This window comes from Cyprinus carpio, chromosome B19 (genome assembly GCF_018340385.1).
Source record: "Cyprinus carpio isolate SPL01 chromosome B19, ASM1834038v1, whole genome shotgun sequence".
Taxonomy (NCBI): domain Eukaryota; kingdom Metazoa; phylum Chordata; class Actinopteri; order Cypriniformes; family Cyprinidae; genus Cyprinus; species Cyprinus carpio.
In genome coordinates, this window is record NC_056615.1 from 27856493 (window position 1) to 28144850 (window position 288358).

At 38.1% G+C, this 288358-nt stretch overlaps 1 protein-coding gene across 3 annotated transcripts; it reads right to left on the minus strand.

The window, feature by feature from the left end:
• Window positions 1-65494: 65494 nt before the first annotated feature.
• On the minus strand, window positions 65495-240261 carry LOC109074713 (KH domain containing, RNA binding, signal transduction associated 3). Of its 3 annotated transcripts, XR_006157407.1 has the most exons (11): window positions 236370-236864; window positions 135507-135625; window positions 113218-113334; window positions 108439-108585; window positions 107784-107923; window positions 106478-106664; window positions 89048-89130; window positions 76668-76726; window positions 72733-72854; window positions 70342-70402; window positions 65495-66343 (listed from the first exon to the last, which is right to left on the minus strand). XR_006157407.1 is itself a non-coding variant. In XM_042746046.1 (9 exons), exons 2-9 carry the CDS (start codon window positions 135552-135554, stop codon window positions 72763-72765), a joined length of 873 nt encoding a protein of 290 aa, XP_042601980.1. In that variant the 5' UTR covers window positions 135555-135625; window positions 240151-240261; the 3' UTR covers window positions 70478-72762. The 3 variants fall into 3 exon arrangements, 2 of the variants coding, with proteins under 2 accessions (XP_042601980.1, XP_042601979.1); XM_042746046.1 differs by lacking the exons at window positions 65495-66343; window positions 70342-70402; window positions 236370-236864 and adding an exon at window positions 240151-240261 and having other exon boundaries at window positions 70478-72854; XM_042746045.1 differs by lacking the exons at window positions 65495-66343; window positions 70342-70402 and having other exon boundaries at window positions 70480-72854; window positions 236370-236862.
• Between the last annotated feature and the right edge of the window lie 48097 nt (window positions 240262-288358).

Below are 288358 nucleotides of genomic sequence, written 5' to 3' on the forward strand. Positions count from 1 at the left end.
AACACTTGTAAAAAATAAATGTGAAAAATTCCTTCATATTATCATATTTTGTATCCTATTTTTTTACTGATTTTTTTTTAACACTATACAGAGTTCTGCACATTTGCTCACTACATATTTACGATCCATACAAAAAATACCAAGACATAAAATACTAAAATACCTCTTCCTCTCAAAATAAATAAATAAATAATAAATAAATAATAAATAAAAACAATTATGATAAACACTATTTTTTTTTTTTTTTTTTTTTTTTTTTTTTCCCATTGGCACAGCCCTGAGGAAGCTGCATAACATATGTTTATTATGTAATGTTATGATATTATTTATTATTAATATTTTATATTACTTATGGGTATATTCAATAAAATAAATAAATACATTAAAACTTTTTAGTAGTATATAATGTATTAATATATTTATTTATTTATTGAATATACCCATACGTAATAGGTAAAATTAATATCATAACTAGATATATATATATATCTATATATATATATATATATTATATTATATATATATATATAATATATATATATATATACTTCAAATTTTCAATATCTCTAGCAGAGTTTTATTTTAGTTATATTATATTGTATACTATTATAGTTTTCATTAGTATTTTGGTATTTAGTATCTGGTATTGTTACACTTATCAATTTTTAGTATTTATACACCTCTTTCATTTTGTGTTTTCTTTTATATTAGTAAATATCTAAATATTAATATTTAGGTTTAATTTATTCATAATTTATTAATTTATAATGTATTGCTATTTTTACTTTGTTCCGTTTTATTTCTTTTAGCTTAATATTTATATTTTCTTTCAATAAACAAAAATGTTTGTAATAGTTTTATTTAACACTGCTCCAGCGTTACCACAGTTACTCTGTTTTACTTTGTACAATCATTTTTAAATCTGTACAATTATTAAAATGGAGCAAAATAAAGAATCTTCAGAATCGTCTTTCAGTCTTATTTACCACATCTGTAATAACTGCAAGATATTCACATTTTCTGTGAAAAATAAATAAATAAATACATTTATAAAAATAAATAAAAATATCACTCCTTCAGTGCAAGTATATTTTAGATCTAATCACTGAAAAAAAAAGTGAGTTACATGCCAATATTTAATATTTATGGTTAGTTATTTGTATTTGGACTAAGCTTAAGCAATTGTATTTTGTCTTTGTCTTGGGCATGAGCTGAATTGAATGGACTTGCTTTGCTTTATGTATTTTTTTTATTTTCTGTACTGTAAGCTAATTTAATTTCTCTATATTGTTGTGGTGCCGTAAATGCGGTCCTCCATTGTGCTACTGAGATGGGTGCACTGATTTTATAGTCAAATTTTGTGCACAGAGGAGAGAGGAGCAAAATCAATCCAGAATGCATTGTAAGCACACTCCACGGACATAGCAATGTGGAGAGATGCTTTGAATGGAGAGAATTAATGAATAGTGCAGTGCTGTGCTATTGGACACAAAAGCAACATTTACACAACTTTAAATAATTTACTAATTTTATGATGGGGAGAAGATAGAGTCTATGTTATTTTTTGATTTTTTTTGTTTGGTTTTTGTTTGACTGATTATACGAGAAACAAGTGTTTTAACCTCAATTTAGAGTCACACACACACTTACAACTAGCTATAGAGACAAAAATACATTCATTGTCTTCCAAACGAATGAGCAGACTGTAACTCAATCACACACACACAAACCAGAGAGAGATTTCATTACCTAGAGGTTGTTCTTTTAGCTCAAACTTAATGTAGTTCTTACAATGTGAAAAATATCTTATTAAATGTACGGTTGAGCAAGTGTGGTCACCAGAAATTCACTGTAAAAGATACAGTAGGTTGGGTGCTGAATCAGTGTATACTGTATATACAAAAAATACAAAATCAATATGTAATACAGTGCATATATTAAACATTTTTTTTTTTTCTCTGTAGAGTTTTTCCCCCTAGTTTATAATCATTGAGTTAAAAGGTAGGTTATTTTTTTTTCCATAAACCAATGTCAATTCTTATATAAACAGAATAACAGAATATGTAAAAATCTAAATGTGTGATGTGTGAGATTTACAGGAATCTCCTTTTAGTGTTTTATGCAATTTTCAACAGAAAATCAAATTATTATTTTCTCTCTCTGTATCATATGTGAACAATGAACTGACCTGACCTGAAACTTTGGGCTCAAGAAATCTCTGGCTCCCTGTGTGTTTCTAATAAATCAAAAGAAAATAGAGTCCGTGCAGCTTTATACTGAGAGGTCTTGTGGCTACAACAATGAAAACTTTCACCTGAATGGAGCAGCGTCCAGCGTGCTGTGCTTTCAAATGGCCTTCAGTCCAATTAAAACCTTTAGCAGGGCACCATTCAACACAGCTGATTTGTTTTGGATGTAAATAAAGAAAGATGAATTAATTAATAGAATTCTTTATTCTAAGTCGGTTGCTTCAGAAACTCTTTGTCTAAGTGTGCATTTCACAAAAGCATGTCGCTTTTCAAAATCCAAAGAAAAACAACTGATTGTATTATGCATAAAGAAAATGAAAAATGTTATTGAGTCTGTTAATAATTATTTTTTCCATTTTTATGACAATTAAGCACATTTTCCATAATAACATTATTTTTCGCATTGCAGTACTGAAAAACATATTTTGTGTAATATTATGCAAACTTCCATAAAGCTATTGTCACCATGCAAATTTATAATGCCAAATTACAGCAAAATATAATCCCTTTCCTCTTTCTTTGGATTCTGGGCAGAAATATGACCCAGACGTGTTCTTGACAGGTTTAGTGAGATTCACTCCTAACAGTCTTCATGCATCATTATTTATAGTCATCCCACCAAGAACAAAGTCAGCACAAACACATGCATGCATGTACCTCTTCAAATTCAGTGACACAAAGAAAAGATAAATGACTTCAAAAATCACTGTTATTCCAGTTATTGTATATGCAGGGCGATCTCATTCATATTCATTTCTATATAAATGTACATTTGAATAAACACTGAAAGGTAAACAGAACCTAAAATGTGAAATCTTTTATACAGAATACTGTATGCAATTATGCAATGCTATCAAATAGTACAAATAAGCATTTAGAAGGATACTTCATACCTATGCATAATAATAAAGAGATCATATTGTATGACATGCAAAAATTAATAAATTACATATAAATTCTTCACAGTGTGACTGATCATAAAAATATCTTATTAAAGAAATCTATAAGAAACGTGACATTAAATACATCAGCAATGTTTCTATTAAAGATGATTGCTTTCAGAAAACTCTGCTTAAAATATGAAGTGAATATTTTATATCTACATCCTCAGCACAATGCAGCCCAGTATCCAAATCTTGCTTTGGTACTGATTATGCTCTGCTATTATATATCCTGATCATGCAAGACAATGTTAAAGGTTTATGTTCCTTTTAGAATACAATTCCCCAAAAGCAAACTGAGCGCTGTCGATTGCCGGTATTTAAAAGATCAGATATTTGTAGAAACATTTTATTTATGAGATATGGGATATGCCATTATTAATTCATTCACTTGTCCAGTTGCTCTGCGCTGAAGTCTCAGTTATCATTACAGAGAGACAGGGAGGAAAAGACTTGTGCTTTACAGCCGTTTTATATCATGTCACGGTTTTATTTGCAGATGTGTGCAATATATTCTATATATATATATATAATATATATATATTATATATATATATATATATATATATATATATAGTATATATATATGTTATATATATATATATATATATAGCATTATAGAGCAAATGCAATCAAACAGATGAGAAAGCTGCAGAAATGTGGTTTAGAGCAACTGTTCAATTGTGTTAGGCTGGTGATGTCATAATGGCATTGAATCATAATGAATCATCTGTCTATGATGTCGTAATTCAGCTGATCTGTAATGAGAGCCTTGTCTGCATGTATAGGGAAAATAGGCTGCTTTTAAAGTCTTCCTTCTGGCATTCTGGAAAATTGCGGTCAGTTAGAGAGTAAGTTGTTGATAATAATCACTCAGACTCTGAGGGAAATGGATGTTTAAAAAAAAATCCACTGTCTATCCCACAGCATGTAAAATAACACACGCTCACATTTCAGACAACAATTCATGGGACGCCACGCAGACTCTAAAACGTTTCTCCATTCAAAAGGAAAACAATCCAATGCACAACATGTCCAGACAATTTATATGCTGGGGGAGTTCAAATGTATATTCAAAAGACAAAAATATCACTCCATATAGGGTCTAAAAACGTTTTAAATAGGATTCAAAAATATATTTTTCATCGCATGATGCATTAACGATGCGTACTCACCCTCAGGCCATCCAAGATGTAGATGAGTTTGTTTCTTCATCAGAACAGATTTGGAGAAATGTAGCACAACATCACTTGGACCAATGGGTCCTCTGCAGTGAATGGGTGCCGTCAGAATGAGAGTCCAAACAGTTGATAAAATCATTACAAGTCCATAATCCATAATAAGGCTTTGCTGCAGTGAAAATTCCATCTTCTGTTGTCCTCTCACATCAAAATCCATTTATTTTTAGAATATGTCTTGGGCTGTTTTTGCTTGTTCTTTTCATATTTCTTTCCTGATCCAGATTAACTTTTTCACCTGAAAAGAAAATATTATGGCGAGAGGACTTTAATTTCACCAAGAAACAATGGTTTGAAGTAAAAAAATAAAATAAAATAAAATAAAAACATTTTATTGATGGATTTGTTTATTATAAACACATCTTTCTCATCACTGGAGTGGTGTGGATTCCTTATGGATTATTGTGATGTTTTTTATCAGCTCTCATTCTGACATCACCCATTTACTGCAGAGGATCCATTGGTGTGATGTAATGCTGAACTTCTCCAATCTGTTCCGATAAAGAAAAAACTCATCTACATCTTGGATGGTCTAAAGGATTAGTAAATTTTCAGCAAATTGTCATTTTTGGGTGAACTATTCCTTTAATGAAAAACTTTAAAATAAATTTGCCAGGGAACCAATGACAGTCTCTGTGAGGTTTCCAGAGATGCTAATGTGTAAATCAATATTATTAATCAACTTATTTAAAATACAAATTAATTAAAAAAAATATGTAAAATCTTGCTTGTATTCAAAACATCACTGTGTACAAATAGTCTCTCATGACAGATTGCTTGCCTTGTCTTGGTTTGGATAAAAGCATCTACTAAATGAATAAATGTCGATTAATGAATGTAAACATTGATCAAACCAACCTGATCAGTCAGATTGCATTAGTAGCTTTACCACCATAGTTAATCATTGGTCTTTGTGTTTTTTTTTTTTTTTTTTATTTGTATACACACACACACACACACACACACACACACACACACACACACACACACACACACACACACATACATACATACATACATACATACTTAAAAGCACACATAAAGCAATGATTAACTATGGTAGTAAAGAACGAACGATGCTCAGCCTCCTCATAAATGTATACAAAAAAAAAAAGTGCTGTCAGCAGTCAGGGTCAAAGACAATCATACACACAAACACAGAAACCCTAGGGGTCTATGCTCAATAGAAGAGTGGACAGATGCATTCGATTGAAAGTAAATATTCAGCACAGTTTGTGTCCTGATTCTGAGGCTAAATTGCACATTTGAGATTTTTAAAAACAACACTTTTTGTTTTATTGTTGAGAGCTGACAGATGGTTTGTGTGTGTGTATGTGGTTTAGATACTCTTAAAGCTGCTGGTTGTTTCTCATCTAGCAGAGGAAGAGTATTTCTTTAATTGGATAATCTAAATAATGCAACAGTTAGAGTTCGAGTGTCAGTACGAATCATGAGACCTTTCTACAAACCTTCAAACCATGAAAAAAACTGTTTTAGAAGTTAAGGGAATGTTCTGGATTCAATACAGGTTAAGCTCTGTTAACAGTTTCTGAGACATTACTTTCAATTACAGAAAACACTTTCACTCACCCCTCTGTTTGTAGTGGAAGTTTATGGAAGTTTACAGTGGAAGTTTCTGAGACAAGACATTAACACACCACTGTTAAAATATTTGGGATTAAAAATTAATACCTTTTTTTTTTTTTTTCCTGCAAGAGCATATTAAATTGATAGTAAAGACACTTATAATGTTCCAAAAGTTTTCTATTTTAAAAGAATCCACTAAAACACTTCAGCACTGACATTTATAAGAAATGTTTCTTGAGCAAATCAGAATATTAGAAAGATTTCTGAAGGATAATTTTTACCGATGTCCGGAGAAATGATGAACAAAGTGAGCAAAAGTCAGTGACCAACAGTTTATCCATCTATAAAAGTAGGCCTGCTACAAGGATAATTTCTTTATAGCTAAATTATAAAATCTCTGGAATGTCTTTTATAGACTTCAATTGTGACAAAGTGCATTACTGTAAACATGATTAATTACAAATGGAGGGAAAAGTTGAAATTATTTTCTGTGGTGATCAACAGCCCCCCCCCCCCCCACCCCCATCCATCATGTATCATTTTGCTGCAAATATGATTTTAACCATTTCCCCCTATTGTGTGCATGAAATATCTATATACAGGAGGCTGTAAAGAACAATTCGGCGCAGGGGTTTGAATAACAGCCTGCGTTCCATTATGAGACACTTCATTGTCGATTAAGCATGTACTGCATGGCTTTGAGAAGTCATGAATTAAATTCAATGTTATTTTACTGTGGATATACGGTGATCTATGTATACACAAATACAGTGACTGTATGTCATTGTGAGGTTGCATGTCAGGAACGAGCATCCGGGGAAACCTTTTTTCTATTGCACAAGCTTTAAGGAAGGAACCATAATATAATATAATAAAAATATGATATAATCTCATTAGTATTCATATATATTTTTTTACATAAAACACATTTATATGTTGAGTGCATTACATTAAATCACCAATAGAGCAAGGCACTGATGATGTCAGGTCATGGGATGGATTCCCAGGGAAAGCATAAAACTGATAAAATGCATCCTCTGAATGCACTGGAGGTCGCTTTGAATAAAAGCCAAATGCATGATACATGCAATATGAATGTGTGGATATTTAGAGTTTAAATATGTACAGGGTTTCTGCAGGTTTTTTAAAGAAAAAATAAGCAATAATTGAACTAAGCAAATTGAAAATACAACTTCCAACAGATTAAACACTATTAATTTTTAACTAGAATTTTTACTGTACCTTCTGATCACACTGCAAAAAAAGTTCTTCCTCTGTATTTTTGTCTTGTTTTCCAGTGCAAATGTCTACAGATTCTTTAATCAAGTTACACTGAGAAGTAAAATGACAGAACTTTGTTTTGTTTGATATGGATCAAAATGTCAAAATTAAAATTAAAATGAGAATAAATGAACCAACAGGGTCAGAAAAATGTTACTTTAAAGAAAAAAAGTTTTCAAACCCCATTGACAGTTATTGCTCTTGTTTTAAGCATAAACTCATTCCATTTATCAGAAAACAAGAATTCAATTCTTCTTTTTCAAGGATGTTTTAATATTTAAACTGGAAAAAAAGGGCAGAAATACTGAAGATATTAATTCTTTGCAGAGTATGCAACAGTCAATGTCATGAATTTTAGATTTTCTGCTTCAGTTCTGCTTCAACCTTGTTAGGCCTTAATTTGTTGGCAAATAAAGACTTTTTAAAGACCTGCAGAAACCATGTATGTAAAATAAGTTCAAAAGTCCTTTAATTTATTGGTCTTATTTATAATAAATTGATGTCATATAACACATGGGGATGTGGTGGCCTGATAGTTAGAGAGTTTGATTCCTAACCCTAAGGTTGTGGGTTTGAGTCTCGGGCTGGCAATACCACGACTGAGGTGACTGAGGTTACCAAAAAGTAGAATACTTTAAGTTTATTTTATTAAGTAAAGTTTAAGTATATTTTTAAGTATACTTTATGTAGCAAGTATACAAATATCAGTGTTCTAGTAGTATACTAGTAAGTGTACTCTTTCAATACTCCTTGGGACTAAATTGGCCCACTTTCTAGTATATAAAAGTACACTTTTAAGTATACTTTAAGTATAACAGTAGCAAACTTTGAGTACACACCAACTAGTTTACCTCTATGTTTGTAGTTTGTACTGCAATTATACTAAAAGTGAACTTACAGGTATACTGATAGTTTACCAATTAAATACTTTGTACACTTTGAAGTATAGTCTCAGTAAACTACTAGTTTAGTTGTTTTACACTGCAAGTATAAGTTTTCTTTAAGTGAACTTTACATCATACTTTAAATATACTACTATGTACCTATTTAGGTTTTAATTTGTATATATTTTGTTATATGAATATCTGAACATACAAATCATCCAAAGAAAGAACAGGGTATCTGCTTGGAAACAAAAACATTTTATTCTAGCTTCATGCATTCTTTTTTTAAACACTTTAATGTGGGTAAGTTTCATAAAAAAATAAAGAAATAACATTTTGAACCAAAAGCTGAAAAAAGACTATTAATTGGATTCAGAATGACAATCAAAATTAGGGCTGTCAAATGATTAATCACGATTAATCACATCCAAAATAAAAGTTTTGTTTACATAATATATGTGTGTATACTGTGTATATTTATTATGTATATATAAATACACACACATGCATGTATATATTTAAGAAGAATATGTTATGTTTATATATTAAATATATTTATATATAAAATATAAGAATATAAATATATAAATGTTATTATACATGTAAATATTTTCTAAATATATAATTTTATGTGTGTGTATTTATATATACATAATAAATATACCCTGTACACATACATATATTATGTAAACAAAACTTTTATTTTGGATGTGATTAATCGTGATTAATCATTTGACAGCCCTAATCAAAATGTAGATGAAGTCGATCAACACCCCTAAGCTCGACTGTAATTATAACCTTTTCATCGCTCAACATTTTATTCCATAACGTTACAGTTTTGATGCTGTTTCATGTCAGATGATCGTGTTACATGTGTTGTTTCTTCTTCTTCTTCACTTGTGTTTTTTTGGAAATTCTGTACAGAAGATGTGTACTAGCACACTCTACCATATAACAATGAAAACACGGATTCTAAGAGCACAAGTATAGTTCAAATATATTTAGACTTTTTGTAAGTATAAGTATACTTGAATGTAATTTTAAGTATATTTCTGAGAAGTACATAAAGCCCATTTCTAAAAAAGTACATAAAAAGTAAACTAAAAGCATACTTTCCTATTTTTAACCCTCTGGAGTCGATTAACGCGTATACGCGTTTTGGGGTATTTTCTCCTGATAACCCCGAAAAGAACTTAAATTACACTTTCAGTTTTGATCGTACAGATAAGTGCAATACATCCAATCGAATCTGTAAAAGGGTCTACTTTTTTTTTGTATACAGACATAATAACAACAAAACTTTGTGCACTTATAAAATAAAGATAACAAACAAGGAGTGCTGTCTGCAGCCTTTGTCTGCGCTGATCTTCAGATACAAATGCGTCATTAAAATGAACTGTAACTCAGTGAATACTCAACGAAGAGACATGAGAGAGATATCTATAGAAAGCCTGACATGTCTACTTTTAAACTAAAACAAGTGCTGCTGAAAAACAAATATTCTGTGATAAAGTAATCCATATGAAAAACAACGCGATGTCCGTTTTTCACGTCCCCCTTCATTATCTTCTAATGCGACCACGCCCCCGCGCCGATGGCGCGCTTTTGAGATTCAAATGTTTCACTGAAGCGCGCGGCTTTGTGAATACGCCCACACAACAGAAGACAACGCAGCGAGACTGTGTTCTTCAAGTTTTTATTATTTAACTGTTTGCTTCGCGATGAGAGGAATAAGACATAATTCACCCAAGAAAAAGATGTGATGTGGTTGAGGATTTGAGATTTGGATTTCCTCAGAAAAAAAGAATGAAGCACTTTATTCAGCAGAGATCATAAAACTGAGTAAGTCTCTTTTATTGATTTATATACTTGTACTAGTTTTCCACATAACGTGTAAAACATTTTACTAGTTAGACTTTTTCCAAAGACTTTTTCCAAAACTATAATTCCGACTAAATGTATAATCAAGTGAAATATTATGAAGTTTCAATAACAATATACCACTACTATACCATTCAAAAGCTTGATGTAAATAATATAAATGTACCAATAAATGTAACTGTAACAAATGTAACAATCATTGCTGTTCTTTCAATTTATCCCCCCCTAAAAAACCTAAAAAAAAAAATATTCTCAGCTCTTTTCAACATTAATAATAATAATAATAATAATAATGATAATAATAACAATAAATGTTTTTTTGTAGAAAATAAGATTGTTAAAAGGATTTCTGAATGATTGTGTGACTGGAGTAATGATGCAAAAAATTCAGTTTGAAAGTCAGCTTTGTATTTTCCTAATAAACTGTTTAACTGCCACTCACAAGTGAATATTAAATTATGTTGTTGGATAATTAAATATATTCTAAATAAAACTACAAACATAAATTAAATAGATTTATTTTGTCCTCACATTCTTTCTTGTAACTCATCCCTCTCAGTGACACAGGTGACCTGAATGGCTCATTATGCAGCTCATTATGCAGGCCTTTGTCTTCTCAGGTGTGTAATTCATGATAGTTGACGCCTACTCGCATATGACTTTTACCAACAAAAAGTGTCTTAGAAAATTTAAATCAATATATTGTTTTCTGTAAGTGAGTAAACAAGATGATTTTCACATCATTTAGAAAAAAAAAATTCTAGGCTACAAGCTCCAGTTCTCAAAATATCTGGGAACCAATTTTCTGTATGTGTTTTAATGCCTTTTTCAAGTGATTTAACATTTTTAGGTTTTTAACTGACCACGCATAACATTTTTTTTCTCAAAAACACAATCATGTACATACATGCTGCTCACATATTATTATAGCCTAGTTTGTGCTGATTACAGTGAGATTAGACTTTAGCCATTTAGATATTTATAAGAAACTGAAAAAAGCACAAATGTCAGGGCATGACAAAACTTCTCCAGGCCCCAAAAATACCCTTAGACTCCAGAGGGTATTTTTAATTTAAAAGAAGTATACTAATAGCACACTTGAATAAACTTATTTTTCGTAAGGGCGAACCCCCAACTGCTCCCTGGGCGCCGCAGCATAAATGGCTGCCCACTGCTTCGGGTGTGTGTTCACAGTGTGTGTGTGTGTTCACTGCTGTGTGTGTGCACTTTGGATGCGTTGAATGCAGAGCACGAATTCTGAGTATGGGTCACCATACTTGGCTGAATGTCACTTCACTCACTCACTCACTCACTCACTCACTCACTCACTCACTTCACTCATTTGACAACTTATTTAGTTGATATTGTACATATCAGTGAATGTAAATAAAAATAGATAAATAAAAGGTGCTACAATCACTGTAATAAGATCACACTGGGTACATAACCTGAACAGCACACTGAAGCTTACATTCTTCTCTCAAAGACATTTATAGAACAAACACGTTTGCACGTGATGTATTTCAGTTCAAATTCTTGCAAATTCACCCACCAACCGCAATCCAGTATAACCAGGCCCTAAATAGCAAAGTAATATCAGAAACTGAGCTGTGCAAATGGCATCTAACACAGGGCGCTTTTTAGCCATTACCCTATTTGCATAAAACTCTCATAAACACATGCAAAAACGCATTGGGCGTAATTCATTCTTAGCGAATTCCCACCTATGAGAGAGCACAATATGTGGGCCAAACAAACCTGGAATTGAACCTGCGACCATTGAATAGCAAACCCTCCATTACACTAACAGCTCCACACCTTATGCTAATGACAAGGACTGGGGCTTGGAACAACTAGTGTTTAAAAGATTTTCCAGACATCTTTGAAATGAGCGTTGAAGTAACAGATTCTGTAATTTTGTGAAACTCAACCAGCATAGACAATATTATAGATCACTGTCAGCAAAAACAAAGCCTGCAAAAACAGCTTGTTTTGATGAACTGCTGTTCTTGCTGTCTCGTCGCCAGAGAGAGGTTTGTGACGCCAAAGAAAAACTCTCTTTCATGCGCACACATATACTGCCAGTTTCTTACGCCTGCATTTCCTGACTGTCGCACAGTAACGCAGATGGATAATATGAATTTCTCTCCAAATTCCCCTCACTATGCAGCAAAAACACATATCCGTTTTATTTATGGAAGTAATAACTGAACACAATGTTTGGAGCATTTGTTTCAGGACTTCACTCAGCATGGATGAATTACAGAGGTAATATAGGCACAAAAAATGTAAAAAGGTACAGTACGAGAGATAAATTATTTGTTTTATTTATTTATTTATCTATCAGTTTCCTTTGCCACAGATAGTTAAAAACAACATAAAAATGGCCTGACAAGCACAGTGTTTCTGTGTTAATGTATTTCCAATTAAAATCGGAAGATCCTACAGTATTTATTTTTAAAATGAGTGAAAACAAATGCCTTGTTTTTTTTTAATTCCCATAACTAGTAAGTAACTAGTAGTTAAGTTTACATAACAGTGATGAAGCACAATTGGCTTGTTCTTATTGTTATTCAGAACATTTACAGCCAGAATTAGCCATATATTCTTCATGCATCATATTTATTAATAATTCTCAATATTATTTCTAATTGATTGATTGATTACAATTATTTTTAGAAAAGCATTGAACAATATTTATACAATTATTTGTAATTAATTTATAATTTATAATTATTTTATGATCATTTATAATGGTTTAATACATTATTATTCAATTAAATAAATTAGTTATTCAAGTTCATTGGCATAACTAAAGGGCATTCGGCAACAAGGTCAAATTATTTATATATATATTTATTTAATTTTTATTATTTTCAGATTTATTTTTGAAGTTTTTGGCCTTTTTATTAGGGCAGGACAGTATTTTAGACAGGAAGTGAGGTGGAAGAGAGAGAGGACGGACGATATCAGGAAAAGTCCGCAAGCCAGGACTCGAACTCTGGACACCCAAAGCACAACAGCACTATAATTTTATTAATATAGAACTAACATAAAATAAAGAATCATAATATAGAATGTCTGGTTAAAAAGGTTTATAGTCATTTATGAGTGACTTTGAATTTTAAACTTCAGAATCAGAGCCAGTACATACATTCATTCATTCATTCATGAATAAATAAATAAATTCATTTGATTTCATGTTGTCTTTAAATCAATAAGAATAACATGATCTGAGAGGAAAAAGTGGTTGAAAAGCATTTATTCACCTTTCTATATGCATCCCTGCCAGCAAAGGTCAAAGGTCATGGTCTAGAAGGTCAGCGAGATCCTACGAATCATCCTCGATTGCGTTTCTGGCGCTTATGGATGCCTCTGGACCTACGGGTTGAAAGACAGATTCCCCTACAAGCCGGTTATCTCTTTATCTCACGACATGGTGGATCTGTCTGATACAGCCGTTTCCGTTCATCAGCGTGTCTGTCAGCGAGAGAAACAACTTCTGGGACGGAGGCCCATCGCCTCGTAACAGAAGCAGAGCGCTTGCGAGAGTCCAGTCAAATCAATGTCACCTTGGATGATCACTGGATATGATCTGCCTGGATCGGGCTTCAGGGGAAACAAAAGAAGAGGGAATAAATAAGACGAAGGAAGTTAGAGAGCGACAGAGAGATCAGGCTTCAAAGAACGCAGGGAATCATGCTGGATTGGATAGAGCAAGCTGGAGACGAGCGTTGTTATCGTATCTCTCCTTTGAGAGGATGTCACTCCTGTTTTTCTTTCCTGCATGTCAGGCTATTGATCACCCTGCGTCAGAGACGTAGACAAAATACTCTTTATCCGCTAAGGTGAAACCGAGAAACAGAGGACGTCTCCTCTAAGAAAATCCATCACCATTTCTTTCCTCATTCCTAAATTACCACGCAGACATATTTTAATTTCATTCAGGCATTAAGAAAATGACTTTAGGAGCTGGTTTGATTCCTGAAGGGTCTCTAATGACATGATAGCATCTGTCAGAGTTGGGAGAGAGAGTCTCAGAGTACAGGAAAGCCCTGGTAGACGCGGCTAATGAAAACTATGTGTTATTAGCTCTGTTCAGCGTAATACCCCTAATGGGTAATTATGTGCAACAGATGTGTAGGTCCCTGCTTTGTTTACTTAAGAAGCCTGTCGGAAGAGTCTATTATTGCATTTGAGGTCACAGGAAAGTGATCCGTCATTGTGAATTAAGCATAATCAGAGTAATGCGAACATAAAGAGGGAAGTTCGAACAAGTGCACTGGAAGGTCTGAGCCAAAAATGGTGGGCTCATTTTCTCACTATTATGCCCTAATGGCGCACTTGATGCAGATTTGTGTATGCGTATTGAGTCTACAAGACTCCCTTTAGTCGTTTAGATTCAGAATGGTGCTCAGCGTTCCTTTTTCTGAGCCCACACTGCTAGAGGCTTTAAAATGGACTACAGCACAATGGTAACGTGAAAACATAGCAGAAGAGACAGCTGATTACAACCCAATAATTTTCATTTAAACATTTTGAATGAGAGGAGCACCTGAGGTTACGGGCAAAGGGATCTGTGGCTCTGAAAAGCATAATGAAAGTAATATGAACATGAGAATGATGCTCAAACATTCTCAAACTACTTGTTCGACTACCTCTTTTTAGTGAATCAAAAACAGTGCAACTGGAATAGTCCGATTCCTGAACAAATGTCTCTATTAGCGAGTCGATTCAGTTTAGTGAATCAAAAACATAGCACAACCTGTGTAGTCCGATTGCAGAAAGAATCAGTTCTTTTTTTGTGACTCAAAAACATACAGCAACCACGTAGTCTAATCCGACTGAATTACTCAAATTAATTGCTTATTTAATTAGTGAATCAAATACATACAAACTTAACTAGTATGATTCCAGAGTTAATGTCTCTAATGAGTCAATTCTGCTTAGTGAATCAAAAATATACAGAACAATTTATATAGTCTGATTCTGGACTTAATGATTTTAATGAATCAGTTATTTTTAATGAATACAGTGCTACCCATTTTGATTCCCAAATTAACTATTTTAATGAGTTTTTAAAAAACTCTTTTAGCTATTAAGCTGGAATCAGCTTCCAGAAGAGATCATAGATGTGCAAAAACATTAGCCACATTTAAATCCAGACTCAAATCTCGTCTGTTTAGCTGTGCATTTACTGAATGAGCACTGTTCTATGTCTGAATTGACTGCACCGTATTTTATGTATAATCATTTTCTATTCTTAACTGTTTCAATTCATTTTAAATAAATGTTTTAATCATTTTAAAAGTTTTTAAATTTCTTGTTTTTATTGTTGTGATTATTTTAATTCATGTTATGTAAAACACATTTAAGAAATGTGCTATATAAATAAACTTGCCTTGCCAAAATCAAAAAAGTACAGCAAAACCAGTGAAGTCTAATTCTAGAAAGAATGATTCTAATGAGTCAGCTCTTTTTAGTGAACCAAAATCACACAATGCAACTTGTATAATCTGATTCCATAACTGATTTTAATGAGTCTCTTCATTTTAGTGAATCAGAAACATACAGCGCAACTGGTACAGTCTGATTCCAGAATGAATGATTCTAATGAGCCATGTATTTTTAGCAAATTAATGACATACAGTGCAACTATAGTATAGTCCGATTGCTGAACTAATGTCTCAGAGTCAGTTCTTTTTAGTGAATCAAAAACATACAGCTTACCAGTGGAATCAGATTCCACAATAAATAATACTAATGAGCTGGTTTGGTTCAGTGAAAAAATAAGAGATAAAACATAGCGCAACCGGTGTAGTCCGATTTCTGAACTAAATATTCTAATGAGTCAGGGACAGCTTTAAACTACTGTAAAATGGCGCCGCCGAGTTCGGACGCAGGCCAGGTCGCTCCGCTTAGATTGTGTTTTTATTTACTTTTTTACTTACTTTTGCTTTCTCTTTTAACACACATAACGTCTGCACTGATCATTTATGACAAAGAAACACTTTTGGACATTGCACCACTTCACTGACCTGTTTCAGGACAATTTATCTTCCAATCCATCGTTGCAATTTGTGATTCTACTGATCATGGAGATGTGAGATGGCCACTTGAATAACCACCTGAGGCGACGGATAAAGAAACACTGTGGGAAACGCACTGGGATTCGCAACAGACTGAGGAAAAGAGCTCACAGTCCTCCTCTACCGAGCATTCTGCTCGCCAATGTCCAGTCTCTGGAGAATTGTCACGGTTGGTAAACCGTGGTTTCGGGTTTGCACGATGTGGGTGGAGTTGTGTGTGTCGCTCGTCAGCACTGATTGTTTCATGTGGGCATCTCCGCTGATTGTTCATCTGCAACAGCTGTTACTCATTACCCGATCCCTACTTATTGCCCTGTCTTTCGTCTTGTGTCTGTCAGAGCGTTGTTTGATGTTTCCCGCACGTCTGCCTGGTTTCTCATTCCTGTTTCTCTGTGTGTTCATCTTCGCTGTTCGTCTGACCCTAGAACCCCGTCCACTCTTCACCACCGGATGCAATGACTCACCACCACGGATCGCTCATCTCAGGCCTGTGTCACGCTCTCCTGCTGCCTCACCTCACCGCCACTTCCTGGATCACCGTCATTCATCGCATCAACCACTTGTTGTCTCACCTGGATTACCCATGTATCTGACTCTAATAAACACTCTTGTTTCACTACTTGCACTTGCTTCCTCCCCTTTATTTATCGTTACAAGAATAAGATGGATGATCTTAAAGCCAGGATAAGTTTCCAACGGGACATAACGGACTGTAACGTCCTTTGTTTGTCTGAAACACGACCTCAGTCCCAGTCAATGCTCTAATGCCGTCTTGTTAATTTTTTTTTTTTAAGGTTGGAAGGGAATTTGGGGGGAGTTAATTCAAAGGTTGGGGGGTTTTGATGATTTACAAGAAATGGTGTGACCCCAGGAATATCTCCACTCTGTCACGCTCCTGCTCGCTTCATCTGGAACATCTATCCATTATTTGCCGGCAATTCTATCTACCCCGGGAGTTTTCATCGATCATCATTACTGCTGTTAACATCCCACCACAAGCAGACACTGGCTTGGCTTTGTCTAAGCTTCACGATGCAATCAGCGGCTACATCAACAAACATCCTGATGCTGCTCTTATCATCACTGGGGACTTTAACAAAGCCAACCTCAGGCAGATTATGCTAAACTTTTATCAACATGTATCCAGTCCAACCAGAGGACCGAATACATTGGGTCATTGCTACTCTCAGTTTAAGAATGCCTAAGCTCGCTCACTACCGGCTTTTGGCAAGTCGGACCATGCCGCTATTTTCCTCACACTGGAATATAAACAAAGGCTTGTTCAAGAACCCCTGGTGCAGAGGGTTGAGACGCGCTGGTCCGCGCACTCAGAAGCTATGCTACAGGCAGCTCTTAATGATGTAGACTGGGACATGTTTCGGGCAAGTTCATCTGATGTCAGCAAGTTCACAGATGTAGAATTAAGCTTTGTAAACACGCTAGCAGAGCAAGCAACTGAAACAATAACTATAAGGACCTTCTCTAATCAGAAACCGTGGGTGGACAGAACAATTCGTGCAGCAGTAAACAAACGCACTGCTGCATACAACGCTGGTCTTTTGTCGGCAAACATGAGCAAGTACCAAGTTTCGTGCTATGCTCTCTGATGCGCAGTAAGAGCCGCTAAACTCTGATACAGGGAATGCATAGAGTCTCATTTTCAGCTCAATGACTCCTGACGCATGTGGCAGGGACTAAGGAACATCTGTGCCTTTGGAAATAAATCCTCTGCAGAGGTGAGAGCAGATCCGTCACTGGCTGATGAGCTAAACTCAGCCAGCAGTCAGAGCAGTGATAATCATGTAATCACTGTGTCGGAGGATGAGGTTCGGAGGGCCCTAAAGCAAGTGAACGTCAAGAAAGCAGCCGGACCTGATGGGATTTCTGGCTGTGTTCTGAGGTCCTGCGCTGATCAACTCGCTGGTTTGTTTACATCCATCTTTAATGAGTCTCTTGTTACCTCGGTGCTTCCCTCCTCCTTTAAAAAAAATCTGTCATCATCCCTGTGCCTAAGAACAATAAACCCTCTTGTCTGAATGACTATCGTCCAGTTGCCCTCACATCAATAGTCATGAAGGTCTTTGAGGGACTGGTAAAAAACTACATTTGCTCCTCTATCCCGGATACTTTGGACCCTCTTCAATCGCCCCAATAGATCTACTGAAGATGCCATCTCTCACGTCCTGCATTCTTCTCTCAAGCACACTGACAGCAATAACGGCAACTATGTAAGGCTGCTATTTATCGACTATAGCTCAACTTTTAATTCTATAGTCCCCATCAAGTTTGCTTCTAAACTCATGGACCTCGGTCTAAACTCTTCACTTTGCAACTGGATTCAAGACTTCCTCACCGGCAGACCTCAAGTGGTGAAAGTAGGACAGTTCGCCTCCAACTCCATCAATCTGAACGTAGGAGCCCCACAGGGTTGTGTCCTGAGTCCCCTGCTCTACACTCTCAACACACATGACTGCATGCACAGCTCCACATCTATTATCAAATTTGTTGATGATACTTTGGTTCTGGGCCTCATTCACAATAATAATGAGACCGCATACCTGGATGACGTAGATAAACTTACATCATGGTGCCAGGACAATTGTCTCTTTCTGAATGTGAACAAAACTAAAGAGCTGATTGCTGACTTCAGGAAGAGACAGCAGCAGCCCTATACTCCTCTTATGATCAGCGGGACCCCTGTGGAGAGGGTGAGCAGCTTCAAGTACCTTGGTGTAAACATCTCCGAGGACCTGACTTGGACTACCCACATTCAAACACAGGTTAATAAAGCCAGGCAAAGACTGTACCACCTGCGACAGCTGAGAAAATTCAGGGTCTCACCAGCAATCCTGAAAACTTTCTATTCAGGGGCCATAGAAAGTGTATTGACTCAGTGTATCTCAGTGTGGTATGGGAACAGCTCCAGTCAAGACTGCAAAGCCCTGCAGAGAGTTGTGCGCTTAGCTGAGCGCATCTCAGGGTCTGCTTTCCCCTCTCTGCAGGACATCTACCTCAAACGCTGCAAAAGCAGAGCTGTTAAAATCATCAAGGAATCAAACCACCCTAGCAACGGTCTTTTCACTCTGCTGCCATCTGGCAAGAGCTTCCGTTGCCTGATGGCAAAAACTGAGAGACTTAGAAGGAGTTTCTTCCCCCAGGCCATCAGGCTCCTAAACTCAAAACCAGCCTCTTAACATCTACATGTTTCCACTTAATAATCACTTAATCAGTAAGATATTCATCATTCTCTACCTCATATTGACAGTGTCACAACCTGTTTGCACATTCGCCTCTTGCACATTCCTGTTTATCTTAATATTTAAGACTACAGTATAACTTCATGCACATTATTTTCTATTCTACATTAAATTCTACAGTATACTTTTTTATATAGTTTATTCTTATATTTTTATTGTTTACTTTTATTTCATTCTTTCATACCTATATTTATGTATATTTTCATCTGTGTTGTATTCTATAATAATTGCACTGTCCATGGAGCGGACCTGACTTACATTTCACTGCTGTTTATATATCTCTATATAATCATGTATGTGACGAATAAAAATCTTGAATCTTGAAACTTGAAAATGACAATTAATCACATTATGTATTTTGACATTGGTTAAAAAAATACATTATTATTATTTTTTTATACTATCATTTAAATACCAAGATACAAAATCTATGTGGCATTACATCACCAAAGTGTGGAGTCGGTAGAGGACATCAAGGAATGAATGTGGCATTTGGGACAGGCCTGTCTCTCTCTCTCCTTATCTTGCCATTTCTCCTCACCTCCTCCTTCTCTAGGTATATTTTACTGTGTACTTATCTGGGAAGACTGAAATGAAAAACATGTGATTATAAAGACTTAGATTGATTTAATTAAGATACTTGTCCGGCCTAACCGGCGAACAGACGCGGCACGGCGGGCTGACACCTCTACGAACATGTCCATATTCCCCTGACACCTGTCAGCATGCTTAAAGAAATAATACATCTCTCACTCTTTTCTAAAAATACCTCCGGGAGAAAATTGTGTGAGGCTGAGAAATCTATAATTAATGTGGTCATATTTAGCAGCCGTTGGAAATATGATGTGCTCTCCGCTCTTGTTCTCTCTCACTTCTTACCCCTTGTTTTATTTCTCACTCTCTATTTCTCGACTTCTCTTTCAGGCGGGTTTATGATGAGGAACCTGATAATCCCAGCGTGAATGAAGCTAGGCGTGAACATAAAGCATCTGAGATTTGTCTGCAATTCCATCATATGTTTGACAGTTGACTGGAGTAATTAGCAGCTGAAGGGTTTCCCATCCTTGTGGGGAACCACACAGACTGAAGTAAAGAGAAAGAGAGAGACAGTGAGAACACCACAAGTATAGAGGACTACTGCTAATAAACACAGCTTTATACAATCTCTGGTGTCTTTATAGACTATACCACCATCAATACTACAAACTAGTGACCTGTGAAATTAAGATTTGTCTCGCTGATTAGTCTGCAGCCAAGAATCGCCCACTCAGACAGGAAGAAGCCACCTGACCTACATGAAAATTGATCAACCACAGTTTGCTTTTATTCTTAGCAAGCAACAAAGTGAAAAGCTGGCTCAAATTAATGGTGCAGGTGTTTCTGTGAACATTTTTGAAGTTGAAGAAATTGAACAACTTAAAGCCATGATGAAAGATTACTCTGAACGCTTACCAGATTGTTGCTACGCAATTACTTTGGTGTTCTGAATGGTTGTTAACACATTGCAATGTGCTTTATAGGAGGTTTTGGGTAGTTGCTAGTACGTTTTTATTTTTTATTATTATTATTATTTTATGACATCCTTTTCATCATTCAGGTAAAAAGAAAAACATCTATGATACCTGAAATACTAACCGATTACATTCTCATTAATTTTCCAGCTCAGTTTTCTTGTCCATTCATTTCCCAAAATAACCCCCCCCCCCCTTTCTTTGTCTAGTAAAAAATATATTTTTACTGTACAAATTTCTCTGTAATTTACTTTTTAGAGAATCAAAAACATCCATAGCTACTAGTAAAGTCTGATTGCCAAAAACAATTGATTTCAATGATTTGGCTTTTTATAGTGAATAATAAAAAAATAAAAAAATATATTAAAAAATCCAGTGCAACTAGTATAGTCCGATTCCCAAACAAATTATTTTAATTGGTTGGCTTTTTTTTTTTTCTGAATCAAAAACATACACCACAAGTAGTACAGTATGATTCCTAAACAAAGTTGATAAATTTTAATGAATTAAAAAAAAAAATAATTAAATAAATAAATACAGTGCTACCCAGTTAACATTTGAATTACTTGAATGGGCCGTGTCTTTTTAGCGATTTAAAAAGCTGGTATAGTCTGATTCCTGGATGGATGATTTTAAAGATTGGGCTCTTTTTAGTGAATCAAAAGCATCCAGCACAACTACTTTAGAGGGATTTCAAAGCAAAAAAATTTAAAAGTTGTTTATTTACAGTGAAAAGCATACACTGCAACTCAACTCAGCAACTGCAAGTCAGATTGCTGAAGGAATGTCTCTAATATCACAATTCTGTTTAGTAAATCAAAAATATATAGCAAAATAAATGTTTAGATCTTTCAACAAGGTATATCATATACTAGAGGAGAAAAAAATACATAAAACCTTTAATCTTGTATTTAAAGAAATGTAATGGATTTTACTGAGGGAAACTGTTTTTTATTACAAGTTCACTTTTCTGAGCTATCAAATAGTTTCTTGTTTCAAGCTATAACTAGTAAGTCAAAACTTGCTGTTAATAATTATATTACAGAGTAAAAACCTATGCACAAAGACTTGGGGAATGTGCATACTGTAAAACAAGCCAAGCCAATTAAAGCTTTCAATTTTGAGAAAGTGCCTCAATTACTGTGTGCAGGCAGTCTGTCTGTGTGTCACCTGAGACGGACACTAGCTAAAGATGTTCTCACAACCTAAACATTTACAATTTCCTGAGTGATAAACAAATCCAGTAATGGTGAAGTGTGCTGTTCTCAGATGCAGGCAGTGCTGAAGCTACTGGTGATTTTCTCTGGACATAGATTATAGCTGTAGCCTCATTAATGCAGTTCACACAGATTCTGCAGCAAATTTACCACGTGTGGTCATTAAAATACACTTGACCTTACACAGACATGCTCTCCTCTGATATATATATATATATATATACATATAAATGCTGTAAATAGTGAAGAAAACATTGAATTTCTCCCGTTCTACAAGGTTTAATCATCTAATAGGCTGTTTTAAATGAGGGCTCAGAGGGCAAACGCATGCATTTACACATCCTGAGGGTATTTTCCCATACATCTGTGTCTGATGTGCACGTGTAGATGCTATTACATACACGGGTAAACAAAAACACACACGCATACACTTAAACGACTACTCCTTGGCCTGTGTCTATTTATTCCAGGCCTGTATAGACTGGTTGACATGTCATCTTATGGGCAGTAATGAGTGTAAATGGTGTGTATTCTGATTGACTCTGGCAGTGAGGTGGATATTCCTGGAGAAGTTTAACAGACACGGGCTGATGCGACCTGGCAGTGGAAAGCATTACTACTGGAGGTGAAATCTCTGTTTGGCAGATCCCTCCTGCGGCACAGGGCAATTAATAACTGACCTTTAATGTTTCAGCATGTCTTAGCTGTTTGTCTCAAGATGGACACTAGATGACAACCGTCAAATCAACAATATATCAAAGCGCGTCTTAGTTGCATGTAAGATGTAGATGTGATCGCTACCTGTCGTGACAAAGAAATAAACTTATAACAATAAAAGTTGCATTAAAGGCATCATACTTCTGTTGTATTAAATGGATTATATTATATTTCGTTACATTTCAAATAAATGCTGGTAGTGTGAACTTTTCTTCAAAGACTTTTTTTAATATATTAATTATTATTTTTTATTTATTTTATTTATTTTAAAATACATTAACAGAAAACCATTATTCAATAATTTTAGAAATATTTCACAATTTGAAGGTTTTAAAACTGCATTTTTGATCAAATAAATTTAGCCCTGTAGAGCATACTGAGATGTCTTTAATAAAAACATGAAATAATCCTACTGACCACAAAATATTGAACCATTAAACTAAACAATACATAGAAACATGAAATCATAGGACATCAGGTGACAGCTGTAAGCAAACCCTCATGGACTTAAAGGTTCTTTCTGTGATCTTTCATGCTGATATTTTGAGCAGTTGTGCCTTGAGCCGTGTGTGGTTTCCCGCAGATGTATTAAGAAAAGAAACGCTCTTCTATAATGCATTGAGAGTATTGACTTCTTGGTGCGCTATTTCCTTTTCCTGACAGGTAAGAGAGATCCACCCCCCTCCGGTCTCTAATGCACCTGTCAATCAGAAAACAAATTCAATTTAGCCTTGTCTGTGTGGACATAAAGAGGGCATAGTCATGTCAAAAAAGAAGGTATTAACTGCTATCACTTGGGTAATAATGCATTTTAAAAAGCTTATTGTCAGTAAGAGGTTAGACTGATCGGTCAGAGAGATTAGACACTTTATACAGCACACGTCCCCCAAGGCTTTTCACACTCTCATAGTTTTATGAAATAAAGTCATATTGTATATTAGAGGATTGGGAGAGTTTCTTTAATCATTTATCACAGAGTAGGAAGAAACTTAACACAGAAGACAGAAAAATCTTAACATAAAAGGACAATACAACAGAATAAAAAAAAGAATTAATAATCCCTGAGTTTATAATAGCAGAAATAAATAAATCTATACATCTATATCTATATATTATGTATATTTATATATATATATAAAAAATCAAGCTGAAGTCATACATGTATGCCTTACCTGTAGCAATAACCTGGTTCCATATTTATATTATATTACCAATAATGGATGTGTTATATGCTGTAAAAAGAAAATATATTGAGCTTGTGACCTTATTTCAGGCATTTAACCAAATACCCAATAAATAAAATAATAATAATAATAATAATAAAAATAATAATAATAATAATAATACAAAATAATAATAATAATAATAATAATAATAATAATAATAATAATAATAATAATAATAATAATAAATATCCCACTGACTTCAGGAGGATGGAATGATGGAACTGAATTTGCTAAAACAACTCATTTCTGGGTTTAGCCTACAAACATGTGTCCATGCATCAAATAAATTAACATGTTTAATTCATTATTTCTCTATATATGTACAAAGGGGTAATCCATAAACCATGAGGCCCTTAGGCAAAACTAAACTGCAGGTTACTACCTGTAATAAGGTTCCACAGAGAAACCAGAGACAAAAACACACATTTACTGTAGATGCATTAAACAAAGACTAACATCACCATTTCAAGTTCAGCTCAGATGGGTTTGAGTTTAAAAATCACCTTTAATTAAGATCACGGCAAAACAGTGTCTTCATGCTAGACACATTCCCTTTAAAAACTGTCGGTTTGCCACAGCCATATAACAGGAAAGGAGGAAGGACACAAGAAAGCTTTCAGGGACCCAGAGACCCTGACAACAGAGGACAGCTGCTATCCAAATGCAGAGAGACAAGTGCAAAAATCCCATTCAGACTCATTAGGCTGTGACATGTCATGGTGCTAAGACTGTTAACGTTACTCGCCTGGCATATGAATTTTTCAGCTCATGGCTGTTTTATTCATGGCGACTCTTGGCAGAGACATGTTCCTCTCAGACACCTGTGATTGAGGTAAGCCAGGGGTCATCACCCAGAAAACACACCGTTCTGCATTCTGCACCTGCAGTGATGTGTTTCACTTTTCAATAAACAGATATCAATCTTTCATTAAATAAAAAAGGGCGATGCTGGATTCCCTTTGTCTGTTCCTGTCAATGTGAATTTCTCAGGAAGTGCTGATTGTAGATTTGCTGGCATCTGGTTATTGCTTTGATTTTAGCTAAAGCTTTTTTGAAGAAACCCCTCATCTTAAGTGTCTCGCGCTATTACTTTTCCAAGTCTTAAGATTAACTTTTTTTTTTCTTTTTCATTTGGTGGATGATGAAATGGGCAAAAATCTCATACACTCACATTGAAGGCCTGGAGTTATATCTAGAGACAAGAATATCAAAGGCCACATATATACACTGTAGCTAAATTCAGTTGTCAGTTCACCTTTTAGTGCTATAAGTAACTTAAAGGAGTGACAAAGACGTTCTACAACTGAACTGCCTCCCAAAAAAACACAATGCAGGCATCAGCTAGTTGCTGTCACACCCGGGCTGGCGTGCTGAGTCAAGCGCTCGAAGAAGAAGGTATAACAGGGTATTTTTAATAATCCAGGTAAATCAAACACGCAACACTCAATAATCAACAATCAACATGAACAATAGCGGACCAGGAGGAACTAAACAAACAGGGCTTTTAAACACCAGGAAAGTAATCAGAGGAGTGGAAACAGGTGGGGAGTAATCAATTAACAAAAACGAGGAATGGAACGGAACATGACCAAATAGGGATAACAGAAAAGGAACAGAAAGTCCATGACTGTGACAGTTCGCCCCCTCCCGGAACGGTGCGTCCTCGCACCGAAAGAGATAGTCCAGCGGAGGGAGGGTGGGGGTTCAGGAGGTGGGCGTGGGGCAGGCAAGGGGCAGGCAATGGAGAAGGAGCATGGAGCATGGTGCCAGGGTGGAGTGGATGGAGGGAGGAGCCATGGGATGGGAGCCCGGAGCAGTAGGAGCCAGATGGATATCCAGAGACCAGCCAGGAAAGCGGCCCATGGTGGAGTCGACGGTGGGAGGAGCCATGGTGGAGGAGGGGCCGACAACACCAGGGGGCCGACTGACGGAGACTGAGCCGATGGCAGAGGAGTCCAAGACGGAGCCGAGCAACCGCAGAGCCAGGGTGACCCCGAGGATCCGGAGGGCCAAGGCGGAGCAGAAGGCTCAGGCGACCAAGGCGGAGGCGGGGCACCGGAAGACCGCTGCGGAGCCGGAGTGACTGAGGATGGAGGTGGAGCCGAAGGGAAGGAGGAGCCTGACAGAGCCGGAGGGATGGAGCGACGAGGCGAAGCCAGAGGAATGGAGTCCCGAGGCGGCGGATGGTCGACGACTGACCAAGGTGGAGCCGGAGGGACGAGGGAGCCCGGTGGAGCAGGTGGGATGCCGGGCCACGGTGGAGACGAGGGAGCTAGGAGCCAAGGCGGAGCCGCCGGGTCGAAGGACCGAGGAGGAGTCCAGGACTCGGAGGCTGGAGGCGGAGGCAGGGAATCCACACGCCCAGGTGGAGGTGGTGACTGGAAGTCCTGCGGCGAAACTCCGCGCCCAGATGGCGCGGACTGAGGGTGAGCTGTGGGACTGACTGGCACCAGCGGGGATGAGGACGAGGAACTGACTGGTCTAGGACGAGATGAGAGAGGGAGGATGGGAGGAAAGACAGAAGGATCTGGGACTGGGCGGAACCAGTGGAGAAACAGAAGGGTCGAGGCTGGGCGGAACCAGCGGAAGAGGAGCAGAGGAACTGACAGGTTGAAGAGGAGGCGGGAGAGGGAGGATGGGAGGGAACACAGAAGGATCAGGGCTGGACGGAACCAGCGGGAAAAACAGGAGAATCAGGGCTGGGCGGAACCAGCGAGGAGAAACAGGAGGGTCAGGGCTGAACGGAACCAGCGGAGAAACAGAAGGGTCGGGAATAACCTCCCCAAAACCAGTCTATTAGATCCATAAGTTCTTCTGTATACTTCCCAGAAACCGCATGCAGCTCACCCTCAGTCGCAGGAGTGTGGGCGGGGCGCTCCTCCGCGCCCTCGATCTCCACCAATCGTCCCACGACGCACGGGGTTGCCGTTTCACACACACCTGGTCAGTCGCACTCTCGAGTTCCTCCTCCCTGTCGGCGATAGGCTCGGGGCTCTGCGGCTGCGGCGGTCTCTAGCTCCGTGCAGCGGGGTGATGGCTGGCTGGTCTCTGGGTCGGGAGTGGGGCTGGAGATCTCCTCCTCAGCTGGGGCAGACGGTGAACGGAGATCCGTTTTGCTCCAGCACCCACTCCACGAACGCGGCGAAATCCTCTCTGGGACCGTTCGCTGGGAGGCGTGCCTTACACCGCTCGCTCAGGCCAGCATAGTAAAACGCACTGAGCGAGCGGTCCGGGAAGTCTGTAAGGCACGCCAGATCGAAAAAGTCCCTGGTATGGTCCTCCAGCGAACGGTCCAGTTGCTCCAGGCATAGGAGTCGGACGCCTGGGATCTCCATTCCGAGAGGGGGTAAAACAAACAAAAAAAAACACGAAAAGAAAAAACGCCGCTAAACTGTATGGGTCCGCTATTCTGTCACACCCGGGCTGGCGTGCTGAGTCAAGCGCTCGAAGAAGAAGGTATAACAGGGTATTTTTAATAATCCAGGTAAATCAAACACGCAACACTCAATAATCAACAATCAACATGAACAATAGCGGACCAGGAGGAACTAAACAAACAGGGCTTTTAAACACCAGGAAAGTAATCAGAAGAGTGGAAACAGGTGGGGAGTAATCAATTAACAAAAACGAGGAATGGAACGGAACATGACCAAATAGGGATAACAGAAAAGGAACAGAAAGTCCATGACTGTGACAGTTGCAAATGACATATTTAAATGCGTATCAGAGTTGCAATGCAAGACATCAAAGGAAAGGAGTTACATCTTAATTGAGTGTTGCTGTAAAAAACAAACAGCAAATAAGAACAAGCTGTAATAAACTATATTAAACTTAGCCAAAAGTATTATCTTGGAAATAAGACACACACCAAAATATTGCGATCTCAACCTGTATTACTTTACTTTATTACTACTTTATTACCACATTTATTAGGATAAATGACTGGATAGCTTTATCAGCCAAGCCAAAATCACAGAACATAATCTTTAGTCACTGTAAAATTACGTGCAAAACATTGCTATGATTACTGTAACAAGAAGTCAGAGGCATTCGGATCCATGTGCAGAACTTTATTCAAAGAATGGTCAGACAGGCAGAAATCAAGAATGGTGTCAGGTATATTAGGGGCAACCAGAATCGAAAACAACCAAGCAGAGATCGGGGCAGGCAGCAGAGAATCAGAGTCGAAATACACAATCCAAGATCAGAGACGGGAAAACCAAACACAAGGGAAACCGCTCGGAAATGCTAGACAGGCTAAACAAGACTTCGCAGTGAGTGAGAGTGATTGTGCTGCTTTTATGTGTGTGTAAATGAGGTGCAGGTGTGGCAAGGAAATTAGCTGATGCAGTGACTCATGGGGAATGTAGTTTGGGTGTGGTGCAACAGTATGAGAGGTGCTAGTGTCCAAGTGAAATCTGGTGGTTGATGGGTGGAACGGTCCTGAGTGGAGTGCCCTCTATTGAAGTTCATGGGCACTCCAACTAATGATCGTGACAATTACAGTGTTGTCAGTCATCACAATTTCTAGAGTGAGTTTTTTTTTTCATACAAAAAAATAAATTAAAAAAAATCCTTTTTGGAGGGGATTCACTTCCTATTTAAATGTGGTTACCACTCCTGAAACTATACAGTGTGTACAGTAAGTAGCTTCTTGGGCTATTGTGACCTGAACCAGTGAGTAATCATTCAGAAGACTCCTAGAAACCCTGCTGGGAAAAAAACCTTAAACCAGGTTTGAGCTGGTCTAAACTGGTTTACGCTGGTCTCCCGGCCTTAAAAGTTCCCAAAATTCCTCTAGAATCAGCCAAAAGACCAGCAAACCATCTTAGGCTGATTTATTCAGCAGGAAACACATAGCAACATTATAAAAACACTAGCTGAATTTCTATTAGCCTTCAAATTGTGCATATTAAAATTACGAATTGAAAATATGGCCAATGGAAACACGTCAATTTTGCAAAAATGTTTTTACGCTCACATGAGGTGTTTTTTGAGGTGTCAAAAATGGAATTTTGCAAAACTGCAATGGAAATAGTTTTTGCATTTACAGGTCACCTGGCATGCGTAAAAGTCAGACGATCATTCTTTAATTATTCATTCACGGTCATTCTGTATTATATCCTCCAAGAAACACCTCATTCGTGGGGCTTTCCTTGCCATTAATGCTTGGGTAACCCCTTACTTACACTGCACACGGCCACCGGAGCTGATATCTTTGCTAAAGATATGTATCAACATCTGTCACCATGACTTATCGCGAGAGGAAAAAATTACATTTAAGTCACATAACATTGGTTAATGGAAATGCCATAATTTCCCAATAGTTTTTATTGACATTTATAAAATACTGCAAAAGTTTTGCCCAAATCTGTAATGGAAACACAGCTAATCATAACTCCTTAGCAACCCTAAAGCGACCATCCAAAACACTTCAGCATCGTGGTGAAAATTCAGAAACCAAACAAATAACCCTAGAAGACCAAGCAATTTTCATAAACATAAATTAATAAACTGCAACAACACTTTAAACTTAGCTAGATGTCCAAATATTTCCCTGTGGGAATATGATACAATGCACCCCACAATTTAAACCCAGACTCCGTTTCCAAGACCTCATTTACTGTACATGATCTTTTTGTGTGTTTTGGAGAACACAAGGAGACCAGGACTTAAAGGAGATTGAAACACTGCTCTAAATGAAACCTGGCTTTCTGCCGTCAAAGAGGTTAGACAGATTTAGCTTGCAGTACTAATATAAAGGGTCCTGCTACGCAGAAATGATAGAGAGGAATGGTAATATAGCCTTTATGATTAGATAGGATCCCGAGGGAGGAGTCCAATAGTAGACAGACGAGAGAAGTGCATTTACCTTGAACTGAAACACATTATTATTGATGAAATGACACTCCCCAGCACTTCATCTCTTGGCTTCTCTCCCTCACACATACAGTAAACACGATTTATTGCTCTAAATTTAGCTACTTTAGCTAATGGAACTATGAATCTTAACCTATATTTATTAAATGTTCAGACAATTTTACCTATCAACTCAAAAATAAAGAAAAACTTAAGCAATTTATCATAAAAGAGCAAACAGTGTTGTACTACAGAATTTCAAAGGTAAAAAAATTTCCCAATATTTTATGATCAGAAATATCAAAATATGTTAATTATGTTACCTGCCATTTTTTGACAATAACAGATTGCTACTAAACAAGATACTATATACCTTATCAAATCATTTTTTATTTTTTTTTGCAGTTACAAAACATACATACATACTATATATATATATATATATAAATAAATATATAATAATAATATATATATAAGTTAACATTTAATTTCTTCAAATAACTTTTTAATGGTTTTGCTTTTAGTTTACTATAATAACCCTGGATGGAAATCCAGTGGGATTTGATCAGATGGAAACATTATTAGCCAATAATATTATCCAGAGATAGAGCCTGAAGAAGTTACATTTTAAATAGGATTGGGAATCATAAGGAACTCCACTTAAATTTCAGTTCCATTGAAGATTCTATTAGAATTCCAGCAGATGTTTAAGAATCATCAGTGCAACTGAAAATCATGAACATTATTTTGTTTTTGGTTCTGGTATTTAAAAAAAAAAAAAAAATGCAATGATTTCCATCCCTAATTTAATTGAAAAATATATACAGTCAAACTAATGGGTGCAAGACATTATATTTAATTTCTGTAAGTGAGGATAGCAAAAATAATGTAACCTGTGACATACCCAAAAAGTATTCATACAGTGGACTACCAGTAAAATTGGGAAAGAAAAAAAAAAAAATGTGGGACCATAAATTATTCTGACACTTTTTCCTGACCATGATTTGCATGTGTTTTTTTTTTTGTTTGTTTTTTTTTTATTGCTAATGCAACCTTTTTACATTACAGACTGAACAAAATGAAGCATTGCTTGGTGATTGGTTGACCTCAATTGGTATTATCTAATTGCGTTAATTATCTTACATTTAACAGCTGACAGCTATTCAACCTAATTCATTAAAATACCTTTCTATCAAAGTTTTATGACATTATCAAGATAAATTTGTTCTGGCACAGTTTAACTCTGAGTTCTTATCATATTTTATTACCATTTTCTAAACTATAGTGAATAAACTGCGATAATGTGAGAAATGTTGAAGGTGTCTGAATAAATTTTGGTCTGACTGTATTATCTCAGAATTATTCAAGTTCAATATGCATTGATGGCTTTGAAACAGGCTCTGAAAAACCCTAAAGCTGCTGGTTAAAGACAGTATTTCAATATTTCTCTCAGCATGACCGTCCCTGCAGAGGTTAAAATAAGGTATGATTCACTCTTATTACATTGAGGAGAGGAATTCGTGTTGGCAAGGTCTCTGTGCACACTCTGGTCAGCTGAAGAGAGCGCTCACGACCACAGACAGCGACCGACAAAACGAATCAAGAGCTCACGTACTGAAGCCAAAGAACAGAAAGACGGTACTGCCAGCGGGTTACGAGAGACAGCTGCAGTCCTTCCAGCGAGGAATGCATTAGAGAGCTAAAAATAAATAAATAAATGAAATGAAAAGAATACAAAGTTGAGTCAGATAACCAGCTGCCTTTTCATTACTTTTGCCCGTTTACATAGATTTAGCCTGATATCTGCTTATGATAAAATACAGCCCTGAACCTGAGTAGACTTCCAGAATATTTCTAACAAGAATTACTATCATTATCTTACATTTTCTGTCATAACATAAATACTAACTTTCCCACATCACTTTTGTAACATACATCAAAATAGAGCTCAGAATGTTTTGATTAATTTGAGTGTAATGTTTTGCCACAATATTATTATTATTATTATTATTTACATTAAATTAAAGAGGAATCACGGTTTTGAATAAAAATATTATCAAACATTACAATTAGACGCATTTGGTAAATACGCAAATGATCTGACTATATGTTGACACACCTGAATGAATTTTTTTTGTGCGTGAAAGTCACCTCAGATGCATCCCGTCTGTGTTGTTTTACTGATTTGATTCCTACAGCTGCTGTGATTAGTTCATCCAGCAGGTTGCCATGCATGAATCAATAAGCTCAATCCAGACCATTTATGTTCTTGTCTAGTGACCTGAGAGAAAGGTATGAGCCCTTTTCATCTGCAGCTTTCACTGTGGAAGAAGTCTAGACTGGTCTCTCTCATAAGAATGACAAGGAATGGAGGAAAAAAAACGCAAGTGTGTAATTAGCCCGTCAGAGTTATCAATCACAGTGCTGCGACAGGCTCATCTTTTATCATCAATTACCTCAAAAGCGTTTGGACAATGATCAGACACTGGCCGTCTTTCTCTAGCTGAGGTTGTCAACGCCGTTAATGGAATTTTAAATCTCCTCTGCGGGGATCCACTTAAAGTGCAAGTCCCAATTAGTGAGAGGGTAATACGGCTAATCTAACAGGAGAGCGTGATCAATAACCCAGCTGAAATATGGGCCCTGCCATGGTGTAGAGCCATTTGCTCAGTGGATGGCTACCACCCTCAAATTCAACAGGTTTAGTTGGGTTACCTGAAGACAGGGAAGGACTGAGGAAAAAAAAAAAAAAAAAAAACACTGCACGGGAAAGGACTCATTAGAACCACAACAACAGTGGACAATACAGCAATATACATATCACACATGCAAAATATGAATAGTTTTAAAGTTGTTAAAAATAAGTCTTTTACACTCACCAAGCCTGCCTTTGTTTATTACAAATATTACAATTTTAAATAATTGTTTATTTATTGTGTATTTTTTTTCTAATACCGCAAAGTTGAATTTTCAGCATCATTACTCATTCTATTATCATATTACCAACATTGAAAATGGTTCTTCCACTTACTATTTTGTGGAAAATGTGAATTTAAAAAAAAATATATAATAATAATAACCAGGTAAAACAAGGAATTGAGTTAAGTTCCCTGCCTTTTGGAACAAACATTGTGTTGAAACACTTTTAGCCTTTAATAAGTATTTTCCAGTCATTTGCTTTTGTAACTGAAAAAGTTAACATCCTACTCGCCTTTTTTTTTTCCTTCCTAAAGTACATGTACGGTACATGCTTTTCAGGGTTATTATAACTAACACTAAAACCATTTAATTATTTTTTAAAATATTTTTGAAATAAAATAAGCGTTAACTGAAATAACACTAAAAACTTAGTTTACTTTAGCTAGTTGCAAAGGAAATATTTCTCATTTTCAATTAGTTTTACTTGATGTACTAAAACTAAAATCAAATTAATAAAAACTATATAGACATTACACAGTTAAAAATAAAAAAAAAATAATAAAAATGATGTTTTTATCAAAACAGTGGTAAATATTACCACTATTATTATAGTATCTTAGTGATGCTAAAATAACATTGGTGCTTTTACCTAGTTGACATGTAACATGAGTGACCATGTTACCTAAGTAAGTGTCAAAACAGTGGTCAGCACAGTATTCACCACATTTAGCCACCATATAGGGCACTTATTTGGGCAATGCTATAAGTTCAAATTTAACACTTCCGTCATTCTCTATCACATCCTTTCAATTAAATTTGCAAAAAGGCCAGAATTAATATATAACAATGCTGAGTCAAGCATTTCTTTAAGAATTGTTGAGAAAAGTTTTGTGAGTCAGAAAGGTCAGAGAAGAAGGTCAGGGGTTCAATAGTTCAGTCATGGTGAATGCAACATGACACTGTTAAATACACGAGCGAATACAAATTATCAATATATCGCAAGCAGTTATGAATCTTTTATAGGCAAAGAACAAGCAATCATTTCAAACCAACTCATAAGTTTGTTTACACTAACCTGAAGACTTCAAAATGCACCATGCAACTTTTAGTATTGATGAGAGGGTCATAAATATTCTATGAGTTAAAAGAAACCCTAACGCTCTTGGCTTAAGGATTGCTTTTTCGATTGACTTATTCTTTTCGGAGCACAGTATCATATGCTTTGACTAAGTCCACAAAGGCTTCAGTTTAGGACAGTCGAGGGACTCATGAGGGAGTTTGTTCTGTCAAGAAATTAGCTCGCCTCAGCCATGAAAAAGCCAAAGATAGAATTAGAATTCATTTCTCTACTGACTCTCGTCTTCAATTTTAAATGAAACTTCGTTGACTTTCATGTTTGAGGAATCTTCTCTCCACAGAGCGCAATCAATACTACCAGACAACAACATGAATTATTGATACGTATATCCATATTTCCTCTGTCTGCTCTGCTGCTGAGAGCTACGGCCTCATTATGAGGAGACTAGCGTCTTTGCTATGAATGGTTCTGCGCTAGCAGGCTAAACATGGCATCTTTCGATAGATTAAGCTCCATTAAAACTACTTCAGCATGACATGCTCTTCAAGGTGCCATCGGGCTTTCAAGGACACAGGCATAATGAGCCCAGACTTTTTTTTCCCATTTAAAGATGCCTGTAGTGTAGACAGATGAAAGGTGAGGGCCCTCAGCCAGCCGTGTGGCAAAGCACAATGAGGCCAGTCTGTCAGCCATACATTATTCCCGACAAGATCGTTGTGTGTATTAAGAGAACTTACTGTCACCTGAACATGTCTGGTTGAGATATATGGCAACAGTTTGTCCTCAATAGCACTTTGCAGCCAAAAATAAAAAAATAAAAATGCATACACAGTCACATACTTGAGTTCAAATCCTGCCAAAGGAAGTCAAAACATACAGTTAAAGGTTTTAAATGTGTATATTATACAAGTAGCATTTCAGCCGTGTTTTCAAACAGTATTTCAATAAACACAAAAGTTAGTTTACTTGTGCTGTGCTGGAAATCCTTTACCTAATTTGGTGTTCCAGATCAAAAACGACTCGCCTTTTAAAAAACTGCTTCTAAACTCATTATGCTTTGTTATCAACAAATATTGGATTCAATCTTTTTGTCAGCTTGTTTTCTTTCAATTAATACAGGTTTTGTATATATATATATATATATATATATATATATATATATATATATATATATATATATATATATATATATTTTTTTTTTTTCGGAACTGATTGGTCATAAGCCTGATCAATTTGAGCTTATGCACCTCAAAAAAAAAAAAAAAAAAAAAAAAAAAAAAAAAAAACGTGGAAAAATTCAATTTTTCACCATTGGATTTTCATTAGAATCAGTATTGGATGGTAGATAAAAATAAAAATAAAAATAAACCCATGAAAGCAGGTTTCTGCAAATTTCACAACTGAATAACTGACTCCCTTTAAATTCATGCGTGTAAATTTAAATTAGATTGGGCCACATGCCACAGGAATTTGGATTTGACAAATCATTTGCATAAATATAAATTCAAAGAACTTTAACACAGGTGATGCATTCTGGGAAATGTGTTCTGGTCCACAAAATATGGATGCCACCTGTCTATCTACAGTTTTATTTTTTCCAAAACTTTCAAATAAGGCTTTGTCAAGCCAACAATCATAGTTTGTATTCACAAACTTTGATTTTCTAGTTAAAACTGCAATCAGACATGAATCTTATTGACATTCAATTTTAAATTGCAATTCTGCGTCATGTTTGCTACCGCAATTTAAATTGAATTCCAATTCCTCAACTAAATTGGAATTTAAAAGATATTCTCAATTTAGTTCTGAATGATACACACCCCTGCCAGATAATAATGCATACAAACACTGAATGATGGACTGAATCTATTGAAAATGAACTTTTGCTTTGCCACAACAGTAGCTGATCTGGCTGAAACATAAAACTGATTGTAAAACCTGAGGCTGAGCAGAGAAAACAAACTGCATGAATTGTGCGCTGACATTTCACCCGTAAGTACTGCCATTTTTTGAATCACCACATGAAATAATGTGCAAAGTTGTCATGTCCTGTGGTGTGATATGCTATACTCCATCTAATGTGCTAATTATTTTATAATTATTATGCATGCAACATTTATAAACTCATATTAATCTACATGGATTATTTGTACTTAAAAAAAATAATGTCACACTGCAGGACAAAATGAACTAGTGAAGGCAAAAAAGTTGATTAATACACACTTTAAAGTGCACTTCTTAAAATAAAATTTTAGATAAATTTTAACCTAAAATCTTGATGTTAATTTAAACAAAACTAAAAGTGTCAACTATACTATTACATATCAAAAATTGCATAATAATAATAATAATAATAATAATAATAAAAACTATCAGTATTAATGGTTATATTAGACTGTTAAAGTAAGTTAGCTAATTGTGTGCCAAGTCTATGTAAAAAAAAAAAAAAATCAAACCTACAAAAATCACTGTATAATTCGCACACTTTAGAGACATGTACATACACACAAATGCACACAGTCTAGGATCAGCATTATTCCCACACTGTATTGTATCTGAAGCTCTCCTTAGGCTGCTGGCCATTAGCAATTGTATTAATCAACACAATGTAATCAACTTTTTACTAATGATCTTTCCGTCTCGTTAAGAACCTTCCTCATGTTTTATTGAACACCCAATTAGACTGAGCATTCAGCGGTTAATTAGCATGCCAGGGCTCATGTTGTTATTGTGGGCTCCCACTGTGTGTCAAACAGAGATGTGAGAGGATTTGCCAGGGGACGTTTCTAACCATGTTACTGTATGTGAATGCCCTACTTCAGCTTCAGCATCTGTGCTATCACATAACCACATAAAACTTATTGTGAGGCTCAACATGGTCTTTACAATAATTCTACCGCTACATCTTCTCTATCCCAATTCCCTAATTAAAATGTGTTAAAATGACAAGAAATGAGATAAGATAGAAGTAAAAAGGTTTTTAAAACCATGACACTGCTAATTATGTTAGCACCCTTCTCACAAATCACATTTTCTTTTGGATAAAAGCACCTGCTCGAAAAAAATCACATTTTTGTCATGCAAAATGTGGTTCTGTGGTATGTCTTACTGATTGTACAGAGTGTTATAGATGGGATTTTTTATGGTAAATGTCAAAAATGACTCCAGATGTCAATTGATGGTCGTCTCACAGATGCCCCGGTGTCTGGCCAGTGACTGAGAATTAGAAGCATAATATGATCATTGAATAATGTGTCTGTTTTCATTTCCGTCCAAACATGACATTATTTTAAGCTCGTATTATGGGTGGGAAAAGGTTACCGTTGGTCCCACAAGATAAAACACAACATGATGAAATTGAATTTTCCTTCAGTTCCTTTTTGCATTGTTGTTTTTCAAAGAAACAAATAAGAAAAAAGAAAAAGGAGAGGCATCAGTAATGAAAGAAGCAAAAAGCAAAAGTCTGAAGATTGAAACAACAGAAAGAGCCAATTAAAAAAGACCTTCAGAAAGCATTAAATAGAGACAAAAAGTAAAAGCAAAACAAAGAGCAAAAAATTATTAAATAAATAAAATAAAAAAGAAACAAAGATTCCAGAGAGTATGTAAGACAAAAGAAAGAATGACAAAGAATTGAAAGAAAAATAGCAATAGATTTTAAAAAGAGCAAATGAAGGATAATATCAAAAGAATGATAAAACATCAGAAGAAAGAATTAATGAATCCCAAAAGAATGAATAAATCATGAAAGAGCAAATGAATGAAGAAAGAAGTAAAAGTCAAAAGGAGTAAAAGAATTATGAAAGAAAGAATAAAGAATGAACAAAAAAAAAAATCAATCAATCATGAAATGGCGAAAAATAAGGAAAGAAAGAATCAAGAAAGTGTAAAAGAAAGATTGAAAAAATCATAAGATTAAATGAATGAATGAAATAAGAGCAAACAAATGAGGAGAGAAAGAATGAAGAAAGTACAGAAGAAAAGAAAGAAAGAATGAAGAGTGAACAAATTAAAGATTTGTGAGAACAAAATAATGAATGAATCATGTATAAGTGAAAGAACGAGGAAAGAAAGAATAAAGAAAGAACAAAAGAATGAGGGAAAGAGTAAAGAGAGTGTGTAAAGGAAGGAAACAAATTAATGATGAAAGAGAACAATGAGAAATGAACGCATCACAAAAGAGCAACATATATAAAGAAAGAATGAAAGAATTAATGTAAAAATCAAGAAAGAGCACAAAAAATGAATTACAAAAAAGTGAAAGAATGAGGAAAGACACAGCAAAAGAATGACCAAGAAAAATCAAGAAAAGAAAGAGCAAAGAAAAAAAAGGGACAGGAAAGGATCAAGAAAGAGTGAGCGACAGAGACAGACAGACTGAACTCTGTCAGATTCAGTACAGTCACAGATTTGACTTAAGTTGAATTTATTCACTTATTCACAGAGGCACATGAAGTGTCAGGGTAATTCCCAGATCAACAAGTGCGGTCACACATGGGTTTTCTCAGTCCCCAGACGCCGATCCCCCTCAGAACCGTCCCTTCAAAACACAGCACCAGCCATTAGTTTCACTCGCTTCACACCTGACCGGCATGAGAAAAACACACTTTCTATTTCATGTTGGACTTGAGCTTGAAATAAGGCCAATGTTGAGGGGACAACAATTTCTGAGAGCAGAATATCGCCGGTCTGCGTCTATGGAGAAAGTGGCCGCTACCTGTACGGCCCATGATAAATGAGAGCAGTCCAGAGAAAACAGGAAATAAATGCTTCAGAAAATATTGCTTTACAGAGCTCAGTGGGCTGACTTCTGAAATGATCGTTATTTATGAGCAGAGAGCCAGCCAGATGACACAGCAAATTATTTTTAGTATATTTCATGCAACAGGATAGCAGTCGAAACCAGACATGTACGGTCAGTACCAGAGAGGGCCGCATCGAAGGGGAGGGGCGAACAAAATTGGTCAGTGAGCAGTACAGGCAGAAAAAAATAGAAATCAATAACCAATCTACGAGAGAAAAAAAGCAGCCCTTGGTGTATCATATGGAGAGGTTATCATAGCAGCTCCTGTAAATGAAGAGTCCTTCAGAGCGAACGGCCACTCCAAGATCGGTTTCACGGGGTTAGTGGGGTCATGAAATGTCCGTCACTATCTTTACACTGCATGGGATACATTAATGTCTTTCCAGCTGCTATATGCTAGATGCAACAGCAACCTGACCACAAATATATATTAATGTGGCGACTGATGGCAGGTGTTTCCACCTCAGTGCAGATATTGAACACTTGGAGTTGTGCTAGATTAAACTAAATTCTGAAACTCTGTGGCTATCAACGTTTTTTCGATGTCGAACTGAATTCACCCAGAGCTATTATTTTAACATGTCTTCAAAATGTATTTTCAGAAACAGGTTCACTATTCCAATCAATGTAACTTAAAAGCTGAAATAACTACTGCTTAAAAATAAAATAAAATAAAATAAAATAAATGCAAAATACATATCTGAATAATTGTTTGAGACATTGATAGATGTCATTATTCATATAAAATAGAGAAATTGAGTTTCTAATAAAATAATGTCTCCAATGTTATTTAAATGCCGGCACATTATTAGACAATAGACAAATACACATCACACAAACCGCTCATACACAAATTTATTACAGCCTAGGCTACATACACTCGTGTACACAAATCCATTAACCATATGCCATAACACACATACACTCACTCATTTTTTGAGAGTTGACAGTTGAAGTCATGTTAATGAGTTTCACTGTTTTATCTAAATTAATATCAGTAACAAACTAGATTGAGAGTCTGCACTGATTACAAAGAGTATGGGATGAGAATCTATCAATCCTCCAAGAGTCACAGAACATCTGTATAGCTAATCCTTCAAAATAAACCAACAAATCTGTTTACCTAATATTTCTGTATTTTTTGCAAGAGTGATTTTTTTTTAGATTGGAGCTGTTACAATTACTGTGTCATAAATAAAAAAAAAAGAAAAAAAAAAGAAAACAAGAAAAAAATAAAGTCAACATAAAATGATATTCAAAGCCCATTTTTCAACAATGCGAATTTTTGCCAATGGGTTTTCAATGAGAAAGGACTTGATTTGAAGTGTACTAATCTTCCCTGACTCTGTATATATCCAATATGATCTACATTTACACTAATAAACAATTTATACACTGATAAAAATAAAGGTTACAAAAGGGGGCTTTATCAGTGATGCGTTAAAAAAGACTTTCAGTGAACATTTCTGAAGAACATGTGAAGAACATTAACAATCTAAACAACCTTTTCCCACTATATATTAAGAACTCTTTGTGGAATGGAAAGATTCCAAGGTTGTTAAAGGTTTTTCATGGACCTAAGGATGCCAATAAAGAACCTTTATTCTTAAGAATGCAGTGTTGTTCCTGTTATTTTATAGAAGCAATAAGCCTTACAACAGTCTGTAAAATTATGGTTACAAAGCCTCACATGGCTTAGAGCTTGTATTTAGACACATAAAGAATAACAATAATATGGCTCTAATATTCCCTTGAACTGTTTTACCCCAGCACAGTAGAGTCTCTCCGGATGTGACCTCAACTGCCTCCTTAACCTTTTCAGTGGTGAGTTTAAAATATTCTAGCGGTCCCCCAAGAGTGAGTTTTTTTAAGTCGACCGTTATTTTAGAATGTTTCACCTTACTGTTTCCATGGCGATGCCTCAGGTTTGTCACGTGAAACACCACAGCAATGAAAACACGGTATGACAGATGGATCGCTTTTATTCCGTTTTCCCTTTTTTTATTTAAAATATTCACAAATTTGCATACCAAGTCATGAACAATCTGATATTTCGATTCATAAATATGTGTAAATGACTGTGTTTGGTCATTTAAAAACCTGCAGTTCAGAGAGTTCTGTCAGTCGGATTTACAGCATGAGAATTCATCAGTTTCCCCCAAAATACAAGTAATAAGTGGCCGGTGACCTGGGTGAAGAATAGAGTGAACTTTATAGTTACTTACACCATGTGTATCTGATATGAATAAAACATATCTGCAAATTAAATTTGAATGGATTGTTATTGTTGCTTCCATAGACATTATGTATGTATTTTTCAAACTCTAAATGTATTGTTTTACTAGTACTTATGTGTATTTAAACATCTGAAACCTAAAATATGCATTATGTGGTTAAGAACACTGCATAGTTGTGATAATATGACAAGAGCAGTGCACATCTGTCTCTGGCTCAGCGCCAGCCAACGCGTGAAAACGCAGTTTGAATTTGGCAGTTATGCGACGTCACCGAACGTTCTAAATCCCATATTTGGGACCATACTCCCAGGGGCATGGAAATAAGAATCCCATATGTGGGACCATACCGTTCAAAGGGTTAAAGCTGGTCTGGATTCAATCCAGCCTTTCTTAGAATCTTTCAGCATCTCTTTTCATGCCATCTGCTGGATTTTGCGATGCAGACCTCACCACCTCGTGTGATCAAGAGCAGAGACAGAAGAAACAGCAGCTGTAAACCCCCAGAGGTGACAGAGAGGCGAGAAGAGGTGTGAACAGCTTTAATGTGAGGAGCCACACGCGGAAACCTCAAAAGCGGAGTTCCCTTTCAGTTGGTCACTCTCGACACCATGTCGGTGACCAACGATTTGGGATCTCCCTTGGAGAGACCAATCTATTTTGAGTGTAAACTAAACGAGCCAATGCACACTGGCATGCAATTATTGCATCTAGCTGCAGCTGATCACATCGTTCTGCTCCATCCAAGTGTCTTCAAGTGAGCTACGAGTTTAACATGCTCTTGGAAGCTTCTGGTGTTGGCGGTACGGTGCTTCAGCGGTGGTCGTTCTGTGTCACTGCAAGTTCTCTGGGTCGTGCGATGTCCACGCTTGTGGTCCAGGAACGCCATATCTGGCTGACATGAGAGACACCAATAAGGTATGGTTCCTCAACGCCCCTGTGTCCCAGACCGGCTTCTTTGGCGACATGGTTCAGAGCTTTGCCCAACATTTCTCGGCTGCTCAGAAGCAGATGGAGGCAATCCGACACATCCTGCCCTGGCGGGCAACTTCTGCCTCCACCCAGCCACCGGTGGAGATGGAGGGGTGTGGTTTACACTGATGCCTCCAGCACCGGCTGGGGGGGCACTTACAATCGGCACGCAGTGTCTGGGGTATTGACAGGTCCCCATCTGCACTGGCATATCAATTGCCTAGAGCTGTTAGCAGTGCGCCTTGCCTTGAACCGTCTTAAAGGGCGCTTATGAGGCAAGTACGTGCTGGTCCAAATGGACAACACAGTGACCGTTGCATACATCAACCGACAAGGTGGTCTTCACTCCCTAAGCATGTCGCAACTTGCTCGCCACCTCCTCCTTTGGAGTCGGAAGGTTCTGAGGTCACTTCATGCCATTCACATTCTGGGCCTGCTCAACCGACAAGCCAACAAGCTGTCTCAAGATACACTCCTGGAGGAGGGTTGGGGATTCAATCTGTGTGGTGTAGATGTTTTTTGGATGTTTCGGAGCCACTCAGGTAGACCTGTTTGCCTCTCCAGAGACCTCTCACTGCCAGCTGGCCGTGGGGCCTGCGCAAGTATGCATTTCCCCCAGTGAGGCTTCTCGCACAGATGCTATGCAAGGTCAGGGAGGACAAGGAGGAGGTCCTGCTTGTGGTGCCATATTGGCCCACTCGGACCTGGTTCCCCGAACTAGTACTCCTTGGGACAGCCCCTCCTTGGCGGATTCCTCTGAGGAAGGATCTACTGACCCAGCGGGTTTTCTTCTCATGGAGCCCAATCAGGGTCGTGCTTTCCTTTTTGCAGCAAGGGCTGGAGCGAAGGCTGTCTCCGTCCACCCTCAAAGTCCAGGTTGCTGCGATTGCTGCGAACCATGACCCCGTAGAAGAGAAGTCAATGTGCCCAAGGTTCCCACATCTCCCTTCAGGGATCAGGTGGTGAACCTGCAAGTGCTGCCCCTGGAGGAGGCAGACCTAGCCCTAGCTTAGCCCTTGCCCTAGCTGTCCCGTCAGAGCCTTGAGATGCTACGTAGACCAGACATGAGGCTTAAGGACCTCAGACCAGCTCTTTGTCTGTTACGGAGACCAGCAGAAGGGGAAGGCCATCTCTAAGCAGAGGATGGCCCACTGAATTGTGGATGCCATCACCCCGGCTTATCAGGCACAGGGTGTGCCCTGCCCATTCAGGTTGCAAGCTCACTCTACTAGAAGTGTTGCATCCTCCTGGGCGCTGGCTTGTGGTGCCTAGCTGACAGATATTTGTAGAGCTGCGGGCTGGACGACCCCCAACACGTTCGCTATATTCTATAGCATTCGTGTGGAGCTGGTATCCTCCTTTGTTCTAACCTCAAATGGGTTGTGGCACTAAGAGGCCCCAGTTAGTGTCGGCTTGCTAAAACTGCTCCAGAGTGTCCGTACTGTAGACCCTGTCAAGCTCCTCCATCCCCTCGGCAGCCAGATGCTGCAGAACGTCCAGTGCCAAGCCCTTACTCCCTGAATCCTTGAGAACCGGTAGATGACTGGGTTCCATATGTGAGACCTAAGTGGATCCCATATGTGTAAAGTCCACGGTATAGCCTCAGAGCCCATGTTTCCCTGGCAGACTTCTGCCATTTCTAAGAGGGTTACAATCACCTCCAAATTTCCATATGCACCTAAAAGGACATTCATATGTGTATTTGTTCCCGAGACCTCCTTCGGGAAGGATGGGGCTTCCGCAACATTCCTGTTCCAAGAACGGTTATGTTTTCCCAGTGTGATCCAATCTCACTGAGTGGGTAGTGCTACGACAACAGTAAGTGATCTTCTTGTTGCAAGCCCCGGCCTACACCAAAAAAGTGGCACAGGTGGCTCGCACAGGGCACTGGAAGGGGCAGCATCTATAGCGCTTTGGTAGGGAATCACAATTTCGACGGTGACCGACGTGACGTTGAAAGTGACCGACTGAAAGGGAATGTCTCGGTTCCGTATGGTAACCCTCGTTCCCTGAAGGAGGGAACGGAGACGTCATGTCCCATCACCACAGCTACTGTACCACCACTGAGTGGCTGGGTCACTGGCTCGGCTCCTCAGCGAAAACCTGGTATGCATTGCACCTGATGCCTCTTTATGCTCACACTGCGATCAGCTGCAGCAGGATGTTGTGATAACTGAATGCCAATGTGCATTGGCTTGTTAAGTTTACACTCGAAGTAGATTGGTCTCTCGAAGCGAGATCCCAATTTGTCTGTTACTGATGTGACATCTCTGTTTCCTCCTTCAGGGAACAAGGGTTACCATAAGTAACCGAGACGTTTCTTGACCCTAGTGAGATATGGCTTTAATTAAAGGAAGCAATTCTTGAAGTGCTATAAAATGAACTGCATTAATATAAAAAACGCATTTCAAACCAAACACAGAGAAATGAGAAAAAAAGGGAAATACATTTTATATTATGGCTGTTCTGAGAATTAGAAACCCTTAAAAACATTTACCATAGTACACAGTTTACACAAAGTACTATAGATACCACAGTGCTACTGTAAAATAATAATGTATTGCTATAATTTACACTCCCAATCAAAAGTTTGGGAACAGTATTTTTTTTTTAAGAATGTTATATTGTTACAAAAACAAATTACTTTTTATAAATATTTAGAAATAGAAAACAGCTATTTTAAATTGTAGTAATTGTTAAAGGGTTAGAAACAATTTTTACCATGGTACAGTTTAAAATCATTCTTCTAAATACAATTACATTACAGTTCTGAAAGAATAAACAACCCAAAAAGAAAACCCCAAAAAGCACCAAAAAAATGTATGTCTTCCATTGCAGCTTTCAAACTACATTCATGTTTGCACGTTTTTTAAAATGTCATGACACGCCGTGTAAGATTTGACATCAATTACGTTCAGTCGAGATGCGAGAACTGATGACTTTTGATGTCACTGATGTCAAATCTGACCGTTCATATTTATATGAACATGCACAAAAAAGATCTGAGAGCTCCGGCAGAGCACGAAAGAAGTGAAGACAATTTTTGCAGCTAAGCAGCAACTGATGACAGCTTTTTCACTTTCGGGTGAACTATTCTTTAATACTTTTTTTTTACTTTTAATACTTCTCACTGGGTCATGGTCTGATGGCAATGGTGCTATTATCTCTTATGTGCTATTAACTCTGTGACTAAGCCTCAACACAGCAGTTTGGGAGTAAATGAACATCAGGAAGAACACTGCTGCCCTGCTGAATACACACTGACTTGTGTGGTGCACAGTACCACAAATTCTTCTGTAAATGTCAATGAAGTATGATTTTAGTATGGTACTAGCTAACACTTTAAAGGAACAGTTCAACCCAAAATAAAAATAATTTTTTTTAAAATGTTCTAAAACCCTCAGACCATCCAATATTGTATATGAATTTGTTCATTTAATCAGAGCAGATTTGGAGAAATGGATCCTCTGCAGTGAATGGGTGCCTTCAGAACGAGAGTCGAAAGAGCTGATAAAACCATCACAACAATCCACAAGTAATCCACACCACTCCAGTCTATCAGTTAACTTCTTGTAAAAAACTGTGTGGACTGAAGTTGTGTGTACTTCTTGTGGATTATTGTAATGTTTTTATCACTCCCATTCTGACGGCACCCATTCACTGCAGATGATCCATTGGTGAGCAAGTGATGTAATGCTACATTTCTCTGAATCTGTTCTGATGAAGAAACAAACTCATCTACATTTTGGGCCATTTTTTTTTTTTTTTTTGGGTGAACTATTCCTTTAATCAAAAGCAAGCTTTAGTACAGTGCAGACCCCTGCAGTAATCTGAGGAGGTTAAGCATCTTTCTCAAGGATCAGACTTCTAGGTTAAGGTCTGCAATCTTTAACTACCCCAACTACAAAGAGGTCAGTGTTTTGGTAAGGAATCCTTGGAGTAGAGCTGAGGAATAAAAAGTACTCCTGGCGACCTGCTCGCTAAGGATTATGGGAATGCAGACACTAGGTTTTCAGTACAACCTTGACCAGGGTGAGCTATAGAGGAGTACTGCAGACCGTGCTACTGAACTGTGTCAATGCACAGCTCTCAGTGGAGGGAAAACAGACAGAACAAGAAAAAGAGAGATGGCTGGTGGCAAAAAGGGAAATGAGACACATGAGGGGAAAAGTAAGGCACAAAAAAGCCCAAAAGGTCATTCAGGAAAACTGTGTTATTCATGGTTAGTTGAAACATGCCTAAATAGCCCGTCTCATGTTATTTAAACATTTTCAAGAAGGTAAAAAATGTCCAGGCCATCTCTGGAGGCAAAAATGAAAACCTTTGACAAAATTTATGCCAAATTAGTAAATCTGTCTTAATTCCACATCCTCTGCTGTCAATTTGTACGTACATATTACATGACAGGTTATGTCATTTCCTTTTCTTGACCAGCTCACAGTGATCTCATAAGTCCAATTTACAGGAGACACAATATCACCATTGAAGGAGACACAATATCACCATTTATCTCTCTGATTCCAGATCAGTTTAGGCTGATGATGTGGAGGTCTTTCCCTCAGAAGGATGAATCACTGCAGCATGAAGAACAGAATTTCCAGCCCATTTCCTCCCTTAGATTGTGCCGTTATGTTCAACTCCATAATAGATTGTTGTGTATCATAAATTTCTTCTTTTCCTTCGCATCTGAGATCCATTGCACAGTCTAGTTTATACAGTATATTGTACGGTAGCTCAAAATTGCAACAATATATAGCCTATATTATCTCAGCATTTTACAATTAGAATATGCATTGGTGGCTTTGAAATAGGAATTGAAACAGTGAAACACCCCTGGTTACAGCCAGGCTTCCACTATAACAACATATCAATTTATCTTAATTTCAAATGAGCTTTGGGGGCGGGGGGGAGCAAATATTAAATTCTAAATAACATTAAATAAATATTAAATATAATTCATATTTATATTACCATATAAAATAAATAATATTCTTATTTGTTATATTACTTAGATTTATATTAATTTATGTTAATTAAATATAATCAAATTAAATAATATCAGATTAAGATTAAATATAAAATACTTGTGGCTTGTGGCCCAGTCAATCAACAATGAAACAAAAATATGCACATATAATATATTTACAAATAAGAATTAATATATTGAATAAATTCATTTAATATATGTGAGTTATAACAATGAAACTGAATAAATATATTTAATGACATTTTTAAAATAAAAACTATAATATAGTTAAAAATAAATTAATCACGTTTAATTATTATTCAAAATAACAAATAGTAAAATTATTAATACTATTACTAATGCTTAATTTTAGGGAGAACTTGAGGCATAAGTTTAAAAAAGGACATTTAATATAATCAAGGCTCTCCAGAATGTGCCGATATGAGGTCCAAAGATAACCATGCAATCCTCCAAAACATGGTCTGGAGATAGCCAAGGCTTTATGAAATGCTCTCAAATGATGTCCAAAGATAACTGAGGCTAAACAGAATGCTAGGAAATGATGTCCCAAGATAACCGCGGCTTTACAGAAAGCTCCAAAATAAAGTCCAAAGATAACAGAGGCTTAACGGGGGTTACAACAGCCACAGAGAAATATTTTGTTGTGACAGTATATAGTCTCAGATGGTCTCTTAATACATGATTTTGTTATGCTTAGATGTAAAATTGTTCTGCTACTTTCTACACTGCCTCTGAAATTCATGTAACTGTCAAGTTGAAAAGGCTCATTTCAGGCATTACTCAGATCTATACATCTGTAAGCATTCATACTGCACAAGTTGGTTTGACAGGACACATATCAAACCGCAAAAGACGTCAGATCATGTGAAGACATTACAAAAAGCCTTGGGCTGAGTCTGACACTGGCCTCTGACCTCTTTAAAGGGAATTTGAGGGTTGGCTCGCAGACAGATTGGCCCTGGAGGGAAGGGAGTCGTTTTTATGTACTGCTGGAAGGCATCTCTCTCGCTCATCTCATGCTCGCCTTCGGGCAAGAAACACAACAAGACTGATGGTATTGACGAGACCGGGGATTGCTTTGTTTCAACGTCTGTAACTCTGTGGGGGTTTTTGTGACTCAAACTTTGAAATAATATTCCCATATCAAATTGGGATATCTAATTCATGCCAAATTTGTTCATTGCTTTAAAAGGCTACAATCAAAAGTTAAGAGTTAGGAAATTTGTTTTCAAATTTTGAATTTCAGGAAAAGTCAAGAAGGGAACAGTAAAAGACACAAAGAAAAAACCATTATGCACAGATAATTGCACGTCCTAAATGTCTAAAGTTACAAAACAGCTTTATGTACATGAAGAGACTTATTTAAGGCCACAGAGACAGGCTGTCATCTTCGGAGAAAATAGCCCATCTCCGTTTGCTTACATTCAGTCTTATAAAGAATCTTATTTACAAGCACCCCACAGTTGTTTTCCCCATCATGATTTTCTTCATCAGTGACGACAATAACAGTACAACATGCTGGCCTGATAATGTGCCAAACAGGCAAGATCAGGTTAAGTAAATCCAAGCTATTCTAAAGTTGGTGAAATTAGCATTTTTGTCTATTTAGAGCCATCTGCGTTACTTTGCATATGAATATTAGTAACAGCATCCCCATAAAACTCCTGTATTCTGGCCACAGCGACAAGACACAACACGACAACACTTAAAATTGAGCGGCGTATCAGAGCGCTTCTCGTGAAGAACTGAATAGCAGGTATGAAATTGAGGGTGTGAACTCATTTTGAGATGCCGTAGTCGGCGTTTGTCTCTGCATGCAGCACACTTTGTGTTTCCGCGGAGCCAGTCCTGGCGTACACCATTATCCCGGACACCCTTCAGAGCTAAAGAGAGGCTCTCAAAAGAGCAGAGACTGCTGACGGCAAGACTTCTTACATGCTAGCGCAATTTCTCGACCACATGAACACCAAAGGTAATGAAAAGAGAGTCAATCAAACGCAATGATGGAGATGTCAGATGCGGTAGCTCATTGCTTTGCAAGATACTACATGTGAGGAATAATAATGGGGCTTTGTTGTTGTTGGTAATTAGCGTAATATGGCTATCCCTCATTTAGAGGTGACAGAACCAGGATACATTTTACTTAGTCTCCAGTATTAATGGCCATTTCTTCTGCTTCACATTACAGTGTCTAAGTTACATGTAACAAATTTAATTATTTACAAGCTATTCCACCACATAAATAAAACTATACACAGAGTTACAGCTCTAAAAAACAATATCAAATAAACACACACCAGTAAACAAAAAATGATTTGATTTTATACTGATTTACCATAAAAATGCCATTTAAACAGTGTAATGAACCATTGTCAAAAAATCTAATCAGGCAAAAATTTACATATTTCTCAATGAATGTCAATGAATCGGATTACATTTCCAGACCACATGGTACCAAAGTCATAAGGTGTGTTCGACTTGAAGCCTCACTGTGCAGACCAATCGGTGTATGACATCAATGTAGTGCAAGAGTGATAGCTCTCACAGTACTTTGAGGTCATACACTGATAGGTCTGTGCAATGCCACTTCAAGCCCAACACACCTAGAAGCAGAACCATAATTAAATGAGTCATGAACTGAGAAATCAAATTTCAAGTTTCAACGCTGCTTCAAAGGGCTCTACACAATCCTAGCTGAGGAATAAGGGTCTTATAGCAAAACTATCGTCATTTTCTTAAATATATATATACACTTTAACCACAAATTCTCGTCTTGCACTAGCTTCCTCAGCTGGGATCGTGTAGAGTCTTGAAGCTGCATTGAAAATGCAATTTGGACCTTTAACCTATTGGTCCCTGTTGAAGTCTACTATATGGAGACAAATCCTGTCATGTTTTCCTCAAAACATCAAAAACATACAGTAAGTTCCATGGTCCAGACCTCTGTAAAATTTTCAAAAAAATACAATTTGTTCTCTGAATGACTAATTTGCTGTTAAACTCCTCATATGAATGCCTGCATGACATGTATAATTCAGTTTAGACCATTTGCAAGAATGTTTAGCGTCCGTGGTATGAAAATGAGACGCTGGCGGAGTGAACAAGTCTTCAGAGAGTTGTGAGTTAGAGCGCGGATGCAGCCAGATCCAGCTATTATAAGCGTTTTTGGACTTGTCTTTTCCACTTAATTTAACACTTTAGAAAGTTAATAAAGTAGGAAGTTGCAGTTTAGAGTCAGCAATATATTTATCTTATTTGCAAAAGATTGGAAATAATTTTGGTTTATTTTTATTTGTTTTTAGTTTTTTTGTTTGTTATCTGGCAACACTGCTCGCCGTCAATCAAAAAAGCCCATGGACAGGTTTTTGCTGGCAGTATATGACATTCGGTAAGGGAAACTTAAAAATGATCATGATATTATTTGTCATAAAAATTATCAACGCTGTCAACAACAGTAGCATTTAACACTAGTACACACAGATCTGTAGAAAAAGTAGGTTACAGAAAGAAATAAAATACACAAAAATTAGCCATGAAGAAGTCTATGCCATGACATTCAGTTAAATTTTCACAAATCATGCTATAAACGTTCATAAGAGCACTAGACAAAGTTATTGTGTTGTTGGTTGTTTTATTGTTGAATGAGTAATTTATAAATGATTAAATTTTGTAAAGTATAAAATAGTTATGATTCAATGATTTTGTTTTGTTTTATGAGTGATAATCAATTCAAATCTTTCACAAACATCTACATGTCTTTATAAGTGTTTATAGTGTATACAATGAGTTGTATTTATAGGGGTTATTCTAACACAGTTCTTTAACACCAACCCCCATCTTCCCACCCCCAGACCTCACTAACTCCAAAGCCTGGCTATGGCCATGGTTCCGCAAACAAAACAAAAATATAGGCCCAACTGCTCATATAAATGTATTATCCAGAGGCCACAAATAAAGTGCAAATGTTTTCAGGCTAACCCCTTCATCAGTGTCATTAAGCCCAAAAACCATTTTGCACATTTTGCACCTTTGCACGTTATTTGTGACCTCTGGATAATAAATTTATATGAGCAGTGTGGCCTATTTTTTGTGTGCGGATCTTATTTGTTTTTGATGTTCGAACTATTTTTAGATCTACGCACCACAATAAGTTAATGAACTTCATTGGAGTTGGGCTTGTGTGTAGCACTGCACTTTTCCAGTCTCTTCATGTTTTCTTCAAAAACCTAAATTTCTGTTTGACTGAAGAAAAAAAAAAAGACATGAACATCTTGATGAAATGGGGGTGAATAAATGATGAGGAAATTTTTATTTTGGAAGTGAACTAATCCTTTAATTCAAAAACAGCTTTTACTGAAACCAAGTAGACAAAACAACTTGTTTTGTAATTTGTTACATTATGACATTATGACATCAGAGTGCGAAGAAAGACCACACACCTCTGCCAATAATCAACTGCTACTTCTACAGTGTTGCCTCTTTGGCCCCGCCAACTGATTTACAAATGTAATAGGAGGAGAGGAAATACTAGAGAGATGCCAACATAGCATTTCTACATCAACAAAACAACAGCGATGCCTCCAAGTGTTACAAGACGTTGTGTAGTGTAAGTTGTGAAAACAGTCATTGAACTGCCTTCCTTGTGATTTTAACACCATATCTACATCGAATGCAAGCATTGTTGCATTACTTTGCAAATCCATTTCTCTTTCATTTCAGAAGAAGCGCGAGTGCATGGAGTACGCCAGAAATAGAATGAGACATCAGTTTACTGATCATGTCAATCCATGCCACATCCAGTGTAATCAGAATCACTGATTGTATAGGTTCTGTTGTCTTTAGCTGCGTCGTGCCACTCACATCCCGTGTAGACTAGACACAGTTTAACATTAGGAAAGAGCTCCAGATCGCGTCAGTGAAACACAGTTTTTTTTTTTTTTTAACAAGACCGTTCGATGCAGAGTCTGACTTAATTGTGTACTGCAACCACACTTTCATCTGCATCTACTTTAGAGTAGCCTACAACACCAACATCCACTCACCAACCAAAGCACATGACCAAGTCTCCACCCAACATTTTTTCTTTTTCTCGATAATCTGTTACACTCCAATGTATGTCACAATAATGAAGGAATGATCTGTTGCTACAAACAACTGTTTTATACTTTGAAACAATGCAACTTTAATTTCGTAGTCTAACATGGCTGTCACCCTTCTTCCTGTCTCATAAATGTCGGTCAGTGATATACAAAACCAGAAATAGGAGAGAGAAGACAGGAAATGAGAGCACAGGGAAATCAGCACATTGTGCAGGTTTCAGGGAGCACTTTGGTGTTTGTGTGTGTGTGTGTGTATGTTTTCCTGGGGTTTTCGTGTCCTTGGTCAAAGGTAATGTCAAACGTTCCTGTTTGTCACTGTTGAATCCCTATCATGGACAGCAAAGGCCGTGTAAGCAGCGGTTTCAACATGTTGAAATGCTGAGGCAGGATTGATAATTTGCCAAAACCCACAGTGTGTAAAGAGGAAGAAAACAAAAAAACCTCACTGTTCCTCGCAGATCTAAAAGCTTGAAAGGACAAAACAAATGCAGAACAAATCTGCAGCAATAATAAACTCAGACTAACCTCACAATTACCTTAATGCATGACCAAATGGACCACAAGGCAGACAAGAAACACCACGCCGCAAATATGAAAATCAAAGCAGCGTTATAATTTGATTTCTGCACACGGCACAAAATTGATGTATTTGAAAATCAGCCTTGTGTTCTCAAGTTCTGCAAATCCCATCTTGTTTTTCTTTCTTCCTAATTCAGCAGCCGAACGCTGCCTCCACATTTCTTCATTAACTTGGGTTCCTTCATTTAAAAATCTCCCCATCTTGCTTTTGAATTGAAATGACTTCCATTTGAAGGAGCCGTTTTCATTATAACTACTGACTGTCTCAATTGAGTACACTTTTTGATAGCCATAATCCTAGGTATAATGGTCATTTATGAGGGAAAAGTCTCAAAGGAACACAAACCAAGTCTTTCAATTTACATATTTCTAATTTATAAACCTTCCCAATTGACTGGCTATTTTGTGACATAAGGGGACAGAGATAAGAAAAACGGCAGATTTTTCCCCGTTATCTTTTTATTTATCTTTTTATTTTATTTTTTTGTTTTGCTTTCTTTCAGTCTCTCTCTCAGAATTGAAACCACTTATGCATAATCTTCAAAGATGAAAGTTTATTACAAAAAAAAAATAAATAAAATAAAATAAAAACACGTGCATAGCCTTTAAATGTATGTTGCCTCTTCATCTCATCTATTCTCTTCCAGCCTTCTTGTCTCTCTGTGGTTCTTCTCTTCTCCATCACTGACCTGTATCTGTGTGTGGTGGCCGTATCCAGTCTCTAGTTCCTCTGACAGGGCAGCTGCAGTGGGCCCCTTATCCTCAGGCCCCAATTAGGCTGTGCCATCCAGGCAGGTCTCCCCAGAGATGGCGTCTCCCCCTCAGGATTGAAGCGGAGCTGGCAGTCTCTGATGCTGATGAGGGGCAACAGTAGCTGAAGGGGAGGGCAGTTAGAGCCGAGCCTCTGAGGCCTTGCCAGTAATTTATTATTATTTATTTTTTTATTTTTTGAGAATAAATGCCACTCTTGTTTTTTTTTTTGTTTTTTTTTTGCAAGCCAGTGCCATAACAGCTCACAGCTTCTGGCAAAGTGAACTGGTCATATCAAACTGTGGGTTTAATAAGTCACTTTTCTATATATTTTTTTTCTTCCCCTGCCCCCTTCTGTTCACTTTCTTCCTTGGTGGACAATGAAAACAGGCGAAAGGTTACTCAAGGTAAATCTAGACATGTGAATTTCATGGACTGTCGAAAGAATGTAATTACCTATGAAATAACTGAGAAAACAAAAAATCAAATATAATTGATGCTAACTGCTTTATTGATATATTTAACATTCATTCTTTGCATTTATTTAAAAACCAGTAAGCCACCTGAGGCCATGCATTACAGTGATTTACGTCAAATTCTTTGTTTAGTACCAAAACAGTTAATTTTTAATAATTCATTGCATCAGGAACATTTGACCATTAAGAATTGCTCACTTACCCTTTTACATATTAATTAGTACAGGTCAGAATAATTAAGTTCTTTCTTTTTTACAGAATTACGCTGAATGATTATGGAACATTATTTCTTCCATATTTTGTCATTTTGTTTTCCATTTTCTAAAATGTTATTTGAAACATTGAATTATAGACATTTTACTTGCATGTATCGTTTTCTACATTTGCCAAAAAAAAAAAAAAAAAAAAAAAAAAAAAAAAAAAAAACAGTTTTGTAAATTTAATTTTGCTGCAGACACCAAAATGGGACGTCTCATCTACAATTGCAAAGTAAAACCTCTAAGTCAGAATTGATAGTTAGAAAAAAGTTAGAAATGTGAAAATAAAGCGTCGTAATTACCTTTTTTTTTATTTATTTTTTTTTTTATCCCATGTCGGAAACTTTCATATAGTTTTATCATCTCAGTGTCCACAAACTATCACACAGAAAACTACTGTACACTTATAAATCCTACAGTAAAAGCATAGAACCAGTACACTATAAGACAAAAAAAATAGTACTATTTCTCATACTGTACATAATCAGAAAACACATTTATTTTAATGGAGATCTATTTGAATCCAATCAGCTCGGAGTTTACAATACCTTTCCTACATGTGTCCCCACAAGACTAGTAAAACAGAAATCACAATATAAACCAGCCCAAGGTCCTTATAAAGAAAGCTGTTAAGAAACACGTTAAACAGTTTTAATGAAAATTTAATACCGAAAGCCTTATGTGAAAGTCAAGAATGGAAGATTGAAAATATCACTTCAATATAAATAAAAACAAGTCAACTTGATGAAATCTTGATAGAAAACCTAAAAGAAGTTGCCTCTTTTTTTTGTTTCTTTTTTTTCTGCTGCATTATCCATCATTCTGTACTTAACTGGCCTCATATTGTATATTTTCTCTGAACAGATAAACTCATCACAATATAGACACCTTCAATGTCCTGTCAGGTTAACTGCACATCCAAACAGCTTTATGGCGATAATGTCATGTCATGAATTGTAAGTGCTTCAAGAAATAATAAACTCTGGATGTCTTCTATTCAACGATATGTTAGAATATCTAAATGAAAGAGTATATATGCTGGAACAAACACATTTAAAGGTAACTCCAGAGGTCTGTTCTTATATTATTTGCATGTACTGTCGCAGAAGGAATGTCTACAACATACTGCACAAAAATTGGATGTCTCTACATAAAAGCTATATACAGACAATAGAAAGGTTAGCTGGTATATGTATGTATGTATGTATGTATGTATGTATGTATGTATATAATATATATATATATATATATATATATATATATATATATGTATATATATTGTGGCGAGGTGAGGAACGACACGACAACCGAGGGACAGAGAAAATCCCCGAAGGGTGGATTTATTGATAACTTAGTGCTCTGAGTGAAGACGGTGCTCTCCGTAGTGCTCCAACTCCCTCGTGCTCTCTGGGTCTTGAGTGGTGGATCCCGTGCGGTGCTCTCCTGGTGGGGGCTGACGGTCACACGCTGCTCTCTGCGACAGAGGAGGAAAGAGTTAGGCTCTGTGTCGGGAGACATTGCTCACCATACTGCTTTCCTTCCCGGCTGAAGTAGCTGTCTCTTCACGAGCTGCAGGTGCGGCCGCTCAGCCCGTGACGAGCTGGTGCCGGTGATTCCAATGTGTTGCCAGGGCGACGCTGACGAGCGCTCGGGACACCCGTCACACTCCCCCCCCCCTAAGCGTTGACCTGCGCCTGCGGAACAATGGGGAGATATGGGGAGGGTGGGGAGTGGAGCCTGACAGACCTGCGGAAGCTGCCCCTATCCTGGAGAGGCCGTCCGCGTTGGCGTTGGCTGTCCCCGCCCGGTGTTGTACGGTGAAGTGGAAGTCCTGGAGCGCAAGGAACCACCGGGTCACCCTGGGATTGGTGTCCTTTGTGCGCGGGCCATCCACTGCAGTGGCGCATGATCGGTCAGCAGGGTGAACCGGCGGCCGAGGAGGTAATAGCGAAGCTCCAGGACTGCCCACTTGACAGCCAACGCTTCCTTCTCCACGGCGGCATACCGTTGTTCGGTCGGGGGGTCAGCTTCCGGCTAATATAGATCACCGGGTGTTCCTCGCCGTCCTGGACCTGGGAGGAGAACGGCTCCTAAACCCGGTGTCTGAGGCATCGGTTTGCACCAGGAAGGGGCAGGTGAAATCGGGGGCTCGCAGGACTGGCTCCGTGGTGAGGGCTGACTTCACCTGCTGGAAGGCCTCTTCCGCTTCCGGACTCCAGGCTACCTTTTCGGGTTGCCCCTTCCTGGTCAGATCTGTCAGGGAAGAGGCTAAGGAGGAGAAGTTAGGGATAAAACACCGGTAGTATCCCGCCAACCCCAAAAAGGCTCGCACCTGGGTCTTGGTAGTGGGCCGCGGTGCCGAGAGGATAGCTGTCACCTTCTTTTCCTGGGGCCGGATGAGGCCGCGACCCACGCAGAAGCCCAGGTACTTGGCTTCGGAGAGAGCCAGGTGACATTTCTGGGGGTTGGCGGTGAGCCCCGCCCGGCGGAGTTCCAGCAGCACCCTCCGGAGCCGCTCTAAATGCTCCCCCCAGGTCTCGGAATGGATGACCACGTCGTCGATGTAGGCCGCGGCGTAGGCCATATGGGGCCTCAGCAGGACATCCATGAGCCTCTGGAAGGTGGCGGGTGCCCCGTGCAGGCCGAAGGGAAGGACCCGGTATTGCCAGTGGCCACTGGGGGGTTGAGAAGGCTGTCTTGGGCTTGGCATCCTTAGACAGAGGGACTTGCCAATAACCTTTGGTGAGGTCGAGAGTTGATATGAACCGGGCCCTTCCCAGTCTATCCAGGAGCTCATCGACTCGGGGCATGGGGTAGCCATCAAATTCCGAGACCTCATTTAGGCGGCGGAAGTCGTTGCAGAACCGGAGGGTGCCGTCGGGCTTCGGGACCATTACGATGGGGCTGGACCAGGGACTCCGCGAGGGCTCAATTACCCCCAACTTCAACATCTCCTGTACCTCTGTCTAGATGGCGTGTCGCCGAGCCTCCGGGACACGATAGGGTCGCTGCCGGATGATAACTCCTGGTGGTGTTCGGACTTCGTGCTGGATGACGGTCGTCCGCCCTGGCAGGGGGAGAACACATCCGAGAACTGACCGACCAGGTGCTGCAGTTCCGTCTTCTGGGCCGCGGAGAGATTGGGATCCATGCCTACAACCACGGGAGAGGTGGTGGCGAGGGCCGAGAGCTGGGGTCCGGTCCCCACCCAGCGCTTCAACAGATTTATATGATAGAGCTGCTCCTCTTTTCGGTGACCTGGTTGGCGCACTTTATAGGTGACGGGTCCTACCCGTTCGGTGACCGTGTATGGGCCCTGCCAGCGTGCCAGGAATTTACAGGCGGATGTGGGGACCAGAACCATGACGTAGTCTCCCGGCTGGAACTCCCGTGGTTGTGCGGCCCGATTGAAGAGGCGCTGCTGGTCTTGCTGGGCCTTGGACATGTGCTCCCGGACCAATGGCATGACCCTGTCGATCCGCTCTCTCATGGCCTTGATGTGTTCGAGGGTGGTCCGACCTACCGCCGGCTGTTGCTCCCAAGCTTCCCGGGCGACATCTAGAAGCCCTCGGGGTTGGCGGCCGAAGAGGAGCTCGAAGGGCGTGAAGCCGGTGGAAGCCTGGGGCACCTCCCGGATCCCGAACAGCACATACGGGATCATTTGGTCCCAGTCGCGTTGGTCCTCGGCCACTCGCCACGACTCGTCGCAGCATTTGTTTCAGGGTCTTGTTAAACCGTTCCACGAGTCCATCCGTTTGTGGATGGTATACGCTGGTCCGGATCTGCCGGACTTTGAGGAGCTTGCAGAGGTCAGCAATGATCCGGGACATGAAAGGAGTGCCCTGGTCGGTCAAGATCTCCGCTGGTAGGCCAACCCGACTACTCAGTAGGAATAGCTCCTGTGCGATGTTCTTTGCGGTGGCTTTGCGGAGGGGAATGGCCTCTGGGTAGCGGGTGGCATAATCCACGATAACCAGGATGTGTTCATGCCCCTGGGCGGACTTCGGCAGCGGCCCTACCAGGTCCATCCCGATGCGCTCGAAGGGCACCTCTATGATAGGCAGCGGGATCAGCCGGCTGGGGGGAGGAGTATGTGGCGATGTCAGTTGGCACGTCGGGCAAGCTTGGCAGTACAGCTTGACATCCCCCTCCAGTCCTGGCCAGTGGAAGCGATCCCGGATCCGTTGCGCGGTGTTTTGAGCGCCGAGGTGGCCAGCCATCGGGTGGGCATGGGCGAGTTCCAACACCGTTTGGACTTTGCTTCGTGGTACCACCAGCAACGTCTTTTCCTCCCCCCTTCGCTGCGTGACACAGTAAAGCAGGCCGTTTTGGACAACGAAATGGGGAGTGGGGTGGGGAGCCGGTTGTAAATCCTCTCCTTCCGCCACCCGCACTTGAGACCAGCAATGCTTGAGGCGTTCGTCCCCGCGCTGCTCATTGGCGGGGTTCCCCCTCCCGCTATCTGCTGGAAGACATCAAAGAACAGGTTAGAGTTTTGGGAGGGGGGACTCACCTCCTCGCGGGCTGTCCGATGTCAGCAGCGCGGGGCGTCGTCGAGGGCGCCTTGCTGATCTCCGGCGTCGGCGGTCCCCGGCCCGGCTAGCAGGCTGGGTGCTGGAGGTGAGGAGCTGATCAAACCCCGGCCAATCCCGGCCGAGGAGAACGGGTACCGGTAGGTCCTTTACGATTCCCACTTCGACGGGCCAGGAACCAGGGTGTCGCGGTGATGGTCACTCGCCGTGCCGGTACCTGCCTGGTATCCCCGTGCACGCACGTTATCGCCAGCCGGGCTCTGGAACCGGTTCTGGGCGGAAGTACAGTGGGTTGTATCAGGCTTACCCCGCTGCCCGAGTCGAGGAGGGCGATGAACGGCCGGCCATTGATATGCACCTCGGCTCGTGGTGCCTCCGGCGGCGGGTCGTGCACTGAACAGCCTGCTAGCCATATCCGTCCTGGGGAGCGCGGCGGCTCGGTGGGCATCGGTTCGTCCTGGGGGCCGGGAACCGCAGGCCTGCTCACGGGTCGCTGGGTGCCCTCCGTCGAGCGTCGCTCCTGGACCACCCTTCGGGGAAAAGGCGGCGCTCGCTCCCCTACCTCCCGGTGTTGGGGGCGGCCTCCGCCAGCTCAATGGCCTCCACGAGCTCGTCGAGATCGGTGGGATTCCTCATGCCAGCCGCCTGCCTCAACGCGCGGGGGAGGGGCGCGGAGGAGTCGGTCGATCACCACACGCTCAGCTACCTTGTGTGCGGAGGGACCCCCTATCAACAGCCAATGGTGGGCCAACCGGGTTAGTTCTGCCGCTTGGGCGCGAGCGGGCTGTCGAGCTCGATATGCCCAGTCATGGAACTGCTGCGCCGCACAGATTGGGGAGAGGCCTACTCGGCCCAGGATTTCCTTTTTCACCTCTTCATAGTCCCGGCTTCTCTCCGCCGTCATGGTGAAATACGCCCGCTGCGCTTCCCCCCGGTCAGCAGCGGCGCGAGAAGTCTGGCCCACTCGTCCTCTGGCCATGCCTCCCGGATCGCGGTGGCCTCAAACATTTGCATGTACATCTCCACATCGTCGTGCGCTGTCATTCGCGCGGCATCAGCTGTACGGCTTGGACACGGGGGTCAGGCAGCGGCGTGCGGTGGGCGGCGGTGCGGAGGGCGGCGAGCTCACGTTCGGCGTCTCCTTGACGTGAGGCCATGTGCTCCATTATTTGCTGCTGGCGGATGCTCACCTCGGTGAGGTGTTTAAGCAGCTCTTCCATGGCGGGGGGGAGGAGCGGCCGCCTGTGGAACCAGAGCAGAGGGAACAAAAAACCAATGTCAACAAACAAAAAAAAAGAAAATAAAATGGGTGACGGTGACTTCCTCAGGGGTCGGTTGTCGGTGTTCACCTCACACTATGCCCGCATTCTCCACCAGTGTGGCGAGGTGAGGAACGACACGACAACCGAGGGACAGAGAAAATCCCCGAAGGGTGTATTTATTGATAACTTAGTGCTCTGAGTGAAGACGGTGCTCTCCGTAGTGCTCCAACTCCCTCGTGCTCTCTGGGTCTTGAGTGGTGGATCCCGTGCGGTGCTCTCCTGGTGGGGGCTGACGGTCACACGCTGCTCTCTGCGACAGAGGAGGAAAGAGTTAGGCTCTGTGTCGGGAGACATTGCTCACCATACTGCTTTCCTCCCCGGCTGAAGTAGCTGTCTCTTCATGAGCTGCAGGTGCGGCCGCTCAGCCCGTGACGAGCTGGTGCCGGTGATTCCAATGTGTTGCCAGGGCGACGCTGACGAGCGCTCGGGACACCCGTCACAATCTCAGCCCATATATATATATATATATATATATATATATATATATATATATATATATATATATATATAAACATTTCTGGCATCGTTTACTCACTTGTGTCTTTGAAATATGGATGATTTCTTTCTGTGGAGCAGATGTTTACAGTTGCTCTTTTTCCACACAATGCAGGTGGACTCGGACAGGTGATGACAAGCTCCAAAAGTACCATTAAACTGTCATAAATGTAATCTTTGTGACTGTGTGCGCTACATTCGAAAGTCATATCATGAGAACTGTGTAAGGAAACAATTCAATTTAACTAGCTATTCAGCAAAAACCATGAAGGCCTAATTTAAATCTGGCAAGTAGGCAATGCCAAACGGTTTCATTTGCTGCAAGCGGAAGCATTCTTCTTCTTCGGTTTTATGGCAGGTAGCACCAGCGTTAAGGTGCATTATCGCCACCTACTGTATTGGAGTGTGGACCATAGTTTACCCTTTCATAATGACAGAGAAAAAAACCCCCTCTAAATTCTCTTAATCAACTCTGTTCTCTTAAGATAAATAAATATATTTTTAGGCTTTAGTTCATCCACTCCAATCTTTCTAAGTTCATTCTTCATTGTTTCTAGTTCATTGGTATACATTTGACAAACACAAGTAACATGTTCTACTGATTCCTATTCGACAGTTCTCACATAATCCTGTTGGATGTTTATTTATTATTTTTAAGGTTTTATTCAGCATAGTATGTCCAACCCTTAATCTTGTTAGAATATTTTCCTCTTTGGTGCTTCTTTTAGTTATTCTCACTACTCCTACTTCTCGTTGTATTTCATAAAGTTGATGTTCTGTATTTTCTCCATGCCATTTATGTTGCCACTTCTCATATATATATGTATGTATATCCTTATGTATATGCTTTAATTACTGCATTTACTTCATATTTACTAAGTGAGATATTCATGATCTCCTATTTTTCCAAAGCCTGTTTTGCTAATCCATCTAAGCGGAAGCATTGCGGCCTGCATTCCATATAAGGACAAAAAGGAAGAGACGTAAAGGTAATGGGCTATAATAAAAAAAATTATATAAATAATAAAAGCTGTATGTATAAATGGCTATATATACATTTACATATATACATATATACATATATATACATATATATGCATATATATATATATATATATATATATATATATATATATATATATATATATATATATATATATATACATACATACAGAAATAAAGAAACCTAGCCACACATTTCAATTTTGTCTTTCTCACTACAATAAATTGTTATGTGCATTATCTTTTTGAGACTAAGTCGGTTCATGTGATCCCAAAATCTGTGTATGTGTTTTTATTCTCTTCTCTGTCTCCCAGGCTTATTAGTTTCTTTGAGGTCTATTTAAATCATGCAACGTGGCTTAATGTGAGACCATTAGTCTCCTTTTAAATTAAACCTCTTTCCATCGCCAAGAGCTTTAGATGAAAATACTGGAACTTGTAAATACTTGAGACAGAAAGTTTATGTCATTTCTTGATAAGTGCACAGTGAGGATGTTGTAAATCCTGGCAAACAGTGAAACAAACTTTGACCTCTCTTTTTGAGGATGAGGAAGACGAACACAGAATGGAGTAGCAGTGGGAGAAATGAAATGTCAGTATGCCCATGTCTCTAAATCTGCTGAGCCAAATGTCAAAGAAGATGTGAAGAAGACTGACAGATTATCTAGTACTCGCTCACAGAAATTGAATGTCCTTCACATTAAGGTGTGTATCCTGACATAGGCCTACAAAAATAGTGAATTAGAAAACTGAGCTAAATTACATCGACAAATGTACTGAGTTTGGTGAGTGGGTACGAAATTCCGAGAAAAGGGCAGATGCTTTACGGCAGCAACAAATGCATGTTTGCAGCTATCCACTTACAACAGTAAATTCCACTCAGGGCACTCCAAAGTAGCAAAAACACAAAAAGTTTATGTATTATTATTTCATATTTATGACAGATCAGGGGACACAAATGATCAAAGCAAGGACTTTTGAAGGCATTTTTATTTCATTGCAAATACTAAAAAATAACATGTATTCTGATGATATTTCAAACACTTCAGTTCTTCTGATGAGTGAATGAGGAGCAGTAAATCATGAGGGACTCTCAACCCAAATGCTTCAAAACTATAAACACTCTGAAGTTACACTTCAAACTTGCTTCATTGTGAGGAAGTTGAACTAAGAGAGAAGAAGAGTGACAGAAAGAGACCACAGATGGACGCATGAGAAATGTTGTACATACAGTAAACATTAAAATGTCACGAACATAAATAAATAGTCAAGACAGAAGCAGCAGAGAAACATATTAAACATGACCTCCAAAGATCTCCTAAAATTAACCAACAGACATGCAAGTTTGATGTTAATGGCTGTTTAAAAGCCAGTTAAACAATCGTCTGAACGTTAGAACGGGGTGCTTTCAGACTACATTATCAACCCCACTGTGGAGAGATGGTCACTGTCCGAGGTGCTGAAAGAGTTTAAATGCAGAAATACATACAGTAACAACAGTAATATAGTGAAGTTGTATTGCAATGTATATATATTATGTATATATATATATATATATTTTTTGTAGTAGTAGTAGTATGTTTTGTAGTAATTTTCAGCAGTCATCACTCTTGTCTTCAATGTCACATGATCCTTCATTCTAAAATGCTGAATCGTAATTATTCAAAAAAAAAATTATATGCGTGTGTGTTTGTAACATGTTATGATACCAACCCCTCAACAGGACAACAAATAAATGAAAAAGGATAGGGGGGAAATGTATCTAACATGATTTAACTGAATTATGCAAATGATCATAATTATTCGTAAGTACTGGTCCGATCTCCATAATTGTTGCAGGCCTCGTGACACCTTTTAAATGCTGCGTGTTTAGGCCTTACCAAACACCAGGCTAATTATGCAGTGACTAAAACCAGCACTATTACAGACATGAGGCCATGACTAAGCCCTGATCCTGACCTCTGACTGAAACAGAGGACGGCCCGCTGGCTAAATGTGCATATGCACCGCTGCGCTGTGAAAAACAGCCTCTCCGCCAGAAACCAACTTCAAACGCCTACACTAAAGGTTTATTGATCTTTGTGGATTGCAGCCTCTTAGGAACGCAAAGGAACTTTTAAAGTTAATCACAGAGGTTTAATAAAGAAGAAAAGCAAGAGACACTTTGAGTTAATTATCAAATAAAAGTCAAGTGTGAAATGCATAAATGTAATGAAAAAAGCTGCCTAGGTAATTAAAAAAAGCTGTGCATACTTTTACATAGCATAGAAAATTTATTTATATTCACCCACCATGAAAAGATACATTAATTTAACTTAAAACAAGTAAGAGCCACTGGTAAATTTGTGTCAAATTTATATTTAACAATGCATAAACACAGACCAGCTTTTCCTGGAAGTTCAAGAACAAGATTGTAACAAAGAATAGAACAAAACAGAATAGAATAGAATAGAATAGAATAGAATAGAATAGAATAGACCCTTTGTCTGGAGTTTTAAAGGCGATCTGATCAATCATAATGCACAATCTGCTACTGTGTCTGACAAACAAACAAGACAGGAGAGTAGATTAACGTCTGTGGACTTGTACTTGAAAAATGGTGTGTTGGACGTCTTCCTGTGGTTGAAACAAGATACCTTCTTATGTTCATTCATGTTTATTTCATGCTTTAACTAGTAAGTATAAAAAGACGATCCGTTCAAGTGTCGTTTTGTATGTGGTGGTAAAGTGATGTTTAGTGGCTCATTAAAGAGCCACAAAATGATATTTATTGACCAAAATGGACAAATTTGGAAAGCTGAGACTTTCTTTTGTATCAAAAGTAACCTGCTTTATCTTGTCTTTTGGCATGTTTTCAGTGTCCTCTTTGCTTCGCAATGTTTTTTTTTTACTGCGTGAGAACATGTGGCATGAGAACGCCAAGGCTTGTTGGAAAAGAAAAGAGCCCAGATCATCATATCCACTCCAAGTTAGCATAAAAATTAATTTACAAAAAAATGTAACTTATTACATAATTCTAGATGGAACAAAACATAGAACATGGAAAAGTTTGACTGAACTTTGTTTGGTCCAGTGGGAACTGATTGTATGAATGTAAATGTCGATTATGAGTCGATTATGATTTCATGTTGACTTGAACTGCGGGATGTTATAGATATGTGTGCTGTCGGCCTGTGGACGTGTGCTCTGTGCACCCAACGATTCTCAAATTCACTTTTCAATGTTTCATGAGACCACATAAAACCATTAACAGGTTGAGAGGTGTACACATCCACTGTATCTGTTTCAGAAGAAGTGAAGAACATCCACACTGATCAATGGAAACCAGAGGACAAGTAAACCGAGCTTGTGTTTATGGTGATATGTGAACATGCAGTAAAACATACTATAGATTCCCCATGTGATCATCACCAACAACACTTAAGTGAATCTGATCAATATGATCGTCACAGTGCATGCAGTATATTTTATATGTGCATTCAGCTCCAAACTAAATAAAGAACACATTTCTGAATGATTCAGTAAATGAAGATTAATTCGTAGGATAGCATCACAACAAGGATTGTACTATTAATACAGTTATTTAGAATATATAATGTGTATAAAGTCATGATATTATGATGACATATGAACATGTTCTTCAGCACATGGTCTGAAAAAAAATAAATAAAAATTGGTTGGTCTTGGTCACTTTTTATATTTAAGTACGACTCCAGTTACCATTTAAGTACGATTTATAAGTATGTGTATGTGTGTGTGTGTGTGTGTGTGTGTGTGTGTGTATGTATGTATGTATGTATATATATATTTATATGTATACACACACACACACACACACACACACACACACACACACACACACACACACACATATATAATCTACATTTAAAAAAAACTCTCTATTTGTAAACATTAAAAATAACAATAAAAATAAATTATTAAAATAAAATGATTTTATTACCATTTTATACACATACAATGAAAAATTATAAAATAAATATAATAATAAAAACAATAAAATTATAATAAAATGAATTGAATAATTAAAATAAAAGAAAGATTATTACCACTTTATAAAAATGAATTTTAAACAAAATGTAGCTAAATGGCCAACTAATAAATTAAATTAAGTGAAAGTAAACGATCAATAAATAGTGTATGAATTGTTACAAATCGTAACAGCTGACCTGACTGGACCAGCAGAAAAAAACGTCTTATTGGTGATCCATTTTAAATTAGACACATTGAGCTAATGAGAAATCAGATGCTGAGATTAAAGTTCCTTTATTAGGATGAACTCATTCAAAATCCTCATAATGAACTTATCACAAGTGCATTTTATCTATTTCAGGTTCATTTTTGTGTGAAAGATGTAGTATTTATATTTCACTCTGTCTTTCCCACTCACATATCACAGACTGTCTTTCTCTCCCTGGCTCCTGTGAGAAGAGTAAAGCCCTGTCTTAATGTGTTAGCACATGACACATGCCCCCATTACCCATAAGTCTGTGCGCAGACAGAAGTGGGTTCACCCTCAGTGCAGCCTGCTGCAAAATGCATGTAGGAGCCTATATAGTGCGTCTGAGGCAGCTGTGAGAGCAGCGTTTCCCCAGGACGTCTCCCTTGAGGACAGCAGAGAGAAGGCTGGACCTCTCATCTATCCATTATTGCCACATTAACACTCTTAGTGTGGCGCTTTGTGACCTCGCAGAGGTTCAGAAGCCTTTTCCAGAAAGTTCCAGTAGAAATTGAGTCTTCCCTGTGGAGCGGCATGCTCCTCAGTGGGCCACGAGGGACTTTTTAAGTCTGCTTATTGTGTTTTTCTGGCTAAGCACAAGCTCTCTATGGCAGCGTCCGCGCAGTTATAGTCTTCAGGATCAGATGATGCAGCCAAATCTCCCTAAAACAGAGAGAAAAATATGAAAACCATCAAAGCTGGATCATTCAAACAAAATCAAATTGCAATTGTTGCTACGACCTGTGTCAAAGAGTACACCCTCAAGACTATAGAAACCAATACGTTGATCTGAAAAGCCTATAATATAACATTCCTAATGGGGTCTGTGGTCCACTAAGGGGTCCATCTCATATAGCCAAGGGTCCGCAATATTATAGACTTCAAGGCCTAGATTCCATAAGTATATTTTACATTCATTTTCTCTGTAAGCATAAAAAAAAAAATCAGTAAAAATAAATAAATAAATAAATAATATGTGTTAAATATTTTATTAGCCAAAAAAAGGTATTAGAAAATTTGAAATTAAAAGTTTAGAAGACTGTACACATGATGATGCAAAACTGTATCCCTTTATACAGTGGGTACGGAAAGTATTCAGACCCCCTTAAATTTTTCACTCTTTGTTATATTGCAGCCATTTGTAAAATCATTTAAGTTATTTTTTTTTTCCTCATTAATGTACACACAGCACCCCGTATTGACAGAAAAACACAGAATTGTTGACATTTTTGCACATTTATTAAAAAAGAAAAACTGAAATATCACATGGTCCTAAGTATTCAGACCCTTTGCTCAGTATTTAGTACAAGCACCCTTTTGATCTAATACAGCCATGAGTCTTTTTGGGAAAGATGCAACAAGTTTTTCACACCTGGATTTGGGGATTCTCTGCCATTCCTCCTTGCAGATCCTGTCCAGTTCTGTCAGGTTGGATGGTAAACGTTGGTGGACAGCCATTTTCAGGTCTCTCCAGAGATGCTCAATTGGGTTTAATTCAGGCCTCTAGCTGGGCCATTCAAGAACAGTCACAGAGTTGTTGTGAAGCCCCTCCTTTGTTATTTTAGCTGTGTGCTTAGGGTCATTGTCTTGTTGGAAGGTGAACCTTCAGCCCAGTCTGAGGTCCTGAGCACTCTGGAGAAGGTTTTCATCCAGGATATCCCTGTACTTGGCCACATTCATCTTTCCCTCGATTGCAACTAGTCGTCCTGTCCCTGCAGCTGAAAAACCCCCACAGCATGATGCTGCCCCCACCATGCTTCACTGTTGGGACTGTATTGGACAGGTGATGAGCAGTGCCTGGTTTTCTCCACACATACTGCTTAGAATTAAGGCCTAAAAGTTCTATCTTGGTCTCATCAGACCAGAGAATCTTATTTCTCACCATCTTGGAGTCCTTCAGGTGTGCGTTCATGTGTCTTGCACTGAGGAGAGGCTTCCGTCGGGCCATTTTGCCATAAAGCCCTGACTGGTGGAGGGCTGCAGTGATGGTTGACTTTCTACAACTTTCTCCCATCTCCCGACTGCATCTCTGGAGCTCAGCCACAGTGATCTTTGGGTTCTTCTCTACCTCTCTCACCAAGGCTCTTCTCCCCCGATAGCTCAGTTTGGCCGGACGGCCAGCTCTAGAAAGGGTTCTGGTCATCCCAAACCCAAACATCTTCCATTTAAGGATTATGGAGGCCACTGTGCTCTTAGGAACCTTAAGTGCAGCAGAAATTTTTTTGTAACCTTGGCCAGATCTGTGCCTTGCCACAATTCTGTCTCTGAGCTCTTCTGGCAGTTCCTTTGACCTCATGATTCTCATTTGCTCTGACATGCACTGTGAGCTGTAAGGTCTTATATAGACAGGTGTGTGGCTTTCCTACAATTCTGTGTTTTTCTGTCAATATGGGGTGCTGTGTGTACATTAATGAGGAAAAAAAATGAACTTAAATGATTTTAGCAAATGGCTGCAATATAACAAAGAGTGAAAAAATTAAGGGGGTCTGAATACTTTCCATACCCACTGTATATAGGTATATATTAAAAATGTAAAACATATAAATTATTATTATTTAACTGGCTACAAATCTGTTTTAATCAAAATGTAGCCAAAACAGCTAAAAAAAAGTTTAGAGGTAAAATATAAAAAGAAAATGTAAATATTAACATTTTAAATAAATTAAATTAAATAGAAACATTAAAACGGTTTAAAACTATTTAGGTTAATAACAAATAAGATATAAATAAATGTTTTAAAAAAAATTGCTGAAAGCTGAAAGCAAAAAAAAAAAAAAAAATCAAACAAAAAAAAAACATTACAATATTATAAACTACTTCACAAATATGAAAAAGTATTTAAAAATATTAAAAATAAAAAACATTATGAATTACTTAAAAATATTAAAAAGTATTTAAACATATTAACAATTAAAATAAAATTAAATAGCAACACAAGTTTAAAACATTTTTTTTTTTTTATTACTTAAAAAATATTTCAATAATTAAATTAAAATAGTTAAATAATAATAATAAACAGGAACACTAACCAGTTTAAAACATTTGAAGTTAATTGCAAATCAGATGTAGCTGAAACTGACCAAGATATGGCTTGTAGAGAAGCACATACCATACAGTAACACCCTCAGAGTTCACAATAGGCCTGTCTTGAAAGGTTTATGATGCTAAAAGTCAATTTCTTGCTGGAGAAAATGTCTTGGGCTTTAAGCATCTGAGTACGCTATCAAAAAGAGCCTAGGTATTTTTCTGTGTGATTTTTGTTTGCTCATTTCTTGTGTACGTATGACCAGGATGTAATCTGGAAAAACCAATTTATGCAGCCGTTTCTCTGGTCTATCTGCTGTTATATGGAGATAAACGCCTTCGTTTCATCATTTCTCTAGCATGTTATATTGGTGGCGATGCAAACAAAACAGTTCTCGATTCAAAAAAGTTTAAGAAAACCTTGGAAAACAACAACAACAATACAAATATTAATAAAAAAGTTATTTGCCGAAACTCAGATACAGTCCTAAGTACCTTACTTTTAAACAAAGGGAATAAATAGAAGACCTGCAGCTGTTCATTCTGTTTAGATGCGTCCACTGATCAATTTCAGATGCATCCACATTTGCATAGACTAATAAATGGAGTAGTGTAGCCCAAATCATTGTATGTTGCAAATACGTATGAAGGTATATGGCAGAGTGTTGTGGCACTCAGCGCAATAATCAGCCATAGAGAGCAGGCGTTCTGATAGGATTATACTATGAGATCTCTAACCGTCTCTCTCTCTCTCTCTCTCTCTCTCTCTCTCTCTCTCTCTCTCTCTCTCTCTCTCTCTCTCTCTCTCTCTCTCTCTCGTCTTTATCCTTTCATGCCGTGGAAGCTGTTGTTTGACAGCCGCTGGATGAAAGCATGTCTGCTCTCTCGAGGCAGGGATTTAACAGCAGACGCACTTAATAGAACTCTTGCTTTCCTCATCACTGTCAGGCGACTTCAGTTCGTTTACACATTAAACCCCTCATTTGTGTTCAAATGTCTCATAATATTACATCAATACTAGTGAACACCTAGCATTTCTGGGGAAGGAGTGAGTGTTTGTGTTCCCTGAACAGCAGATTACACTAGATATTCCTGCAAGAGAGTAGTGTTATTTGTTGTAAGGGTGTTTACATTCTTCCTTTCAAAACCCAGCACGCCAAGTTTCCAATTGACACTATAACTGATTTTTAAGCGTTTTAATGCTAATAATTTATTTTAATTGCAGTTCTTTTCATTTTTTATGAATTTTAGAGTTCAAATAATTAATAATAATAAAATAAATAAATAAATAAATAAAAAGTAATTAATTAACATTAATACATTTAAATAGCAACAAAAAAGCAGTTTAAAGCATATTTTATTGCAAACCATTTATTAAAATGAATTTCATCAAGATGTAGCAGAAACAGACAAATATCTGGCTTATATATATATGATATAGGACACAAAGCATATACCAAATTTTCAAATTGATTCTGGAGAAAATAGGTTGGATTTTAAGCAAATGTATTTATTTTAATTAATTGCCGTTCTATTCATTTGTAAAAATTTTGTTGTGTTAACTTAGTTGAAATAATAATAATAATAATAATAATAATAATAATAATATAGTATATTACATAAAACATTATGTTTACCTTAACCAATCTGAGAAGAACATCAGTGGCTTTTCATGGCTTCAGGCCCAGCTATTGTAATCTGAAAAGAAAAGAGAAACATTAAAACTGAAAGTGCAGATTAAAAAAAAAACAAAAAAAAACAAAAACAAACCCAACACAAGTTTACCACAAATCTGCAATGGTTTACAAAGCGTATAGTAAGTCAGTATTAAATATTCATTTATTCAAAGCTATAGCACATAAAAAATAAATATATAATTTTATCTCCTCCTTTAAAATAATTGGTGATAATAATGATTTGTTAAAGTAATATTACAGCTATTTATTAATCTTTTTACAATTGGACTTCTAATTTAAGTTCCTCAGCAAAACGTAAGCCAAGAACAGCTTTAAATGAACAGGTTTGTTTTGGTTTTATCCAGTTTAAGGGCTAGTTTAGATGAGATTAGATTGTGACGGGTTGTTTACCTTGTGGAACGAAGGCCTGTAAATACAGCTACCGCCATCCTCATCAGCTCTGAGGTCAGCTGGGGTCATTTAGAGGTCATGTGGGGGCGGGCTGTTTAGTGGACTATAGAGATGGTCATGTGACCAGAAGGGGGAAGAAAGAGCAAAAACAGCAAGCAGAAATCCCCAAAAAAGAACCAAGGTCAAAAAGCCACCGCTTACATTATTGAATCTTAAAATATCAAATATGACAATATGTGGAATTACTTTCCATGTGCAACAGTACTGTGTCTATAGAGTCTAGCAAAGCTGCCATTTATAAAAGAACATGATTAAAGATATATTAGTGGATAATTAACTTCTACGAGAAAGTAGCTTCCATATGCTTTAACACAGAAGAGTCTCATGTGTTTTCAAGTAGAAAGAATTAGAACAGATGATAAGGTAAGTTTATAATTGCACATTTATTTCAAGCTGCTGGGTACGGTATCTTACATATAAATTTAAAATTGTGCTGGCTGCAATTAAATTGAATTCTACTGTCAAAATAGTTACATTTTTGAAAGAAATACTAGAAATGCAAAGGGAACAAATATACTTTTTGGTTTATTTCCACTTTTATGTGAGCTTAAAGGATTTTTCCCCCCATTTTATTTTCTCATCATAAGATACTGTATGCTACACTTTTGATGATAATACACAGCAGATGTTAGTTTAGATTATGAAGTTTTACCAAAGTAAACAAGGACAAAATGTGCTCTCAAACACGATATTTTTTCTTTCAAAAAGTTTATTTTAGAATCAACTGAGACGAGAATTAAAGGGCTTACACAAGCTTACAAAGATTATAGCTCTTAACAGAAATTGATTAAACTGCCACCACCAGTACCAGAATCATTTTCATTACTATCACTTTTTAAACTTCAGCATACATTTGATTAGGCTTTTATTAGTTTTATAAAACAGTACTAGTTAATCTTTAGTCAACAGTATTTGGTTTAGAAATGACCATAGCACTTTGCTGTGCACTTAAAATGCATAACAAGAAGTTTTCAAGGATACACAATGTGCCAAAACTGCTGTCTTGCACAAGCAATGCTTCGGTTTAGTCTGTTCTTGTTTTTTAAATGCTCTGTCGCTATTTTTAACCCATCCGTGCTATATAACATACTCATGGAAAGTCAACATTGGTGCCGTATAAAGGCTTATATGGGCTATAATGCATTAGAATTGCACAGTAAAGTGTGCAGGAGTATCTCTCATATCTGAAAATTATGAAATTGATTTGGGAATTTTAGTCATTTGGATTAATTGCCCAAAACTGTCCGAACGCTCTTCAGAAGGTCTAAAAGTAGATTGCTTACTAGAAGAAAACACCTATTACCACAGAGCTCATTAAAGGGTTTAAACGCTCAACACAAAAACCAGACAAAACTACACAGGCTTTTCTCATCGCAACTCAAACTGCACATAGTTATTATTATTTTTATTTTTTTCACGACATGCTCCTATAAGCCCTTTAACGCTGAAGAACTTGCCATTTAGAAAAGAGAAAGGAGGAAGGAAAACAACATTTGCACTGAGTTTGTACTGCATTTTCTTTTACTTTTTTCCTCTAGTTAAAGGTAAAATTTACAAGGGACACACTGAAGCTGATCACCCATCAAAAAAAAAAAAAAAAAGTATCTACAAAAACTGACCTGCTAAATCTAAACATCGTACTCCTCATATAACTCCACCCCTAACCGCTAGTGCCCGCCTCCCCCCGACATAAGTAGGTCTATTTGAATTCTGATTGATTCTCTGATTTAAACTACATAATCCAGTGATCCGTAATGTTCCGTTTGTGGGGGTCGTCCAGAATCAGCTCCACAGAAACTTAATTTTACCCATCAGCTATTTTTGTCGTTTTGGTTGATTTTATTTGAAAAAAGGAAATAGAGTCCATAGAAAATCCATTACTTGGGAGGGCACATGAAGGACTGTAGCAGGTCAGAACCGGGAATATGGCTGCTCTCTGTACACTCCTTTGCTTGTCCTTGCTGGTGGCGCCTTGTTGCAGTTGTTTGTCCATTCCTCCGGGCCTGAAGAGGGAGACAAAGTGCAAAGGTCAGAAAGGTCATTAGTCATTCAGGCCTTGTTCAAATGCTTTAATTAGTGCATTCTGTAGTGAAACACGCTCATTAAATGCTGAACAACACTTGTAAGACCTTCATGTTTCACAGGCTAACAGTGACGTGTTTGAATACATACTCTAACATTAGTCAATGAAATAGGTAGGCCTATGTGTGATGATTGTGTATATTGCTTGGTCGATACAATGTGACAAATTGACAATTTACAGTAATTTTAATGAAACGTGACTTAAAAATGCTTTAGAGAATAACATAAAAATATTACAATTGTCATGTTTTGATGGCGTGTCGTAAACCTGTCAAGAATATGCTCAGATCATATTTCACCCCAAAAAGAAATAAACACTATTCTGAATCATGAAAAAAATAAGCATATTTTAAAACAAATAAGACTATTTTGTATTGTTATGCATTTGCAGTACAAAAAATACACACAATTTGAATGGTAAATTATTAAAACACTGCAATTCTTGACTTTAATTTACTTGTATTTAAATGGTAAATTATTAAAACACTGCAATTATTGAATATATATATATATATATATATATATATATATATATATATATATATATATATATATATATATATATATACAGGAGTGCACATAAGTGGTCCGCAGGTCCGCATGTGTGACCAAAATAAAAAATGCGCTATATAAATAAGTTCTGACAGTGCATTTGCGTACTGACATGGTTGACATCTGTTCATACACAATTACCATTTTAGATCGACAAACTGTACTATACAAGATTGCTTTTCAAACTGAAAGCATAAATCTATGTTATCCCATGCCGTTTACAAAGCACAATGCAAAACTGTGACATTCATTCACTGACGCTCATAATCAGCAGCAGCGCTAAATCCAGTAGCACATATACAACCCGCCAAAATAAAAGCCTGCTGATTTTACGTTTGAAAATGATGAAAACGCTTTTATTTATTTTTAGATGCTTTTATCCAAAGCGACTTACAGTTAGGGAATACATAAAGCGATTCTTCTTAAAGAGGCAAACAAAGAAAGTAGTAGTAAATATTAGCATTTTATTTTTAAGTTTAATATAAAATAATAGTATTTGTATTGAATACTAGGCCTACCTTTTATTTTTAATATTATTATCACACATTATTATTTAGTTTATTATTTTATAAAAAAAAACTATATAAATAAAGTACAATAATATCATAACTAATATTAATTATTTTTTTTTTAGTTATATTTATTGCGTCACACTATATGCAGTGTGAGGACCAAACCAAATCTCTAGGTTCTCATGAGAACCAGGCTAAAAATGTATGTACACCCCTGTCTATATATATATATATATATATATATGAAAGTATGAAAATACTGAAATGATTAGCATTTATTTATTTATTTGCTGTAATGCAACTTTGAGTGTGTTTCTGTGAGATTCACTTGTCCGCCAGTAAAGTGTCATTTCTTTGTGAGTGTGTGTGTTAAACAGGTGGTTTGCTCTTCCTCCCACGAGGATTCTGACAGTGATTTGTTGTCAAACATGCAGCAATCCAAAGCACCTTCAAATGTGATTTTTACACAATAACATCAATCTTTAAAATAACAAAGTCCAAGAGTCACCACACCATCCACTATCTTCCTCTCTGAGCTCTTGGCACCTCTGATAATTTAGCCCAACTAACACTGACAATCTGAGAGAAACGTCCCCAAACCATCCTGCGTTTGTCCTTCACCTCAGAAAGAACAAAACAACTTTAATTGCAGCAGAGGATCAAATAGCCACTTGAAAGGGGTTTGGTAGAGTGCCCTCGAGCGAGAGGTTACCGCCGCCATTAGCGTAACAGCAGAGCTCATTCTCGAGCGTCCGTGTCGATGAACGAGTGCGCTATCAATACTAGCTTTTGTGTGATCTTGCTCTTTTTCAGCTCTTTTTAGGGACAGGAAAGCACAAAGGCCGTTGCTCTAAAGTCACTAGTTTTTTCAGGCTGGGAGCCGTAGTCAATAATCTTTAATTAGAGAGCTGTCAGTCTCAGGTTAGCCTGCGTTAGCTTCTAGAAAAGGGTTCAAGCGCACTGTCCTTGCATTTAGAAAGAACAAAGATGTGCATCAGCCAGATAATAGGAAGATCTCCTTTGAACTGTCAAGCTGTCTATGCGTTGTACCACCTGGAAAAGTGTTAAGTTGAGTGTTATGGATTGCTTATGTGTATGTGAGTGTAGAGCTGTGTGTTTCAAATGTGGTCGCAAAGTGACAAATGACTGGAAAGCGACATGGAGGAAATGTGAAAGACAAAAAGAAAGTGTAAAGTCACTTTTAAGATGCAATTACACAACTATTTCTATTTTTTTTAATTTTTTTTTTCAAATCAGTTCTGTGGTCTAATTTAAAGTCCTGTCATGTCCAAACAAGCCATCTAACATTGTTACATCTCATTTCCTTGTGCTCTATTATATTTATTTATTGAGTTTGATAACAAAAGCACCACTATTGCCAATTCTTATACGACAAAAGTTTGCTTTTGAACCTGGTGTAAAATAAATAAACAAAGACTTACATCACATGTCTATATATATTACCGGAACATTTCTTTGTTAATTGCATTTTACTCTTTTTTTTTATTTATTATTATTATTATTATTATTATTTGATCATAGTTTCTAAAATATAATCATTAGTATTTTAATTTGAATGAAATATACATATATTGTATATAAGTGGTGGCCAAAATTGTTAGAACACCTGACAGATCTGAAAATATTGACCTTTTAATTAATGAATAATAATTAGTATTAAAATAATAATATGTAATACTATATTTATAATTATATAATAAACTATACAATTTAAATGTAGAAAAATACATAGTACCTTGTATTAAAATAACAATTCATATTTATAACGTCTTTATGATAATTTGTGTTTTAATGAGGAATTTACATATTTTAAAAGTAACATCTGGGTCTGGATCAAGAATAAAACATAAAATAAAAATAAAGCCTATATACAGATAGCCAGTTGAGAAAGCAGAAAAAATTAAGACAAAAAAAGTTTCCAAAGTTTTAACACAGCCTTCATATAACAACCATTTCTAGGACTTAAAACTGACCTGAAGAAATCTATAAAATGGAAGTTTTAAAACTATATGCTGAACAAAATGAGGTTTGAATCTGTTATAAATATCTCTAATAAATAATACTATTGTAAACAATGTCCACAAATGCATCTTTACATACACACTAAAAGCACGCACACATTAATATTCTAGCTGCTGAGAAATACAATGGCACATCTTATCTTTTTTGCTTGGACAATGAGCTTACAAAAGCTACATCAGCAGTTTCAGAGAATTGCAATTCTTCTTCAGATATCTCTGCCATATTTAAGCTATTCTGTACCTACAGTGTCCATAACCGCAAACTTGTTTGCCTTCCACAGAGCGCGTGTCCGACAGCATTTTGATTCTTTTCCTGCATCCGAACCTGTCTCCCTTCAACATTCCTTTAAATGCCTGTTCATGTAAATACAATACACTGCAACCAAAAGCCTTGCAATGCCAGCAGTATTTATAACAAGAGCTGTACAGCAGGAGCTCTGTGTTCTTTGGGCAAAAGACAGACTCAAAGTTCATGCACTAACTGGAAGTATTATAAAACAGACGGCCTACTGCTTCACTGCACTGGAAGGGTGAAAATCTAGCTAAACAGGCTGTCAATCAACTGCAATAATTTCTACATGGTTATAAAACTGTATTGACAGAAAAAAAAATATATAATAATTCTTACCGTATGAGTCATATGATTCTCCACTGATTCCATGGCTGTATTCATAATAATCATCTGAACTGTGAAAAGAAATGAAAGACAGAAATTTAGAAAGGTGTTCTTAAAATATATATGTAAAGTACAGGGTATGTATGATTTCTCATATACAGAAATGTAATTAAAAATCTCTGAAATTAGACATATATTCAGACAAATCCTATATAAAAATATATGCATACAATTTAAATGCTTTTCGTTGTAAATTTATTAAGCAAAATAAAAGTAATGTTGTGTGACTGGCTGTAAATGTGATTCATTTTAATGATCCATTGTCCAACGAAAAGCAAGAAAAAGGTGATGTGAATTCAAGGCTTGTGTCTGCTTATTTGACATTGTCTGCTCCCTATTTAAATTGACAAAGCAACATCTCAGCAGCCACATGAAGCAGGGTAACCCATCGGAGAAGCTATTTTCCGAGCAGATTTGCGGTGCGCCTTCCTTTCATTCCTGCATCTCAGATGTTTTGCTCCTGGGGGTCTGTTCCCTTTCTGCCTCCAAATTGAGTTTTTTCCCATAGGCCCTCAGCTGAGTTGTCCAATGTCAATCACAACTGACTGCTAACCATATCCCGGTGTTCATGCTCCCATAATTCCACTGGCCTCAGTAAGGATGAAGCCATGAGAAATAGAAGCCTTGCTGGAAAATAAAAAAGATGCTATCCAGTTCTCTTCGCTTTCACCATTAGGAATTCTTCTGATTTTGACATTTCTATTCTATTCTATTCTATTCTATTCTATTCTATTCTATTCTATTCTAACTCCGTCATGTTTTGTTTTATATTAGCTTCCTTAATTTCCATAGCTCCTGCCATCATTTTCATAATTTAACTCCTTTCAGTGTTTCCCATTAATCTGGCAGCCAGCCATTGAGTACTCTGTCCCACTACAGCTCCATAATGAACAAAAATATTTTACACTTATCTAAACAATATAAAAAGTCTCTAACATTGTGTTTTGTGCTGTTGCCTTTGCAAAGCATCTGTAAAAGCATCTAAGGTGCAGTGCACTTGTCAAAATGCAAAAGGTTGGCAATTAATTTATTTAAAATCATTAATTATTTAAGAACATTTTCTCTGTCATGCTGCGAAGTTTCAAAGCGAAGCACAGTACTGTGTTCATGTGAGCAGCTCATTATGCTTTTCAGTCATGTCACATGCAGCAAACTCAATCTCTGCATGGGTTGTAAGTTTAACATACATTTGCAATGCAACATGCACCAGTTATGCTTTATTTTTCATAATTCCTCCCTTCTCTCCAGTCAAACTATCTTAACTCCTCCCCCATTCCAATTATGCCATCATAACTCATTCTCTTCAATCAGTCACAATATTATCGCTCCTCTCCATTCCAATCATAATACTATAACTCCTCCTCCCATACCAATCATACTATCATAACTCCTCCCATTTCCATTCATGCTATCATAACTCCTCCCCTCATTCCAAACATACTATTGAAACTTCTCCCTTTCAATCAATCTTAATATCAAAACTCCTCCTCCATTTAATCATTCTATCATAACTTCTCCTCGCATTCCAATCACACTATCATAACTCCTTCTCTCATTCAAATCATACTATCATAACTCCTCCCCGTTCCATCCATACTATCATAACTCCTCCCCCTCATTCCAATTATACCTTCAAAACTCCTCCTCTAATTCCAATCATACTATAAATCTGCCACCATTTCAATTATGCCATCATAACTCCTTTTTGATCCATCAAAATACTATAACCCCTCTCCATTCCAGTCATAAAACTATAGCTCCTTCCCTCATTCCATTCATATTATCATAACTCCTCCCCTCATTCCAATCATACTGCTAAAACTTCTCCCTTTCAATCAATCATACTATCATAACTCTTCCCCATTCCATTCATACTATAACTCTCTTTCCCCTCATCACAATTATACTTTTAAAACCCCTCCCCTAAATCAATTCATACTATAACTCCTCCCCATTCCAATTATGCCATCATAACTCCTCCTCTCAGATCAATCACAATACTGTAACTCCTCTCAATTCCAGTCATAAAACTATAGTCCTTCCCTCATTCCATTCATACTGTTGTTACTCCTCCCCTCATTCCAAACATACTATAAAAACTTCTCCCTTTCAATCAATCATAATATCATAACTCCTCCTCCATTTAATTATTCTATCATAACTCCTCCCCATTTAGATCATGATACTATAATTCCTCACCTCATTCCAATCTTTTTTTTTTTTTATAATTCTCCTCATTCACAACAGACACTCACTCATGCATCAATCCAGTGTAAGTGGCTGCAGAAAGAGTGTCTTGGTTGTTATGCAGAGAGGAAATCCCATGTCAAAGCTCACGCAGAGGTTCCTATCGGCAGCCTGCTGTTACTCCTAGTTTCACGCTTAAAATGTATCTGCACACCACGAAGAAGAAGATAGGATGAAAAAGAGACAGAGAGGGTTGTGCTGGTATTGCAGTGTGAAGACCAACAACTATGGTCACTATTCCCACACACGAGCAAGCCGAGAGAAGGCTTTCTATCATATGTCTGATGAAATTTCCCATTTCCACTGCGCATGAGGTGAAATTGAAGAGACCTAAAGCTTTTGTGTTCAGTAATGCATCAGTCAACTTCACAACCTGCTGCCAGATGCATCTCTCTCCGCATGTTTCACACCATAAAGAACCTCTTCTCTGCAATCTGAACACCAGCTTGGGTTCAAACCTAGTTAGACACCTTTAATTTCTTCCCTGACACATCGTCAATATTCCTTCTTCCCTTAATTCAGCTCTCTCCCTCTCCTCCAGCGCAGAGTTTGTTCTGTTCTACTCAATTACACTGTTCGGCTCACTCCAGTTGAGGTAGAGAGTTAGCAGAAATTATGATGCATTTAAGTCACACACAGTCCAATTCCCTCCAATTAGCAACACACACGTGTAAACACTGCAAACATGCTGTCGAATGAACTACAATCACCAAGAGGAACATTTCATTCCTCAGAGGAGACTTAATGGCGCTATCAGGTATGCTGAATGCTTTAATAATAATAATAATAATAATAATTCATTACATTTATATAGCGCTTTTCTGCTTTTTTAAGCACTCAAAGCTCTCTACGTTGTGAGGGGGTATCTCCTCGTCCACCACCAGTGTGCAGCATCCTCGTGGATGATGCGACGGCAGCCATAGTGCTCCAGAACGCCCACCACACGCCAGCTTGGTGGAGAGGAGACAGAGTGATGAAGCCAATCAGTAGTTATGGGGATTGTTAGGAGGCCATGATGGTCAGAGGCCAATGGGCAAATTTGGCCAGGATGCCGAGGTCACACCTCTACTCTTTTTGAAAGACATCTTGGGATTTTTAATGACCTCAGTTTAACATCTCATCAGATGGACGGTGCTTTTTGACAGTATAGTGTCCCCCTCACTATACTGGGGCGTTAGGACCCACAGAGACCACAGGGTGAGCACCCTCTCCTGCCCTTACTAACAGCTCTTCCAGCAGCAACCTAGTTTTCCCTGGAGGTCTCCCATCCAGGTACTGACCAGGCTCAAACCTGCTTAGCTTCAGTGGGCAACCATTCTTGGGCTGCAGGGTGATATGGCTACTGGCTTTGGAGAAATAAAAATACACAAATGAGACGAGTGTTAAAATGCATTATAAGAGCACAGGCTTGTAAAATAAATGTGGAGAGTAGATCTTTTTGATTACAGGTATCTTGGAAAATCTGAGCACAGTTTGAGTCACCGTTGAGATCTGACACCCTGGTGGAGACAGAGATAAACACTCAATGGCTACTTTATTAGGTAAACCCGTTCAACAGCTCATTAGTGCCAATTATCTCATCAGCTAATCACATGGCAGCAACTCAATGCATTTAGGTATGTTATGTAGATTCGGTTCAAACCAAGCATAAGAATGTAGAAAAAAATGTGATGTTAATGACTTTGAATGTGGCACAGTTGTGGGTGCCAGACAGGCTGGCCTGAGTATTTCAGAAACGTGTGATATACAGGGATTTACACGCAAAACATCCTTAGGGTTTACAGAGAATCGTTTGAAAAAGAGAAAACATCCAGTGAACGACAGTTCTATGGTCGTAATAGCCTTGTTGATGCCAGAGGTCAGAGGATAATGGCCAGACTGCTTCCAGCTGACAGAAAGGCAACAACTCAAACACTTGTAACAACCAACGTAGAGCATCTCTGAAAGCACAACAATAGCTACGTTTCCATCCAAAGATTCAAATTTAACTTGTGCGTGAAACTGGAATATTGCATAAAACATTTGCGAATAAATAAAGCATATTTCCATCCAATGAGTCAAACAGAACAAAAACATCACTTCTTGATAAACTGGCACTAAATGTCACTAAGAAAAGTAGGAGAAGCCACTTTATATAATAATTTTTGTAAATGATTAGTCCGCGGGTTAGTCAAGTTACACCATCCCATCGTGCAAAGACACATGACTTTTTTGCTGTGCATGGTGAAATTTATTCGGTAAATGCGTTTTCTTTTTTTTCCAGTTTTTTTTTTTTGGATAAAAATTGTATCCTACTCAGTTGCATGCACAACTTTTTTTTGCACATTTTTAGAATTTACATGCATATTGGCGTTTCCATCCAGAGGTTTTTTTTTTTTTTTTTTTTTTTATGTGATATTCCAAAATGATATATTCCATAGATAATGTCGAACACTGAAGCAGATGGGACTACAAGTAACAAAGACTCACCTAAATTGGACAATGTAAGATTGGAAAAAGGTTGCCTGGTCTAATGAGTCTCGATTTCTGCTGCGACATTCGGATGGTTAGGCCAGAATTTGGCAAGAATAACATGAAAGCATGGATCCATCCCATACACAGATGGCCTCCAGAGTCACCAGATCTCAATCCAGTAGAGCACCTCTGGGATGTGGTGGAATGGGAGATTTGCATCATGTATGAGCAACTGACAAATCTGCAGCAACTGTGTGATGCTATCATATCAATATGACCAAAATCTCTGAGGAAAGTTTCATTGAATCTATGTCATGTAGAATTAAGGTAGTTCTGAATGTAAAAGGTCCTACCTGGTACTAACAAGGTGTGTCAGAGTTATAACCAATTTCTTATGAAATAAGATTATTATGTATTTCTCTCTCGCACACATACCCATGCTTAGCCAGCTAAAAGTGACATGTTGAGTCAGTGTGTATCTAATGTTCTCCAAACAGATTATTTAACTGATTGGCTTGCTGAAACATCAGGTTTTCACTATGGTGTACAGAAACACTTTGTTTGTGATCACTTATGTCTGAGAATCGCTGTTGAGTAACTCTGTCACAAAGATCTGAAAACCATGACAGGTGTTTTTTTCGGAGTTTTACTACAGGTAAACATGACATTACAACACTACTCTGCAGGAAAATCTACTCTAATTTGGTGGCTCAGATGGTAGGGTCAACAGTACAAACGCTTAGATTTTGCTTTATTTTTTCTTTCTAATGTGCCATGGAATATGCTTTATTATTATTATTATTATTATTATTATTATTATTATTATTATGAGTTTATGTGTAAGCAAAAGAATTTTTTGTTTATGTTTGAGGATTTGTTGATGGTTTGTTAAAATGTTGATGATTTTGTTGTTTTTATTTGTTTGAAAATGATTCAAATGGAAGCAAGAACATTTGACCATCTGTACAAGAGTAACATTATCAATGGCACTAACTTTAATTTTTAGTGAGCAAGAAATAGTGCATATTTGTAAAAACCCTATTGTAATTTTACATAATAATTATATGTTTTAATACAATAAATAAATAATAGTTTTATAATATTTTAAAACAAATTTATAAGTCTATTTCCATGCAAAATAAAATAAAAAATAAAGTAAAATAAGTTTAATGATGTAATAAAAAAATCACACAATATGCACATCCCAAATGTTTGATGAAGTGTGTTTCCTGAGGACAGGCCCTCGTTGACTTGACATTCATAAGAGGGCCTTGCTCGCTCTCTCTTCTCTCTTGCTCTCTCTCTCTCTCTCTCTCTCTCTCTCTCTCTCTCTCTTGTGTGGTTAAACAGATGGTGGGGTTAAATCTGAATGATGTACTACATGTCCCAGGTGATCTCTGTGTTTCCTCCTTCTCTCGTCTTGTTTTCACAGCTGGTAAATCAGCAGTGGGGCGACTGTGAAGAGTCTCGCTGGTCTAATCTACTGTGAGAGGCTTATCACTAATAACTAATTACTGCCTCATTCTCTCGCGCTCACTCAAGCTCAAAGACAAAGAGTTTAGAAGAGGTTTAGAGGGCAAAAAGGTGAATAAACATAACACAGCGCTAATGATGTTATCCATACATGGGTCACAAAGATTCCTTAAAGGAACAGTTCAGGCCAAAATTGAAATAGGACGCTACATTAAGCAAACACGCATGTAGAGCATGCATGTTTTACAATGGTTGACCAGTAAGATTGTTCATTCAAGACGAGACTGAAATAAAATCAATTTTTACAGGCTAAAAATGTACCCAGTGGAAAACCACCGGCCTTTGTCCTCAATTGGTCATTCTGCACCAATTCAAAGCTGAATTTCCAGGGCATTCAATGTATATTTATTGTAGCATGATTTGCACACACCACATGCCATGTGCAAATAATCATCTTTGTCCCATTTTTATGGTCTCCTTATATACAAGGAAAAATGTCATTTTCAGACCCAAATATAAGCATAACATCCTGTTGGTCATAAATTATTGTACAGTATGTCACTGTCAAACAAGCTGCGGGCCAAATCGTGTTCTGCAAATGCTTGCGACTTTGCAACAGACACGGAAGAGATTTCACTGTGTTCTTTTCAAAGATGTAAATGAATCTAATTTTAGGTTGTGACAGTCTTCTTGTCTCACTAAGAGAACTGAACAGAACCATAAGTCCACAGAGACAGAAAACGGAGACGAGAATGAAGACACCAAACCTCTAAAATAGAGCCGAAACAGGTTAAAAATATCAGCGCATCTGTCTGAAGAAGCTCAGAAAAAGTGGGACAGAGGACAAAACTGGTGAGTAAAAGAAGAGAGAGGAAAGCAGGTATAGAAGAGAGAGAAAGCCGTCGAAGTCTGATGCTTTGAATGGAGGAGTGATCAATCGTGATAATCACAACCTGCAGAGATGTGAGCTGAACTCTGTAATGTTTCTTTTCATCAGGTGTGGAACACCTTATTTCTGTATTTACAGGATCAAAAGAACCAGAAAAACAAAGCAACAAAGTCAAGATCTAGATTTTTAGATTGAGTTTTACACTGATAAACGAGCCTGTAATTATGGAGAAATAGGAGAACATTCATCAAAAATTGACAGTCATGCTGTGTTTAATGGTCTGTGTCTTAAAATTCAGCTGGAAGTTCATTGGTTGCTGGCAAATAGAAAAATAAGAAAATATGTGATAAAAATAATTTATAATGTGATTGAAAACTACAAGATCCAAACCAGAACCATAATAATGCCTGAATCCTACAAGAGCCATACCAAAATCATAAAGAACCCACACAGATCCACAACAATGCTAGAACCCTACCAGATCCAAACCAGAACCATAAATAACCATAAATAATCCAAAACCATAAAAGAACCCACACAGATCCACAATAACGCTCAAATCCTACCCGATCCAAAACCACAAACACATGAAGATTTAACATTAAAATCCTACCAGATCCAAACCAAAGCCATACAGAACCATAATAATGCTGGAATCCTACAAGATCCAAACCAAAACCATAAAAAGAAACCACACAGTTCCACAATAATGCCCAAATCCTACCAGATCCAAACCAAAAACACACAAATATCCAATGCTAGAACCCTACCAGATCCAAACCAGAATCATAAAAAAAACATAATAATGCTAGAACCCTACCAGATCCAAACCAGAACCATAAAGAACCCACAAAGATCCATAACAGTGCTAGACCCCTACCAGATCCAAACTGACAGATATACATACATGTCCACATTAATTCATTTCATCATGTTATCAACAGACAGATACAGTATTAGAAAAACACTCTTTTAAAAGACTTTAGAAGATAAATGATTCCTTGAATATCTGACTTTTTGAATCTAACATTTTATTTTATTATTATTTGTGCAAATACAAACTAGAAGCTTGCAATATCACATTTAAAAATAAACTGTGGATGAACAATTTTTCAATATAGTGCAGAACTTAAAACAATTCTAAATTCACTTAAATGTATACCTAAGAGTCACTACGAAGATCTGAAAATAAAAACTGCATTATCACTGATAGACAAAACTTTTCAAGTTCTCAAACTTACAGAAGGGTAAATAAAAGCACTTTTATTGGCCAGAAGGCACAATTATAGACCTGTGCTAATAATCCTAAAGTGGTCCAATACTTGCCTAGCTGCTATTACTACAGAAAGAATTAAATAAAAGAAGTTTGCAAACATCGATTTTTGTAATTCAGTATATTTGTAGAGCACATTCTGTTTCAAAGCAGCTTACAAAGAACAGTGGCTTCACAAAGACCTCAGAGATCAAGCCAAAGGCGACAGTGGCGAGGAAAAACTCCCAATCAATCAATCAATCAATCTCCTAAGAGGGAATTCTAATCAGTCACTGCTATAATTGCTCTTTTCCCCTCTTAATCTAAACTCTCAGAGTCGAGTCTCCTGAAGCAGTGCCAACCTTTGAAAAGCAGCAGTCTCAGAACTCACCACATTGACATTTTCCAAAATAATCTGCTATAAACGGCCTATAGCCACTCTGACATTCTGTGTGTGTGTGTGTGTGGGGGTGGGGGGGGGGGGGCATGTGGTGCTCTACAGCACTCTGAAGAAGGTGACAAGCAGTTTAAATGCTGTCAGACACACTCCCGCACCCCTGAGCACTTCCACAGGGATCACCACCGCACACGCGTGGAGTTTCTGGAGCGCAACACGAGAAGGTGACACACCTGGGAGAATCACACAGCGAAGGCTTTTTCATCAAAAAATCATAACTTTTGACCTCTGACCCTTTTAATGGTCCTGTGAGATAAACCTGTCAACTCAGTGAAAATTTAACCTCTGTGCTCTCCCCTTCCATTCACACAGGTAACACAGCCTATTTCTAACATCCAAATGCCATTATAACCAACATATCTGATAAATTTCATGTCATGACACTAGACAAAATGTTGTCTTTTGCATTTATACTCTGCAGACTTTTCTTCTATTGGCCTAAATGATGAACATTTACTCAGTGAGATGTTATGACTATATCTACTACATGATGTGATTTTACTCAGAATCTATTATTGGCTTTTTTTTTTTTTTATATGGATGTTTATAATATGCTAATGATTTTTGTAAGTTTGTAATCTTACATATGTTGTATGGTGTTTTCTTATGATTTAGATCTAATGGTATATGTTTTTGTCATGTAAATCTATTTATGTTTTTGTTGAACCTGTAAAATCTCAATTAGTTTTACTGTTCATTTAATGTGTAGAATTATGTTTGTGTGTTTTTTATTTTTTTATTACTTGTAACGGGTTTTTGATCATATTGTTTCTATATCGGCTGTGTGGTTGAAAGAGTAATGTGATGATATTCTTTTATTTTTATACAGTTTATTTTTTCACCTTAAGTCCAAAATTTTAATAAAAGTGTGTGTGTGTGTGTGTGTGTGTGTGTGTGTGTGTGTGTGTGTGTGTGTGTGTGTGTGTGTGTGTGTGTGTGTGTGTGTGTGTGTGTGTGTGTGTGTGTGTGTGTGTGTGTGTGTGTGTGTAGAGCTAATTAAACTAAATAAAGCATAAGTAATAATAATATAATAAAAAATGTAAAACAATAACAACAACAAAAAAGTTTAAGGTGAAAATTAAATTAATTAAATCAAAACTAAATAGGAATATAAAATCTCAAAAATCTCTCTCTCTCTCTCTCTATCTCTCTCGCTCTCTTTCTATATATTATGCTAATATTAAAATAAAATTGTGTAGGGTTTATAATTAAAAAAAGAGCAAATTTCATTCAGAAATTGCTGGTAAATTTCACAAATAATTACAAAGAAATGGCAAGCAACACATTGAAATGGAATAGAAACAGAAACAGTGTATAGTACATAAAATATATATATACTGTTTTCTTGAACATACTCCAATTATATTTGTTTATTTACAAGTAAAGAAAACAAACAAATAAACAAACAAACAAACAAAATTAAAGGTTGCTTCTAGCATAGCAAGTCACTTGATTTCAGATGTGATCCATGTCTATAGCTCAAGTGGTACTGGATGAGGTACGTATTGAATTAAATACAGAAGGTTAAGCATTTATTCAAATTACTACTTCTAAACACAATAACAGTAATGTTGCCTCAACTAGCAACATCAATGAATCATTCTACCAGGAGAATGTCAATAAATAATAATTCTTGTTCACAAAGTTGAAGGACACACTATTGTTTACATCTCAATATGAAAACCTACAGCTGAAATTGAAACTAAACAAATTGTTACAAGTTACAATTGATTAGCATTGCATTTCAGCCATTCATGCATCCTTAGAGATTGAAACCCATGACCTTGCATTGCTAGCATCATGCTCGTTGGCATATCGTCATGGTAATTTAATATAAAAAGCAGCAGTGAGACTCATCACATGGTTCTTACTGCAAGAAGTAGTTATTTGACATCTTTTTTTGATGCCAGTTATCAAAATGTCTCCATAAGTACATGGAATATGACCCATAGAAGCACGTGGACCACTGAAAGTCATTGTCAGGTGAGACTAAATGACGCAGGAACATTATCCAGCATCCAGTACATTATTATAGATCATTATATGCACCTATAGATTATATAAAATTCCTAGCCTTCATGCTTTCACTGAGACTGATCTTAAATGAGTAGGTTCCATATACTGATCTGAGACAAGGCCTGCTGTGCCTTAATTAAGTTTCTATTTAAGAAGACGCAGGGTAAACCATCCCTGGATCACCACATATTCTATGATTAAAAGAAAAGCTGGTTTACATATCCCTGGATTACATATTACAGGATCAAAGAAGCTTCAGGATGAGGTATGAGGAAATCTACCAGATCTCAGTAACACACAGACAATGTTTTATGAATCAAAGAACATAGAAACCTGCTGTATAATGAAGTATATGTAGGCTCCCCAGAAAAAGAGTAGGCTCACTCATTAAATAATAAAAACGAATCAGTGTCCTCTGAGCTCCTTAAACAGTGTTTGACTTCAGGAAGAAGCTGTTGACTGACATGGAAACAGAACTGTGCTAGTCAGAGTGTGATGATTACTGTGACATCTTATCACTATCAGAAATCCAGCATCATGTTCACCAAGTGTCAAGAGCTAGTTCTCATTTTCTGCTCAAATTCATTTTTTAGTGGAGGAAATTGACCATTAAAATGTGACCCATATCAAAAATGGTGGTCTAAACAAAAGACATCTTAAATTCTCAATATGCTGAGTTTAAATCATATTAAACCATAGAAAAAATCTTATTTTGAATCAAAACTTACAGTACTATTTAAGTCCTTATAATGTTAGTATTTAAAAAATGAATGAATAATATATATTTAATGAAACTTGTCATTTTCGATCTTTCTATCATTTAAAAATGTATAATATATTTTAATGCAATTTAAGTTGCTTTCAATAAACCAACATAATATGCGTATGCATATTTATAAATTGAAATAAAAAAATATAAAATTAGAAAATTTAAAAAAATCAAGCATATTAAAACAAACTTTTATAAAATAAAGTATTTGTATTAAAACAGATCACTATATATATATAGTTGTCCAACTTGAGACACAAATTATGTTCTGTTCTTAGGCATTTTAATAATCTGTTTTAGAAAACGAGAATATGTAGTATGTCAACGCCCACTAATTATGTGTCAAATTGTCCTTCACAAGACTCAGGTGTTTATAAGGTCTTCACTGGGACACAGTGTCAACTGACCCTGACATACAACACTAAATGTCTCCTTGGAAAGAAAAAAGCCAGATGAAGGAGTGATTCATTAGCGAGACGGACACTTCTCTCTTTTGGTCTTTCAGAGCTGCCCCCTACATTAGCCTGAATGATTTCCAATGCAGCAGAGCTCCAAGTCCAGCTCTGTGAAGACCAACACAAACTCTTTGGTTCGATACAGAGAGGTGAACACTGACCTACATTGTGAATAAACTCTCTCGTTCAGATATAACTTCACATGCGCTCTGAGAGATGCCCTTTACACGGACAGAAGACTCAGATGGCTCAGCCTCCACAAAACACACACATGCACGCAACACACACACACACACACACACACACATACACACACTTACTTCGGTGCCTGATTGTTGTAGTTGTTGTCATATGAGTCGTATGCCTGGTCATCGTAGGCTGTTCCATATCCATCATCGTATTCCTATGGGCAACAAAATATATACTGTAAATATCCACAAACCATTTTATACAATATAAAGGTTTTTAAAATAACACAAAGTTTTATGAATCCATGATTTTAAACAAATCGACTGTCAAAGATTCCTGAATGAATCGAATTGAAATGTAAATACACTTACACTTTATATACTTATAATTCAAATACAATTCAATGTTCCTGAATGAATCAGTGTTTTGAACGATTCATTTGACTACATTATTCAAAGACTTGCTCTTGAAGACAGGCCCTTTTTTAGTTACTGGATGAATCAGTGTTTCGGACAAATCAGTTGATTGAAAGATCCAATGACTTACTCAAAAAGAGAACCACTTGTTTTGTTCATGAATGAATTGCTGTTTTGAACAAATCGGTTGATTGAAAGATTCAAAGACTCACTTGTGAAGACAGCAACTTATTTAGTTACTGGATGAATCAGTGTTCTGGCCAAACTGGTTGTATGAAAGATTCAAAGACTTACTCATAAAGAGAGTCACTTGTTTTGTTCATGAATTAATTTGTGTTTAGTTTAGTTATTGGATGAATCGGAGTTTTGAATGAATCGGTTGATATAAAGATTCAATGACTCACTCGAAAAGACAATCAGTTGTTTTGTTCATGAATGAACTACTGTTTTGAGCACATCAGTTGACTGAAAGATTCAATGACTCACTCATGATGATAATCACTTGTATTGTTCATGAATGAATCAGTGTTTTGAACAAATCAGGTGAATGAGTTATTAAAAAACTTGCACAAAGACAGCAGAGTAAATAGTGTCATAATAGTTTTTAATAATGGAATCAGAGTTTTGAACAAATCGGTTGACTCAATGATTTAAAGTCTCACTCATAAAGAGAGTCCCTTGTTTAGTTACTGGATATATCAGTGTTTTGAAGGAATCAGTTGAGCGATGGCACTTGTGCACTTGGTGCAATGCAGTTTGTAAAAAGATATATCTTTATTTTCATTGCACAGAAAGAATGTGATGTTATATACAATAACATTCTTTCTGTTCAATTGAAATAAAAACTTTTACTTCATATCTGTGTAGTTTCAATTCAGAAAACTGGTCTGGGGAGAGATCTTTGTATTGTGAACTTTAGAGTATGTCTACATAATATATGAAATTATTACAAAAAAGCAAGAACACCCCTGTTTTCCTTGATATGAAAGGAGTTAAAAGCATTTATAATGCAGGAGTCTGGAGTGATGGACAGTCTCCATATGGACATACTGCATTTCATCAGGGTCAAGAGATCCACTCTAATGATGAAGCATTTTGAGTCGTCCTGAATCCACACACACTCCCAAACTCTGATTAGAGGTTAATCTACTCGGCTGAACCCCGGCCGACATTAATACTCTGTATATAGAGAGCACAAATAGCAGAGAGCTGTGCATGAAAACTGAAAAGCAGCTCTTCACTTAAATGAAAGTTTGTGAAAGTGCTTCATTAAGTCGAGGGCTGATATGATTTTGACACTGTAATTAACATCGCATAATGACCCTTTAAGAGTGGATAATGAAACTTCATGGGGGTTAATATGTAATGTAGCTATTATTGTGACACATCACATATTGCTTTATGACATGTGTGGCTTTGTGGCCTGTTGACTCGTAAAGCCCAGTAATATGTTTATTAAGACTCATGTATGAAATGTCAGCAGAGGTCAGAAAATCAAGCTGGATCTTTTTAGAAATGGATTTTTATGTAGGCCAACACGGACTTTGCAATGCTTTTCTCACATTTTCTGTGCTGATTGTTGGGGAAAACTTGCTAAATTTATTTACATGTGGTAAAAAGTGCTAAACAGAGCTGATCTTTAGTGTTTAATTAGACAATCATACATAATTAAGCTTAATGGCAAGGTCATGTAAATGCCTTAAACAGTGTTGCTTTATCAGACCTGTGTAATAAACAATTAGAAATCAAAATGAAGTTAAACCTGACCCTAATTATTGTCTTAATACACTAATGTTCAAAAATTTCGGGTTGTTTTTACGTAAAAAAAAAAAAAAAAAAAAAAAAAAAAAAGTCTCTTTAATTGATGTTTTTTTTTTCTGAAAGAAGTCTTTTCTGATGGTATTATGTTTAATATTATTAAAATTTAAAATAACAGTTTTCTATTTGAGTATATTTTGAAATGTAATTTATTCCTGTGATGCAAAGCTGAATTTTCTGCATCATTACTTCAGTCTTCAGTGTCAGATGATCCTTCAGAAATCATTCTAATATGCTGATTTGCTGCTCAAGAAAGATTTCTTATTATTATCAATGTTGAAAACAGTTGTGCTGCTTAATATTTTTTTGTGAAAACCATGATACATTTTTCCAGGATTCTTTGATTAATACAAAATTCAAAAGAACAGATTTTTTTTTTCATAACACTATGAATATTTTATTGCGACACTGTACATGTTACTAGTCCTATTTTGAACAATATTTTGCATGTTATTCCAAAGAAAAATACTTTGTTTAAGAATTTTTCATTAAAATATAATTAAATATTAGTGCTGTCAAACGATTAATCGCGATTAATCACATCCAAAATAAAAGTTTTCATTTACACAGTATATGTGTGTATAATGTGCATATTTATTATGTATATATAAATACAAACACATGCATTTATATATTTAAGAAATATATGTTATACTTATATATTAAATATATTTATATATAATATAAAATTTAATAATATGAATATATAAATGTATTTCAAAAATATACTGTATGTGTGTGTATTTATATATACATAATAAATATACAAAGTACAAATACATATATTATGTAAACAAAAACTTTTATTTTGGATGTGATTAATCGTTTGACAGCACTATTAAATATATTCATTAGCTCTGTCTCTGAAACAAATTTCCTTTTAAGATGACATCATCAAGCCCCTCCCCTCCAACCACATGTGCAATCAATTCCTGGTGCATGAAATCAAGCTCCACCCTTCATTTATTTTGAGCATCATGTTTCATTCCAAAATGTCACATTACACAGTACAAATGTTGACTTCAAGCAAAATTCAACACACCTACACTGTCAAATGATCTTAAAAATTCTCACAGAAGTCAAACATCAAAGCCTAGTTCTCCTTTGCTGTTCTCCTACTAATTTAGGATAAACGTCCTCCACTAAAAGGCTCCGACCCCTCGTGACTGCTCCAACATATCCAGCTCAGTTCCAAATCCATTTGCCCTCAATTCACATTTGTAAAATCCTCCTCGACTATGAAAACAAAGACAGAAAAATCTTCTCATCACACACCCCGCAGTCTTAGAGCGGCAATACTGTCCGATCAGAGGCACGCCGCTGCCAAAGAACTCTATTCACTGTTTCATCTTTAATCCACAAGCAAAGTGACATTTAAACTGAGTTCTATAATCAAGTTTACTTGAAAAAAAAATTGAGAAACAGACAAAGAGAGAAGTTTTGCTGCTGATGCTGTTAATGTTGGTTAAAAAAAAATGAATAAATAAATAAATCAGAAAAATTTATTTAGGCACACACTTTCTAATCTAATGCATTTTCTTACAACTGTTACACAACTTAGCTTAATGTACCTTAAAAGTTGTGTAAGTGTGTGCATTCCCTGGGAATTAAACCCATGATCCTGTCATTGCGAGCACTATGCAACATCACCATGCAACACCATGCAACAATAATGCAGTTACACTTCAGTGATGGTTATGTTTAGAGCTGGACATTCATGTTTTTTTTTTTTTTTTATATACATCTAAATTTTTACATTGTACAAAATCAAAATTGTCATCTTGTAAAAAAAGATTAATTTTCCCATAAGATCCGGAAAACTCATGAAATCACAGTTTGATAAATCCTATTCCAAAGTACTTCTTAAAATAATTATATCCATATTTATATAAAATTACTAGATTTTGATTGCAGTTAAATTATTTCGATGAAAACAACAACACCAACAACAACAACAACAAAAAACATTAAAACATTTTTTTTTTACATGCACACGCTGGCATGACACTGGCATTTTTTACCTGATAACAGTAGAAACAACTTAAAATTCACCATCATTTTTTGCTCATGCAGATAAGAGTAAGACATCATTCGAGACTTAAAGGATCTACTTTTATTTGTGTATGCTCACAATATCAACAAAATGTTGTGCTCTTGTAAAACAAACAAAACACACAGGGTACGCTTTCTGCCAACTTCTTGCTGAAACGTGTCACAAAAATGAACTGAAACTCTGGGAATACTTGACTCACAGACATGAGAAATACGTCTATAAAAACCTTGAAATGTTTACTTTTAAGCAAACTAATTAAAATAAAAAACAAATGCCATATATATAAAAATAATATATTAGTAATGTTTGTGTTGTTTCATTTTCATAATTTCAAAAAATTTGTCATCCAATTTTTTGAGGAGACATTTCCTCCCTTGCCTCTGGTATATATATATATATATATATATATGGGGGGTAACTAAATAAATATAAATATAAACAATCAAATATAATAAAATACAATAAAAAAAATAAATAAATATAAACTTGTGTGTAGTCGACTAATGGCTTAAATGAATGACTACTGACAACTGTTTGACTAGAAAATTAAGAAAATTGTAATTAAGAAAAATATTTAAGATACATTTTCTGAAAACAATTCATAATATCTTAATTCTAAATAATAAAAAAATAGTAATAATGCTAATATATACATATGTGTGTGTGTTGTTTATGTGAAAATTTTCTTAAGAAAATGTGAGTGGTGCCTGCTGCTGAAAGACTGTGTGGTTGCTAGGCAGTTGCTAAGGTGTTCTGAGTAATTTCTAGGCACTTTCTATGGTTTTCTGGGTTGAGGATGTGAAGGTGCATGTTCAAATTCATCCTGTGTAATGTTCTGATCTCACCACCCTTCTCCTTCCACCAATAATTTATTGTCTATCAATAAAAAATGGCCTCAGCCCACAAAATCAAATTAGGCCAAAAAGGAAACTGCAATGAATTTTAAAAAAATACACAAGAACTGATCCCCCCGGAAAACCTGGAGCTCCACAATGTTTCAAAGGGATTTCAGTGCCTCTCCAGTATAGGTCACCTCAGATCTGGAGTCTCAACCGCTGCACTGTGCTGGTTACAGCTCAAATATTTGATGAGAACCTTAACAGTTGAATTTCCTTCCATATCCAAAAGGAAATAAGTTGAAATCAAAGCAAAATGAAGGCTTGCAGCATTTGAACCTTTAAATAAAAAAACCCTCAACGGTGAGCAACTTGTCTTCCTTGCGAGCTGAAACAGGACCAGACTCACTCGGCTATTAATAACCGGAGATATTTCCATTGTGCAGTCTCGGCTGACAGTGATCTCTATCTGCAGCAGTATGAATATATCATAAGGTAAAAACCTCTCATATTCCGAAGAGCCCAACCCTGTTACCTTGGCAGATTAGTTATGAACGCTTTATGCACTGATCAAATAAATTAGTCTTGTTGAAAGTGAAAACAAAACCAGGTCGTGTGTGAGAGAGAAAATGAGACTTTCTTGAAGAAGGGAAACTCATTTCCAGGCTGCTGCTGTAAAGCAGTTGAAAGCCGCTGACAGCCGCTGTGACATTTTGATCAGCTCAGGTTTGATCAAGTCTGTCAACGCTTGCACAAGACGCTGAAATTAGATGTGTACACGTCACACTCCAAGCGGAGAGAAAATGTTCGCACGGCACGTCAAATCTTTTCAAATTCGGTTGTACTTACAAAGTCTAGGCTTTGTATGAAAGAGAAAACAGATCTCTCCGGGATGAGAGACTGCTGGCGGTTTGTTTGGTAAACTTCTCACTTAGCTGATGCTGTCGTTAGTGAGCGAAGAGCATCTCTGTTACAGATGGATCAAACTCATTTAAACACACCGCATGCGAAGCAGATTCTCTTTTATTAGACAAGGAGAAAACTCTCCACTGTCATGCACAGTGAAGACCAGATGAGTTCTCTTTTGTTTCCCTTTAAACAAGCATGAAAGGAACATGAAAGCTCGTTATCAAGTTCACTATCAGTTCACGCAGTAAGCTCAATTAATTCTAGGGAAATTACTAAGAAAAAAAAAATAGGTGTAATAGTAAAAATAGTTGGATTAACCTGGAAACTCTCATAATAAAAGTGAAAACAAATGATTTATTAATCATATTTGATTGCTAATTTATATGTTAACCCATTGACCTACATTATTGTTCAAAAGCTGGAGGAAAAAAAAAACTTTTAATTATAATTATTATTTAGAAAGAATGCATTAAATTTATCGAAGGTGGCAGTATATTTATAATGTTACAAAAGATTTCTATTTAAAATATGCAGTTTAATCAAACTTTCTATTCTTTAGAGAAATTCCGTAAAAAATAATGTATTTAATGTATCAAATGAAAACTGCAGTTAATATACAAATTTGCTTTTACTGAATTTTTGTTAATCAAATAAATGCAGCCTTGGTGAGCAGAAGAGACTGACCCCAAGCTTTTTGATATTTCTGCTCATAATATTCATTACATTTACATTTATTCATTTAGCAAACACTGTTATCCAAAGCGACTTACAGTTGGGGAATACATCAAGCGATTCATCTTAAAGAGGCAAATAAACACAGGAAGTGCTCGTCATACCAAGTTCAAATAAGTACAAGCTAGACAGAGAAAGATGAAAAAATATTATTTTATTTTTAGGATGAAGTCAGAGAGTGACAAAAGATGTGAGTTTTCAGCTGATGCTTGAAAAATGTCAGGGAATCTGCATTCCGGATAGGGGTTGGAAGATCATTCCACCAGTCAAATTGAAACTAAAGTTCGGACTTAAGTGCAGGAATGGAGCAATATAAATAACAAAAGCTCCTATTTACAAATAATTACAAATAAAGTGCAATCAAACATACAAATTACAACGAAAAATAGCAGTAGAAATAGCTACAGGTAGTCCAAAATGCACCGGCTAGAGTCCTTACCAGGTCAAGAAAATATGATCATATTACCCCAATTTTACTGTCTCTGCCCTGGCTACCAAGTTCCGTATCAGTTACAAAATATTATTAGTTACTTAGAAGGCCCTTAACTGTTTAGCTCCTGTGTACGTAACCAGTGTTCTCCCACGCTACAATTCATCACGCGCCCTAAGGTCACAACACTCTGGAATAGCCTCCCTGATAATGTTCGGGGTTCAGACACACTTTCTCTGTTTAAATCTAGATTAAAAACACATCTGTTTAGCCAAGCATTCAAATCTCAAAATTTTGGACTGCAGTTATAACTGATCAAATGCGCATTATTATTCTTGGGTTAAACTAATTAATTTTACTTGGTTGGAACTGCAGCTATGCAAATTATATCTCTATTTGTTTTTCTGTTTTGCCACGGGATTTACATCCCTTGGTAACTACAGTAGGATTTACACAAGCTCCAGTCTGGATCCAGAACACCTGAGAAGAGATGATACCAACCCCTCAGAGGACCTCAGATAATGCTAACACTGAACAACATACAGAACTACCACATTTTGCTATAAGTTTGATTGCATCCTATAATAATTCCTCATCATCTGTTTGATTACATCTTTTTAATTGATTTTTCTGTACATTTCTGCCATACGCACATAAACTGACAGTCACCACTGATAAGCTACTACTAAATATTGTAGAAACTTAATTTTCTGTAAAGTTGCTTTGCAACAATTTGTATCGTGAAAAGCGCTATACAAATATACTCTAAATGAATTTAATTGAAATAGAATTAAATAAACCTTCTTAGCAGCAAGTAACAATTTAAACAACAGATGAAGGAACAAAGTATTAAGCAAACACTCACATGCTCCGTCTGCTCTGTTGACTGATCGCTTCTCTCCTTTAATATTCATAAACTGCTCTGTGACATCACAACCACCACATATGTCCACCCAAACAAAGTTTTCCCACAACTTTTTTTTTTTTTTTTTTTAAACAAAGTGACGCTCCTGAGTTGGTTTGTATCATTTCCCCCCATTGTTACATTAGCAGAGGTTTCAAAGGTTTCTGTAACAGCAGCAGGCAACCTGTTTTCAATCTCACCTGTGCTCTAATTCTGAGTATGCGAATGAAATTGTGGCTCTTTATTGGCGCTGCCAGCTGGGGTCTCTGCAGTGAGTCTATCAGAGCGATGCTGGTCGGAGCTCAGATAAGCAGTGTGCTGGAGAGAGCTCTATTAGAGCCCAGTAAAGCCATGTAATCACATTACATTTGCCTTCTCCAGCCCAGTGCCAGAAACGCACGGCCACATTAGGGACACAGAGAGACCCAGACAAACTCAATCATGTTTATCCTCTCTCTTGCACACACACACACACACACACACAGAGAGAGAGAGAGAGAGAGAGAGAGAGAGAGAGAGAGAGAGAGAGAGAGAGAGAGAGAGAGAGAGAGAGAGAGACATGCCTTTACTTACAGTAGCTCAATGAGGGTACAGACTATTTTCTTTATACAAAAGATATTTACAATGACTACAGACTAACCCTAAATGATGCATTTCACAATATATAATATCTATTACTAGTATTATTAGTACTAGTATTATTAGTTTAATTAACATGAATACATATGAATACATACAATAAACGCAGTAATAAAAGTAAAAATTTATTAATAATAAAATTATATATATATATATATATATATATATATATATATATATATGTATGCAATGACCTGGCAACCACCCAGAACACCCTAGCAACCATTCAGAACAAAAGATGACATGCTTCTACTGTCACCCAACATCCTGAAGAAAAACTCTGAGAAAAGCTATGTTTTCCTGAACAGACTAAAGTCAGGTGTCGCTCTGATAACTCAACGTCTTGGTTGAGGGAAATCTTTGATCTCTCACTATCATCAGAGCTTTGCATCAGTGTTCGAGGGCCTCCAAAACACACACTTTACATCAGACATAATGAGAACATCGACACGCTTAAGAGACACACACTGATACTACAGTCTGAATGAGTGACAGAAGCTCCCCAGGTGAGCGTTCTGGTAGAACAGACACAATCGGCTGAGAGACAGGTTGTTAGAAGATAAGACCTGCCCTTAGACGCCACGAGACCCCTCTCTCTCTCTCTCTCTCTCTCTCTCTCTCTCTCTCTCTCTCACACACACACACACACACAGACACACTTTAACAAGTCATCTAAATGGGGTTATTCTACAGACTTCAACTGCTTTAAATAAGGTTAATACATTTTGCAACACAATCACAACACATTACCTGAAGAACATTTGAAACACACACACACACACACACACACACACACGGCTTGTTTGACTAACTCCATCTTACTTGCTCATATCTGCTCCAGTCGCTGGGTTTTCTGGAACATTTCTTAGTTTCACAGCTCATAATAAGAGCTTTAGGACTGCCAAGATGCTCCGAGCGTCTTGACTCTCTCAGAATACTGAACACAAAACAAATATGAACATGCAATTTACAGCACAACAGCACTATGAAGGAATATTGTTTTTGCCTTCTTGCCATTTTTATCCATAGTATTTACAGAGACAAGACAGGAACTCTTTAGGAGAAGAGAACAGAATGGATCAGGAAAGTAGAAAGAGCTGGATTTAAACGTACAACACTTACTTGAGCGACAAAGCAAAAGAACAAAATTAATAATAATTAAAAAAATGTTAGAATGTAATATACAAAAAGCTACACTTTAAACACCATAAGCATACATATATACTGTATCTTTATAAAAAATAACCTATATGGCCTTGTATGTATTATATATGTGTAATAATCATATAGTTATGCTATACTTATATTATAGGTATATAATATAATAAAATATAACATCAAACATAAAATATGATTATTTTTCTATTGATAAATATATAAATTTGCTATGTAAGCAATATCACAACCAGTCTTTTTTCCATGATTTTTCTCATTTTATAATCATAACTTAATTTTATAATTCCAAAAGAAAAAACAAATTACACTGACTCCTATATAATATAATATAAATATTATGACTCCTTGATATTACAAAATATATATAAATGATATTGTATAATTGTATAATTTGTGACTATATATATATATATATATATATATATATATATATATATATATTAGTGGTGTGTCAAAATTAGCGCATTCACGATTTATTTATTTTATTTTTTTCAGTTTAACGCATTAAAAATATTTAAAGGGATACTCCATCCCTAAATGAAAATTTTGTCATTATTCACTTACCCCCATGTCGTTCCAAACTCGTAAAAGCTTTGTTCGTCTTCGGAACACAATTTAAGATATTTTGAATGAAAACAGGGAGGCTTGAGACTGTCCCATAGACTGCCAAGTAAATAACAGTGTCAAGGTCCAGGAAAGTACATATGTATATGTGTGTGTGTTTTTTTCCTCTCATTTTATAATCATAATTTAATTTTCCAATGCCAAAATAAACTAATTACATTAACTCCTACTGTATAAATTCGTCGAGCTAAATTTATCGCACATAAACACAGACAAACAGACACACACCCACCCACACACACACACACACATATATATATATATTATATATATATATCTATATATATATATATATATATATATATATACCTACATTAGACTATGAAAAATAGCACTTTTGTTGTAACAACAGCACTAATGAACTCAAAGATTGATGAGCGCACTTCACTCATACCGTCTAACTTTTAAGACTATACATAAAACCCAAACAACACATGTGGTTTAGAGTGGCTCGTGAACTAGACAGATGCCCAAGACTTCAGGAACATCCTGCACTGCGGGACTAATAAACTTGCGCTGGTCACACAGAACTAAACAACATCACACTTGTGTTGACTGCAATTAAGAGTGGCTTCTGCCATGGAGATCAAACTGAGAGAGGATGGAAGTCATAAACACTGAGCTATCATGGTGTTTTGGCCAAATTTGCATAAACAGAACTGATTTATGGGTATTGGGGTAGTCAGACTGAAACTAGGAGGCGGAAGTGTGCACCACATTATCCGTTTAATGGAATTTCATGCTCTGTCTCTCGCTTGTTAAGTGATAAGGAATGTCTCTCTCATTAGATATAATACTTCTGCAAGTTTCAAAGGAAAGGAACTGGAGGTTAGTGCACATGCTCCAGTCACATCAAATTGTTCAATACGTCGATGCAAATGCACAAATGAATGCGGGTTGTTTGCACATCTCAGAAGTATCGACAAATACAACATGGCACTTGTATAATTTCAAAGCAAACGTTTCGGTATTCATTTGCACATTCAATTACACCTGTGTGTTTATCTGTGGACTGACCTCACAAAATATATACTGCATATATTTGTATGATTTAATGTGTGCATTTCATGTAGATTTTTGTATATATTCTTAAATATGGCATATATTTTAAACATCATATATTGTTATATTTTCCCCAAATAATTCATATCAATCTACCAACATTTTTTTATCCAGTTTTATTTTTTTTTTTAATTTATTTAAATTTTGTTCTAATGAAAATCATATGCACTACAATATTATTGATAGAGACATGCATTGTGCAAATATATTCTTATATATTATGATATAAAAAAATAATAAATAATAATTCTTATTATTAACAAGCATGTACATGACAAAATATTTGGATATAACCATGTGGTGTGCATAAATATTCTTATATATTATGCATATATTTTAAACATCATATATTGTTATATTTTCCCCAAATAATCCTGATTGATCAACCAACATTTATACATAATATACTAGTTTTTCAAAATCCTTAAAAATGTTGCTCATTGAAAAGCACATGCATGACAATATTGTTGATACAGCCATTTGGTGTGAATATATAGTATTATATATTTGTGTGTGTGTGTGTGTGTGTGTGTGTGTGTGTGTGTGTGTGTGTGTGTGTGTGTGTGTGTGTGTGTGTGTGTGTGTGTGTGTGTGTGTGCGTGTGTGTGTGTGTATATATATGTATCTATATATATATATATATATATATATATATATATATATATATATATATTTTTTTTTTTTTTTTTTTTTTTTCCAAATAATTCAGATTGATCTATTGATCTACAAACATTTCTAATAAAAAAAATTTACTGCTCCCTAATAATTTTGATTAAAAAGCATATGCATGACAAAATATTATTCATACAGCAATGCAATGTTCATATATATTCTTATATTTAACATATGATAAATAGTCTTTTCCAAATAATAATGATCAATTCACAAACATTTCTAACCAGATTTTATTTTTCAATCATTAACAATTCTGCTTAATAAAAAGCATGTGCATGACAAATTATTATTATTATTATTATTATATGTAATGTGCATATATATTCTTACTACATATTATGCATTATATACATGGTTTTTTTCTTTACAATTTTAGTCTTTCTACTTTAAAATTTCATGTTTCATTAAAAGTGTTAATGTTTCTAAATCTAAATTTTATTCAGTGTACTATACTTTCAAAAGAAAGTGTCAAAAGCCCCCTAAAAAAAAAGACGTTTACAGTTGAAGACCCGAGGCTCAGGAATATGTTTTGTGTCTGCACTTACTCAGTAACATCTCTCACACGGGTCTGCATGTCACTAAAGTACTTCAGCGTGATAAAAAAGCGGTGTGGACAGAATGAAACGCCTCAACGGAGGAGCCCATAGGCAAACCCATATGTCTCTATTGAGAACACAAACCCGTGATTTGTGTTTGGTTTGAGAAACATCACACTGGACGCAGCATTCATAACACAACACTGGTGACAAAGAAAATCATTTCAGCCCTCGACCAAAGGAGAGATAGCAACCGCAACCGGCTCTGTAATTATGAGGCTAAACCAAAGTGACAAGCGGTTTTGATTGTGGAAGCAGAGGTTCTGAGATACAGACCGGGATAATACATGCTGTAATGCTATTATTGTAACCCTCCACAGAGAGTGAGTCAGGTATCAGAGCGGCCCTCGAGAGAGAGAGACAAACGACCGATGCAATTACTTCATATTAATGACTTACACGAGAGCGGATGGATCCACCGTCTACGACCCACAAACATGCTCAAAAATCTGATTCTGTGCCTTTAAAATGTATTTTAGCTTACTGATTTGCAGTAATCTGATCAAGATGTTTTCAAATCGCATAAGACACATATTGACGCTGACCTCAGTTGATTCTCAAAGACAGATATGTGGTCGAATTCGGGTTAGATATATCAATCGTGTACTGATTGATATCTTTTCTTGCCAGAGTAATTGGGAAAGCAAATGTGATTAGCTGATTCCTGTAAAGTCAGACACTGAGAGCGGATGGAGCTGGTTGATATCTGTTAATCTGATTGGTGAGAGTGGATATGATTGGCTGATGAAATCAGTTGCCACATGGGATGGAGATAAAAGCACAAACAGCGAGGTAAAAAAAAGTTGGATTTTCATCATCATTACTCCAGTCTTTAGTGTCACATGATCCTTCAGAAATCATGATGACTTGCTGCTCAAGAAACATTTCTTTTTATTATCAATGTTGAAAACACTTGTGCTGCTTCATATTTCCTCAGGATTCTTTGATGAAAGTTCAAAAGAATAGCATTTATGATAAATAATAATCTTTTGTAACATTATAAATGTCTTCACTGTCACTTTTGAGCAATTTATTGTGTCCAAAGCGGCATTCGATAGTGAGACCAGACAAAAATACGATCTTAATGTCAGTCTTAAGACACACTCTTTCATTTAGGGTTGTCATTGCCTTTCTAGACTATCTTTAAACACTCAAGACTGTCTTTTAGCACACAGCCCAACAATATGGGTGCTGTAGTCTGAAGCTGTCACAACAGATCCACGAAAACCAGTGACAACCCCACGAGCAGCATGTGATCAACATAACCAAAGCTTACATAAAAACATAAAGGCTTCTGAAAAAAAGAGGGAAAAAAAGAAAAAGAGATCAACAGAGATCTTCTGAAAGGGATAGTTCACCCAAAAACTGAAAATGCTGTCATTATTTATTCACACTGATGTCGCTCCCATCCCCATGTTGTTAGTTTTGCCATGGAACACAACAGAAGACTTTGCATGCATATTTTACATACAATGACAGCTCATCATAAAAACACATGTATTAAGCACCAAAAAGGACAAACGTGTACTATAACAGCCCATACAACTACAGATCCTTATTAAATCTGATTTCTGTTATTGCATATAAATATATATTTGTCAAGATCCTTCAGATTCTACTTTTTTGTTCCACTGAAAAAATAGGAGACAGGTTCCAAAAGGGAGTTTTCACAGCGATCCCATAGAAGAACCATTTTTGGTTCCTTAAAGAACCTTTCAGTGAACAGTTGTTAAAAGAAATATCTTTTAAAGAGCCTGTGAAGAACATTTAAATATAGAAAAAAAAAAAAATAATAATAATAATAATTCTACTAAAGAATCTTGCATGCAATGGAAAAGTTCCATACTCTTAAAAAATAAAGGTTCAAAAAGAAGGTATTCACAGTGATGCTATACACTTAAAATAAAGATACTTTATTGGCATTGATGGTTCCATAAAGAACCTTCAACATCCATAGAACCTTTCTATTGTACAAAAGGTTCTTTATAGTGAAAAAAAGGTTCTTTAGATGATTAAAATGTTCTTCACACTAAGAAGGCATAGTTCGTTTAAGAACTGTTCACTGAAAGGTTCTTTAGGGAACCTAAAATGGGTCTTATATGGCATCGCTGCAAAAAACAACAACAACAACAACAAAAAAAACAACGAAGACCCATTTTGAGTGACCAGCTCTTAAAAGAACCATTTTTTCATCCTAGCATTTTATATAATCTAAAGAACCTTTTCTCCACTAAAAAGAACCTTTTGTGCATCAGAAGATTAAAGGTTCTTCATGGAACCATCAACGTCAAAAAAATAACTGCATGGTTGTTAATTCATGGCTCCATCAAATCAAATTACAACCTTCATTTTTAAGGTATAAAGTTGAGTAAATAGTGACAGCATTTTCATTTATCCATTTTCACCATTCCTCCACAAAGATCTCAGTAATTTCCCATGAATTGTCTTGAACTCTTCGGCTCTCAGGACAGTTAGAAGAACTGATTCTCAGTGACAGCTTCAAATTTATCATCCCACAGATGTTCGGATCTTTCCCAGTGTTTCAGACTCCTGCACAGACGCATGTATCCAGGCCGTGGAAACGATAGGGAACAGCTGGCGACTGAGTCGTTTCCTCTGACCCCAGCACATTCGAACAGTGCCCCCTAAATAAACCTGTCAGATGTGGTTAGATATGGGCACTGCGGGGCAGTGTGCCAACTCCACCCACCTCTCAGAGCCCACCATCTGTTAAATATGCCACAAGCGAGCCAGAAGACCTCTGAGACACACAACATCGAGAGGGGCTGGCAAACATTCAAATAAGCTCAATGTATTTGAAGTGCTTGTTTTGCAACTCTCTCTGTTAAATTAAAACTCAAAGCAGTGGAAATCTATAACAGTGTCAGAAGCAGGCGAGCAAATAAGACCATTTTCCCCATAATCGCAAAGAAAAACCAGTAAATCACGCAGATGAAATGATTTAGGATGTCTCCGATAGACAGACGCACCATGTACTGTTCCATTACGACTGACAAATGAGATCAGCGTCGTTAAACATTCATTTCTGCGAGAGCCTTGGCGAGCTATTCAGTTTGTTTTATATCATTTATCGATATGAGAAATGTCAACAATAAAACACTGGCTATTATAGACATATATCATAGATCACTCTCTCTTTCTAGAAAGGTATTGAAATTACTGTAACAGCTCAAATAGAGTAAGTGTCTTGCTTATGTTGCTTCTGCATGCCTGGTGGCACCAAACTGTAAAAAATAATTAAATGCCAAAGAAATGAGATGTATAATTTTAGAGATTTTTTTTTTTTAGGCAAGATATTTAAAAAAAAAAAAAAACTTTTTACACAAACCGTCTTTTGGAAATTTCTAAAATTTTACTGTCAGCTTTTATTAAAGACGCGCAATGACAAATTAGCACTGAAAAGGCGTGGACGCAGTTATTTTTGCGCCTGACCTTATTTAATATGCATTTGCAGAAGTTTCCCTTTCAGATGCAAAATTTATGGGAGGAGAGTATTCAAATGAATCACACAATGCGTTTTACTAACGTTTGCGTTTGTCAAATTACTGGCATTTGTGCCATTATTTAAAGCCCAAATAAAAAACTGTTTTGGGCTTGAAATGGCTGCAAATATTGTTGCTCAGAGGAGGCACCACAGAGAACAGAGAGTGCGTGCTAGAAGGGAGAGGATTTTTTCCACATGTAGCCTATTTATTTATTTGTAATGCCAGAAGAGCACATTGTACGAACATATCATTTGCCAAGCCATGTTATTTTTAATTTGCTTCAGAAAATAAAAGACGACTTGGAACCCTCAACTAGGAGTAACGCAATACCAGGTCTAACAAAACTTTTAGTAACACTTCATTTTTTGGCCTCTGGTTCTTTTCCACATACTGTATCTTCTTTATTTCCTTGTATATTGGTATATTGCGTTGGTCGATATGTAAATGAGATGTTGCGGCTGTGTTCTTTAATTTTTGCATCGTTAGTAAATCACCCGCAGAAATTTCCCCTCCCATCAGCACTGTTTTGGAATTGTGCTCTTGCGCTTGTTTGCCCTGTTTAGTAAAACTGGCCCTAAATAAATTTACAAAGAAAAAAAAAAAAATAATATAATAAAATAAAAACAATTATTAGACGAAAAATATAAACTTATTTTATTTCAGTTAATTGACAGGGCATAATTTGAAATTTTTAAATATTATTACTAAATTACTAAAATTATAAAAACTTAACTGAAATAAAAAAATAAGCAAAATATAAATGTTAAATAACTAAAATACAAATAAATAAATAAATATGACAGTCACATATCAAAATTACTATTAATGAAAGCTTATTACTATGAATAAAGGCTAATTAAGTATATTATTTAATAATATAATGGTATATAAATAATACTAAAATAACACTAGCCAAGACTATGGTTGAATCTCTAAGTGCGTAGATCTGCACTGGTGATGGTACAGTACAATTAATTAACTTTTGCAAAACCAACTAGAATTGCAAAAACATACTTGAATGCATATTTCAAAAATCCAGTAGAAATAGTATGTCATCCTGCCCCCATTTGCTGGATACTATAATTTGATCTTCATTAATTCTGTCCTTGTGAATGTTATAAATATCCTTTGATATAGACTCTAAACAGAGTGACGTCTACAGCAAAGCAAGTGACAGTTACTTACATATTCACCATAGGTGTCCTGCACCACCGGAGGGGGAGGTCTGTACCCGGGTGGGGGCGGAGCTCCTCGTGCTCTCTGTGAGGGAACGCCCCTTACTCTGCTGGACGGAACCCTGCTGGGCGGAGCTCCTCTGGGCGCCACCCCCCGCGGGACTGCAGCCTGAGGAGGAGGAACACCCCCTCTACACCTGCAGGACACATCCACCCAAGTGAATTACATATATATAATTAACTAAACATTATAACTAAGAATTCTTCATTTATAAAATACAAACACAATAATGTAAAAATGGTGTGAAAAAAATACATATACACTGCAAGAGAAATGTTTGGACATAAATGAGCTGAATTAGTGATATTACACCGTTTTACCAAACTATACTTAGATGCTTTACTGTACATTACCTTTGTAGACAAATATAAATTGTGCCTACACTACAGTATAAAAAATAATGTTTCCAAGTTGTAAATAGAGGATTAGTATTTCAGTTTATCTACTTCACAATTTCAATGCAATTCAATGCATTACTTGCTGTTTCTTTGTATTGTTTAAAAATGAAGTGAATTAGTGAAATTTATTAGCAATTTTAAAGTGAAATTTAAGTGATTTTTTTTCAGTGTACATTAGATTTTCTTTACAAAAGTAAGAAGACAGAGCTAAAAAAAATGTTTTAATATGTTTATCTATTTGTTGTTCCTTATGTAATTGCAATAAATCCACAGTTTTGATGAATTTAATATTAATATAAGGTATGGAACAGTATAGTAAAACAGAAATGTGTCCAAAAGTTTACTACTGTTAAAAAGTTTGGGGTCAGATTTATTTAGGCATTAAACCGAACATAATTGATGGTATTTTACAATGTTTCAATGTAAAATCCTGAAAAAAGAACACTGAAAATGGCATGAAAACTGTTTTCACCACTGATAATAAAGCTTTGCCATTTTATAAGCATCTTTCAACTGACAGACAGACAGATCTTTAGTTTCTGGCTATCATTTACTAAATAACAATACGCTGTTATTATATTCTATCCTCCAATGGAGGATTACTTTGATGGTTTGATTGAATTTTCCTCTCCAACTATGATGAAAATGAGACTGGTTTGAGGAAATCACATTAGCGCCAGTCCATGTGAGAATAAATCTGCCAGTTATACCGCATTAAACTCTCAGTGGAGTTTCAAATCCTTTTCTCATTAAACAGCAGAAAAGGTGAAATTAAGGAGTTCATTAGTCTTGTTTACAGGTTATCCTGCCGTTTCTCACTCTAGATGTGATAACAGTACAATGAACCGCTGTCGTACCTGTGCGGTCCCGACGCTGGAGTTCCTCTGCATCGCGTGCTGCTCTTGCCTCTGGCCGCTGGGACTTTGGCATCCTCTGAGCCACCGTTCAGATACGTCAGCTCCTGTAGCTGAGCCTGTCTGATCTCATCGTTATAGTCCTGTACACACACAGTTAATGAGCTGTAACACGCAATAACGGTCCATTTGTTTTTCAAGGGGAAATATATGCCCCCTGCAACCCCAAACACACACCAACATGTGTTTTCCCCGAGAGGAGGCATTCTGTATATAAACAGTAACATTTAATGTAGCTTTTCATTAGCATAACAGATGTGACTGTGAGCTTTTATATACATAAAGTCAATACCGTGCACAAATGTGAACATATGCATAGTTTTTGATAGAGAAGATCCGGAGAATTACATGAATCTGCATAGCACTTAACTTCTCCAATGTAACATATTTGTAGCTAAAATAGGATATTTTATAATAGGACAGATATTTTAAAATAGGATAGCTGGCGCAAAATAAATACATTTAAACCCCAAACACACACCAACATGTGTTTTTCCGCCAAGAGAAGGCAAACGCTGCAATCAGAACATGAAAGATGATGATGCTGATGCTCAGTTTGTGTTTAGAAGATTGTACAAACATGTACAAACAGACGTACAGGAATAAGAAATTTTTTGATCTCCTCTAGAGCGTGACCCATTCTCGCATACGCTTCAGCAGGCGGCGCGAACACCTCGATCAGCACGTGAAGATCTTCGTTAAGGTGATGATACTTTGCCTCTCCGCTCTTTCGCAGTTCTTCTTCCTGTATATAAAAAAAGAAAAATGTACACATTTGCAAGCATTTGCTATACCAGTTGAGGTACAGGAACTAAAATATATATTTTTAAATAATAAAAAAAATAACAATAATAATTAATTAAATAAAAAATGCTAAATTAATAAACCACCCACAGTAATTATACCATGCATATTCAATTCAATTAAAATGTCAATTCCATATGCAAACACATTAACACTGGGCAGTGAGGGGGGGGGCTTGTATCCAGCACTGTTAGCTGGCGCAAAGCAAACGAGCAATTTAGCAGGAACCGTGAGACAGAAACATGGCAAAGAATTATTTCATCAGAACAGTCGTATGATGAGATGATGACGCTTTTTTTTTTTAAGAGGGGTGTGATTTTTTTTTTGAGCAGATTTTTTTTTTGGGAGAAGCGTGCTGTTATGTGTGTGCTTGTCTCCTGTGCTTCCTCTGATGTCATGCAGTTAATCTGCTCTTTTTAAAACAGTCACAGTTATGCAAATGAGATGCTAATTTCATCCACAATCTGCTGTTTACTGAAAGAGGTCATCTTAGTGCAGATATGCTGAGGTAACGGAGCATGTGTGAATGAAACGGCAGTAAGCATGGGCTAATCAACTACTTGCCAAAAAATCAACTAGCGAGGTTGACATTTACAGTATTCCATTCATTCTCTTTAAAGCATTATTTTAATTGCACTGTTTCGTGGAGTGTTATGAATCTTTTTTTAAAAATGCAAATAAAAAGAGCCTCTTTTAAAAAGGATCTTAAACATTATTTATCTAAATATTATTCATTTTAGAGGCGGAGCAAGTTGTTTTGAATAAATGACTGTTAATTTGTTTTTAATAATATGCATTAATGAATTGTTTAAAATAAAACCAGGAACCTGTATAAATAAAGTAAAAGTATCAGTTTTGATTTTCAAAATAATTGTCATATTTGCATAGGACTGTATATAATTTTGAAAAAAAAAAAAAAAAAAAAAAAAAAAAAAAAAACAGAATTCCAAGTTAGTAATTTAGAGGTTAAGAGTGGGAAATGTTAGGTACTGTGAGTGATAAATTAGTCATTTTTTTATTTTTATGGTGGAAACAGAAGAAAAAAAACAATTGAGAATTAAAAGAAAAAAAATCTAAATTTTAAGATATTAAAAAAATTCAAGATGTAAAAGCAAAAAAGTTAGAATTGTGAGATTAAAGAGTCACACATTTCTTGACATTTTTTAATTTGTATTCCATTTCGGAAATAAAAATAATAATAATAAATGTGAGATGTAAACAAGAAAAAATTCAAAATAGCGAGACTAACGTAAACTCAGAATTCAGAAAAAAAGAAATTCAGAATTGCAAAATTTAAACTCAGAATTATGAGGGGGGAAAGTCAAAACTGCAAGATTTAAACAGAATTATGAGGGGAAAAGTCAAATTGAAAGATTTAAACTCAGAAATCATGGAGAAAAGTCAGAATTTAAAAAAAAGTCTTAATTACCATTTTTTTTTTTTTTTTTTTTTTTTTTATTCTGTGGAAAAAAAACAAGCTTCCATGCAAAACAGTGTTTGCAAAAGCATATTTTCACATTCACTGGTGAACGCACACATATATGTAAAGTTTTCTAAACTGCTTCCAAAAACAAGCTCTTGTGGGGTTTGGGGCATGTATGTTTACTATCAACATCGTTTGGTAAATTCTGTGAAATTCGTTTCTGCAAATTCTAGTACATCAAAGAGAATGATGAGCTTTAAGCAAATCTCTCCTCTCTGCTGTGAGACGGAGCTGCAGGAGAATCTCCAAACTGCTTAAAACCGTGCAGGTGAGTGTTCCAGATCCAAACCGGCCAATTTGCGTTGCACAATTCCCCCTCTCTCTCACTTTTCTCCACAGAGAGCTTGTTCACCAAAATCTGACAGGACCGGAGGAGTGCACCAGTCAATAACAACACGCCCAATTAGTAGATAAAACCTTCCAGAACACCCTGAGCTCTGGAACAGCTGTCTGAAGGGAGAAGATTGCTCATGTGAACGCTGAATGCTTATACATGCACACATCAAAATCACCTGCATTCAGAAACGGCCAGAAACCAGAGCTACATGCACACAATCTGCTGGAGGAAAATGTCAATAATCATATCATGGATTTTCCTGAACCTTTGAAAATAAATGTTGCATGCAACAAGTTAGCCAATTAGAGCCGACTAATGAAAGGTACAGTAGCAAAAACAGCTTGTTTTAAAAGTAAAGAGAGAAAGTAAGGTAATTTTATCCCCTAAAGAAATGTTTACTTTTACTTAGCAAGGAAGCATTAAATTCATCAAAATTGACAATAAATCATTTATAATACTTTAAAAGATTTCTATTTCATATAAATGCTGTTCTACTGAACTTTCTATTCATCAAAAAATCCTGAACAAAATAAATCATTGTTTTCAACATTAATAACAATGTTTCAAATCAGCGTATTAGAATGATTTCTGAAGGATGACACTGTGTGACACTGAAAAATTCAGCATTCCATCACAGGAATAAAATATATATTAAAATATTTTCAAACAGAAAACAGTTATTTTAAATTATAATATTATTTTATAATATTACTGTTTTTGTTGCAGTTGAAAAAAAAAAACATCTAAAACAAAATCTAAAATTATAAAATGAAAGTTTCTACTGCTTAAAGCATATAATTACATGTTATTATATTTAATTGAGATTTCAAATGCAGTTTACACCCTAAGGTAGGGCTGAACAATTATGACAAAAATCATAATTGCCGATTATTCACTTGAAATTGTAATCGCGATTATTAATTACGATTATCACAATTTACATGATGTTTATGCCATTGTTTGATGCAACTGCATGCCGTATTATTATGTGAAAATAAATAAGCTGAAAACACTTTAACTGAAAATGTTTAGTGCTTTCCCATAGTATAAGCCTCAAATGTCAACTATACATCGGATTGTTAAAAATATGAATGGTATTATAATGTTATACTACAAATAAAATTAAAACAATGGAAAAACCCTTAAGATAATATGTAGAAAAAAAAATGCATATTAAACATGCAGAATAACATAAGTGGACTTTGAACGATTAATTGCAGCTTTGAACGATTATGTAATTGTGGCATCCGTAATTGTAATTGCGATTAGAAATTTGATTAATTGTGCAGCCATACCCTAAAGTCTATAATATATATATATATATAATATATACATACATATATATATATATATATATATATATATATATATATATATATATATACACACATACATATATATGGCTGTCAACCAGTGTTGTTGTTTTTTTTTTTTAACTACAGGGTGCTGCCATTAATTAATCTAATTAATCGCAAATTAAATTTGGCTGTGAAAATACTCCCAAAAAATAATTTAAAGCTATTATTGTGTAAAATGTTTAGGCTACAACAGCCTAACATAAAGTATGGAACAAGAAGATAATTTGAGGAACATCTCAGTATTTATTTATTTTTATTTTTTCATGCAGTGAAAGTCACTTGTAGCCAAAACAACTTTGTTGTAAACAGTCTCCAAAATACCTTCTTTTATTTTGTGCAAAAGAAAGTAAGTCAATCAGGTTTAAAAAAAAAAAAAACATGAGGATGAATAAATGATGACAGAATTATTATTTATTTATTTTTGGTGAACTATCCCTTTAATTTATATACTTTGGACATTTGGAAAGGTTGCGATTTTACAACTGTACCTATGTGTATAGATTGAACCTGTATTAAAAGAAATTACAGACATGAACTTAATGGATCATCTAAAATTAAACTGTTGTTTTTGGTGCAAGAAAAATGTTGACTTAAGTGGCATTCAGGCAGAAAAAACAACAACAGGGGCATTTACACAACACTGTTTTGAAAACGTTTTATGCATTTTGGCTATTCATTTATATGACAATGGCGTTTTGGGGGCCTTAAAATTCAAACTTTCAAAGTTTCAAAGTACAAGTTTTTGAAAACAACACCAATATCATCTATGTGTAAACTGTAAAAATGCAAATTTGTCATGTGCATGTGTATTGCATGTTCATTATATGTGCATAACATCGCCAACTATTGGCCTGACATGAACAATACAGAGTTTTTAGTTTTTTTTTTTAGTTAAACTTTCCAAAAATAAAAAACTTCCGTATTGAATGTGAAAAAAGTCCTATTTAACTAGAAGAACGCTTTTGAATTACCTCAACAGACAGCTCAAGTCAATTCATTTAGACGCTTTAAGAAGTAATCTGCTGTTTGGCAATAACCCCAAAAACCTGTCCGACTATATCTCTCTGTCCCTTTGTCTCTTGTGTCTTTCTCTCTTTCTCACTGACACGACGCTGACGTTAGCAATTCTTTATGACATTGTATCCCTCTTTCCAGGTGAGGCGGGGGGAGCAACCCATCAGCAACCATCGATCGATTCAATCAGTGGCGCAGCATGCAGAAACGCAACGATGTGATCGTTCAGATCGCTTCTCACCCGTGACAGCGGAGACAATGAGACTATGTGGTGAAAGACAGGACAAAAAACACCAGTTCCTGCGTCATATACCCTGATTAACAACCCAGAGACTGATAATAAGCAAAGAAAAACACTGATGATAAGCAAAGAAAGAATACCTTTTCTTTGTCTCTCATGGATCCCTTGCCGAGGATGGACATCTTGGTCAGTGTGTCCTCCTGCAGTCTCTTTAATGAGTTCCCTCGAGGGCCCAGGAGTTTACCCACAAAATTAAACTAATAAAGAGAGAGAGAAAGAGAGAGTTTTACTTACACTTCAGACTACTGTCTTCTAATTACTATTCCCTAATACTTAAGTTATGCAAAATGACATTCTAAGTATTTCCTCTGCAAAAGCAGTTAAACATTTATCAAAGCCACACAACGGTATATTAAATACAGTATTTTTCTTGCCCACATCAACCAATTAAATGGCACTGCTTTCATATCTGTTACCCATGATCCTCTTTTTGGTTATGCATGCTTTAATGATCAAATATTTCACTAAGACACTATACTTGCTTTTTTGTTAAACTCTGAAATAGTGATTTGAATTTTAAAGAAGACAGAGACATCAAATATTTTTTATATATAATGGATGGCACTTTTCATAGATTTTTTTTTTTAATAGTTTTTTTTTTTAATTCTATGTAGCTAAACTATTAAAATATATAAAAATATAAACCATTTGAAGAGTTCAGATGCGCGGGAGGATGATATGGATGTATGGAGTCATTTCGATAAAATAATTCTGGTAAGCATCGTTGCACATTTTTACTAACCTTTTATTTTAATAATGCAGGCGCTCATAAGCTCATAAAGGAACTTGCTAAAAGTTAACTTCACATGCGAGACTGCAGCGAACACGGCAGAGTGTTAACGCTGAAGTAAACTTTGACGAGCAATACTGTGTTCCACAAACAGATGAGGAAGAGGAGGAGGAGGAGGGTACAGTGTATACAAGGAGAAAGGTTTGTTTGTATTTTTAGTTTTCACATTCTTATTTTTACGAATGCACTTACAATGAGCAAATGTCGCTTTCATTCCATAATTATTAAAGGACATGAGAGTGAAGATGATTTGTATTAGAGAAGATCGTTTTTAAATAACCTCAACTAAATACATAAGCTAATAATAAGCTACTTTCAGTATTCAATGATATTAATATGCATCAGTATGTCTGAAATCATCTGCAATAGATCTGTCTTGCTTTTACATTTGCCAAATGTGTAACCGACTACAACACAAACACGGCCTCACAGTTTATCACATTTGTTGCTACTTAAGTTGCTTCCTCACTCAGCATGTCGAGACACACAGGAATAACTGATTATTTCCCAGAAATCTGTCATAATTTACATACGTTCTTCCAAACCTCTGACATTTGTTTTTTTTTTCTGCAGAACTCAAAAGAAGATACTTTGAATAATGCTGGTAATTTTTATAGCAAGCTTTATAGAATCTAACCGGAACTGGCCCGAGTGTATTTTGCTATCTGTGGGCACAGTGTTCCTCTTGACAGAACTGCATCTGTGAAAGACACTTTACTGAATCACAAGAGACTCCAGATCTAAAACACATACTGTTTCGTGTCACATTCAGATGGAAACAGGAGGCAAAGATCAAAGAAACACGAGACAGAAGAAAGAGAAAGAAAGGAAAAAGAATTGTGCCAGAAAGAAGACAAAAGAAAGAGGAAGCGTATAGGCTGAGTAGGTGAGACGCTTTCTCTGCTGTTCTTGTTAAAACGCTTCACCTGCGCCTGCTGTCCAGGCTTGTTAGTGATCTCACTGCTGAACCCCGAGCGGAACATCAAACCCTGCCACCCATGAAGACCTCTGAGAAAACCACAGACACAATCGCAGCACTCAGGTGACACATTCTCAACCTTTCTCAGCTACTTTCTTCAAAATAGAAAGGCTTGACTGAACCTGATGGCAAAATTTAAATCTCAGAATTAGCAGAAAGAGCGGTGCGGGTTATACAACCTTTGTGGCAGGATGGATGCATACTTTGAGAATCCAACAGAAATACTATACTATATATACTATTTACTATACAGCACTTTTTATAAAATTCACCTGCAGAAATACAAATAGACATGAGACAACTGTTGTAGTGTAGTATGTGTAATGTGTTTTTTCTGATCTGATATGTGTTTTGTGATATATAAAGAGAAATGCTGAAAAAAAATGTTGTAATTCTGAGAGAAAAAGTTGCAGTGACTTTTTATTTAAAAAAAAAAAAAAAACAGAATTACAAGAAAACAAAAGTCAGACTTGTGACTATATAAATGCAGATTTGTGAGATGTAAACACTGAAAAGCAAGAAAAAGTCTGAATTTTGAGTTTATATCTAAAAATAAAAAAATAAAAAAAAAGATTTGTGAGATATAAAAAAAAGTCCAAATTGAGAGATATAATTTTGGTATTGCAAGGGGGAAAAAAATCACAATCGCCTTTATTACTACTAGTACTACTACTACTACTACTATTATTATTATTAAATACATTTTTATTCTTCAATATTCTGCTTAGCTTCAATATTAAAGAGATAGTTCACCCAAAAAAATTTAATAAATAAATAAAATCTCTTATTATTTACTCACCCTCATGTTGTTCCAAACCTGTATGATTTTCTTTTCTGCAGAACACAATTTGAAGAACGTTGGAAACCAAACATGTTTTTTTTTTTGTTTGTTTTTTTTAGCTATTTATTAATTTTTATTTATTTATTTTATTTTTTGTCCGTACTATGGAGTTCAATGGAAGCCAAACAGTATAAAACACAACTGAGATCTCTTCAGAAACTAAAAGTCATATTTAGTGGTGTATTTTTCCCAATAGGAACATCAGAGAAGGAAGTTAAGCAAAAGTTCCTATTTGCTATTAATATAATCTCATTGATCTCCAAAAGCAACAACTGAGATGTTTAAAAGATCTCATTTGTGATTTCTCTTTCCAATGGGAACACCCTATGATTTGAGAATGCACTAATCCTAATACTTTGAGACATAATCTCATAATACTTTATAGCACTGAGGGTATGCAAATTATTACTGAGCTGATGACTAAGAGGTAATGACCTTTAATTTGTCTATCTATCTAGATAGATAGATAGATAGATAGATGTCAGTAAGTGTCGCTGTGGTGTTATTGTCAATCCACACATTGGATTTTTAGAGTGCGGTGGTTTTTGCTGCTGATGGCTGTTTGTGGAGTTGCTTTCATTAGATGTCTGTTATTTACAGAGGCTTTTGTTTGGCTGTGCTTTAATGGTGTAATCTGATGATATTAAGGCTTGTAAATGACAGCGTGGGCCGAACTGCGTGAGGATTTAAGGAAAGCTCTAAAGCTCTTAAACAGACCCCATCACACACACACACACACACACACACACACACACACACACACACACACACACACACACACACACACACACACACACACACACACACACACACACACACACACACACACACACACACACACACATACACACACACACACACACACTCTGGCCTCTCCTCAATATAGAAATGCTGGAATTTACAAGCTGTGTGTGTTTCCCATGGAGAACATCTGATGAATAGACAATAAATACACAAACTTTGTCAGTTTAACAAAGCTTGGATATAAAGAGATGGAGAAAAGGCTTATTTCAGAACTGTTTATATTTTCAACTTCAACTATCTATAAAGTTCAAAATGTGTACTACATTTTTGCATGAGTGAGTGTGAATCATGTTTGGTCATGCAAAAATCACCCAAGTCTCTCAATGAATTTTTTTTTTTTTATCTTAAAAAAACTTTTTATCCAAGGGGCAAAACTTGCTTTTAGAAAGGAAGCAGCTCAACTCTCCTCATCAACACATGATTTTAATGATTATAAATTAAAAGCCCAAAGTATAAGCAATAGTAAAAGTGATGCTTGACTTGGCAAGTTTTATTAGTTTTCAAAAAGATCTACCCAGCTTCTTGAAAACATTACTGTCTCATGACAAAAAAATGGGGGAAGATAATAACCGTTATCTGATATGAAAGCACAAAATGTGTGTGGCTTTAGGAAAATATGTGAAGGCTTATAAGAAATGCACAGGCAAAATGGAGTAATAGCTCACGGGCAAAATTGTGATATCCCATGCACCATGACATTCATTATGAATTCATTTTAATTGCAGATTACATCAGGTAATGAGGGCAATTTAGACTGATAGTGTCCTGACGCTGATGCTAAATCACATACTGTATTCACTCCATTTTTCTCAAACACATTCAAAAAGATCTCAGAGATCCATGTGTCACTTATTAAACTCGGTTTACTTTTTATGGAAATACCGCTCACTAATAAAGCTCCGTTTGTTTGGAAAACACAATGAAATGTCTGAGAAGAAAGCTGCATTCTTTGTTTGAGATGAAACAGTCGGCACATGGAGGGCTTTTGACTTTGGGTCTCGCTAAACAGCCTTTACAAAGAGACTGACCTCACAGGCAGCTGACAGAGACAGGCACAACGACTGCACACACACTGGCTGAGAAAGACATGAAAAACACTTTAATTTAAAGGAATAATAAACATAAAAGAAAATTCTGTCATTATTTTCTTACCCTCATGTCATTCTGAACCCAAATGCTGTTATTTTCTCAAGAGAAAGTGAAAGGATTTTTAAAGAAACCTTACACAGGTCAAAAACAGTTCAGTCATAACATCATTGAAAAAGTGTCAAAAAGTAAACCTTACGACTGCACTATTTTCAAAGTGTTCTAAAGTCACTCAGTAGATTTGTGTGAGAAATTAATCAACATTTAGCCTGTTTTTCATTGAAAACCTATCTCTCAAATCTCAAATCTGAACCGGACACAAATGAAATTTTACAGCATTGAAGTCAATAGCCTTTTACTCACACAAATGTTATGGGCAACTTGGAATATATACTTACCATTATATATTATTAAAATAATATAAATATAGGAATATATTTATTCCATAAGCACATATTAAAATGATCAAAAGTGACATTTATAATGGTATTTATAATGCTTATAAGGTGTCCCGGTTTCCAGCACTGAAAAAAACCATAAGAAATGTTTCTTGAGCAGCAAATCAGTATATTAGAATGATTTCTGAACGATTATTTTTACTTTTCTAAATAAAGGGAGAACAAAGGTGTGCAGATCCTTTTTGCATGATTTGTTGAATCCTTTGATCTTGCACCTGACTAAGAAGCATTGGATGTGCGTACTTTGACTCTTTTTATGTCCAAAATATAATTTAATCATGATGATAAAATTCCCAGTGCCTTTCACGTCAGCATATTGACGCAGAGGGTTTCTTATTTAAAGCAAAGGAGGACCCTGCACATCGTAAAAATGATGCTAAAGGTGAACCCTGTCAGAGGTGGACAGTAATGAAGTATTTTTACTTTACTCAATTAAATTTAAAAAGTAATTGTAGTTTATCAGAGTTTTTTTCTTTGGAAAACTTTACTTCGCTAAATTCCAAAGCATAATGTCATACTTTTTACTGCACTACATTTCATAAATTAAAGTTGTTGTTGTTTTTACCTTTAATACTTAAGAACATTAAAAAATCTTGTACTTTCTTGTACTCTTGGCTTTTTAATTTTTGATTTCCCCAAAAAATACCAGGGTTATTACAGTAAACAGAAACTAAAACAGTAAAAAAAAAAAAAAAAAAATCTTGAAACCGTTAACTGAAATATAATAAAACTTAAAAATCTTAAACTTTTTTATTTTAGCTAGTTCCCAAAACATTTTTTCCCCATTTTCTTTAAATTTAACTTGATTTACCTAAATAACTCAAACTTAAACCTAACAAAATTAATATAAACAGTATAGCCATACAAAAAAAAAAAAAAAAAAAAAAAAAAAAAATGTAACTAAAATGAAAATGAAATTACACTGGCAAGCAATGTGTCACTATCAAAACATTGGCATTATTGAAGTGAAGTGAAGTGACATACAGCCAAGTGTGGTGACCCATACTCAGAATTATGCTGTGGCGCCCGGGGAGCAGTTGGGGGTTCGGTGCCTTGCTCAAGGGCACCTCAGTCGCAGTATTGCCAGCCCGAGACTCGAACCCACAACCTTAGGGTTAGAGTCAAACTCTCTAACCACTAGGCCACGACTTCCCCAAACATTTGTTTAACCATCCTGACCAAACCTACATTGTAGCTCAACCAATAGCATGAGTTTAAGGCAGGACTATATGTTTTACTGACCAATGGCAGACAGTTTGGAAAAACTGGTTGAAAAAAAAAAAAAAAAAAAAAAAACACAATGGTAAATCCAACACTAGTGCCACAAAAATGGCATGCCTCACTTTTAATAAACACTTGAAATGAATATTTATGACTCTCTAATATAACATTGTTCTTCAATCTCAATGACCAGCGACCATGTCCTCATTAGATGAAATTAACCAAGAAAGTGTCCCTGTTTTGTGTGCCATAAATGAGGCTAGAGGTGACGTCTGGAGTAAAACTGTTCCAATCAGATTCATCACACTCACCCTTCAAGCTCTCGCTCTCCTTCTCTACATCCACCTGTCACACTGGACAAATTGAATTTGTCTTCCTCCAGTAGCTCTCTGAAGCTCTAAACAGCACATTAGTGTCTACAGTCATCAGAGCTGTCAAAGGCAATCTGTTTAGTGTGACGCGGGGCGACATGAATAGCCACGCCGTATGACATTACACTGGCGCTCTCGCTCCACCACTGATAATTGCTTTATTTGAAGTGGCTGATCATTACAGCTCTAACGCTGAGGGCTCATGTACTCTGACTTTTCTTTTAGCTCTGAGATGAAGTTTCATTTACAAGACCTGATGTCCCCATCATTTTTTTTTCTTTTTTTTTTTTTTCTCTCAACAGTCGTCCTAAAACGCATCGCTATGACAAACCTGAAGTCAACACCAAATAAACCAAAAATGAATAGTGGGAGACGCAGGTTAGAGCTTGTGTTCATTTGAACAGAAATTCACATACCATGGTATTTATACAGTAGTCCAAAGTAAGCCTACTTCCGAAAATATCATGGTTTTACCATGCAACATTTCCAAAAAAAAAATGCTAGTAAAATGGCCCTTTATAATAAATGTACTGAATGATTAAAATTTACAAAAGGTATGGTACTTGGTACTAATAGAGTACTCCAAGGTACTTCCGATAATACAATGGTTTTACCATCTCAAAAAAAAAAAAAAAAGAGGTAAATGTACTGAAAGGTTACATGTACAAAAAGCATGGCACTTCCGCATTTTTTATTTATTATTATTATTATTATTATTATTATTTTTACATAGCACCATAGTAATATCACGTAAAAAACATAGTAAATTAAATTTAGTACCATAGTGCTTTTCAAAGTACCATAGTATTACCATTTGACACCAGGGTATTATTTTACCACCACAATAATTTTATGATAGTCTCATAGTGTTGGGGAAAGTTACTTTTAAAAGTAATGCATTACAATATTGCGTTACTCCCTAAAAATGAACTAATTAGGTTAGTTACTTTTTATGGAAAGTAATGCGTTACATTACTTTTGCGTTATTTTTGCATTACTTTTTAAATATGAGCGGGGCTTGATTGTTTTTAATAAAAGAAGTTCTATTTATAGCAAATGTAAAAGCTCTTTCACACCAAAAAGTGTAATGTATAAACTTCAGGCTGAAGGAAAAGTAAATGCACGTCTGTACAGTAGAAAGCAGGAGAAGAAGGTTCAATAAAACAAAAAAACAATGAAGCACAATTGTTAGTTTATCTAAAGTCATTTTTGCTTATTGGTATGGTTGAACTGGATCATCTAAGGTCAGCAGCAAAGACATTGGTTAATAAAATTGGATTAAATGCATATTTAACATTTAATTATTGCAGGTTTGCGTCATATTCTGAGTTTGCATTTCACTGTTTTAATTAGTGGTTGACTGATATATCGCCAAGGCCTCTTATATTTTGACGGTGCTGAGAGCAGCCGTGCTCACATTCTCCCTCTTCCTCGCCGTCGTAGTTAACAGTTGTGTCTAATACGGATAGAAGTCTGTCTAATAATCCGATAAAACGGTTAAACAAAGGAATTAATGTATACAAAAAGTATTATAACGTTTGCTTTTATATTATTAGTAATAGGCAAACATTATAACACTTTCTCGTTTGCCGTCAGCATTGAGCAAATACGCATTTATATAATTTAAACAAATCTTTGAATGACTAATGAATATTTAATATCACAAACCTTGCAAACTTAGTCGAATCCAGTTGTGAGATCTTGTGAAGTGTGCATTTTTATCCAGCATGATCGCGTGTTCTCTGCGTGATGGTCAGTCCGAGTGAATTGAATGTTTTAAACTCGTGATTTCAAGTTATGCTTCACTTTATGCATTTGCCCACAGTCATAATCAGTTAATTTTCTCTGTGTGCTGTATGTAAAATGAGTGTTACCCTGGCTTTATTTGAAAAATATGATTCCCAGTGCACACAAACTTCCCAGAATACTGAGTGCTCTGTTGGTTACAGTGTTTACTTCCTTTTTAATTATATTTTTATTAAATATTTATTTATTTCTGAAAAATACTTTGTCATCTATAGTATAAGTATGTTTATTTTACACATTTATTTTTAAATCCATTGTGAAATTATTTAAAATTTCTTAAATATTAATTAAAATTAAAAAATATATATAAATATATATCGGCTTTATATCGGCCTCCTGCTTTCCAACGTATCAGCATCGGCTGTCAAAAAAACAATATCGGTTAACCACTAGTTTTAATTCATTTTGATGAATACTAAACGTTTTTTTTTTTTTTTTTGGTATTTTTTTGCCAGTGGGATGAATAACGTCTCGGTTACGTATGGTAACCCTCGTTCCCTGAAGGAGGGAACGGAGACGCCACGTCGGTGACCGACGAAAAAATGGGATATCGCTTCGATAGACCAATCTACTTCGAGTGTAAACTAAACGAGCCAATGCACATTGGCATGCAATTATTGCATCCAGCTGCCGCTGATCACAGCGTGAGTATAATAAGGGAGCAGGTGCAATGCATACCATGTTTTCGCTGAGGAGCCGAGCCGGAGACCCGGCGGCTCAGCGGTGGTACAGCAACCATGGCGACGGGACGTGGCGTCTCCGTTCCCTCCTTCAGGGAACGAGGGTTACCATACGTAACCGAGACGTTCCCTTTCAGTCGGTCACTCTCGACGCCACGTCGGTGACCGACGAAAATGGGATCCCTACCAAAGCGCCATGGGTGCTGCCCCTTCCAGTGCCCTGTGCGAGCCGCCTGCGCCCCTATTAGGTGTAGGCCGGGGCTCGGAACAAGTAGCTCCACTCACCATTGTCAAGCACTACCTCACTGGGTGAGACTGGATAACACTGGGGAAAACGTACCCGTTCCACTTGGAACAGGGACGCTGCGGAGGCTCCATCCTTCCCGAAGGAGGTCTCGGGAGCAAATACACATATAGCATCCGTTTAGGTGTATATGGAGAAGTTTGAGGTGATTCAAAACCTCCTGGAAAGGCAGAAGTCTACCGGGGAAACACGGGCTCTAAGGCTATACCGTGGACTATACGCATACGAGTACCGCTTAGGTCTCAATATGGGAACCCAGCCTTCCATGGTTCTCACGGATTCATCATGAAGGCCTGGCGCCGGACGTTCCGCCGCGTCCAGCTGCCTAGGGTGATGGAGGATCTCAACAGGGTCTACAGTACGGACACTCTGGAGCGGTTTTAGCAAGCCGACACTAACCGGGGCCTCTCGGTGCCACTACCCGTTTGAGGTGAGAACACAGGAGGATACCGGCTCTACACGAAGGCTATAGAACCTAGCGAACGTGTTAGGGGTCGCCCAGCCTGCAGCTCTACAAATATCTGTCAGCGAGGCGCCACGAGCCAGCGCCCAGGAGGATGCAACACTTCTTGTTGAGTGAGCTCGCAACCTGAATGGGCAGGGCACACCCTGTGCCTGATAAGCCAGGGCTATGGCATCCACAATCCAGCGGGCCATCCTCTGCTTAGAGACGGCATTCCCCTTTTGCCGGCCTCTGTAACAGACAAAGAGCTGGTCTGAGGTCCTGAAGCTTTGTGTCCGGTCTACGTAGCATCTCAATGCTCGGACGGGACAGAGCAAAGCTAGGGCTGGGTCTGCCTCCTCCAGGGGCAGCGCTTGCAGGTTCACCACTTGGTCTTTGAAGGGGGTAGTGGGAACCTTGGGCACGTAGCCGGGCCGGGGCCTCAGGATTACCTGGGAGTCAGCCGGCCGAAACTCTGGGCATGAATCGTCGACCGAAAATGCGTGCAGGTCCCCTACCCTCTTGATGGAGGCCAATGCAAGCAGGAGCAGAGTTTTTCAATGAAAGAAACTTTGGCTCAACTGAATGCAAAGGCTCGAATGGGCCCTGCTGTAGTGATTTCAGCACCAGAGTCAGGTCCCAAGAGGGTATGGAGGGGGGCCGGGAAGGATTTAACCTCCTGGCCCCTCTAAGGAACCTGATGACGAGGTCATGCTTACCTAAAGACTTCCCATTCACGGGGTCATGGTACGCAGCAATAGCAGCAACCTGGACTTTGAGGGTGGAGGGAGACAGCCTTCGCTCCAGCCCTTGCTGCAGAAAGGAAAGCACAACCGCAATCGGGCATCTTCGGGGGTCTTCTCGGCGAGAAGACACACCACTCGACGAACAGGTTCCACTTCAAGGCGTAAGCGTGTCTCGTAGACGGTGCTCTTGCCGAAGTGATGGTGTTCACTACCTCCTGGGGCAGGTCACCTAGAACCTCCGCGTCCCGTCCAGGAACCAGACATGGAGTTTCCAAAGGTCTGGACACGGGTGCCAAATGGTGCCCCGTCTCTGAGTCAGTAGATCCTTCCTCAGAGGAATCGGCCAAGGAGGGGCTGTCGCGAGGAGCACTAGTTCGGGGAACCAGGTCCGCGTGGGCCAATACGGCGCCACTAGCTAGACTTGCTCCTCGTCCTCCCGGACTTTGCACAGTGTCTGTGCAAGAAGGCTACCTGGGGGAAACGCATACTTGCGTAGGCCCCGCGGCCAGCTGTGTGCCAGTGCATCCCTGCCGAGAGTTCCCTCGGTCTGGGAGTAGAACAACTGGCAGTGAGCGGTCTCTGGAGAAGCAAACAGGTCTACCTGAGCGGCTCCGAACCGTCTCCAAATCAGCTGGACCGTCAGGGGATGGAGTTTCCATTCTCCTGGGAGCATTGCTCGAGACAGCTAGTCGGCTGTACGGTTGAGCAGGCCTGGAATGTGAACGGCACGAAGAGACCTCAGAACCTTCTGACTCCAAAGGAGGAGGTGGCGGGCGAGTTGTGACATGCGACGGGAGCGCAGACCACCTTGTCGGTTGATATACGCAACGGTCGCTGTGTTGTCCGTTCGGACCAGCACATGCTTGCCTCGTAAGTGACCTTTGAGACGGTTCAAGGCAAGGTGCACTGCTAACAACTCTAGGCAATTGATGTGCCACTGCAGCTGTGGGCCCGTCCAAACCCCTGAGACTGCATGAAAGTTGTACGTGGCCCCCAGCCGGTGGTGGAGGCATCCGTGTAAACCACAGCATGCCTGGAGATCTGCTCTAGGGGCACCCCTGCCCTGAGAAATGCAAGATCTGACCATGGGGTGAGGGTTTGGCGACAGGCCGGTGTAACTTGGACCCGGTGAGTGCCGTGCTTCCACGCCCACCTCGGCACTCGGCCATAAAGCCAGTGCTGGAGCGGTCTCATATGTAACAGGCTGAGCGGTGTAAGTGCCGCTGCGGCCGCCATATGCCCCAGGAGCCTCTGAAAGAGTTTCAGTGGGACCGCTGTCCTGCTCTTGAATGTATTCAAGCAGGCTAGCACCGAACCCCCCCCCCACCTCCCCCCCCCACCTTTTTTTTCATAGCACTTTAGACCCCACCGCGCACGTTCCTCTGTGAGGCGTGCTGTCTGTTCGACCGAATCCAACTCCATACCGAGAAAAGAGATCCTCTGCGTTGGCAAGAGTTTGCTCTTTTCCCAGTTGACCCGAAGGCCCAACAGCCAGGGACCCATCTCGGGCAGCTTGTGAGCAGGCCTGAGTGTGGTGCGAGTGTGGGGTGCAGGGCTCACCTGGTTCCATGGGTTGGCAGAGGGTGCGTGAGTAGGGCCTTTGTTGACGCTCTCGAACCGCCCGCTGCTGCCATCTGGCGAAGGAGGAGGATGAGTGAGGTCCGGTGTTTGGCCGTCCGCAACTCTCCGTGCCCCTCCTGGGACCCAGAGACAGAGAAAAACCGCAGCTCCTCTCTCGTCGAGATTTCCAGATTCTCCCCTGGCCCTCCTCCAGGGGAGGGAGAGGTGCTTTCACCATCCCCCAGAAAGCGGCTACCTCTCTCTGGTGGGGCGGCCTGCCTATGCCCAGCTCTACGGCGCCACTTGCTGGAGGCTGCTGCGGATGCGGCGCGGGAGCGGGTGGACGCAGGGGGCCGCCCTCGGCGACGAGCAGGCTGGGGCGTTGCAACCGGCGGACGGGTGGAGGCAGCAGCGATCTTTGTCGACATCCCTCATTTCAACCAGACTCAGCCAGAGATGGCGCTCCTGGACCACAAGCGTGGACATCGCACGACCCAGAGAATGCACGGTGACCTTCGTCGCTCGGAGCGCGAGGGCCAGTGGCGGTTCTGAGTTTTCAGAACTCTCTGGATCGTAAACCACCCTCGTGCAGGTCCTTCAGTGCCTTGGCCTGGTGTGCAACCTGCACAGTAACGCCACAGCGTGTAAGGCAGAAGCAGCTTCCCCGCAAGCCATATAGGCACCGGCCGGTTAGACCAGACGAATGCCTATAGGCCCGGGAAGGAAGCACACGGGGTCTCCCCCGCCAGCAGGAGGCAGACTTAGGACACATCGCTACCGCCCGCTCCACTGGGGGAATCACCGAATACCCCTTCGCTGCACTGCCATCGAGGGTGGTGAGGGAGGAGGAGCCCACCAGCCAGTTTCTGGCAGTAAAAGGTGCCATCCACGACCTGGTGAGCTCGTCATGCACTTCCGGGAAGAAAGGCACCAGGGTGGGGCGCTGGAAAAACCAGCGCGAGCCACCTTGAGAAACCAATCATCCTGCCTCGAGGGCTTGGGACGCGGTGGAGATTTCCACTCGAGCCCTACCCTCTCGGCGGCCCGGGAAAGCATAGCTGTCATCTCCGGATCCGATTCAGGCTTTGCCACTGTCCCGGGGGGCGGCAGCACAGCTGAATCTTCATCTGACAGCTCTCCCTCCGATGCTGAGATCGACATCTGGTCAGGGGGAGGCCCACTGGTTACCACTGGTACGCTCTTTGAAGAGGGCCCAGCGCGTTCCGTGGGTTACTCCTCTGGATCGGAGATGCAAGAGGAGTGATGGTCCCCAGAGGGTTGGTTCCCTGCAGGGTTTGCCACCACTATAATCCTCGAACCGCCCAGTCAATAAATGGGAAAACAAAGTAACTGTCGTTACTTTTTTGAAAAAATTAACTCAGATATTTTCTTGTAAATTAAAAGGTAATGCTTTACTTTACTAGTTACTTCAAAAAAGTAATCTGATTACGTAACTCACATTACTTGTAATGCATTACCCCCAACACTGTTCACATATTATGGTATCAATATGGTACTTCAAGGTACTTCCAATAATACCAAGGTTTTACCATGTCTAAAAAACATGGTAAATGCGCTGAAAGATTACGTATACAAAAAGTATGGTACAACCACATTTTTGGACATACCAAGGTAGTACCATATAAAAAAAAAAAAAAAAAAACATAGTACATGAAATTTAGTACCATAGCATTTTTTAGTAACACAGTAATACCCTCTAATACCATGATATTATGTTACCACCACTATGATTTTAACATGGTACATTTAAAAAACATGGTAAATGTACTGACTGATTACACTTTAAAAGTATGGTACTACCATGTGTTTTGGACAAGGTACCAATGGTTTTTTACTAAGGTAGTACCATGGTAGCACCATATAAGAACTATGGTACGCAAATTTAAGTATCAATATTGACATCTGACACCATGATACTGCTGTATGTTACCGCATAACTTATTGTAAGGTTATTATATTCACAAACCATGGCATTTAGATTGTGCTATAAGGTACTTTAAAGAATACAGTGGTTCTACAATGGAAAATGTTCAAAACCTTGGTAGTACCATGGTACTTTTTGGTAAATGTACTGAATAATTACACTTACAAAACATATGGTACTACAATAGTATTTTGGACATTTACCATGGTAATTCCATATAAAAACCTATATAACAGTACCATGATAAATTTTAAAGTATCACAGTATTAGCACTTAGTACCATTGCATTATGTTACTGCCATGGTACGTTTTTGTAAGAGTAATTATTATATTCACACACCATGCTATTTATATGGCACTCAAAGGTAGTTCAGAGAATACCATAGTTTAACCATGGTACTGTAATTGTACTGAACAATTACACTTACAAATGTACCGTACTGTTATGTTGGGCCTATACATTGGTAGCACCTTATAAAAACCATGTTAAACAAATTCCTGCACATACTGTATTACCACAGTATTACCATCCAATACCATGGTATTATGTTACCACTACAGATCTTACTGATTATTACTCATGATCAAAAGCTGCAAATCTCCTCTATGCCCATGATGGACAGTGGGAACAGTTTGGCAGGCAATCTACCATAGACTGTTGTTAAAGCAATCTGCTGATCATCCAGTTAAAGCCAGAGACTCCGGAACAGAAGACAATTATATTCACAACACTGCAGTGCACAAACGCATCCTCCAGCTAGATCATTTGACTCACTGCACTGTGACAAATTTCATACTGAATAGATAATTATGGCATTATAAGGTCCAGCTATAATGGAGCCACAGAGCCAACATGCTCCATGATCCACAAACATTTTGGGGCTACTGGGGGCTCCTGTAGGTGCCGGAATCAGGAGTATAGCAGACTTGTGTTTAATAACACAAGCTGACATTTGGGTTTGAATAATATTTACAGTGTAGAGGTCTGGATGGAGACTTAAAGGGGTCAAATGATGTGATTTCATTTTTTTTTTCTTTCTCTTTGGAGTGTTACAAGCTCTTGGTGCATGAAGAAGATTTGTAAAGTTGCAAAGACTAAAGTCTCAAATCCAAAGAGATATTCTTTATCAAAGTTAAGACTCTGCCACGCCCCCCTAAAACAGCTCGTTCTAACACCCCCCCACATGTCTACGTCACTATTAATATTTGCGTCATGCTGCCCAAATGTTCATGCAAAGAAAGAAGGTGAGGTTTCAGTAACCACAGTTAGTGTTGAAGCAGCCATATCAGGGAGATGCTGTGTGTATCTAGGCGAAAGCAAAAGCACTTTATTTGGCCTTCCGAAAGTAGATGCATTTTGGAATCTTTAAGATTACTTACAACAGAACAGCAAAGCACCGTAGACGACCTTTTCATGAACCTAGGAGAGGAGGTAATTCAGACTTTGCTACGACAATCTGGCGCTTCTGAATCAGCTACTGTAAGTATGTTTTGTTATCAGTTTAAGTATTTGCTGTTGACTGTTCAAATGCGGAGTTTTGTGCGTCGTGTATATGTCTGTGTGTCTTTTTTGAACATTAAAGCATGTCAACATATAATATTCTTTAAAAAACATATCACCCCTTTAACTGAAGCACAGTGACGTGGTTAACAAAATCCGTGACCTGACATGAAAATAATAAAATAAAATAAAATAAAATAAAATAAAATAAAATAAAATAAAATAAAATAAAATAAAATAAAATAAAATAAAATATCATTATTGTTTAAAGTTAGTGGTTTAGTTAAAAGGGTCCTTTTATGCTCTTTTACAAAGTCTTGTTTTTTTTTTGTTTTTTTGGGGTGTACTAAAACAGGGTCTCATACAACGTTGTTTGAAAAACACATTATTTTTCACATATTTTACATTATTACAACACCTCTCTCCCCAGTCTGGCATAAACGGCTTGAATAGTTCCCGTATCAAATGAAGGCCCGCCTTCTGAAATACGAAATGTGCTGTGATTGGTTAGCTGGGCCAGTGTGTGTTGTGATTGGCAGCACTCGGCACCTGGTCGGGAAATGTCATGCTCCTTACCACAGCTGCCTGCCAGCTTTAGTGTAAATACTGCGTAAAAATCAAATCATTTCTGTTAAATAAAATTGGACTTTGAGCTTTGTAACTTTGCAGATCTTTTTTATGCTCAAACAGCAATATTATAGACTAACTAAAGATGAAAAAGTGAAAAAGCATAATAGGACCCCTTTAAGACGAAGTTAAATTCACACTAGAAGGTGGGCTGTTTCGACCTGGTCCGGCTGAACCACATAGTAACACCCTGGCAACCACCCAGAATTCACTGATGTTATGTTTTGAACTTGTAATAACCACTCATTTTTCCTTAATAATAATAATAATATTTTTATATATATATATATATATATATATATATATATATATATATATATATATATATATATATATATATATATATATATATATATATACACATTAAGCAGACCCAGACACGCAAATTGAGCTCTGATTCAGACTACTGCAGTCTGTTGGTGCATGCATGATCAAAAATAGTTCATTAAATTCATTAAAACGTTCATTAAAACTGAAAATTAAATATGAATACCTATAATAATAATAATATATTTTTCCATTAATTACAAATTCAATCCCGGTCTAAGATTAGGTACCAGACCTCTAGTGTAAGTAAAAAAAATTATAGTAGAGTGTAGGGCTGTATTACTCGAGTCCGGACTTGGACTCGAGTCCGGACTCGAGACATTTTTCTATCGTCTCGGACTTGTCTCGGACTCGTTGGTGTTTGCACTTGGAATTGTCTCGGACTTGGCCATTGGACTCGCCAAATGTTCTCGTTGGTCTCGACCGAGTCCAGCAAAAAAAAAATTAAAAAAAAAATTGTTCTTCTTAACAAAAAAACATTTTTTTGTTGTGGCTGATGAAGTGTTGTGGAAGATGGTAGGGGCGCTTTCTCCTTTTTTCCAAAGCACTCTGTAGCCTGCGCTCTAAGCTTGCGCTCCAGTGGCGTCTGCTGTTGCTAAGCAACCATGACCTGCTCTCCATGAAGACGCAGAAGTTTCAGCAAAGAATAAATGGATTTCCAGCACTAAAAATCCCTTTCAGTAGCTCTGCTAATAAATTGATTTTAAAAATGGCTATCCTTGTACAGCTATGATCAGCTGTTTCTCCATCTTGGCTTAGCTTTCAATTTTGTTACAGGAAATGATGTGCATGACCAGCGGCGCACTTGCGTTCTGAAAAGTTTAGATGTTTCTAATTTAATTTTCTACCGGTTAAATTGTGTTTTTTATTTACGCCTACACCTAGGTAGCCTTAAACTTACCCTTTACAATAATGAAATACTAATTAATGTTTGTAGATTATAGGGGTTGCAAGACCACTGATTTCTACTAGTCCGATTTTTTTATTTATTTAAAAAATCCTTGAGTTACTCGACTACTCGTGGTTCATGCTATTGTAAATGAAAACACATTAAATAGTTTTTTTAATCAATAAATGCTCATTAATTTATAGCCTTATGCAACAATTACATATGTTAATTTGCAAAACTTTAAAATTATGACATTACATATTTACATTTTCATGTAACAGCCAGTAGTTGCTATCTGTAACAATCACAATTTTTTTAGTATCTGCATTCGTATACAACGTCGTACAGTTACTTGATAAGACCGTTATGACTTTTTATCTTTTTTTTTTCATAGTTATCACTGAACAAGTATGTCGTGTTAAACTAAAATAATTATTAATTTCTAAAATAATATTTATCATGCAAGCAGATGTCATGACAAACGTTTAGTGATGATTTGAACTCGACTGAATTAATTCAATGCGCACATTTTCATTACGCAGAACTCTTTAAGCGAGTCTTAATGTTTAGTGAACTTCACCTAACAAATGTGCGTGTGCTGCGCAAACCAGCAAAAGATAAAGATGCAAACATGTAGGACAAGTAGAAAATGTATCCGTATCTACGCTGATTATAAGCCTACTCTTGAGAGAGAACTGGTTTGGTAGAGGCTGAGACGCGCAACGCGGCTGTTTGATTGGTGAGCGCGCTGTGCTTGTTTCATTCATTCGTTTTATATCGTAGGTTTAAATCATTGCCTTTTAAATATATACAAATAATAGAATGTGCATGATGTACTATAGGAGATATTACTCCTGCAAAGCTCTGATTTCTGAGACATGCACGGAGAGGAAACACTAATGCGGTGTTTGATTTGCGCTCTTTTCACTCATAAAGTTTACATTCATTCACTTCACACTCGTGACTTTAGAGGTCTGTGTATAATATTGCTCTGATCCCCTGGCTCAGCTGTTATCTAGCAAACACCTGACTGTGCCAGCTTCAGCCGACTATTCAGGCAGAATTATTCCTCGTCCGTTATTCGTTTTTGAAGCCATTATGTGCCATTCCGAATAAGGTATTCGGCTTCAGGCACAACCCTAATTATTACATTAGGCTACATATTTTATTTTTACATGCAACATAGATATGGTCATAGAAAGTAACAGCTCCACGCAATATTGTAATCCTAAAATTCACGTACTTGCAAACACTTTGTATGCATTATGGTCAATGCATGCTGGAGTAGTCGATTGTTTCCGACAGCGCCGACTAGTCTATGCAAGCCCTAGTACAGTATGACAAAAATTGCTGTATTTATGTGCGCATGCCCAGTAGATCCAAACGTATCGCTTCTAGCATTAACTGCGCGCATTTGTCAAATCCTGAGCTTTGCGCGTGTGTGTGTGCTGCGCCAAGGCATCAGTCATTTTAATTTTTGACCACAGACATAATGTCGGCAACAACAGCATTATAAAGTAAATAAAATGTAAATAAAGTACATAAAAATAATTTGACCCTACAGCTCCAGACTCGGTTCTAGCTCCAGCCGGTGTCCTTTAGAGTTTAGCTCTAATTAAACACACTTGAACCAGCTAATCATGCTCTTACTAGACACACTAAAAACTTCCAGATAGGTGTGTTAAGGCCAGTTGGAGCTAAACTTTTCAGGGCATTGGCCCTCCAGGATCTAGTTTGGAGACCCCTGTCCTACAGAGTTGTTACTTTGCACATGCTTTTTGATCATTACAAATAATAATGTAATATTATTTTCTTAGAATAGGAGATATGCTGTCTCTCGCATCACATACATTATCAGTAGTTAAGTATGTGTTCTTGAAGAGGATCCTTTTTTCTCTCATTTGGACTCGGTCTTGACTTGGACTCGAAACTTTTGGACTTGGACTTGACTTGGACTCGAACCTCTTTGGACTCGGTCTTGACTCGGTCTCGACTAGTCCTGGACTTGGACTTGACTTGGACTCGACAAAGCTGGACTTGACTACAGCTCTAGTAGAGTGTGTGTATCTGTGTGTGTGTGTGTGTGTGTGTGTGTGTGTGTGTGTGAGAGAGAGAGAGAGAGAGAGAGAGAGATGTTTTACCCTTCACAGCACACTCCCTCTGGGATCCCAGAGCCCATTTACAAACCCTCTTCAAAAAATAGCTCACACACACATTATCACTCTCTGAATGTGTGCACACACTCAGCTACTAGAATACATATATACATCATATACAGGTGCACAAAAGTGTGTATATGTGCAGAAATGTATGAGGCTGTCGACGGCCCATCTGTCCTCATGTTAGGAGCATGAATTTTTCATCTTTCCAGGGCCCATTTGTCATGAAGAGGCCAATTCACTTATCGTTATCGGTTTTATATGTATGGTAAAACTTCAAGTAAGCTACATCAATGGGACAAAAATCGGTTCTTTCAAAAAATAAATAAATAAATAAATAATAAAAAAAAATATATATATATATGCATACTACACATGCACTACCAAGTCTCTTATGTTCAAAGAGGCTGCATTTATTTGATCAAAAACACAGTAAAAAAGGAATAAAAATGAGGAAACTAATACTTTTATTATTTAGCAAAGATTCATTCATTTGAACCAAAGTGACATTTAAGACATTTATACAAGTTACACAAGATTTATATTTTAAATAAGTGCTGCTGTTTGAAACTTTCTATTCATCAAAGAATCCTGAACAAAATAATATTAGTAATTAAAATAATAATAGAAAAAATACTAAGCAGCAAAAAACTGTATCAGCATTGATAATAAAAAGAACCATAATTTATAATTGAGTACCAATAATAATTGATAATAATTTAGCATCAAATCAGTATATCAGAATGATTTCTGGAGGATCATGTGACACTGAAGACTGGCGTGATGATGCTAGAAATTCAGCTTTGCAGGAATAAATTACATTTTACAACATATTCAAAAAGAAAACAGTTGTTTTAAAATGTAATAATATTTCAGAATATTACTGTTTTTACCGTCTTCTAATCAAATAAATGTGGCCTTGGTGAGCTTAAGAGACTTGTTTCAAAAACATTAATAAATCATATTTAAAACTAAGAAACATATTTTATTTCTTATGCAGAAAATATCAGTACCTCAGTATAATAATGAAAGTGAATGGAAATGGAAATTATGATTATGATAAACAAAAAAACATGAGCACATGCTATTCTCCTTCGACATGTCCTGTTCATTTACTCTCTTTCGTCAATGAATTATCATCTATCGAAACCCTTTCACTGCCCTAAAAAAAGCTTCTTTCTTTTCTGAATAGAGCCAGTCATCTACACCTGCTGCTTAAATTTCTCTGTCTCTCCCTTTTCTCCTACTGTTTGTCGCTCTCTCACCCTCCCAGGATGGAATAGTGTGAATTAAAAACCATGCAAACAAAAAAGCCCATTAAATTATGTTGGGAGAACTACGAAAGCACAGAGTAAATGAGGTACAGAAAGAATTGTTCCTCGTTTGTGAGTCCTTTGGGAAAACAGCAGGAATATATGCACATGTCACATGAACACACACACACATGCTCAGTGGTATGATAATGTGTTAGTCTGCTGTCAAGGTCACACTCACCTCTACGTCTGCGAAGGGAGCAAAAATCATCAAATAACACACTCAACAGCAACAATATGGAAATTAGGACCATTTTCTGAAATCACACTGTGCATGCTTCAATATCAAACTCGTGTTCATATTAATATGTAGCTGCGCCGTAAAGTGCTTTTCATCCTTATGAATGACTGTGGTCTGTATGTATAGAAAAGTGCTGGCGTGTGAAGTCGTGTGATAACATGTTAACAAATGAAAGACACAAAGGTTATCAGCTGTGAAGGAGACATGCCTAACATTAAGAATTTCTGCCTACAGCGTCTAAATATTTTACACTATAACACTGCCTATAGAAAATCATTTCTATATTAGAAATAAATATATATATATATATAATTATTATTATTATTATTTTATATATATATATATATATATATATATATATATATATATATATATATATTTTTTTTTTTTTTTTTTTTTTTTTTTCTATTTATGAAATATTATGATCAGTTTCACTAGCACTGCAAAAAGTAATCAGTCATTCAAAAATGAAAATTTACTGAAACCTTACTTAACCCCTGGTCATCAAAGATGTAGATGAGTTTTTTTGTAGTTGTAGTTGTTGTTTTTATCACAACAGATTTAGAGTAATTTAGCATTGCATCACTTGCCCACCAATGGATGCTCAGCAGTGAATGGGTGCCGTCAGAATGAGAGTCCAAACAGCTGATAAAAACATCACAATAAACCACATGACTCCTGTCCATCAATCTACATCTTGTGATGCAAAAAGAGGCATCTTTTGTAAGGAACAAATCTGTTATTAAGATGTTTTAACTTTAAACCATTGCTTTTGGCCAAAATATGAGTCCATAATCCACAATAACACTTCCTCCGGTGAAAAAGTCCATTGCCTGTTGTTCCTTCACATCAAAATCCATGTTTGACACATTTGTTTAGAACTGATTTGGATTGCTTTGCTTGTAAAAGCTGCTTGATCTGTGCATATTTCTCTCCTGACTCAGATGAGATGACGTTTCACTGCAGAAAACAATTTTAGAAGTAAAGGTCTATAGGCATATTTCAGCTGAAAGCAACAGTTTTACATGCTTTAATGATGGATTTGTTATTTTTTTCACTTAATACGATGTTAATTTATGGAGTGGTGTGGATTTATTGTGGATTATTGTGATGTTTTTATCAGCTGTTTGGACTCTCATTCTGACGGCACCCATTCACTGCAGACGATCCATTGGTGAGCAAGTGATTTAATGCTAAATTTCTCCAAATCTGTTCTGTTCTAGTTGGGTTTAACTACTGTATCATATTTTACACTGAAAAACAGCTTAGTTGTACTTACTTTGGGAAACTGTTTTACAGGGATCAAAACCTTCTGTCCCAGTTTCATGTTCTTGTTGATGACAACATCAATAAACTTCTCATCCTCTTTGTCTTCATCTTTCTGAACCTTTTCGATTTCTGTTAAGAGAGATAGAGACAGGGAGTGTTCATTAAATCATTATCTAGGCAGAATAAAGGTTTATCCGTGTGAATCTCAGGTTCAGATAAGCTCAGATGCCCGATGTCATTTGTACCAAGCATATTTTGACTGATCAGTGAACTGTGAAATAGCTTCCATTGGCCATGCTGTAATTCAACTGGATGTGCTTATAATCATATCTGATAGACATTTCTCTGTGACTGGTGGATATTTTTGTTGGTGAGGCAAGCGTTGACTGATTAGACATTAAAGTGTGTAAATGAGCTTTTCGAACACGCACAGAAGTCTTTGTTGTTGTGGAACACAGTGGGGTGCTGGGATATTAGTCACATTAATGAGTTCTTGTATGAGTGCGGGTACTCGTGATACATTGCAATACTGGGACGGAGTGGGTTTGCAACTTATTGATGTACTTAGCAGAAAACAATATGGAAAAGGTCATTTCAGAAGCACTGGCAAGAAGATGCAGAATTTGAAATGTCCATCACACATTCAACATCCACATGAACTGGACAGCACAGTGATTACATTGTTTAAAGATTCATCTTATCCACACAAATGTAGCCAGACAATTGTTAAAATGATTTTGCACATTCTATTTTTCATATTGAATTAAGTAGTTTCAGAGAAAATTCTTCACAACAGACCTATTTTCCAGATCAGAACATATAGATTTGAGTTAGATTTGTGAGCTCTCAAATATTCATCAAAAGTAAAGTAAAAATTATTTATGCAAACATCAAGCAGGTCTTCTCAGGTGGGTGTGGTACATCTGCAATACAACCTAATTCCCGTCCCATTGCAATAAACCAGTTCTTTTATAGCTAAAACATGTCTTCTGAATGTTAATCAGTTTCTGTTACAAGAACTAATTAATAATTAGGATATAAGCCATCAAAAGAATATAAAAGTACCTGTCTACTTTAAAAAAAAAAATCCCAATGGTATTTTAAAAAGTCTTCATCTAAGAGTTATAAGCCATTGACCAAACTATCCACAACTATCTACAAACTTTGATTTGAAGCAAAAAAATCTGACACAAAGGTACAAGAGTGTGCACTAAAATGGATACTTCATCCAAAAATAAAAATTCTGTAATTACACAACCTCATGTTGTTCCAAAACTGTAAGACTTTGTTCATCTTTGGAAAACAAATTAAGATATTTTTGATGAAATCCTTGAGCTTTCTGACCCTCCATAGACAGCAAGGGAACTACCACGTTCAAGGCCCAGAAACGTAGTAAGGTCATTGTTAAAATAGTCCATGGCATCAGTGGGTCATCCATAATGTTATAAAGCTATAAGAATACTATTTTTTTGTTGTTGTTGTTGTTGTTGTTGTTGTTTTTTTAACACATGCATTATGGTACTCTCTTAGTTTTATGGTTTTTTTTTGTTTTTGTTTGTTTTTTGTCTATGGAGGAGCAGAAAATTCTTGGATTTCATCAAAAATATCTTAATTTGTGTTCCGGAGATGAAGGAAGTTTGTTTATTTTAAGGCAAGTTGCATTTGTTTGTTTTTGGGGGGTACGGAGACGCCACGTCGGTGACCGACGAAAATGGGATATCACTTCGATAGACCAATCTACTTCGAGTGTAAACTAAACGAGCCAATGCACATTGGCATGCAATTATTGCATCCAGCTGCCGCTGATCACAGCGTGAGTATAAGAAGGCAGCAGGTGCAATGCATACCAGCTTTTCGCTGAGGAGCCGAGCCGGAGACCCGGCAGCTCAGCGGCGGTACAGTAACCATGGCGACGGGACGTGGCGTCTCTGTTCCCTCCTTCAGGGAATGAGGGTTACCATACGTAACCGAGACGTTCCCTTTCAGTCGGTCACTCTCGACGCCACGTTGGTGACCGACGAAAATGGGATCCCTACCAAAGCGCCATGGGTGCTGCCCCTTCCAGTGCCCTGTGCGAGCCGCCTGCGCCCCTATTAGGTGTAGGCCGGGGCTCGGAACAAGTAGTTCCACTCACCATTGTCAAAGCACTACCTTACTGGGTGAGATTGGATAACACTGGGAAAACGTACCCGTTCACTTGGAACAGGGACGCTGCGGAAGCCCCATCCTTCCCGAAGGAGGGTCTCGGGAGCAAATACACACATAGCATCCGTTTAGGTGTATATGGAGAAATTTGAGGTGATTAAAACCCTCTTGGAAGGCAGAAGTCTGCCGGGGAAACACGGGCTCTAAGGCTATACCGTGGACTATACACATATGAGTACCGTTTAAGTCTCAATATGGAACCCAGCCTTCCATGGTTCTCACGGATTCATCATGAAGGCTTGGCGCCGGACGTTCCGCCGCGTCCAGCTGCCTAGGGTGATGGAGGATCTCAACAGGGTCTGCAGTACGGACACTCTGGAGCGGTTTTAGCAAGCCGACACTAACCGGGGCCTCTCGGTGCCACTACCCGTTTGAGGTGAGAACACAGGAGGATACCGGCTCTACACGAAGGCTATAGAACCTAGCGAACGTGTTAGGGGTCGCCCAGCCCGCAGCTCTACAAATATCTGTCAGCGAGGCGCCACGAGCCAGCGCCCCAGGAGGATGCAACACTTCTTGTCGAGTGAGCTCGCAACCTGAACGGGCAGGGCACACCCTGTGCCTGATAAGCCAGGGCTATGGCATCCACAATCCAGTGGGCCATCCTCTGCTTAGAGACGGCATTCCCCTTCTGCCGGCCTCCGTAACAGACAAAGAGCTGGTCTGAGGTCCTGAAGCTTTGTGTCCGGTCTACGTAGCATCTCAATGCTCGGACGGGACAGAGCAAAGCTAGGGCTGGGTCTGCCTCCTCCAGGGGCAGCGCTTGCAGGTTCACCACTTGGTCTTTGAAGGGTGTAGTGGGAACCTTGGGCACGTAGCCGGGCCGGGGCCTCAGGATTACCTGGGAGTCAGCCGGCCCAAACTTTAGGCACGAATCGTTGACTGAAAATGCGTGCAGGTCCCCTACCCTCTTGATGGAGGCCAGTGCAAGCAGGAGCAGAGTTTTCAATGAAAGAAACTTTGGCTCGACTGAATGCAAAGGCTCGAATGGGCCCTGCTGTAGTGATTTTAGCACCAGAGTCAGGTCCCAAGAGGGTATGGAGGGGGGCCGGGAAGGATTTAACCTCCTGGCCCCTCTAAGGAACCTGATGACGAGGTCATGCTTACCTAAAGACTTCCCATTCACGGGGTCATGGTACGCAGCAATAGCGGCAACCTGGACTTTGAGGGTGGAGGGAGACAGCCTTCGCTCCAGCCCTTGCTGCAGAAAGGAAAGCACAACCACAATCGGGCATCTTCGGGGGTCTTTCTCGCGAGAAGAACACCACTCGACGAACAGGTTCCACTTCAAGGCGTAAGCGTGTCTCGTAGACGGTGCTCTTGCCGAAGTGATGGTGTGCGCTACCTCCTGGGGCAGGTCACCTAGAACCTCCGCGTCCCGTCCAGGGACCAGACATGGAGTTTCCAAAGGTCTGGACGCGGGTGCCAAATGGTGCCCCGTCTCTGAGTCACTAGATCCTTCCTCAGAGGAATCGGCCAAGGAGGGGCTGTCGCGAGGAGCACCAGTTCGGGGGAACCAGGTCCGCGTGGGCCAATACGGCGCCACTAGCTAGACTTGCTCCTCATCCTCCCGGACTTTGCACAGTGTCTGTGCAAGAAGGCTCACTGGGGGAAACACATACTTGCGTAGGCCCCGCGGCCAGCTGTGTGCCAGTGCATCCCTGCTGAGAGTTCCCTCGGTCAGGGAGTAGAACAACTGGCAGTGAGCGGTCTCTGGAGAAGCAAACAGGTCTACCTGAGCGGCTCCGAACCGTCTCCAAATCAGCTGGACCGTCAGGGGATGGAGTCGCCATTCTTCTGGGAGCATTGCTCGAGACAGCTCGTCGGCTGTACGGTTGAGCAGGCCTGGAATGTGAACGGCACGAAGAGACCTCAGAACCTTCTGACTCCAAAGGAGGAGGTGGCGGGCGAGTTGTGACATGCGACGGGAGCGCAGACCACCTTGTCGGTTGATGTACGCAACGGTCGCTGTGTTGTCCGTTCGGACCAGCACATGCTTGCCTCGTAAGTGACCTTTGAGACGGTTCAAGGCAAGGTGCACTGCTAACAACTCTAGGCAATTGATGTGCCACTGCAGCTGCGGGCCCGTCCAAACCCCTGAGACTGCCTGCCCGTTGTACGTGGCCCCCCAGCCGGTGGTGGAGGCATCCGTGTAAACCACAGCATGCCTGGAGATCTGCTCTAGGGGCACCCCTGCCCTGAGAAACGCAAGATCTGACCACGGGGTGAGGGTTTGGTGACAGGCCGGTGTAACTTGGACCCGGTGAGTGCCGCGCTTCCACGCCCACCTCGGGACTCGGCCATAAAGCCAGTGCTGGAGCGGTCTCATATGTAGCAGGCCAAGCGGTGTAAGTGCCGCTGCGGCCGCCATATGCCCCAGGAGCCTCTGAAAGAGTTTCAGTGGGACCGCTGTCCTGCTCTTGAATGTATTCAAGCAGGCTAGCACCGACCGCGCACGTTCCTCTGTGAGGCGTGCTGTCTGTTCGACCGAATCCAACTCCATACCGAGAAAAGAGATCCTCTGCGTTGGCAAGAGTTTGCTCTTTTCCCAGTTGACCCGAAGGCCCAACAGGCTGAGGTGCCGGAGCACCAGGTCCCTGTGTTCGCACAACTGATCCCGAGATTGTGCTAGTATCAGCCAATCGTCTAGATAGTTGAGAATACGAACACCCTGTTCTCTGAGTGGAACAAGAGCCGCCTCCGTGACTTTCGTGAAGACACGGGGGGAGACAGGGACAGCCCGAAGGGCAGGACCTTGTACTGATATGTCCGTCCTTTTAACGCAAACCACAGAAAAGGTCTGTGGCGCGGAAGGGTCGACACATGAAAGTACGCATCCTTCAGGTTGGACGCTGCAAACCAACCCCGGGGATGGACGCACCCGAAGATGCGTTTTCTGCGTCAACATCTTGAACGGTAGCCGATGAAGGGCCCGGTTCAAAACTCGCAGATCCAAGATCGGTCGTAACTCACCGCCTTTCTTGGGTACAATGAAGTAGGGGCTGTAAAAACCCCGTCCTCATATCGGCTGGAGGGACCGGCTCTATCGCGTCTTTCGCCAGTAAGACTGCGATCTCTTCCCGCAGAAGAACAGGGGCATCGGACGCTTTCACTGTAGTGAAGCGGATACCGCTGAACTTGGGGGGACGCCGGGCGAACTGAATCGCATAGCCGAGGCTGATGGTCCGCAGGAGCCAGCGAGACGGGCTGGGTAGCGCTGACCAGGCGCTTAGAAACCGTACAAGCGGGACCAACGGAACCACAGCCGTACCCGCAGTGGGGCAGCGAGGTGGAACACAGGGACCCATCTCGGGCGGCTTGTGAGCAGGCCTGAGTGTGGTGCGAGTGTGGGGTGGAGTGATTGTCTGGTTCCACGGGGTGGCAGAGGGTGCGTGAGTAGGGCCTTTGTTGACGCTCTCGAACCGCCCGCTGCTGCCATCTGGCGAAGGAGGAGGATGAGTGAGGTCCGGTGTTTGGCCGTCCGCAACTCTCCGTGCCCTCCTGGGACCCAGAGATGAGGGAAAATGCTCTTTTGTCGAGAATTTGGGTACCGCCGGCCGTGAGGCCAACGGCGGGAAAAAATGAAACAAAAGATTCTCCACCCGGCCCTCCTCTGGGGGAGGGAGTGGTGCGTTCACCATCTCCCGAAGAGCAGATCCCTCCATCTCTGGGTCGCCTGTCTCAGGGCCGCTTGCTCTTGCGTTTACCACCAGGTTTGGCGGGGGCCTGGACAGGCGGGGCGGCTCTCCCACGCCCCGGCTCCACGACGCTGCTTTGCTGGAGGCTGCTGCGGCTGCGGCGCGGGGAGCGGGTGGGGTCGCGGGGGCCCGCCCTCGGCGACGAGCAGGCTGGGGTGCTGCGGCCGGCGGACGGGTGGAGGCAGCAGCTGCCCGCCGGGGCAGGATGTGTCGGATCGCCTCAGTCTGCTTCTGGGCGGCCGAGAACTGCTGGGCAAAGCTCTCAACCGCGTCGCCGAAGAGGCCGGTCTGGGACACAGGGGCATTGAGGAACCGGACCTTGTCGGTGTCCCTCATGTCTGCCAGACACAGCCAGAGATGGCGCTCCTGGACCACAAGCGTGGACATCGCACGACCCAGGGAACTCGCGGTGACCTTCGTCGCTCGGAGCGCGAGGTCAGTGGCGGTTCGAAGCTCTTTCAGAACTTCTGGATCGTGACCACCCTCGTGCAGGTCCTTCAGTGCCTTAGCCTGGTGCACCTGCAGTAACGCCATGGCGTGTAAGGCGGAAGCAGCTTCCCCGCAAGCCGCATAGGCACTGCCGGTCAGACCAGACGAGTGCCTACAGGCCCGGGAAGGAAGCACCGGGTCTCCACGCCAGGAGGAGGCGGACTTAGGACACAATTGCATCGCTACCCGCCCGCCCGCTCCACTGACGGGATTGCCGAATACCCCTTCGCTGCACCGCCATCAAGGGTGGTGAGGGAGGAGGAGCCCACTGGCCGGTTTCTGGCAGTAAAAGGTGCCGTCCACGACTTTGTGAGCTCATCATGCACTTCCGGGAAGAAAGGCACTGGGGGCGGGGCGCTGAGAACCAGCACGTGCCACCCCGAGATACCAATCATCCAGCCTCGATGGCTCGGGACGCGGTGGAGGATTCCACTCGAGCCCTACCATCTCGGCGGCCCGGGAAAGCATAGCTGCCATTTCGGGATCCGACTCAGGCTTTGCCACCGTCCCTGAGGGCGGCAGCGCAGCCGAATCTTCATCCGACAGCTCTCCCTCCGATGCTGAGATCGACATCCGGTCGGGGGGAGGCCCACTGGATACCACTGGTACGCTCCTTGTAGAGGGCCCAGCGCGTTCCGTGGGTTGCTCCACTGGATCAGAGGTGCAAGAGGAGCGGCGGTGGTCCCCAGAGGGTTGGTTCCCTGCGGGGTTTGCCACCACTGTAACCCTCAAAAACCGCCCGTGCTACTACCGGAAGTGGTTCTCGTCTGTCGGCCGCCAGAACGAGCCCCAGATCGCGGCAGCGGCAGCGGGACTCCGCCCCCCTGAAGGTAGCGGAGCCTGGCTCGCAGCTCTGAGACGGTCATCTTCCCGCAGTGAGAACATGACTCGTCCACGAAAGCCACCTCAGCGTGCTTGATGCCCAGACATGTGAGGCAGTGATCGTGACCATCACCCAGTGCCAGGTAACGACCGCATCCAGAAACGCACGGGTGAAACGGCATCCTTATAAGGATGATCCGTCGTCTTTATAAAGATGCACCCGTGGAGCTCTTTTAGAGGAAATTCGCTCTCAGGAAATACTCTTTTGGTGCTGAGGCGCACAGGGGAGCTGGCCGCTTGCAACACGACAGGGGGTAGTGCAGCCTGAAGTGTGCAAACCACTCGACGCTGGAACGACCGCCGCTGAAACGCCGTCTCGCCAACACAGAAAGCTTTCCAGAGCGTGCTGAACTCGCAGTTCACGTCGAAAGTTAAGGTAAGCGGAACGATACTCTCGCTCGGCTTCGAAGCAAAAAGCTGGTATGCATTGCACCTGCTGCCTTCTTATACTCACGCTGTGATCAGCGGCAGCTGGATGCAATAATTGCATGCCAATGTGCATTGGCTCGTTTAGTTTTCACACGCAGTAGATTGGTCTATCGAAGTGATATCCCATTTTCGTCGGTCACCGACGTGGCGTCGAGAGTGACCGACTGAAAGGGAACTTACAGGTTTGGACCAATATGAGGGTGAGTAATTAATGATATAATTTTCATTTTTGGGTGAACCATCCCTTTAATGGTTTAATAAGGGAAAGAACAACAATTTATTTAGAAAATAAATTAGATGACTAACTTGTAAGCATTTTATGCAACTGTCAACTGGTTTCAGCAGTTCCTAGCTTCTTCCCGAAACGTTTCCCGGTAAACCCTAGTCATTAACTCTTAATGATAACGAGAGCACTTCAAAAGAGTTTAAATATGAAAAGAAATTTTAATGTTCTTTTCCACAATCTGTCATCTTGTGATGCTTATTGCACTTCAATATTCAACTCTCTTTTCCATTATCTGTTCTTTGGTGAGGACAGTTTATGCAAAATTAAGACATCCTACATTCCCTCGACTAATCAGGAGAGCACTTCTATTCAAAGAGTTATGCAGTCATCAAAAGTAAACCCATTCTGTCTAGACTGAATCTGAGACCCATCATATAAACCATACATAACGATTATTACAAATTTAAATGACATGACTTACTCATATCAGATAAATATGACAATGAACTACTTTATTGATTTATTGTATTCCTATAAATATGTGTGAAATGTATCTATCTATGACATCTTTTTAAGAATAGCTTGCAGAACACATGCTAGCATTGCATAGCATTATGCTCCACAATATGGTTGCTAGGAGACATTGCTGTCAATCAAAAGACTGTAAAAGCTAATGGTTAAGTCTGAGATTTTATAGTTTGGAACCACATTTTCTCTTTAAGTTAGTACTTGATGCTGGGGATTTGGCCATTGCCTAGTTAGAGTATGTTGTCATGCCTCATCTGGAATCTGTGTGTCAAACTTTATTATAAAATATCAAATGAATATCTACGTAGCCACTCAGAGAGCTGGGAAGAGAACAAACGCTGCAGCCCTTCCCCGCTCGGTTTCCCAGGTCCACAGAGACAGCAGATTCAGTGGGCTGTGGTTCATCTCATTGTTTCGTATCATTATTCCTGTAGTCGAGGGGCACAAAACGCACCCAAGAGAATACTGTGAAAAATATAAATTTCCCTCCTTAGATAACCAGCAGCCTTTCCAACAGAATCTCCATTTAGAAGATTGTGACCTACCAACAAATCTAACCTCTGCAACAATAACTGAGATATTTTTATTCGAGGACAGACCATAACCTCCACTTTAAACATATATCAAACTAAAAGAAGTTCAACTCATTTCTGCAAATCTGATCTTTCGAATAGTTTTTACACTTTAATATGTCTGTTCAGGCACATGGAATATTTATTTAACATTATTGTTTAATGTTTAGGTCTTTACTGCCTTATTGAATTCTTGCTGATTAAAAGTATTGATGTAACTAAAGATTATGTTACTGTGTTCACTAAAGGAATTATGAGAAATGTGTACATAGAAAGTCAGTGTGTTTGTGTTGAAAATAATGACAGTGACTTACTATGACTGTAATACTCAAGCCACAGCACTATTTCAGTGCATTTTACACCTGTTTAAAGATTGAAGGTGCTATGTGAATAAGATGCAGTGGTTTACATCTGAAGTGCAGTTTATTGAATTCACACCTCATTGTTGGGGTCTCAAGACTCTTTATCCTCAACATGTCAAGATAATGTAATTTCCATCCAATCCTCACAGATTAACATTGTATTTCCAGTTGTGATGAAATGAGTGCAGTGCAGGGCAGCACAGTATCAGAGCTCAGGTGAGGTGAAATGAATAGTACAACGAAAGAAATTTGGGCTTTTTAATTTAAAATTCATAAGCTGGCATGATTTGTGGGATTAGGGCAGACTCCCCCATAAGACTCCAGCAGAGGAGAGGAGAGCCAGAAAACGCTCCATTAACTCCTCAAATTTCACTTCCTGCTCACAAAGAAGTGGCAGAAAGAGGAGATTGGCAATAACATCTCAAACAGAAGCTCTGAGAGATGGGAAACGCTCAGCGATCCAGGAACAGACCATACAATGTGGCGTCAGCTTCTAGACAAGATGATGAAAAATTAATTTTTCATATACAAATAAAAATAAAGGTCTGTTTAATACTATCCCAAAAGACAGTATATAATATTTTAAACCATTTTTGTTACATAATACATAACACATGGAAATGAGTCTGCCACTAATTTTCAAAAAGGTCTGTGGCAAAACAACCTCGGGTTACTGAGGAAAAAGCTTGAAAAAACAATCACACACAAAACAACACGTGCGTTTAAGAAAACAGCAACAGAAGCATTTTTCAGAGCTCTAGAGTACAAAGCCATGCTTCTCAAGACAAAAGATGTGTCAGACATCCAAACTAATATTGGTCATACTTGACAGAACAGCTGACAAATGTTGAACATTACACTCTCAAGTACAAAACATTTCTCCACCCTTCTCTTTTCACTGCGCTTTCTTTGCCATTCATTTTCTGTTTGTGTAGTCTTGCCTTGTAAAAAAAAAAAACCAAACACAGCACAGGTGCGACCAAAGAGGAGAAAAAATGTGAACCTTTGTGACAGCAAACGATGTCAAAGTGCAGAGAATTTGGTGTCAGTCTGCAGCATTCAGCTCGTGAATTCAGCCCGTGTTGCATAAATAAAGCTCTTGTGCTTCTTGAAATGGACACCAACCACAGAGTGCTATAGAATTTAACCAGACGAAACAGAGGCCTAAGGTTCTTTAGCCTTCTCAAGTGAGAAGTTTTCTGCTTTCTAAATGGAAATGTGGGTTCAATTCCCATTTCTACCAATTGGCACAAAGTGATGGTGCTCGAAGGTTAAAGAAATGGGCTTGTTACCAAAACGCTTTAGGTTTAAACCTTGCAACAGACAAACTATGAGTGATTTACCATTACAGTATATGTATTCATTTCAGTGATGTTTTTATCCAAAGAAACTTAAAAATTAGAAAAACTAAAACATAAAAAAAAGCTTTTTTCTGCTAAGTAAAGAATTATACAAATTCATGCATTGGCGTTTGGATTGTGCCTCACACTATGAGCATGGCAGTTATAAGACGTGTCAAGGTGAAAATGCTTCATTTTTACTCATGCGGTGCATGCATGTAATTTTTCAAATTTATTTAAACAATTTATGAAATATATATCCCTTCAATGCAATGCAAGTCGCTTTGGATAAAATCATCTGCCAAGGGCAAAAATGTAATGTTTTTCAAATGTGTGATGAATTGATCTATCACAAGAACTTAAGAACTTAAGCATACTGAGTTATTATACTTTCAACTGTAACATTTATCTGGTAAAATATCATGACATTATTAACATGCTGAAAAGTAGCCAGTCTTTTTAATAAGAACTAATTGAATTTGATCATTGATTTCTACACTAGTTATTCATACAGCCACAATACTGTATTAATGAAAATAGGAAATGTATATACAGTATATATACTTTTTTTATTTTGTCATATATATTATTTATGACATTATATATATATAATATATATATATATATAATATATATATATATATATATATATATTATATATATATATATATATATATATATATATATATATATATATATATATAGCACCATATACAAGATGCAAGAGTTAGCCAACATCTCTCAGAAAAGCTACTGTACACCTGTCACCAAAAGATGAAGTGATAATATTCCTTATATAGTATTTTCATATTGGTGCTGAGGATATTGCACATATGTGTGCCACATTGAGTCCTCCAAGGGAAGAAAGAAAAGAAAAAAAAACCTATAGGATTCCGAATTTACCCTTGAGGCAAAAACTGGAAGAACACAAATTGCAGCAATGTATTATGTTGCAAGACAAGACTAACCAACTGGTGAGTAACAGCCACTTTTTACATGCATTCAGCACTTGGCGAGAAATCGTTTCAGATCATGCCAGTATCTCAGCATCCAAAACATATTCAAGCCACAACTTTAGTCCTAGACTGACATGGAAGGGACTTCTAAAAGGGCAAAATATTAGTCTAAAATCAAGAGACAAAAGCTTTCTTAGCTTCATGTTGATATTTATCAGCTGAAAGTAGCATTTTTGGGCTAGTTATTGATTTTCATATATTTCTGAAGTCTCCAGTTCCTCTGTTTTTACGGTTGCACGCAGTCCAGTTCTCTGTCGGGCCCGTGGAGCATTGGCGTAACAGAATAGCAGCAGAAAATGAAAAATAAGATACATGTTGTGAAACACTTTAGAGCGCTTTTTCAAGAGTGGGCTGGCGTGACAGATCGCAGATCAATACCAGCGGCTGCCCGCTGTCATCGGCCCATGTCACCCTGCCCACATCTCATTCCTGCAACCCTCCCTCCGGACTCCGACCCGCTCAACGCTGAGAAAGAAAGAAAAATGGCTATAGATTTCCATGACAACCAACACATTTCTTTTTTTCCCCCCGGGAAAAGCATGTTGCGATGTGATGTGTTAAAGCTGCAGACTGGAGTGACAGAGAGTGTGGCCTCCAAGGCTCAAACACTCGCTTTCTCAGCGCCTTTCAATGCGGTTTCAAATGTGGCACCGTTTCAGCAGGCCCTGATGAACACCAGCATCTCTCCATATGCAAATTTAACTAAATCAGTGCAATCTTCAGGGCATTTCTTTGTGTCGTTATCTCTGGTGTCTCTATCGCACCACACCGCGTTCCCACAACACGCTCAGATTGTAAAGCAAATGAGTGCAAGGCAGAGTGGAAATATATTTCTTCATTATGAAACAATTCTGTCTACAGGCAAAGCTGTAATGAAAAGTGGATAAATCACAGGGAGATGGTGACGGCGGCGCGGCGGGAGGTCTCACTCGCAAGCACGTACGCTGATCTACTTTCTATAAATTTAGATATTTCTGCAGCTGCTTTCTAATAAAAAAATCATGAATCAGTTTGCTCGAATACAATCCATCCTATATAATAAGACAAGGCTGTGTTTTATAGTAAATATGCAATAGGGATGGACAGCATGAGGGAAATCTTTTATCATGGTACAAATCATTTTGCATTGTGGTAAGTGTGTATCACAATGTAGTTATTTTTGCTGGGAATTCACTGCAAGAATTGGCTTTTATATTAAAAATACATGAGTATGAATGAAAAACTTTACAAATGCGATTGCATTTCATTATTTTCACAAGCACAAATCAAACGATTATTAGCAAATTCACTACTGTTCAATACAGTTATGAAAAACAAAATCACATTTTGGTGCATGAAACCTTGACTTGAACATGAAAAATGGATTTCAAGGAAAGAAAAAAAATAATAATATGTATATAATACTGTATATGAGGCCCCTTTAAGACCAATACCATCTTATATTCAAGTCCATTCACATTTTTCCAACATAAAATGTTTTATTGCTAACATGGCAGAAACATTTTGGTTTACAGAGAGACATAAATAAACATCTCCTATGAACACAGGCCAGAAACCTTATTTGCATGACATTACAGTCTGAATACCATGTCATTTACCTACCAAAATGAATAATTCTGCATGTGATGCATTTGTGTTCCCATCATCTCCGAATTACACTGACAAACCCTGATATTATTGAGTGGTTTAAGTAAACAGAATACTACAGGGTTGCAACCCCTGAGGTATCATCACAAGCTTTTCTGTTGATATGCTGTATATGTTACTCATATTATAGTATAGATGCATTGAAGGAAACATCAATAACCTGAGATCTCTGCTCAGTGAAATTTCTTCAGGAAAGTCATATTTTTATAAAGATCCTGTAGCGTGCTGTGCTTCCACATTAAAATTCACAGCACACGTGGAGCACTGGGATGTCATTAAGTGGGGTCAGGCTGCCCTTTTATACTAACCACTTAATGGGTTTGTACAGTAGTGTACTCTACATGATAAATGAACTCAACTGTAGAGATTACTAAAACATGTTCAGGGAAAACCTGCTGCCGTGAACACAGTTCAGCAACAGCTGGTCTTTTTGTTTACAAATTCTTTATCTCATTCATATATATATATATATATATATATATATATATATATATATATATATATATATATATATATCACACACACACACACGCATTTGGAAGCTGTTACTTTGAACCCACCTCATGCGGTCAAAGGATCTCTCCATACAAGTAAAAGGGACAATTGTTAGGCTTCAAAAAAAAAAAAAAAAAAAAAAAACCTTCCATCAGAGAGATAGCAGAAACACTAGGAGTGGCCAAATCAACAGTTTGGTACATTCTGAGAAAAAAAAAAGATGCACTAGTGAGCTCAGCATCATAAAAAAGCCTGGATGTCCATGGAGGACAATGGATGGATGATCGGAGGATCCTCTGCACAGTAAAGAAAAACCCTTTCACAACATCCAGCTAAGTGAAGAACTCTCTCCTGGAGGTATGTGTGTCACTGTCAAAGTCTACAATCAAGACAAGACTTCACGAGAGCAAATACAGAGGGTTCACCACAAGGTGCAAACAAGGCCAGATTAGACTTAGCCAGACCACTTCTGGAAAAACATTTTTTGGACGGCTGAAATTAAGATCACTCTGTACCAGAATGACGGGAAGAAAAAGTATGGAGAAGGCTTGGAACAGCTCATGATCCAAAGTATACAACCTCATCTGTGAAACATGGTAGAGCAGTGTGCTGGCATGAGCATGCATGGCTTCCAGTGGCACTGGGTTACTGGTGTTTACTGATGATGTGACTGAAAATATAAGCAGCCGGAAGAAGTCTGAAGTGTATATGGATATACTCTCTGCCCAGATTTAGTCAAATGGAGTAAAGCTGATTGGGCAGTGCTTCATAGTGCAAATGAACGATGACCCAAAACAAAGCAAAACCAGGAGTTTTTGAAGGTAAAACAGTGGAATATTCTGCAATGGCTGAGTCAGTCTCCTGATCTCAACCCGACTGAGCATGCATTTCATTTGCTGAAGACAAAACTAAAAGCAGAAAGACCCACAAACAAACAACTACTCAAGTCACGATCCTTCGGCTTGGATCGTGTAGAGCTTTTTGAAGCTGCATTTTGATGTTCAAATCGTTGGCCACCATTGAAGCCCATTATATCTTTATTTCTTTGTGACTGAAGAAAATAAATCATGAATATCTTGGATGACATGGTGTGAGTAAATTGTCAGAAAATGTATATTCTGGAAGTGGACTTATCCTTTAAATCAATAATATTTAATATTTAAGTAATATTTAATAATCATTAGTATTCAGAAAATCAAAAGTTAGCGTGACTTATTTTAGAACTCATTATGATGTCATAAGGTGATGTCATAATGATAAAGAATTCTTCATAATTAGTTTTAGTATGTAGCGATTAGTAGTTAGCATCACTAGTTTGAGTGATGCTGCATCTAAGCAATTGTTAAGTTGTAAATATGCTATTAAATGAAGAACTTCTCATTTATCATTCTGACTGATCTATGTGAACTCTTACCATGGTGTGTCTCCGTCAACAAAGAAATATTTTCATGAACAGTCCATTTAATAGTAGCAGTGAAGTAATTGCTAAGGATACATTTCAAACCGGTTATTTAGATGTAATGTCCTTCTCTCCATCAGCAATTCGAGCGCAACATATTTGCTTTGACCTTGTGCGACTTGTATTTCTAGGCTGATCTTCAGCCTTGGCAAGATTAAGCCCCACATCTTTAACATCTGACAGACGTCCCATTCAGAGCCTGAATAAAGAGGCCAAGGGAGAAGTCTGAGACGCCCGGGCAGTAATCTCGCCTTCCCACCGCCTCCTGGATCAGCACGGCTCATCAGAACAGAACTGAGAGAAAAACCTTTGGTAAACATTTGAAGGTTATTACGCCACAGAAAAATCTGCGCACAGTTCCACCCATGACTCTTAAGAGATCACAGGAATCGGATGTGTTAATAAGATGGAATGTGAGACAATGTCCACTGTGGAAATATGAGAAATGCTAATTATTTGGAACACAAACATTAACACGCCATTCACTCATGAATATTATAATGCCACAGGCATTCGGTTGCAAAAAATTATCCGCCGTTATAATGGATTTTCATGAGGGAAACATTCGCTGTTTATGCGGTGGAAAAAAAATCACTTATTATTTTAATGCCTTCTGGTTTATCATTAAAGGCTTACGTTTTTTTCAAAGGCTGGGCGAAATATTTAATATGCATCTCAACAACATAACAACAGGGGACCCCAACTTTTGTGGCTAATAATATTCTTTCATCCCCTCTTTGAAGTCATTCATGAAATGTTAATCAACAAGAACGTGCTAAAAGCCACATTTAATTACACTAATTGCATTCAGTGTAAGAGATACGCTGCAAAAAAAAAAAAATAAATAAATACTGTTTTAAAGTTTAAAGTACAAATATATTCTTAAATAAATATCCTAAATCCAACCTAAATACTAACTCTAAAAAACCTTAACATTCCTACCCTAATATAAATATTAACTCTAAATACCCTAAAATCCTATAGTAAATTAAAAAAAATAATAATAATAATGAATAAAATAAAAACTTCAGACTTAGAATTGTTAGCTGGTGATATATGTTCAATTAATTTAATTTGTCAAACTCCACTGCAATTTTTAAAAATCTCTTTTCAAACATGAACCTCACTATATTTTAGGAGATTTATGTCAAAGAAAATGCCAATGGGGTCATAATAAATAAATAAATAAATACAAATCCAAATAGTTTTGCTCAAAGTAAATTTATCTTAAATATACTAAAACACTCTGTACTAAAATGAATAATATTTAATACTGTACTTGATAAAAGGGGGGAAAGCTAATTTAAAAAGTACATTTTGCACTTTAGTAAATTAAATGGCATAACATTTCTAAAAAAATCTGAAATATCAGAGCTGAAAAAATAAGGTTGTTTTGCATTTAAGTAATTTTAATGTAAATATCACAATGCACAAAAACTAAATGTTCCTAAAATTAGGCAGCAATGCATATTTCTTCATGAGATTCACTTAACAAGCTTTCCTGTTAATTATGCTTTTTTTTTTTTTTAATCAGCAAACCATTATAAATATGTGCAAATAATTATTAGTATATTTAATAAGGCTCAGGTCTCTCACACAAGTATATGTGAGTGTGTGAACATGAGATGTGTTATATAAGCAAAAGAGAATTCCCTATGTATTATTAAAGTCTGTCTCTTAATCAAATATTCCCTTTTCTGCAACAAAACAAAACACAAGCAAAGACACAGAGAGACAGACCCAAAGTCCCACAGGCACACACTCTATCTACACACTTTAGGACTTCATTACCTACCTGAGCTTATTGAATGTGTGTGTGTTTAAATGCTGAAGCAGGGTTTAACATCTATCCTGGTTACTTCTCATTTCCATTTGACCTGCTGCGTCTATGTGTGTGTGCTTGTTAAAAATGCAGGTGGAGAGACAGACGGAGAGATAGAGAGAGAGAGATCCAGATGAGATAGGGCATCTGTTCTGCTCTCCACCAGACGTCTGCCTCTTCTGTCTGTCATATGATATTTCATAAGTCTTATCTTTTTGGTGTTGCAAAATAACACACATTTTGCATCAGCATTCTCACTCTTTTTTTTTTTTTTTTTTTTTTTTTGTGTGTGTGTGTGACTGGTTTTGTTTTTTGTTTTATTGTAATTATCTTTAGAGATGGATTGTGGATGGTACAACACCTAAAACACCTAACAAACAAATGTCAGAAACTGATTTAAAGGTGTAGTTCATATATAAATACAAATTTTTTGTTAAAATTGCAATCACTCTCATGTCATCCAAGATGCAGATGAGTTTATTTCTTCATCAAAACTTATTTGGAGAAATGTAGCATTACATCACTTGCTCACCAGTGGATCCTGTCAGTGAATGGGTGCCGTCAGAATGAAATTCCAAACAGCTGATAAAAACATTACAATAATCCACACGACTCCAGTCCATCAGTGAATGTCTTGTGAATCAAAATGCTGTGTGTTTATAAGTAACAAATCCATCATTGAGGCATTTTAATTTTAAACTGTTGCTTCTAGTCAAAATACGAGTCCATAAATATAACAGTGTTGCCAAGTACTGTTTATTTCCCTGTTTATTTAGTCTGCAGGTTGAAGCCGAAACCCCAGTCACACACAATTTTGACCAAGGTGGATCCACCCAGAATGCTATTTTGTAGCAATGTTAATAGCCAATTTCCCCCGGTACCTGACTGGGCAAGTTTGGGTATCAATTGGGTTGGTTTTGTAATGCAGACCTGGCAACCCAGATCCATAATAACTCTTCCTTCAGGTAAAAAGTCCAACCCCTGCTGTTCTCTCACATCAAAAACCACCAATATATTTGTATAGAACTGTTTTGAATTTTAATTATTTATTTATTTATTTATTTTTTTTTTAGCTTGTAAACGGTGCTTGATCTGTGAATATTTCTCACCTGATTCAGACCAGATGACGTTTTCACTAAAGAAAACTATATGGACTCATATTTTTGCCAGAAGCGACAATTTAAAGTTAAATATGTTAATTAATGTTTATTAAAAACATGCAGCTTTTTCAATTATAATAAAGATATTAATTTATGTGCTGGAGTGGTGTGGATTACTTGTGAATTATTGTGATGTTTTTATCAGCTGTTTGGACTCTCACTTTGACGGCACCCATTCACTGCAGATGATCCATTGGTGAGCAAGTGATGTAATGCTACATTTCTCCTAATCTGTTTTGATGAAGAAATAAACTCATCTACATCATGGATGGCCTGAGGGTGAGAAAATCCTCAGTTAATTTAAATTTCAAGGACTATTCCTTTAAGAATTCCTTCCTACAGACGTCTACTTTTCAGCAAATCTCACATAACATAATTAATATTCATGACCCACGCCATGGCACAGTTTGAGTTGACAGAAAGTAAACATCCTGAAGAGAGATGTGCAAAACAGAGCAAAGAGAAGACTTAGACATAGATTGTGCGTTTTATATTCATAGTTGTCACAATGTTTCAGGCCCAATTATTAAATGTTCACAGCAAAATACAAGAGTGGATGAGGTTTCTGGATAGTTTCATTTGTTAGCTTACAAAAGGTCTGTTATATGAGATCTTCTGTGGCAACTTGAAAACCATGTCATGGGTGTGAAGAGAAGCTGATGAGACTTACAATGCATCTACCTAGGTTTCCAATAATTCATACACACCTCGAAACATTTATCTGGTTTTGGAGCACACAATATTTCCAGCATTGTTTCAAATGCTAAATCAAATTATTGCAAACTGGCCTAAGTCTGAACCCTAAAAGTATTTGGACAAACTTAAACATGCCTGAATGTCTTTGAATGAAATCAAAAATACTAGACCAAATGGCAGGTTCAAACAAATGCTGGATGACGCTTTCTCAGAATTAATTTCACAACCCTCATTTTGAATAGTACATACACTAATAGTATATACATTGTATACCTTCTCTAATACTTTTATTCAGCAACATTAAATTCATCAAGAGTGACAGTAAAGACCATTATAATGGTACAATAGATTTCTATTTCAATTAAATGCTATTATTTTAAATTTTCTATTCATGATAGAATTATGGCTGCTAAAAATTCACAGGAATAAATTATGTTAAAATATATTAAATAGAAAAGAGTTATTTTAAAGTGTAATGATATTTCACAATATTACTATTTTTACTGTATTTTTGATCAAATACATGCAGTCTTAGTGAGCATATAAGACTTTTCATATTTATTTATTTTTTATTTAAAGTACATTAAATGCTACTTGGTTTGATATCTTGTTATCTAATGCAGTGACATTAATAAATTTTTAATTGTGACTTAAGCTAAATAAGCTTAGGAACATCCTATTTGAAAACTGAAAATTACTTGAGGATCTACTGACCTTTAAGGGTCAGTGTGGCATTAAAGAGTGTATTAAAGCAGATGGGAGGGGCTTCTGTTTTCACCTGATCTATAAACCCCACCCACCAAATGCACCTGTACTGCACCTGAACTTCTTAGAAGAAAAATGCCCTTTTAATCCGGTCAGGATCTCTGAAGTAGAAATGAAGGAGGGGAATGAGACAGCAGAAAACTTTGGCTGAGCTACAGCGATCCAAATGTTCATAATCATCTGTTACAAATGAAATTTCATACTCTCCAGTTCATCAGGGTTGAGCTTTCCAGCCTGGGGCTCTGACTCACAATACATGCAGACGCAAGGAGATGCAAATATTAAGTTGGAACCTTTGTGTAAAGAAAAAAAAAATGAGTATTTATACTCAAACACCTAAAATATGTAAAGAGTAACCAACAAATCAACATCACTCCTTACATAAATATGTACTATGCTAACCCCAAAATGCTCACTTAATGAAAAGGTTGTTATTGTTATAATACATTCATTTGAAAATACTATGAAAACGTACTTCATCTGCTTAAAATAGAAGATTTATAAATCTCTATAAACTTCTGAGTCTTTATTTATTTATTTGAAAAAGTGATGGCTAATAATAAATTATCTGTTTTATTTGTTTATTGCAGTAAGTATTGTATTTTGGCAGAAACAAGAGTTACATTGTATGTTTTTGTAAGGCCTTTGAAGGGAAACCATAAATAATTAATAAAAGAAAATGTGTGAAAACAAACAAAAAAAAGTAAAAATATATATATATATATATATAAAATGAAAGAAATGGGGGAAAAGAGAATACTGATATCATTTAGCAAAATATCTGCTATAATAAAATCTACAAAAAAAGTGGATGATGACAAAAATAAATGAACAAACAAATAGTCCTTAACCAGTATTATTATTGTTAACTAAAACTAAAACTGTTAAAAATGGTTTCATTATTTGAAATAAAGCTGAAATACTACAATATAAATTTAAGTTGGATTTTTTTTAAAAGCTTCAAAAAAGTAAATTATAAGTTAAAGTGCTAAAATTACAAAAAATAAAAGTGAAAAAATAAAGCTAAAAAACGAACTAATAAAAATGTTGAAAGCACATAAATTTAACAAAACTTAAAATAAATATTTAATTGAAGATGTAAAAAAAACTAATTAAAAGAAATTAATAAAAAAACTATAATAATAAATATAATAAATAATATATATATATATATATATATACATATACATATATATATATATGTATATATATATATATATATATATATATATATATATATATATATATATATATATATATATATATATATATATTATATATATATGTGCTACTAAATGAACACTGCGTATAACTCATGAATGTACGCAAGATTCAGCAAAACTTGGAAAAAAGTCATTAACTAGTCATTACTTCTAAAATCAGAAGTATTTGAAACAACCTGATTTGTTAAGGGAGAGTAAATGACAACAGACCTTTACTTTTTACGAAACGGTTTGAGTGGGCCGAAGCTCGCAGTCAAACAACGCTCTGTTCTCCAAACATCAGTCATCCTCTCGCCCTCTCTGTATTTCACACTCTTCTCTTTGAGCGCTACAGCAGAATTTCCCCACGTACTGTTTGGAGCGAAGACAGAAATCTGTCAACTAATGTGACGCAGTACACACCCTAAGCAATAAAGACCATTCCAAACAACTCCGTGCTTGTACGAGCTTCATCTTTTAAGCAGAAGAATGAAAGTGAAAAGCGCTGCTGCAAGTTTGTGGCTTGAAAAAATGTGTGTAGAGGAGCCAGACTTGCTCACTGTCTAGGCTTGAGTTTCTCTGGGACACCGTACCACTCCAACCGCTCTCCATTATTAATGATAGTGCTACAGGACCTTGAGGTGAAAGTACCAAGGAGAGAGAGAGAGAAAGAGAAAGAGAGGGGAGGTAAACTACAGGGACAGAGGTACAGTACCCTTCCTAGGTACATGTCAAGTAGAGCTAGGAACCGTCGTCCTGTCAGGGTACAGCTGCCACTCCAGACAGAGAGACAGACAGCAAGAGGCAGGCTTTTCACGCCAAGGTCAGACCTCAATCTGCACGGCACAGAGCTGCAGAGGCCGTGTCACGCCGCTTCTCCTCACTAATAATTAAAGGTAAAGCCCAAAGGAAAGAAAATTCACAAAGGAGATCTATTTAATAGCTCAGCTGTTACTTCTAAACAGCAAGATTAAATGGACAACAAACACTTTTTTTTTTGATTATGTGTTGTTTGTTTTTGGTGGGAGGAACTAGTAAGCTCACAATATATCCTTTACTTTCTAGTGACACCATAAACCTTTCTATAAAACCAAAACCAATGCAAAAGTCAGAGATCATGATACAAAATAAAACCATAAAAAAGCGTTACCTGAAATAAAATAAACTAACTAAAATACAATAATGTATTATTGTTTGTTTGTTTGTTTGTTTGTTTGTTTGTTTATTAAATTTATATTTTTATTTATTTATTTCCTATGCTGTTATTGTTTGTTAGATGGTCTGTTTCTAGTAGTCAGTGGTTGAGCCAGACATTAATGGGTGTTTCGGGTCTCGCAACATCATACACCCTCACCCAGGCGACCCAGCCAGGGGTTGATCAAGCCCCGACTTGCGTCCCAGTAGCAGCCCACGGATCAGCCCTTTTAATCCAAAGCCACCTTGTGGCCTTATCTTCAGCTTTGCTCGCGGCTTGAATGGCCCTCTTCTTGGCCACCCCTGTAATGCCCAAACGACTGAGGACTTTGCAAAGTGAACATCCTGCAAAGCCTCTACAGCCCACTTCTATAGGCTCATAGAAGGTTCTCCAGCCTCTCTCCCTGCACTCCTCCAACAGTTCCTGGTACTTAGCTCGTCTCCTCTCATTTGCTTCCTAAATACACTCTTCCCAGTGAACCATAAGTTCCAGCATGATCAGCTGTTTTGAAACCTTGGAGGTAACTATCATGTCTGGCCAGAGACTTGTTGTTGCAATGTGCTGAAGGAACCTCAGCTGTTTTTCCAGGTCGACCTACAGCTGCCAGTCCGAAGCTTTGTGGAGGAGGCCTGGTGTTAATTTTAATGAAGTTGACTGCCTTCTTTGGAGCATGATGGTACTTGCTGGTGCTGATGGCTGAGGCCAAGCACCTGGTCATGGCGTCAACAATAGTGACCATCAGCTAGAGCCTTTGGACAGCTGCTGAGATGTTCTCAGCTAAGAGCCTCTTCCAGAGCAAAGGCAGGAAGGTGTCTCACTCTTCCCCCAGACATGGAGGTTCGCTGGGCTTGGCAGGGCATCATAGACAGCTTGTACCAGGAAACGGACCTGATGGAAATCTGCCTGCAAGATGTTTGCCCAGGTGATCCTGTGCTGCAGTGTACTCTCCCACCTAGTCCACGCTCCCTGCTGCTGGAGTCCCACCGCCCTGCTCACTCGATCTTCCTCCACGCTGCTCGGACCTCTTCCTGAAGTAGATGGTGTCTTTCCTTGCCGCGGGCCTGGCTAACCTCTGCCTGTCGCCACGGTGCCCACCAGTGCCTTTTGTCTCAGGCATGACTCTGCCACCAACACTGCAGCCTTCCATTTCCTTCCTGTCCTCACCTCAATGCCGGCTGATGCCACCTTGCAGTCCCTGGAGTCCCTGTACTGTAGGGCTTCTCTGGTGCGTACCACCATAAATTCTTCTGTGAGGCCACTGAAGGGCAGCTGCAGGATGTTACTTGTCCCATACAGTGCAGCGCTGGTAAGACTGTGTATTATATTTATTCTATACTGTATTTATATTTATTATTTATTTAAATGAAAAAACAAACTTATTTTAACTCAGATAATTGAAATATTTTCTAATTTTAATTTAGTTTAACTTTTAAGTTAACTTTTAAGTTAAGTTACTTATTAAAACAAAAAAATATTTTTAATATTATTATTATTATTATTATTACTATTCATTTCATGTCGCTTAACTTATTTTAATTCAGGTAGTTAAAATAATTTCTAATTTTCATAGTTTAACTTGTAATAAAATAGCTAAAAGTAAAACTGAAAAAAAATAATAATTCCTAAAAACAAAAAAAATATTTTCATTTAATGCCATTTAAATTAAAATACTTATTATAGAATAGCTAAAAGTAAAACTAATTAAACATTATTAAAATTAAAAAAAAATATTAAAAACAACAAAAACCACAAATGGCAAAAACACCACAAAATTACTAAACTTTAAAATTTAAATGGAAGCCGAAAATAAATGTATGTATATGTATATATATATATATATATATATATATATATATATATATATATATATATATATATATATATATATATATATATATATATATATATATATATATATATATATATATATATAAAACAATCAAAATAAAACACTAACTAAAAAAGATTAAATATTTTAAAACTTTAAAATTAAAATGAAGCCAGAAAATATTAGGTTTATCTATAATAGTATGTCAACGATACACTGATATGAACCCAAAAACATTTCATCATATCCTTTGAAGATCTGATGTTAATTTTATAGCTCTACATCTACTTTGTCAACAATGTGCCTATTTTTATATCTCCTAAAATATTCAAAGTTGTTACTTCAATAAAAACATAGCTGAGAAATCAAATAAGTCTCCTGGGTGATAAAAGTAAGGCCAATAAAAATTTCCTCTGGGATTCTGAATCGCTGAGCCAGTGGCATCGGCGCTTCCAAAATCACCTTGTGTTTGGAGCTACGTGACAATATGAAGGATACGACAACATTGTTATTCATTAAAAGCCTTTGCTGTTGACAAGCTGTAATGGCCTGCCAGTTGTCGTGATTACAGGAAGCAATTTTAAGGTCTGCTGTAGGGTGAAGCGAGGCCTATGTAAAACAAATCGCACAAAAGCACAGCCTTTTTATTCACTGTCTTTGTGCAAACTGTTAGATCTACTTAAAATGTGTAATGAAATTCTTTCATGTTTAATTATTTCACAAATGTACAAGTGTACAGTAGCTTTGCTATTAAAAAAAAAAGTACAGTTTTCTGCTCTTTTTAAATAAAAGAGTTTGACAGACTCTGTAGACATAATCTCATATTCATAGTGCAAAGCTTCTACACCTGTCCAGTTCAAAAGATACATTCAAACTAAGCTGAAAAAAAATTACGGTTGTCACAACCATTGGCTCATTATCTACTAAAATGGGCAACACAAAATGACATTTAACATCTTGAAAATCATAACATAAATTTATATAAATATTATTTTATCAATTTTATTTTTATTTTAATTCAAAGGTGCTATAGAATGCATTGGTACAATATTTTAAATTGTTCTCTAATATCCATATAGAAGGTATGTGGCTTAGGTAAGGGCAAAAGTTCTCCAGAAATGGTTTTACATGTCCATTTACAACTCTAGGATTAATGAAATGGTCTGTTATTACCTTATTTGAAAGGGTCATGAATAATAATGTTGAGCTCTACTCTGATTGGCTGTTTCACAGCGCGGCTCATTTTAGTAGCTCACACAGCAAACAGATCTCTACTGTACGGCGTGTACGATAGAGAGATTAGGCATCCCGCCTTATATGTTTGAGCTTATATCAGAGAAAGATACAGATTTTGAGAGATTTTGCAAGAATGTTTAGCATCCGTGGTATGAACATGATCACTGCGAGACGCTGATGGAGTGACCGAGGCTTGAGAGAGAGTTGTACGTGAGGGCGTGGACGCAGCCACTGTGTTGCCAGATCCAGCTCTTATAAGCGTTTTTGGACTTGTCTTTTCCACTTTTTTTTGTGACACTTTAGAAAGTTCATAAAGTAGAGCTTTGCAGTTTAGGGTCAGCGATATCTTTATCTTATCTTAATTGCAAAAGATATGAAATCATTTTGGTTTATTTTTATTTATTTTATCATTTTTTGTTTGTTTTAATAGCAATATCTGGCAACACTGCATCGATGATTCATCTGCGCAGGTCCGGCTGGCCTAGAACATGGGCTGGTATACATTATACAAATGTTGGGAGCAGAAATATTAATTATCCCGACTGTAATGTCACAGTTGGTGTTTTGTTGTGATTCGCCTCTTTTTAAGTAGTCTTTTGCACGCACAAGATTTACATAAGAAGGAGGAAAAGAATGGTGTTTGAGGCTCACGGTATGCCATTTCCATGTACAGAACTCGTATTATTCAGCTATGCCAAGGTAAATACAGTTTTTCATTATATGGCACCTTTAATATTTGCTACAATACAAAATGAATATTATTCTTATACTATTATACTACTAACTAAAAGTCAATTAATTCAAATAATCAATTTTTTCTACTCATTTATACATCAATAGTCATTATTCAATATTTAGCAACTTGACCCACCCTAATAAACAATAATGTTTAAAAAAAAATCTAAATATTATATCAATAGCAATGCATTAGTAAGTACTACTAACAATTAAAGTACACATGCAACAGCACAACTATGTCTTCGTTAATGGCAAGTGCTTTTCAGAACATACAAGACATGAATTCCTAACTTCAAGATTTTATTTTCACAATGCATTTTCACTGGGTAGATTCCCCAACATATCCATAATTAAGATGCTGCTTGTTCAGAGGTATAACCAGAAAATATGATTGCATCAGTCCTATCGTATTATCCTATATGATGGTCCAATCCTATTATCATTACTGGTTATCTGTCTGTATGAACTATAAAATGCTTCTACTTCTAAAGCACTCAATGGACTACAGATCAACATATTATCTCTCTTTAAAACATCTAATTTTAGTGCCAAGAACATCTTCATGTGGAAAGGAAGAAGAACATTTTCTTCCATTGCTCCTGACACTCAGACGGTCTCGTTGTTTAAGTCTAGACCGAATGATCATCTGTTTAGTCAGGCATATAGTAAAATTCCCATGGCGAATTAAACTCCCAATGCTATAGCCATAAAAAGTGTGCCATGCACTTCATCACTATATGCATATCGAATTGATTCTTATTAAAGTCCTTAAAATCATTATGTGTAATAAAACATCAAATCAGGCTGTTTTACCAGGATCCTGTTTTGGCAGGATTACACTGGCTCAAATTAACATTTGTGTATGTAAAATTATTTATTCAATTATACTGTATGCACCAGCTGGAGGATGTTCCTCACAAGTTTTCTTTCTTGTCACTTATTTTTATTAAATCTGAATTTATTTTATTTCTTCAAAATACAATACAAACGGGTCACAGAAATGTATAAATATTAAAATATTTAAAATGCAATAATAAATAAGAGGTTGTGTGAAAAAACGATGTGTGTCAATCCGAGCCACATTCAACAGTGGCAGCTTTTAGGTAATAGCAGCCAAAAAAACTCACAACATAGCTGCTATGATGTCATTATGCTAATCAGAGAACAAAAGAAAAAAAAGAGGAAATCAATAACTTTTGGATAAATAGCTTTAATTAATCTAGATTCAATTTAGAATTTAGTGTTTGATAACTTTATTCAATTTCTGTACATTTACTTGCTGAAGAGCATTTATTATAATGGGTTTATGTGAAGATTGTTTTAAGTTTAAGTTAAATTAAAAGCTATTATTGTTTAAAGTCTAATAAATGTTAAAATTGATAGCTCTTATTTATACTGTAATGCTGAATGGCTATAATCAATGATTTAATACTATGGGGGGAAAAAATCTATGTCATAGATTATGCAGCCAAGTGATGATATCTCAGATCATTATTTAGTTTTGTGCAAACTTCATATAGCTTAAACTGTAAATTCTACTTCTTGTTACAAGTATGGGTAGAACCATAACTTCTACCACAAAAGACTGCTTTGTAAGTAATCTTCCTGATGTATCCCAATTCCTTAGCATATCCAAAACCTCAGAACAACTTGATGATGTAACAGAAACTATGGACTCTCTCTTTTCTAGCATTTTAAATACAGTTGCTCCTTTACGCTTAAGGAAGCTTAAGGAAAACAGTCTGACATCGTGGTATAATGAGCACATTCGGACCCTAAAGAGAGCAGCCAGGAAAATGGAGCGCAGCCGGAGGAAAACAAAACTAGAGGTATTTCTTATTGCTTGGCGGGAAAGTAACCTATCCTTCAGAAAAGCATTAAAAACCGCTAGATCTGATTACTTTTCGTCTCTTTTAGAAGAAAACAGACATAACCCCAGGTATTTATTCAATACAGTGGCTAAATTAACGAAAAATAAAGCATCAACAAGTGTTGACATTTCCCAACAGCACAGCAGTAATGACTTTATGAACTACTTTACTTCTAAGATCGATACTATTAGAGATAAAATTGTAACCATGCAGCCGTCAGCTACACTTTCACATCAGACAGTGCACTATAGATCCCCTGGGGAATGGTTCCACTCGTTCTCTACTATAGGAGAGGAAGAATTGTATAAATTTGTTAAATCATCTAAACTAACAACATGTATGTTAGACCCTATTCCATCTAAGCTTCTAAAAGAGGTGCTTCCAGAAGTCATAGATCCTCTTCTGACTATTATTAATTTGTCATTGTAATTAGGATTTGTCCCCAAAACCTTTAAACTGGCTGTTATTAAGCCTCCCATCAAAAAACCACAACTAGGCCCCAAAGAACTAGTTAATAACAGACTGATCTTGAATCTACCTTTTCTGTCCAAGATACTTGAAAAGGTAGTATCCTCACAATTATATTCCTTCTTAAAAAAATGGTATCTGTGAAGATTTCCAGTCACGATTTAGACTATATCATAGTACTGAGACTGCTCTCCTTAGAGTTATAAATGGCCTGCTCTTATCATCTGATCGTGGTTGTATCTCTCCATTAGTGGTATTTTATCTGCGTTGGAAACTATTGGCCACAACATTCTTTTGCATAGACTAGAAAACTTTGTTGGCATTAATGGAAGTGTATTAGCATGGTTTAAGTCATACTTATATGACGGCCATCAATTCATATTAGTGAATGAAGAGGTATCATATAGATCACAAGTGCAGTATGGAGTACCTTAAAGGTCAGTACTAGGGCCGTTAACGCCCCGATATACTTCAAACGAAATCGAAGAATGAACTGATATGACATCATTTTGAACAAAATCAGGCCGAAACGAAGTTTGTTTTGAGTTTGTTTCGGCAGTTCGAAACAGCTGACCAAAGCAAACTTTATTGGGGAGTTTGTTTCGGCTCCTAAACACCTTTGAGTTTCTATTGGTCCGTGGAGGTTACGCAATCTGTGGGTGTGTTCTGAAACTCCACCTTCTTTGACGTGTGATTTCTTTCCCCAGTTCATTTCTCATTCAGCGGAGGTCAGGCAAGAGAGAACAATGTCTCTGGCCTAGTCACTAGCAACATGATTACACTGGAGTGTCGAATAGCTGAGCTGGCACAAATATATCTGCACCTGTACGATCGCTCAAGGAGAGACTTTAAAGATTCAGAGAAAGCATTAATTCCTAGAAAGAAATTGCAATGAAGCTTGGTGTCGACGACCGGGACAGGGATGGAAATTAACTTTTTTGCCCACCGGCCATTGTGGCTGGTGGATTTCAAAATCTACCAGCCACTCAATGTTTTTACTAGCCACTTTCTTGTTTTTAACTGACAATGTGTAACTGCATGTGAAAATTAATACTACAAGATCTACAATACTTAAGCAGTTTATTTAATCTCAAGTCTCAATGAAATACTGACATTTTCTCTTTCAGTGATGCTCAAAAATGCTGCCTATGTAGGCAGCTTACTAGGTTTTGAAACAGCCGACTCTTGCTGAAGTGGCTCATTCTCTCAACTCTGTAGCCCAACCGGATGATACACTGCACTCAACTTTATTAATGCACAGAAACATTTTTGCGATATTCTAAACTGTTTTCGTACGCATTAATAATGTTGTATTTAATTCCAAAGGAAAGGATTCACCAGGATAAGTGTTTTTTTTTTTTTTTTTTTTTTTTTTTGGTTGAGGGAACACGTGGGGAAAAGTCCCCTGTTCATCACTGTATCACTGAAAGAAATCTCAGCTCGCAAACTTTTATGCCGTCGACAAACGAACGCACGGCGTTTTTAATACATGGTTTTTACGCGTCTCATCATGCCAGAGCTGTCAAACATGTGTAGCGATACAATGTTGTTTCTACAAACAAAAATGAACAGCATAACAACTTACTAGCCACAGAGCTAACTTCTGAAAAAGTACTTGAAGACTGGAAATAAAATGCATCCCCCGGACATCAGTTATTAGACACCGATAATACTGTTTGTTAGTTTGCTTATTATGCCGTTAAAAACAATAAGATAAACACAAACTGTCCATATAATCTAAAATGTTGCAGAATGCTGGAGGAGAATGAATTTACCAGAGACATGACAGTATGCGGAAATCTGTGCGCGATTACAAATTCAACTCTTCACGCGATCTTGTATATCATGAGCACGTGCTATAAAACGTACTGTAAATAAGCAACAAATATATCACTCCGCCAGCAGCACTAACTTCAGCTGCAAACACTGTACTGGGAACAACACCGCCGTTTCGAGCCCGGTTTACGCCGCCTTTCTCCACGGAGCTGCTTTGGATGATATTACACTTAATTGCGTGTTGTACACACACCAGGGATGGAAATTAACTTTTTTGTCCACCAGCCGGGTGAAACAGTATGCTATTTTTTTATTTACCCGCCATGGTGGCCGGAAGGTGAAGCGAGTTTACCCACCACAACACAAAATCACCCGCATTTGGCTGGTGGCGGGTGCTAATTTCCATCCCTGGACCCGGAGTTATGCAAAAATTATGAATTCAATGATGAAATGCATTTAACTGTTTAAATGCTAATTAATGTTGTTCAGTTGCTTTGACACAATATGTTTTGTTTAAAGCACTAAATAAATAAAGGTGACTTGACTTGACTTGACATCGGTAGAACTGGTATGAGTGATACTCATCTTCAGTCATAAAAAGATGCCACTAAACAAATGTAAAAAATATATAAACTGTATTTATGTTGTTTCTACATAAATTTGAACATTGCATGTGAAATTATTATAATATAAAAGTATATCTAAAAAAAAAAAAGTTAGATTGACAGCAAAAATTATATATAAACATTTTTAATTAACAACTTTAATTAATGAAAAAATGTTAACTGTAGATATTCATATTTTGATTTGCAAAAAAAATAAAAATAAATTATTTATAAAATTCTAAAAAATTCAATTGAAAATTAACATTAACATTGGTGGTTAAGTAGCTTGATTAACTGACCGTTTGTTAAAAAAGGCAAATCCTATTGTGTACCCCATTCATGAAATAGCACCGCTGTATTTAACCAGCTGCATTGTCATTCATATCTCTACGGTCCGTTCCCTACTGTCCTTTTGTGTCAAGAAATCATTCTGTCAATGCATAACGTCATTTCACCTGAAGATGCACAGCTAAACTTCAAAGTGCACTTATTATAGGAAAGTCATCCTATTGGTGCCGTAATACACCGACACAATACATCATAATTAATATGGATTCTGTATATGCGTATCCTTTTCCCATCTAGCAATGCCTGATTAATTATTCATATTCGCTAATAGACTGCGACTGCTCGACGCTGGTCCTATAGGACAGCAGCAGAGAGCTGGTGTTGGATCTATTCGATTACACAAAGCCCTGAGAATGAGAAAAAACAAGGATCGATAGTCTAAATGAAGGGAAGAGTGGTGGCTGGCCGGGTGATAATACACTTGTATGAGACGCACAGCGCAGCGGGACACAGACAAAGAAACTTTAGGGGGTCTTTCTACAAAACAGGTGCCTTTTGTGCCCGCAAAAAATGATATACTGTAGGCAAAGTGGGGCTTTGGATAATATTAGCATTAGCACTTATTATTTTTTATGATCATTTTGCTTTTATAGAGACAACACAAATTATGAAATGTATTTAATTTATGATATATTATATTATAAAACAGCCTAAGATGATTTGCAGGTCTTATTCTCCAACCCTGGTCAAGCTGGTCTGTTAGCTGGTTTTAGAAGGATTTTTTTAAAAAATTTCAGTTGACCAGCTTAAATAAGCTAAGCCAAATAAATCATTTTAGGAGATGTATTTATTTAATTTTTTTCAGCCTGGAAATAGTTATTTCTCAACTGTGTTTTAACTGGTTGTTGTGTACTAATTACCAAATAAATCAGGAAAGATATGAAGGTGTACGTACCCAATAATATTCAAAAAGATTATTGTCTGTCACGTGTATAAAAATAATAATATTGTGAAATTAAAATGGAAAATCATTATTGCTGGCCTTCAAAAATTTGCATTACTGGTTGCATTTAAAAGAAGAAATTAAAGTGATTTATTCTAAAACCTAACTTAAAACCTTTGCTAGATTCAAACATTTTAGGTATACATTTACGTTCAGAAGTTTGTGGTAAGATTCTTTTTAAGGTTTTAAAAGAAGTTTCTAATGCTATCCATGGCTGCATTTATTTGATCAAAAACACAGTAAAATAGCAATACTGTGAAATATTATTACCACTTAAAACTTTTTATTTTAATATACTTTAAAATGCAATTTATTCCTGTGATGCAAAGCTGAATTTTTAGCAGCCATTATCTTCAGTGTCACACGATCCTTCAGAAATGATGTCACTTTTGATCAGTTTAATGCATCCTTTCTGAATCAATTAAATTCATGTCATCACCCCACGTCTTGCACGTCATGTAACAGCAACAATGACATGAACAAACACTGAACTATTTTCTTTTTATTAACTAACATTAACACAGATTAATAGATGTATTGTTCCATGTTCGTTTGTATACCACGCGCAAGGTTTATGTGCATAGTCCAAGTCTTCTTCTACGTTTTTAGTGTATCTCTGTGGGAGAACTACAGCGCCACATACTGGTCTGGAATGTATACTACATCGTTTTGTGTCAGTTTCATGGTTTCGTGTGTAGCCAGATATTTCTTGAGACGAGGGGGAAAAAAGATCGGATAGGGAAAGCTCTGGCTTCGTGTGGATGTAGCCATATATTTTCTTTGCAGAAAGTGAGAAATTGGGGAGAAATTTGAACTGTTAAACCCCTGGTTATGATGTCTACATGATATTCCTACATTTATTTTTCATAAGAGCAAGAAAAATCCTGTTTTTTTATGATATGACCACTTCAAAAACAGCAGCGTTTCTAAACATCGTTCTGTTTCTCTAAAATAACAGCTTGACCTTGAGTACGTGAACAGGCGAGATGTATCTCTTATAAGTGTAAACGAAAAACCAGATACATGAAGGTTAATCTTTCTCATCTCTCCACACTTAAAAGAAAAACTTGACTCAAAATGAACATTACACATTCGACGGACCTCACACATAGGATAAAGAGCAACATAAAAATGCATTTGCCTGTAATTGCCAAAGCACTTACAAGAGTTCGTTCCACACAAAAAAACATGATTTTAAGCGATGCAAGAAATCTGGTTTCTAAGTGGACATCGCCATTGTGATCTTCAGATTCACTGGTATCAGGTGAAAGATGCTCAGATGACTATCTGCTGACGCTGACCGCGGATCCCAGGTGGAAAATACCTTGTGTATATGCAGCCTCAGAGGCTTTTCTCTCTCACAGCAAGCTCAAATACACTCATGCCTACAAAAAGGTCCAGCATAGCAATTGGCTTCTCATGATTTCGACCATAAAGGCTTACTGAGAAAAACACTACAACACTGTAGCAGGTTATTTGATTTAGAGCGACTGGACTGAACTAAAGCTGCGAGGCCTTTCCGTCTTCCTAAATGAGATTCCCTGTGACAATCGGATAAGAGAGAGATGGCAAGGAAAATATTACAATACGGATGATTGCTAAGCTGAACAGATGAACTTTTGATGAGAAAAAGCTCATTAGGGCTTTCCAGTTATACACACGCATGAAGGCGGTCGAACCAGGCTAATGAACAAAAGGAACGGCTGTAAAGTCAAGAGCGGGTGAGGATGGCACGTCCTCTATATCGACATGAGTCATTATCAGAGTTAATGATGATACAGCTATACGATGCCTTTACGCCTGTAGTTTCCATTTGAAAGGATTGAATTCTAAGTAAAGCTGCAGCAAATATCTTTTTTATAGCTCTGGCTCTTAGTTTCTGGATATGCTTATTATATTTCAGAGTAATCATTTCCTGCATCCACTATTTGTTTGCTGATTCACCAATTAGCAAAAAGAGATGATTTTTACATATTGTTTAGATCACATTTCAGTGAAAATCAGTTTTAGTATTTTTTTTTTTTTTTTATGTTTCAGACTAAAAAACAAAACAGGTGACTGTAAGTCTAAAATAAGGAATAAGAGTCACATAGTGAGAAATAAAGTCACAATTACGAGAAACAAAGTCACAGTTAAGGGGAACATAAGTCACAATTAGCTTTTTATTGTTTTACTCTGAGACGAAAACAGGTTTCCTAACAGTTAACAATAAAGAAAATGACAATAAATTCAAAGCATGCAAGTAAAGCCCAATGAAGAAAATTTTACCCATCTGTATCAATCTGCAATTTTAATACGCTTCTCTTATTTGAAAATGGCTAACACTTAAAAAAAAAAAAAGGTTCACTAACAATGAAAATTACTTCTAAAGCATTTATTAATCTTAGTTTATGTTTATTTCAACATTTACTAATAAATTAGTAAAAATCAAAAGTATCTGCATATATTATTTAATGGACGTTAACATGAATTAACAATGAATAGTTACCGAATGTTAACAAAGATTAATAAAAACTTACATTTATTTCCAATTCATGTGTAATGTTAATTCAACAACTAATGTTCTTTAATGTCACCTTATTGCAAATTATTAACAATAAATGTCACTTAACCATTGCAATTTGTTGCCTAAAAATAAATAGGCCAATTAATTTGGCTATTTTGAGATTATCGGCATTGGTGGTCATCCTAAATATTTTACATACATTTTTAATACAGATTGTGAAAATGATACATTTCTGAAATAAACAGCTTATTATTTATTGACTTGCACTTGTTAAATATAAAATGCAGAAGAAAAGAAAACAGCAAAATATTCTCAATGGGGGATCAGACTAAAAAAAAAAAAAACTAAGCTTGAGTCTAAAATAAGAAACAACATTGTGAGATATAACAGGCACAATTACAAAAAAAAAAAAAAAAACGTCGCAATTTTAAGATGTGAAGTTGCAATTAAACGTCTCAATAACCTTTTTATTGTTTTACTGTTTAAAACAGACTTCCTAACATTTCAACTAAAGAAAAAAAACAGTCAAGTATACCATTATAAACCTTTTTTATTACGTTTTTGTAGTTCCTCTTGTTAAAAATCACACGCTTCTCCAAAATACAATTATTATTTCTTGATTTTGGGATGTGATATAACAAGAACATGTTCTTAATAGGTCTTGTGGCGCATACCATGCTTGTCTGTAGGAGTATACCTGTTAGTGCTCATATCTAGTTAATATAAGAAAGTGTAGGCAAGAACTAAGGACTTGTCTGCAGGTTCAAACAGAGCAGGAAAGAACATGAAAAAAGAAAGAGAGACATACAGGGATAGACAAGGAGCAGGAGAATGAGAGAAAGAACCGTTTGGGATCACAATAGCATGTGTTCACAATCTTTAAACAGAAGCGAAGAGCTACAGCAAGACATCTTGATTAAGTGGGGGTCAGACATCTGAAATGTAGCCAGAGACATCAGGGCGTTTTGCTTGGGGAGCGGAGCACGACCGAAACAACGTGTGCAGAGTTAGAAATAGAAATGGGAGGCAAGAGAGCTCTCACTGTTCCTACTGTCTCACTAATGCAATTAGCTCAACAGATGCTGCTTCAACCCACAGCTTTTATTCAAGAGATGAGAAATAAAATATATAATTTTGCATCAAAGGCTAGAATACTCCACTAGAAAGAGACATCACAAATGAGACCTCTTGAATGTCACAATGGTTTCTGCAAAAACAGCAATTAAAGGAATAATTCTTCCAAAATGAACATACTGTCATCATTTATTCACCCTCATGTCATTTCAGACCTGTATTACTTGCTTTTGTGGAACACAAAAGGAGATAGCATAATTTGCTTTTATGTTTTTTGTGTTTGTTTTACAATGAAAGTAAATGGCTGCCAAGATGTAGATGAGTTTCTACATCAGAACAAATACAGAGAAATTTTGCATTACATCACTTGCTCACCAATGGATCCTCTGCAGTGAATGGGTGCCATCAGAATGAGAATCCAAACAGCTGATTAAAAACATCACAATAATCCATAAGTCCATCATTTAATGTCATGTGAAGCAATATATATATATATATATATATATATATATATATATATATATATATATATATATATATATATATATATATATATATATATATATATATATATATATATAATATTTTGAAGTGGTCGCTGAAAGTTCTTTGTCCGAAAGATAAGAATCACTAGAAGTGCAATATAGAAGAAATTCAGTGTATACGAGAAAAACTCAGTAGAGACTCAAATGCTTGTTTTTTAGGAATTTTACATATAAACAGCTAAATTCAAGTCAGTAAATTATGACCCATCTGTATTTTTCTGTGAAGATAAAGAAAGTGGAATTTCAATACAGTTCTATCTTATGCAAATGTCACAAAATATAATTAAATGTCAACTGATGCATAAAAAAATTAGTGATAGACCTAAAAATAATAAGACCAATTTGGTAATTTGGTTATTTTAGATTATTGGACTTGGTTGATAAGTAGCTGAATAACCAAAATGTCCGTTCTAAAGTTTGGTTAATTCACATTTTCGGTTCCAAATATTTTAATACAGTTTATGCAAATAAAATATTGCACAGACAATGTAAAAAGATATTGACTTGCACTTTGCTTTTTAAATGTGAAATGCAGAAAACACAAACAACATATTCTCCATGGGGTTTAGTGCTTACTTTGATTTTATTCAAATGAGCAACTTTTCAAAGAAATCAATAACCACTATTGATTTAAGATATTTTAAAAGAATTAACAACTAAATATAAGAAGATACAATACATCTTTAAAGCAATATATATATAATTACAACAACACACATGCACAAAAATTATTTATGAAAGCTAACGCATACTTGAAACTTAAAGGTACATGGTAGCTGATTAATTTTATAAGATTAAAAAATATTAAAATAAATGTTAATCAGGAAACCCTTTAATTAATGCACAAGACTTGCTAAAAGTACCTACAGTATGAACTATCTTCAGATTTCTATTCCAGGATGTATTTAATGAGCTGTCAGAAATGTAATTAGTATACGAGATGAATATGATCAAATATTTATGCGAAGAGGAAGATCTCACATGCTTCATGTCTCTCTGAAAGTTTGGTTGTCATGGAGATTTATCCCAGGTTCCTCTCATCTAAAGACACTTGACCCCTTTAAAATCAAGTTTCACTGCCAGAGCAGGACATTTCATTAGTGGTCAAAATCAGATCGAGAGTATTTGACCTCATATTCTCTGTAAGATATAGCGCCTGTGCGGAAATAGAACCGCAAGAACAGCAGATGAAAAATAATCATATCTGCACCATTTGGTTGGGTAAAAGCGCCTCATCCATGTACGATGGGAGTCAGTGTGGAAGACAACAATCCTCTGCTCTTCCTGAGAGCAGCTGCACTTGAGCTCATGTGTTCAGTGTCAGAGATTTGTTGTCATGATTAAATCAAGTCTAGGATTAAAGTTATAGTATAGTTTAAATTGCATTCTCGACAGCAACGTTGATAAATTCTAGCCAGAAACAAGGCACATCTCTGAACGCCTGAGATATTCTGCACCAGCATCCAAAAATAAGACCTCATATAATACGCTCATTAAAATAAAGGTTCCAAAGGGAGGTTTTCATATAGTGAAGCCAAAGAACCACCATTTTGGGTTCCCCACAGAACTTTTCAATAAACAGTTTTTTTTAAGTCTTTTTTTTTTTTTCTTAGTGTGGAACATTAAAAAAAAAAAAAAAAAAAAAAAAAAAGATAAAAATAACCTTTTTCCACTACAAAGAGCCTTTTGTGAAATTGAAAGGCTCCATGGATGTTGAAGATTCTTCATGGAACCATAGACGTCAAAAAGAACACTTAAAAATAAACATTCTTTATTAGCATTGATGGTTCCATAAGGAACCTTTAAGTTTAAATGAAATCTTTCCATTGGAAAAACAATTAACAATTAGTCACTGAAATGTTCTTACGGGAACCGAAAATTTCAAAATTTTGGAGTCAACCGTACATAAAAGTATATATACAATTTCCTGAAGAGACCATTATTATTCACAAATAAAACAGCAATTATATTGAAAGTATTGCTTTCACTTTTACTACCCTTGTATTCTCACGTCTCCTCTAGATTATCAAAACAACCTCAAAAAAATCTCCTACTGTTCTCAAACAACAAACTATCAAAAGTCAGAGATCTCTAAAGCTCTTTTCACACTGCCAGAGACATGATCTCATTCATTTTTAATGAGCGCTGGTGACATCCATTGACACAAAAGACAGCGACAAGACAAAGTTGGGAAAAGTTTCACTTTATGCAAATGAACACTAACTTTGGGGGACTGACTAGCAATGGAAATGAGTGCACATGCTCCGTCGAATGTCAGATATTGCAGTGTAGTGTCAGAGCAATGGTGGACTTCATCCAATCAATCAACGTTAAAATTAAGCTTTTTATATTAAATCAAGGCTACTCACAAACAAACTGGCAGTTGTTCACAAAGGGATATGGATCTGTGTTTGTGTTTTCCTTTGTAATCAAACCAAGTCCTCTCCAGCTTGAAGTACCACTGGAACCGGCTTCAACCCTGCTGGTGGTACTCGCTTGTACTGGCTGCAAGCCTGAATGTTCTCATGGACCCAGATTGCCCGGAGGTTGCCTTTTCAATTTATACAGCTATCCACAAGAACAAAGAGCATGTGTTGTTTCCTTGATATTATGCATCGCATGCACCGATTTAATCTATAAATAAAATTTACCCCCAAAATATTTTGATTTTAATTTGATTGTCACTCATAAACATTATAGGCATTCAGCAACAGTAACGCCTACTAGCAACCCAACTTTCAGAGACTTGCAACATGCAATTATCTGGAAGAGTGGATGTTTGTATCTATTTAGAGAGAACATACACTACCAAAGGTTTAGGGTCAATATGATTTTTTATAAAAAAAAAAAAAAAAAAAAAAAAACATATTTCAAATAAAAGCTGTTCTTTGAACTATTTTTTTCCCTTTTTTCCTGTTCATCAAATAAATATATTGAGCAGCACAACTGTTTTTAACATTGATAATAATAAGAAATATATCTTGAACAGCAAATCATCATATTGCAAAGGTCATGTGACTGAAGACTGGATAAATGATGCTGGAAATTCAGCTTTGCATCACAGAAATAAATTATATTTTAAAATATATTCAAACAGAAAAGTTATTTCATATTGTAATAATATTTCAGTTTTAACAATATTACAGTTTTTACTGTATGCTTGATCAAATAATTGCAGCTTTAGTGAGCATAAGTCTTTTCAAAAACATTTTCGACTGTCATTTTAAACCTTTAATTATAATCAAAAAAACGTTGTTCATACAAAGCACACAGTGACAAATACAAAAGAGGGTTTACCGTGCAACTCATTTAAATACTAACAAATCTAAAGTGACGGAAACCTTTCAGCAGACATGTTTACTCAGACGGAGCCTGGATTACTCTCTCAAACATGTCATTACAACCGAGTGTTTGACAGATGTGGGTGTTCTCCAACAGCATAAATGATGAATAATGAACCGATGAGGTGAACATTTCATCTGACTCAATCCTCGTTCAGATCTGGCTCTGATAAGCAAGCTCATGCGCCGCTAACCGCAGATGCTCTTACAGAAACCTATCCGTCTCAACAGATACAGCATATTCAAACTCTCATCTCAGGAATCCGATCCACTAATAGCGATCTGACTCGCTTTCTCACTCACTTGCTTTTCTCTCTCGCTTTTCACTCTCTAATGAGAAACAGGACAAATGACTCTAAATATAGAGCCGAATGCATAGAGGAAGAGGACACAGCTCATGTTTAATGAGGCACAGACTGTAAATGCCCTCGTGTCCAGGAAACTGATCCAATATAGACATTTAGCAAACTGACTCTCGCTGATTATGCATTCACAAGCACGGGATGTGGCTCATTTATCTCCTGACTAACCGTTTGTCAGGTGAAAGACAAAAACATTGTCTACAATTTTGTTCTGGCCTCATCCACAAGAACCTACAAGCTTTTTGTGATTAAGTATTTTGTTCTGAGTTGCTTACCCTGTAGGAAAAAATAAATAAATAAACTTGTTAATCTCTCAATTGTTTCTCTTAGACAGCGAAAAATGAATGAAGACTTATAGTAAATTAGGTTTTACTTAAGTCTCCTGCTTCCAATCCATAGTAACTCACATATCATGTCTCAAACAAACTGACAAAGTTGCAATCGAAAGTCAGAGACTTTATATGAACTATGAAATAATTCTCAAATACTTTCACAACTAAAACATCTATTTTATATACACCATTTATAGAGTTTTTGTCTCATCTAAATAAAGCTTCTCATTAATATCTCAATGGTCACTCCAAGAACATTTTGAGACTAAACTGAGACTTCAGCTTCATTCTTCTCAGAATTTTCTCTGCAGGTCGCATTAGATCTCATCTGCAACAACAACAACAACAACAATCAACATTAATGTTCTACAATCTTAATAGACATCAAAAATTTAACCATTTGTTGGAATTCAAGGAGAAATATCTGAGGCAAAATTGATACTTCAACTAAACAACTGAGAAATTTAGGCTAAGTCTGCTGAGTAATGAAAGATCAATAAATAAATAAAATAGCAAGAAACAAAATAAAGAAAATAATTCCCAAGTTAAGATGTTACAGTCCTTCTTAAGCTCCTGGCTAGCTTACTGTATTTTTTTTTTTTTGTATTATTATTTATTTAGTTATTTTTTTTGTAAGAAAACCCTGAAAGACAATAAAATAAATGATAAAGTCATCAGCGATTACTCATTCATTTCTTTCATTCCACACACTCCTATCTCAGGGACTCTCTTTTCTCAAGTTTTTACCAACCAGAGTATGTGAGTGGTGCAGAGTGGGAGCTGTGTGACTTTGCCTAGAGCAAAGAGTGTTATTTTGAAAGTCGGAGCATCCGTGTTGTCTTTAACTTCAAGATCGCTGCATTAATGCTCAATCACACGCATAACACGAGGCAACAGCCAATAATGCATCTGCATGTCAGCAGACATTAGATTATCAGCAGCCTAAAAGAAGAAAAGAAAAGAAAAGAAAAGAAAAGAAAAGAAAAGAAAAGAAAAGAAAAGAAAAGAAAAGAGACAATTTGTTATAAAAATTAAACTGACACTCCACCTGCGTCGTACCTCACCTCTGCTTCTGCTGGGGTTTTGATGAATAGCTGAACATGAAGGTTACTGACACCAGCGGTGGAGGTGGGGGGTGCAAAAATCTTTACAAGCACCGACAGTGAGAGACTGTTTAGTACTGCATCACATGTCTTCGATGAGAAGAGGAAGAGGTGGTTGTTGCTGGTTACTGTATGATTACTAAAATCGCGAAATGGCCTTAAACAATTAAATAAACTTCAGAACTTTTTCTAACACATGCACAAATTGCATGAAAAAGCAAAAAAAAATTAAGTGTGAAAAAATGTTAGTTTTGAAAGTTTACTTGTGTTCTATAAAATAAAATAAAAAGACATTAATAATTATATTAATTACAACAGCTCTATTAGTACATTTATTATAACATTCACACATAGTGTTCAAATTGGGATTTGTAAAAAAATTTTATGTTTTAAAAGAATTATCTTCTGATCAACAAGGCTGCATTTTTTTGTACAGTAAAAAAAAATACATGTTTGACTTAAGAAGGGGTCTTAAAAACTGGCCAGAAAATATTATTTTAGTAACTTATTAAATGTAAGTTAAATTGTGTTTTGGTATAATGTCTGCTAGAAAGTTTAAAATGTTCAGTGTTAAATAAGTATTTTTAAATTGTTGTTTTTTAATTGATTTTTCTTTGAAAAGCAAGACAAAACAGTAAAAAGCACATTTTGGCAATTTTATTTATGCAGTGGTGAAAAACATGTTCGGTAAAATTCACTAAATTTTGGTAGATTTATATTAAAAAATAGAAAAGAAAGCAGATGATGGGTTCTAAACAATATGATTTATATTTATTTATTTATTTACATAATGTTTTTAACAGTACATATCATTTCAAAGGTCACCTTGAATGTTTAGACATTTTTACCAGAAAGCAGGGCAAAAGCATCCATTAAGGAATTAACTCTTTAAGGTTTTGGAAAAGAACCATGGAGTCTCTTCTTACTGTTCAATGATCACGATTGCATATCTAGCACTAACAAAAGCAGCAAAAAAATCATTCGAAAGGCTAGACCATGCCGTCAGCCATTGATCGGCTGCCCACTAATTATGAGGAGCAGTATTGTTTTCATATATTTTTATTTTTGTTTCCTCCTCTGCCACACTGCCTACATGGGCCATTACTCTGTGAAACCGCAGGGAGAGGGGAAATTGCTTGGCAAGATGGGATCTGGTATCTGGTCAACGCAAGGGTGGCTAGAGATCAGGGGATCAAATCGATGAGGGTATCAATCTAAAACAGTCTCGTATGGGACCTGATAAACCATATGATTTATAATAAGCTGAATAATTGTGGCTATCAGACTTCAAAATTTAAATGTCAATGGTATATAACTTCTTACATCAATTTACTCTTGCTTACTCTCTTCCTGACAGATTTAGGGGCTCTTTAGACTTTCTGTCCTTTACAAACCAATAAGACTCAAAAATATAAGTGGTCCCGACAGACTCAAAGTGAGGACGGATCGTATTTGTGATGCGAAAACTGACCAGTGTCAGACCAAGTCTCAAACAAGCCTCGGACAACCTCTCCATAAATCTAAAAACATGTAAAAATGCTTGCTACAAACATATTAAAAGGTTTTGGCAATGATTGTAGGCCAGTGGCTCACAGGGGAAGCCATGCAACACCTGTGCATTGTAGGTTTAGTGTGTGTTGTGCGTTTAAGGATTTATAGAAGAAATTCTAAACACTTTCATCCTAAAAGAAAGACTGTGAATCCTAACATTATTTTCTATCATGTGCAACACAAAACACACAAAAATATTTTCTTTGATTTACAGTATTATTTACAGAAAATAAATCCCCAAATCCGTTGTACTCAGCATGGTGAAAAAATGGTGGAGAATGTGGGCAGAATGTTAAAAATGTTCTTAAATTTAATACAGAAGCATTGACAAAAATAGTTAAAACTTATTAAAACTGTGTTATTATTATTCAGTATTGCTTTGTATTGCTTTGTACAGACCTGTAGCCTATGTAGGGAATTCCTTATTCATTCTAGGTAGGATGTGGCCTTAGAGGAAACCTGCATGTGTAGGTTGTAGACTGCAAGGAATCCTTCTAGGTTTAGCCAAAGGTTTTGGCTGCCTATATAAATAGATAAAACACTGTGCATTTGAACACACATACAACGTTACAACAATCATTTGAATTCTGACATACCGCCAAGAATACATGGTATAGAAGTGTATCGCTGCAATGAAGAAGTGAAAGAGTTCTGAAAGCTGCTGCCAAAAAACAAATTAATAAAAGAGGATGTTTTAGAAACTGGATGCTTTACAATCTTATGGTCGCCTGTCCACATACAGTGCTTTTAGTGTTGAGCTTATCTTTTGTAAAAATGCACTACGCTTATAAGTAAGAACTGAAGAGGCAAGGACATGCGATATGGCAAAGCGAGCCGGAGTCATGGTGCCATTCCAAGAATGCTCAAATTCCTCTTGGGTTCATCTTGTCTGATCTATTAGAGGTTGGAAAGAAATGAGAGATTTTTTTTGTTTTTTTTGTTTAATGAACCGGGCTCACCTGTGGGCCCCTGTTTCCCCGCTCTGCATCTATGAGTGGTTAAATTAGCACAGAGGTGATGAGACATGGATCCTGTCAAGACTGCTGTACTGGAGCATGAACACACACACACACACACTCACACACACACACAACATGCACTCAATTCCCTGGAAGCCAACAACAACCAGGGACACCAGTGAGACACCAGCAGGAACTCTGCCAATGACAAGAACAATGGGACTAAAAGGAAAGTGACTGTAGCTCTGTTCCAAAACCTAGAGAGTAGCCTGGCACATTAAATAAAAAGGTACTTTAGTGTCTTATTATTTGTTTCTATAGCATTAAAGATACAAATTAAACAAAATGTTATTTTGTTGTGAAAATTAGTACAGTTAGGTATGTTAGCCAGCATGAAAAGATGCATCAAATGCCTTTATTGTTATTTTAACCTGTCCAATCTCTCACTGCAATAAAACCTGTTAATTGAAATGTGCTTTAAATTGTGACACATAAACGTGCCTAAAATGTTTGCATTAAACATAATTTTTTTATTGACTCATTTTAAAGGGATCATATGACATTGCTAAAAAATAAAGTTATTTGGTGTATTTGGTGTAATGCAATGTGTTTACGCAGTTTAAGGTAAAAAAAAAAATTAAATAAATAAATAAAACACTTATTGTCCACATACTGTACATTATTGTTGCTTCTCCATGCCCGCCTTTCTGAAACGCATCGATTTTTACAATGCTCATCATTCTGAAAACCAAAGTGTACACTGATTGGCCAGCTATCCAGTCTGTTGTGATTGGCCGAATACCTCAAGCGTGTGACGGAAATGTTACGCCCCTTACAATACTGTGATGCCATGTCCCAGTGCGACGAGACAAAACCAATACAACCCATTACAAACGAGGCATTTGTTGCATCCAGTGGGGACATAATTGATTATAATGACTTATACTGTATTTTTATGTGTTGTGTTGCATCACGCCACGTAAACATAAAACCATGCCTGCATTTGTGATCAGAGAAATGACAAACTACAAGCGCTACTCTACACTGCTCAAAACTTGCATTTGAATAATCAGTGGCAAATCCTTTAAATATGAAAACATACTTACAGACCGTGAGTCAGCATTATTTACCAGAACACTAGCATTGTAGGCTACTCTCCCAGGAAACAGTCCTCGTCCTTCATAAAATGTGTTGCACACATCTGAATATTTGGTTTGAACTGTTCTGGAACAGTGTTGTAAATACTTCGGCAGCAACAATACTATAGCGAGAATCAAAGCCTTCTTTCTTTGCGTGAACATTTGGGCAGTGTTATGCATATCTTCACACATCATGATGTAGATATGTGGGGGCATGTTTAAATGAGGCGTTTTAGGAGGGCGTGGACGAGTCTTAACTTTTATAAGGAATATCTCTTTGGGTTTGAGAGTTTAGTCTGTAGGATCTTATCTATTCACAAACAGCTTGTAACACTCCAAAGAGAAAGGAAAATTTGAAATCGCATCATATGATCCCTTTAATCACTGAAAACCTTTAGCAGAGTCCCATTTTTTATCCTGTTCATGCATTTTAAGCATCATTGTAAGGCAGAAGACAGGCTGAAAATAATCATTCTGCCTTTAAGAAATATTGTCAAAATTCTAAGGCAACATCCTTTTGTCTATGAAGAAAGCAGTAAATCCCAGAATGCACTGAAAAGCTATTAGTGTGGAAAATTATTATATTATTATTTAATAGTTTACAATTATATTTATAGTTATTTAATTATATTATTAAATAGTTTAATAATTGACATTTTTCAATATTAAACAAAATACAGTTACATTTATAAATCAACATTTCGCTGGTGTCAGACACAGACGAGGACACAGAGGATTCAGTGCAATATTGTTTAATGTGAATCAGAGGTTTCAGACACAGGTGAATCTTGACACGCAGACAATACAGTGGTAACACAACTTTCCTTTGGGGTGATGGTGATACAGATGGTGACTCAGATGAAGACGATGGGAACAGGTATGCAGAGGAGGATGAAGAGGGTTCAGCGGATCAGGTAGGTTCGATGAAGGGCGTTCAGGTAAGGTAGGAGATCGGTGCAAGACCAGACAATGAGTGATGGTGACTGAGGGCTTTATGTGTGGCACTGGTGATGATGCACAGGTGTTCAGAATGCTGGTGATTGGGAACGAGTGGGCGTGGCGTAAGTGTCTGATTCAGGGAGTGTAGATGGTGTGGCTGTGACAGTACCCCCTCCCCCACGGGCGGCTCCTGACGGCTGGGATCTTGAACGACGACGGGGTCTACCACGGCCACGGGGAGCGGGGCGGTCTGGATGGTCTCGGTGAAAGTCGGTGAGCAGGCTAGGGTCCAGGATGTCATTACGATTAACCCAGCAACGCTCCTCCGGGCCGTAGTTCTCCCAGTCTACAAGGTACTCCAGTTGAGGACCCCGTCGTCGAGAGTCGAGGATAGCTCTCACCCGGAAGATGCTGTTGTCTTCTTCGATGGCGGGAGGAGGAGGTACGGCATCATCACCAGGCTCTGTGGATGGAGGAGACAAAGGTTCAGTGAATGGTTTGAGGAGTGAGACATGGAATGAAGGGGAGATACGGTACTGTGCTGGTAGCTGGAGTCTATAGGTCACTTCGTTCAGTTGCCGTTCGATCTTGAATGGTCCGATGTATCGAGGACTCAGCTTACGGCAGGGCAGCCGGAGGCGGATGTCCCTCGTCGAGAGCCAGACCAGCTGTCCAGGTTGGTATTGTGGCGTAGGTCTTCGACGAGCGTCCGCTTGCTCTTTATGCCTCCGAACTGCCCGCTGGAGATGCACGTGAGCCGAGTCCCAGACCCTCTCGCTCTGTCGGAACCAGTGATCTACCGCTGGGACCTCCGAGGGCTCACCCGACCATGGGAAGAGTGGAGGCTGGTATCCGAGGACACATTGGAAGGGGGTGAGCCCGGTGGTAGATTGCTGGAGGGAGTTCTGTGCATATTCTGCCCAGGGTAGGTACTGGCTCCAACAGTCCTGATTCCGGTGGCAGTAGACCCTCAGGAACCTCCCGATCTCTTGGATCTTCCGCTCAGTCTGGCCGTTGGTCTGTGGATGGTATCCTGAAGAGAGGCTGACGGATACTCCTAGGAGGCGGAAGAAAGCAGACCAGACTCTGGAGATGAATTGGGGACCCCTGTCGGAGATGATGTCTTCTGGAATGCCAAAGTGACGGAACACATTGTGGAATAGTGCCTCTGCCGCTTCAAACGCTGTGGGAAGTCCTTTGAGAGGTATGAGTTTGCATGATTTTGAAAACCTGTCGACTACTACCAGCACACAAGTATTGCCTTGAGAAAGGGGGAGGTCAGTCATGAAATCTACACCTATATGGGTCCATGGACGTTCAGGAATGGGCAGAGGCACCAGTTTACCTTCCGGGAGTCTCCTAGGGGTGTTCGCTATGGCGCAGACTGAGCATCCTTTGAGGTACCGGGAGGTATCCTGACTCATCGAGGGCAACCAGTAACGTTGTTGCAGGAGCGAGAGGGTCCGCCTCCTGCCTGGATGTCCAGATCCCGGAGAGGTGTGAGCTAAGTCCAGAAGGGTAATCCGATGTTGAGGAGGGACGAAGAGTTTCCCTTCTGGACCTCCCGGCGGAGCAGGGTGTTGAAGGTTTTCTTGTTCAATCAGACGATTAAGGTCCCATTGAATGGGACTTACAATCATGGCTGGAGGGAGGATTGGTTCGGGAGATTCTGGTTCTGGGTCTGCCTGATGAAGGCGGGTTAGAGCATCAGCTCTATTGTTCTGGGAGCCAGGGCGATACGTGACTTTAAAGTCGAATCTCGTGAAGAATAAGGCCCATCTAGCTTGGCGATGATTCAGTCTCTTAGCTTCACGGAGGTATTCCAGGTTCCGGTGGTCAGTGATCACCTCGAAAGGGACCTTGGCTCCCTCCAGCCAATGACGCCACTCTTCCAGAGCCAGCTTGATAGCCAATAGTTCACGATTTCCTATGTCGTAATTCCGCTCCGCCGGGGATAGCTTCTTCGAGAAGAAGGCACATGGATGGAGTCGTGGAGGATCCCCCTGCCGCTGGGAGAGTACCGCTCCGACCCCGGTCGATGAAGCATCCACTTCCACTATGAACTGTCGGTTGGGATCAGGATGAGCTAGGATCGGAGCGGTCTTGAAGGCTTGTTTGAGATGGTGGAAAGCTTCAGTGGCCATGGGGTTCCAGGACAGAGACTTGGGCCGGTTCCGGAGTAGTGAGGTTAGAGGTGAGCTGAGTAAACTGTAGTTCTTGATGAATCTCCTATAAAAGTTGGCAAAGCCCAGGAAGCGTTGGAGTTCTTTTATGGAGCCAGGTTGGGGCCAGTGTGTGATGGCTTCCACCTTCCCCTGGTCCATCTTCACGCCACGTGGGCCGATGATGTATCCCAGGAACTGGACTGAGGGCGTGTGGAAACTCACATTTTTCTAACTTGAGGTACAGATGGTGTTCCCGGAGGTTTTCGGAGTACAAGGATGACATGTTGGATGTGTTCTTCCTGGGATGTGGAGTAAATGAGGATATCATCGATGTAGACAATTACGAACTGGTTAAGGTATTCTCTGAAGATTTCGTTCATGTAGTTCTGAAAGACGGAAGGACTGTTGGATAACCCATACGGCATGACCCTGTATTCATAGTGCCCGGAAGGAGTGATGAAAGCTGTCTTCCACTCGTCCCCCTTCCGGATGCGGATTAAATTGTAGGCGCTCCTCAAGTCCAGTTTTGTGAAGATCCTTGCTCCGCGTAATTGTTCTAAGGCAGCTGGGACCAGGGGAAGAGGATAGCTGAATTTGACGGTTTGAGAATTGAGATGGCGATAATCTATACACGGCCTCAAGCCTCCGTCCTTCTTGGCCACGAAGAAAAAGCTGGAAGCGGCAGGGGAAGTAGATGGTCGGATGAATCCTTGAGCGAGAGCTTCCTGTACGTACTCCTCCATGGCCTTCTGCTCCGGGATGGACAGAGGATAGACTCGTCCCTTGGGAAGGGTTGCTCCAGGCAGGAGGTCGATAGCGCAGTCCCATGGCCGATGAGGTGGAAGTTTCGTTGCCAACCGCTTGCTGAACACATCCTGGAACGCCCGATATTCTGGAGGGATGGTATGTTCCACCTGAGTTTCGGGGCTTTCCACTGATGTGGACTGGACCGGTAGGGATGACTTCTTGATGGATGGAATGACCTTGGGAACTTTAACTGGTGGAGTGATGCAGGTAGAATGGCAGGATTTTCCCCATTTCAGGATCTCACCTGTGGGCCAATGGATGTGTGGTTGATGTTGGTTAAGCCATGGGCGTCCCAGGATGATGTCTGCGGTGGATTCCTCCAGCACCATGAACGTGATGTCTTCCTCATGCAGGGAACCCCACGCGGAGGATGACTGTGGGGGAGAAATAGCGGACATGACCTCGGCCCCAGCGGCTTTCCTTGTATGGTCGTGATTCTGAGTTCGACGGGGGCTTCGATGACGCTTGACACTTAGACGATTTAAGGTTTGCTGGTTGATGAAGTTCCCCGCTGAACCGGAGTCGATGAGGGCTTGTACTGAAATAGAAGAGTGGAGATGTCTTAGAGTAACCCAGGTTTGAGTCAATTGAGCAGTTTGAGGTGGTAGATGGATGGTACTCACCGCTGGGCGTGGAGGTCGTACGGGACAGGATGGTAATAGGTGTCCCTCTCCCCCCACAGTAGAGACACAGCCCGGTGTTAATCCTCCGCTGACGTTCTGATGTAGATAGGTGGTGTGAATCTACTTGCATGGGTTCAGGTGCTGGAGGAGCGACAGATGGTAGAGCGGGCGGAGGACGTACAGCGGGAGTGAGGTGTTGACATGCCGTGAGTCTCTGGGCGACTCTGATGGATTTCTGGATGAGACATTCCAGTCCCAGTGAATCTTCATATACAACAATCAAACTTTGTATCTTTTCACATAGACCGTGGCGATATGCTGTAATTAAGGCCGTTTCATTCCAACCGCTGATGTAAGCGAGGGTACGGAAGCGAACAGCATAATCGCTCACGGACTCATTTCTCTGTTGGCGAATTGTAAACAGTTGATCATGGACAGATAATTCAGACGCTTGCTGACCAAAGACGGATTTTAACTGGGAACAGAAATCAGTAACAGATCCAGTAGCAGAGGAATTCGATTCCCAGAGAGATTGAGCCCATTGGAGAGCTTTACCTGTGAGCAGATTGATGATAAAAGCAACTCGGCTGCGTTCGGTGGTGAATAAGTGAGCGTTGGACTCCAGGTAGAGTGAACACTGTAGCAGAAACCCGCTGCAATCCTCCGCCGCGCCGCTGTATGTCGCTGGTTTGGCCATGGGACTCGCAGGGGCAACTGAAGAAGTGACCGGAGTTGTAGCGGTGTTTGATGGCGGTGAGCAGTTGACAGCAGGTGAGGGAAGTTGCATGAGTGAGGACCGTACAGCGTGAACCAGTTCAGTGAAGGGATCCGCGGTGCGGTCCTCGCCTGTATCTGAAGAGCTCTGCATGAGGTCTGGTCTTCTGTCAGACACAGACGAGGACACAGAGGATTCAGTGCAATATTGTTTAATGTGAATCAGAGGTTTCAGACACAGGTGAATCTTGACACGCAGACAATACCGTGGTAACACAACTTTCCTTTGGGGTGATGGTGATACAGATGGTGACTCAGATGAAGACGATGGGGAACAGGTATGCAGAGGAGGATGAAGAGGGTTCAGCGGATCAGGTAGGTTCGATGAAGGGCGTTCAGGTAAGGTAGGAGATCGGTGCAAGACCAGACAATGAGTGATGGTGACTGAGGGCTTTATGTGTGGCACTGGTGATGATGCACAGGTGTTCAGAATGCTGGTGATTGGGAACGAGTGGGCGTGGCGTAAGTGTCTGATTCAGGGAGTGTAGATGGTGTGGCTGTGACAGCTGGCTTGTTCACCACTTATAATACATATATATATATATATATATATATATATATATATATATATATATATATATATATATATATATATATATCATTGCGTTGTAATATAACTTGGCAAACAAACCAGGGAAATGTTGATTTTAAACAATTAGGCCTATATTTAATTTAATATTGAACATTTTCAATACAATATTTTAACAGAACTTATAATAACATAATATAATATAATATAAATGTATATATTTCTTTCACCATTAAACAGTTTCATTACAAATATTTTTTATAATATAAACTATTTAAATTAAAGAAAATAATATAAGACTCCATCAACATCTACAGAGGACAAGCCATTTAGAGCAGGGGTTTTCAACCTTTTAGGACATGCTTTGTCTAATTTCACTAACCCAACCATATTCACACCAAATTACTTTATTAACATTAACATAAACGCAAAACATCCATTAAAGCTATTAAAGCAGCAAACAATTTTTCTTTTGCTCTTTTTAATTAACATTATTTACATAAGAAATGCACCGATCCGTTATACTGATGTAAATTTGATATTTTCTTTACTGTTTACGTTCACGTAAAACAACCGACTGTGCTTACAAGGATACTTATCAAGACAAACATTGGTATTCACCTGGGGCCAGATTCACGAAATATTATTCAGAAGAAATTTCTTCTTAACTGCCGTTTTCTTCTTATTTTTTTAATATATATATATATATATATATTGTATTCCCTAAAATCCATTTTAAGAATATTCTTATCTTTTTTCTTAAGATTGTTCTTAAGACAAAACCTAAGAAGAATTAAAATTCTTGAAAAGAATCTTCTTAAAAATCATCGTAAATAACTTCTTAAATAGGGAGATTTAATTGAACGCTTTTAATTTTAGCTTATAAATGTGGCATAATATTTGGGAGTATTCAGCGCATATGAAGGCGCAGGACGCATTTGCTGTAGAAGCGTGGACACACATACCGGAAGCATTCACTCAGAACACAGCACAAACATTACTGAACATATCGCTGCAGATTGAGACAGGCTACATGTGTCATGTATTCATTCAGATAACGGCTGATGTTTTCTTCTTAAGAAAAAAATTAATTTGTTCCTAAGAATATATTTGAGAACTTTGAGAATTTTTCAAGAATTGCACTTAAGAACATTCTTACGAATTTTGTTGTATTTATCTTAAGAAATTTCTTAATCTTTTAAGAAGATTTTCGTGAATCTGGCCCCTGCTGTCTGAGAAGGCTATCTGTTTGTGCACTTCACATGTGTGCATGCGCGGTGCGCATAGAAACGCTTTATCACAGCGCATGAGTAAGTTACCGCATTGAGATGTCTTGGGCTTAAATGGCTTAAAATTACTTTAGTGTTTAAACTGACAAGACTTAAAACTCTTGCGAATGAAAAACTTTCTTAAGGAAGCAGCACTGGCCCGATCGTTAATATCTGAAATCTGAAACCCACCTAAAAAGGGTTTAGAACCGCCCCTGATATAGCGTACGTAATTATACTGAAACATAAATGTATAACCAGTTTACCTGATTCAATGTGATGGCTGAGCGTGTTTCTGAGATAACAACATGCCTATCCGTGGTTGGATTTCCGACACGGCTAACTGTAAATCATCTTACACTGTTAATAAACATGACTGATACTCGAGCCAACTCTGCTCTAAAGTCCCTTTCACACTGCGATTCCGGAAAATACACGGGTAATGTGTCCCGGCAATTGTTCCCGGGTCGCTAGATTTTGCACTTTCACACTGCCAGTGATTACCCGGAATATGTGCGTGCGTTCACACACAACCCGTAAAGGTCCCATGAAGACACGTGATATCAGGTAGCGACGTGTAATGTACGAGTCGAAAATGCTAGGCACATTAACTTTCACTTAAGCTGGCGAACGATCTCAGCTTCAGCACGGATTAGTGAGGAACTAACTGATCTCTGATATTAATTATGAGTCAAATCTTCAGCATGTCCCTTTAAGGCAAGTCAGTTGGCTAGGCAGCCATCTAGATAACAACCCAGGACAGCTTTTCAATGTAAGACACAGGGATGCAAGTTTAGCGGATGATCATTTGAATACTGAAAAATCACCAAAGCCGTTTTACGTCAATATAAAATTTCCTAAACAAACAATAAAATCAAGATAAATTGGGCTTCTTTAGCTCAATTCATACAGTGTTTTCCTGCCTATTTAGAGCACTCCAACTTATGAGGCTGCAGTTCAGGTCGGATGCTGCCTTAGAAGACAGCTGCTCATATAGACATCCAGAGATTGGAAAAGAGCCTGTGTGTGTATATGTCTGGAACAAAGACGGACGCGGACAATATGCCTCTGTGTGCCGGCATTGTGCCACGCTGTAAAAAGCCTAACCTGCGGCTATATCGGTCTCTCTTTCTGTCTGCTGTCGGGGCCTCCAATTACACAGGCTTAAGATTTGCCATATCACAAAGTAATTAACTGATTTCAGCCCAAATCTTGTGGAAGCTGCTTAGCTCGGCATCTTTTATTGGAGATCTTACATTACAGAAGCCATGTTTAATTTGGAGAGGGAGATCTCCTTTCCTAACCCTGACTGGAGCTGGTGAGAGGCGACATGTACCCAGGCAGCGGATGATCTCTCTCCGGATAATGAGGCATTGTGCTGAGATCCCTGGAGGAGCCAGAGGAGAGCAGGATATTGAGATGAAAGCTGGATCATCCAGCCAGCTGGGCTGATGCAGATACGTCCTTATTGACCACACATTGGTGACTGAAGAGGTGCACAGAGACACACACACACACACACACACACACACTCACTCAGAAAGACTCAACAACCCCTAAGTGTGGAGACATGAAGTGACCATATTCACTTGAAAGCATGTTTCTGATCTAACTGTGAACCATTCACCAATCAAATAGCTATTTAAATACTGTTTATACTATAGCAAACAGATTCATTTCGACTCCATTCTGGTACATAACATGCAATTTCCACAATCCAATCAATTCCTGATTAATATAAAATCAAGTCCTGCCTTATTATTTCCCATGTAATATCCCATTTCATTCAGAAATGTCATGTAGCTGACACAACTATTTTCATTTGTGCTGTCCTAAAAAATTACTTTTGAAAAGAGGTGCATTGAAATTCAAAGCAAGTCTGTGAATGTTTATCATGATACACACAGACTGGCAGATTGTAAATTGAAGTGTCATATTAATGGTGTAAAACCATCTCGACATCACACTGTCGTATAAGAGTGCTTGCTCTTTAACTCAGTCGCTTACACACAGCGGCATGTTTTAAGCTGTCTATGAGCCTCAGGCGCATTTGTATTTGATGAAAATCTACAGCTCTGTTTCAAAATCTGGTGACGTAGGCAACATTTTGTGGCATTAAATGTCTCCTGATGCTGTTTTAATATGTAGGCAGCATAATTATTCATCAAATAATTCTGAAGGCTTTAGGGTTTCCACAAAAAAAAAAAAAGAAGAAGAAGAAGAAGAGCAGCAAATCATCATATTAGAATGATTTATGAAAGGTCATATGACACTTAAGACTGAAATAATGATGCTGAAAATTCAGCTTTGCATCAAAGGAACCAACTCCATGGAAAACAGCTATTTGTAATAATAGTAATAATATTTCACAATTTTACAGTTTTTACTGTATTTTGATTAAATAAAAGCAGTCTTTTAATTAAAGAGACTGCTTTCAAAATAAAAATAAAAATACTGACCTTATTGTATATTTGAATAATATTAATTTCATACCAAAGAAATGAAGGCATTTCAATATAAATAAATCTGATTTAAAATACCCCATTTAACCCAAGATTTGTGCATTTTTTTTATTGCAAAAATATTGTAAATGTAGAAAGGTAGATCACAAGGTTTTACAACAAAGCCAAAAAAATAAATAATTCACTCTAACAATTCTCTTCAAATTAGACAAGAACAAACTGAAATATTTATTCTGCATGATATTAGGAAACCCACAGAGATATTTGCTTTCAGGAGATTGGATCCAAAATAGGATTTAATATCTTTTATCATTCTATCTACAGTCAATACCCATGAGCTGACAGTTATTTCTCCTGCTGGGTTTCCTGACATGTCTCCTGTGTGGAGCTGGCAGTCAAAAGGAAAATTACCGAAAACTGCTATAAACAGACGTGTGGTTAATACCACCTACAATACACCGCTTGATCTGCCAAAAAGTCTAATTCAACTTGTGCAACACAAACTGTGCAGTAGACAACCTAAGAAAACAACAGCAACAACAGATATTTTGTTTTTTTGTGGCCCATTTGTATTTCAACCAAAAACTGGAAAGTTGTCAAATATCTAAAGCAGTGTTTTTTATGTACACTAAAACTAAAAATATAATTATGTATCAGTAATTGAAATATAATAAATAAATAAATCCAGTATAAAAATATTAGAAATGTTGCACTAAAATTCAAATCAACTGAAGACATATAAAATAAGTTCACTCAAAATCTAAAATACTATTTATGGTTAAATCGGCTTATGTGAAACAATATAGCCTTTCCCGCCAAGATGACGTTAGCGTAAAAGTAAAAGTTATGTCATAGAGCAAGTTTATGATAGCGCATGGTGAAAGATGCAAATAGGTTTTTGTAACGACAGAATCTGTAGACTCGCCTAGTCTCCAAACCTTGAGGTAAATGATTTATCTGGCTCAGATACGCCCCAATCCTGTTATTACAAGTCTGTTTAAGAAACCAGCAGACCGCAATGGCACAACAGAGCTGTCACTGCTAATCTGAACCATCAAACTAGCACTAATCTTCCAGTGAAATCACTTGGATTTATTTCTGACAATGAACACAAAAAGACACTCTCAATCTTTCAGTTTCATTGACGTGACTTAAGAGGAAGTCTCAGTGTCAAACTAAGCCATGTTAGCACTGTTGATACAACAGGCTCTCGCTTTGGACACAGCACAAAACGGCCTTCAATCGCTTCATTTAGTCAATCTGTCTAAACATATTTGAGCATGAGTCATGATGAAAAATATGAGACAGTCGCTGATTTGAGAAGAAACTCATCTGTTATGATACACATAACCTAATACTTAAACTAGGCCCCGATATACTTCAAACGAAATTGAAAGAATGTACTGATATGACGTAATTTCGAACAAAATCAGGTCGAAACTAAGTTAGTTTTGAGTTTGTTTCAGTAGTTCGAAACAGCTGACCAAATAGAACTTTCTGGGGGAGTTTGTTTTGGCTCCTAAACACCTTTGAGCTTCCATTGGTCCGTGGCGGTTACGCAATTGGTGGGTGTGTTCTGAAACTTCACCTTCTTTGACGTTTCTCATTCCATGGAGGTCCGACCATAGAAAAACATCTCCTGATTACACTGGAGTGACGAAAAGCTGAGCTGGCACAAATATATCCACACCTGTACGATCGCTCACCATCGTACAGTCTCTACATGCATGTCATACCCAAGTTTATTAGATCCATGTCGCACAGTGTGACCAGCGATGATCTTATAGGATTGCTAAAATTGTGCAGTGTGTAGAAGGCTTTAAAGGAACAAAACACACAAAAATGCACTAAATTAACCATTTTAGCATCTTGATGATCAATAAAAGGGGGTTTTAATAATCAAATATTGAATATTATATCTTAGACATAGTTCAACAGTATTATATAAAGGTATTAGTACCTTGGAAAACCATGTAAATACCACAGTAAATTGATATGATAATCATGCTACACATCAAGGTGTCATGAGTATCAGTATTGTGCTTTTTCTGTGATATATGTATACATGTATAGATATATATATGGCATATATGTTAGTTTACTGAGTGTTTGCCCAGAGACTTCGGTGGTTATAATTCTCTTATATAAAATTAAATTAAGTAAATGATATGAATTAAGGATTAAGAAGCCCACTTTTTTATGTGAGACTGCTAAGAAAGCTCCCTTTAGAACCACTGAAATGAGTATGAGGTAGGACTGACTTTGTGTGATGACGTCCGTGGCAAACACTAAAAAGCTTTTCTATCTACATAGCTTTAGTGCGTAGGCTCAAAATATATATATATTATCAAATACCAAAAATTTAAATACTTTCACACAGTATAATATGTTGTTTATATAGTTTCAATCATATTTATTTCAATTTTGGAAATGTTGCTTTGGCAGCTGAAATCAAATAATTACTTAAAGTCCTCAACCAAACTCATCACCAGTGATGAAAAGGGAAAAAAAAAAAATGATGTAGCAGTATACCGATCTCATTCATCTTCTTGGTCCTTCATACTACATGTTTACAAGCATAAATCTTACTTTTGAAGTACCATATCGCTCTCACAAGGCTCAAGCATTGTAGGATGGCTCAGGGCAGCCTGATTCCCTCTCTTCTGCCAATCTGGGGAGTTAAACCCACAGACCTTACTGGAACAGCTTCCTAACTGTAAGGCAAAGTGCCTGCCAAGCGAGTAATGTGTTTAAATAACACTGGAACATCGCAGGTATTATGTCCCATTTATCTCTCTGGCCCTCTGTTTTATATGCTCTTATTTTAAAACACAGTATCTGTGAAACATAAGGCAGTGGTTCACAGCTGCTGGGTTGTGGCCCAAAATACAGGTTGTGGGTTCTGATAGGCTCGCTGACAACAGGGGAAAATTATGCTTAATGCTAATAATAAAATGTAATTAACCATATAACCATGCATAGTTAGGACAAATAAAAGAATAGGCTAATTAACCAACACTGACCCTTTTAAACAAGCCAAGTCATGTTCGTGGTTTATTAAAAATATGTCAATGTCCTGTTTTAAGATTTTTTTCTCCATTTTGTGCAATAAACAAGTATGGTATTGTGTTAGATCATTCTTTGTGTTAGATCATTCTTTCTTTGTGCGTTGAAACCGGCGTTTAGCCTTTAGCAATGAAGCAAGTGCCGGCAGAGATGCCGGGAGTATGGCCCACGAGGAACTATGGTTACATGCGTAACCTGAGACATTCCTCTTCAGGAACTCGAGCTGTGTTGGAGGACGCTTTGGGAATGACTATGCCCATGCCGCCAGACTTTAAAATCTCTGCCTAGTGTGGAAGAGCACAGCTAAAGCAAGAGAAGGAGCGAGGAGCCTGACAAGTAAGCGGGGACAACACGCCCAATGTCCAAACTTCAGAAGGAGTGAATCTTGACCCCCAAGAGAGGGGAGATCAGAGGACTCGAGGCTTTAGGATAGCATCCTGATCCACCACTTAGCATAAGCTTCTTCTGGCCCTCAGCCTCAGACTCAGCATTCCGCAGAGGAAATGTGTAACCAGAGAACCAGAGGGTGTCTGCCCACTGACTGGCCACCGAGAGGGGCGCGGTAGGCCGCAATGGCCGCCACGTAGACCTTCAGGGTGGAGTGGGTCAACCCTGCAGAGAGAAGGGCCTGGAGGAACTCCAGAACTGTACCAACCGAGCAGTTAACTGGGCCGAGCTGGTGGTCTCTGCACCAGGAGGTGAAAAGTTTCCACCTCAAGGCATACAGTTTCCTCGTGGAGGGAGCTCTGGATTGGAGGATGCTCTCAGCAACCTCTGTTGAGAGACTAGAAGCTACCAGTTGTGCCCCCTCAGGGGCCACACCCATAACTTCCAACTGCGAGTGGGGGTGAGCCCTCCGCCTGTGAGAGGAGGTCCCTCCTGACAAGAATCTCCCCTGGAGAGCCATCTAGGAGGGAAATCAGGTCTGAGAACCATACTTGGCCCAGCCAGAACGGGGCTACTAAAAGCAGAAGGACCCCATCCCGGCGCACTCTCTCCAGAACTCTCGAGAGCAGAGCAGTCAGGGGAAAAGTGTACAGATGAAGCCTCAGCCACGTCTGTACCATGGCATCCAGTCCCAGTGGAGCTGGATGAGTCAGAGAGAACCAGAGGGGACAGTGTGATGTCTCTCAAGTCGCAAACAGATCCACCTGAGCCTGGCCAAAAACTCTCCAAATCTGCTCCACCACCTCAGTGTGAAGCCGCCATTCCCCAGGCCTCGGCCCCTGACTCGACAGGATGTCTGTTCCCATACTGAGATGCCCAGGAATGTGAACTGCTCTAAGTGAGAGGAGTTTGCCCTGGGACCACACAAGAATCTGGTACGCTGGTTTGTACAAAATTCTTGTGTTGTCAGTGCGCACCAACACATGGTGACCTCTTAGGTCTTGGAGAAAGTGTATTAGTACTCGAAGCATGGCCAGCATCTCCAGGCAGTTTGCATGCCATGTCAGATGGCGACCACTCCACGCTCCACTCCACACTCCACCCAAACCGGTGAGGGACACGTCCATCGCTAGCGTTACGTGGCGACAAGGAGCTCCTAGCACCGGGCCCTGAGACAAGAACCAAGGTTTCCACCACATGTCTAAGGTACGTGTGAGCGAGAATGACACCTCAATGCCGAACCGCCATCTGCTCTGATTGAGCTAGTATCAACCAATCGTCAATGCAGTTGAGTCATGAAAGTGTGGGGTGAGAGTGCAAGGTCAGAGGAAGAACTGTTATTGGTAGGCTTTTGCCCCCAAAAGCAAACCTCGGGAACTTCCGATGAGGAAGGATGGAGATAAGTGCATCTTTTAGATCGATCGTGGATGAACTTCATTCCCCTGACTGAGCGGTTCAAAAGATGCAGATCTAAAATAGGATGCAACCCCTCATTCTTCCTCGGAGCGGTGACGTACTGGCTGTAGGACGCGGACTCTGCAACGTGAGGAGGAACCAACTCGATGGCCTCCATCCTCAGAGAGTTTCTTCTTCTGTTCCATTACCAGAGCCTGCTCAGGGCCCACCAGGGTGGGAAAGTCCCCATTGAATTGAGGCGCAGGAGAACCAAACTGGATTCTGTGGCCTCTCACTACAGTGTGCAGGACCCACTGAGACACGTTTGGCAGTAGTTTTCATGTTGCCAAATAGTCTACTAAGGGAATCAGCCTCTCAGGACTGATCTCTGGAGTCATCAGAGCAGTTAGCCTGGTGCCCTGAAGTGGCGCACCGGCAGAAGACGGCCGAACTTGCTGCTCTGGAAACCTCAGTGGAGTTCTCGAGCCTCTTAGCATCGCTATGTTTCTGGGCGGTAACTGAGAGAAGCACTCGCAAGAGACCACTGCACCCTGGAACACCGGCAGGGTTGGCAGATTGATATCCTGAGGGCACTGAGGAGAATCGGGCACCGTGTAATGCGGTGTACACCCCAGAGGGAGCTGGCCCTCAAAAAGGCCTTAGGCGTTAGGATGTTTACCGCCTTCCGCTAGAAGCCTTTGGCCTGGGAGCGCCACTCTGACTCTAGACTCTGTGGAGTATGAGAAGTGACAGCTCGAGGGGCTGGGACACGGTAGGGTTGGGACTGCTCCCGTCCAGCAGCCCTTGCTGACCGCCTCAACCTCCTCAGAGGAAGAGAGGCAAACACGTGCTCTCACTCGAGAAATTTTTATCCCAAGAGCCCCTTTATATATCTAACTTCTCATAGTCAGATAAATATTTCATTTTATTCCTCAAAATTAAATGTAGTCAAACAACCAGATGAGTAAACACGGTCTGGTGTAGAAAAATTCACATCATAAAACAAAATGATGTAATACATGCATTGCCTTGGCAGCGCGCAAGCCACTCAGTCACACAAACAACATCAATCTCCTTAGAGAAAGATGAACGCTGCAGCGAGCTCTCACTCAGAGGGGGAAGAAACTGCAGCACGGGCTTCCAAGTCTCAAGAACGAGCTCTAGATCTAGGGAACATGGGTGGAGATAGGAAGAGCCGTCTCCAACCCGTCCGCCAGATCATGTGCAATCCCTGCAATCTCGGTTGCCACCGTGCCTCAGCAGCAGCGGGACCGCAATCACAAGATCACGTGCACGGATTTACTCCTCTGAGCGTGCCCGGCAAGAGATGAGCGCTTAACAGCGGGAAAAGCACAATCACCCCCCCGAGAGCCGACTGCGCGAGCTCCACTCCCCATTAATGCTGCTCATTATAGTATCAGGCATAATTTGCTTGTGTAACTGATGCTTGTGCAATTAGCGAGCTCATCGACACCCTCCATATCAATCTCCTCAAAGAAAGACAGGCAGAGCATCACCCCGCCCGTGACGTCTCGCCCATCCATTGGACTGATTACACACATGATTCAGAGCCGGTCACGCTGAAGGGTGTTCCCAAAGCGTCCTCCGATGCAGCTAGAGTTCCTGAAGAGGAACCAGTTGAGAAGCACCAAACTCTAGGGATGTGAAATTGGAAAAAGCATTTCAATCATAGAAAAATTGTTCTAAAGATTTGTTTTCCAAGCCCAGTGCCCCTGAAATCACTGATGAAATAAGTAAATAACCACCAGTCATTACCAATCAAACTTGTGAATTATGACAGAAATAATCATGAAATTGATTATGCAAACAAAAAGATTAAAAACAGGATTTCAATGAAGTTGTACACCTTCAGGATGTAAAGCAGTGGTTCTCAACCCGCAGCCCGCGGACCGCATGCGGCCCGTCACGGTGGTTCTCAACCTGTAGTGTTTTGAAAACAATTAAATTGTTTTTTTTTTTTTTTTAGTTTTACAATTAATTTTATTTTTTACATTAATTTAAAAATGTACTAAAGAAATACAAGCTATAGCCTAATGTTTTTTTATGTGAAATTATTTTGTTTTTCATACATTATTTTCAGACATGAGCAGACCTACTCACACGTTCCGCATTTAACGGACAGATACACTTGTAGAATTCAATTAAAAAATAGTCATCAACAGCCATTAGTTCAGGTAAAATTGAGCACCAGAACGGACAAATTGGTTTTTAAGAGAGAAAAAAAAAAGAAATGTGGAAAATGCCAGCGAATGAACAAATACAAACAAGAATAGTCACAGTAGTGAAGGAGAGTGCTTTCTCAGTTTGCCCCGCAACTCACGTGAAGTTCAGGCAAATGGAAACACCAAATACTATGTAGCACTCATCCTTAATTGAAGAAATGTGGCAAAACATCTCTGGAGAGAACCTCACATTACTAAATTTGAAAGTGCTTTCCATATTTGGTTCTACATAGGCTACATTTGTGAACACACATTTTCTGCAATGTCACGCGTCGTCACGCTCCCGTGCGCATCTTAAAGACTGCATCTTAAACTTTCCACATCCGCGAGTCCGCCATGGACCGCTAGGTAGGCGTGACGTAAAAATCGCCATGGGAGAGTGTGTGGGGAGGCTCTGGCTGCATCCGAAAACTTAGGCAGGTGACTTGCTGCCTCGCTGCCGTTTTAGGCAATGACATTGCAGGCAGCGTTTTTGCACGAAGGCATCTCACGAAACGGATTTTGGACAGGCTTCTGAGGCAGTGTAACGGCTAAATGATATACAGCTAAATAAAGAGAGCTTTGGTGATAACTAAGTGGATATTTCATTACTGCAATATCAATTCCTCGCTAGAAATTACATCAAAAGTGGAAAACTTTGATCAAAAACAAACATTTACACACAAACTGACCACCGACCGCAACTTTCAGATGCCATCTTTATTTTTTGGCTTAACTGTCACGGAATGGAACGCACAGGATTGTGGGATATCAAAGGCAGCAAAGGATACATCTATGCTGCCTTCAAAAATAGGCCAGATGAAGGCATCTCAGGAGACAGGAACTGAAGCTAACATTGAATTCGGACGTACCTTGATGCCTTCCTACCTTGGAATGCGTCCTCTGAAGGCAGCATTTTTCAGTTTTTGGATGCTGAGCGGAAGACCGCATGCCTCCCATTTTTTATGACCGCGCGGACAGGTGCGCATGGTCAGTAGGCTTCAAAAGCACAATCGCACATGTGCAGGCAGTGTGAAGAAGCTCATTGCTACTCGAACCTGTGCAATCTGTCAATAAAAGAATGTAAAGACAGCCAGATGTGCACTAATTCTGGGCAATTGTTTGTTCACATGTTTGTTGCAGAGCGGACCATCAGCGTGCGCTTTCGGAAGTATTAATGGAAGAAGTCCGCGTAAATGTAAATGATATGCGTGCAGCCCGCAAGACTTGCACTTGGACCATAGTGCGGCCCGGTGGAAAAAAAGGTTGAGAACCACTGATGTGAAGCTTCAAAAAAGCCCACACAGACCAATTGCAATGATAAAACTAAAAAATAAAAACGTTTTTGAAGGATCATGTGACACTGAAGACTGGAGTAATGATGCTGAAAATAAAATATATTCAAATAGAAAACAGTTATTTTTTTATTGTAATTATATTTCACAATATTACTGTTTTGCAATAAATGAACCCTTAGTTAACATAAAAGTCTTCTTTCAAAAAGTGCCTTGATAAAAATAGAGCGTTTCTCTTACAAAAGGAATAACAAAAACTTCAGGTGGTGACAGAATCTCTTGAGTTGATATCTGCTGTTCTAATAAAAGATGGGGAAGTTCTCAGCTGCAGATGGCACAAATTTGTCATGCCAACGACTGCACACTCTCTTCTACAAAGTAAACCATGACATCCAGGGGACATTAACAACTCAAAGGCACACACCATCTGACAAAACCAGTCTGCTTAGAAGAACTCAGACGGTGCACTACTTTCATTAAACAAACATTTTACTGACAATTAACATTACTATGTGGCTCTCTGGAATACTTCATTCTGATTGCTGAATCATGCCTTCATGTTCCTCTTTTATTCATTACATGTGTACTAGAGACTGTGGGAGGCAATGCAATAATTTTAATCTAAAAACTCAAACAAGTGTAATCCAATCCATGCATCAATACCATGCTTTTAGTGGAATTTAACAAAGCTGTAAAGTTTGATCCACTTTAAAATCCACTAGCATGCTGTGGTAGTATTTCAGGGAGAGATGTTGGATCTATGGCGACTACAACAGTTGTGTGCTAATCTGAGAACAATTGGAATGAATTGTGGCGTACATGAACATTAAAAGTGAACTGAACCTCTTCAAAGAGATTCAGTCTGAATCTGAGATCTTGGAATGCCACCTCAGTCTTAAATCAGTTTTAAATCTGCAGTGGGGTTCGGTTAAACCATGCATTCACAAGCATTCACACAAGTGAAATCGACACCGAAAAGGAAAAATAGAAATTGGACTAAGACCCCATCAAAACTAAAAAGGGCCAGGGACAGTATGAAAGTGATCCAAGTTGGGTTCTTTTAAAGAATGTCTGTGTGTACACTTTTAAACTTCTGACATCCTGAAATCCAAGCCAAACAGGTCACTCTTTCCTATTGATGAGCTGTTCAGATTGTTGACTGATTTCCACAAAGACACCAATGCTTTTCCCTTTGTGCAAACTACAGGAATGTCACCATAAATTCACCTGAGGCGAATCAATAGCTCAGACGAGGTAGGCAAAGAATCCCATCCAACTGCGCTCTCACTCAATACTGCCTCACAAAGACAGAAAGCTGTTCCACTGATGGATCGTCCTTCCTGTTACAGCTGGGTGGCGGCCATATCGGAAATGCTCTAGACAGTGACATACAGTCAGTTGTGTTGGTAATGTCACTGTTTAATAGCATGCGTCCTGCTTAGAGCCAAGTGCTACTTTCCTGTTACTGGGAAAACAATCAGTATTAGTTAAACTCAAAAATACATTTTATACTGGAGATATTATGGCTCTCAGAGTTTAACTTACCATGTTTTAGTTCTAGTCACTGATCCTCTGTCTACCATGAGAAAATATCCTTCATCTCTACCCTCTTAAAAGGTTCTTTACTGGCATTGATGGTTCAAAAAGAACCTTTAACATGCATGGAATGTTTCCATTCCACAAAAGTTTATTTTTTTGTGTAACAATGTTCTTTAAATGTAAAAAGTTGGAACGCTAAAAAGAAGTTGGAATGCTGTAAACACTAAAAAAGTTGAACGATCAGTTCATTTCCAATGACTCAACTTCAGTGTGGAAAGGGCTGAAAACCATCACAACTACAAGACACCATCCCCCTGCACTGAGGCGAATCAACAACTTGCTAACGACCTGAATGAGTTTTATTGTAGATTTGAAACCCCCCACACCCATTCTAACCATCTCCCTACACAACCGTTAACACCTCCTGCAATCCCCCTCTCCCACCTCCTGCACTTCAAATCAGTGAGGATGATGTGCGCCAGCTCTTCAGGAAGGACAAAAGCACCAGGCCCAGATGGTGTTACACCAGCCTGTCTGAAAACCTGTGCTGACCAGCTGGCCCCCATCTTTTCACAGACCTTCAACAGATCTCTGGAGTTGTGTGAAGTGCCTTCCTGCTTCAAAGGCTTCACCATCATCCCCGTTCCAAAGAAACCCAAGATAACAGGACTTAATGACTACAGACCTGTGGCTCTAATGTCTGTCGTCATGAAGTCATTTGAAAAACTGGTTCTGGCTTATCTGAAGGACTTTACTGGACCCTGACTGGACCCCCTGCAGTTTGTTTATCGAGCAAACAGGTCCGTGGATGATGCAATCAACATGGGATTGCACTTCATCCTGCAACATCTGGACAAAACAGGGACTTATGTGAGGATCCTGTTTGTGGACTTTAGTTCGGCTTTCAACACCGTCATCCCAACAGCCCTCCAGACCAAACTGACCCAGCTCTCTGTTCCTAGCTCTATCTGTCGGTGGATCACTAGCTTTCTGACAGATAGGCAACAGCTAGTGAGACTGGGGAAATTCATATCAAACAGCCGCTCCACCAACACTGGTGCCCCTCAGAGATGTGTTCTCTTCCCACTGCTCTTCTGCCTCTACACCAACTACTGCACCTCAAAAGACCCCTCTGTCAAGCTTCTGAAGTTTGCAGATGACAATACAGTCATCGGTCTCATCCAGGACGGTGACGAGTCTGCTTACAGACAAGAGGTTAACAAGCAGCTGGCTGTCTGGTGCAGTCTTAACAACCTGGAGCTGAACACGCTTAAAACAGTGGAGATGATAGTGGACTTCAGGAGAAACCCCCCTGCACTCCCCCCACTTACCATCATAGACAGCACTGTGGCTGCAGTGGAGTCATTCAGATTCCTGGGAACCACCATCTCTCAGGACCTGAAGTGGGACAATCACATTGACTCCATTGTTAAAAAGGCCCAACAAAGGTTGTACTTCCTTTGCCAGCTGTGGAAGTTTAACCTGCCACAGGAGCTGCTGAAATATTTCTACTCAGCCGTCATTGAGTCTTTCCTGTGTACTTCAATAACTGTCAGGTTTGGTTCAGCTACAAAATCAGACATCAGAAGACTACAGAGAACGGTTCGGACTGCTGAAAGGATTATTGGTGCTCCCCTGCCCACCCTTTAAGAACTGTATACATCCAGAGTGAGGAAAAGGGCTCAAAAAATCACTCTGGATCCCTCACATCCAAGTTACCCCCTTTTTGAACTTTTTCCATCTGGTCGGCGCTTCAGAGCTGAACATACCAGGACAGCCAGGCACAAGAACAGTTTCTTCCCCCAGGCAATCTACCTCATGAACATTTAAATGTTCACCACTTATGCATTAAAAATGTGCAATATCCTTATATTTATTTGATACACCTCCATCCTAGTACATCCCTGCATCTCACTCTATTCTATTACATTATCATCTATAGCACAACTGTTCATACAATTTATTTATTTGTCGATTTATTTAGCAATATTTGTATTTTTTTATTTTGTGTTTGTTTTTTGTCTCTGTGTTGGTGTTGTCTCTGTGTACTGGGAGCTTATGTCACTAAAACAAATTCCTTGCAATTCCATGCGCAAGCATACTTGGCAATAAAGCTCTTTCTGATTCTGATTCTGATTCTGAAAATTTTAAAATAGTACTTAACTGCTCACTGAAAGGTTCAACTACACTCTCAAAAAAAGGTTATTTATTGGCACTGATGGTTGAGTAAAGAACCTTTAACGTTGAACCAGCATTGTTTGGTTCCCCAAAGAACCCTTCAGTGAACAGTTCTCAAAACAAGCATTTATTCTTGGTGTGAAGAACATTTTAATAATCTAAAGACACTTTTACCACTATAAATAACCTTTATTGCAATGGGAAGGTTTCATAGATGAGTTCTTCATGGAAATATATCTTGCATACACCAAGTAAAAATAGTTGTTTTAAAAACTTCACTGAAAGGTTCTTTGGGGAACCTAAAATGGTTCTTCTAAAAATGAAAATTCTTTTAAAAAATGAAGGTTCTTGGCATTGATTGTTCACTAAAGAACCTTTAGCATCTATGCACTTGTAAAAATAAAAATTCCAAAATTGTGTTTTCATAGTGATGCCATAGAACAGTGATTCTGGTCCTGGAGAACCCCCAACACTACATGCTTTTGGTGTCTCTCTTATCTGCCACACACATTTGAGGTCTTGGATCAGTGTTGCCAACTGCTTTCAATTGAAATTAGCTAAAACTGATAGCTTAATGTCACTAGATGACATCATAATGGCAAATTCACTGATATATATAAAGATGAATATACATTAGTGGGCAAGATGAAGGTTGTAGCTAAATTGGCAACACTGTCTTGGAGTCTTCACTAATGAGCTGAATCAGGTGTGTTTGCATAGGGAGATATCTAAAATGTGCAGTGTTGGGGGTTCTCCAGACCAGGATTGGGAACCAATGCCATGGAAGAACCATTTGGGGTTTCCCAAACGCTCTTGAAAATAAACATTCCAAAAGGGTGTTTATGCAGTGATGCCATAGAAGAACAATATTTGGTTCCCCAAAGAACCTTCAATTGAACAGTTTCTAAAATAACTATTTTTCTTGGTTTGAAGAACATTTTAATAATTTAAAGAAACTTTTTCCACTATAAAGAACATTTTTCTTTAAAGTTCTTCATGAAACTATAATCAATACCAGTAAAGAACCTTTATTTTTTAACCATGTGGAATCTTTCCATTCCACAAAAGGTAATTTATAGTGAAAAAAAAAAAATGTTTTAAATGTTGCTCGCAAGCAAAAATGATGAAAACAAAAAATGTTTTTTTTTTAAAATGTTTTCTGTGAGGGTGTTTTTGGGGGAGAAAATATTTGTTGTTGTTGTGAAAACCCTCTTTTGGAACCTTTATTTTCAAGAGTTTCAAGACACATACATACATGCAAATTCACAACCCCCCTGTGTTTCCTTTCATCTCAAATCTCTGCACACACTTAGACATCATCTGTGTATCAAACACCCATCCGATCAAAATCAAAGCACTTTATTACAGAGCTCACGGGGTCATAAGACACCATAAATATGATAATTCAGCCGTCTGTGGAGATGGGTGTTTGTTATTTGTGTTTGTCTGACAGAGCTGTACTCAGCTGTTTCGAAGTACATCAATTTAAATTAGACCAAGACAGGAGTGCAGTGCGCCGTTCTAAACTACACAAGAGCAAAGCCGCCCTTGTGAGCGAGTGCACGTCTGTTAATTCTGTGGATATGCATGTGTGTGCTTGTTTGCATCTCATCTCTGTGTGTTTGTCATTAATTAATCAGTGCTTGTTTATTCTAGGCGGGGAAAGCCTGGATAAACAGCTTGGGTAATATTTGCCGAATGACAGTGAGGTTTATTTGATGGACGCCGCTGGGATTCCGGTTGAACATCTTCTTGCTACACACGAGGAAATAGAAGTCCTGCTAGAGCTGCAGCTGTGTGCGTTCTGGAGGTGCCTGCACTCCCCTACTGTGGGAAATCTTACGAAAGTCAACAGCCTGAAAATGCTTTCCTGAGGATGTTGGGAGTTCGGTGGAGAATTTTCATATGATCCTTTATAAATCATTCTAATATGCTAATTTGCTGTTCAAGAAACATTAAGTATTATTATCAATCTTGAAAACAGTTGTGCTGGAAACCGTGACACATTTTTTACCTTTATGCATGGATACATGTCTGAATAAATAATCAATTAAGACATATCATTTTGCCCTGAATTTTCTTTACAAATCTGCTGTATACCCCATCTCAAAAGAGCTTTTCATCTACACTGTGCATTGAAAACAATGACTAATAATATGTTAAAAATATAACAGCTAAAAATATAAAAAGCTCCATCCATTCTTTATCGGATCAGTCTACATTGTGTTTTAAAAGGTTATTTTTCAAAGAACAGACTATTAGGGTGCCAGATAAACACTCTCTCACTCACACACACCTCTCATTACAGCATTATCCCAGTGGGTTGTTGTCCTTTTCATAGGCATCAGAGTTTGATACAAAAGCATTTTTGTGCCTTGTTGATTTCTCATAATGAGTTCACCCGTGGAGTTGATTCTTTATTTTTTCCCGTTTCTCATCCTTCTTTTACCCTCAATCTCTCACAGCCACAAAACACAGTTCACGCTCATCCGTCTGGCCCTTGTTTCCTACTCTCTGTCTGAGATGCGGGACTGATTCTTTGATCTGTTCTTCGGCTGAGGCCGGACACTCAATCTTCCTGAGTGTTTGTGTCTCGCTGTGGATTGGGCTCATGTGTCTGGATGTGTAAAATGAGCTCGAATGGCTTTCGTATCTCCTCTCTGAAACCCTTATCTGATTCTACTGAGGGGAGAACAAAGACAACACACACACATAAACTTTCTCCATCTCCTATCGCAGCCATCTCCTGTTTCCAACAGCATCTAACACAGAAAACATTTGATATAACTACCGTCTTGCAAACTAAACAAGTGAATATACACACACCCAACATTCAATGTTACCCATCGCAGTAGTGACAGTGCATAGGGCTGGCACTTTCCAGATTTTTGGCCATACTCAAAATATATATTAAATATTTATACATTTGCTCTGATTTTAGTTAAAAGAGTGTCCATCATTGCAACCGAAAAGCCTCTGTTGCTAATCAGATTCGAAGATACTTACGAAGGAATCACTAACTAAGTTAAGATTTTACTCGCCATTGTGTGTGTTAGAGGCTAATTACAAATTTAATTTTGATGATTATAACTGACAACTAAGGAAAATCCCAAATTCAGTATATCAGAAAATTAGAATATTACTCAAGACCAATACAAAGAAAGGATTTTTAGAAATCTTGGCCAACTGAAAAGTATGAACATGAAAACTATGAGCATGTACAGCACTCAATACTTAGATGGGGCTCCTTTTGCCTGAATTACTGCAGCGTGGCATGGAGTCGATCAGTCTGTGGCACTGCTCAGGTGTTATGAGAGCCCAGCTTGCTCTGATAGTGGCCTTCAGCTCTTCTGCATTCTTGGGTTGGCATATTTCATCTTCCTCTTCACAATACCCCATAGATTTTCTATGGGCTTAAGGTCAGGCGAGTTTGTTGGCCAATTAAGAACAGGGATACCATGATGCTTCAACCAGGTACTGGTAGCTTTGGCACTGTGTGCAGGTGCCAAGTCCTGTCTGAAAATGAAATCTGCATCTCCATAAAGTTGGTCAGCAGCAGGAAGCATGAAGTGCTCTAAAACTTCCTGGTATACAGCTGCGTTGACCTTGGACCTCAGAAAACACAGTGGTGCAACACCAGCAGATGATATGGCACCCCAAACCATTAATGACTGTGGAAACTTTACACTGGACCTCAAGCAACGTGGATTGTGTGCCTCTCTTCCTCCAGACTCTGTTGATTTTCTCCTTGATTCCTTTAACTCAAAAGTTAAGAATGTTATTGATGGTATTGCTCCAATAATAGTCAGTAAGAAAACAAACAGACAGAAATCAGTTTGGAGAAGATCAACAGCAGTTCAGACTATGAAAAGACAATGCAGATAAGCCGAGCGGATGTGGCGGAAGACGAAACTTGAAATTCACTATAGCATCTATAAAGACAGCCTTCATGCTTTTAATGTGAAACTAGCCACAGCTATACAGAATTTCTTCTCAAACCTTATAAACTGTAACTTAAACAACACTCCTACTCTTTTTGCCACTGTTGAGAGACTGACAAACCCCCCCCCAAGTCAGATTCCCAGTGAAATGCTCTCAGACAGCAAATGCAATGAGTTTGCTTCCTTCTTTTCTAAGATCATTAATATCAGGAAGGTGATTAGCACATCCTCAAGCAATGCAGAGGTCAGATTTGGCCGCAATATCAAAAATATACTATGTCTATTTTTGAAGGAATTGATAGCTAAATTTAGGAAGAAATAGTGTGGCACCTAAAATTGTCAACCTGCTATCTTGACACACTTCCCACATCTATTTTCAAAAGTGTGCTTAACTGTTTAGAAGCAGATTTCTTAGAAGTGGTGAACGCCTCACTTCTTTCTGGGACATTTCCAAACTCCCTGAAAACTGCAGCTGTTAAGCCCCTCCTGAAAAACCGCAATCTTGATAACACCATTTTGAGCAATTATAGACCAATACCTAATCTTCCTTTTATAGGCAAAATTATAGAAAGGTACACTCTAAAAAAAGCTGGGTTGTTTCAACACAACTTTGGGTCAAATATGGACTAACCCAACTTTTGGGTTAAAAATGTAATGTAAAAATTTAACCCAACAGCTGGGTTTGTCCATATTTGACCCAAAATTAGTTTGAAACAACCCAGCATTTTTTAGAGTGTAGTTTTTAATCAGCTGAACAAATACTTAAACTCAAATGGATACCTAGACAATTTTCAATCTGGTTTCCGACTGCATCACAGCACAGAGACAGCACTCATTAAGATAATAAATGATATTCACTTAAATTCTGACTCCGGCAAAATATCAGTGCTGGTATTGCTAGATCTCAGTGCTGTGTTTGACACTGTCAATCATAACATACTGTACTACTAGAGAGACTGGAAAACTGGGTCGGGCTTTCTGGGATGGTACTCAAATGGTTCAGATCATACTCAGAAGGGAGAGGCTATTATGTGAGTCTAGGAGAGCATATGTCTAAAGACGCATTTCCACCGCAGGAACTTTACCCAGGAACTACAGGTAGGGACTTTAGGCTGGTCCTCGGTATGTTTCCACCGCAGGAACCAGGAACTAAATAAAGTTCCGGGTAAAAAATGCCCCTCAGAAAGTCCCTGCTGGTGAGGTAGTACTTTTTCAAAGTTCCGGAACTTTTGGGGGTGGGACTTGGGCGCTAAACATGCTGGGCCCGGTTCCCCAAAACGTTCTTATCGCTAAGTAGTTCTTAACCTATTCCTTAACCTCTCTCTTAAAGTTATGGCACGATTCCCGACACGTTCGTACGCTAAGTATATCTTTTGTAAGTCACACTTTCGTAAGGTTGGTCTGGACCATTCGTAAGCTCTCTCTTAGCGTTGTTTGAGCTCAAGACGCTAGTCGCCGCCACTGTGCTGCAGTCTTTAGAAATCAGCGCAGCGCAGTACAAGTCAAACTATGGTATGTTGACAATGTTGTGGGTCAACAATGATTTTATGTTATGGACATTTTAAGACTAATAATACAATATGTTCGCAATGGATACATGCCTATTTATGAAGTTGACTTTATTTGGTATCAGAACTAATATGGTGGTAATTAGCCTAGGCTATTTCGTAATGTCATTAAAGCGTTTAAATTGGCAATCATTTTTGATAATTAAAATCTGGCAAACACTTTGGCTCTAAATGGCTAAGATCTATAAATGGGTTAGCATGGTGGTGTCCAGTAAGCGACCAACTATGGCAGCGATCCAACGTGTCCTTGTATTGAATCAAAGACGCTGCCGGCCGCGGAGCCGTTTAGTCCATGTCAATTTTTTTATTCAGCAAAACTTAAGCCCTTTTGACATTTTGCCTGACGTGCTATATTAATAAAAATCGCCTCCCAAGACAACTCATTATGGAGCTGCTGGACCTTCTCAGACCTGTGCTTGCAAGGCTAACGCGGCGGAATTTTGCTTTAAGCCCTGAAGTCCAGCTGCTGCAGCGCTAAGGTTTTTTTGCTACAGGGAGCTTCATCGAGGTCGTGGGAGAGGGCTACGGCCTAAGCAAGACCTCGGTGTGGAGGTGCGTCCACACTGTCACCAACGCCCTTCTGCGCCATGCCGGGGATTACATCCGGGGAATTCTGATTGTAAAGTACCTTACCATTAATATAAATGTGTATTACATAATTTTCAGAAGTCGTTAAACCCATGTCAAGAAGCAGCACAAGTGGCACAACCGGATAAGGAGGGTGGATGATTAGCGAGGGATACCCGGTTTGTCTACCCGTCACAACATATCGTGTGAACATATTACTGACGAATTGATAATTTAATTAATAGTCTATATTTTACGGATAGCTTAAACTATGTTAAAATAATTGTTACTGGAATAATTTGAGGAATGTTTCATTTGCATAGAACGTGTTGTCTTTCTTAACGCCGTAATGCACCTTTGCGTGAAGTGGAAAATCGATTCCTGAGCAAACGATGCCAACTAATTTAGCACCTTCAGTTGGGACAGTGCCTTTGTAACGTCAAACGTAAGAGGCAGCGTCTTAAGAAGCTTCCTAAGGGACACTTCGGGGGACACACTTAGGAACATAAACAACTTTGGTAAGATATATCTTTCGAGTCTTCTTAGCACGCTAAGAGTGAACGTTATCGGGCAACCGGGCCCTGATTGGTTGAGTTCACGCAGCATTGTGATTTCAGCGGGAGCTCAGTGCTCATGTACCCGCCGAGAGCAGTCTCAACTCGGCTAGTCCTTCTGACATCTGCCGCTGGCTCTGATGTCTCTTTAGTGGTTTAACATAAAACATCGTTTTGGGTAAATCTAACAGGTAATCTTTGGTCTGTATTCAATTTATCTATATGTTAAAATGGAAAAAAAAGAGGCAATTGATATAATATTTTGTTTCATTGTAATGGCTGTATACACATTTCCCTGAACTAAGTACATTTCTGCAGCTATTATTATGTTTAAATGAAAATGAAAGGAGGCAGTGGTATTTGATATTCTATTTCGTTTTATTGTAAATATACAGTGAGGTAAATTGCAGTAGCAATGGTGAGCTGACTGATGTTATCAAGTACGCTGCTGTTTGCAGAATTACCGGATTTGCGTCATCGCGGACATCACACTCCCGAGTCGAATGCGCAAAGTCCGAACTACCGAGGATGCAAGTACAAAATCAGCGTACTTTGTATTGAGAAACACGCGCAGACCTACGTCACCAGACTATTTGCCTAATCTTCCCAGTACTTTAGACTGCAGTGGAAACACAGAAAGCAACAGGTCTGGGGGGAAAATAGTTCCTGGGGAAAAAAGTTCCTGGTACAATTGTTCCAGGTAATTTCGGTGGAAACGCGGCATAAGTGGATGTCCATGACATGCGGAGAAAGAACCAAATTGCCTATCACAGCTATGCTGATCATACTCAGATTCACCTAGCCTTATCTCCAAATGACTACAGACCCATTGACACCCTCTGTCAATGTATTGATGAAATTAATAGTTGGATGTGCCAGAACTTTCTTCAGTTAAACAAGGAAAAGACTGAAGTCATTGCATTTGAAACAAAGAAGTTCTCAAGGTGAATGCATACCTTGACTCAAGGGTCAAACAACTAAAAACCAAGTCAGGAATCTTGGTGTGATTCTGGAGACAGACCTTAGTTTCAGCAGTCATGTCAAAGCAGTAACTAAATCAGCATACTATCATCTAAAAAACATTGCAAGAATTAGATGTTTTGTATCCAGTCAAGACTTGGAGAAACTTGTTCATGCCTTTATCACCAGCAGGGTGGACTATTGTAATTGTCTCCTCACCAGCCTTCCCAAAAAGACCATTAGACAGCTGCAGCTCATCCAGAACGCTGCTGCCAGGATTCTGACTAGGACCAGAAAATCTGAGCATATCACACCAGTCCTCAGGTCTTTACACTGGCTTCCAGTTATATTTAGGATTGATTTTAAATGACTTTTATTTGTTTATAAATCAATCAATGACCCAGGACCAAAATATATTGCAGATATGCTCACTGAATATAAACCTAACAGACCACTCAGATCATTATTACCATTGTGTACGAAATGTGCTATATAAATAAACTTGCCTTGCCTTCCCTTCGCCTCTCTATTAATGTGCTTGGACACAGAGCTCTGTGAACAGCCAGCCTCTTTTGTAATGACCTTTTGTGTCTTGCCCTCCTTGTGCATGGTGTCAATGGTCATCTTTTGGACAACTGTCAAGTCAGCAGTCTTCCCCATGATTGTGTAGCCTACAGGACTAGACTGAAAGACCATTTAAAGGCCTTTGCAGGTGTTTTGAGTTAATTAGCTGATTAAAGTGTGGCACCAGGTGTCTTCAATATTGAACCTTTTCACAATATTCTACTTTTCTGAGATACTGAATTTGTGATTTTCCTTAGTTGTCAGATATAATCATCAAAATTAAAAGAAATAAACATTTGAAATATATCAGTCTGTGTGTAATGAATGAAAATAATATACAAGTTTCACTTTTTGAATGGAATTAGTGAAATAAATCAACTTTTTGATGATATTCTAATTATATGATCAGCACCTATATTTTCACTCGCTGAACACTGAGCGCTCTCCGTCAAGCGATCTGTGCTGTTGTTTCAGTTCATCTCAATGGATGCTAAACTCTAGTGTAAAGGCACATGACTCACCGTCTCTTTGCTGATAGTGCTGTGTTTATCACACATGCAAAGAGAGAAAGCGAGAGTCTTACTTGCCACGCTGACTCGACACCCTACATGTAAACCATATTCTTTGTTGTATTTTCCTGTCAAAATAACGGAGTTCGTTTAGAATTATTCAGTTTTAAAGAACAAGCAGAAGATATGCTGATCAGGGTTGCCAGGTTTTCGCAACAAAACCTTCCCAATTGCTACTCATAACTAGTAACTAATCGCGATTCGAAGGGGTTCCCCTGGTAATATTTAACTTTTTAGGGGCTAAATATCATGTTATTGGGGTCGCTTAAACCCGTGGACATGAAAAACAACCCGCGGCAACAGTGTTAAAGTAGCCCACTTACATGGGAAAATCGCGGACTTGGCAACACTGATGCCGGGCTAGTGCTCATCTATTACCATGCCTGTTTTGATTTCAGCAAATCAGTGTGAGCAAACGCTGACAACGCAATTAGTATTCATGAACCCAGCAGCTCATTAATCCTTAGTGAGTTGTTTATTGTTAGTATAGTAGTAGAATTAGTAGTTGTAATATATTTTAATAATAATTACTATTATCTATTACTATTATCTATTTTTTTACAGAAACCCTGAATGAACAACAATATCTTAAGCATCATACTAGTCCGAAGTTCACTTAAAAGAACAAATATGCATTCATAAATGGTCACCACGTTTTAGTTCTAATTACTATAGTGCTATCATTAAATAGTGCTCAAGAAGCTGTGCCATTTTACAAATACAGTATAAGCTGATTTGGTGTAATCATATATATATATATATATATATATATATATATATATATATATATATATATATATATGTATGTGTGTGTGTGTGTGTTTGTGTGTGTGAAACAAAATATCAGTCTGGTGAGTAAACTAAAGTATTTACTAGCCAATGGTGATTTTATTGCCAAGGTGTGCATAGAGGGTTGATTATATTTTATTATATTATATTTATTATATAATATTGCTTTCTCCAGTGAAAGTAGTCTCATCTAAAAGATACACGCACAGATCAAGGACTGTTTACAAGTGAAAACAGTCAAACATATATTGTTGGATTTTGAGGTGAGAAGACAACAGAGGATGGTCTTTTTCACTGGAGGAAGTGTTATGGATTATGCACTATATCAGGGGTGGCAAACGTCGGTCCTGGAGAGCCGCAGCCCTGCAGTGTTTTGCTTCAACCCTAATCAAACACACCTGAACAAGCTAATCAAGGTCTGAAGGGTTACTAGAAAGCTACAGGCAGGTGAGTTTTAATTTAACAAACACGCAGCTTTTGACTTTGATCTTACTTGTGGATTATTGTGATGTTTTTATCAGCTGTTTGGACTCTCATTCTAACGGCACCCATTCACTGCAGAAGATCCATTGGACAGCGAGTGATGTAATGCTGAATTTCTCAAAAAAACAACTGTTTGTTTTATATATATATATATATATATATATATATATATATATATATGTGTGTGTGTGTGTGTGTAAAGAAAGAAAGAATTTGCTAGAAAAATTAAAACTTGCCTGGTCAAACGAGACTCAAAGCAGAGGGAGAATGTGCACTAAACTTGTATGCATTTTTGTGTGTGTTATTACACTAATGTAACATCTTTTTTTCTACTGTTCAAATACCTTCTGTTCACTCCACTACCTCAGCAAAGTGAAATCACACTTCCACTGCAATTAGAACCAGTGTCTCAACACTTCTAAACCACAGATCTATCACCAGGAGTCTATCTCCCCTATCTCAGCAACCTCTCACTTATATCGCTCTCACAGGAGCTTTGGGCTATATGCATGTAATGCAGCGTCTGCAGGATAATCACAATCATGTCTCCAGAGAGAGAGATGCGACACTTTATGCCTAACCAATGGAAATTGTCAGTTCTTGGAAAGCTAGATCTGGACACAACTCATCAATAAACAAATGATCATATCAGAAAGGATATCTTCATGAAAGGTTAAGATTGTTGATAAAAATATATATTTAATTGTACTTATATTTTTAAGTGTACAAATAATAATAATAATAATAATAATAATAATCTTATACTTTTAAGCCAATACCTATAAGACAAAATGATCATCTGACTGCTAGTTATGTCAACTAATATAAGAGACTTTTCTCTCTCTGCAAAAGACTAATGAGCTTTCACTCCAAAGTTCTACATAGTATTAAAAATAAATAAATAAATATTTGTATATATAGAATTTCTTGGGCAACCAAAAATAAATTTTAAAAATTTAAAAAGGAGGAATATTAAAAAAGAAAAAGAATAACATTAAAAACTTAAAAAAATATATCTTGGGCAACCAAAAAAAAAATTATAATAATAATAAGTTTAGGCTATAGTACTAAAATTACTAAAACTAAAACTAAAGTTACTAAACTGAATTTAAAAAAGAAGGAATATTAAAAAAGAAAAAGAATAACATTAAAAACTTAAAAATATATATATGTTTGGCAACTACTTGGCAACTTGGCAACTACTTGACAAAAGTTGAAGTACTAAAATTACAAAAACTAATTCTGAAATAATACAATAAAGCTAAAATGCAATATTAAATATTCAAAGGAATTACATGACATTACAAAACAACTAAATAAAAACAAAATAAAAACTAATTCAATTATATTAATAAATAGTATAAAATAATAATGTAACCGTTAACAACAGTATCCAAAAAAATAATAAAATATATTTATATATAAAACACACAAATACACACACAAATAAATATGTGTGTGTGTGTGGTGCAGGTGCATCTCAAAAAAGCATCTTACCTGGGCTTAGGAGAAAAAGAACTGGACTGTTGCTCAGTGGTCCAAAGTCCTCTTTTCAGATAAAAGTAAATTTTGCATTTCATTTGGAAATCAAGGTCTGGAGTCAGGTACAGAATCCAAGCTGATTGAAGTCCAGTGTGAAGTTTCTGAAGTCAGTGATGATCTGGGGTGCTGTGACTTCTGCCGGTGTTGGTCCATTGTGTTTTATCAAGTCCAAAGTCAATGCAGCCGTCTACCAGGAGATTTTGGTGCACTTTACGGTTCCATCTGCTGACAAGCTTTATGGAGATGCCGATTTCCTTTTCCAGCAGGACTTAGAACCTGCTCACAGTGCCAAAACCACTTCCAAGTGGCTTGCTGACCATGTCATTACTGTACTTGATTGGCCAGCCAACATGCCTGACCTGAACCCCATATGGAATCTATGGGATATTTTCAAAAGAAAGATGAGAAACAGTCGATCCAACAATACAGATGAGCTGGAGGCTCAATAGTGCCTCAGCAGTGCCACAGGGTGATCGCTTCATGCCACACCTCACTGATGCTGGAGTTTGTGTTTAAGGAGTCGCAACAGAGTATTGAGTGCATAAATGAACATAATTTAAAGAACTTGAGATTTTCTGTTTTGCAAATCCTTTTTTGATTGATCATAGGAAATATTCTAATATTTTGAGATACTGGATTTTTGACTTTCATGAGCTGTAAGCTCTAATCATCAAAATAAAAAAAATTAACTTTTTAAATGCTTTAATTTACATGTAATGAATCTAGAATATATGAAAGTTTCACTTTTTAAAATAAGTAAAAAAAAAAAAAGAACTTTTTCACAATATTCTCATTTTTTTGAAATGCACCTATATACAGCAATTCAACAATGAACCGCATACTGAAAAACCCATAATGGTGATCAACTGCCATTTTTTATTAAAACACATACACTGAGTATAATTGCAGGTCTGGGGTTTCATGCAGGTGGTTTTAATTCACCTTAACTCAGCAACCCATCCGAAAACCCTCGCTGGCTTCAGCACCACCAAGACATCTCAGCTAATTGGCTTTCAGACAAAAGCAGGAGTGAAAGAGTGAGCAAAGAACAGACTGCCCGCCGTGAAAAGTTTCCAGGTGAGAAAAGCTAACCGTCGAGGAGAGGAGGGGGTGCATGAGCGCAAACCGCTGTCTTTAATGAGCTACACCGCTCAAACCTGCTCAAGGGTCAGAGATGTAACGAGCCAAAAGACCTGGTGCCTATGCCAACCTTAACGAGCACAAAGTCCAACAGCAGTTCAGGACTCAAACAGCTTGAATGGAGAACAATAGTAAATAGCATGAGGAACAAGAAGAGTTTCATTAAAAAGAGAGAAAGAGAGCGAGAGAAAATGAACCTGGAGAGCCAGGCAGGGAGGTAGATAGAAACAGTCTCACTAAATGGAAGACAGCAATACATGCCATAAAATACAGCTGAAGACCCAGTGGGCGAATGCGAATACAATATGATCTGCTGCTCCAATAATACTGCTTGCTGCCGTTTAGTATGTTCTGTGACCTTTAAGACAAAGTGATCATCTGTCTGCAGGTTATGTCAAGTGATATAAGAGACCTTTCCCTCGGTCTCTCCCACTGCGAAAAAGACTGGCGAGCTTTCACTGCCAAGTTGTATGTGGTATTACAGACAAAAGCGAACAGCAGAATACAGAAGTGTGGTTAGATCGATACCAAAATTCAGTATGATACAAGCTTCTGGTACCTCGGTATTGACCCTAAATTTATATCATAGTCCAGTGGCTTTCAAAATCCTTTTTCAGAGAGGGAAAAAGTGTAGAAGAAACTGCTTCACTGTTTCCTTCTGCATCCTAGAGAATAACTGTAAAGCTTAATACTTAATTCTATTGAGAGTTGGGTCTTGATAGTTAGAAATAGAAATAGTGCATAGTATTTGTGAGGGGGAAAAAAACTATTTATGTAAGCTCACTTGCAACTTATTTTCATGTATTCACATACTTTTATTTGTGATCTTTCTACTCACCACTGTCACCTTCAGCTTGCTCTGGGGGTTTGTAAGGAACAATCCTCTGTAAAACTGTTTTAAAACAATATTTATGGTGGAAGGGAAAGCTTCCACCATAAATATATACATAAATGAACAGAAAGCTTTAATTTCAGGTTTAATATAATAATGGATGGAAAAAAAGACACTATCAATTTAATAAACAGATAAGAATTATATAAATAAATCTCACATAGCCAGACTTTCAACTATAAAGCCTATTTCAGGATGAATAAACAGAATGAGCTAGGCATTTGTTCCTAGAAAAACCTTAATATGTATAACCAAATTAAAAACAATATGAACAAGTTTTTCATTTAAAAAAAAATGTAAAAAAACATCCAAACATGACAAAAAGAGACTGAGATTGAGTTTTGTAACAAAACAAATCCACTCACTGAAAAAATGTGATACCTGGAAAAGCTACACTTTTACAGTATATGAAAAACGTCTCAGGTTACGTATGAAACATGATTCCTTGAGGGAACGAGATGCTGTGCTGAAACGCTTTTGGAACACCCTCTGCATGACCACAGTGCGAATCACAGTGCGATGTCTCTTGAGTCGCAAACAGGTCCACCTGAGGACCACACAAGGATCTGGAGCGCCAGCTTGTACAAGGGCGTGAGCGCAGACCTCCTTGGTGGTTGATGTAAGAGACCACTGATGTGTTGTCGGTGCACACCAACACATGGTGACCTCTTAGGTCTGAGAGAAAGTGTTGGTGACTGCGGTGAGGATCGACTAAATCCGAGCAGGAGAATACATGCCTGCATCGTGGTCGAATCCCACACCATGCCCAGATAAGTGGTTCTCTGTACTGGAGAAAGGACACTTTTTTTGGCATTAAGTCTTAAACCCAGATCTTTCATGTGAGCGAGAAAACCTCAGGAACTTCCTGTGATAAGGAAGGATGGAGATATGTGCATCTTTTAGATTGATCGTGACACACCAGTCCTCGAACTTGGTCTGAGACACAACCTAAAGAGTGCGAGCATGCTGAACTTCAGTCCCCTGACTGAGCGGTTCAGAGGACGCAGATCTAAAATAGGACGCAACCCTTCATCCTTCCTCGGAACAGGGAAGTATCGGCTGTAGGAACCGGACTCTGCTATGCGAGGAGGGACCACCTTGATGGCCTCCATCCTCAGAGAGTGTCTACTTCTGTTCCATTACCAGAGCCTGCTCGAGGCCCACCAGGTTAGGAAAGGCCCCGCTGAATTGAGGCGGAGGTGAACCGAGCTGGATTCTGTGGCCTCTCACTACAGTGTGCAGCACCCACTGAGACATGTTTGGCAGTAGTTTCCATGCTGCCAAATAGTCTACTAAGGGAATCAGTCTCTCAAGACTGACTTCTAGTGTAACCAGAGCAGCTAGCTCTGTGCCCTGAAGTGGCGCACCGGCAGGGGATGGCTGTACTAGCTGCTTTAGAGGCCTCTTTGGAGGTCACAAGCCTCTTAGCACCGCTACGTTCCCGGGCGGTAACTGAGAGAAGCACTCACTGGAGACTGCTGTGCCCTGGAACACAGGGAGAGACGGGCACTGTGTAATGCAGTGTACACTGCTCTTTCTCAGAGGGTGTTGGCCCTCAGAAAGTCCTAGGCCTCAGAAGTCAGGACGTTTACGACGAAGACTATCCAGCGAGAATGACGGTCCACAGAACTGCCTTCGGCCTGGGATCGCCACTCTGACTCTAGACACTGCAGAGTACGAGAAGTGACACCCACAGAATGAGGGGCTTGAACACAGTAGGTTGGAACTGCTCCCACCTAGCAGCGCCTGCTGAACGCCTTGATCTCCTCAGAGGAAGGGAAGTAAACGTGCTCTCACCCGAGAAATTTTATCCCAAGAGCCCCTGTATATCTAACTGCTCATAGTCAGATAAATACTTCATTTTATTCCTCAGAATTTAAATGCAGTCAACCAACCAGACGAGTAAATACGGTCTGGTGTAGTAAGATCCTCATCAAAACCAAAATGATGTAATGCAGGCGTTGCCTCGGCAACTCGCAAGCCGGTTAGTCACACAAACAACATCAATCACCTCAGAGAAAGATGGCCGCAACAGCAAGCTGTCACTCAGAGGGGGAAGAACAGCAGCGCGGGCTTCCAAGCCTTGAGAACAAGCTCTAGATCTGGGGAACACGGATGGAGATAGGAAGAGCGGTCTCCAACCCATCCACTAGATCATGTGCGAACCCCTCGCGGTCTCAGTCGCCCCCCGAGAGCAGACTGCGCGTGCTCCGCTCCCCATTAATGCTGCTCATTGTAACATCAGGCATAAACTGATGTTTGTAACTGATGCTAGTGCAACTGATGCTTGTGCAATTGGCAAGCTCATTGACGCCCTCCATTTCAATCTCCTCTGAGAAAGACAGGCAGAGCGTCATGCCCTTTCCCCCGGGGAGCAGATAGGGACTCACCCGTCTACATTCCCTCCACTGGATCCATATGTGAAACCAATGAGCACAGCCGCCACTCTGCCTCGGCGAAAGCGGGGCCGGCACCGCGAGAAACGCTAGTGAAGGCTCCCTCCTCAAAGAGAGCCATCTGAGAGCAAAGCAAGGCAGTAACGAATGTTACAAATGCGATATTTGTCTTGTCTTGTGATTTTGTGTCAAAAAACATTACATAAGACTCACAAACAGATATCAGATTGACACACACAGAGTGCTTGTTGAATGACAGAAAAGCTGATGCCGGCTCCACCGCACATGCTTTTATGCTTCCTGGTCGATGATGTCACCCACCTATGACGTCTCGCCTTTCCACTGGACTGATTACACATGTGATTCAGAGCGTGGTCACGCAGGGGGCGTTACCAAAGCTCTTCAACGCAGCTCGAGTTCATTAATGCACTACAACTTCAAAAGTACTATTAATTTTCTAAATCGTCACAAAAGGAAGCAATGTGAGACAAAATGTGCAGCTACAAAAAAAGTAATGAGCTTTGTAATACATATACTATATACACACATACACTGATCCACCGATAGCTTTTATGAAAACTATACTGCAAGACTGACTCATCCAGAAATCTTTTTTTTATTATTATTATTATTAATATTATCACAACCACAAGCTCATTGAATGGATAATTCACCCAAAAATTAAAAATCTGTCATCATGTCCTCACCCTCAAGTTGTTCCAAACCTGTATAAGTTTCTTTCTTTTGTAAAATATAAAGGAAGGCATTTTAAAGAATGTTGGTAACCAAACAGTTGCTGGTAGCTGATGAGTTAAATAGTGTGGGAATTGAATTAAATTGTTTTGGGAGTAAATGGTTATATTGTGGTGTTTGGTTACCAACATTCTTTAGACCTCTTGGTGTGTTAAACAGAAGATGCTCATAAAGGTTTGGAACAACTTGAAAGTGAGCAAATTACAGATTTTTCATTTCTGGGTGAACTATCCATTTATTGCATGACTGCCCATGATTCACATCAGCACATATTCAGTATTTACCAACTGCATAGCTGTTAGTCATAAATCAGAAATCCTAAGGTGTGATAGCAAAAATAGCCTGTTTGATATACGGGGTCAGAGCACTGGTGGATGATGGACAAGCAAATCTAAAATTCAAACTTTTGGTGCAAGAAAGCTTGACATTATAAGTGGACTATGAGAAAATGCATATATCATCTGTATTCGGATCACCCATAATTCATTATCATTCAAAAGTGTTGCATCAGCATGGGGCCCAACAATTCGAGTGTATAATTGTTAATAATAATTATTTCGGATTTTATTGACCATGTTATAAAGAGGAAAAATGCCTTGTAATCATGTTTTCACAGCAGAGCAAACCAGACCCGCAGGAGCCATTGGAAATGGACAGAGGAAGCTCCTCTCCTCTTTGCATGGCTGTATAAAAAAATAAATAACAGCATAAAGCTTCTCTCACAGAGCTTTTAGACCCTCATCCACAAGAGGAACGACATCACACACACCGTTATAGGGTATAATGGGGAAAAGTGAGGATCTCGCCGGGTTATGGAGGGGGATAAATCTTTAATAGCACAGAGGCAAAGAAACAGGATATCAGTAAATGAAACTTAAGTGGATTTTCAGGCTTTTGTAGAAAGACAAGTTATTCGGTAATGTGCTGAGAGTAGCATATAGGAGACAGACAGACAGAGATGTTTGACTTTTCAAGGCCCTTCCCTGACCACTACAAGCGTTATCTTATCCTGACACTTTCCTCATCTGATTAGACAGACAAAAGCATGAAAAAAAATTCACACTTTCATAACCTTCATTTTCACAATACATTGGAATCCTCGAGCAGATCATCAAATTACACTTTCACTGCCCCAAAAAAGTAATCATTGGTATCTGTCTTGTTTTCCAGTAAAAAAATGTCTAAATATCTTATATTAAAAAAAAAAAAAAACTTATATTTCTGCAAATATCTCTCAAATTAAGTTATACCCCATTGGTATTTTTACCCTAGTTTAAAAAAAAAAATCGATTTAGATTCAATTTTTTTTTTTTTTTTTTTTAAATGCATGCTGTCAAAGGCTATGCATTACACTGATATTTTTTAGATTTAGAAAACATGAATAATAGAACAACAATAAAAAAAAATGAAAATGTCCCAGTGCAGTGTTCAAACATGCATAGGTTATTGTGGCGAAACACTTTTTTCCACTCCAAGTAATAAAACCCTTCATGTCAACACAAGCGATAACAAGGAAGATGAGGAAGGGTTTTTGGAGAACTATTCCTTTCATATTTCATAGATTTCCAATTAACTTTGATTGCATAACTCAAACTTTAAAATATGCATAAAAATTTGTGAATAAAGCTCTGTTTCCATCCCATGTGCTGAAGAGAATAAAATCGTTACTTCCTAGGAAATGGAGCAAAGTACCTATAATACAACTGAAAGTTTCCTACATAATAAATGACTTGCGTTCAAATGTGCTGTCATGTTATCTTGCATTCAGATTCCTAATGTTTGGGAATGTAATCGTGTGAGACAGTTATAGGAGGTGATTATACCAAATCATTTTGATGACAGACTTTGGCCCAGGAATTTTAAATTAGTAAAATGGCATTTGCGCTGGTTAGTTCAGTTATCCAATCACATGGTCTGTTTAGGCATGTGACTTTGATGCACATGGAGGAACTTATTGTATAATTGTAAATGCATCAAAGTTCACATGCATGTCCTCATATCGGATAAAAAAAAAAAATGTGCCACCTCAATAGAGCGCATAGGATTTTTTTATAGACTTTTGTAGAATATGCACGCATCCAGCGCAGCGGTTTTTAGGTGATACCCAAAAATTCAAATAAAAATAGGTGGATGGAAACATAGCTAGTGTCAATAATGCACACTTTATCTCAGCACACACAATCACACCCATACGGTGAGTACTGCAGGAGATTTTCAGCTTCCTAGTGAAAGCATCTGGATCTGAGAAACACCCTGTGTTGTGAAAAGAGACAAAAAAACACCTTTCGACACCTTCCAGTGATACCCAGGGTGTCCAACAAATGCAGCCCCACTGCCAGATATTCGCTGTCCAAAAGAATCTCCACCATGCCGTCTGTATCCAAGAGACATCTTCAGTCGCACAGCAAACACAAGTACCATGAAGAACCATCTAATTTACATACTATCATATTCTATTTCTCATCTTTCTTTCACTCTAGCTTTATTTGTTTCCTATCTGTCCTGCATGTTTTCCTTCCTCCTATTTTTTCACCCATTACAATTCCAATTTCATCCTTTCATTTAGTTCTCCTATTGCCTTCTCCCTGCCTTTTGAAATTTAATTTGGTGGCAGTCCTTCATAAATAACTTTCTCCCCATGGAGGAGTGCGGCCTTATTCAAACTGTAGCCTGGAGCACAAAGACAATACTGATTAACAGAGTCTCTCTCTCTCTCTCTCTCTCTCTCTCTCTCTCTCTCTCTCTCCCTCTCTCTAATCCTCTGTTATCCAGGGCTACTGTTGTACTGTTCCTTGCTCTTCTGAGCGATGCATTAACATCCTGCAGCAGTAAAAGATTAATGCTGTATAAATGAGGATGGGAGCACCACAGGGGTGGATTGGTGGCCTAGATTAACATTAGAGTGCCGAGGGTTGAAGGTTTGCCAGACAGCTTCACCGTGAGCTCCCTAATGTAAGTACCGAACACTCCTGAGCACAGATTGGGATCATTTAGCTGTATCAAACCCATGTCACATCCATCCTAAAGCTATAAACAAAGAGCCTGTGCATTATTTAAAGGAACAGTTTGACCAAAAATGAAAACTGTGTCATCATGTGACAGAATTAAGTCTTCTGAAGCTGTAAGTCAACCCAGATGGAATCCGCAGGCTGCATGGATTTTGGGGGTAAATTTGCAGAATGGATTTAAACATAGTAAAATTAAACAGAGCTGAAAGTACAAAATCACCAAATGTTACCAAACTAACAAGCCAAATTTATATGAAGTATATATGTTTTTTATTTTTAAACGTATTCATATTAAATCTTTTTGCTGCTATATGCAGCCCAAAGGTTTTTATGTTTTTGAAAGTCATCTCTCATGATCACCTGACCACAAGGCTGCATTTATTTGATTAAAAATATTGGTAAAACAGCAATATTCTGAAATAGTATTACAATTTAAAGGTCCCATATTGTCAAAACTGAAATTTCCTGGCTTTTTTCATGATAACTGAAGTCTAGGGGCTATTTAACTACCATATAGGTTTCAAAACAGTCAGTCCACAGTAAATTGCACACAGCTTGAATAAAGTAGCTTTGATTTTTCATGAACCGCTTTGAATTCCATAAAAAGTTGATGTCAGAACTACATAGTCACCGCCTTCAGTCACCACCCCGAGAACCGCCCACCGTCCCACTCTCCTTTAGCCAAACCCCCAGACAACATCTGGTCCATGGCATTGCTGAGCAACAACAACGCGGAAACATGTCGAAAAGGTTAACTTTAACCACAAAATCAGATTGGCAGACCTGTAACATTACACTCTCACTCAAAGGATGGACGATCTGACAGGATTGTTACTATGAGGTGGATCACATCTAACGTGTATAGTAGAGACAAACTCACCGTGTCTTAGGGTGAACAAACGTGCCATTTTCCCAGGACTCGTCCTGGCCAGGATTTCTATATTGCCTAAAATATCCACGTTTTGGCTTTGTTTGTGCTACGCAGACCAATTGTTGTATGACAAAGTACCGTACTTTGATGACATACACCAATCGGTATGCTCAGTGCTGCTTCAAATCGAACACTAATACAAACCCGATTCCAAAAAAGTTGGGACATTGTACAAATTGTGAATAAAAACAGAGCGCAATGTTGTGGAAGTTTCAAATTTCAATATTTTATTCAGAATACAACATAGATGACATATCAAATGTTTAAACTGAGAAAATGTATCATTTTAAGGGAAAATAAGTTGATTTTAAATTCCATGGAATCAACACATCTCAAAAAAGTTGGGACAAGGCCATGTTTACCACTGTGTGGCATCCCCTCTTCTTTTTAGAACAGTCTGCAAACGTCTGGGGACTGAGGAGAAAAGTTGCTCAAGTTTAGGAATAGGAATGTTGTCCCATTTTTGTTTAATACAGGCTTCTAGTTGCTCAACTGTCTTAGGTCTTCTTTGTCACATCTTCCTCTTTATGATGCGCCAAATGTTTTCTATGGGTGAAAGATCTGTCCTCCAGGCTGGCCATTTCAGTACCTGGATCCTTCTTCTACACAGCCATCGAAAGAGCTCTGAAAGAGACGACGTCTAGATGGGAGCATATGTTGTTCTAGAACTTGGATATACCTTTCAGCATTGATGGTGCCTTTCAAGATGTGTAAGCTGTCCATGCCACACGCACTCATGAAACCCCATACCATCAGAGATGCAGGCTTCTGAACTGAGCGCTGATAACAACTTGGGTTGTCCTTGTCCTCTTTAGTCCGGATGACATGGCGTCCCAGTTTTCCAAAAAGAACTTCAAATTTTGATTCATCTGACCACAGAACAGTTTTCCACTTTGTCACAGTCCATTTTACATGAGCCTTGGCCCAGAGAAAACGCCTGCACTTCTGGATCATGTTTAAATATGGCTTCTTTTTTGACCTACAGAGTTTTAGCCGGCAACGGCTAATGGCATGGTGGATTGTGTTCACCGACAATGTTTTCTGGAAGTATTCCTGAGCCCATGTTGTGATTTCCATTACAGTAGCATTCCTGTATGTGTTGCAATGCCGTCTAAGGGCCCGAAGATCACAGGCATCCAGTATGGTTTTCCGGCCTTGACCCTTACGCACAGAGATTGTTCCAGATTCTCTGAATCTTTTGATGATATTATGCACTGTAGATGATGATAACTTCAAACTCTTTGCAATTTTTCTCTGAGAAACTCCTTTCTGATATTGCTCCACTATTTTTCGCCGCAGCATTGGGGGATCCTCTGCCCATCTTGACTTCTGAGAGACACTGCCACTCTGAGAGGCTCTTTTTATACCCAATCATGTTGCCAATTGACGTAATAAGTTGCAAAATGTTCCTCCAGCTGTTCCTTATATTTACATTTAACTTTTGCGGCCTCTTATTGCTACCTGTCCCAACTTTTTTGGAATGTGTAGCTCTCATGAAATCCAAAATGAGCCAATATTTGGCATGACATTTCAAAATGTCTCTCTTTCAACATTTGATATGTTATCTATATTCTATTGTGAATAAAATATAAGTTTATGAGATTTGTAAATTATTCCATTCCTTTTTTACACACAATTTGTACAGTGTCCCCATTTTTTGGAATCGGGTTTGTATGTACACGTATTTGCATCACTTTGACCGTACTCTGTAGATCCTGGGAAAATGGCACGTTTGGTCACCCTACCTTGTCTATCTAGTCATGACGAAGATGTGTATATATTTCAATTTAACAGGCAACTATTTTTACAGCTACATTATTGTTCCAGCCACAATTAATCACAACAATGTATACATGATGACAAATGATTATACAGTATATAAATCATCAGTTTGTTGTTTTACACACATGCACAGACATTTTTTCATACATGCCATAGTCGTGAGATGCAAGAAACATATGGCAAGAAATCTGAAGACTCGTCCATAACAACAAAAGACAATACTTTATTGAAAGTTTTCTAATAAGAAGTGTGCTCTGCAAACACTACCATTTTTGACGATGGTCCGCTCGTTTTATTGCATTTAACCACAGCTGTCATCGTTTTTTTTGTCTGTCAGTGGCAGCAGATATGCAATCAAATTTCTAATTTGAGGCTGTATGACATCGATTCTGGGACCCAACATCACAACAAGATGATATTTTAAGCTCCTTTCATCGCCGAATCTGCACTGGTTTGAATGGGCCGCCTCCAGTTTCCCCTTTGTTTTGCTGCCTCCAGCTAGTGCTGTGACGTCGGCTGACCCTAGTTAACTGTGGTTGGCCCGGCCTTACATCACTCAGAAAACAACAGGCCAATCAGAAGAGAGGCTCATGAATATTAATTAGACAGGCCAAAAAAGTTTTGCTGCTTAATATTTCCAAGAAAACCATGATACATTTTCTTTCAGGATTCTTTAATGAATACAAATTCAAAAGAACAGGATTTTCATTTTTGGGTGAACTGGACAGTATCAGGTTCTCTCTCAGCAGCCTATGGAAATACTGCAGTCGAGGGGGATTACTGGTCACCACAGGTTGTTTGGTAAGACCACAAGTCTAAATATCATGTTACAGATTTCCAGTTCTCAAGGACAAGGCGTAGAGGAAGGGAGGGGGAACGGAGTGCTTCTCTTCCACGCAGAGACAGTATTTCACAGCTACATGCTCCAGCTCATTATCCCTGACCCGTGGTGTAGAATCAGTGCTTGGCGTCTGAGATTCCAGGCTCATTTGTTTTTCGACCTGACCTGAGAAAGTCCCCACATGGAAACTGCTGAGACTGACAAACGCAGACACAAAAAATGCCACTCTTTTCTACCCTCAAACGGAAAATGAGAAGCGTGGTACATTTTCCACACCACTGCATTTTATGGGGAATGAGAATGCTTAAAAATCACCCATCCCATCACGCAAGGTCCGCTGGAGATGATTACACCTGTAGAGGAGCCGCAAAACGACTGCGGCTTGAGATCGGGATGGTGTAATCCGAGGTGACACGCAAACATCTATTGCATTTTAGAAAACACAAACGTAAAAATAGATTCTGAAAACAATGTCACACCTGACATGCACTGGTTACTCCCTCTCATAAAAGTCCTGTAAACCTGATTCATGATTCTTAAACTGATTTATTTGGTCGTTAAAGGTGAAGTGTGCCATTTCTGCACTGCTAGCGGCATGAAATGAAACTGCAGTCTGTTTGATGAGATTGGACATTGGCTTGAGTTTGAGGTGAGACTAAGCAAAGGAAGACGAAAAACTTCTGTGCAAACCTGCTTGGTGCTGCTAATGGTGGAGCAAATGACATACTTCACCATTAAATATTATTCGCCCCTTGGAGATGATCACCTAGCACAACGCTGGGACATAAAACACAGCTCACAGTAAATTACACTGGCTAGTCATTTCTTTGACATAACTAGGAACCTTAATCAGATGTTAAGGGTAAAATCAATATGTGTTGACTGCAGTTAACGAGCAGTCATTAGATTTTATGAGGAACAATTCGAGTCTCTCAGGAAACAGTTCTAACTTCACACAGAGGAAAAGTGAAAAAGAGAGAGTGCATTGCTGCATGTCTAAAATCCTTTCAGTGAAAAGACACCCTGCAATAAGTACTTGTCATTAACCGCCTAAGCAGGATGAACTAGTGACAGAGCAAAACAAGACAAATAAAAAGAACAGCAAGATAAAGAAATTATGGCTGCTTTTTAAGCCAACTTCTGGGAACTCGTTACAAGGAAATTAATGTTTGAGAAAACATATTTATGCAAAGAAAACACTAAAACATTCTGTCTGTTTGCATTTCTCTAGTTTGGTTTGCATTCATTTGTAGTGCAAACACCATTGTTTTTTAACCTTCTGATGTAGTGTTGTCAAAAGTACTAGTACTACCAAGTTGACACTCACATGTAGGGCTGCACAATAAATCGAAACTAAAAATCGGAATCGCGATTAGACAGAAGCTGTGAATGTCATGCGTATCTTTCAGTGAAGCACGGTTCTGTGATAAGTAGTAAATCTCTATCTGTAGGCCAGAGGGTGCTCTCTCGCACTGAAACTCTGAAACCCAGGAAATCCCTATAGCAGTTGCTGAATAAACAGAAGATTTAAATGCTTTCATTGAGTCAACGTGACTAATAAACACACGACTACGGCAATATGTGGTTTATCTGAGTTCTTATAATTATAATTTTCATTATAATAAAGTATATCTATAATGCAATGCTAATCGACATAGCCTTTATCACCACTTAGAATACTATATTATATTCTGTGTAAGAAGCCACATCATCTCACAAAAGGATTTATTTCAAAGACTCAACTTACATTATGAAGTGAGTTTGGAGTAAAAACATGTAATTAAATGTGGTATTTTCACGTTTTCAGATGGAGCAGCATTTACTATACAGAGCCATAGTTCACTGAGAAGCTATGCAAACACCTTTAAATGTGGCAAACAATTTCTTTGATTTCATAATGGTACGATTATATCGTCTTAGAATTTTATTTTTTTTTTTTTTGCATAGCTTGTCAGAGAACTACAGCTCTGTGTAGTAAATGCTGCTCCACCTGAAAGCAGTTGATGGAGATTTACTACTAATCACAGAACTGGCTTTACTGACAAGCTGTGCACGACAATCTCATTTGATTGATCGTGCAGCCCACTTACATTTTTAAAGAATGTAACAACACCAGCTTTTCTGCAGTACCACTATTACAGAGTCCTGGGTTAATTTAGTTCCCGCTGCTTTCAAAAGCTCCCGTTTGTATTTGTGTGAGTACTTTGTGAATAGCATTAAAGATTTCTATTTACAACATGTTCTTGAAGCATTGACCAATGTAACCAATCACAGACATGTTTGTTGAGCATGTGTATGTAATAGCCAATCACAGAATTTGCTCAAAACACCGTAACGTTAGAACTAGTGCTGTGAATCTTTGGGCTGACAGCAAATCGATTCGATTCATGATTCATAGGTTTTCGATTCGATTCAAGAATCTTTTTTGCAAATTAAATACAATTCAATTCGATTTGATTCAAAATTAAATTTGATTCATTTAACGATTAGATTCGGCATTCTTTAAATGCATTCTCAGAATTATTTGAATGAATTATTTGAATGAATATATATTATAACAAGCATTTATTGTAAAATATATTATTTTCTTATCTTGGAATTTGCTGTAAGAAATCAAATACACTGCTGGACAATAATCAATCATTTGTAATCTATATTTTTTTCCTAATGGCAATTTTATGATATTTTTATATACTACAAACAATTATTCAAATTTTCTCCACAGAATTAGGTAGAATATATACTTTATAATTTCTGTACTGTAATAAATTATGTCAATTAAACCTGCATCATTCATAAATGTATTTATTTATTGTGTTTACTGTCTTCAGTTTCATCAGTTCATTCAGCTTTTTATTCAGACTAGCTGCAGATATAGCCTGGCACGTCTTAAGTTCTTTGAGCGCAAGATCACTCCTCTTTCAGTGCGAAAACTTCTTTATCTCATTTTCATGAAATAAAATGCTATAGTATTTAACTTTTCCTCTCCATCGGCGAATGATGATTCTAAAAGATAACTTACCCGATGTCTGTTTGTGAGCGGTATAGCCTGGCACGTCTTGAGTTCTTTGAGCACGTGATCACTCCTCTTTCAGTGCGAAAACTTCTTTATTTCATTTTCATGAAATAAAATGCTATAGTATTTAACTTTTCCTCTCCATCGGCGAATGATGATTCTAAAAGATAACTTACCCGATGTCTGTTTGCGAACGAACGAACGCTACTTTCATGCATCTGATTATCAGATAAACCTTGCGCTCTTATTTGAAGGTTGTTGTTAATGCTGTGGTTATTTTAACAGTTTCCTTCATACACTTGGTTCAATGACATTGTAAAATTGATAAGCTACTACTAAATATTGTAGTTTAATTTTCTGTAAAATTGCTTTGCAACGATTTGTATCGTAAAAAGCGTTATATAAATAAACTTGAATTGAATTGAACTGAACTGAAATTAAAATATATGTATCATCCAATGGAACTGTGCCTATGCTTTAGATGATTACATTTTTGCTCCGTCCATGCAATAAATGTGTAGCCTTCGACTGCTCAGGTAATGCTGTCGGTATGACCGAGAGCCATTGAAAAACTACGGAAAAACTACTTCACTTTAGCACTACTAGCCACGAGTACTAAGGAGAGACCACACATCAGATGACAGCTGCTCAAAAAATGTTTCATTGAGATGAACGGAGCGCGAGTGCAATCCTGTGACTAGGCATGGGCCGGTATGAGATTTTGACGGTATGATTGTATTGTTGTTACAGCTCTGAAATGTGTTATTTTTAAATGACTGGTTTTTTTTTTTTTTTTTTACTAGACACAATATATTTTGTTTTTGAGCAACATACAAAATATTAGAAACAGTAGAATTAGTTTATTTTTTCTTTGATTTGTTTCCTAAAAAGAAAAACAAAGACTGATATCTTTATTTAACCTAAATCTGGAATTACCGTTATTTAATTTTAGTTATATAATTCATATACATATCATTTATATCATTTCATATCATTTAGTTATAATAATAATAATAATAATAATCATACACATAATTTGATTCAATAATAACCCAATTTGAAGCAAAAACAGAATGTTCTGACAAGCTTTGTGAAATTATACTACATTCCTGTACGAAACAAACAGCAGAGGCTCTGAATGAGCTGCATATTCACTCTCTGACAGCAGGAGGCACCTCTGGAACACCAGATACAGTGTTTCCTTGGTTACCACTGTAAACAAACCTGCCTGCTCTGAAAAACTGCTTTAATATGAACTATACAGAGATGAGATGATAAGAAAATACCTCGTACATTTTTTAGAAGACAGTCAGCTCCCCTCAGAAGCACATTCATATAAACCCCCAAATCAATTTTGAGGATTTCCTTCCAATAGTTTGTGCATCATGAACAGTGAGTGATCTGCCTGCTACAGTATTTTTCTCTGTGCGTCCATCTTCAGTGTCTCTGGCTTGTGTTAACGGGCATTAACAGACTTCATATTTTCACATAAATTACATTTTGGAAAATGAATGCATTGCAACACAGTTTGTGCAAGTCCAGAACAGAGAGTTGCAATAAGGCAAAAAATGGCCGGTCGCCCATCACGGAAAGGCCAAACTATACTTCGGCTCCACGCACCGTCGGCATTACGTCATTTTCGTCAACAACAGGGCTCGCAGACAGCCATGCACCCCGGAGTACTGCACATGTGTCGAGCTCATCCGTCCGTGCTCATCTGTGGTTGAGTATACTTTTAAGAGCTGTGCAGACACGGCTGTATGCGAGATGGAAAGGAGTACACTTCACAATTAGTGTTCCCGGGCCTTAAGTTCTGGGGGCAGCTCCTTAAGTTCGGCCATCCTACACATGTGAGTGACCGCTCGCTCTCACCAAGAGGAGGAGAAGAGGTCAGTGTTACTCTCTACACTGCACTCAGCCTGAGGGATTCCTACTCTTTCAGTCTTTGAAGATACATGAAAAACCACAGGAACAGTATAATGGTTAATATTAGTGGTTTTGAAACAGTGAAATTTTCAAATTGCGGTATACCTTGAAACCGGTAGTCGGCCCATGCCTACCTGTGACAGTCACAGGCGGTAAATGGAGCGCGTGAAGGACAGATGGGAGGCACAAACACTATTCAGGTGTCCATTCATTCGTGCTTATAGTAATTTAATGTGTATATATTTTGAAAGCATTTGAATCACTATAGAAATCGTGATTCATTCGATTCTTAGCATTTTATATTTTGATTACTGTCCGAAATCTATGATTCACAATTCAAAAATCCATGTTTCAAGATCGATGCATAGGCTATGCATTGTCAGGGTTTGTAATCAATGCATCGAGAAAACGAGTGAATCGTTACAGCCCTAGTTAAGAACCAACAAAGTATAAACACAATAAGTGATATGTTGTGCTGTATAGACTAGACAGTTTTATTGTAGGATTCAGTGATCGTAACTTCTCTCTCTTTTTTGTACTATAATCTATGTACATAATTTTGGTGCATGCATTATTAAATCACAAAAATAAAACCGTATTCCTTTTTCAAAATAAGAATAAAAATCACTCCTAATCTAAAAGAGAGTAATAAATATAAGAGGTACGCGATGCATTATCTACGGTATGTTGAAGTCATGTTGTCATAAAAATAACATAAGATTGCTCATAAAATTATAGGTAAGAAATGTAACATAACCCTGAATCATTAAAAACAGTTTTTAAAGATCTGTTCAATCTGCCAGTGAGTATTTATTTGTTAAAACTGAGCCCAGATCTGTCTTCTTTTATGCTATCTTCTCTAGTACTATAATATTAGCACCAACTGACCTGATCTCAGATCAGAAACTCACAGCAACAGCTATTCATGTACGCACATATTAATGCTGCCCGGGAGTCTGTGGGACAGTGATGATTATTTCAATCATGTGCCATTCTCTTTGCAATTTATCTCTCTAACTGTCTCCATCTATCTCGGTTCACAAGGCATTTGATGCATTTGCTGGGGGTGGTTTTGTAAGCCGGCATACAGCCACGAACCAGAGGACAGAGAGGGAAGAAAAAAAAACTTTTTTCTACAGATCTCTGTATCATAATAGGAATCAATGTCTCTTCCTGAATCTTAAATTAATCTTACAGAGTAAATGCTGTGCTAAGAGCTTTGGGAATTTGCACAAGCATTTGTTTCTCTCTTCTTCAACATGGGATACAGCATACATAGGCTAAAGGATTTGCTCTTTTTCTCATCACTCGCTCTCTTTCTTCTTACCCATGGGTAAATGGCAGTTTATAAAGAATATAAACATGGTCAAACCACGATGGTCTGTAAGACCTGGAGAAAGTGATCCACTGGCATTTCCAATAATCTCAGTTGGTGAACGCAGAAGGTTGAAGAGGCCACAGCAAATAATCTGTCCCTGATAAAACATCTACTATAATACAATAAAATATTTTTATTTATATGCTTGCAAAATAAACCAGCAGAAGTTAACTTAACCATGCAAACCAGCTAAATATTGATCCCTAGGTAAAGCTTAATTTCTACCAATGTATAACTCCAAGTAATACTCTACATTTTGTATTTTTATTGGATATGTTTACGCATTTGTTTAATTTTCTATAGTTCAATTAATGTAGAAGCAACCCCTAGGACCTGCCATATTCAAGTGGTGAACAAAAAGTGAAACAAACATGTGACAAGGCTGAATCTCCAATGCATTTAGTGCACTTTATTTGCAATACAATAATGACACTGGCATAAATTACTATGCATTAAGTTGTGATGATGTATATCAAGTAATACCCACACTGACAATACATACACAACCATCTTCAAAAAAAAAATAAAAAAAAATAATGCTTTGTTTATGGTAGAATACTATACACATTGCTACTAAAAGTAAACTCAGGTATGTGGTCTAAGTCTTTACTGGAACATTACATTTTACTTTTCTAAGACACAATTATGGATCAGTTTTTAATTTAATGGAGCATAATTACACTAAATACCTAATTAGCACCTAACATGCTTATAAGAAAGGCCTTTCTAAAGCAATTAAGCAAAAAGATTGTGTGGGATTTGGGAGTGTGGTGACTGTTGGAGTGCGCTGGTTTAATGAAACTCCCACTGCATCTGTTTCCAGCCACGCAGCCAGTAAAGATTTGTTTAGCAGCCTGTGTATCACACCAAACAGTGTGAACACCTATGTATGTGCGAATGTGTATTTGTATGTCGCTTTTTCTTTCTCTTCTCCTTCCTTTCCTCCAGCCAATTACATAATTTAGTTAAGGATTCAAAGATGAGAGCTACTCGACATGACATCATGAGCCATCTGTAAAATATAGGAGATAAGAGGGTCAAGTTTTTCTCAAGATTTCGCAGCCACGCAAACATCTCCAAACCCCAGGATGCCTATGCTGATTTCTGCCAATAAAACATTCAGAGATGTTAGCTAATTACTTGCAAATTGCATCTTTCTTAATAAACGAGCAAATACACTTATGAAGCAGTCTTGTTCCTCCCGGCTTGCTCAGTTTTTCTCTCTCTCTCTCTCTCTCTCTCTCTCTCGCTCGTTTTTTCATTGCTGTGATCGAAACGGTCCAGAAACTGAAAAGAGGTTTAAACTCTGTCCTTCTGTCATCATGCTTCTCACTACAAGATATCGTGCTGCTAAAAGTCCTTCCAATTTCTTAAAGAGAAAAGGAGGGATTATCTGTGTGTTATTTGCTACGCTGGTCATAGCCCCAGCTCTTCGCTCTGACAGAAACACTGACGTTCTAAAGCCAAACCCTACCGGTCTCTGCAGAAATCTGGTGATACAACTCGTCTGAATATCTTCCTTCATGGCATGCTGATGTGCCTTTGATGAAGAGATGGAGCCACACAGCTTTTGCTGAGAAGTGAGACAGGCTTGATGCCTGATGTCATACTTGAGTTTAGCCACAACCCCAATCCGTGAGTTGAAAAGTTAGTATGGAATGACCACTTTTTGACAACATTTTCTACACATTGCATAGGAAAAAGCATCACTTCACCTATAAAAAGTACTTTGTAGTCCTTTCAGTTTAAGACACATTTCTGATTAAATTTTACACTGTTGCCTGCAAATACACTCTCAGTCTTTGTGCCCTTTGAATTTGTTCACCCAAAACTTACCTCCATAGGCTTAGCCTTCCCCTGGCCATGGGGTCTTATGGCAAAAATGCCACGTAATTGGACAAAAATGCCCCTGCACAAACAAATTAAATCTATTGCTAACAAAATGAAAATTAATAGAAAGTGTCGACTGTGGCATTAGATTTCATTTTAAGCGTTTTTACAGTTTTGCGAATTATAACCAATCCCACATGATTCTGTTGAGCTTAGGAATGCAATGGCCAGTCAGAGGCGTTCAGATGAGTCATCGCTGAAACTCATCAGCTTTGTTGAGTGCGTGCACATTCGCTGACTGAAATCCAGACTCTTGTAAATTCTTTCATCATAAACAGCAAAACACAGACGTACGTACAATGTGAATAAGAGATTAATTTTGCAGTGTAGACAGCCTCAGTGATTATAAGGAGAGGTTTTTTTTTTTTTTTTTTTTTGAGAGTGCTTAAACTCCTGATAGATCAAAGTTAGTGATAATGTTACTTTCTGGAGGTTACAATTTATTCACCATTTGAATAACCGTGGAAAGGAAACTTTATATAATTATCGATTTCTAATCTTTTAATTAAATTGTAATCACGTTAAATACAAATTTAGTCCCATTAAACATATTTTATTAGACTACATGACACCACTGTCTGGTTTTTGCCTAAAAAGACATGATGTTTGTATTTGATAGATTTGGCTGCTTTTAGCCTTACCCTACAGTTGGTTCACCCTTTGCCTATGCTTACCACCCAGTTACAAAACAATATGCTATTTATTTATTATTATTATTATTTTTTTTTTTCTGTAAAACACAAAATTAAATCCTTTTAGTTTTTGCTTGTTTTGTTGTGGCTTTGTTTTTTGGAACTTGACATCTGTGGTCATTTCACAAATGCAGTATAAAAATTAAAAACTTAAAAACATCACTTACATAAATACACACCATGTGGGTTTGAACCAACATGAAGGTGAATAAATAATGACTTTCGACTATTTCTTTAAGAAATTATGCTCAAACAAGAGCCTCAATCCCATTCCCCATGAATATATGAATAGTTGCTCAAAAAGAACATGCTCCATGTTATGCCGATGCTGCAGCTTATTATCAAACCACATATGCCTTAGTGTGTTAGCGCTCTTAGACCTTCAGTCACTCCCTTGGGCAAAGTGAACTCAAGAGTAACAGCCAGGAAACGCATTCTATTGCATAAGTGCAGATTTAATAGAAGAATGGCTGCACCAAGCCTAAAGCTGCAAACGGACTCTCTTTCACACTGGTACACAAGATTTAAAGCTCTGTGGTTTCAGTTGGAGATCCTACAGCTGATTCTGCCCATTGAATCCCAGGAAATATTTTCAGTGGATAGCATGAAGAAGTGCACATTGCCTCTGCAAAAGCATCAAGTTGTTTCATGAGTAAATTACTTGTGCAACACTGCAACTGAAAGCAGTTGGATGAGAGAAAGAGATGGAGTGCACATCTATGACAGCTATGGGACAAACTTTTTTAACTGGTAGGATTAAAAAAGTATAAAACAGAATACCATTTTCCCCTACTTTCTTGCTACAGGATTCATGCTACATCAACATTTTGAATATGACCAGTCATGTGAGTCTTTGCAAACCATCTTTCAAACCAAACCTTCAAACCTGCCTCATGCTGTTCATATAGATAAGAAGACAAGGAAGATTGTTTGTCTTAAAAATAAATCATTTGAATGCAAATTCTAAAACAAAATTCAAAAACAAATGGATGAAACGCTCTGGCGTTTATACACTCTTTACATTCGATGTCGATTTGCCTGAGAGCCCCAAAAGATTTACATCCAATCCAGAGATGTGAACAACTGCACCTGCTACATTCGTTATTAAAAAAAAACGGTTCCGCACAGCGCTCTTAAAAAAGATTAATTAATGAGTCTGCACTATTGCTGGACTCAAATCTGCTCTGCTTCTTTAGAGAAGTGCAAATGAGCTCATGCTCTTGAAAAATAAAAATCCTCAATTCCTCACAAAGAACAGAAAAATACATACAAAAAAAATCAACAAATCATCTAACCAACATTTGCACATACAGTGTTTAAAGAAGCAAAATTTAGGATGAAGTTCAACACCGTCTGGCAGACACCATTTTATCTCATTTTAATGTATACCAAAAAGCATGTACACAGTTTTAACAGTATTTATCTAACTAGTATTTATTTCTGTTACTTGCTTTAAATGGCAAGAAAGTAATTCAATAGAGACTTTTCTTCAGTTTTACTAGTAATTAGATACTAGCACTTCCAGTAGCGATTAGTGTGTATATTCATTCAGACGCTAGTAACATGACACTAGCATGAATATGTGACTAGTACTAGTATGAGACACTAGAATTTATCCCAACAGTCACTGTTAACATTTCTAGTTACATTTTATTTCACTTGTGATATGTAATATTAGTCTAAACTGATACTTTATGGTTCAATACTAGAAACGATGGAAACACACTAGTGTCTCCTAAAAGGGTATGATGTGTATGTAACTAGTACTACAAAAACTTGAAAAGATACTAGCGAATATTTGAATAGTTGGGGGGGGGGGGGGGGGGGGGGTGCAATTTGTTACCAGCAACAAATTGGACAGTAAGTACTAGTATGTAATGGATAAGCTTTTGTAACTAATTCGATAGATAAAATAGCTCTGGGATACACAAGCATGTATTTATAGCATGTTGAAATATGTTACAATAATGGAATTGGGAAACAATATGACAACAAAATAAACTGATCATCATCGTCATCTCCATACTAAAGTCTTTCAACCAGTGACTGCGCGAAACAAACACGCAACATCGTGCACAAGAATTTAAGAGGTATGTCCGAATAGTTTGACAGAAGACAGCGGGACTTACCTTGATCAAGAAGTCGCAATGAGTGCTGGAAGGACGGGTCCAGAGAATCCTTCTCCGCCATCAGTTCTGGCAAGTACTTTTCGTTATCCATCTCCCCCCTTGCGTTTTGTCCGACAAAAAGCTTGTCACTTGTAAGAGGAGAAATGTAAGATCCTGCTGTTGTCCTAATGCAACCCAAACAAGATGAGCACCAGTCAGTGATTCTATCAGCGGCCGGTGGGCATCTGCAAGATAATGTGGAGTTTGCTTTTTTCTTCAGGTGCGATGGTGATAACTACTGTCCATGCGCTTCCCAGATGATTCGCTTTTAGCCCATCTGCAGAAAATTCGCCGATGCCTCCGTCCAGTCAGAGTCCTCCAGTCAGACTGCCGCTCTCAACTGTAAACAACAGCTTTGAAGCTCCCCCTGTTGTATCCACGGACAACGACTGCAAGTCCCAGATCCCCATTTGATTGGATGGAGCTGGTGCCGCTTGGCGAGATATCGGATACCCAGATGTCAATCATTCTCTGAGGGCGGGGCGGGTGTGGAATTGTCCGAGGTGCTGCAGTTTCTCGCGAATGTGGTGATTAGAGATGGGAATCGGAAGGAATCTTGATGTTTGTGATCCTTGCCCAGATTTAATTTGAACATTATTAAATATATATATATATATATATATATATATATATATATATATATATATATATATATATATATATATATATATAAACCTTCTTAGTTTTATTTACGATAGTAATAACCTTCAATGGTTGAGTCAGCGACTCAATCAAAAGTGATTTTGACTGACCAATAGGAACTAACTCATCACGGAAATTTTCTTTTATGTAATTTTTTGAGGATTTGGATAATATTGGCCAAGCTGGGTGTATTTTATTCACTAATGCAACTAATCAGATTGTTGCACTGTATGGTTTTAGTAGTACATCATTTTAGTATGGAGGAATGCATGTTCAAGAACATTTAATGGAATCTAAAGCAGCGAAAACCACTCTATATTCTTTTAAATGTAATCGTATTCATTAAAATTAACAAAAACAATGAATAGCTAATTTAACTAATAACAACTGAATAAGTAGTGATTTGCAATATTTTGGGAAGAGGCCTTACTAAAAGACCTTGGGCTGATTTGGCAGATTTTACCATGTGTATCTTGGGTGTCTCTTGTTTCTTACGTACCCACTATACTGCCATGAAAATATTTTAAATTGTGGAACAATTCAGAAAAGAGGTGATCACAGCTGCTCCAAAACCAAACTATCATTTCAAGTGTTACACGAACTACAAGTGGAAAAGAAGATTTGTGCATACCTGCACAGACACAGAGAAAGCATAATGATTTGTGAGCCAAAAGATACAGGTATATACAGACCACATAAAGTATAACAAAATACATGCATTCAGAAAAACACATACCTGTTTATCTGTGTAACCCACAACTATAAGGTCAAAGTGGTCTCATGACTACAGGCTTACCAACCACAGATATACTCTGCCTCAAACAAATGCCAAAACACAGCAGCATTAGACACCAATCAAAACTGATGTGTTGCCATGAGGGACATGCCACATGCATGACCATTAGGTGCAACAGAGACATGCCCCAAATTAAGATATTGTTTAAATGAACAGCTGAAATGTAGGGGGAAAATGTGAGCTTTTTTACTGTAATGCCTGACCTCCACAGACAACCTGGAGAGGGTTAAACTAAATTCAAGAGCGAGTCATGTATCTGTATAATGGTAGATCAGCGATTACTGATGAGGTCATGCATGAGTAATATGACAGACTGAACACAGGAAAGAGATGCTGCCAGTATTTCACTGGGGAGCGATCTGCTTGCTCATGGAGTTATGTTTGGTAGCACCATGTATGTGGTAGTGCGGTAGTACATTCATAGTTTGCTCCCTTTGTTGTCTCCTGGATTCAGTCAATAAAAAATAGATTATTTTGGTAAAAGCACTCTCAGATTACTTTCCCTAAAGAGACACAGCCAAAGGAAGAGAAAAAATCCATTCACCGCTGTGCCCTTTTTCCTGTTTTGAGGGAAGGGTGGGCGAAGAGGTTAAAGATCACTGTAGGAGCAGTGATCTGAACACATTTTTTCATACCTAATTAATGCATGGTTCAGTCACTGTAGTGCATCTCAACTTCCATTAGAGGCTCACACTCTCAGCAGGTTCTTTCACCTCACTGCTAATGACCGAACTCAAGAGTCACCACAAAGGAGCCCCATAGAGAGCCTTCAGGTCACAGTTTTGTTCAAGGCCATTTTCTGTTACCATCAGTGATGATTTATATCCGTTTGTCAACAGACAAAAAGATAGGCCGAAGAGCCAAACGAAACAAAGTCGTCTAGTGGCGAAGTGGGCTGTCTCATTAAACCAGTCAGAGGTTGTTCTCAAGTTTTCAGTTGTCAGAAATGGAAAAATAAAAAGGTGGAGGCTTAGGTGGGCGTATTGGAGTGTAGGCTGCGGAAACAAGTTGCATAACTCTGAATGTCAGAGTTCTGATGAGCCAAGCCCACTCTATCTTCACCAACCCTGATCCACGGTTCTGAGACCGAAAAAAAAAAAGTTATATGTATATCAGCACTTTTATGTTCTTCCGCATCAAACTTTGAGGTGACGCTCTGTATGTTTACTGTGTGGATGGAAAGCTTCAAGCAATCGATGAAATGTTTATTTATAGGTACCAGTGGGTTGAGTATATGGAGAGGTTAGTTTTGGGAACAGCTAAAGTTAGAGACCGGAGACAGCTGATATTGTATACACTATGCAAACTAAGGGGTGAAAGAAGGTTAGCACTATCTGTTCGAACCTTAAAAACAGCCTTTAGCTGCAATCACATTAATTTTTACAAAATTACTTCGGACCACGCAACACTACAACTACTGCTCACACTTACATGAAAATATAGTCCGTCTGCAACTTTAAGAAACAAAAAAAAAAAAAAACAAATGGACATGGTAAGATTTTGAAGACCCAGCATACATGATCACTGCAATTTTGAATTATGGTACCTTTTTACACAAGTCTGCCTCTGAAAAAAAAAAAAAAAAAAAAGTTATTGCAAAGCTTAAGGGGCAATGTTTTAATCTCTGTGAGGGACCATTAAAAACAAGCTCAAAAGCACTAATCTCCTTCTCTGAAACATGACTTATTTATAGATATGGTTGCCATCTGGTGCTGTTCTTCTCCAGTGTTTCGGCACAAGATAAATCTGCTCCATTAATGGGCCTTTGTCTTTGCATCCTGCTCCTAATTGCAATATATCACACCATTAAACAATAAATATACTTTCCTGAGTGGTTTTGTTGGTTACAATATGCTGGTTGTTTCAAACGATGCATCCCAGTGGTCGTTTCTGTGACAGAGAGTGGTTTTAATCATATCTTAGGAAGGTTACCTGCTTGACAGCGCTACTGGGAGACTCTCCATTTAATATCTGTCTCAAAAATACCACCTTAATTACACAGCCGAGGGGAAATGACTAACGCCCAAGGGTGCTGTGATTCTTTTTGTCCTAACAACAAGAAGCCAAACATCTGCAGGCATTTGTTTTCACTATACAGCCATTAGAGTACGACAGAAAGTCACTCAATTTTAAACACTGCTGTGTTGTCATTTTGACTTTCTCACTTTGGTTCGTTGTAATACTGTATTTTAGAAATGATGTTAAGTTTAAAGACCTACACGCCGTCTTTAATGTGTAAAAACAGATAGCATATGCATGCCGTTGCGACTAATGAATTCGTCTCCTGACAGGAACAGAGCTCACCTCAGGAATGAAGAGTGCTGACATATACGTAGCAGCTAATTTGAACGTTTTACCACTGTCACAGGGAGGATCTTACAGCCTGCGTGCCTTTCACTACTATCCTGTCCCTCACGAGAAGAAATCACACAATGCCCGCTAAAACGTGACACTCGCACGTCTTTTAGCGCGCGCGAAAAAGGAGCGAGTTCTGGGAGGAACGCGCGCCCGCATTGGAAGTGGCAACACTGGCTCCGTGTGGCCATAACAGGTACTTCCGCTCTTTTAAGGATGTTAAGTGAGTCAAGCTCAAAGTTCAGTTCAAACCTGATTGACAACTCATTGGATAACTATTTGATCTCCAACCTGCCTTCAAGACTTTAATACCGCAGCAAAAAAAAAAAAAAAAAAAAAAAAAAATTTTCTATGCTTGTCAGTCAAGACAGTACCGAATTAGTGATGATTACATGTTTTGATTATGAATGTTGACTTTTGACAGGTGTTCGTAAGCTATATGAATTCTGTGTACTGTTGATGAAGAATAACGTAAAAGATAATTTTATTTAGCCGTCAGACAAATTACTTTGTTTGCTGTGGTCCTGGTTATCATAGTTATTTATTAATTTATAAGAAAAAACAACAAGCTATTTTGAATGGATTTGCACATTTTCTCAGAGAGAAATATTCCCAAAAGCTAACAGACTGAGATATGGTTATTTGACTATTTATCATATGGTGATTACCAAAAACTTATATTATTAATATAAAATGAACATAAATAATAATTAAAATGCTCCCTTAGTAATGTTGCTACACCTGAGTATGTGACGTATCAGTTCTGTTAGGTACCAGTGACCAAAAGGACTCATTGCAGAAACACAGTAGCACTATGAGTAACTTAAAGAAGGACCTTTGTGACACAGTCGCACACACACAACCCATCCGTTAAATGGCCATTCAAACAGACTGATCTTGCAGGCCTTGACCCATCACAGGAATTGATCTTCCTTCTTCGCTTTCCCCCTTTTACTCTCTTTCTTTCTCTCATTCTCTAAAGGAAATCTTAATGAGGAGCTGTCAGCTCAATCCAGGTAAACAAATCAATGGCACCTAGACTGGAAGCACTCACAAGGTCAGCTGTCTTTCACCCTCTCTGTGTGTTTATGATCTATCTCTCACACACACCTTTCCATTTTCCCTTTTCATACCCCCGCTTGAGTTCCTGGTTGCACGGGGACCTAACCTGACCTCTCCTCTTCTCTGAATCTCAGACAGGAAGACCTGTCAGCAGTCTTTTAATTTATGTCTCCATTTGACATTCCATATAATAATTTAGGATTCAAATGCATTGGAAATGATCATTTTGCCTTGAAGGCTGGTACTCTTGAAACTCTACATCATAACAGATGTTAAGATAGAGCGCACAGTCTTCAGATGCCAGCGCATCACAAGAAAAATCCCATAATGCTATGCATACTCCATAGCACACCTGCAGTGCTGGGTCGATTACTTTCAAATTCTGTTACTGATTACAAATTACATGATGGAAATTATAATCAGTAATTTAATCTAGATTTACAATTACTACTATTTGATAACTTTATTTTAAGAAGACACACTTTAATTTTTGTTTTAAATAACCTATACAGGAGTGTATATTATGAAAGTAAAAAGCATAAAGTAAACACCAAAATCTAAATTTACCCTATCTTTTTTTTTATTTTATTTTTATTTTTTATAATTATTCATTATCTGTTTCTAATCAACTCGTGGTGAATGAAAAAAATAATAATAATCATGCAGGATGACACAAATCAGGCTTTGATTCTCTTCTCTCATTATAAAAATTGAATAACCTATTTTGAAAAGAGGACATGAAACTTTTCAAAGCTTATGCAGTATAATTAGGTACAAAAACACTCTCCTCACTGATTCAGACAGACTGAAAAACAGTGGGTTCTTAATTAAATTACACAAACAGAGGTCTCCTCCTGGAGCAAAAACCTTTCATAAGTCAGTCTAACCAGAGATGACTCAAAATGCAATTAACCTATTTTTCTTATTGTAAGTACTGAATGGAGGCTAGAGGCGACACCTGCATGTCTTGGCCTGTCAGGATTGTAGCGCCATAGAATAAAGTCAGTGAAATCCACACGTCCATCAAACCCTGTAGGAGGAGGGGCATTGGAGAAAGAAGAGTGTGAGGAGAGAAGTGGAGAATGAGAAAAAAAAGTGGAAGGAAAGTGAGATTTCGAGAGCAAATGGTAGCTGTCAAAAATCCCTGTCAGGCAGCAGAAGGTGATATGGCTCCTTCCCATAAATTCCTGTGATTATGGAGAGAAATCTGTGAGGAACATGCAGTCATTGCCACAGTTAACGAATGAACACGGCTGCTGTGATGGACAAGCATAAAAATGGCTCCCAGAAAGTGCTATGTCAACTCAGTGTTCTTCTGTTGTTGTTGTTGTGAGCTTCAAGATTACTTATAGACTTGATGCTTTGAAATTTTTTGTGGCTAAAATTCATCACTAGAAAAGTTGCTTTAATTTCAAGGCCTTTCAGATGTGATTTTAGGTTGTCAGTGGTATGACAACTGGTTGAAATCTCCAGCTAAATATGACTGAACTAATATTAGTCATTACGGTCCACTTGAATGCAAGTAATTATCTTTTGTGTCGTCAGAAATGAGAATCTGTCTCAACATTTTGACTCGAATCTACACTAATAGGTTGCGTCAGCTTCAGCTTCAAACGAAATAGCAGAAAATGGCTGAAATAATTCAACTTCACTGCATTTTCGAGGGACACACAGCCATTGATTGGACCAGAGTGGTTCAAAATTGGTTTAAAACTCGGCTTTTTGAAATCGCAACGAAGTTTGAAGCAACTATACATTCTTGAACATAGTCAAAGTTGCTTTTGCTTTCAGTACAAAAGCACATGAAATTATCCTTGTACCTTAAGAAACCATTAACTTAATAAAACATCCATGTACCATTTTTCTGTACATTTTATAATTTCCCAAGAAGCATATTGAATAACTGCATGAAGCAGCCAGGAGTGGGATGTATGCAAACTTAAAATAGCCGTGATGCTCTGTTTGAGAGGGTTATTAGCAGAGTTTAGAAATAAGGAGAATTCAGGTTGGATTGCTTCCTCCTCCAGATCTACAGGAACTGGTCACTGTGTGGGAAGCAGGTAGGAGGGAGGGCCTGCTCCTCTGCCTCAACTCCTTCCTCTTTCTCTCTCTCCCTGCTTCTTCTCTCTGAGGAGTCTTCCAGCGTGAGTATGGGGGCGTATTGATAGATTCAGAGAGTAAGTAGAAATATAAATGTTTCGGACTCTTTCTGAAGGCAGTATGAAATTAAATGAAGTAAAGTAAGTATTACTATAAAAGTGTATATCATATTTTTAGACATGCTTTGGTCAAACTCTGGCATGTAAACATTTGAAGTGAACAAGATGGATTTAATATTTTAAAAGGATTGGTAGTTATCTCATTTATCTTTTGAAATTCATACTGAAAAATCATACTGTTTTTTGTAATTTCATTCAATAAAACAGTTGTTTTAGAACGACACAATCTAAAAAAAAACAACATCAATTCACCAGTTCTAATACTAATACTTACTTATATACTGCTCAAAAAAATTTAAGGAACACTTTGAAAACGCATCAGATCTCAATTGGGAAAAATATCATGCAGGATATCTATACTGATATGGACTGGGTAATTTGTTAGGAATGAAAAGAGGCCACATTGTTTAATGAAAATGAAAATTATCAACCTACAGAGGGCTGAATATAAAGACACTCAAAATTAAAGTGAAAAAAGGATGCAACAGGCTAGTCCATTAAGCTGAAATTTCATTGCAGCAGCTCAAAATGGTACTCAGTAGTTTGTATGGCCCCCACATGCTTGTATTCATGCCTGACAACATCAGGGCACGCTCCTAATGAGATGAAGGATGGTGTCCTGGGGTATTCCCTCCCAGATCTGGACCAGGGCATCACTGAGCTCCTGGACAGTCTGAGGTGCAACCTGGCAACGTCAGATGGACAGAAACATAATGTCCCAGAGGTGTTCTATTGGATTTAGGTCAGGCGAGCGTGGGGGACATTCAATGGTATCAATTCCTTCATCCTCCTGGAACTGACTGCATACTCTTGGCACATGAGGCCGGGCATTGTCGTGCACCAGGAGGAACAAGGACCCAATGCACCAGCGTAGGGTCTGACAACGGGTCCAAGGATTCCATCCCGATAATGGATCACTTCTGGAGTCTTTGAAATTGCTGTGATGCATTTAATGCTAACTTTTTGCATTTGTACTTGGCTACATACTCAAACGAGCAAAAGGTTATTTATCTTTTTATTCAGTGCCACATCTACTTTGTCAAACTTCTTTTTTTTTTCTTGCCATAGTTATCATTTAAAAACCTGAAACAATGTGTACGTACCTTGTCCCGGGAGGTGTCACCTGATAACACAAATCTTGTGTTCTTGTAAAGAGTTATCAGTACAGGCAGCACTTCAGAGAAGATAACGCAGGTTTACGTTAAACCCACATCCTGAAAGACCTGATAAACAGAACAAGCTTATCTGTATTCTGTGGAATGTTACACATTTTTCTTAATCTCTCACATTCTCTCTGCTGTAGCCCCCAGTCTACACTAAAAAAGCGAGCAATACGACGTGACAAAACTAAATTGTTCCCATTACAATCAATGGAACTGTCTACACTGCAAGTGGAGCAACCTCCAAAATATCCCCTTTACCCCATATATAGTACACATTTTTGTAGAGGTGCCTGAAAGCCATGGTGGAGAATAAATAGTGCAATCATTTAATCCAATAATGCACAGCAATAAAAAGTGCACAAATAGACAGTTTAGTCTATGAATACAGATGAAAACAAGGCTGTGAGGTACAGACCGTATAACTGAAAAAATGGTCAAAGATCACATTAAATGTTTTAAAATCACATTTTTCAAAACATTTTGTCTAAAAAGTAAAGAATTAATTTAAAGTAAAAAAATCTATATATTTTTTGGAAAGATGTTTTGTCAGCTGTGCAGTTGACTGCTGTACAACCCATAACAATATTGAATAAACTGCATTTCTGTCACTCACAGCCTCATTTTCCTATTAAAAATTAAATATGGTGCTACCCTGACCAACAATCTTAAAAATAAAGGTGCTTCAAAAGGTTCTTCAAGTGATGCCATAGAAGAACCATTTTTTTGTTCCACAAAGAACCATTCAGTCAAAGCTTCTTTAAAGAATCATCTATTTCTTACTTTTTTATAATCTGAAGAATCAAAAAACCTTTTGTGAAACAGAAAGGCTCTTCAGATGTCAAAGGTTCTTTATGGAACCATTTAGAAAAAAGGTTCTTCTATGGCATTGTGAAGCACATTTATTTTTAGGAGTGAAGGTCTATAAAAAATGTATACCCATAATAATGCACTGCGAAGGTTACGTTGAATTCTAGTATCTCCTCTGAAGTAAAGTTTCTTTTTTTCCAAAACATATTTTGGAACCTTTATTTATAAGAGTATAGTTCATAGATACCCCATAGAATGTGGTCAAACAGCAAACATATTTTGAAATCATTCACTCTTAAGAATAAAGGTCCTTTATTGGCATTTACAGTTTCATAAAGAATCTTCAACATCCATGGGAACTTTTTATTCCACAAAAATGTTCTTTACAGTGCGAAAAGGTTCCTCACATATGGTTCTTTTAAGAATTGACCGCTGAAAGGTTCTTTGGGGAACCATTAAAAATGGTTCTTCAATGGCATCTCTGTGAAAACCACCTTTTGAACCTTTATTTTTAAGAGTACATATCAATAATATTGGCAGCTCAAGTGATGTGGTTCCTAAGGGTAAAGATGGCAAAATCTAATTCACATACCTTTGATCGCTTTCTCCAGCTATATTACAGACCTCCTTGGATACTGCAGTTTTTCAATGAGTAGAAACACCTACTAGCAACCTACAGAACAGAAAACCCTTGCAATTTGGCCATATTCAGTGTGAATGTACATGTTACCCAGCAACAACTGAACTTTTACAATGCAAAATGATTCAGATGTTCTTACTTAGACCCACTATATAAAGTAAAGAGAAAATGTCTTTATAGGTCTCTGGATCAGCATGGTATCAATGGTTAACTCTTTCTTTAGCCAAGTCTTTCTTCAACTGAAATGCCAGGCATTTTAATGGAAAAAAAGAGAGAAAAAAAGAACATAATTACAGAAACCACATTAATTAGATCAGACAGGAAACTGTGGATGGCTTTCAATTCACAAGAGAAGATTCCAACTATTTATACTGCATGTAGAAAAAAATAAACACTTTAACTCCTTAATTCAGACCTCACATGTTGAGCCAAGGGCTCTTTACCTGTTTAAAAATAGCAGGTGGCCTTTTATTTAACAAAGGTCTTGCTTCCATAAATTACTTTTTTTTTTTTTTGTCCTGAGTCTTACAGTAAGTCACTATGCGACAGATTATATCAACATCTATTATGACTTTTTGAAATTCTTAAGTCTGATGACTCCCAGTCACTCTGTTCTGTATATTACATTAGTAAAAACATTTCAAATGTTAAAATCCAAAGCAAAGTGGGTAGAATACAGATTGTAAAAATCTAGGGCTGCATGTGCTAACCAAGCATCTAGCATTGAGATAAATGGGAAATACTAATGGATAGCTGTCTCCAGATGGAGATGGATGGATGGACTTTCAATTTGATGGCTGAAGTTTTAAGTTCAGTTCAACTTCATACACATTTACATTCTTGGAGTTGTGAGTTAGTAACAGCAGGGAGACAGTAATATGCTGTCCATCTCACTGCATTGTGTGTGTGTGTGCGTGCGTGTGTGTGTGTGTGCGCGCGCGCTCTCAGGTCAGACGAATGAAACAGCTACTACAAACCAAATATATCAATCTGACCTCTAACTTTTCTTTCTGTGCTCCTGAGTGAAACTCATCAGTAATCAGAAGCTGTGATTTCAACTACTGAACAGACCACAGAAAGTAAGACAGACAAAGAGAGGGAGAAAAAAGAGACATAGGGAGGTGTTAAAACACTGTAAATTAAAAGCTTGAACTCTATATCGGTCTTACTCTCTAATGAGAAAACAATTCAAATTCAAAATTCAACACTTTTAAAAGCAGTACTTTGATAGACATTAACTAACTAGAAAAGGAATTAAACTGCATTGGGCAGAAGACTTGATTTGGAGGAGAAGAATTGTTGAATAAAGTCATTATTTTTGTTTTCTTTGCACATAAAAAGTATTCTCGCAGCTTTGTAAAATTACAGTTGAACCACTGATGTCACATGGGGTTTTTACCAAAGTCCTAACTACGTTTCTGGGTCTGGGAACATTTCTGTTACATTGCTGTCTATGCAGGGTCAGAAAGCTCAAAGATTTCATCATAAATACCTTTATTTGAGTTCTGAAGATAAACAAAGGTCTTACGGGTTTGAAACAACATGAGGATGAGTAATTAATGACAGAATTTTCATTTTTAGGTGAATTAACCCTTTAAAGTGAGGAAAGAATTCGTCTGTTAAAAAAACAAACAAACAAAAAAAAGAAATCTACTTGCCCTGTAGAATAGGCCAGTGAGTGTTTATGATTATGTCAAGACCAACAACATATACAGATACACACACACAAAATTCCCCCAATGCTCTGAACAACACAGTCACAAAAGACCCCATGGCAGATTACATTGCTCAGGGCAGTACTGCACTAACAAGACAGAGAGAAAACAGAGTTAAATGCCAGAGGCTGAAATAAAAATCACATTTATTAACCTCATTTGGTCAGTTTATAATTATACAGTATCTGTTTGATCACAGTGGTTAATGGACAGTGTCACACATCATAGTTCCTTTGCTCTGGACCTTTCTGGCATCCCTCGTTGACCCCTTGCTCATAAATTTGCTCTCTCAGTAACCTTTTGTGTCTTGGAAAATGGTATAGAACTTATACTGCAGTGTCCTCGCAGTTAACCAAGTAATGTTTCACTGCAGTTGGTTGCTTCAAATGTCACTCAGGGGGGTAAAAAAAGGGGGGGAAATAAATCAAATACTTTTGAGAGCTTTTTATGGCATTTTTGTCTTTTGTTGGTAAAATATACAAAAATAGGCCATCAGCAAGAGCTAGTTTTGGTCTCACCATCCAATAAAAACATTCACATTTAGAAAACACATACAGCATTTACATACTAGATGTGAGTAGCCCTCAATAACAGCGTAGTCACTTAAGCATCTCTCGTTTAATTAAAAGCAAGATAATTTTTTTCAAACTGCATTTGATTTCCACATTAAGTCTCGTCAGTTCTTCCTGACTTTTGACTTTTTTTGGAAGGTAGCGCAGGACCTCCCGATGCATGTCGAACACTTTGGAGCATTATGAGGAAAAAAGTGGAGAAGCCATTTACAAAGTGTGCCTCAATTTCTACCAGATGCATGCTGGGTAAGTGCTGGCTGGGGCTGACAAATGAGGTCACGGGTGGAGAGAGTGACACATAGACGCCAAAAGCAGATGGATTTTGAAATGCACTCACAGTTTTTACATGCAATACTGTCTCAGGTGGAGGTAACAATCAAAACTACACAATCATGACACAAACTACACTTTAATGTAAAATGATAATGCTACCTGAAGATGATGCATTCAGCCATATTGAAATATTCCAGATTGAACATTTAAGAATGAATGAACAACACAAAGAAGGTGGAGGTAACAACTGCAATCGCACAATCATGACACAAACTACTGTACACTTAAGCATACAATAATAATGCTCTGATGATGATGTATTCAGCAATATTGAAATATTCCTGATTGAACATTTAAGAATGAATGAAGCAACACAAAGAAGCAACAGTTTACAAGCAACAGGAAAATAATCAATACACTACATTCGGAATTTGAGAATGATGCTAAATAAAGAAATCAAGGAAGCAATAGAGCTGGCAAGATGGTAAATATTCCTACTTATGTAGTAGGTTTCTCAAAAATGTAGAAAATGTTTAACAGAAAACAAATGAAACTTTTTTAAAGCAAATCAAACAAATGGTATTAAAGGTGTCTTGACATCATTAAAATAAGTTATATTTATTTTAGAAGCAAAACTGTACAAAATGTTGAGAATAAGGCTCTGTTCCAAAAGCCTACTGTGTTCCATGCTGCCTACTGTCTACACAACTGCTTTCTAAGTGACACAACTGATTCCAACAGAGTCTGACATTAGCATGTTGCTAAGCAAACAATAAGCCTGTCAGGCACAAAGAAAGGCACCTCTGTAGAATTATAATGTTGCCCTAATAAGCTTAAAAATTCACAGCACACACACATTTTGAGTAAAATTGTTCTTTTTTAATTACAAAAACATTTAGGAAAATATGGCTTGAAAGGGGTGTTTTCATTTAGATTAAATTAGTGTGAAGAACATTTTAATAATCTAAAGAGCTTTTTCCAGTATATAGTATATACATTTAGTGCGATGAAAAAGTTCCATCTACATTAAAGGTTCTTCATGAAACCATCTTTTTTTTTTTTTAAGAGTGACGGTTGTTTAAAAAATGAAGCTGATGAACAATGAACTAAAGTAATCAAATAAAAGGTAAAGTTTATGAAATATATGACAAACAAAACATTTTTATCTAAATAGCCTTTGATAGTTTGTTCTTTAGCAGACAAGCCAATTAAATTAAAGTGTTGGTAAATCAAAGAACTGGTACTATGACATTTAACGCAAAAGCAATTAACCGTCTTTTAGCGTGATGTGTGATTATTTCATCAAAGTGCAGTGCAATTCCATCAAGAAAAGGTGATCACACAGTTTGGCTCCAGGCTAAAAATATCTCATTAAACTTGTGGATTTGAAATGGAATCTGTCAGATCAATGTCATGTTATGACAGCAATAGAAAAATCATTACTGGTGATGGTCTGAGCGTGATAAAAACCACACGTTCGACCACACACAGTTTAGCTGAAAGTCATGCAAATACACATGCCTGTTTATTCTTGGGCTGGATTTAAGAGGTTTCTTCTTAGTATAAGGAGTTTGTGTCCAAAAAAATGAGTAGCAGAGAATTTCTCGCAGATAACAGTATCTCATTCCTGTAACAGCGAATAACTGGAGGATGTGATTAAAATCAGACCACAGGGGCTCCAACAACCTGTCCATATACAAGGTTAAAGGGATCTCTACAACTGTTCCTGTCACACACACACTCACTGCGAGAGCAGGATGCTGAGAAGGAGTGCAGTAGATATTGATTGGTGATATGGATCATCTCTCTGAACTCCTGCATGACTCCTGTTCACTTTCTAGCACTCAGTCTATCATAACTGAGCACGTCTCCATCAGAAAGTTGCTTTCTGTCTGCCATTGACACCCAGAACTCTCAACCTTGGCCCTGAACATGCAGAGGTTATCTGAACAGATTCGCCCAGATCTGCAGAGCAGAAACCCATCTTTAGCTTGGGGCTTTGTCCTGTATCCTAATACAAACAAATCTAAGCATCCTTAAAACAAGACAGCTTCAGAAGCAAAGTTGTGTTGAATGCTGCCTAAGAAGCATCTTAAAGGAAGAGTTCACCCCAAAAATTTCAATTTGCTGAAAATGTTCACTCTCCGGCCATCCAAAATGAAGATGAGTTTGTTTTTTCATCAAAACAGATTTGGAGAAATTTTGCATTGCATCACTTGCTCACCAGTGGATCCAATACAGTGAATGGGTGCCGTCAGAATGAGAGTCCAAACAGCTGATAAAAACATCACAATTAGCCATAAATAATCCACACCACTCCAGTCCATCAGTTAACGCCTTAATACATCAAAACATTTTTTACTTCAAACTGTCAAATAGTTTACAGTGGAGACTTGACTCACAATTGATTCCAAAAGAATTTAGTGTTCCTAATAAGCATGAAAAATACACAGACCTCACAAATATTGAGTAAAATAATTTTTTTTTTTAAATTGCATTGAATTATTTTAGTTCAAATTACTTTTAACTTTTTTTATTTTGTTTTCTTTTCAGTAATGAAATATAAGTATATCCAACGCTTAATTTGTCTTATGTGATTGGGATTATATTTTACCATTCTGTTTGGCACAGTACATTTTGGGAATGTCAGAATTTTTAATTTATGAGTAAAATCAAATTAGAGTAATTAATTTAACTTTCAATAAGTTTTCCTTTTTAAGAAAAAATAAAGCAAATTAACCATTATGCTTAAAACATATTTGTTTTTAACTACAGTACCCAATGGAGTAAGAAAAATTAAACTTAATTTGTTTATGCATTTCAGGAAATGTGATTTGAGGGGGAATAAAGAGAAGCTTGTTAAATGTGCATATGTGATAAGTCAAACAAATATTTATATTCCATGTTCTGTATACTCCATATTTAAACATATTTTAAACACTTTCAACATCATACAGCATGCTATTCTGTGTTGAATTATTACATGAATTATTAGCTGTCTTTGCCCAGATGTCATCTTTGAATATTTCCTAAATGTAAAATAGTCATACATTTGTTTCACAACATCAACTTCATAATTGCAATGATATGAAGAAAGTTTGTGTCTCTGTGTGATATTTAAAACTTTTCAATATTGTACACCATGTTTTTCTGTTTAAAAAACTAAACTAATTTTAAAAAAGAAAAAGAAAGAAAGAAAGAAAGTAAGAATTAATTGAATTATTAGTTGTCTTCGCCATACATCATTTTTGAATACTTCCTACATGTAAAATATTCATAAAGTTGTTTCGGAAGCATTAATGTAATAATTGCAATGATATGCTGCAGACTGTGTGTGTGTGTGTGTGTGTGTGTGTGTGTGCGTGCATATTTTTTCTTCAAGTTGCTGCTTGAAGTTGCAGGTTATAAATGCCAAGGCTTCCCTCACTGACAGATCCCACACAATGACCTTTAGCCAGACTTACACAACAACTCAAGAGCCTGTTATTCCTCATGTATACACAATCACACATACACACAGAAGCAGTTTGGATGTTAGAACAGCACTCCCAGTCGCTGAAGACTTCACTGGATGCAAGCGTTAACTCTAATAGAGGTCGCAGCTTTACTTTGGTGCTGGCAGAAACCAGCAGACTGCATTATTACTGGGGCTTTCATTGTGGCCATGGCATGCAATACAGAGAGTAAAAAGGCAGAGAATGCCTAACTGCTTTTTTGCCCCTGTATCATTTTCATCCTATGAAATCTTTCCATCTTCCCATTCCCATACTATCTACTAGAGACCTCTAGACTAACAGACACACACTGCTGGGAAACAGTCCACTGACATAATTTTTAATGTTATGCTAATGAAACAAGTGAAGCAGTGAGGGATAAACATACATTCTGTACGTGGGCTTGTAATGTTGTATACTTCTGTGTAATCAGTTTGTTCTCAAATTGTTTCTTTTGTTATTGACAGCCATTCAAAAATATCAATCAGTGTATTTATGATATGAAATTTTTGCAAGCGATACTTAGACTACTAATAAAGTTTTGGGTTGGTAAGATTTTTTAATGTTTTTGAAAGAAGTCTCTTATGCTCACCAAAGTTGCATTTATTTGATCAAATATACAGTAAAAATATTAATATTGTGAAATATAAATACAATTCTAAATAACTTTTCTATTTGAATACTTACTATGTTCTTATTTTACATGACATAATTTTTCTTATATTCATCAGTGTTAAAAGCAGTTGTGCTGCTTCATATTTTTATGAAAATGAAAAGAACATTTGTCATCACGTGCTTTCAGATAGAGCGGCATTTACTACACACTACATTACTACTACTACTAATGAAAGTTAGCCCATAATTTACTCACCCTCAAGACATCCTAGGTGTATATGACTTTCTTCTTTCAAACAAGTCCAGTCGGAGTTATATTAAAAACTGTCTTTGATCTTTCAAGCTGTTTAGTGGCAGTCAGCGGGTGTTGCAGTGCATCAGTCCAAAAGACGTGAAATAAAAAGCGCCCATCCATAAAAACCGTCTTACATGGCTCCGGGGGGTGAACAAAGGCCTCCTTTAGTGAATCAATGCATTTTTGTAAGAGAAATATCTATATTCAAAACGTAATAATCACTTTAATGTAGCTTGCGCTTACTGTTGTACACGGAAGCAGCTCTGGGCAGATGACGTATGAGGTCCGTTCTGCGCATGTGCCACTACATATGCGGAAATGCAACGGAGAAATCAAAACAAAACAACGGTCACTAATTAGAAGTACAAAACGAGGATTTGTAACAAAGAATATCGGAGGATTTCGATATGAGCCAAGAGGAGACTGGTTTTCCTTTGCTAAAGTAAGGAAACTTTGCTTCCTTTGCTCCTGTTAACAAACGTTGGTTTTCACGAGACTCACCAGCGCATGCACAAAGCTGACCTCATATGTCATCAGCCTGGAGCTGCTTCCATGTACAACAGTGATTTAAGGGTTTATTGCATATAGATTAAAGGGATTATTAAGTTTTGAATATGGATATTTTTCTTACAAAAACACATCAGTTCGCTACAGGAGGACTTTATTCATCACCCAGAGCCATGTGTGACATTTTTTTTTTTGCATGGATGGGCGCTTTTTATTTAACTTCTTTTGGATTGATGCATGCAACACCTGCTGACTGGCATTAAACAGCTTGAAAGATCAAATACAATTTCTAATATAACTCCGACTGGATTCATCTGAAAGAAGAAAGTCATATACACCTAGGATGACTTGAGGGTGAGTAATTTATGGGCTAATTTTCATTTTTGAGTGAACTAACCCTTTAATGGGAACATTAGAAAAACGTTCTTAGAATGTATTTTTGTTAGCTGGGTATTTATATTCTGCTTTGTTCTTTGAGTTATAACACATAATTACTCATCCAAATATTATGAAATTGGCAGATGCTTCTATCCAAATCAGCCTACATTGAATTCAATCTATATGTTTTATCAGTTCATGCATTCCCTGGGAATTGAAACCATGACCATGGTGTTGCAACAGTAGCACAATGTTCAACTATTTGACCTACAGCAATAGCATATAAGCCACAGACTTCACAAAAATCTGACTATGCAAGTCTACGGAAATAAAGTCTGTGAGCCTTCATTCTGATTCCTCTCCTCCTATCCCTGCACCCTCCCTCTCCTCCCTCCACTCGATGGGCATTGATTTCCCAGAGCCTGACGCCCAGGTCCCATCGAGGAGTAAGTGGATACAGCTCTTTACCTCCTACAAGCTTGCATGTGCCCCTGCAGGGACAGGTCGAGGTAAATGAATAGTGTTCTCGCACATAATAGATATCGCTAATGTATCTGCTATTGATAGAGTGAGACAACACAAGTAGCTTCCCCTTTACTTAATACAAAACATAAATCTGGCAGGACAGTGCCAAGGAGCTCAGGCAGATGGCGGGGAGCGTCACTAGATTGTAGCAGCTCTTGTTCATAAAGGTGATCGAAAAAAAAAATATTGCATTATCTACAATAGAAAGGATCAGTATACTTGTAATTCAATACCTTAGAGTAAACTGAAGTTGGTCTGGTTGGACACTGGTTCATAACTTATTTTCTTGCCAAAAAGCCCATTAAAATTTCCAATGACATTGAGTGTACTTGTCTTGAATGACAACGGAATATGACAAATAATTGATTTTGTGTTCCTGTAGCTCAACCACTAGAGCACGGAACTCATAATGCCAAGGTCATGCACTTGATTCTCAGCACGGAACACATGCACTGATAAAAATACACACTTTGAATCCACTATAAGTCCCTTTGGATGAAAAGCAGCTAAATGCATGCATGTAAAATGTCAGTCAAAGACAAAATGAGTCTTAAGATGGAAAAGATGGCTAAAGGAATGCCGTCTTCAACTATTTTTAAGAATCAAAAACAAAGAAGATGTGGTAAATGACAAATGTTAAAGGAATTCATCTAAAATTGGAAATTTAGAATTTGCGATTGGCAGAGAAAATTAGAAATTATAAAATGTATACCTTGAATGCATTGAAAGTCACTTTGAAACAAAGTATCTGGCAAATGCATAAATGTATTACAAATGTTTGCGTTTCTTGTACACTGTTGATTGTCTATTGCTTATTTTGTTTTTATTTTCCTTTCTTGTTCCCTTTTAATAGGTTGTTATTCTTTTATTCATTGTACAGTGCTTTGGTCAACCTCGCTGTGTTTAAATGCTCTATAAATAAACATTCATTGATTGATAAATAAGTAAATTGGATTTAACCTGCCAAGTTGCATCAAAAAAGCTTTATATTTAATTTAATTTGTTATAGATAGATAGATAGATAGATGGGTAGATGGGTAGATAGATATGGAGTCAATATAATATCACATATATACGCAAAAAAATAAAGTTTTGCAAAGGAAAATAAAGTTTTGCAAACAAAAATTAAAGTATTGAGGAAAATAATTTTGCTTTTTGCTAACAAAAATAAAGAATTGCAAAACATAAATGATACCGCGCGAAAGCAATGATTTTGCAATACATATTTTCCATGGTCATATCTACAATTTTATTTGCAACACTGATTTTATTTTGCGTGTCAGTCTAGTTTGAGCTTGCGCAGCAGTTTTTTTTCCTGTGCGCTTCATTTTTTTCTGCGCGTCTCGCTTTGTTACGCTGTTTTGACGTGGGGGTGGAGTCAAGGGGCAGGGGGCGTGTACAACATGCCTCCCTGGAAGTGACGTCATCGGCCCGAGACGCAGCTCACTGATCCAGGTACTGTCATGATGAGCAGATGCATGCGAGTGGATCGCTTCCTTTTTATTCACTAGCATTAAAACATGCATGGTTTCGTTTTATTAACAAATGTATATGTGTATTAGCAGCATTTGCTCAAGTTAAAGAAGTTGTTACCATGCACATCTATTGTTTATTTCTCTCGATGTGCACTCTTTTACTGGCATAAAGTTGGCTTGACGTTGGACGTTCGATATTCGCAAATCTAGGGACCGTCTCTAAAGTTACATGCGAAACTACTATACACTTCTCTAACGTCAATAGCATGCAAGGAGAATGACTAACAGTCATGAAAACAACTGTTAACTGTTCATCCAGGTGTCAACTATAATGCACACCTTTTATATTTTTTTGATAATTATTAAAATAAACTGTAAATCATATGTAAAATATTGCTACTTTTCATTACCGAATGGACGTAAACACTAATTTAAAGCTCAAAAGCTCAAATGAAAAATAGCAATATTTTACATATGATTTACAGTTTATTTGAATAATTATGAAAAATATGAACGGTGTGCATTATAGTTGACACGAAGATGAACACTTTACAGTATGTTTTATGAAAGTGAGTCATTCTGTTCAAATGCTATTGAGCTTTAAATTTGTATTTAAGTGCATTCGGTAATGAAAAGTAGCAATATTTTACATATTATTTACAGTTTATTTGAATAATTATGAAAAATGTGAGCGGTGTGCATTATAGTTGACACCTATGTGAAGTATTTATATTTTGTTTTTTGTTTGTGGTTCATTCTGTTCAAATGCTATTGAGCTTCAAATTATGGCATATTTTAAATTGGAGCCCATTCGGTAATGAAAAGTAGCAATATTTTACATTTGATTTACAGTTTATTTTAATAATTATCAAAAAATATAAAAGGTGTGCATTATAGTTGACACCTGGATGAACAGTTAACAGTTGTTTTCATGACTGTTAGTCATTCTCCTTGCATGCTATTGACGTTAGAGAAGTGTATAGTAGTTTTCGCATGTAACTTAAGAGACGGTCCCTAGATTTGCGAATATCGAACGTCCAACGTCAAGCCAACTTTATGCCAGTAAAAGAGTGCACATCAAGAGAAATAAACAACAGATGTGCATGGTAACAACTTCTTTAACTTGAGCAAACGCTGCTAATACACATATACATTTGTTAATAAAGTTAATAAAACGAAACCATGCATGTTTTAATGCTAGTGAATAAAAGGAAGCGATCTACTCGCATGCATCTGCTCATCATGACCAGGGGGCAAGGAAGTCGACCGGAAGTTGAAGTCGGCCGCGTGCCGCCATCTTGTAGCAGAACTTCACTTGCGTTAGCATCCCATTGACTCCCATTCATTTTTGCGTCACTTTGACAGCGAATAACTTTACATCTGAGGCGTTTAAAGACTCCATTTGTCCATTATTTATTTCTAAAGATACACGACAATGTATAAAGGGCTCCATTGCCTTCTATGTTACATTATGGCCCCGTAGAAACAGTTTTTTTGTAAAAATAGGCTAACGATTGCGTCATAACCACTCGACTCTCTGTCGCACAGTAGAGAAATTACCGTACAGACAGTAGGAGAAGCTCGCAGGCAATCGGGGAGACGTCAAGAGATATGGCGTACTGGCGTTACATTTTAAAATACTATACAAAATAATTAATCAGAATACTTACTCCTGCTCACTCACGCCAAAGAGCTCCCCGCTCAAGCTCGCCGTCTCTGCAAGATTAACGATGGCAGTTTGCACGCACAGCTACTAGAAGATTTACATCTGTCAGACAGGTTGCTGATGTCATCAAGCTTAGTTTGAGTCTGCGCGTCAGAAACGGAAGTGCTAAAAATCGCTAAAAATGGGCTTCACTTGTCTCAGTTGAGTTCCAATTGGGTCGCTGTGTCCATTTCTTTTACTGTCTATGATCATGACAGTACCTGGATCAGTGAGCTGCGTCTCGGGCCGATGACGTCACTTCCAGGGAGGCATGTTGTACACGCCCCTGCCCCTTGACTCCACCCCCACGTCAAAACAGCGCCACAAAGCGAGACGCGCAGAAAAATGAAGCGCACAGGAAAAACTGCAGCGCAAGCTCAAACTAGACTGACGCGCAAAATAAAATCAGTGTTGCAAATAAAATTGTAGATATGACCATGGAAAATATGTATTGCAAAATCATTGCTTTTCGCGCGGTATCATTTATGTTTTGCAATTCTTAATTTTTGTTTGCAAAAAGCAAAATTATTTTCCTCAATACTTTAATTTTTGTTTGCAAAACTTTATTTTCTTTTGCAAAACTTAATTTTTTTGCGTATATATGTGATATTATATTGACTCCATAGATAGATAGATAGATAGATAGATAGATAGATAGATAGATAGATACGTGTGTGTGTGTGTGTGTGTGTGTGTGTGTGTGTGTGTGTGTGTGTGTGTGTGTGTGTGTGTGTGCGTGCACATGGTTACACATTACATTTTCCCTATATGGATGTAAATCATGCATGTGTGGAAAACAAATGTGTGACGATTTTTCCATTTTTTCTTGTTTCACAACAGAACATAACCACAATGGATGGAAAATAATGGCAAAATGTCTATTTATGAGGGAACTATTCCTTTCTCATTCTTACTGCATCTGGCATCTTTTCATTTACTTGCAGTAAGCATTCACAAAACTCTGAGCACAGCATTTGGATTAACTGTAAAACTCATGCGAAACCCTATGAAATAAGCGCTTCAATTTAGTTTAATGCAACTTTTCCAGCGTTTAGTTCTAAACAAGCGGGAAGCTGCATGATTGTGTGTTTGCACTGATCGTTCACGAAAGCTATGTTGATTGGCTCATATCTCACCTGTAGCGACAAGACCAGCTTTTACTATGAAAGAAAGGAGCATTACACACACACACACACACACACACACAATTGCTCTCACTCAGCCAGGAAAATTACTGGCCACCACAAAATGGCAATAAAATCAATCTCAAGGTTTCACTCCATTACATTTTAAATTGATTTCTCTTCAGATATTTTCTCTCTCCTCACCTTCCCTCCTTCTTTTTCATGTCTCATGATACAGGATATAATGACATATAAATGGCCTCACACCAGATTCATTTTTTTTTTCTTAAAAAAAAAAAAAAAAATTAATTATAACTAATTATCTAATATCTGGTGTTATTTTTTTTTTTTCGAATGTCCACAATAATTGTTATAATATAATATAATATAATATAATATAATATAATATAATATAATATAATATAATATAATAGAATAGAATAGAATAGAATAGAATAGAACAGAACAATATTCATACTGTGACAAGCTTGACTATATATATATAGTCAAGCTTGTATAAAACTAGCTTGCTTCTTGGAGAGCTTTGAGTCCAGCCAATTTTCCATATGGAAGCTTTTGTTATTTCAAAATCGCACCCTTCCGTTTAAAGGCCAGAACACATCTGAATGGGCACAGCAGGATACAAAAGCATGTGATTACCATCAATTTATGCGGCAGTTTCAGACTTCACAAAAATGTCTATAGTGTTTTGATCAAAGGAGACTTATTCGGTTACACAAGTGGAGGCGGATGGATTTTATTATCGGAAATTCTCAACAAGATAGAAACTCAAATCCGTCCATGCTGAATGGTTTCCTTTTCAATAATGCACACTTTACCCCTCAGTGATGTCATCAGGTTGTGTGCTGGCAGATATCAGGGTCATCATTTTGCTGTCACTGTATTCTTCCTCCAATAACATCTGTCTGCAGTAATCAAAGAAGAGAAACATTATGTGAGCAGTTTTAAAGAGCGCTGGAGTCATGTCTTGTTATGGCGCCACGTTGCCTTGTGGTTCGCCAAGATGAGACCGTTTTTTTCAAGAGTTTGTTCCCTTATTTTCAGTAGATGCTTGCAGGTGTAACTGCAATTTTAATTCACAGTTTGGCCTCAAAATAACAACTAGGTCAATGTTTATTCACATATAATTTGAAGATGTTGGCTACTAAACAATCAATTATGTATTATACTGTAGAGTGAGTGTCCACTTTTTCAGTGGCCTTGGTTACAGAAGTATTTTTCCCATTAATTTTCTCCCTAGAGATTAAAAAAAAAAATCCTTAATAAACAGGTCTAAGCCATGAAGCAAACCAACCAGAGATTAATCACAACATTATAAATGTTGATTTGAAGCAAAAATATATGAATATCTGTAAAAATACTGCATAAGCTAGTTAATGTCTTTAAAGAGAAAATTAACTGCAATCCCATAAAGCAATGAGAAATAACATTAAACTGAATGGTACAATATTAAAGTATCAATTTGTAGTCTTCATAGCTCTGCACTTTAAATTTGGCTTTTAAATACATGTCTTGATTTAGTTGAAATTATGTTTACTGGCAGTTTCAACAGAAGCATTTACTGTACCACTGATAAGCATATACCATCAAACTCATGATAGATCTGTCTTGAAAGGTTTGTACAGAATCATAAAATAAATAAATAAAAAATTCTAGGGAGAAAATTAATTGGATTTTTGCTTTTTTAGAACCCAGATAGACATAAGTGCAAATGCACTTTGATTAGCTGCTTTACTTTCCATAAAACATAGTAAGTCATATGATAAAAAAAAAATAACTTTTTTTTTGTTTGTTTTTTGAAGAAACTTTTCCATATAAAACTTTCCACAAGGTTGCTATTTTTTTTTTTTTTTTTTCTAAAAAGGCTCCACTCTTCCCATGTAAAAATATTTACTGGTTTTTATCATCTACTAGATGATCACAAATCACAAATCTGATCACTTACAAAAGTATCAGGACATGCTCTAGAAACTAATGTTTTGGCATAACTTCTCTAGAAACTAATGTTTTGGCATAACTTCTAAAAAAAATTGCCATTACATAATTTGCTCACCAATGGATCCTCTGTAGTAAATGGGTGCCATCAGAATGAGAGTCGAAAAAGCTGATAAAAACATCACAATGATCCACAAGTAATCCACACCACTCTAGTCCATCATTTAACATCTTATGAGGTGAAACGCTGTGTTTATAAGAAACAAATACATTGCTAAAACATTTTAACTTTAAACTTAAACATTTTAACGTTACCACAATCCAGACCCTGGTGTTTCTCTTCTGTCTGCTAGTGGTACATCAATAGAGTGGTCTCTAGAGTATATGACATGTGCCTCGTTCCACTGTCCACCGCACTGTCCTCCGAGTAGCTGAGGAGGTGCTGGCCATTCACCTAGAGATTCACCTCCCTAAGACCCCAGAACACATGGAGGCAGGGCCAAAGCTATGCTAAACCTAAGCTATGTTGTAAATAGCTGTAAAAAGTACTTTCAGTAATGTATAGAACAATTTGTTTTAATGTGTAAAAAAAAAAAATTGTAAAAAAAAAAACAATTACAGGACAATAAATAAATAAATGTATAGAAGAATGTGTTGTGAAAAAAATATATAAGCTGTATTTTAAAAAATAACAATTTGCATAATTACTTCTCTTTTATTTATACATGTGAATATGCAAAACAAAAACACAAAATGTACAGAAAGTACTCTACAAAATAAATTACACTACAAAAATTAATTCCACTGTTTTCTCTTGGCTAATATATAATGTATTTGTTAAGCATTCTCTCAAGAAGAGAAAACAGTCTCTCCATTCTCTCCCTGCTCTCCTGTGCTCTTCTCTCCTCTGTCTCTCTCTGGAGTTTGCTGTCCTCCCTGAGCAGCTCCACCAGCTTCCACTCACTCCCTCACCTGTCCCAGGAGACTTGCAATCCTTAGGCAGAGCAAATAAACCATGCTTATTAACAACAACAGAACAGTGAATTTCAGCAAAAATCTGTCTATTAACTTGCTTACTTTGTATTTTTTTAAGTCTTTACCAGGCAGGCTCATTTTCTTCAGAATAGTCCTAAAACAAGAAAAAATGGATACACTTATGAAAATTATAAAGACAGGTTTGCAAGCAGGACAAGCATGCAAAATACTGAAGTGCTAAAGTTTGGTTAAAACATTTGTAGACATATCTTGCATGTAGGGCTGGGCAAATAATCAAATGCGATTTTCATGTGCATCTCGTCAGTAAAGCCGGTTCTGTCATTAGTAGGAAATCTCCAGCACATGCTTTCAGATGGAGTGGCATTTAATACACAGAGCCTTAGTTCACTGACAAGCTATGCAATTTTGCATTCATAATCGGCAATGAATTGCCTACGATTAGGAACGTGATATAGCTTGTCAGAGAACTATGGCTCTTTGATTTACTACTAATCACAGAACCAGCTTTACTGACGAGATACGCATGAAAATCACGTTCGATTATTTACCCAGCCCTACTTGCATAACAGCACTACAAAAACACAACAAAGGGAAAGACTTATGGTGACCATGATTTCACCAAGTACAACATGTTCCTGGATCAAGTTAAGTCTATATTTTTGGACAGTAATGTTGATCCAGGATCAACAAAAGATGTTGATCCAGGTACATGTCTTACTTGGCAAAATCACGGCGGCCACTGCCTTATTTAGTGGTTGTCTCATTGTTTGTGGGCTTTTTTGTTTTTTTAAACTGGCTTTTAACACTTGTTTCGCTAGGCATTTGAGAAAATGAAATCACAATACTTACATTTCAATGTGTATTCCCCCACAGAACTGTCATCCTCCATGTTCTTTGAATATAAATTCCATCGCCATCTGCGCACAAGTGATTCTGGGATATGGTAGGGTGCGAAGTGTCCATCAGATGTGCACTTAATTTTCCTGGGTGCATTTGAAGTCACTTTCAAATAACGTCAGCCTTCGTTGCGCTGCAGTGACGCAATCGGCCTTGGAATGCGGTCTTCGGAGGGTGCATCCAGAACTGCAATCACACTTATACATTATAACTTATACTTTAACATTAAAGGGATAGTTCACCCAAAAAAAAAAAAAAAAATGTACTTTTGTAATAATTTTATTAATATTGTTTAATTTTAGGGATTTTTTTTGTGGAACATAAAAGAAGGTATTTTGAAGACTGTTGGTAACAAAGCTGTTTTGAGTAATGACTTTCATTCTATGAACAAAAAATACTGAAATGTTTCTCAAACTATTGTCTTTTGTGTTCCATAGTTTATGTTAGGCCGTTGTAACCTAAATGTTTGTGTGATAAATTTTATGTTGAATCAAATAAAATATTTCTTTCTAAAGCTACAATTTGTAATGTCTACTTGATACTTTCTCATTTAACATAAAAATAGCTTTGAATAATCTTTTGTGGGTAATTTCAAAGTCAAATTTATTTTGCGATTACTTAGATTAATTCATCGAAACATCATGTAATTAATTAGATTAACATTTTTAATTGACTGACAGCCCTACTTTAAACCATTGCTTCTGGCCATAATCCATAATAACATTTCCTCCAGTGATAAAATCCATCTCCTCTTGTCCTCTCACATCCAAATCCACCAACATATTTGTTTAGAATGGTTTTGGACTGTTTTTCCTTGTAAATAGTGCTTGATCTGTGCATATTTCCCTCCTGATTCAGATGAGACAACTTTTTCACTGGAGAAAGCAAAATTATAGATATAGGACTTATATTTCAGAAGGAAGCAACATTTGAAGTTTAATCGTCTTGATGGATTTGTTTCTTACAAAACAGCTTTTCACTTCACAAAATGTTAATTGATGAAAAACTTAATAAACATTGCCACTACAGTGGATTAAGACATGTTCAGTCATGATCAGTGCTAAATAATGAACTCACTCTTAACTCTTAACTTAACTATTATCTTAAATCTAATAAATTATTTCCCCATGCCATCAAATTAAAGTTTCTGTGTGTAAACCCAGCTCAAATGAAGACAGAATCCTCCATAATGTATGTTTCTATTATCTCATCTCAAGAAGTGTGTGAACACCTGCATCCAAGCAACAGCAACAAGACTGCAAACTGATAAAGACTGCAATTTACATAGTAATTACATACAGCTGTTGGATGTTATGGATGAGAGTGTATATAAACGTTAAATCAAAAAGCATCTATTTTTACTTTGCAATTTACATGTCAGACATAGACAACAGCTGTTGTTTTATGTTTCCTTTTCTGAGTGCTGCTAAAACGTCTCAGGTCTAATATCAGAAAATAATAATAATAATAATAATAATAATAATAATAATAATAATAATAAAAAGAAAAAAAAAAGAAGAAGCCTGAGTCTAATTTATTATCCTATGTGTTAACCACTAGCCAACTTGATTTCAGTTGGGCATGTCAAGCCTATAAGGACAGTTTTTGGTAAATTAGTGCCTAATCTGGAAATCTTCATTGTCAGAATTATAGAGAAGTGACATACTGTAATAAATATCTGCTTCTGATATTTTTCTCACAATCTTTCACGTGAGCTCATCGAAATAAGAACAAAAGCACCACAACATAAACAAACATAACCCATTTTAAAGGACTGAAATAATTTTTATTTATTTATTTTTAATGCCAAGTCTCTTATGCTTATCAAGGCTGCAGTGAAAACAGTAATATGTGAATTATTATTACAATTTAAAATAACTATTGTTGTTGTTGTTGTTGTTGTTTTTATTTAGGGTCAGGGTTATTTTGTAATCCTATATTTTGTCATTTATTTCTGTGATGCAAAGCTGAATTTTTAACATGATTTCTCCAGTGTTCAATGTCACATGATTCTTCATAGACAATTCTGATATACTGATTTGCTATGCAAGACACATTTTTTATTATTATCAAAGTTGAAACCAATTGTGCTGCACAATTCTTTAATAGAAAGTTAAAACAACTTTTATTGGAAACATATTTGTGTAACATTTTAAATGTCTTTACCATCACCACAAACAGCAGTTTATATTCATTCAAAATCTGTTCTGTCTCTTCTTTTTTCTAATTAATTTAAATATGGCGGAGAATGGCGGAAAAATATTTGATTACACAACCACTATGAACACACTCGATGTTTACTTTGCGTTTGCTAAAGAAAAGTTGCTGGGGAAAAAAAAAATCTGTTTTCCATGGACTGGTGCTGCTCCCTATTGGCTATAAGAGGTATGTTTCCACCTACACCTTTCCATGAGCGAACCTTCTCTGATGATACAAAATGTTAATCATCTGTTGTCCTGCACTGCTCTCACTCACTCAGGAACTAGATGTTGCATAATTTAGGAGCAGCAGGGCTCAGATGATTAAATTTAATATGCAAATATGCAAACCTGTCATGTTACAAAAGTCCAAGAACAACAGTCCTGCTGACCTTTGTGACCTCTGAAGCCCCTCTACCCACCCTGAGTAGGACAAAGGTTGTGGGAACTGGACATTTTCAATTTTGATATAGAAAAGTGCAAATGTACAGATGGTGTATGTCTCCAGGCTTTAGTATATTGTTAAGATTCAGATCAAATAGTCCTGTGTGACACTAAAAATACTGTGATTTGTGTTCTTAAACAGGAGAATTAAGCCAACTTCTGCCATCTAGTGGATTTACAATGACATTGTTCTCTGTTAGTACCGGGATCAGAGAGATGCAGAAACATTTAGGGGTGTTCCTACAGCCAGTGGTTGGGAATTTGTTTGTTGGCATCATGGTGAAAACTGCATTACTTAATGTAAAAATAGTTTACAATATGTTATTGATCATATTTTTTCTTAGTGTATTGCAATGCCATTGAGTTCTCCTCTTTTGTGTAGTTTTACATAATACACCAACACTTTTACCTGTTCCCAAGAAAGTGGTGGCTGATATATATGTAGTAAGTGGACATTTCTAACTTTACATCAAAAGGAAAGAAAGTGCACTCTGTACTACTCTTTTGCACAGGATAGTGAAGAAACCCTCTCAGATGACTGTCCTTTGGAGGAAGTACTTGTAAGTGCACAAATAACTTTAATTTATAGGTGTGTACATATTTCTGACTGCAATATGAGTTGCAGGAGGAAACGCCTACAAACAGGCCTCCAGCACAAGTGATACAGAGGTGGGCAGTCTACTTTTCCTTTTTCTGTTGCATGAGGCTTGTGTAGATTTTTTTTTTTTTTTTTTTTTTTTTTTATGGCACAGGGGATTATCTGTACCCTATATAAACAGAATCTTCAACAGAAAATTGAGTATTTTGATCTTAAAAAAAAAATAAGGAGAGAAACTGAACTTGACACCTTAAAGAAGAAAAACTGGCACTAGAGATTGAGTTGCTTCAAAAGGAACTTCAGAGTAAGTGCTAAAACACTATTTTTCACAAAGAGCACTATTGCTGCCCTTGGATAACATATCTTATTGCAGGCAAAAGATGACCATCACTGGCTTTTCTTGAGAAATAATTGAAATAAAACTGCATGAACTAAGCATGTTGTCTTGTCTTCTATTATTAATTTAATGAAGGTTTGTTTAAAAAAAAAATCAAAAATGGTGTTCCACAATTCTGTCCCGTGCAGCTCTGCCACTAGTTTGCATTGGGAGCTGCATTGTAACGGGTTTGTGGTCCAGGGTTTGGGTCAGGAAATGGCGTCATGAAGTACTGCCTGCAGGCATAGCCCCTGTCACCAAGACTGTACTGAACTCATTTTTAACACCATTAACCTTGGTCATTAAACTCCTAGAAGCAAGTCCTCTGTGGACAAGATCTCACTCCATGCTAGTTGACTTAACTGGTTTTCGGATTCATTGATAAACCTCTTTGGTATAATGTTTAAGACCTTTTTACTTGCTGGTATATGAACCTTTGTTTTGTTAGGGTGCTTCCACATCTCTAGTTCTGTTCATTTGGTCCGAACCAAGGGCAAACAATTATACATTGTAGCATTTTCAAGCTTTTTTGGTTCCTTTTCACACCACACTGATTGCTTTGGTCCGAACCAGTTGAAACGAACCAAAATGCAGTCACATGACAACATCCACATCACTCATTGGCCATGATGTATTTCCTAATCTGCTTTTCGATTGGTCAGAATTTACGTGCGGGAAAATTCACACATAAGAGGAAAAGCCAGCAAACAACACAGAGACAACACAACTATGGAGAGACGACTGCGCGGGCTGGTTTTATCCCTGGCCATAATCTATTACATTGTTTGTATACACCACAATATGCAAACAATACATTTCTATAATGAAGCGCGTATGCAGCTTGAAAACAACGTTCTAATGCACTGCAAACGGCGAGCGGGCATCGCTCGAAACTTCAAGCGGAGGCGTGCATTAATCCACGAGCTGCCATGATAAAATGCAAACTGTTAACAAACACTTCCTCATCACATAATGCACATCGCAGCTGACTACGGCAGCTGGTTTAGTCCAAAAATGATCAGTACTTTTTGCAGTTGGGTCTGTTCGAGGTCGGATCACGTTCTCACCACAAACGAACCGCTCCAGAGTTCGTTTGAAAGCGTACAGAGACCACCTCTTCAAGCAGGTCTCGGTACGCTTGTTTGGTGCGCACCTGAGTGCGATTGCTGCTTTCACACCTGCCCAAACGAACCGCATCAAAGGGGGAAACGAACTCTGGTACGATTCAACCGAACTAAATGAGGCAGGTGTGAAAGCACCCTTAGTTTCCGTGATACCATTGTCAGATTATGATCCGATAGCCCCGTCAAAAAATTAAATGTTTTAGTTATTCTTTCTGGTTTATTGCTAAATATGAGATCAATCTGCGTCTGAGATGATGGGGTGATTCTGGTGGGACCTTGTATCAATTGTGTTAGGTCAAATTGACTTGTTATATCTTTAAGTTTTTTCCTTTTTGACTTCTCAGTCCAATTAATGTTTAGGTCTCCAACTAAAATCAACTCCTTGTTCCTATCAAATTCCTTCAAAATATTTCTCAGGTATTCATAAAACATACTATTTGATGACGGGGGTCTATACAAATAACCGTGAATGACATGTTGGTAGATAAAATCATTCTTACTGCCATTCATTCAATATCCATACAATTTAGTTCAATATTCTTTGCAGTTTATACAGTCTTTAACATCAGTAATCCACCTCCTCTGCCAGTATTTCGATCTTTTCTAAAGATATTATACCCTGGTACTAAGTATGCTGTGTCAGGTGATGAGGCTGTCAGCCATGATTCCGACAAACAAAGGAAATCCAGATTTGAGTCCATGAGTAGTTTTTCGAGTTGATCAGTCTTTGAAGCAACACTTCTAATATTTAAATGTCCCCCGAGTAACCCTTTAGGTTTTGCGTGCGGCTCCCATAAAACTGTTGCGTGATTTGTTGTTTGAAACAGCAAACGGTTGCGTTGTTTATGAGTAGATGTTTTATCCCGCACTTTTGTGATATTTGGAAGCGTTAGGAGCACATTTGCTGGGACCAACAAAATAGAGCACGCTGGATTACCACTTTGGGACATCGCAGTCATGGAATGGCGCAGTTTAAAATCAACAGTCGGCCTACCTTGTCCGGTAGATGCAGTGGCGATTTGTAGGCCACCACTACAGCTGGAATTAGGCCCAGGATTTTGATGGACATCACCTGCAAGTAGAAGAGTAATAGTAAGATAGCCGACTGATCTCCTCAGCTGTTGAGATGTTTTTTCTCTCTCCGTGGATCGAAGCCGTTTTGTCGGGGAAGTCGCTTTACCATCTTTCAGTATCATGGAGTGGATAACAAACTGGCTGTGTTGATCAAAGGTAATAACATGCTGTTTACTTTGTCTTTGTTGCTGTAAGTTTGTTGTCCAACAGCAGCACAGGGATAAAATTACAAGGATAAAAATATAACTTATCGCTATGGCTTTCTGAATCATAGTAGTGATCATTTTCCCTTGTTCGGCATTGATTTTAAAACAAAAAACAGGTTTAAAAACTGTGGACTTGGGTATAGCGGAGCCGCTGTGCTTCTCCAAATGACTCGACATCTCTCTGAGTTTTCTCTTGGTGTGCAGCTCTCTGTCTTGTTGCCAAATGAATAAATACATGCACAAAATCAGTCAACAAAGAACAAACTAAGACTAAGCAAATAGAAGTTCATCGTGAATTAAATGAAGACATGAAATGCAGCAGATTGTGTGAAATGTACACAAAATGTAAATTGTGCAATAAAAAGAACCACTTTGCAAAAAAGTGCAGAATTGAAAATTAAAACTAAGAGAAGCACACATGTGAGCAAACTGAAAAAGTTCAGATGGCATACAAGTAAAAAGCATACAAGCTGTGACAACAGAAATGCAGAAGGATAAAGAGAAGTGGTCAGAGAAACTCAAGCTAAAAGTAAGTTGCATTTAAACAGGACACTAGATGTCACCAGTGGGCCAGAAGCTGCTGATCGTTGAGTATAAGGGACAAAAGCACAGAATTCAATTTCAAAGACACTCCTGCAATATTTGGAAGAGTCAAATGTCAAGCATTAGGCATGATAAAAAGAGTACATGAAATGAAAGTTTGACAACAACACACTAAAAGAATGTGAAGATCTATTCAGTAGTCTAGCATGCATGCCAAGATAGCATCACATTCAGTTGGATCCACTCTTCACCCAACTAGTTCATGCTATACTAATAATTCCAGTTGCCTTGGAGGGAAAATGAATAAAAAGACAAACAAGCTCTACAGACATTTCTGAATATGCTGGAGTATTTTGCCAAGTTCTTGCACCCTTCAGGTAGTTGCTTCAGAGCAGGACTGGATAGATCAATGCATAGGAGTGGTCTTACCACAAGATCAGAGACCAGTAGCATATGGATCACAAGTGAATGAAACAATCTCAAATGAAACAAAAAGAAATGCCAGATCAGAACATCATTGCTCAAAGATCAAGAACACTGTTCATGTACTCACAGCTGATTCAGCCATTGTTTTCAGATGTGAGACATTCCAACAGTATGTCTATGGTAGAGAAGTACAAGTAGAAAGTGATCATAAGCTACTGTAGAGTATCTTTAAGGAGCTGCTCCATCAAAAACCATTGATGTTGCAGAGGATGCTCAACTAATATAATTTCTCACCATACCACTTCAGCTGAGAAAGGAAATGTCAGATAGAGTTCATAAATCACCACTAGGCATGGTACTATTTACTAACCAGGTATGTCAGCTCAAATAGAGAAAATGATATCTCAGTGTGCCATATGCAACAGACACCAAAACAGTCACCTGAGATAGAGGTCTGCAAGCCTGTTGGACACTGAGTCCATTTGGGCCTGGCTCTGCCCATTTATTTTTTCTTTTTTTACAGATCGGGCTCAGGTCAGACTCGGCCTCATTTAGCTAATCTCCTTTTATTGTGCCCATATATGCAAAGAGCACACATAGGCTTGTTATATTGATTATACAATTTTATAGGCTACATCGCCTATGCAATACGCAACGTGTACGCATGCATTAGCATACAAGTGACAGTTGACCATGCAGAGCCTCAGGGAGAAGTTGGAGTGTAGGGAGTTACTAAAAGTTCCCAATGCTTCAGGAAAAGCTGCATTTTGGAAGAGTTTTGATTTGATTACCACAGCAAACAGTGAGTCAATTGGTCATATGCAGTGCAAAAATTGCATGCAATAGGCTAAGCATGCCGCAAAGCCCCAACAAAAGTAATTACCATGAATGTGTCGGGGGAAATAGTAAGGAGACATTTGAATTATTTATTAATAAATTAGTGTTTTCTGAGTCCGTGTCGCAAAGATAAAGATGACAATCCTGACCCACCATCTCCTTATTGGGCGCGCCTAATGAGAGAAATGCATATTTACAGATTTTATAAAATAGGTCAGGTAACGGACAGGTGAATAGGGTGGTGTTTGCAGGTTAGGACACCTCCCGCGTGGCACCGACAGTTCAAGTGACCATGGAGGTGCCAGCCACTCAGGGAGCCAGGGAGGCGCTGGCTGTTCGGGAGGCCATGGTAGTGCCGGCCATTCGGAAGACCCTGGGGCGAACTTTGGAGGGCGCTCTGAAGGAGCGAACACTGGAGGGCGCTCTGGAGCGGATGACCACCAGAATACAGGAGTCGAGGTTAGGGATTTACTATCCATAGGAGGAGGAATGGTCCTCCAGGCAGGGATGGGAAAACTCCTCTGGATTACAAAGCGAACAACACTCCTGGCCGTGACTGGAAAACTTAATCTGATTGAAGAAGGAACGGCTCTCCTGGACATGATAGAGAAGCTGATTCTTACAGCGAGGGGAATGGCTCTCCTGGCTGAGGCAAGGACATTTGATTTGACTGAAGAAGGAACTGCACTACTCTGGGCCAGACTCGGGGATGGAAACCCTCTCTGGGCCAAACTTGGGAACATAAGCCTCTCTGGGCCTGATTCGGGAACAAAAGCCTTCACTGTTCTAAACACGGAAACAGGAGCCCTTTCTGGGCTATACTCGAGAACAGGACCCTTTTCTGGGCAAAACTCTGGAACAGGAGCCCTCTCTGGGCTAAACTCGGGAACGGGGGCCCTCTCTGAGCTAAACTCCGGAACTCAAGCCTTTTCTCGACTCAGGTCAGGGGCTAGAGCCATCTCTTGACTTGATCTGGAGCTGTGCTCTGAGACTGGATGGTCTGGATAGGGTTCTCGTACAGACTTTTGGACTGAAGGTAAACTTGGAGTTAACTCACTGGTACGAGTGGTCTATAGTGCAGATTCAGTGACAGGATTCCTTGATAAGTAGAAAATTCAGAAGACCGGCATTTATTTCAAATATACATTTCTTGTAACATTATAAATGTCTTTACTGTCATTTTTTATTATTATTATTTTAATGCATGCTTGTAGAACAAAAGTATACATTTTAAAAATATATATATACACTACCGGTCAAAAGTTTGGGATCAGTAAGACTTTTGTTTTTTAAAGAAGTCTTTTATGCTCATCAAGGCTGCATTTATTTGATCAAAAATACAGAAAAAAACCCCAGTAATCTTGCAAAATGTTATTACAATATAAAATAATGGTTTCTGTTTTAATATCCTTTAAAACATAATTTATTTCTGTGATGCAAAGCTGATTTTCCATCAGCCATTACTCCAGTATTAAGTATCACATGATCATTAAGAAATCATTCTAATATACTGATTTATTATTAAAATTATCAATGTTGGCAAGAGTTGTGCTGCCAAATATTTTTTTGGAAACGGCAATACTTCTTTCAGGATTCTTTGATGAATAAAAAGTTAAAAAGAACAGCATTTATTCAAAATATAAATCTTTTCTTACAATATAAATCTTTGTTATCACTTCTTCTTAATTTAACACATGCTTGTTGAATAAAAGTTTTAATTTCTTCAAAAAAATAAAGAATAAAAATTTACTAACCCCAAACTTTTGAACTGTAGTGTATATTGTTAGAAAATATTTCTATTTTAAATAAATGCTCTTCTTTTTATCTTTTAATTCATCAAAGTTCAAGGATCATGTGACACTGAAGACTGGAGTAATGATGCTGAAAATTCAGCTTTGCATCACAGGAATAAATTAGATTTTAATGTATATTAAAATAGAAAAACATTATTTTACATCATAATAAATATTCCACAATATTAAACTTTTTTTTTTGATGAGCATAAGAAACTCCCGTAAAAAACATTTAAAATCGTTCTGATCCCAAACTTTTGACCGGCAGTGTATATATATATATATATATATATATATATATATATATATATATATATATATATATATATATATAGGGCATTGGATTCATGACATTTCCAATCAAACATTTGGAATTGCTATATATATATATATATATATATATATATATATATATATATATATATATATATATATATATATATATATATATATATATATATATATATATATATATATATATAGCAATTCCAAATGTTTGATTGGAAATGTCATGAATCCAATGCCAGAAATTATTATTATTAGGCTACATATCTTACATATTATCTTAGCATAGCTTTATTATGTGTCATTTTTATACAGCAGATTCAATAAGGACATTTACATCACTCTCTCGTTTCCCTTGTTCTCTTGTTTTGGTGCATAAATCTTTAGTTTGTAACAAGAATTCAACAGTGCATCATACTCAAAATTCAGGAAAACTTTACTTTATTAATCGTATCCTCCATGTCTGGATTTTGGATTTTGAGTGTAAATCACTACTGAATTCATATTTTTAAAAACAAAATGTCACTGACTCACATAATATCAAACATCTACACCAACGTTATACTAACATCTAGTCAGCAAAAGTTAATCAAGATCATTATCCAATATTTATTCCACTTTAATTTTATAAAAAGGGCCTCTAATTAAATCCAGATTAAGAATATATACAGTATGTTTATCAAACCTTATGACTTATAAATTATGTTGAATGGGTGTCAAAATAGATCATGCATTGTATCAATGATCATCATTGTGTGTCATCCAGGTACAGTGCAACACATGGTCAAAGAAGAGATGACAGAATAACATCAGTGTACGTTGCAAAATGTTTATTAGGCCAATGATATGGTGGTGGGTGTTATTTCAATTATTGTTTTAAAACTATTGTTATAGTTTTAAAACTTAAAAATTATCAGAAGAGCGTAGTAATAAATAATTGAAATGGTAGTTGGTGCACATGTATCTATGCTACTATTGTAAATCAGTGTAGCTGTAAACATCCAGGTGTTCTGGGATTTTTGGTTTCACTGTGCAAGTGGAACCTTAAATCTTGTGATACTCTTCATTTGTAAACTACAAGTGAAGAGCACAACCAACTGAAAACAATTTTATACAGCTAACATCTCGGTTATGTAAGTAACCCTCATTCCCTGATGGAGGGAATGGAGACATTATGTTGAACGACATATGGGGTCTCACTTGGGAGGCCAATCATCTATGAGTTTAAGAGAAAATACCAATGAAAATTGGCTAGTGGATTTTGTCAGACTTGTTCTGGCAACAGCGAATGGTTCAAGGTTGTGGCATGGGGACATAAATTGTTTTCAGTTGGCTGTGCTCTTCACTTGTAGTTTCCTAAATAAATGTTCCCTATCTGTCGGTCACTATGAGTTATGTCGAACTACATATGGAGTCGATGGAAAACGCTACAACCTGAACACTGTCACATCCCTGTGGCACTGAAATTGTTGACAAGCTGCAGTGTGTCACAAAAGCTACGCTATGTCGTAACCTTCCCAAAACCTCAGGTAAGCCCACTGCTGAAGAAACAATCTCTAAATCCAGCACTTCTAGAAAACTACAGACCAGTATCCCTTCTTCCATTCATTGCAAAGACACTTGAGCGAGCTGTGATCTGGTTTCAAAAGCGGCCACTCAACTGAGACTGCCCTGCTCTCGGTTGCTGAAGCCATGCAACTGGCAAGAGCAGCTTCCAAATCCTCAGTACTCATCTTGCTGGACCATCTTGCTTAATCACCAGATTCTCCTGTCCACCCTCAGAAAGATGGGCATCTCTGGAACCGCACTCCTGTGGTTTAAGGCCTACCTTTCTGATAAATCCTTCAGGGTGTCTTGGAGGGGTGAAGTTTCTAAGTCACAACAACTTGCTACTGGGGTTCCTCAAGGCTCAGTACTTGGACCACTTCTCTTCTCCATCTACATGACGTCATTAGGATCTGTCATTCAGAAGCATGGCTTTTCTTATCACTGCTACACTGATGACACTCAACTCTACTTCTCATTCCAACCAGATGACCCGACGGTAGTTGCTCGCATTCCAGCCTGTCTGAGTGACATTTCTAGCTGGATGAATGACCATCACCTTCAGCTCAACCTTACTAAGACAGAACTGCTGGTGGTTCCAGCTAACCCATCGTTTCGTCACAACTTCTCTATACAGCTGTGTTCGTCAACCATAGCTCCTTCCAGGACAGCCAGAAACCTAGGAGTTGTGATGGATCATCAGTTAAGCTTCACAGACAACATTGCTACAATGACCCGGTCCTGCAGATTTACCTAATACAACATTAGGAAGATTAGACCTTTCCTGTCAGACCAAGCCACCCAACTTCTTGTCCAAGCTCTTGTTCTCTCCAAACTGGACTATTGTCATGCTCTCCTGGCGGGCCTTCCTGCATGTACTATCAAGCCTCTGCAACTGATCCAGAATGCAGCAGCGAGGGTTGTCTTCAATGAGCCAAAAACAGCTCATGTTACTCCTCTCCTCATCAGGTTACACTGGCTACCAGTAGCCGCTTGCATCAAATTCAAGGTACTGATGCTTGCCTACAAGACGACCACTGGCACGGCACCAACATACAGTCTTATGTGCCCTCCAGAAGTTTGAGCTCTGCAAGTGAACGACGCCTTGTGGTGCCATCCCAAAGAGGTTCAAAATCACTCTCACAGACCTTTTCCTGGACTGTGCCCGGCTGGTGGAATGACCTCCCGATCTCAATTCGAACAGCTGAGTCTTTACTCATTTTCAAAAAACATCTAAAGACTCATCTTTTTTGCCAGCACTTAACCAACTAACACTAGCATTTACCTTTTCTTTTCTTGTCTAGCATATTCTTTAAAAAAAAAAAACTGTTGTTGTTCTCTTGTTGGTCTGATTGCTTCTATTGTTCTCATTTGTAAGTCGCTTTGGATAAAAGCGTCTGCTAAATGATTAAATGTAAATGTAAATGAAAACCCCAATGCAAATTCACTGACCTTGGTACCAAAGAGGGCCACAGGTGAGTACATCGCTGCTGGAGAAGGCCATGCTGCTGTGTCATCCACAAAAAAAAAAAAAAAAAAAAGACGTTTTTGAAAGGGATTTCAAACTTAAGCAAAAGATTGCTTCAGATCTTTCCTATTTGTTCTTTCAGGCTGGCAGAATGATGAGGAAGCGAGCCTAAGGGAAAAGGTCGCTATGGAGACCACATCCTACCTGTAGGGAGGTGACATGTGGAGATACTGATATGGACTGACCCAGGGGGCAGTACTACATATGGTATGGGTCTCTGAGGCAGGTCCTACCTTAGAGTAGGGATGGAACGTCTGCCAGAAGAGACATGGGTTTACAGAGAGAGAAACCTTACCATGGAAGAATACACATATGGGATTACCTGTATAAAACAGATATATATCCGGTTACCATTTCAAGTCTGAGTTTCATGTGAATTTTCAAAACTCTGCTGCCAAGATGTTGTAACATATCTTGCAAAATCCCGTAATAGGATAGATTGTCTTGCAAGAAAGTGTTAATGTATTTTTCTGTTTCTTCAACTGACCACAAGGAGAGGACTTGAGGAGGGCATTTTGTTTTATTGCAAAAGTCGACAAATTATTAAAAATCTACTGTTGGGTAAGTACATTTTGTAGTATTTTATTAATGTGGTTGAGTTTTACTTGTTTGACATGAAGGAACAAAAGAAATTAGCACATTGTCAACTGAAATGTATTAATCAGTCTGTCTGGAGTGACATGAAGAAACACAACAAACTGAGACAGACTCCAGAAGAACTGTGGCAACGTCTCCAAGATGCTTCAAGAAACCTACCTGCAAAGCTACAGTACTGTTAAAGGTATAAGGCACTTGTGTAAAAATGCAGTAAAATGAGAATGCTGTCAAAAATAATGTCATAAATAGATTTCCTTTATCAATTAACTTCTATTAACTAAATGATATCAACATTTGGTGTGAGCATCCTTTGTGTTTAAAGCAGGTTTTGCCCTCGGTGCACTTGAACATAGTTTCTCAGGAAGCTTTGCATGTAGGTTTCTTGGATATGCTATTTATCCATCATACATATAAAGTTAAACACATTATCTTAAGATTTAAGACATCATCTTAAGACATGATCAAAAGAACCTTACTGATGGAAATACTACAGAGCTGGTGGATTTATTAATTACTTTCTTCTTTAAGAATTTTTAGTTCACCTAACCTGCATGTCTTGGGACCAAGAGCAAAGCCATGCTGAGACACACGGAGAACATGCAGAAAGGCCTCCCATCCAGTGGCGGATCGTGGGTTTTAAAAAAGAGGAGGCACACTAATTGTATTGGTCTGGGGATTATTATTATTATTTGCTTAACCACTTTAAAATGGCTTTTTGGTTGCTTTTAGTCAGAAAACGTTAAGGAAACAACAGAAATACAGCAAGATAATATCTTTTCACTTACCTGTCCTATCACTTGAAGCAAATACCCATCCCATAAAAGTCTGTGGTAAAAGAGAGGTGCCTGTTGTGCCACTTAATTAAGCCGCGACTGCTGTAGCCTATATCCAGCTAAGGCGTGTTCTCCCTATATTTTTAATTTGTATATATACTGTTATATACTTATATATACTTATGTCATCATAAGTACTTGGTACATTATCAGTGCAGCGGGAGACATTTAAACTAATATCACGTAATTTATGTCTCTATGATGATTGGTTGATATACCAGAAGGGAGGCTAGCCTCCTTTGGGAGGTTCCTTTTCTCAACACTCCTAAGCGCTGAAAGTGAACACTCGATGCTGATTGGCTAATTGTTTTTACCAACTGAGACATGAGAGCTCATCCCTCCCCTTCTCTAACATTAGCGGTTGTAAATACATCAGCAGATTCATCACATTCACAATAGAAAAGCAGCGCTTCCCAACTTCAGTAACATGTTATGTTATTACAGCTGTGAAACTACAAACAAAAATACACATTCTGAGACATGAACTGAAATGAATTGTGAATATTATTAACATTAAATCGTCCTACTCCCATTTTCATCTCAAAATTTTGGGGAAGCCGTGCCTCCCCTGCCTCCCCCAATGAGCCGCCACTGCTCCCATCGGGACTCTTGAACCCAGCTGCTTCAGCATTACTTGTGAGTTTACATGATGTCACTAGATTGGATTTGAGTGCTATTTTCAATTAATTATTTGAAAATTCTATAATATTCTCATTATATACTTAACAAAAAAACTTGTCCCTTTTAGACTTGCACTCTATCCATTTACTGCTTGTTTTCTTTAGAAAAAAAGGTAACACTAGTTTTTCTAATCTTTTTGTATTATTTTTGTTTTCTTTTTATTTCTAATACAATTAACAAAAAAATGCATCCAACACTAGGTTGCTCTATTCTTTTACTATTCTATTTGTTTTATTTTTATTTATTATATAATAATAAAGAAAATACTACGTGTACTGCATTGAGCTAACTGAGACTTGTTAGCACTTGCATATCATTGCTCTTTTGTTGATTTGATTGCCTTTGTTGTCCTCATTTGTACAGTAAGTAGCTTTGGACAAAAGTGTCTGCTGACTGACTAAATGTAAATATGTCAAATGCCTTGATGGCAAAATTCAATATGAGGGGGGGTGGCCAACTTTAAAAGAAGCCATTCAAAGCTACCCCTTTATACTATGTGATTCAAGGTAATTTTGGCCTTATGACATTCAAAAAATCTCTTTTTCCTTGTCTACTATTTTTTATTGTTAACCTTTATCTATTTCAGGGGATGTTCTCTAAAAGACCACCTGTCTTTATCAGAAGTGTCCTTTTAACTTTCAGAGAGTAACACCTAGTTTAGGGTCTTTCTCAAGGACACCACAGTGGTATTGATGAGGGAGGGGACAAATTGCTGTTTTTTTCACTAATCTAACACACATTTAATGCAGAACATCTTTTACTTACATACGATTATTCTAGAGCAAAATAACATGTAATACATGTTGATTACCTTTTTCCAATGCTTCATTTATGAAACGGACACAAAATCTTGTTCTATTGAATTTTAAATTTAGTTGTAGGACCATAAAGACATTTTCAAAATAAGCAGGTGCATGTTATTGTTGATTTTATTCTTATTATTTAAAAAACGAAATCATATTCTCTTTCCTCAGATGCTGTGAAGAGGTGAAGCCCAAATGATACAGACTCAGACATGGATGCAACAATGCCAGAACACCTGAAGCAGTCTCCAGGAAATGCTGGGGGTTGTGGGTATAAAAACTTAGCCAAAAACAACTTTCACAAACTCTTAAAACATTTACACGTGTTAACCATTTTCCAGTATTTTTGTTGTTTACTTGTTTGATTTAAGGGCTGTTTAACAATAATGCAAGACTGTTAAGAAAAGAAATAAATAAATTAGTACTGCCGCAGGCCCGCAGCTCTGACTTCCATGCATCAATGGTGGAACGCATGAATCTCACTCCTGGAAGAGCTGGTGTTTGTGGACCAAGAAAATGAGAGTAAACAATTTTTTATTTATTTATTTATTTATTTTATTTTTTTAAGACTTTAAATATAGTTACATATGTATTTACTGTGCTCCTATACTTTTGTTATTTTCTTGTTTGATTAATGGCTGCTTAACATTAATTTAAAAATGTTAGAGAAAATGCCCTTACCACAGACTCAGACTTAACCACATTCGACAATGTTTATTTTCTTGTTTAAATAGTAGCTGTTTAACAAATGGAATACGTTTTTAAAAAGTGTAGTATTCTCAGTAAAATACATTGTGCTAAATTAGAACTCTCTTCTTTTTACTTTAGTCCGAAAATGTGTTATTGTTTGTGATATAGGTGATTAAAACGTTTTAGAGACGTTCAGGTCTGACCGGACTTTGGACCTTTTTGGACATTTGTCAAGTTCAGATGTGCCTGTCACGATGTTGCACAATGGGTGTGTGATTATTGTATATGCAGCCTTATACTTAAATTATGCAGCAACGCATCTTATAAACATCCAGATGATGACACATTTAGATATCCAGGGACGCGCAGAAAAGATGTGGAATTCACGGCCAGATGACGTCAAAGATGTCCGTTCAACTTTCATTTTGGAACTATATTTTTCAGCCATGACGGGACGTGACGGAGAGACGTCTTTTAAACGGTCATTAAACGTCCAAATGTTTGCTGGGAGAGCACACCTTGTTTAATTACATGGACAATACATGAAAAATTAAAAGCATTCAGCCACTCCTGACATATTTTCGTCTTGACATTTGCTATGACAAACAATATATTGACATTTGCGGTTTTGATGTTTTGCCAAAGAAAACTCAAACAATGTGGAAAGACCTGAATGATTTCACTGCACTTGTTTTCTTTGTAGCTTGTGAAAATAAGTGCGTAATTAAATTTGCAACTTCAAATAATTGGTTTGCATTTCGAATTTGCACATAATGTACCTGTACTACAAAACTATCTATTGTAATATACCTGTACATGCAATTGTCAATCTGTATATTGTTATTCCGTATTTACTTGTTCTATTTTTATTCTTTTATTATCTGTGTTTTGTCCTGTCACAGTCATTCTGTTGCACTGTGGAAGCTTCTGTCACTAAAACAAATCCTTGTATGTGTAAACAGACCTGGCAAAAAAGCTCATTCTGATTCTGTTTCTGTTAAGGATATAAAGCGCCTCTGAATATTAGGATGGGACCTCAAGGTAAAGCTAGAAAGTAGGCCTACATCTTTATATCTTATTTACCCCTGGTACACATTTACATTACTTTAAAACTTTCAAAGTAAATAGTAGTACCTAAAGTATACATATTAGTATATTTTGAAAGGGTACTGCCTCAGTGATAGTTTTGTACTTTTTTATGAGAATTAAAATAGATAGATATTCATATATATTCTTCCTTACCGCAGTCATGACATGATTATCATACTATCAGAACACCAGATTCTTGACATTTGGTCTTGACATTCAATACTGCGGTACTGCAAATCCTGTATGATTAAATGTGAAATGTTTCACAAAGATCTTTTGAAAGTTTGGGCTCAGCCAACCCAAACAGTTCCTTATAAGAAGAGAGTTCTTCGCTGAACCAAAGAACCACTGAAGAACCTTATGTGCCTCAAGCCATCAAAAGCCTCTAAAGACCATTTAAACACTGAATATTTCTCAAAGGCAATATATTCAAACTCATCCTTCAGCAGTTGTAAAACATGAATCAAAACAAACAGCAGAGAGAAAGACACTGATTCAGAAGTAAGAAAATCAGCTCATCTTCAAACACACTTTAAGGCCTTATTTGAACACTTACGTATGAATGGATTATGGATACAGGTCGAGGACTTAAAAGAGAGACACAGACACAGCAGAAACAATGTGCATGATACTCCCCTATTGAAAAGCAATTAGTCACATAGTGTTTTGAATAATTTACATGAACTGTGATGTTTACTTTCTCATAAACCAAACTTGTAATTACCAAGAACTGCTGCAACTCTGTATATTATGATGATCATAACTGTGTTGTAGCATCCACCTAAACTATTTATGTGCCCCAACAAATTAAAAACTGTTGATTTATTCAAGCCAAAATATTGCCTAATAAGTGGATTAATCTCATTAGATCATTCTGTCATGTATTCTGTGTCTGTGCCAGTTTGTCTTTTACACAATATTTGCATTTACTTTATTTGCATTTGCATTACAAAACTGATTTTTTTTTTCCTTTACATCAGTCAAAATAATTCCCATTCACACAGATCTGCAAAAAATGGCTACAATAGACAACAGCATTGTCAATACAATCTTCGTTCACATGAATCCACGAAAACTACTAAAAACTATAATAGAACAGTCAGAACTGTATTCCTGCTGTGTTGTGTTTTGCTCCCCGTGACCTAGTTTCTCCCATGTCTGATTGTGCTCATTTGATTCACCTGATTATCCTTGTTTAGTTTCAGTTACTTAAGCGTAGTGTTTTCATGTGTCTAGCATCCAGTGTTAAATCTCAATTCCCTGTGCTATGTATGTGTCCCTGCCTGTGAGTCTTTGTGGATTAATAAAGACTGTTCTTTGTAATGCTCCTTTGTCTCCTCATCCCTTGCTCCAACACAGTTGTAGCAATCGTGACAGAACACTGGACCTGAAACAAACAAATGGAGATCGCCACAAAATTCGCCACTCTAGCCCATAAGGACCATCCATTTGTTGAGTTCGCCCGGGAATTCTGTGGGCTCGCCATTAAGACGGCACTATATGACACCACACTTAATTCTTTGTTCTGTATCGGGGCCAATTACCATCGCCCCGTGGACCTCCCAGACACCGCTGGACTGAACTGGAGGGAAGGTATACTCCAGTGTCTGCAGAGTGTCCGGCCCCGATCCAGAACCAGTTCTTCGTCAAATCCCGCCGGCTGCTTAGCAGTCAAGCCCGCAGGTCACTGCACTCTCAAGTCTGCCGGATGCTCCATTTTCAAGTCCGTCAGCCGATTCACTCCCAAGGCCTAGTATGACAGCAGCCCGGTCTTTAAAGGTCCCCTGAAGTGCCTTATTCTATGTGGCGATGTAATTTCAACTGAAACAGGAAGAGAGGGCATTTGTTTATATCTGCTGGGCCAAAGCCATTGAACTCGGTAAAGCCGCATTTGACAGCCACAGTTAAATAGTGTCACAAACCACTATGGAGACGGAGGGTTTAGTGCAAGTGAACAGTTTATTTACAAGTGTTTCAGAGACAAGGTGTTGTTGGGTTGTTGAGAGGTTAACTTCCAGAGCTCTGGAGATAATCAGATGGAGAGTCAGCTTATGTAGTTCACAGGAGATTGTCGTGAGGATATCTGAGGACATAGCAAAGACAGGTTAGTAGAAAGAGGTCGGGCACCAGCTCAATGGGTTGTGAACGGTAGACCGGACACCGGAAAACTGAGTTCGAGGTGTCTTTATCCTGGTGAGTGATTACTGGGTGCAGGTGCAGGTGATCAGTACTCCGGTGGTTGGGATTGTGCTTGATGAGCGTCAGGTGTGGGTGATGATTGGGGTGGCTGTGACGGTGAGTTCCTGACATTACCCCCTCCTCCAGGGGCGGCTCCTGATGCCCTAACATGACAACGAGAGCGACCACGGACCACGGGACAATCAGGATGTTGTCGATGGAACTCTTCAAGCAGCATGGGTCTAGAATGTTCCTCTGGTCCGTACCCCTCCCAGTCCACCAGGTATTCCAGCCGGGCACCCCATCACCGCGAGTTCAGGATCTCCTTCAACTGGTAGATGGATGGTTGTTCTAGGATCTCCGGAGGAGGGGGTTCCTGAGGTTCTGGGGCATCTGCAGTGGAGGGAGAGAAGGGGTTTTAGGAGCGATACGTGGAATGAGGGGTGAATGCGGTACCTGGGTGGTAATTGGAGCCTGTAGGTGACCTCATTGATCTGCCTCTCAACCGTGAACGGACCAATGTAGTAGGGACTCAGATCCCGTGTTGACAACCAGAACTTATCCCCTGCCTGGTAAACTGGAGTGGCGGCACGTTGAACATCAGCAAAGGACTTGTGTCTCCGTATGCCGCGCTGGAGGTGGATGTGAGCTGAGTCCCACATTCTCTCGCTCTCTGCGGATGGTACCCAGAAGATAAGTTGACCGTCACTCCTAGGAGACGGAAGGCTTTCCATACCCTGGATATGAATTGTGGACCCCGGTCAGACACAATATCCTCTGGTAGACGAAAGTTGCGGAAGACATGATTGAAGAGATGTTCGGCAGTTTTTTTCTAGGGCAGTTGGTAATCCTGGTAGGGGAATTAATTTGCAGGCTTTTGAGAATCTATCCACAACAACCAAGATGCATGTGTTACCTTCAGAGTTGGGCAGGTCAGTGACAAAGTCAATTCCCAGATGGGACCAGGGCCTTCGAGGAACAGGTAGGAGTACCAATTTGCCTGCCGGGAGCTGACATGGAGTGGAAGACATGGCACAGACTGAGCAACTGCGGATGTACCTGATGACATCCCGGGACATACTGGGCCACCAGTACCGAGCTTGGAGGAGCGAGAGGGTACCTTGGCTGCCTGGATGTCCATAGCCTGGTATACAGTGAATTGAGCCCAGAAGGGAGCAGGTTCATGTGGGTAGTGGCTCTGATGTCCTCGTCCGTGCTCCACATGATGGGGCTGACAATCATGGCTGGAGGGAGTATAGGTTCGGGGTCTGAAGGAGTGTCCAGGGAATGCAGACGGGAAAGAGCATCAGCCTTGCAGTTGTGGTTTCCAGGGCAGTAAGTGATGGTGAAATTAAGAAGAGTTTATATATCATGTTTGATGGAACTCACCTTGTAATCGGGGAATATCTGAATCAATCCAGCTCTACTCTATGACGCCGTTGGAACGTTGATGGGTTTAGCACTGAAATGGACGTATAAAAGTTACAATCTCAGCATCCACTATTATCACAGTTATTTGCACAGTTATTTGCAATTGCAAACGTGTATTTTGTGTAAAAGGAGCGAGGCAAAGGTGTACTCACCGGTTAAATCACAATATAAAGACGGATGAAAATCCACATGTGCTCGCTGCAGCTGTTCCCAAAAATACTGTTGTACCATGGCACAGTATTTTACTGTTCCCAAAAATACTGTTCCCAAAATACTGTTAAGTACTGTTTTCTTTCCTTTGTGCAATAAATACGGTAAAATAACTTTAAATGTTATCTACGTCATTTCACCAACAGTAAAAAAACAGTAATGCACTGTTTTTTAACAAAACAGGATTGTACTGTTAAAATTTTGACGTAAATTAACAGCAATTTTTAACAGTGCACATACGCACATATATACAGATATGCATTCACCCCACCCCCCATCCCTCGCTACTTTGTACCGCCAGTCTGACAAGCGGGTCTGTGACTACAAGTAGACTACAATGCCGGCTGTTCTGACTCACAGTCTGTAAGTATGTTTACATATTTAAAGGATTTGCCACTGATGATTCAAATTCAAGTTTTGAGCAGTGTAGAGTAGTGCTTCTTGTTTGTCATTTCTCCGATCAGAACACAGAGCACAGTTGTGATCTTGTCAACTGCGCAGTGCTTTGAAGGTTTTTTTTTTTGTTTTTTTTTTTTTTTGGGGGGGGGGGGGGGGTATGGGAGCTAAATTAACCCCTCATGCCTTCTCTGAGGCAAAAGCAATTTTACCCTCTGCAGTTTTGGAGGTAATGTATTACAAGTAACGTGAGTTATATAATCAGATTACTTTTTTCAAGTAACTTGTAAAGTATTACATTGCTTTTTATTTTCCAAGAAAATATCTGAATTTTGTTTATTAAAAAAAATGTTTATTGACTGACAGCTCTCCTGTCCCCATGTTAAGAGAAATTGGGAGTAAGTGCAGAGTCAATGTTTGTGCTGTGTAATTATGATGGTTACTGTAGTTCTAGAGACCATGCATTTACTCATCTCACTTGCACAAAAACAGATTCAGTATTCCCCAAGATGAATACAGTAAAATGCAAATTCATATGACACAAATCTGCAGTATTTGAATATGTTAAAAATACAATTATCCTTCATGAATTCAGTCCCGTTTTATTAACCATTGTCTTTGCAGCTGATCATTGATCCAGAATGGCATTACAGCTGAAAGGATTTTTTGAGCTGTACAGTTGTGAATTTACATTTTCCTCAACCTGAAGCTTATTCCTTTCACTTTAGGTGTTAACGGGCTTTTAAATTTGCTAAAAGTAAAGTCTGGTGACCCCAACACTCTCCACTCCAGTGGTATCAGTGCTCCTAGGCCAGGCACTCCCAAATCACTTAAATAACAGCCTGAGGGTCCCTAGCCTGACAGTCTCTCCTCTAGTGGTCCCTGATAGTGATGTTTGATTATTTAACAAATCATTTTGAACTGGTTGTCACAATTTTACTGGCTGAGCTGGTTCACAAAACTGATCTGAATCAAGCTTTAGTTCCAAGTTGCTGATGCACAGCCCAAGTAGCACATCTGACTCAAAAAGAATTGAATGAGCCACTTCATCCAACTGTCTAAATTTGCAGAGGATTACCAAGGAGTGAGTTGGCAAATATTATGCAAGCCTGAGGCAAACACTGGAAAAACACTTATTATGACTATTGTTATTAAATAACCATTTGTTAAACAATTTGGTAAGAGATGTAAATAAGATTTACTATAGTTTATTGTACATTGCAGATCATATATTTTTAAGCTGTTATATGTTTTTAATTTGTTAAGCTAAATCAAGGAGTTTATAAGACTGGTTTATTCTTTCTATATACTTTAGACATGTAGAACATATCCACATTGGTGCAAAAATATCTGTAATTTGTGCTGTGGGCGCATTTATTGCCACCAAAATTACCCGGAACAATTGTAACAGGAACTTTTTACCCCAGGAACTATTTTCCCCCCAGACCTGTTGCTCTCTGCATTTCCACCACAGTCTAAAGTACCGTAAAGATTAGGCAAATAGTCTGGTGACGTAGGTCTGTGTGCGTTGGGGGAAGTCGTGGCCTAGTGGTTAGAGAGCTTGACTCCTAACCCTAAGGTTGTGGGAGTCTCGGGCAAAACCACGACTGAGGTGCCCTTGAGCAAGGCACCGAACCCCCAACTGCTCTCCGGGCGCCGCAGCATAAATGGCTGCCCGCTGCTCTGGGTGTGTGTTCACTGCTGTGTGTGTGCACTTTGGATGGGTTAAATGCAGAGCACGAATTCTCAGTACTCTCACTAGTTTTATTCTCACTAGTTTTATTTTGATTTCCCGAGTCCGCTAGTAGCTTATAGCCCATTAGCATCACCAGCGTGGTTGTCGCTAAACCCGCGTGCATCGCTAATACTCTATTCACACACATTACAATCGCTTTACTCACTGTAACTTGCTTTAATGGCGGATGTTTGTCTACCTTTGAGTGCAGGTGACGACATGCAGCTTGAGCTGGAGGCCGTGGAGAAGCAGATTCGGGTCCTGGAGCAGAGGCAGGCCCAGCTGAGAGAGCGGAGAGCCGCGCTGGAAACCTCCCGGGCTGACGCTCACAAGTCCAGGGTAAGTATACAGCGCGCTGCTAACAGTCCCACCACCTCCACCCCGTGTGTTTCTCTGCACAGTGGAGGACGCGAGCCAGGCCCCGGGCGACGACTTCTCCCCCTCCGGTCTTCGAGATCTCCACACGGAACCGCTTCTCTCCCCTCCGCGAGACGGAACGCGACGCTGTGATCGTCGGAGACTCCATCGTCCGACACGTCCGTGCTACGTTTGCCGAAGGTAAAGTGCACACTCACTGTTTCCCTGGTGCTCGTGTTCTCGATGTTTCTGCGCAGATACCCGCGATCCTGAAGGCCGACGAGAGCCCCAGAGCGGTCGTGCTTCACGCCGGGGTTAACGACACCACGCAGCGGCAGACGGAGACGCTGAAGAGGGACTTCAGGATCCTGATCGAGACGGTTCGCAGCACGACGCCCGCGGCAACGATCATCGTGTCAGGACCACTGCCCACGTATCGACGAGGACACGAAAGGTTCAGTAGAGTTTTTGCTCTAAATGAATGGTTATTGTCATGGTGTAAAGAACAGAAACTGCTCTTTGTTAATAATTGGAATCTTTTCTGGGAGCGACCTAGGCTTTTTCGCGCTGATGGCCTGCACCCCAGCAGAGTCGGAGCGGAGCTGCTCTCGGACAACATCTCCAGGACTCTACGCTCCATTTGACTAGTAAGCCAATTCTCAAATAACTGCTATGATGGCTTTTGTTCTACCCGCTTAAATGTTAGAAGTACTTGCGCTGTCCAGTCTATTAAGACTGTGTCTGTTCCCCGAATAATGAGGTCAAAATATAAATTTAATGTAGGATCTAGAAAAAATCTTATCGTGATTAAACCAGAAAAACGTAAAATAAATGAACAAAAACAATTTTTAAAGTTTGGGCTCATAAACATTAGATTACTCACACCCAAAGCAGTTATTGTAAATGAAATGATCACAGATAATAGTTTTGATGTACTCTGCTTGACTGAAACCTGGCTAAAACCAAATGATTATATTGGTCTAAATGAGTCTACTCCACCAAACTACTGTTATAAACATGAGCCCCGTCAGACTGGTCGAGGTGGAGGTGTTGCAACAATATATAGTGATATTCTCAGTGTTACCCAGAAAACAGGATACAGGTTTAAATCATTTGAAATACTTATGCTTAATGTTACACTGTCAGATATGCAAAAGAAATCTATTGTATCTCTTTCTCTGGCTACTGTGTATAGACCACCAGGGCCATAAACAGAATTCCTAAAAGAATTTGGAGATTTCCTCTCAGACCTGTTGGTTACTGCTGATAAAGCGCTAATTTTCGGAGATTTTAACATTCATATTGATAATACAAATGATGCATTAGGACTTGCGTTTACTAACTTATTAAACTGTATTAAACAGCCACCAAAGACAGATTCGCAAATAACCTGCCTGATTTATCTCAACTGCTCTGTGTACCCATAAATACACATGAGCTAGACAAAATGACTGGCGACATGGGCACTATCTTCTCTAATACATTAGAAGCTGTTGCCCTCATCAAATTGAAAAAAGGTTAGAGAAAAACATACTGTGCCATGGTACAACAGTAATACCCACGCTCTCAAGAAAGAAACTTGTAGTCTTGAGCGCAAATGGTGAAATTGGAACTTGGAAGTTTTTAGAATTGCGTGGAAAAACAGTATGTCCAGCTATAGACAGGCTCTAAAAACTGCCAGGGCCGAGCATAGCCACAAACTCATAGAAAACAACCAAAACAATCCACGGTTTTTTATTTAGCACAGTGGCTAGATTAACAA

Bases quoted from the DNA above. Each gene is read 5' to 3' on its own strand.
- LOC109074713 (XM_042746045.1), bottom strand. From the start codon at position 236,460: ATGGATAACGAAAAGTACTTGCCAGAACTGATGGCGGAGAAGGATTCT. The intron at 108,586-113,217 runs GTATTCTTTCTT...TTTTATATACAG, and splicing joins CCATGAGAGACAAAGAAAAG to GAAGAAGAACTGCGAAAGAG. The intron at 76,727-89,047 runs GTAAGTGTGTGT...TTCTTTTCACAG, and splicing joins TACAACAATCAGGCACCGAA to TTCAGATGATTATTATGAAT.